Below are 288,358 nucleotides of genomic sequence, written 5' to 3' on the forward strand. Positions count from 1 at the left end.
TCAGTCACCATACAAAGAAAGGTACTACATAATTACTGACTATATTCCCCACACTGTATATTTCATACCCATGACTCATCTATTTTGTAACTGGAAATTTGTACCTCTTTTTAAAAAATTTATTTATTTATTTATTTTTGGCTGTGTTGGGTCTTCGTTTCTGTGTGAGGGCCTTCTCTAGTTGCGGCAAGCGGGGGCCACTCTTCATCGTGGTGCGTGGGCCTTTCACTGTCGCGGCCTCTCTTGTTGCGGAGCACAGGCTCCAGACGCGCAGGCTCAGTAGTTGTGGCTCACGGGCTTAGTTGCTCTGCGGCATGTGGGATCTTCCCAGACCAGGGCTCGAACTCGTGTCCCCTGCATTGGCAGGCAGATTCTCAACCACTGTGCCACCAGAGAAGCCCCTGGAAATTTATACCTCTTAATCCCCCTCACTTATGTTGCTCCTGCTCCCACCCTCCTCTCCTCTGGCAACTAAATATTTGTTCTCGTTATCTATAAGAATGTTTCTGTTTTGTTATGTTTGTTCATTTGTTTTGTTTTTTAAGATTCTGTGCATAAATGAAATTATACAGTATTTGTCTTTCTCTGTCTGATTTATCTCACTTAGCATAATACCCTCTAGGTCCATCCATGTTGTTGCAAATGACAATATTTCTTTCTTTTTTATGGCTGAGTAATATTCTATTGTGTATATATGTATATACCAGATCTTTATTCATTCATTTCTTGATGGGCACTTAGGTTGCTTCCATATCTTGGCTACTGTAAATAATGCTGTAATGAACATAGAGGTGCATATATCTTTTCTAATTAGTACTTTCCTTTTCCTTGGAAAAATACCCAGAAATGGAATTCCTGGATCATATGGTATTTTAATTTTTACTTTTCTGAGGAATCTTCATACTGGTTTCCATAGTGAATGCACAGATTTACATGCCCATCAACAATGTATGAGGGTTTGCTTTTTTCCACATTCTCATCAACACTTGTTATTTGTTGTCTTTTTGGTAATAACCATTCTGAGTGGGGTGAGGTGATATTTCATTGTGGTTTTAATTTGCATTTCCCTGATGATTAGTGATGTTGAACATCTTTTGGTGTGCCTGTTGGCCATCTGTATGTCTTTGTGGAGAAATGTCTATTCAGAACTGCCCATTTTTTAATAGGATTAGTTGGTTTTTTTTGATGTTGAGTTGTGTATATTCTTCTTATATTTTAGATATTAACCCATTTGCAAACATCTTCTACAATTCAGTAAGTGGCCTTTTTGATGTGTTGATAGTTTCCTTTCCTGTGTGAAAACTTTTTTAGTTTGATGAAGTTCCATATATTTATTTTTGCTTTCCTTTCCCTTGTCTGTGGAGACATATCCAAAAACATATTGCTAAGAATGATGTCAAAGAGCATGGTGCCTATGTTTTCTATGAGGAATTTTATGGTTTCTGGTTTTACATTTAAGTCTTTAGTCCATCTTGATTTTCTTTTTGTTTATGATGTGAAAAGATTCTTTGCATGTAGATGTCCAGCTTTTCCTAACACCCTTTATTGAAAAAACTGTCTTTTCCCCATTGTGTATTCTTGTATCCTTTGTCACAGATTAATTGCCCATATGAGTGTGGGTTCATTTCTGGGCTTTCTATTCTGCTTCATTGATCTATGTGTCTGTTTTTGTGCCAGTACAGTACAGTTTTGATTATTGAAGCTTTTTAGTATGGTTTGAAATCATGGAGTATGAATACCTCTAGCTTTCTTTTTCTTTCTCAAGACTGTTTTGTCTATCTGGGGATTTTTGTCTTTCTATGCACATTTTAGAATTATTTATTCTATTTCTGTGCAAAACGCCATTGGTGTTTTGATAGAGATTGCATTGAATCTGTACATTACCTTGGGTAGTATGGTCATTTTAACAGTATTGATTCTTCCACTGCAAGATCACGGTATATCTTTCCATCTGTTTGTGTCATCTTTAATTTCTTTCATAAATGTCTTATAGTTCTCTGAGTACAGGATTTTTACCTCCTTATTTAGATTTATTCCTAGGTAATTTGTACTTTTTGATGCAATTGAAAATGTTACTGTTTTCTTCATTTTTCTTTCTGATAGTTTGTTTTTAGTGTATAAAAAAGCAACAGATTTTTGTATAGTAAATTTGAATCCTGCAACTTTACAGAATTAATTTATTCTAATAGTTTGGGTGGCATCTTTAGGATTTTCTATGCATTCTCTCATGTCATCTGCAAACAGTGACAGTTTTACTTCTTCCTTTTCAATTTGGATGCCTTTTATTTCTTGTTCTTGTCTGATTGCTGTGGCTAGGACTTCCAATACTATGTTGAATAAAAGGGATGTGAGTGGGCATCCTCATCTTGTTCCCAATTTTAGAGGAAATTCATTTAACTTTTCACCATGTGTTAGCTCTGGGCTTATGATGTTGAGGTACGTTGCCTCTATACCCACTTTGTTGAGTGTTTTCCTCATGAATAGATACTGAATTTTGACAAAAGCTTTTTCTGAATCTATTGACATGAAAGTGTGATTTTTATTCTTCATTTTGTTAATGTGGTGCATCACATTGATTGAATTATGGATATTGAATCATACTTGCATGCCAGGGATAAATCCTACTTGATCATGGTGTATGATCCTTTTAATATGTTATTGAATTCAGTTTGCTAATTTTTTTTTTTATAAATTTATTTTATTTATTTGTTTTTGGCTGTGTTGGGTCTTCGTTGCTGTTCGTGGGCTTTTTCTAGTTGCGGCAAGCGGGGGCTACTCTTCATTGTGGTGCATATGCTTCTCATTGCAGTGGCTTCTCTTGTTGCAGAGCACGGGCTCTAGGTATGCGGGCTTCAGTAGTTGTGGCACGAGGACTCAGTAGTTGTGGCTTGCAGGCTCTAGAATGCAGGCTCAGTAGTTGTGGCACATGGGCTTAGTAGCTCCACAGCAAGTGAGATCTTCCCGGACCAGGGATCGAACCCACATCCCCTGCATTGGCAGGCAGATTCTAAACCACTGTGCCACCAGGAAGTCCCCTCAGTTTGCTAATATTTTGTTGAAGATTTTTATATCTGTGTTTATCAGTGATATTGGCCTGGAATTTCCTTTTTTTGTGGTGTCTTTGTCTGGTTTTGGTATCAGGGTGATGCTAGCCTTGTAGGATGGGTTGAAAAGCTTTCCTTCCCCTGAAATATTCTGGAGTAGTTTCAGAAGGATAGGTGGTAACTCTTTTCTACATGTATGATAAAATTTACTTATGAATCCATCTAGTCTTGGGCTTTTATTTGTTGGGAGTTTCTTTTTTTTTTTTTTATTACGGATTCAATTTCATTTCTGGTAATTGGTCTGTTTGTATTTTCCATTTCTTCCTGATTCAGTCTTGGGAAATTGTACATTGCTAGGAATTTGTCCATTTCTTCTAAGCTGTCAATTTTATTAGCATATTGTTGTTTGCAGTAATCTCTTATGATCCTTTATGTTTCTGTGGTGTTGGTTGTGATTTCTTCTGTTTCACTTATGTTTTTATTGATTTTGGCCATCTCTTTTTTTCTTGATGAGTCTGGATAGAGGTTTATCAGTTTACTTTATCTTTTCAAAGAATCAGCTCTTAGTTTCATTGATATTTTTCTATTTTTTAAAATCTCTGTTTCATTCATATCTGCTCTGATCTTTATGATTTCTCTTCTCCTACTAACTTTGGGTTTTGTTTGTTCTTTTCTAGTCCATCTAGGTGTAAGGTAAGGTTTTTCATTTGATATTTCTTGTTTCTGAGGTAGGCTTCTGTTGCTATAAGCTTCCCTCTTAGAACTGCTTTTCCTGTATCCCATAAATTGTAGGTCATTGTGTTTTCATTTTCCTTTGTCTCCAGGTATTTTTTAAATTTCCTCTTTGATTTCTTCAGTGACTTATTGGTTTAGTATCTACTGTTTAGATTACACATGGTTGTGCTTTCTGCATTTTTTTCTTTGTAGTTGATTCCTAGTCTCTTAGCATTATGGTCTGAAAAGATGCTTGATATGATTTCAATCTTCTTAAATTTACCAAGACCTGTTTCGTAACCCAGCATGTGATCTATCCTGGAGAATGGTCCATGTGCACTTGAAAATAATGTGTATTCTGCTGCTTTTACATGGAATGTTCTATATGTATATCTGTTAAGTTCATCTGATCAAATGTGTTGTTGATGGCTAGTGTTACCTTAATGATCTTCTATCTGAATAATAACGTGAATTGATGTAAGTGGGTTGTTAAAATCTTCTATTTTTGTGTTACTGTTAATTTCTCCCTTTATGTCTGTTAATATTTGCTTTATGTATGTAGATGCTCCTATTTTGGGTACATATATATTTACAACTGTTATATCTTCTTCTTAGATTGATCTCTTGATCATTATGTAATGCCCTTCTTTGTCTCTTGTTACAGTCTTTTTTTTTTTTAAGTCTATTTTGTCTGTTATAAGTATCATTGCCCCGGCTTTCTTTTTGTTTTCTTTTACATGTAATACCTTTTTCCATTCCCTCACTTTCAGTCTGTGTGTGTCTTTAGATCTAAAGTAAGTATCTTGTAGGCAGCATATAGATGGATCTTGTTTTTCTATCCATTCAGCGACTCTGTGTCTTTTGATTCAGCATTTAGTCCATTTAAATTTAAAGTAATTATCAACCAGTATGGACTTATTGCCATTATGTTAATTGTTTTGGGGTTGTTTTAGTAGTTCTTTTTTGTTCCTTTCTTCTTTTGCTCTCTTCCTTTGTGATTTGATGACTATCTTTAGTGTTATGTTTGGATTCTTTTCCCTTTTTTGTGTGTCTATCATAGATTTTTGGTTTTAGGTTACCATGAGGTTTATATATAGCAATCTCTATATATAGGTGATTGTTTTAAGTTGCTACTCTCAAGTTTGAATGCATTTTAACAACCCTGCATTTTTATCCACCCCCCCCACATTTACTGTGTTTTGACATATTTTACATATTTACATATTTACATATTTTACATCTTTTTGTTTTGTGTATCCCTTAACTACTTTTTGCAGACATAGATGATTTTACTAATTTTGCTTTTAACCTTCCTACTAACTTTATACATGACTGACCTTTACTATATATTTGCCTTTACCAATGAGAGTCTTCATTTTGTAATTTTCCTATTTCTAGCTGTATTCTTTTCTTTTCTACTATTTCCCTTTAAAATATCTTGTAAGGCTGGTTTTGTGGTGCTAAACTCTTTTATCTTTTGCTTGCCTGTAAAACTTTTGATCTCTCCTTCAAATTTGAATGATAGTCTTGCCAGGTAGGTTATTCTTGGTTTTTACCCGTCATCGTTTTAAACATTATTGTACCATTACATTCTGGCCTGCAGAATTTCTGCTGAAAAGTCAGCTGATAGCCTTATGGGACTTCTCTTATATGTAAGTTGTTGATTTTCCCTTGTTGCTTTTCATATTTGCCATTATAATTACAATGTGTCTTGGTATGGTCCTCTTTGAGTTGATCCTGTTTGGGACTCTCTATACTTCCTGGACTTGGATGTCTGTTTCCATTCCCAGGTTAAAGAAGTTTTTAGCTATTATATCTTCAAACATGTTTAGGCCCCTTTCTCTCTTCCTCCTTCTGGAGACCCCTATAATGTGAATGTTTGTATGGTTAATATTGTCCCAGAGGTCTCTTAAGCTGTCCTCATTTTTTAAAATTCTTTTTTCTTTTTTCTATTCCACTTGAGTGATTTCTACTACTATGTCTCCCAGTTTGTTTGTCTATCATCTAATCTACTGTTGATTCCTTCTAGTATATTTATTTTAGTTATTGTATCCTTCAGCTCTGTTTGGTTCTTCTTTATATTTTCTCTTTGTTAAACTTCTCACTGTGGTCATCTATTCTTCTCCTGAGTTCCTTGAACATATTTATTATCATTACCTTTACTCTTTATCTGGTAGATTGCTTATCCCTATGGCCCTGGTGGTCCAGGAGTTGATTTCTGCCTGCCGGTGGGTAGGGCCTATTCCTGACATGGCTTGCTGTGTGTCCAGGGTGTCCCAAAGCTGGTGTCAATCTGCTGTTATGTGGGACCTGATCCCAGGGGTGCTAGCTGAGGGTGCCCAAGGTGTCCCAGAGCTGGTGTTGGTTTGCTAGTTGTCTGGGCTGGGGCGCAGGAAATCCCAGGGCTGGTGCTGGCATGCTGGTAACTAGCCTAGGTACTGATAAGGTAGGCTGTGGTGGTTCAGGGTTGGTGTTCTCCCACTGGTGGGTAAAGCCAGCTCCTGGGGTCTCTGGTTGCAGGGCCCTGGGGCCTTGGAGCTGATGTAGGCTCATTGGTGGGCAGCGCCAGGGGCTAGGGGTCCTGGGGCTAGTGCTAACTCACTGATAGGCAAATCCAGGTTCTAGAGTCTCTGGGTGCAGGGCCCTGGGGTTTCTAGAGCATATACTGGCCTGCTGGTGGGTGAGCTCAGATTCTGAGATGGCTGGTTGAGGGGCTCAGTATTTTCCAGAGCTGGTGTTGGCTCACTGGTGGCTGGGATTGGGGCCTAGGGAGTTCCAGGGATGGTGCCAGCCTGCTGGTGGATAGGCTGGCTTCTGACACAGCTGACTGTGGTGCCATGATGGTCTTGGGGCTGGTGTCCACTCACTGGTTTTTGGAACTAGGGACTGGAGTCTCTGGCTACAGGGCCTAGGGGATCCTGGAGTTGGCGGTGGCCTGCTGGTTTGTGGGGCCTGGTCTCAGTATTTGGCTGCAGGCCCAAGGGACTCTGGGGTTAGTGTTGGTACCCTGGTAGGAGGGCAGTTCCTGGGCTCTCTGGTGGGTCAGGCTGGATCCTGGGGTGGCTGGAGGTCCAGGTGGTCCTAAAATAGCTTGTTGGTAGGGCTGTGTCTCAGCATGCCTAGCTGCTTGGCCTGAGGTGTCCCAGGTTTGGTGCAGAGAGGCTGGTGGGTGGGGCCAGGTACTGGTGCTAACCAGCAAGAGGGAGGATTCCAAAATGGCACTTGCCAGTGTCCTCATGGTAAAGCAATCTCCCCAAATGGCTGCTGCCAGTGTCTGTGTCCCCAGGGTGAGTTCCAGTTGCCTCTTGTCTCTCTCTGGGAGTCTCTCTAAGATCAGTAGGTGGATCCAAGCTCCTTTCAGATTACTGATTCTGCCCTGGATCCCAGAGCATGTGAGATTCTGTGTGTGCCTTTTAAAAGTGGAATTTCTAATTCCCACGGTCCTCTGGGACTCCTGAAAGTAGGCTCACCTGGCCTTCAGAACAAAATGTTCCAGGGGCTTGTCTTCACAGTGCAGGATCCCTGGGCTTGGGAGGCTAATGTGGGGCTCAGATTCCTCACTCTTTGAGTAGAATCTCTGTAATTGTAATGATCCTCCCATTTGTGGGTTGCCCACCCAAAGGTATAGGTCTTAACTGTATAGTATCTCTGCCCCTCCTACCTGCTTCATTGTGGTTCCTTCTTAATATTTTTATTTTTAGAACATCTTTTCTGCTAGTCTTCAGGTCTTTCTCATCAGTGGTTGCCCTTTAAATAGCTAAAAGTTTGGTGTACCCATGTGAGGAGGTGAGCTCAGAGTCTTCTTACTCTGCCATCTTGGCTACTCCCCACTTCTTTCATTCTATTAATGTCTTGTATTACATTGATCGATATGTGTATATTGAACTGTCCTTGCATCCCAGGGCTAAATCTCACTTGATCATAGAGAATGATCCTTTTAATGTGATGCTAAATCACTTTGCTAGCATTTTATTGAGAATTTTTGCATCTATATTCATTAGGAATATTGGCCTATAGTTTTCTTTTCTAGTGGTATTCTTTTCTGTTTTTGGTATTGGCATAATGCTGGCCTCATAAAATGGTTTGTGTTTCCTCCTCTTCAATTTTCTAGAAGAGTTTGAGCAGGATTAACATTTATTCTTTTTTTAAATGTTTGGTAAAATTCACCAATGAAACCATCTGGTTCTGGGCTTTCTTCATTGGAAGATTTTTGATTTACTGATTCAATCTCCTTACTAACAATTTGTCTATTCATATTTTGTATTTCTTCCTGATCAGTCTTGGTAAGTTATATGTTTCTAAGAATCTTCTATTTCTTCTAGGTTGTCCAGTTTTTTGGAGTATAGTTGTTCATAGTAGCCTCTTATGATTCTTTGAATTTCTGTGGTATAAATTGTAATGCATCATTTTTGGTTTATAATTTTGTTGATTTGAGTCCTTTTTTTCTTGGTTAGTCTAGCTTAAGGTTTGTCAATTTATTTTATTTTATTTATTTTTTTGTCATTTCAAAGAACCAGCTCTTAGTTTGGTGTAGTTTTGTTTTTCTGTTCTCTATTTTATTTATTTCTACTCTAATTTTTTATTATTTCCTTTCTTTAGCTAACTTGGGGTTTGGTTTGTACTTTTCTAGTTTCTTATGTTATAGAAATAGCGTGTTTATTTGGAATCTTTCTTGCTTCTTAATGTAGACATTTATTGCTATGAATTTCTCTCTTAGAACTGCTTTTGCTGTGTCCCATAAGTTCTGGTATGTTGCATTTCCATTTTTGTTTGTCTCAAGAAACTTTTCTGTTTCACCTTTAAATTGTTCTTTGATCCATTGGTTGTTTAAGAGAGTGTTGTTTAATTTCCATGTATTCGTGAATTTTCAAGTTTTCTCTTACAGGTTTCTAGTTTCTTGACATTGTGGTCAGAGAAGATACTTGACATGATTTCAGTCTTCCTGAATTCGCTAAGACTTGTTTTTTGGCCTAACGTATGGTCTATCCTAGAAAATGTTCCATGTGTGCCTGAGAAGAATGTGTATTTTGCTATTGTTGGAAGGAATGTTTTGTGTAAGTCTTTGTGGTCTATTTAGTCTATAATGTTCAAATCTACTGTTTCCTTATTCTATGCCTGGATGATCTATCCATTGTTGAGGATGGGGTATTAAAGTCTTCAACTATTATTGTATTGTATTACTATTTATTTTCTCTTTTAACACTGTTAGTTTTTGCTTTATATATTTAGGTTGAATGTATAAATATTTACAATTGTTATATCTTCTTCATGGATTGACCCCTTTATCATTATATAATGACCTTCTTTGTTTCATTTTACAATTTTTAGTTTAAAGTTTATTTTGTCTGATATAAGTATAGCTACCTCTACTTTTTCTTTTGGCTACCATTTGCTTGAAATTTCTTTTTTCATCCCTTCTTTCTCAGTCTATGTGTGTCTGAGGCTAAAGCAAGTCTCCTGTAGGCATCATGTCATTGGATCTTGTTTTTTATCCATTCAGTCATTTTGTGTCTTTTAATTGGATAATTTAATTGGTTTATGTTTAAAATAATTATTGACAGATAAGGATTTACTGTTGCCATTTTGTTAATTGTTTTCTGGTTGTTTTGTAGATCCATTGTTCCTTGTTTCTTATCCTTCTAACTTTTGTTGTCTTTTGATATCTTTTGGAATCAGTGTGCTTTGTTTCTTTATCATGTTCTTTTGTGTAATTATTACAGGATTTTCCTCTGTGGTTACCATGAGGCTTACATAAAATATCTTAAACTTACAACACCCTATTTTAAACTGATAACAATTTAACTTAAGTATACTTCATAAACTCTACACTTTTACTTTTCCTTCCCCTCACATTTTGGTTTATTGCTGTTCCAATGTACATTTTTTTGGTATTGTATAACTAATAACAGATTATTATAGTTGTTTTTTAAACTTTTGAACTAGAGTTGTAAGTGAATTATGCACCACTTTTACCATATTGCAGAATCTAACTATAACTATATATTTACCATTACCAGAGAAATTTATGCTACCTTTTTATGTTTTCATGATGTTAATTAGCATTCTTTTACTTCCACTCAAAGAACTTCCTTTAGCATTTCTTGTAAGGCAGGTCTGGTGGTAATGAACTCCCTCAGCTTCTGTTTGTTCAAGGGAGTATTTATTCCTCCTTCTCTTCTGAAAGATGGCTTTACTGGGTATAGAATTCTTGGTTGACAGTTAGTTTCTTTTAATATTTTGTATATGTCATCCCCTTCTCTTCTGGCCTGAAAAGTTTATGCTGAGGAATCTACCAATAGTCTTATGGGGTTTCTTGTGTATGTAACATCTCTTTCTCTTGCTGATGTTAAAATTCTTTGTCTTTGACTTTTGACAATCTAATTATAGTTCTTCTTGGTGTAGCCTATTGGCTACACCAATAGGCCTACTCAAGTTTGCCTATTTGGTCGCCTTTGGGCCTCATGGATCTGGATGTTCCTTTGTTTCCTCAGGTTCAGGAAGTTTTTAGCCATTATTGTTTTAAATATACTTTCTGTCCCCTTCTCTTTATCTTCTCCTGGTATTCCCATAATGTGAATATTGTTTCTGTTCATTGTGTCCCATAACTCCTGTAGGCTTTCTTCGTTCTTTGTCATTCTTCTTTTCTTCTTGCTTCTCTGGCTGGGTAATTTCTAATGTCCTGTCCTCCAGATCACTGATTCTTTCTGCTGCTTATTGGAATCTACTTTTGAATCCCTAATGAATTCCTGAGTTCAATTACTGTGTATTTCAACTCTACGACTTCTGTTTGTTTGATAGTTGCTATTTCTTTGTCTAACTACCTGTTTTGTTCATGCATTGTTTTCCTAATTTTGTTTACTTATCTGTCTGTTTTCTTGTAGTTCACTAAACTTTCTTAAGAGGATTATTCTGAATTGTTTTTCTGACGGTTTATAGATCTCCATTTCTTTAGGGTCAATTATTAGAGCTTTATTAGTTTCCTTTGCTGGTGTCATATTTACCATTTATTTTTTGTGACTTTTGACTCCTTTCATTGTTATCTATGCATTTGAGTAATTGGGCTCCTCTTTCAGACTTTACAGGTTTGCTTTGGTAGAAATCATTATTCACCAAGTTAGCTCAGTTAGATGTCTGTGTGTCTGCTGGTAGTGGCCTTGGGCAGGTGGGATCTGTTATTATGGTATAATTTTGGGTGAGGCAATTGTTTAAGCTCTGAGGAAGGGAATGCGGGCATGTGCCTCTGGCTGAGAATAGAAAGTGGGGCTGTAGGATGGGCTCTGCCATTGCCTGGATTCTCTGGTCAGGCTTGCTAGATGATTGGGACAGGGTACTATATTCAATAGTATCTGGGGCTATAAATTTGCTTCCCTGCCCTGGCAGGACAGCAGGATGGGATGCAGGGCTTGTACAGCTCAGTGTTTGGGCACCCAATTCATGCTAGAGTATGCAATGAATTCCTTGGTCAGGTGAGGCCCTTGGTTTTTGCTCTGCAGATGAGGGAAGTTACAGGATATGCTCTCTGTTAAAGTGCCACAGTATGTAGGGCTGTTGGATGGACTACATAGCTGCCTTGTGCTCTGGTTAGGTTCCCTCGTTGGTCAGGTAAATACTGTATTCAGCAATGAATGAGGCTATGAATTAGATTCCCAGCCTGGGCATAGTCAGAGAAGCAGCTGTAAAGTCTCTGTTTGTTGTCTTAACTCAAGCTGACCCACACCTCAAGTTTCCTGGCTGAATACGGCCACTGGCTTGGCTTTGCAAACCATCAGCTCTGCCTGCCCTTCTCTAGGCTTGAGCACTGCTGGGCAGCAACAGCTTCCAGAAGTTGTTGACAACCCTTCTGTTCAATGGGACCAGAAGACACTTTTCATAGTAGGTTGGGCTATGTCTCAGTTCCCTTGCCTTGGCAGGAGGGGGAGGAGGCACTCCAAGCTACTCTCAGGTTCCCAAACAGGCTCTGTTTGGTAGGGGCTAGGAGCGACTCTCAGCCTTGGCTATGAGTTAATCCTCCCACCCATGCATAGCATGGGAACCTTCCATGCCCAGTATTGGCTTTGGTCTGGGATTAGCTCTGCCTTCCCACCTCTGGGCTAGAGCACCACTGGGCCACAAATCTTCCAGGAGTTATTGCCAGCCTTTCTGGTCATAAGGGTCCAGAAGACCCTCTCCACAGTAGGTAAGGCTATGATTACTCCTTGCCTAGGCATGAGTAAACCAGGCTTTAGGGCTGGCAAAAGCCTTGTTTGAGGATCCAAATTAGGCAGATCTGCACCCTGCTGAGATCCCTGGTTAGAGTGTGCCCCCGCCATGGTTCTACAGATGAGCAAAGCTATGGTTGTGAATACAATTTGGGCACTGCAGGTATGAAATCAATCTGCCAAGGTCCCTGTGTTGGTAGTTCCAAGCTCCTCTCTTCTCTGTCACAGTCAGATTCCCTGTAGTGCAAGATCAGAATAGGAGTTCCCACAAAGTGACCTCAATGCTGGGAGAGCTGGCTGTCTTCTGTGCATTGCCTTTTCCCACTGGAGGAACTGGAGGCTCAGGGGAGGCCTCTCTGTGTGGTGCCATGCTGGCCTGGAGGAGGGGTAATGTGGTCAATGTGCAGCCACTTCTCTTACCTTCTCATGCAATCTCTCTTGCTTGCTGAGGTGCAGGGAGGTACTTCAGCCTCACCCTCACATTCTAGGATTCGCTCAGTGGCGTCTTGTTCTTGAATAGTTGTTAGTTGTTCTTCTTTTGATGTGGGAGCAAAGTCAGGAGTGACCTATTTTATCATCTTGGTAAACTGATTTTTCACTTGTACAATTTTTGGCAGGATGTCTAGGCTCAATAAACATTTCTAAACATTGTCTAGGCTCAAAACATTTTTTTTTTGTTTGTTTTGTTTTTTAATTCTACATATATGGGAGATCATGTGGTATTTGTCTTTCTAGGTCTGACTTACGTTACTAGCATAATACCCTTTAGAACCACCCATGTTGTTGCAAGTGGCAAAATCTCATTCTTTTTTATGACTAATATTCCATTGTATGTATATTGTGTGTGTGTGTATATATATGTATATACATATATGTATTTACACATCTTTATCTATTCATCTGTTGGTAGGCACTTAGGTTACTTCCATATCTTGGCTACTATAAATAATACTGTAATGAACACTAGAATGCATATATCTTTTTAATTTTTTTTTGTTTTCTTTGGGTAAATTCCTGGAAGTAGAATTGCTGAATCATATTATAGTTCTATTTTTAATTTTTTAAAGAATCTCCATACTGTTTTCCATAGTGGCTGCACCAGTTTACCATCCCACCAATAGTCACTGTGGTTTCTTTTTCTCCATATTCTCACCAGTATCTGTTCTTGGTCATCTTTTTGATGATAGCCATTCTGATAGCCATTGTGGTTTTGATTTTCATGTCTCTGATGATTAGTGATGTCAGCTATCTTTTCATGTGTCTATTGGCCATTTGTATATTTTCTTTGGAAAAATGTCTATTAAGGTTCTGTGACAATTTTTAATTGGGTTGTTTGTTTTTATGATATTGAGTTTTATGAGTTCTTCATATGTTTTGGATATTAACCCGTTATCAGATATATGGTTTCAAAATATCTTCTTCCATTCAGTAGACTGTCTTTTAGTTTTGTTGATAGTTAACTTCACTGTGCAAAAGCTTTTTAGTTTGACATGGTACCATTTGCTAATTTTTGCAAGAAACCCTTGCCTAAGGAAACATATCCAAAAAATATTGTTAAGATCAGTGTCAAAGAGCTTACTACCTATGTTTTCTTCTAGGAACTTTACGGTTTCTGGTCTTACATTTAAGTCTTTAACCCATTTTGATTTTCTTTTAGTATATTGTGTGTGAAAGTAGTCCAGTTTGATTCTTTTGTATGTAGTTTCCATTTTCCCACACTATTGAAGAGACTGTCGTTTTCCCCATTGTATATTCTTGCCTCCTTTTTTGTAGATTAATGGACCGTACAAGAGTGCATTCATTTCTGGGCTTTCTATTTCTATTCTGTTCTGTTGATCTATGTGTCTGTTTTTGTGCTGATACTATACTGTTTACTTAATGATTTTTTTGTCTGAGTGATCTGTCCAATGATGTAAGTGGAGTGTTAAAATTCCTTACTATTATCTTGTTACTGTCAATTTCTCTGTGTCTGTTAATATTTGCTGTATGTATGTAGGTGCTCCTATCTTGGTGCATACATAGCTAGAATTCTTACATCTTCTTGATTGATTTCTTGATCATTATGTAATGTCCTTTGTCTCTTGTAACAGTTTTTGTTTTAAAGTCTGTTTTGTCTAATATAAGTATCAGTACCCCAACTTTCTTTTTGTTTTCATTTGTATGGAATATCTATTTCTATCCCTTCACTTTCAGTCTGTGTGTGTCTCTAGATGTGAAGTGAGTCTCTTGTGAATAGCATATATATGGGTCTTGTTTTCGTATCTATTCAGCCGCTCTATGTCTTTTAATTGGTACATTTAGTCTATTTACATTTAAAATAATTGACAGGTATGTATTTGTTTTCAATTTGTTAGTTATTTTAGGGTTGATTTTGTAGTTCATTTTTGTTCCTTTCTTCTTCTTTATTCTTTTCTCTTGTGATTTGATAACTATCTTTAGCATTATCTTTGGATTTATTTCTTTTTTGTGTGCTTGTATAGGTTTTTGGTTTGTGGTAACCTTGGGATTCATATTTAATAACCTATTTTTATTTACATGACTATTTTAAGTTGCTGATCTCTTAAGTTCAAATGCATTTTAACAACCCTGAATTTTTACTCCCCAGCCCCCAACATTTACTGCCTTTGACAGCATATTTTACATCTTTTCTTTTTGTATATCCCTTAACTACTTGTTGTGGCTATAGATAGTTTTACTCCTTGTGTTTTTTAACACTATTAGCTTTATACATGGTTGATCTATTACTGTAAATCAAGTGGTTGATATACTACTGTATATTTGCCTTTACCAATGAGATTCTTCATTTCATAATTTTCATATCTCTAGTGGTGGTCTTTTTTTTCTGCCTAGAGTAGTCCATTTAACATTTTCTTATAATGCTGGATTAGTGGTGCTGAACTCTTTTAGTTTTGTTTGTCTGTAAAAGTATTTGTCTGTCCTTCAAATCTGAATAATAGCCTTTCTGAGTAGATTATTCTCGATTGTGGGTTTTTCTGCTCATCCCCTTGACTGTATTGTGACAACCCTCTGACCTGCAAAGTTTCTGCTGAAAAGTCAGCTGATAGTATTATGGAAGTTCCCTTGTATATGATAAGTCTTTTTTTTTTTTTTTTGCTGCTGCTTTTAAGATTATCTCTTCATCTTTAATTTTTGCGATTTTAATTATAACTTTTCTTAGTGTTGACCTCTTTGGATTCGTTAGTTTGGGAATCTTTGTGCTTCCTGGACCTGGGCATCAGTTTCCTTTTTCAGGTTAGGGAATTTTCAGCTATTATTTCTTAAAATAAGTTCTCTTACACTTTCTCTCACCCTTCTCCTTCTCAGACACCTATAAAGCAAATGTTGGTATGCTTGATGTTGTCCCAGAGGTCTCTTCAACTGTCATCAATTTTTTAAATTCTTTTTTCTTTTCTTTCTCTGCAGCCTGGATGATTTCCACTACTCTGTCTTCTAGTTCACTGATGCACTCCTCTATATTATCTAATCTACTGTTGTATTTTTAATTTCAGTTATTGTATTTTTCAGCTCTGTTTTGTTCTTTATATTTTCTACCTGTTGAAATTCTCATTGTGTTCATTCATTCTTCTTTTGAGTTTTTTGAGGATCTTTATGATCATTACCTTGAACTCTTCATTGGGTAGATTGCTTATTTCTACTTCATTTAGTTCTTTTCCTGAGGTTTTTTCCTTGTTCCTTTGTTTGGAACACATTCTTTTCATTTTGCCTAATTTTGTGGTTATTTCTGTATATTAGGTAAGTCTGTTTTGTTCAATGATTTTGTAGACTTGTCCTTATGTAGGAGACATCCTATGGAGCCCAGCAGAGCACTCCCCTACAGTCACTAAAGCTATATGCTCTAGTGGTGCTCCATATTTAGGCTGCATGAACCCTTCTGTTGTGGTGGGACTGACTACTGTAAGCATGCTGGTAGGAAGGCCTTAGCCTGGTTGACTGCTAGGTTTTTCCTCATGTGGTGTCCGCTTACCCACTGGTAGATGGGGCTGGCTCCCAGGGCCGCTGGCCATAGACCCCAAGGGTGTCCCATGGATGGTGCTATCAAGTTGTTGGGTGGGCTTGGGTCCCTGCAAGTCTGTCTGCATGGCTCAAGGTTTCCTGGTGCTGGTGTGTCTCATTGGTAGGTGGTGCCTATCCTGGGGTGGTTGGCTGTGGGACCCATGGTTGGTGCTGGCCCACTGATGGGCCAGTAAGCCCTTAATGCTAACAAGCTAGAAGGAGGACTCCACTATGCCTCTTTCTTGCATTGGCATTCTTGGATAGAACAAGCTCACATAAATGGCCGCTGTCAGTGTCTATGACCTCAAAGGAAGTCCCAGTTGATTCCTGCTTCTCTGGGAGGTTCTTCCAGGATCAGCAAGTAGATCTGACCAGCTCTATTCAGATTACTTCCTCTGTACTAGGACTTGGAGTGATTTTGTACACACCATTTAAGAGATGAGTCTGTTTCCTACAGCCCTCCAGCTTTCCTATGTAAAAGCCCTGCTGACTTTCAAATCTTGATGTTTTAGGGGCTGGGCTTCCTGGTACAGGAGCCCCAGGCTGCAGAACCCAATGTGGGGCTCAGACCTCTTGCTTCTTGGGGGGAACCTCTGCAATTGTGATGATCATCCTCTTTGTGGGTTGCATACCCAGGGGCATGGGTCTTGAGTATACTGTGTCTCTTCCCTTTCTACCCAACTTGTCGTGTTTCTTTCTTTTTATCTTTAGTTGTGGAAAATATTTTCTGCTAGTCTTCAGGTCATTCTCATAGACGGTTGCTCTATAAATAGTTGTAATTTTTTTGTGCCCCTGGGAGAAGGTGAGCTCAGGATCTTCCTACTCTGCCATTTTGGCCACACATCTCAAGCAAATATTATTGATATCTGAAAAAATCACACATGACAACCCAATTATTCCACACACATCCAACGATATATTAAAATTCAGTAGATTTCAATTCAAAGCTTACTGAATGGTTGTTTTACTTAGGCAAAATTCCATCAATTATGGCAGTAAGAAATATTGGTACCTGGCTTTACATTATAAGTGATGCTGTCCTAAACATAATTTCATTTCTTTCTCCCAGTGGTCTTGGGAAAAGTGCATCATCTACATTTATATATGCAGAAAGTAAGGCTCAGACACTTGGTCAGCCTCACAGAGAGAGCAAATAGTAGGGCTAGGATTTGAACCCTAGTTTTTGGATTTAGTGTTTTCAATATCCTCATTATCATCATCATCAGTGCAACAACCATACCAAAACTTTTTGAGTAGTTATCAGGCCTTTTATAGGTCCTAAGTACTTTGCTAAACAGTTTCGATTAATCCTTACCTATCTTTAAAAACAAAAAGATGTCATTTATTACATGCTAATTGTGTCTGACACTTGACATATACACTTTTATTTAACCTTAACAATAACCCCACGAAACTGAAGGCAGACAAATAACTTGCCTAAAGCGTGTCTTAGATAAGGCAGATTATCTGTATTTTTATATCTGAGTCCTTGAACTAAGAGTGTTGTATGAAGAGATAGGGTATATATCCCCTAGGCATGGCTCTTAAGGAGAAGAAGTCATTAGTAGGTGTGGAGCAGTGTTAGGTTGCAGAGACTATCAGGTCCCTGAACAGGGTGGAGAATGGAGCAACACTAGCTCTATTTTCTCTCATTCATGCTGAGAATCACTATAAACTATGGAACTCAGTTCTGAAAGCAGCAATCAGTATTGAAACACCAGGGAATAGGAACTTCCTTGTTGAGGACTTTGATATTAACTCTAAGGAATGCAGTTGTAATGGAATTTTAAGCAACAGTACTAAAATAAACAAAAGAAAATTCATGATGGGATGATTCTGATACAATTTAATCATTCTTGGGAGTGAGAAGGAGGTAAGTGCCTTCTACACTATGGTTCATGAAGAATGCTGAGACACCTCATGGTAATTCATATGAATAATTGCAGACAGGTGATTCTTTAAAAGAACTTTTTGAACATAAAGTGTGAGATAAAAAATTAACCCCCACAGAAGGAACACATATAAACAGTGCCTATATAGATGCATAAATCTTTAACAAAATACTAGCAAACTGAATCCAGCACATAAAAACATTATAGAATATGACCAAGTGGGCTTTATTACAGGGATGCAAGGTTGAATTAACATCAAAAAAACTGTTTAATGTAGTACACCACATCAGTAAAGGACAAAAATCAATAAATACAAAAAAAAGCATTTGAAAGAATCTAACATTCTTTCACGATTAAAAAATTCAAGGAACTAAGAGTAGAAGGGAACTTCTCAAACTTTTTTTAATCTATGGAAAAAAAAATCCATTGTTAATATCACACCTAATGGTGAAAAAGACTCAGTACTTTTCCTTAAAATCAGGAACAAGACAAAGATATTCACTCTTGACACTTTCATCCAACATTGTACTGAAGGTCCTAGATAGAGCAATTAGGTTTAAAAAAAAAAAATGAAAGGAAGAAAAAGAAAAGCAACTAAATTAGGATGGAAGAAATAGAACTATCTATTTTTAGTTTCGAAGACGACACAATTTGCAGACAACATGATCTTGTATATGGAAAATCCTAAGCAGTTCACTAAAGAGATATTAGAACTAAGAAATGAATTCAGCAAAATTTCAAGGTACAATATCAATATACAAAAATCACTTGTATTTATATATATCATATAAAAATGAACAATCTGAAAATAAAGTAAAAGTGATTCCATTTTTCATAGCATCAAAAATAATAAAATAATTAGGAAAAAATTTAACAAAAGTAGTGCTATTCTTGTGCACTGAAAACTACAAAACTATTGAAAAAAATTAAAGAAGACCTAAATAAATGGAAAGACATTTGTGTTCATCGATTGCAAGACAATATTGTTATAATGGGAATACTCCCTGTAGCGGGCTAAATTGTGGCCCCCTCAAGAGATGTGTCCTCTTTCTAATTCCTGGAAGCTCTGAATGTTACCTTAGTCAGAAAAGTGGTCTTTGCACTTATAATTAAAGATCTTGATAGATGTCCTTAGAAGAGTGAGGCAGAGGAGGCTTTATACAGATTGAAGAAGAGACAATGTGACCACAGAAGCAGAGATTGTAGTGATGTGGCCACCAGTCAAAGAATGCCAGTAGCCACCAGTAGCTGGAAGAGACAGAGAACGGACTATTCCTAGAGCCTCCAGAGAGAATGTGACCCTGCTGACACCTTGTTTTAGAATTCTGGCTTTCAGAACTGAGAGAGAATTGATTTTATACTTTAAAACCACCAAATTTTTGGTGATTTGTTACAGCAGATACAGGAAATCAATACACACTACAAATTTATTTACAGATTCAGCACCATCCCTGTTAAAATCCCAGCTGACTTTTTGGCAGAAATTGAGAAGCCGATTCTAAAGCTCATATGAAAATACAAGAGACCCAGAATAGTCAAAACAGTCTTGAAAAAAAGAGCAAAGATTGAAGACTCATACTTCATGATTTCAGTATTTACTATAAATTTATAGTACTCAAGACATTATGGTTCTAGCATAAGGACAGGGATATAGATCAGTGGAATAGAATTGGGAGTCCAGAAATAAGCTCTTACATTTACAATCAATTGATTTTAGACAAAGTTTCCAAAATGTTTCAGTAGAGAAAGGATAGTCTTTTCAAAAAATGGTGCTGGGACAGCTGAATATCTACATGTACAGTAATGCAGTTGGACCGCTACCTCGTACCATATGTACAAAAATTAATTCAAAATGCATCATAGATTAAATGGAAGAGTTAAAACTTAACATCCTTTGAAGGAAACATAAGAGTAAATGTTTGTGACCCTGAGTTAGGTCATGGCTTCTTATATATGACACCAAGACTTCAGTGACAGAAAAAATGAATTGGGCTTCATCAAAATTAAAGACTTATGTGCTTCAAAGGACACCATCAGGAAAGTAAGAAAGACAACCTCCAGAATGGGAGAAAACATGTCTAATTCATACATCTAATAAGTTACTGGTATCCAGAATACATAAAGTACATTTATAACACAATAATACAAAGACAAATAACCTAATTAAAACATGGGCGAAGAATCTGACTTGAATTACTCCAAAGAATATATGCAAATGGGCAATAAGCACGTGAAAATGATGCTCAGCATCACTAGTCATTAGAGAAATGCAAATCGAAACCACAGGAAGATACCACTTTACACTGATTATCGTGTCTAGAATCAAAGGACAGACAGCAACAAGTGTTGGTGAGGATGTGGAGAAATTGGAATCCATATAAATTGCTGGTGGGAATGTAAAATGGTGTAGCCACTGTGGAAAACAATTTATCAGTTCTCAAAAGTTAAATGGAGTTACCATATGACCCAGAAATTCCACTCCTAAGTATATACTCAAGAGAACTGAAAACATTTGTTTATTTAAAAACTTGTAAATGAATGTTCATAACAACATTCTTCATAATAGCCCTCAAATAGAAACAACCCAGACAACCATCAGTTGATGAATAAACAAAATGTGGTATATCCTTACAGTGGAATATATTATAATTTGGACACAAAAATAGACGAACCTTTAAAACGTTATGCCAAAGGAAAGAAACCCGTTCCAAAAGACCACATACTACACGATTTTATTTATATGAATTGTTCAGCATAGGCGGATCTATAAAGACAAAGTAAATTAGTGTTTGCTTAGGGCTGGGGGGTGGGGTTGAAGTTTGGGAGAAATGGGAAGTGAATCTGTATGAGGTTCCTTCTTAGAATTATGAAAATGTTCTAAAGTAGTGGTTATGGTTGCACAATTCTGTGAATATACTGAAAATCTTTGAATTGTACCATTTAAATGGTGAATTGTATAGTACATGAACTATATTGCAATAAAGTTGTTAAAAAATCAAACAATTGCAATATAACCAAAACCTAATAATAGCTCCTTCTAAGAAAAGCATCCTTGGTAGATCCTCTAACCTTTTTTCTTTTTGTGTAGAGTCATCAAGGAAAAGCCTGCTGTAAAAAGAAAGAGAGGGAGGGAGAGAAGAAGGAAGAAAGAAAAGAGGGAAGGAAGGAAGGGGCTACTGTTTTATTTGAATTTAGGTATAGAACCTCAAAAATATATAGGTTATCATCATAAGTTAGTTAGTGAAGCATTCAGAATTTTAAGACACACCTATGAGTCAGATCTTCTTTCTCTATCAATCTTCATGTATATGTATATATTCCTTTGTGTGTGTGTATCTCTCTGTGTGTATTTTAAACAAAGCATTACATTAAGTAGTAATTAGGTACAACACACACACTTTGGTTACAGTTTCTTGGCTCTCTGATGAAGTTTTTCTCTAACCATGGAATTGTTTCAGAGTTTGAGAAGAAAACTTAAGAATGCTTCCTCTTTCCTCGTTTCCATTATATCTTGAGAGTTCATGATCAAGGATGTGTAAACATGGCTTGGTCCTTCCTCACCCTATAGCATCCAAATGATGGACAGCCATGATGTCTAATTATAACTTTATCATTAACATTAGGGCACTTTGTATGGGCTTATTCTATTCTCTTACAGAGAAATTACAAAGTAAAAGTAAGTAAAAATTCTCATCACATTATGCAAGATGAAGACTAGAGAACAGAAAATCTGTTTGATTTCCTTTTTTTATAACCTGTAGAAGTTGTCTTGTTACATCAGAACAGTCTGCCTTTTCCTGTACCATGCTCTTCTAGGGTCAGTAAAGTAATTCCTCAAGATTCATAGATGAAGGAAATATTGTTCATAGGATTGCCCACTGGTCCTTAAGGGAGCTACTTTTTCTGTTCCTAGGAATACTAACACCTAACAAGCTCAATTTCATGCTTTGTTATACTGCTGAGAGAGAGTGTATTTTCAACATCAAGAACCTGGTGATCAGTCCCATGAATAAATCCTTGGTTAATCAGTGCTCTAAATCACATGTGCCCAGAAAAACCTGACTTTACCTCAAGTTCTCTGTGCTAAAAACATAGTTTCAACTTACAGTAGATTTGCTTCTGCTTCTTACTCACTTTTTGACTGCCTCTATTCAGTACAAACATATCACATGCTCACATATTTGCATGTACACATATGTACGAAGGACAAATTCCTGATTTTCAGATGCTTTTGACTACCAGATGTTGCTGTACTTGCCACAGACACTAATATCTTAAACCTAGAGAGAATATTGGCCTCTGCACTAAAGCTACCAGACTATTAAGCTTGAGTGTCCACTGTACTCCAAGAACCAGTCAGAAGTAGCCATCTGGCCTCTTATCTATATTTTCCTTATCTAACTCCTTGAGTGTAAAGCAGCCCATGTTTCAGTGATTTAATAGCTCCTACAACTGCCAGCCAGAACACCTGCACAAGTCCTCCCACCCCTACTAAAATTTAACCTACCAGTTTTCCAGCACATTGATCCTGATATATTCTCTCTAACCATCTGCCCTTTCCTTCATGCACTCCTGCATCTACCTAGCTCATGTTTATAATGTTGATCAATTCACTCCTGAATTCCCAAGCTTTCTGTCCTTTTGTTCTACCCTCAGAAGAAATAAGTGCTTGAGGAACCCAGTGATGTGTGATTTCTGGATCTGCACTCTTGTTAAAATTAAAAGTCTGATTTAGGAGATCCAGGGTGGGACTGAGGTTCTGTATTTTAACAAGTCCCCAGGGGAGGTCACAGAACACACTTCGAATCGCAAGGATGTAGGTCAGCGCTTTGGGAAAGATTCAAAAAGGATAGGTAGGTACAGCTCTAACAACAGTCCCCTCCTCAGATGAGCCTACATCACTGCCTAACTTCTGTTATTTCTGTGTAGAAACTCACCTTTCTAGCATTCTGCCTATGTTCTCTAAAAGCTTCTTCACAATCCCTTTTCTGTCCCCATCTTTTTTTTTTTTTTTTTTTTTGAGTCAGTCACTCTTCCTGTACCTCTGAAAAGAGTGGTCCTCAACCTGTTGCACATTAAGATCACCTGGGAAAATTAAAAAAAAAAATTCCTCTATCACACGCCAGAATAAGAAAGTCGGCATATCCAAGATAGGTGTCGTTTTAGAAACTCGCCTGGTGATTCCAAAGTTGCAGCCAAGTTTGAGATTCTCTGATCTAAAATGTAATCAACTACCATCTACCAAGTATTAAAATTGTGTGCAACCACACTCATGCTTCAATTCCTTCCTATCTAGTAAGGCCAATTTCTCCATGTGTGCTCTTATTCATATTCTCTCCCACTTTCTCAGCAGTCATGCATTATTATTTCTTACACATTGCTAGGTATCTGCCATCTTGAAATACAGAAACAAAACTTTTAATGTGTGAGCTATTAATGATTAGGACTGAGATATTTTTTAAAATGTTGAAAATCACTTAAGAGATTAGGCAGTTTTGTTTCTAGCTGATTGTGATCTTATGATTTCATTAAAATTAAAAACAGAGTAACTTAATCTTAAATTGAAAGTTGCATTTTTCAACTTTCAATTTGGCACTGGGTAGATAAATTCTATGGGTTGGACATGTTTATTTTCAGTGGTGTTGGCTAGTACAGCCTAGTTCTCATTGTGTAGTGCCCATTGTAGCATTCGCTGTAGATAAGGACACATACTGTTTTTAGCACAATTTTACATCCCTCTCTTTGCGTTTACTGGAGGTGAGAGTAGGTTAGACACTTAGATTCAACTCACCATCTTTATAAAAGTCCTTTATGTTATGTAAAACAGTTTCTTGGTGCGTAGGTTGGAGAATGTTCAGAAAAGAGCAATATTTATCTATTTTTATATAGAGAGAGAATTTCAGAAAACAAGATGCTATTTAAATGCCACCAGATATTTAGAGCTTTGTGCTATAGGACAGATATACAGGACTTTTTTTGAAGTTATTCATTTTTGGGTAAGGTATATAAGTGCCCAAGGGTGAGTATGCCTACATAAACAGAAAATATGCAGGGACTGGAGTTCTCTTTTAAAGTAGCTTTACCTTTCAGCAGCAGCTGGAATCTTTTTAATGTCAGAAGGAAGAATATCAGAAAAGAAGTTGGGTATTGCCATCCTAGGTTCTTGAAATAGAAGCTGTGCTAAACTGGCTAATAATTTTGCTCCAGCAACTTAATGAAACTCAGGGGAAAGTAAAAACTTTCAGAGGAGACTCTCCAATACTAGGACTTCTCACTGTGGCAGCATATTCCCCACTCCCCACAGGACACTGCATTCATGGTCTTGCTATTACAAAAATTTAAATTGCCTCTGCGTCTGATTTGAAAACTTCTAATGAATTTAAGTGAACAATGAGGGGAGTCAGTGATAATCAACCCACATGAGTTTTGGGCAAATGCCAGCTCTGAAGAAATTCTTACTCAAGAATGAGTAACAATATCTTTCTTCCTACATGGAGCTTACTCAAAGTAATTGCAACGCAAATGGAGATAGACATAGTATTCAAGTGGGGAAGAAGGGCATACTTTGAAAATAAATGTTTTTTCCACAGGAAAATGGAGTAAATTTCAGAGTGAGTTTGTGCCCTTAAGAAAATGAACTGAAAATGTATTTTATGAAGTGATATAATAGATGGTATAACAAGAAAATAGTCTGAGATACAAAAGGGAGCAGACTTATAGAAAAGACTTGAAAATAGACAAGGAAGGAAATATCTAAGAGAAAACATAAAATAAATCACTGAATTAACAACTGCTTTAGAAACAGTGGTAAACTCAAAATACAGATGATGAATGTAAGCTTATGACATGTTCACCAAACCCTGAGGAAAAACATAGACATTAAATCTGAGAGATGGTTGATGAGTACTGTCACCAGAAGAATATGATGAGTTTGATTTTTGAATACTGAGTTTGTGATGTCTGTAGAATGCTTATGGTTGATCAGCCAGTAGGCAGAAGAATATGAGAGGACATTTATATACTCTGAGTAGCTAAAGCAATCTTGAAAAGAAGAAGAAAGCTGGAGGCATCAAATTTTCTGATTTCAAACTATATTACAAAACTTTAATAATCAAAACAGTACCACACTGGCATAAAAAAGAGAACACTGGCAAAAGAGAGTAGAATGGTAGTTGCCAGGGGTTGGTGTTTGAGAGGAAGTGAAGAGATGTTGACAAGGGCTATGAACTTTCAGATACAAGATGAATAAATTCTGAGAATCTAATGTACAACATGGTGACTATAGTTAATAATACTGTATTGTATACTTGAAATTTTTTAAGAGAGTAAATCTGACACAGAGATCAATGGAACAGAACAGAGAGGCCAGAAATAAACCCCCACATATATGGTCAATAAATCTTTGACAAGGACACCAAGAACACACAGTGAGGAAAGAATAGTTATTGATAGTTTCTGCAGTAAATTCGTTGGGAAAACTGGGTATCTATATGCTAAAGAATGAAGCTGGACCCCTATCTTATGCCACTCACAAAAATTAACCCAAAATGTATTAAAGACTTAAATGTAATATTCAAAACCATAAAACTTGTAGAAGAAAGCACAGGGAAAAGACTCCTTGATGTTGATCTTGACAATGATTTTTTGGAAATTACATCAAAACACAGGTGACAAAAGGAAAAATAGACAAATGAAATGATAACAAATTTAAAAATCTTTACTGCAAAGGAAACATTCAAGAAAATGAAAAGATAAACTATGGAATGGGAGAAAATATTTGCAAACCATGTATTCTATAAGGAATTAATACCTAAAATATACAATGAATACATATAACTCAGTATCAAAAAACCACAAATGATCTGATTTAAAAATGGGCAAAGACCTGAATAGACATTTTCCCAAAGAACACATACAAATGGCTAACAGGTACTTCAAAAGTTGCTCAACATCACCAATCATCAGGGAACTGCAAATCAAAATCACAATGAGTTATCACCTCACACCTGCCTCAGGATGGCAACTTTCAAAATAATAAGAGATAATAAATGTTGGCAAGGATGTGGAAAAAAGGATCCCTGTTACACTGTGGTTAAAAATATGAATTGGCGCAGCCACTGTGGAAAACAGTATGAAGGTTCCTCAAAAAATTAAAAATAGAACTACCGTATGATCCCGCAATTCCACTTTTGGATATATATCCAAAGGAAATGAAATCAGTTGATATTTGTACTCCCAACTTCACTGAGCATTATTCGTAGTAGCCAAGACATGGAAACAACCAAATTTCTGCCAATGGATGAATGGATAGAGAAAATGTAATACACACACGCACACACACACACACACACACAAACACACAAACACAAGAATATCATTCACACTTACAAAGAAAGAAGTCCTGATATTTGAGACAATATGGGTGAATCTGGAGGGCATGCTGCTAAGTAAAATAATCCAGACAAAGATAAACAAATACTGCAGAGTAGCACTTATGTGGAATCTTAAAAAAAAATGTGAATTGATGGCAAAAGAGAACAGAATGTTGGTTGCCAGGGATTGGGGTTTGAGAGGAAGTGTAGAGATGTAGGACAAGGGCTACAAACTTTCAGATAAAAGATGAATAAATTCTGAGAATCTAATGTACAACATGGTGACTATAGTTAATACTGTGTTGTATACTTGAAATTTGTTAAGAGAGTAAATCTTTATTCTGACCACAAAAATAAAAAGGGTGACTATGTGAGGTGATAGATGTGTTAATTAACTTGATTATGGGAATCACTGCATAATACATATGTGTATCAACTCATCACGTCATACACTTTAAATATATATATAATATTATTTGTCAAATATACCTTAATAAACCTGAGGAAAAAGACAAAAAATATCCTTTTAAAATCTCAAAAGAAATAAAACGATTTGTGTCAAATAGATGAATGAAGAGAAGAGAGCTGAGCAAACCACAGAGAACCCATGATTTGGGTGGTAGGCATAGGAAGAGGAGCTCTTAAAAGAGAATGAAAGAGGCAGCCAGAGTTATAGTAGGAAATGTAAGGAGGAGATGCTATTGTATAAGCCACAGGAATAAAACATTCCAAGAATAACAACAGGTTTAGCAGTGTCAGATCCTGTGGAGAGGTCAAAAAAGATGAGAATTTTAAAGAGGTCTTTGGATTGGCAAGAAAGAAGCCATTGGTGTATTCTATATGCTTGAAATTTGTGAGAAAGAGTTGGAAGATCTGCACAGTAGTGAGTTGCTGCTTTCTATAGAAGAAGTCCTTTTTTTTTCTTTTCTTGGTGAGACATCTAAATGTAAAATTTGAAGGGTGGGGGCAGAAAGAGAAGGATAGAAATTATTGCTTAAAAATGAACTCTAGTGTCTAGTAAACATGGAGAAATAAATTTAACATTTACTTGTAACAATTTTCTCATGTTTCTGTATATTTTATGTAGATTCTGTTCTTTTACCATCATGAAAATCTTTTGTGGTAAGCATTTGGGTTGAGAAAACAGGCTCAGTTTGTCATCATTTGTTTAGGGAGAGGCAGAACTGAGACTTCAGTCCTGTTTCCTTTAGGTGATATTTTGTCCTGCCAACTTCCCAGAAAATAACAGGAGAAGCCAACGTGCTGCTTTTACTGCAGCATATACAGAAAATGTAAGAAAAATGACACTGTTGACTTATTGTATGAAGAAGAAATGAAAACAGAAATAGTGATTTTTTTAAATAGATATTTATTGGAGTATAAGTGCTTCGCAATACTGTGTTAGTTTCTGTTGCACAACAAAGCGAATCAGCCATATGCATACACACGTCCCCATATCCCTTCCCTCTTAAGCCTCCCTCCCATCCTCCCTATCCCACCCCTCTAGGTCATCACGAAGCACCAAGCCCATCTCCCTGTGCTATGTGGCTGCTTCCCATCAGCCAACTATTTTACATTCAGTAGTGTATATATGTCGATACTACTCTCGCTTCGCCCTCCCACCCCATGTCCTCAAGTCCATTTTCTATGTCTACCTCTTTATTCCTGCCCTGCAACTAGGTTCATCAGTACCATTTTTTTTTTTTTTTTTAGATTCCATATATATGTGTTAGCATACGGTATTTGTTTTTCTCTTTCTGACTTACTTCACTCTGTATGACAGACTCTAGGTCCATCCACCTTGCTACAAATAACTCAATTTCATTTCTTTTTATGGCTGAGTAATATTACATTGTATATATGTACCACATCTTCTTTATCCATTCATCTGTTGATGGACGTTTAGGTTGGTTCCATGTCCTGGCTATTGTAAATAGTGCTGCAGTGAACATTGTGGCACATGTCTATTTTTGAATTATGGTTTTCTCAAGGTATATACCCAGTAGTGGGATTGCTGGGTCATATGGTAGTTCTATTTTTAATTTTTTAAGGAACCTCCGTACTCTTTTCCATTGTGGCTGTATCAATTTACATTCCCACCAACAGTGCAGGAGGGTTCCCTTTTCACCACACCCTTTCCAGCATTTATTGTTTCTAAAGTTTTTGATAATGGCCATTCTGACCGGCGTGAGGTGATACCTCATTGTAGTTTTGATTTGCACTTTTCTAATAATTAGTGATGTTGAGCATCTTTTCATGTGCCTCTTGGCCATCTCTATGTCTTCCTTGGTGAAATGTCTATTTAGGTCTTCCGCCCATTTTTTAACTGGATTGTTTGTTTTTTTGATATTGAGCTCCATGAGCTGTTTGTATATTTTGGAGATTAATCCTTTGTCTGTTGTTTCATTTGCAAATATTTTCTCCCATTCTGAGGGTTGTCTTTTTGTCTTATTTATGGTTTTCTTTGCTGTGCAAAAGCAAATAGTGTTAGTATCTGTTGAAAGAAATGGTTGCATTTTTTCCTTCTGGGGAAAGAAAAGGATGCTCACTCTCTTGCTGTCTTTTTCTATTTTTAGATCTCTCTCTTTGTGTCCCCTGCCCCCTTCCTTTCTGCCTCTCTCCTCCCTCCTACTACAGGCATATTCCATTCATAATATTAGATTTTCAATTTGTAAGTTAGAAAGCTAAAAACATGATGTAATTTTTAAAAATTGTTATAAAAGAAGCAAATATGTAAATTATTTCTCTAGGTTGCAGATCAGACAGGGTGCTAACAAACTGGAGATGATGCTTATCTGAGTGATCTAAAACTTTCATTATCAAAAGGTGGTCATGTTATATATCCCATTAACAAAATTTTGTTCTTAACAAAACCGATCAATAAACCAACAAATAACAGATAGACAAAACTGGAAGAACATTTAGATATTTTATGTTTAAAAAGGATAAATTATAAGCTATTTTAAGGTACCTCAATGTTATGAATACTGCTTCACCAAATAATTCCGTCCATATTATTTTTTTTTCTGACAAGCAGATCATGATGAAGGTGTTTTGAGATGTGGTTTTTGTTTGCATGGTTGACTCACTAGCTCCTTTTTGACAAATTTGTCAAATCTGTGATTAAATGTGGGCTTCAGGGAAATTATAAATTACTATAGCTCTTGGGTCTTAAAGGGAACCTGCAAGTAGTTGAACCTAAGAATGTAAACTCCAGGAATGTTGAACACATCTGGTTCACTATTTTTTCAACAATAAGGTTTGTGAAATAATTTAATATCACGTTATTTGTGACAATTTTCCCCTGGTGAATAACTAAAACAATAATGTAGTCATTAGTAAAGTGAATGTGTTGATTTATCAAATCTTTGTAGCCATAGAGTGTTATAGAACAACAGTACTATTAACTGTTGTTATAGAATAAAAGTGATCAGAACAAAAAAATTAAAATGCCAATTTGATAAAATCATTTCTGGGACCAACATATACCAATAACCAGCTTACTCAGCATGATAGAATATACTTTCTGATTTTAAACTATTCTTGTGTTACTCCTAAAGTAATAAATTCGTGTGCTTTTTTAAACAGACTTAGACACATAAAAAGGTTGAGCTCCCAACCTACCGTGAAGTTAGGAAGAAGTTAGAAATCACATCTATTTGACATCATTGTAAGTCCAGGGACTTTACAGTATGACGGGCATTGTATAATTCTCCAAAATTACCCGGCGCTGCAGTTAAGAGTTAACGCTTAAATCTAAAACTCTCCTAAATCTTAATTTTACATTCTCTTTACAGTAGGCAGGAAGGAGTAGACCAATCTCTGGATATAGAATCTCAGGATTCTATAGAAGACATTCCCACATCGGGTAGGATCATGAAGTATGTATGGTTCTAGTGCTGTTTTGGTTTTGCACATAATATCCAGTAAGACACTAGTGATATCAGATTACATGTTGGAATTCAACCTAAGAGAACCATTAGGATTTTTAACAAGGAACTGGCTAAAGCAATTGTGGGTGCTGGCTAAGCAAAAATGGAATCTATAGGGGAGGCAGTCAGGAAAGGAAGATGATGAGCAAGCAGGCTGGAACTCCAAAAGCATAAGCTGAAGCTTGGAGTCTCCATGAATCCTAAGGTCTGTGAACAAATGTGTATGAATTACAAGTTGGACAACTACTTTTCAAATACTTCATCTTTCCTACTTATAGATTTTATTATGTTTTCCTTAATAAATTCTGAGTGAAACTTGTTGCAATACATAGGCTTTAAAATACATTGTTGGCATATTATGGCTACATTGGAAATGCAGCAAATAAATTTGTGAAATTAGACATTTGGCATAAAGAAAATGTATGCTGGCTTCCACAAGAATATGACTCTGTGCATCTACTATATTGGGTGTTACTATTGTCTTCTCGGTCAATAGTGGATGGTCCTAAAGAAAGGTCATTGAAATCTTTGAGAAAGTGGGCAGCAAGGGGTGGTGGGCAAATTTGTACTGTGAGTAGGAAAATTATAATCTAGCATTAAAGTGAGTATGGGAAAAGAACTCAGGGTTTATGCTTCCTTGGCTTATTTCTATTCCCTATCCCAATGCTAAAGGAAGCACGTTAATTCTAACTAGTATAGTATGAGTTAAGATATTAGAATGCTTTCAAAACTACAAAGTATTAAAAAGGACTAATACTTAAAATTAGGGAAAGAGAGGCTGTGCTTTTCAAAGAAAAAAAAGACCTATTTTGAGATTGAAAGAAAAGTCACACTTAAATACTTAAGCTTTAACTTTCCATCAGTTTAAAGAGATAGACATTTTTATTAGCATTTGGAAAATGTGTTGAAAATAGTTAAAAGTGGATGATCCCAGGACAGTAACAGATGTGAATAGTCCAAAAGCATTTCTGCTAGAGTATTAGAAGCTAAATAGAGATTGCACATTCGTGTAGCCCAGTCAAATTTATAAAGGAAATGTTTTATATGAGTATTTCTGCTTTGAAGCTAAAAAATATGTACTTTGAAATAAAAAATTTAAGCCCACATTAAGAAATATATGTATTAAGAACTATATTTTAGTAATTTTATGTACAACATTAGGATTAAAGAGAAGTTTAGATGGATGTATCCATAAGCAGATTACCAAGATGTTAGGTGGGGTCTAAAAGATGGTTTATGGAGTCTATTCATATGCAAAGTCATGACTCATTTACTAATACAAATGATTCACATGCTATTTCAAATCCTACTTTTAGAGTTTCAGTAAAGCAGTAAGATTAGTTTTGATATGTTCTTGAATGAGATGGCCTGAAACCTTTTTGAACATAATATAGGGGTGCTTTAAAATCAGTGATTTTCACCTATGTTTATGTGCTTCTATAGGAGATTAATTATGTTTGTTACTTAACCCTTAAAGAGGAAGAATATCTGGTTGCAATAATGGCTAAGACATAATGTTTCCAAAGAAAGTAATCACTCATATATTAGTTAAAGGAGCTTTGAAAAATCCCTGTATGAATTCAATTAAACTTGATAAATTTTTATTTCATGCCTATTATTTACCAGGCAGCATTCTAAACTCTGGAAATAAAAGATGATTACTGTTTAGACATTTTAAAGAGTTCTTTGTCAAATAGGGAAGGCAAGCACGAAACTGAAAAAATTGCAATGTAGTGTGGTAAATCCTCTAACAAAGACATTCATAAGCTACAGCATTCAAGAGGAGTAAACTGAGCTGGGCAGGAAAGAAGATTTGAATACAGAGGCATGTTGATAATAGAAATGTTCCAGCCTTACATACTCATTGCTGATAGGGCCTGTGTGTGCTGCAAGGAATGAAATAGCAATGATTTTTTTTCTTGCATTTCAGTTTGGTTAACAGATGTGACCTTGTTTTCCTTGATAGAAATAAAAATGTTTGTTTTATCCATGAGCAACTTTTACCTTGGAGTTAAAGCTAAGGTTAGAGGCTTCCCTGGTGGCGCAGTGGTTAAGAGTCTGCCTGCCAATGCAGGGACCACGGGTTCGAGCCCTGGTCTGGGAAGATCCCACATGCAGCGGAGCAACTAAGCCCGTGCGCCACAACTACTGAGCCTGCGCGTCTGGAGCCTGTGCTGCGCAACAAGAGAGGCCGCGATAGTGAGAGGCCCGCGCACCGTGATGAAGAGTGGCCCCCGCTCGCCGCAACTGGAGAAAGCCCTTGCACAGAAACGAAGACCCAACACAGCCAAAAATAAATAAAAAAAAAAAAAAAAAAAAAAGCTAAGGTTAACTTTATCTTTGTTCCATTTATGAAAATCTGTATCTACTTAGTAATAGCATCAACTATCAAACAGTGACCTCTTATATGTGATAGATTTCTTGACCTTCTTGTCCCAGCTAAGTAGTGAAATGATGCTTATCATATGAAATAGAAATAATAGCCATAATATATAATATTTATCATGTGCTTATTTTGTGTGAGGCTCTTTGCAATTCATTTTTTATATGTTGCCTTATTTCCTCCCCATAAGAATTCTTCATAGTAGATAAAAATGTTATTTTCATTTTCCAGATGAGGAAACAGAAGTAGAGTGGTTATTAAATTTATCTAAAGCCTCACACTTAAGAAGTGATGTCATTGGGATTGAAGCTCAGGTTTACCTGTTAACAAGGCCTGTGTCCTTAGCCACTTTACTAGATTTAATATAAATGAACTCCGAAGCAGAAGGCAAAGTATGGACAAAAAGGAAAACTTTAACATAAAGTCTTGTGAAAATGACTGTACTACCCAAAGCAATCTACAGATTCAATGCAATCCCAATCAAACTACCAATGGCATTTTTCACAGAACTAGAACAAAAAAATTCACAATTTGTATGGAAACACAAAAGACCCCAAATAGCCAAAGCAATCTTGAGAAAGAAAAACAGAGCTGGAAGAATCAGGATCCCTGACTTCAGACTATACTACAAAGCTACAGTAATCAAGACAGTATGGTACTGGCACAAAAACAGAAATATAGATCAATGGAACAGGATAGAAAGCGCAGAGATTAACCCACACACAAATGGTCACCTTATCTTTGATAAAGGAGGCAAGAATATACAATGGAGAAAAGACAGCCTCTTCAATAAGTGGTGCTGGGAAAACTGGACAGCTACATGTAAAAGAATGAAATTACAACACTCCCTATCACCATACACAAAAATAAAACCAAAATGGATTAAAGTCCTAAATGTAAGGCCAGACACTATGAAACTCTTAGAGGAAAACATAGGCAGAACACTCTATGACATAAATCACAGAAAGATCCTTTTTGACCCACCTCCTAGAGAAATGGAAATAAAAACAAAATTAAACAAATGGGACCTAATGAAACTTAAAAACTTTTACACAGGGAAGGAAACCATAAACAAGACGAAAAGACAAGCCTCAGAATGGGAGAAACTATTTGCAAATGAAGCAACTGACAAAGGATTAATCTCCAAAATATACAAGCAGCTCATGCACCTCAATATCCAAAAAAAAAAAACCCAGTCAAAAAATGGGCCAAAGACCTAAATAGACATTTCTCCAAAGAAGATATACAGATTGCCAACAAACACATGAAAGGATGTTCAACATCACTAATCATTAGAGAAATGCAAATCAAACTACAATAAGGTATCACCTTACACGGGTCAGAATGGCCATCATCAAAAAATCTACAAACAATAAATGCTGGAGAGGGTGTGGAGAAAGGGAACCCTCTTGCACTGTTGGTGGGAATGTAAATTGATACAGCCACTATGGAGAACAGTATGGAGGTTCCTTAAAAAACTAAAAATAGAACTACCATATGACCCAGCAATCCCACTACTGGGCATATACCCTGAGAAAACCATAATTCAAAAAAGGTCATGTACCACAATGTTCATTGCAGCTCTATTTACAATAGCCAGGACATGGAAGCAACCTAAGTGTCCATTGACAGGTGAATGGATAAAGAAGATGTGGCACATATATACAATGGAATATTACTCCAGCCATAAAAAGAAACAAAACAGTTATTTGTAGTGAGGTGGATGGACCTAGAGACTGTCATACAGAGTGAAGTAAGTCAGAAAGAGAAAAACAAATACTGTACGCTAACCCATATATATGGAATCTAAAAAAAAAAAAAAAAAAAAAGGTGCTGAAGAACCTAGGGGCAGGACAGGAATGAAGACGCAGCCGTAGAGAATGGACTTGAGGACACGGGGAGGGGGAAGTGGAAGCTGGGACGAAGTGAGAGAGTGGCATGGACATATATACACTACCAAATGTAAAATAGATAGCTAGTGGGAAGCAACCGCATAGCACAGGGAGATCAGCTCTGTGCTTTGTGACCACCTAGAGGGGTGGGATAGGGAGGGTGGGAGGGGGATACAAGAGAGAAGAGATATGGGGAGATATGTATACATATAGCTGATTCGCTTTGTTATACAACAGCAACTAACACAATATTGTAAAGCAATCATACTCCAATAAAGATGTTAAAAATATATATATAAAGTCTCTAACAAGACTCATGGAATTAAAAAAATAAGAATAAAAAAAGCCAAATAGCTTGAATTTCAAAGAAAATGCTTCTCTCCCCCCAAAACATTCCCTTGTGTTTATATTGATTTTCTTTGCTTAGCTTTTTAGAACTTTATATAATTTCCATTGATTCTCCCATTATCTGTGTCATATGAGGACATAGGGAGTACTGTTTTTAGTGACCCGTAGATTGTAAAGCACTTTTCACATTTCTCTAAATGGAGAGAAAACCAAGACTTAGGTCTAATATTCTTGGCTTTGGTCCACATTTATTTCCATTATTCCATTTTCAGAAAAAAATTCTAGACAGTATTTGTCATCTCTCTAACGCATTGTGATGACAAATTGGTTTGGAGAAAAATATTCTTTATTCTAATACATTTGGATAAGAATGATAAGCTAAACATTTTTCTATAATGGTATTAATATTTAAATGGAATTTCATGTCATTTCATCAAAATTTTTACTGAAGTAAAAATAGATGTTTTTATGCCCTTAACATTATTTTGCCTTTTGTACCTTTTTTTTTTTTTTTACTTATATTGAAAGTGCTCAAAGCCTTCCCTGGTTTAGTCTTCTGCATTCAGTCAGTTAGATGGTGTTCCTGTTTTGCAAGTAAAACCACCGAGGACTTAGTGGTTGAGAAATTTTGCCAAGGTCCTACAACTTGCAAGTAGTCATGGGGCTTTATCATCAGTCTGCATTTTCCAAAGTTCCAGAAAGCCATTTCCCCACAGAAAATTAAGTTAAAATGTAGAAAACACTCTGGCTTTATGTAATATGATTTTTACAAAGAAAGTACACATTTCTTTCCAATACTATACAGAGAAATTGTTCTATAACAATTAATTTTAACTAGCACTAAATTTGAAAGTAATTGTTAGCTCCACTTCTAGGAGGAATATCACATTGATTTTTTGTAAAACTTGGCATTTAGCACTCTTCATACTCGACTGTATGACATATTATCAAGCAGCTCAACCTCAGCTGTGCATAAAGTGGGTTTCTTTTCCTGTGGGTTTTGGCAAGGTCAAATTCTGTCTGTAAGGTTTGTTTCTTCTATTCATGAGACACAACACTCCTGCTGAATAAATTGTTTACTATATAGCCCTCTGAATTGACTATAAAAGTAATTGTATACTTGGCAACCAAATATAATTTTTGAAAAAACAAATACAGAATGGACCCTGGAGGGATAAAACTTTAGTGGACTATACCCAGGATGTTTTGAATGACGGAGACTGGGGATGTAGCAGACATCTGTTGTTTTTGCCTGATCAGTATCCACTCTCTGGTCTTCTCATAACAACAGCTTGATTTTCTTTGGGGAACTATCTTACTCAGTTCTGACTCAAATCCAAGCCAGACCTTCCAAACCTTTTTAATGTGCATTTTCCCTGGGGATTTTTTGGGGAAACTGTTGGAAAACGAAAGCTGTCGTTCTGCTGGGGTGGCAGATCTAGATGGATGAAAGCCTGGCCATCATTCTATGACATGTGGAGACCATTCTGAGAAAGAAGTCAACACAGAGGCAAGCTGAACCAAGAGATGGAAAGAGAAAGGTTTCTGACATCAGTGGATGCACTGGTTCATCCATGCTTGAAGCCAGTTCATGTCTTGGCTAAAATTCCTTTGTGCTTAAGCCAGATAAAGTTGGGTTTCTCTACTTGATGATAGAATTCTATTTCATGTAAGATTTCATGGAGGTGACTATGGTGATTCCAGATAATTTAGCGATTTAGAGCAAGTAGCTTTGAGTTCTAGGTAACAATGGAAACCTCAGTGTTCATCAGCCTAATGCTGGAAAATATCCTGCCTCATTAACTGTGGAATTCTTTGTACTGGAGTGGGCTTAGAGACAGTGTCAGATATCCAGACACAGAAGGTAGGTGTCAGTTTCTGTGGCAAGGGTGAAGGCCCTCTTGTCCCCAAACTACCCCATCTATTCATTAGTCTTTGCACTTCAAAATTATTTGGACCTTCATAATTTAAGAAAATATTCAATGTGCAGAGATAGTGCATTGACTTAAATCATACATGACTAATATGATGTCAACTACCTTACTATTTGTAATACTTTTTCATGTGTATTATCTGCACAAGCCCACACCATAACCTGGTGAGGGGAATCTTACCTACGTTTCATGGGTTAGGAATCTAAGAAGTCAAATGACTTCTTCAAGTTTACATTGCTAATAAAATTCATTTTCTGACTATTTAAGACTCCTCCTCCCCACTCTCACCCCCCATTATAAGAAACGTGACACAAGCACGGCTACTGGGATTAGAGGAGAAGCTTTGGGCAATGAATTCTTGGTTTTGTAGGAAATCGATGCCTCGAAATGAGGAAAGCTCTTAGAAAGCAAGTCTGAGTATTGCAAAGACAGCATTATCAATTTCCTAAACTTACCAGGACCAGCCATGACCCAAGTGGATTTCTGAGGGTGGGGATTTAGGATATGTAGGGTTAGAACTTAAATATCTATATAAGTTCTCTTTTAGAAGGCTATCAAGCCATCCTTCAGCTTTCAAGATAATTATTGTACTTCTTACAGTCATGTGAAATCTTTCTGTTTACATTTTCTAGACTCTAGAGTTGAGAAATTTTGTCCTTTACAATGCCTTTTAATGTCTGTAGAAATAGGAAAAAATCAAATCATTTTTGTTTGTTGAAATTTTATGAGCTTTCCAGAGACAATTTTCTGATGTGTACTCCACTCCAAAATCAGGATCTGCTTGTGACAGGGAAGGAACATAATGGCAACAACGTCGTGCCTTTTATGTAGGATGATTATAATAATTAGTGCCAGTCAACAGAGACCGCTCTCCTGGGGGAGAAGCTCTTGGAGATTCTGTTGCCTGAGAATTTGTACTAGCAAATTTAGGTCTCTGTAAAATGAAATGCACCTGTGTTAGGTATATGCAGGTATTTTCACATCGATCATAGTATGGTAGCTACTGTTAATCCATCTGCAGCATATGCCCCGTGTGGTTTTCCTCAATTAGACAAAGTTGGAACACAAGGGAGAGATAATAGTGAATGAAAATGTGTCTTCCACATTCCCTTTCAGGTAACATTTAGGTATTTTGCAGTATTACTTTGATGATCGTGTACAGTATAACTTCTGAGAGACTTGAAAATGATCCATTTGTGGCTCATAATAAATTTGGGTGAAAATTTACTGTCATTCTTCCCAATAGAATGAAATTAAGAATATGCTTGAAAATGTGCAGGTAGTTTGAAAAGCAGGAAACAAGTTTTCTGTTTAGATAGAAACTTATGATGAGGTTGGGAATTTGAATAGGTCAGTGGGAAAGGTGTGGTATCATTTTATATCTATTTAGTCTCATTTTAAGCTCCATTTTAAATCTTTGTAGATGGCTCATTGATCTTCAATGGGGTTGAATGGGAGTTATATTTTTATATATATATAAGAAAAAAAGACCTAAAATACAATTCAGAGCTTTAGAAGCAGCAAATCAGAATTTGAGACCCATTATGGTAATCATTAGCTGGGTAAACAGGGCCAAAATAGTTTATTCTTTGAGGACAAACCTTTAAGTCTACAAACCGAGGGGGTACAAATAGAAGATCTTTCAAATTCCTTCCAACATGAATATATTTCCATGAGTAAAAGAAGGAAAAGGCGATTTGTCAATCATAGTTTATAAAGGACCTATAGGAATAAAGTGCAAGACCAGAGGAATGAGTGATTTTTTTTCTTTCATTGTTACTGAGGAAGCATTTGGGAGATTTTAAACTCCCACACTGTGTTTTTAATAGATGAGCTAGATGTATGTTATCTATTTATAAAAAGTCGTGATGATGTTTTAAACCACCAATAAACAAACTAGGTTTAAAGATTAATAATAATGACCTAATTGTACTGAGTGCTTAGTGTATTCCAGACCTGTCTAGGTGCTTTGCTGCATTATCACATTTACTATCACAACAAATCTATGAGATACAGCAACTATTAATGCCCTCATGGACTTGGGCAAAAATATGAAAGAAAAAGTACTCATGACTCTCTCCTACCCCTTGCCTTGTTAGGAGGAAGATCTTTTTGTTTCTTTGTTTTTTGTTTCATTTAGGCATCATCTAGCTTAAAATGCAAACAAAACCAAAAACAAGAAAGGTGGTAGACTGAGTCATATTAAAGGACTTTTCTCCTAGACAAGATGACTTAGTTTATACTCAGGTGCAATAGAAACTTCAAACCCATAGCCATGGTAGATAAAATATAAAAATAAAAAGATAAAACATAACTGATGAGTCAAGCAAATATATCCATGGATTAGAAACAGCACAGAATCACAGAGAGTTGAATAGGCAGAAGATACAGGCTTGTTGGGATCTGAGTCCAAAAAATCAGGTGAGAAACCAGCTCATTCAGGGAAAATAACATAAAAAGAGCTCTTGGTGAGACTACAGACAAAACCAGTTTCACTGATGAAAGTCAGGGGTTGAATGACTCCCAACACCTTTCCCACTGCCCTGATTTGAGTTTCCAACCTCATCATAACTGAGGAATAAGAAATGGTGACTCAAAAAGTTGTCAATCTGTTGTCTGGGGCTGCAGCTTGATAGGCAGTCATGGACCTGGCTACCACTCTGCAACTGGGCACTAATTACTACCCTTCCCCCCCTCCACCCCCAGCAGCCAGATCTAAGATATTCCATACACTTTTGTGGAAAAGGAAATCTATAATGCTATTATAAGATAAAATTGCAAAACTGACTTAGAGGACCATGTGAGTAGAGAAAAAGAGACAGAGGTAAAACTAAGCCAAAAATATAAAAGACAAATGACAACAGCTTACATTTAAAATGAATCTTCACTCCAGATTTCAAAATGCATAAATACATCCAATAAGAATTACTAATAAAATGAACTAGTAATGGAATTTATTCCAGATGAAAGTAATTTTATAGAAAATATGGCCAAATATTTCAAATAAGTATGTTTAGAAAACTCACAAAGGTAAATATTAATTTTACTTAGATAAAAAAGACAAAACAGGTATATATACACATATATACACATATGGGAAAGGATAATAACTTTGACTTCATTGAATTATTCTGAATGGAGAAATAGGAGCTATAAACAAAGAAAAGAAGAACAACAAAAAACCACAGATGGGAGAAGATATTTGTAATACATTGAGAGAAAAAAATAGTATTCCCAACATATAAACAACTTCTAAAAATTTTTTTAAAATGACGAACACCTTGATAGAAAATAAACATTTATATAAACAGACATCTTATAAAAGAGGGGAAGTAAATGCCAATAAACATTACCAAGGTTCAGCCTTATGGGGATCAGGGAAATTTGAAATAAAACAACAATAAAATATCCTTTTGACTAAATTCTGTCAGAAACTTGAAAACATGATTATTAATTATCGTTGAAGATGTGGAGAACTGAGGACTCTCAAACATTGCTGTTGCCTGTGTAAATAAGTCCACTCCTTTTGTAGAGCAGCATTTAGAAGTGTTGAAAATCTGCATATGCTAAATCCCCACAACTTCACTTTGTAGAGAAATTCTTGCACGATTATAAGGACACATAACAACCTTGGCAGCTGTAGCATCAATAGTAATAGTAGCACCTACAGTTAGAAGTAAAATAAATCTGTGCTTTTCAAATTTTAATTCACATACAAACTATAGGGTCTCCTTTTAAAGTGTATATTCCGTTACAGTGGTCTAGGGTAAGCCTTGATAGTCTACGTTCCTCACAAGCTCCTAGCTGATGCTGTTTATCCCTGGACCGTACTTTGTTGATAGGTCACATTTGAGGGCTTAGACATGTGGGGCACGGTTCTAAAACTCATTAGATCAATGAGAATGCTCATTGCAGCAAGTTTTATAATACAGAAAAGATGGAAATAACTTCTATGCACATCACCAGAGGAAAGAATAATTTTTAGTTTATGAATACAGTGAAATGTGATCCAGTACTTAAGATGAATAAATTGTTGAAGGAAATGAGCAAGTTGCAGAATGAACATCATACCATTTAAGGTTGAAAATTATGCAAAACAATGCTATGTGTTATTTATTAATACATACATAGACAACAGTAGCTTATAAAATTCCATAGGGATAATAATCCCTGTATTTAGATAGTGGTTAGTGCTGAGGGGAGGTGGGGAGTATGAGGAAAAGATGGGAACAGGGAGAGTTAGACAGGGGGCTTTGTACCTTTAAAGCCTTATTTTTCGAAAAAAAAATATGAAGCAATTATTATAGATTATTACATGAGCTTAAGGTATTCATTAAGTTAATCTTTAAATGTTTCTGTATGTTTATTTCTAAAGAAAGTAGAAGAAAGGATCAAAGGTAAGAAGGGAGGGGTTTCTGATGAAAGAAGGCCAGTCAGGGCTTGAGATTCCAACTAAGAAAGGAGAGTTTTGGTGGAAGGTATTTCTGGGGTGAGCAGGATTTGAGGGAAAACATGAGGAAAGATAAATTTTTAAAGTTTCCCTTCTGTGTTACACAACGTCACATCTTACCTCAGTAAATACTTAGAGCAGAGACACCCACAGATGAAAAATGTGATATAATTTATGTCTATATATAATTTATGTCTATCAAGTTTATCAGACCTAAAATATCTAAAGATTCAGACTGTAAAATTATTTTCTATAGAATAAACAAAAAGATTTTCTGTGGCATGAACAAAAACTTTTCACAATTTTCAAGTATAGTAGCTCTAGTAGATTGAAGCTGAAACTTTTTAAAAAGTGCTACTTTTACATATTTAATGGAGAAGTTGAGAATAATTATCTCCAGTGGTTAAATAAGCTGAAGATCTGTAAAGATTAAATATAGTCATGTTTAATATATTTTGTTCATAGTTGACACAAAAGACAATAACCATGGCTTCTCACAAACTTCTCTTAGGCCTCCAATCAAAGATTAGACCCAGTGTGGCACTTCTTATTGTCTGATGGGTGTTCAGAAGGTTCTAGGCAACCCATTTAATATTAATGTGTACAATCTATAAGTATATATGAGAGGTTTTTTCCTTTTGTATACTCTTCTTGCTATATTGATCTTAGCTTATTTAAACTCTAATCTTTATCTAGAACAGACACGTGTGTGTACCTTACGTTTACAAGCCCTTTGTATGTACCTTGCTCTCATTTAGTTGATCCCTAAAAACTGTTATAAGGTAGTATATTACTTGATAATTGCACCAGAGTTTCAGTGAGACCAAGTCTGAATACTAGTCATAGAATGATCGTTGAGTGTAATTGTGAAGCTAGAGCAGGTCTGAACATGGAAGTGTCTGAGGTATGAGTATATTAGGGTTCTCCAGAGAAAAAGAACCAATAGGAGCTACGTATATATATGTATAATGTATATATAATACATATGTATGTATATGCATATATATGTGTGTATATAGATCTTTATTATGATTTTAGAGGCTCACGTGATTTTAGAGGATGAGAAGTCCCACAAGGAAAGTGGGTGGTGTAATTTAGTTTGAGTCCAATGGAGGAGAAAATGAGATGAGATATTCCAGCTCAAGCCCTGAGGCAGAACAAAGGGGTGAATTCCTCCTTTCTCTGCCTTTTGTTCTAATCAGGCCCTCAAGGTACCCACCTATACTGGGGAGGGCAATCTATTTTACTGAGTCTACTGATTCAAATGCTAATCTTATCCACAAACACCCTCACAGACACACCCAGATATAATGTTTAATCAGGGCACCCCACCGCCAGTCAAATTGACACATAAAATAATGATTACAGTGAGTATTCTAGGTCCTACCACGTGACAGTGAAGTGGAGAGGGAATCAGCAGAGTTGAGAAATGAGGAATATAAATAGGAGGGTAGTGAGAAGCAATGCACTTGGAAAAGAGAGAGCCACAAATAAGAACATTACATTGCTAATTTTTTTAAACTAAATATGTAATTAGGATTAGCCTAGATAAAATTTTGAAGAATGCAAAGATTGTCTTCACTATCCTTCTAGCTTAGTTAACTGTTTTTTTCTTAATTCCTTCCAACACCTATTCCAGACAACCAAAGCTCTGAATATTTCTGACCACCTAGTGGCTCCTTCCCACTCTCCGCATCCCCACCCAGGGGATATTTCATTCAGGTTTACCCTCTTAATCTATGAACCATATTCTTGAATTTTCCTGTGCCCCATAACGAATAAGATATCTTTTTTAAAAAAATTGTTCCAGAGCCCTCCCCAAAACCTGAATGTTTCTGACACCCAAATCCAATGTGGGGGAGGAGTTCTCCCCACCACCAAGCAATGCTCTGACAACAGCTGGATGTCCTACAATTCAACTCAATTCTAAAGACATCTACCCAGAGATAGCATCAGATCCCTCAGGTTAAGGGCTCAGTCCTACAAGACTGCCCCCACTTCAGATGCCAGTCACAAGTCCAGGTTGTTACCTGTGCTTCTGACCAACTGGCTATAAATCAAAGGTTCACACGACCCCTTCCTTGGGTTCAATTAATTTGCTTGAGTGGCTCACAGACTCAGGAAACCTGTTTACTCACTGGATTACTCGTTTATTACAAAGCATATTAAAGGATATGAATCAACAACCAGATAAAGAGATATGTAGGGTGAGGTCCTGAACACAGGGGCTTCTGTCCAGTGGAGTTTAGGGTGCAGCATGGTGGCACGTTGGGAGCATTCTGGTTCCCAAAACTGAAAGCTCCCCCAACCCCTTCCTTTGGGCCTTTTATGGAGGCTTCATTACATAGGAATGATTGACTTGACCTCCACCCCTCTTGCCTCCCAGGAAATCAGGGAGTGGAATTGAAAGTTACAGCTTGTATTTTATGGTTGATTTCTATTTATGGTTGGTTTCCCCTCCCCCTCATCTTTCAGGGATCTCCAAAAGTCACCTCATTAACGTAAAATCAGTTTTGGTGGAAAAGGGCTTCCTATGTATAACATGGCACCTATTTCACCTTTATGGCTCTTAAGTGATTTCAGGAACTGAGGACAAGAGGCCAGATATTATGAGAAAAATGATCTCATTGCTCTTATTGCTCAGGACATTCCAAGGTTTCTGGGAACTGAGAGCCAAGAACTTTGGATGAAGTCAAATATATATGACAAATATGTATTTGATTACCTGAATAACCAAATATATATCTTTCATAATTCACAATATTGCATTGGTTATGAGCACAAGCAAACCAATGGACCAGCAAGGCCAAGTGAAATGTCATGCTGGCTAGCGCTCACTAGCAACTTGGGCCAAGTGCTTCACCTCTTGAAACTCAGAGTAGTTGCCTCATTTTTAAAACAATCCTATGATGCTATTGAATGCTAATCTGTATATGGAGTTTACAAGCATTTTATATTTAATCATTATGACAACCTATGAGATAGGTAGTTATTATCTACACTGTAAGGTAAGGAAACTGATGCTTGGAAAAATCAAAGTAACTTATCCAAGGTCACAGAACTTGTAAATGGCAGAGCTGTCTGAATCCAAACCCTATCCTCGTAACTTTCCCATTCTTTACTGTCTGCATTTCTCTATTCCACAAGGAAAAATATTTTTTTAACATGTTTTCATGAATCAATATGACTAAGGGAAGTTAAAAGAGATTATCTTCAAATAATTTTGGGAAATATGGATTCAAAGAAAATTAAGCTAAGAGACTTCTCAAATCCTTTACTATGGTAATATAGATTGTTTACCACCAGGAAGAAAATATTATGCATGGTATTCACAAACTCATTTTGACCATAGAATCTTTTTTTCTGAAAATCACATGGGGCTTGTGTTCTATGAAATGCACTTCATGAATCACTACACTGGAAAATTCCTACAGTTTGGTCTAGCCTTCTATTCTACACTCTGATTTTTAGTGTTAGTGGGCCAAAGAAGCTGACTCTGTCCCACTTCTCAGATGGCAACTGAATTTTAGTAAGCAAGCAGAAACTAAATATGTATATCAGTAGAAAGAACAAGGCCCCCAAATTCTAGGATGGGTAGGATTTACGATGTTCTTAAAATCATTGTAATTCATTTCATGAAGTTACTTCATCTGTTTTTTTTTTCCCCAAAGAGAAGTTGCTAGCATTGTATCTAGCTTTTACAATCATCTTCTACAATCATTGTATATTTTGAGTGGCTGTTTTTGTCCTGTTTGGCTATTTTTCTTTCAAATAGAGTAGAGATGATGGCATGCCGGTACTCTTTGCAAAACGTTCTGTACTTGTGGGGGTTTTTTGTCAGTTCATTCATATAGGTGATAATCATAGAATTCACACATATTGAGTTTACCTAAGCAAGTAAAATGGGTTGTAAGTAATAAATTTATCTTATTTAAGCTCTTTTTTTTTTTTTTTTTTTTTATCCTCCTAAGCTTAAGTTTCATTCACTATACAGTTGATTGGAATCTTTTTGGAAATTTTCATTTTCTACCAAAAAAAAGTCCTTATTAATTACATCATTAGGTTTTTAGGTCTTTTTCCTCAATGGAGTAAATTTCCAAAGTCTTTATCAAGGACTCATGATTTTCCCTGACTTTTCAACTCCAATCTCCCTCTGTCATCCTCAAATTACTTTCCTCAATTCACTTTCTCATACTGTATGTTTGAGTTAAACTTAGTTACTTGTTCTTTGTCACACAAAGACAATGACATCTAATCACTCTTAAAAAATAAATTTCCACTTTAAATTATAGCTATTTTGTATAGTGGTCATATATTCTAATAAACTAGGTTCATTGATGGTAGAAACCATACTTATTTATCTTTGCAACTTCTATAACGCCTAGTAAGACTATAATGAATGTATTGGATGCTATATAAATATTTTTGCATGTATTATGCATAATATGAAAAGTCAGTAAGTTTTGCATGCCTTTGTTAGATGTGGCTATTTAATGGTACCATAAAGACTCAGAGGATTAGAAAATGTTTATTTTTTATTTGTTAGAATTGGTAAATGACTCTAGTAAAGCTAGAAATCTTTTAAAATTATTTTGACAACTCTTTACTATGTTGACTGTCTAATAAAAGAAATCACGTTATGCAAAAGTATTCATAATGGTGCTGGGAGGTATTCCTAACACACAATTAAGCATTTTAATGGGTCCCATCTGCTAACCTAGGTTATTAATGGTTCTTTGATATCTTGTTTTACATTGGTACTTTTTAGTTTGTCTATTAGCAATTTCACACCTACTTGAAGTTATATGTACTTGAGCTATCCAAAGCTAGACTTTAATTAAACAGAATGGCAAAAAAGAGATTTCATTGTTGCAATTTGTTAATGTTTTATGAAAAGGACTAGTTTTTTCTAATACATGAAATTCATTTCTTAAAGAATATTCCCCGGGTAGAGAAAAATAAAATGTAAACTTGTGTCTTTTGAATACTTGCCAGGTAACATTCAGCCTATAATATACGCCTTCCAGAACTAATTAAGGAGCTACATTATTATCTATACAAACAGAATAAAAGCTTTGTGTAAGCATACATTCAATGTGTGGAAATTCTGTCTGGACCAGCTGTCAATTTCTGGACTCCCTTTTTTCCCTTGAAGACTATTCATAAAATGGAGATAAACATATTCCTTGCCTGCAGTATAGGTGTACCTGCAAGTGTTTAATGCATCAGAGCATTCAGGAGATTATTTTAATGGATTTTTACCAAATCATGTCTTAACAGTCAGTTGAAATACATTTAAGTTACCACTTTCACCTATGTTGAAATCCAATGGGAGACAGGACGGTTCTCTTATGAAATGATGGAGGAAGCTGATGATGAAAGGCCCCAATCAAAATAGAAAACTCAGTAAAAGAAACATGAGTTAATAAAATTGCCATGGTTGCAAAAATACCCTTTCCCATACAAGTACCCTAGTCTAAGTCATGTAGATAGAAGGAAGCTGCTCCTATAAAACTCATATTTATTTCTATTGATAACTGGTGAATTTTTGAACCACTGTAATATAATTGTGCATACAAATAGTAAATAGAAAATATTTCTTCTTTTTAAGTAGCGAAATAAAGCTGCTGGTTTTTAAACAAAGTTATTCTTAGCTTCAGGAATAATATTCTTGATTTTCCTATTTATCCACCTAAAGTAAAAGTCATAGGACCTTTTCAGGATACTTCCATTCATTATATCATCATATCCTTCATGCTAAAGTTCAAGTATATGTCCATTTGTCTCTGTATTGTGAACAGTGCCTAATTGTTCGGAGGAAGGTGCTGACACTTTAAAGAACAAAAGCCGTTACTATAAAATGCTACTTCCTTGGCAGGCTGACTCTGGAAAAAAAAAAAATTGAGAATAAAGTGAAATGCTATGAAGAAATGTAAGAAATGAAGAAATGAAACCCAATCCTCTTTAGGATTGTAAGGCTTTCAAAAATATTTCAGAAAGTCTTGCAAATATTAACTAATGATTCTTTACTCTTTGCACAAAATAACATCATTAGCATTATAATTAGTTAGATGAAGAAGTTAGGGAGGTGCTGAAATAATTGCACATGGGAGAATATCCAGGCTGCTGGCCCAGTTATAAATCAGGGCATGAAATCATCCTGCTCTTTATGGCCAGCTTTGGAATTGTGTATGTATATGAGTGTGTGTGTGTGTGTGTGTGTGTACTTTTTAATTTTTCTTGACCAATATAGTTAGGCAGAGGTATAATCAGAATGTACAACACCAAAATGCTTCTCAGCTAAAATGACTTAGTAGTCCTCTATCATACTGATAAACATCTCTACATAGAACTTGTTCATATTGAGTAGCTTAAGAAGGAAAATATGAAGATAATAATGGAATTGTGTATACTCATTGAGTCCTTAATATGTACCAGCCTCTATGCTAAATGCTTTAGGTATATTACTTCATTTAATTTATTCAGTAGTCTAGGAGGTTTTCATAATTATTTTCATTTTACACAACAGAAAATAGAGACTCAGGTCTATAATTTGTCCAAGGCCCCAGTGTCAGTGTGTAACACACCTGAGATCCAGGCTCAGGATTGCTAGCTTTAGAGCCTCTGTACTTTACCATAATACCTACCTGTGCTTTGCTGAAATAGGCTCCTGGTTTGTTTCTTTCTTTCTTTTTAGAAATTATGCTACTTGTTAGTAAAAATTTCATTATTTCTCTATTATCTTTATGGTACTAATCTGTAATATTTCCTTAATCGTAAAACAGAAAGACATAGACATTGATCTTATTCTTGCTGTCCTTATTGAGTATATTTTTTAGTTCATTTCTCCCATGCTTATTCACTTCAGGGTAGAGTTTAGAGCTATTAAGCTTAAACAGCACTGCACATATATTTCCTCATTTCATTCCAAATGTGGCTAAAAATGGATCTGCAGTAACTAAATTTGTTCTCTGGGTCTAGGACCTTCTTCCATGTCAGGGTGCTTTCAGAACCTTCCAGTGGCTGACCTCACTAGCAGTTATTCACAATTCACACCAGTCATCTTTCCTGCTAGCAGGACCCAGATTCTGTTCAGGTTATTTTGTTCAGAATATTTCCTTGAATGTTCATGATCAAATTCTTACGGCTACCACATGGCCTTTGGTGGTTTCCCCTTTTCCTGTTGTGGGCTCCATTTACAGTTTCCGCTTCTGAGGCCTGTGCTGCCCGTGGAGCCACAGGGACTAGACCCCGTCCCCATAGTTTTTATGTAGGTCTCCTCCTCCTGCAGCTCTGTGCTTCCCCCACAAGGATACAAGTGTGGGCTGATTATCACCATGTTGTTATTTTGCAGCCTGCAATGTGCCAAAACTGTGCTGTCAGCTATGTTGAAATAAAAAGAATGTTTTTCTCCTAAACAGAGATACACTCTATTCTGTGAATTGTCTTATTTCTCAAAATCTTGGAATACATTTCAAAGAAAGGAGCCATGTAACCTATTCATCCTTAGCAGTCTCTTTCTCTAAGAGTTTGGATGTGACTCCATGGGGAACTGGAGTAAATGTGAGTAAAAACCACTATTTGGTCATCAGAGTCTGATGTCTTGTGGAAGGAGAGAGGCATCGGTACTGGGAACATTTGAGTGCTTAGCTCTATTCCAGTGCTTCATTCCAGAAAGTTGTTTGTTTTCCTACAGAGAAGCACCTGGTGGGCAGACTTCCCATGTCCACTACTCATTTTCAGATGTGTTTGAATTTCAGTGGTGAATACCCAGTAAAGATCCAGCTGAGACCCCTGTGACATCTACTGTGATCATGCATTTTGTGTCAGTTTGACTCAATCATGGGATGCCCAGATAGCTGGTTAAACAATTTTTCCGGGTGTGTCTTTGAGGGTGATTTTAGAAGAGATTCGTGAATTGATAGACTGAGTAAAGCAGATTGCCCTCCCCAATGTGGGTGGGCATCATACAGTCCACTGAGGGACTGAATAGAACACAGAAGTTGGAGGAAGAGAGGATTTGCTGTCTTTGCCTGACTGTTCCAGCTGCCCTTGGAGCTCCTGATTCTCAGGTCTTCACGCTCAAACTGAAATCTATACTGTCTGCTCTCCAGCTGTCAGGACTTCGAACTACACCACCAACTTGCCAGGGCCTCCAGTTTGTAGACAGCACACTGAGGGACTTCTAGGCTTCTGTAATCAAGTGTTTATATATATGTGTGTGTGTGTGTGTGTTTATGTGTATGTATATGTTTATGTATATATATGTGTATATATGTAATGTTATATGTGTACACAAAAAACATAAATACACATATATGTATTTCATATACAGGCGTTTCATTTGGCAAAAATATTACACATGTATAAATAGTAATAAAATCTCTAATTTTCTCACTTTCTTAGATCTAGAATTCCCCACTGTATGCAATTTATTTTTTGTAGAGCAAATGGGATTTAGAAAAATATTTCGGTAACAGATTGCCTTTATCATTTTGCCTTCCATGGATAATTATATCTCTTACTTCCAAGTTCTTAAGAGGAAACTTTATTGTGAACCCCTTCGCTGCAAACAGAGAGAACTGCAAAAGGAGAAATAAAGTATTGTTATGTCTCATGGAATGTTTGGGGAAGGAGGAATAATTTGGGGTCAATGAATTGGGGGTGATAGCTTGATTTCATTCATCGGTCAGCATGTAGGGTGTGTGTACTATATTCCCTGTTACTATTTGTTTACATAATTACTTTTGTCTAGAGTCATAAATCTTCTATAAATATCCTACATTTGAAGATATGTTTTTCTATTAGTTGTTTCTTTGATTCAACCCTACAGTTTCTATTTTGTAATCACATGACACGATGAAACAACATATGTGAAAATATATAATATGTGAAAGTACAGGATAAACAGAGTGCTAGGGAGGATATTAGCAGTTAAGTGTTTGCTACTTGCTAGGTTCTGTGTTAGGTGTTCTTCATGTGAGATAATCATTTCACAGCAAGCATGAGAATTAGATGGGGGTATTTTTTTTTTTAATTTTTTTTTTTTTTAATTTTATTTGTTTATTTATTTATGGCTGTGTTGGGTCTTCGTTTCTGTGCAAGGGCTTTCTCTAGTTGCGGCAAGTGGGGGCCACTCTTCATCGCGGTGCGCGGGCCTCTCACTATCGCGGCCTCTCTTGTTGCGGAGCACAGGCTCCAGACGCACAGGCTCAGCAATTGTGGCTCACGGGCTTAGTTGCTCCGTGGCATGTGGGATCTTCCCAGACCAGGGCTTGAACCCGTGTCCCCTGCATTGGCAGGCAGATTCTCAACCACTGCGCCACCAGGGAAGCCCAAGATGGGGGTATTTTAAGAGAATGATAAGAACAAATGAACAATGAGCAGTCCTAGAGTCTCCGTCTCCTCTTTCCCCTCAAGGAATACTCTCTACTTCTCCTCCCAAGTGTCATTTTAAGAGGGTTTCTGCTTAACCTACTTCTTTCTTGGTAGTCTACAGGTTAGAACAGTGAAAGTGAGGAGAAACTGGAAAACTCTGAGGCCAGTTAGATTTCCATTAGAAAAGGCAGAGAAATATAGTAGGCAGGAAGAAAAATTAGATATTCATAATGGAGAGTGCATGTAAGACAGGCAGAGAGGGGTGCAATTTTATAAAGTAGTGTGGGTTATGAATGTAATGTCAAAATGCCATTTTGCCAGTTGCCACAGAAAAGATTAATTACTAACACAGAGATAGAAAAGACACACGTGCCCTCAAGTACCCATTACTCAGCTAAAACAATCATCAGTGTACCTACTACCTTCCCTCTCCTTAGTTATTGTAGACAAAAATCTCAGATTTTTATCTCTATGTATTTCAGTATGTACATCTAAAGACTCTTTAAAACTATATTCACAATTCTCATTATTTTTCTCTCTATATATGTGCATATATATATTCTCTCTATATCATTACTCAGATTTTTAAATGAGATTTATTATATATAATTTCCCATATATGTCAATTAATACTTCCTCACTTCCTAAGCACACACAAAACCTTTCCCATAGTCTCTTCCATTTGCACCATTCTGTCCCTTCTTTGTCTTATATATAATATTTTAGTTTTATGTGTGTTAAATCAATGTCATTTTTATTGTTCTTTTAGCCAATCAGTATCCCTTTTCATTTACTCACTTGTTTACCCTGTCTAGCACTCTTCATCCCTTCTTGTTTCCTTTGGAATAATTGTACCTCACATCAAAGAACTCTAACATTTTTTGCAGGTCTTATGACAATAAATTCTTTCAGGTTTTCTTTAACTAAAATATTTTAATTTTTGACTCTATTTTTTGGTAGAATAATTGTGCTAGGTATACAATCCCATACTTTTTTCCCCATTCATTGTTTTCACTGTCTTCTAGCTTCCATACTTGCTCTGAAAAATCAACCATTGTTCTCATTTTTGCTCCTTTGGAATTAATATATCTCTTTTCCTTTGTCTGTGATGTGCTGGTGTATAATTCTCTGCATATTTATTTTTCTTGGTTTTGCTAACTGTATTAAATCTGAGGTTTTTAACCTGTCACAAGATTTACAAATTCTCAGTCTTTATTTCCTCAGAGTTTCTTTTTTACTTTCTCTCTCTCCTCACTTTCTTGAATTCCAGGTGGACACACATTAGACCTTTGAGCATGTCCTGCATGTTTCTTATGCACTTCTTTACTGTTTTCCTTTGAATTTCAAGTTGGATATTTTTTACTGAAATATAGTACTACCATCTTCTGCCGTATCCAGTCTGATGTTAACTCACTGAATGAGCTCTTATTTTTAGATTCTTTATATCTTACTGTTTTAGAATGACCATTCATTTCCTGTACAGTAAAAAGAAAATATATTTTCTTTAACATAGTAATTCTCTTAGTCTGTTTGATCTGTTATAATACAATGCCATGGATTGGGTAGCATATAAACAACAGAAATTTCTCATATTTCTGAAAATTGGAAGCCCAAGATTAGGGTGCCAGCATGGTCAGGTTCCGGTGAAAGCCCTTTTCTGAGTGGCAGACTGCTGACTTAGTGTGTTCTCACATGTGAAAGGGGCTAGGGAGCTCTGTGAGGTCTCTTTTATAAGAGTACTAAAACCATCATGAGCATTCCACCCTCAAGACCTACTCACCTCCCAAAGTTCCCACCTCTAACACTGTCATATTGGGTGTTAGGATTCCAACATGTGACTTCTGGGGGCACACAAACATTCAGACCATAGCAATAATCATATATATTATTTTGACATTGCTGTCTCCTGTTAACATCAATAACTGGATCACTCATGTTCTATTTCTATTATCTATTTTAATTCTTGATTATCAATCACTTTTTCCTTCATCTATCTAGTAATTTGATTGCATATAGGACATTGTGATTAATATATAGTAAGGAATCTTGATTATGTTATTATCCTTTAAACAGTGTTAAGCTATTTTTGGTAAACAGATAAATTACTAATAGATCTCCTTGATACTAATGAGGCACACTTTTAGGTTTTATTAAGGTAAGCTAGTCTATTTTTGCCCTTATTTTTAGGGACTAGCCCTCACACCTAGTATGTAGTTTTTATTCCTATGGTGTGTTACTCTTATGGTTTCTGAGGGTATCAACGGAAAGGCCAATTTGTCAATTATGCCCTTTTGTCTCAGACCTAAATTCTAATGTCTCTCCAGTACAGGATTGCCTTTCAAATCTCTGCTAAGCTCTCAAACTTCACAGTGGCTCTTGTTCATTAGGACTCTCCAAGTCTCACTTAGTGCTTAGGAGTTTGCCAAGCATCAAAGGAAAATTTTTTCACATATTTTTTGGGGTATTTATTCTGTGACTCTTTTCCCCCGAATCTTAGTCAGCTGGACAGCCGTGAGCTCTGATTTCTGTCCCCTGAGACTACTTGCTTTATGCTTGAGCTCTATTTTCCTTGCCATGATTTAGAAATGCCATCAGGGATAAAGCCAGCCTGAATATAGAGCTCATTTTATAGACTTCCCTTTTCACAAAGATTGTAGCCTTGCCTTGATTGTTGTGTAATGCGTGTAAAAGTTATTTTATGTATTTTTTTCTAGCTTTTCAGTTATTCTTACTGGGGTGGTAAATCTGATACCTCTTATCTTTCATGGTCAGAATCAAAAAACTCCAACTCCTTGATTTAACATCGATTATGTGTTTAAATCCATTACAGTTATTCTTTTTGTTGCTTCTATTATTTCATCTTTGACTGGGGGACTTTAAGATGCTTTAAAATTATTTTTCTAGGTGGATTAATATTGCTTTGACTATGAGAGTATTTTAAGGTTTGTTTTTAAGTCAGGCTTTACAACAGGTATAATCTCATACTAAGATGAGGAAACTAAGGTTCATAGCAGATAATTGTCTACCACAACAGAGTATATAATGGTAAAGGTAAGAATCAAATATCTGTACTCATTTTATTACAGCATCCTGTTATTGTTTTACGTCTAATATGCAGTTAGATGGTTGCCAATATATTTTGAGTGTCTGCAAGTTAATTTGGAAGTGAGTAAGGAAAGTGGAGTTTCATGATTTAACATTTAAAATGAATTAATTTTTAACTAAATTGGCCATTCTATAATTCTGTAGTCATGCTAAGGTGACCAAACTGATAGCTGTTTTCATTATTTTTTTTTATGAGTTAATGCATTTGACCTGCTGTCTGATGAGCTTGTAGGTGGAACTTATTTTTTTGTTTGTTTTTGTTTATTTATTTATTTATTTGTTTATTTATTTATTTATGGCTGTGTTGGGTCTTCGTTTCTGTGCGAGGGCTTTCTCTAGTTGTGGCAACCGGGGGCCACTCTTCATCATGGTGCGCGGGCCTCTCACTATCGCGGCCTCTCTTGCTGCGGAGCACAGGCTCCAGATGCGCAGGCTCAGTAATTGTGGCTCACGGTCCCAGTTGCTCCGCCGCATGTGGGATCTTCCCAGACCAGGGCTCAAACCCGTGTCCCCTGCATTGGCAGGCAGACTCTCAACCACTGCGCCACCAGGGAAGCCCGGAACTTATTAATGGATGTGTTAGTGGGAAGGTCATGATAATCATATGAGTCATCTTTTGGTAAACAGAGTGTAAGTTAGTGTATTTTTTCCAAGAAAGGAAGAAAAATAATAATTATTTGTTGCCAGCTTTGTATTAGAGTGGGGTCTTCATGTAAACTGCTTTATATTCTAATGATTATTTGAGTGATAAATAATAACCCAACTGCTGTAGTTGAAGAAATTGGCACTCAGTTTGGTAAGATTGGTCAAGATACCCTAGAGTTGAGATACAGCAGAGTTTGCATTTTCCAGTGTACAAGAAGGTCTAAATGCCTGTACCTCTCTAGCCCTGGGACATTAAGACAATAAGTCAAACACTTTATATACAGAAAAATATAGCTATAAACATTAATATACCTAAAAGTGTTTGATTACCTAACTAGCAATAAAATATTTTAATTAATATTATACCTTCTCTTTTACTTGTCAAATTAGCAAGATTTGTTTACCTGGAATGAAAATGTTCACTGTTGACAGAGTTGCAAGAAAATAGAACTAGCCCTCCAGGATTCTGGTGGTGGGTACGTGAAATTCTTTGGGGTATCCTTTTGTAAATTTTTTATACTCTTGGACTTAGGTCCAAAATTATGGGAGTCTATTACAAAGAAATAATAAAATTCTAGAAATATAATGATGAACTTGATAGGATTATTCACAGAGCAAAAATGTGGAGATAACCTGAATTCCCCAAAATAGATGATTGGCTAATTAAAATACTGATCTACCATAGAATAAATATTATATACTCTTATTGATGTATTTTCTTTGAACAAGGATAAAAATGGAGTTTACAAGATAAGATATCAGTATATGCAGTGGAAAATATACAAGAAAACATAAAGTATAAAGTATGCTAATGGTAATTTTCCCCAAATTATGGTATTCTTGGTGATTTTTGAATGTTATTCTTCATACTCTTCTGTATCTACTAAATTTTCAAAACACATATTGCTTTAGTAATCAAATAGAAAGAGCCATTATCTACACTTACTATACATGCATTGATTCCTGACATTGAGATTGGCTACTGGAACCAAAACCACTATCTCTTCTTTGTATGAACACAAAAGACCACATTGCCCAGGCTCCTTTGCAGGATGGAAGTGTGGTGAAGTTCCAGTCAGTGTATTGTGAGCACAAATGCTGTTCCTCTTCTAAGCAGAGCCAGTAAAAACCTCTTCCTTTGATCTTCTATTCTCTTTTCCGTTCTGTGTACTTCGTGTAGATGAGTCATCAAATTTTTATTATGCAGAACCCATGTTCTCTGAATCTCGACTTGGGGAGAGACATAGTGGAAGTAGATTTTTGTGAGTGATAAACTATCATAGTTGAGCCATTATGCATTTTATTGTTTTTTACAGAAGCTAGTATTATATTAAAAACTGTCTTTGCCTCAGTTTTCTCACCATAATATGGAGATGATGTTGATGATGATAACAACCTCATAGGATTATTGTGAAGTAAATGTACATAATCAGTCCTCCATAAATCTTAACTACAGTTATAAACGTTATGTATTAATTTATATTGGCACTTGCCATCAGTATGTGTTGGGATAGTGTCTGATCTATTACTTGAAAAAAGTAGCTCCGTAGAGATGAAACTTTGATGTTAACTATAACTTGTTTATTGAGGAGCTTGCAAACCTAAAACAAAGTAGTTGATTTCCTAAAATAAGTAACATTATAATGTTCACACAACTTGGTTCTTCTGTACTTTTATTAAGATCTCTCTATTTTGATAAGGAATTTATTCAATAAAAATATCTAAAGTTATTGATTTAAACTCTAATTTATAATATTAAAGACATATTTCTTTTTGTACATTTCCAAAATTATATTTTAATATTTCTCTTGTAGGAATTTTTCAGTGGTTTAATTTTAGGCAGAGTAGTTTATATAAGAGAGCAAATAAAATTAATGAGCATTGTATTTGTTATTTTCCTTACCAGATTCAAATGCACAAGAGGAAATCTTGTGATTTACCAGGTGCAAATCATGAAAAGAAAGGTGTCAAAACAAAAGTGAGTTCAAGGAAGCAAATCTATTAATTTCTTAAAAGGTGTACTTCTAGGTTACACAGTTGTGTCTCTACCGTCTCTCTGTCAAATCTTCTGGAGCCATTTGCATATACTAATCATTGAGACTGGTCATATGGAGCCAAAGTTGGAGCATTTTTCTCAAAGAAGTAATAAACATTGAGCCAGTGTTTTAAAATACTTCTTCACTGGAATGAGTTTTGGAAACTTTTCTAAGAAAATGTATTTCAATATACATAGGAAAGACTATCATGTCTTTATTATCCCTTTTGACTAGGTGAAAATGTATAGAAAATAAGATGCAAGATGGTAATGCCCTATATGGTATAACTGAAAAAATATTGGGAGAAACCTGCTTTTAAATGCAGTTAAATAGGAAATTTGCAGAAATTTTACAATGGACTCAACTATAGAGATGTAAGAATGGATTAAATGAAATAGGTCTATGCTATGTTAACCATGAAGCAAGAGACTCCTTGGTGTGTGATTTATTCTTCACTAAAATCTTTGACAGTCCCATGATTATAATTCGCCAGAGAAAATGGCAGTGAAGAGATGAGATTTAAGGATTGTTAGAAATGACTCCTCTCTCTCTCTTTCTCTCTCTGTCTCTCTCACACACACACAGAGTCTTGTTCATTCATGGGAGGGCTATGGGGTCTGCAATATTTTGGTGAAGAGAATAGTGTAGCTGAATGTCAAGACAGACTTGGGTTTGAATTCTAGGTTGGCCTCTTACTAGATACAACCTTAGATATATTACCTTACTCTTTTGAGGCACAATTCTTTATCTGTAGAATTTGATTTACAACACCTAACTTGTAGTCTATTTTTATGGAGATTAAAGACTATAGTGAACAAAAAGCACTAAAGATCAATCCTGAAAAGTAATTGTCTCTTAACAAATTGAAGAAATTCCATAAGAGTTCATTATTCGAATGATTATTTTTCCAGCTAACTAGTGATGAGAACTGTGTCCCACTTGATCTTAATGGAAGACAGTCACCATGAAAGTTACTGTGGGTGATGTGTCTAGAGGAGAAAGAAGAAATACATAAATATATGTACTATATAACTTTTGATAATTTCATAATAATTTTTTAATTAATTTTGATGCAGTACTTCCCCCTCTGAAATTCTATCTTGAGGAATAATCGTAATCATAAAGAAGCTATATACAACATATGTCCCTTGCATAATTTTTTACAGTAACATTAATAACAATAACAGTAGCAAATATATATGTTTAAAAACAGGAAAATTTTTAACTATATCACAATACAGCCATTGGATAGAGTATTATGCAATCATTGAAAATGGCTAGATATTATAAGAGAGAAAGGATATTAATATTTACAAGTCTAGAAAATATGATTGGGAGAAAATAGAGCAAAATATAGAAAATATAATTAATGGAGACATCTTTTCCTTACTTTTCTCTCCTGTGAAAAGAGCTTTTATTACTTTTAAAGAAACAAAACAAAATAAAAGATAAAGGATGAATTTTTTACAGCACATGTCCAGAGCTGTCTGTAGTCATTTGTGATGTCAGAACAGCCATCAGGATGTTTGATCTGATAATAGCTTGTATTAGTTTTCACGCTTCAAGAACTAAAGTTCGTAAGTAGACACTGGTAAAAGTAGTAGGACAGTGGCACTTGCTTTTTATGTCTTTTATGCATTTAGGCATGATATCTTACTACAGCAGAATTCAAGATATTCATAGTTATGAATATTGATCACCTTCAAACAAATGGCCCAATAGATTTGAAAACAAAATGGAAAAGTGTTGAATTAAGGCTCAGGCTATTACTCTCTTTTCTGAACACTATTCCTTTACCATTTGTTGGCTCAGTTGAACTTAATCTTGAATTTCCCTTGAATTTTTTTTTCACATGGCACTTAGCTGATGCCACAGTTACATTCCTCTGGCACAAGCTTGAAGAAAGCTGATGAACTAAATATTCTAATGTTAATTTTCTGTAATAGTGGTAAAATATATGTCACAAAATTGTCTTGCACTTGAATCATGAACTCCTTTATCTTTTTAATATAATACAGCAAAATAGTAAGTTACTAGGGCAAGGTAATAATGGATGTTTCACACACACCACGGTAATATTGTGTCGAGTGCAACATATATGACTGAATTAATTTTGCCCTGATCTACAGATTCTCTAGCTTATGCTGCCTTTTAATTGCTACATTTCTGTTTTAAAATTCTTATTTATTTTTTATTTTTATGGAAGTATAGTTGACTTACAATGTTTCAGGTGTACAGCAAAGTGATTCAGTTACATATATATATATACTTTTTCAGATTCTTTTCCATTATAGGTATTACAAGATATTAAACATAGTTCCTTGTGCTATACAGTAGGTCCTTGTTGTTTACCTCTTTTATATATAGTAGTATGTATATGTTAATTCCAACCTTCTAATTTATCTCCCCCCACACTCTTCCTCTTTGGTAACCTTAAGTTTGTTTTCTCTGTCTGTGAATCTATTTCTGTTTTGTAAATAAGCTCATTTGTATCTTTTTTTTCAGATTCCTCATATAAATGATATCATATGATATTTTTCTTTCTCTGTCTGACTTATTTCACTTAGTATGATAATGTGTCCATCCATGTAGCTGCAAATGGCATTATTTCATTATTTTTTATGGCTGAGTAATATTTCATTGTAGATATATATACCACATCTCCTTTATCCATTCATCTATTGATGGACATTTAGATTGCTTCCATGCCTTGACTACTGTAAATAGTGCTGCTATGAACATTGGGGTGCATGTATCTTTTCAAATTAGAGTTTTCATCTTTTCTGGATATATGTCCAGGAGTGAGATTGCTGGATCACATGGTAAATCTATTTTTTGTTTTTTAAGGCATCTCCATACTGTTCTCCATAGTGGCTGCAGTATGGTATATTTATTTTTAATTTCATCAGCAGATAATAGAAGATAAACTCCAGTAGCCAACTTTATAGCTCAGAAGCTCTGGAAATATGTAAAAGTCTGTTGGAAAAGCTGAGCATATCTGCTTGATTTTTTTTTTTTATCAATTCACAATTCAGTTATGAATCTCACACTCTAATGTGTTTCTCTCATTATCATGTCAAAGAAGCAGCTGAAAGACAATTTTTCATTGGTCTCTCACATTTCTGCACGTCTTTGAGCAGAGGTGTTGGCCATCTTTGTTCTAGACTATGTTTTCTAAGATGTTTTTATACCTAACAGTCTTGGTAGAAAGATTGTCTCCTTTGAAGCAGAGGACTGGTTTGTTTGCTGTCCAATATAGAAAATATACCATCTCTCTCTGGGGCAAAAGTCAGGCAGGTCCGCTTCCTGCCTATTATAACACCATGGGAGTTTCTAAACTTGGTGTTCCTCGGCCATGAGCAAACCCACTGCATGTAACTTACCCCAAACATTCACTCTGTGTTGCCCTGTGGGATTTTGGGGGTGAGAGAAGGGGAGCTGATAATAACATGAAACTTATGCTACTTACTGTGCTGTGTCTTCTGCCAGTATCCATACAATGTGATAGTCTAACAGAGGAGGGTAAAATCCCAGGCCCATCATACTTCTTGAAAGAATAGACCTAACTTTGCTTACTATCTTTAGCAATAGCTCAGAACTTATTTTTATATATCTATGCCAATTCTTACATGATTTAAAAAGATCTCATTTTTTAATAATGTGTATGCATTATGTATGTGTAGATGTCTAAATATTTAAATGAAGGTTGAGATTTAGATCTCTTAGGATATACACATTGATTCTTTGGGATGTGGCTTTTTTATTGAAGAGGAATGGATCTGATACTGAAAAAAAAAAAGAGGAGCAATAGGAGACTATAAATACTGGGCCCTAGTTTCCTTACTTCTTCCCTATTCCCTCTCTGCCTCTGATATCTTTGTATTTTTAAGTGGCCTAGTTTCACTCTTCGTTCATTCTAAGGAGTCATTGTGATAAAGGCTGTGCAGACTCAAGGGAAAATAAAATAAAAGAATGACAGAGAGATAGAAAGGGAAAACTGAGAGACAGATTAGAGGTTGAATTTTCTCCCTTCTATCTACTCATGGCTCTTTATTCTGCTTTCTGTACCCTGCCACTAAATTTCAATTTAAAGGTCAACTTTTTAGTAAGTTGCCATTTAGAGGAAAAGATTAAGTGGATTCTTTCAACCCAATAACTTTCTGCATTTGATGGTGCTGATTGTCCTGCATACAGTTTATTTCTGGTTTTACTTGGGAACCTCAGTTTGCCTAGATCTGAAATTTTATTTACCAGTTTAGGAGAAGCAGTTTTGGGAATATAGGCTGGGATCTACATTTGGAGTGTTTTGCTGGACACAAGAAATGCAGAAGGCTTTTCTAAGCATAAAGAATATGGGACATAAAGCTTAGAATTGGTAAGAAAAAACTTGGTCAGTGGACCAGAGGAAAGTAGATAACATGACAAGGACAGAAATAAAAGATTGGGAAATGTACATGGAATGAATAAATGTAATACTTGGAAAATCGCAGTTTGATGATTGAATTGATTTGGACAAAGTGTGTAAACAATAGTGGTAGCATAGAAGAGAGAATGCTGTTTTATTCATGATATTAGAGAGAAACTATAGGAAGGGAGGCGACAAAGGAAAGCATTAAAATTATAATTGATGACAGCATAGACTAAGAACCTGGAAATAGTTTTCAAGAATAAAGTGATACATCTGAAGAGAAAGGATGTTTCTTTCTCTTCCGTTGTTCTTCACAGAGTGGAAATTGTTCCAGAGTTGGGTTTATTCATATACTGCCTGTATTCGTTTCCTGTGGCAGATGTAACAAATCGCCACAAACTTAGTGGCTAAAATAATAGAAATTGTGTCAGCAAGGCTGCACTCACCTGGAGGGCTCTAGGAGGGAATCTGTTCCTTGCCTCTTCTAGCTTCTGCTGGCTGCCAGTGTTCCCTGACTTGTGGCCACATCACTTCAGTCTCTGCCTCTGTCTTCACACTGTCTTCTGAGTGTGTCTAATCTCCCTCTGCCTGTCTCTTATAAGGATACAGATCATGGCATTAGGACCCACCCAGGTAATCCAGCATAACTTCTTCATCTTAACATCCTTAATCCAATTACATCTGCAAAAACTTTTCCATGTAAGGTAACATTCACAAGTTCCAGGGACTGGGACTTGATATTTTGAAGCCTATCACTGAGCCCACTATCTTACCCAAAGGTGACCAGCCAAGAGGACAGCTGTTGACTGAGAACCCAGTCATTTCTCTGCTTAACAAGCTGGACCACCCAGAGCGCAATGAACCCTTTTATAATTTGCACAATGGGTATTATCAGCACTGAGGGCATTTGGAAGAATATTGCCAAAGCTGATAGACACACCAGCATTTCATAGGGTAAGGTTTCACCTGGAAGGCAATCCCAAAGAAATATTTAGACTATGAAGGGACAATGATTTCCAAGCTCTCTCTCTATTCATAGAAGATTAAAATGAATAGTATTTAGTAAGGATAGACTTTTAGACAAGAGGGATTTCTTTATACAAACTATACTATTGATAAAATACTTCCTTTTGAAACGTTAACCTCTTTGTCTTCTCCAAATAAGCATACTTCCCTTATTGATTTTTTTAAGAAACAATGTTGAGGGAAAGGCCATTATGGTATCTGAAGCAATTCATCACCTCTATTAAAACAGAAGTCCCAGCTGCTAAAACGACAAGAAACAGGTTTCTGCTTTCATAGGAGCTGTTGGTGGCTTCATGCAAAGAGGATTAATTTGGAGTTAGAAAAAAGCTACTTACCTGGCTATTCCACTAGCTGTGAATTTGCGTATCATTGAACTTCTTTGAGCTTCAGTTTTCTGTATATAATAGAAATTATCATATTGATATCACAAGGAATCTGTCAGTGAAATATGATCATAAATGAAAACACTGAATGTGGTATCTAAAAACATACATTTACATCCTATTCCTTTTTTTTTTTATGGAAATAAGATTTATGCAACAAAAATCAGAAGTATATGCAGAAAGACCAGTCAAGCAGGAATTCTGCAAGTAACAATCTAATGTAGCTCTCTTTTGCCATGTATTCAAATGTTAAAAATGCCAATTACTTCAAAGTATATTAATGGGTGTTAATTTTTTTTTTTTTTTTTTATCTGTCTAGCAGAACTATGCCAGCTCTGTCCTAATGATTTCCTTTTTGCTTTGGTCACACAGTGTGTGATATTGCCCTGCTTTGCTTATAGTTAGGTAACCATCATACTGAATTATGACCAATAGAATATGGGCATAAATGATATATATGCCACTTCTAGGCCTGGCCCCTCGTGAAATATTTCATTTACTGTTTATATCCTTTTCTGGGAGACAGAAAATTCAGTAGAAGTCTTTGAAGTCCTGGAGCAGAGTTTGGCAAACTACAGACAATGGACCAAATCCAGCTGGCTACCTTCTTGTGTAAATAATGTTTTATTGGAATAGACCCACACTCATTCATTAATGCTGGTTTCTGGCTACAATGGCTGAGTTGAGTAGTTTGGCTGAGACCATATGACCCACAAAGCCGAGAATATTTACCATCTGGCCCTTTACAGGAAAAGCTTGCTGACCCCTTCCTTAGAGGTTAATGGACCTGCAAGATAGAAGGAGCCTTGGTCCCTAAATGATTGCATAGAGCAGAACTGCTTCTATCCATCCCTTCCAGCAGCCCTGTGCTGATATATGTTGGATTATATTGTGAGTGAGAAATATACCTTTGTCACGTTAAAATTAGGGGATTTCGTAGTTCTGCAGCTAACATTTACTTTAACACAGAAAGTGGTACTGAAAGTGAGATGATGCTTTTACAAAATTTAAAGTGTGTGGCATATTTAACTGTAGTCTGGTAAATGGCATAGAAACTGATATCAGAGGCTAGCAAAATGTCTGTCTGTAATATATGATGGCATGATATTTGGTAAAAGCAGTTCCTACAGTAACATGGAAAGTGGACCACATGCCTCCTTGAGTCAGTAGTTCTATGAGAAGTGGGCAAAAAAAAAAAAAAGTATAAATGTGTATTGGCTACTATTTCTTGCCATTGACAAGATATTACAAGAACCAAGTGAGCTCTGAACTTGCAAGATTTGCCAATTTGCAACCAGAGGTGAAAGGAAATGGAGTCTAGAGATTCAGGGTCTTTCACTGTTATAAAGATTTCTAGACCAAAGATAATGAGGGGTATGACTTCCAAAAATCTCTGAGCTATGAAGACCCATAGAGTTTATGCAGTTGAACATTGACTCAGCCCTGCAGCAAATATGAGATCAGTGGTGCTACATTCACACCCTAGATAATTTTTTCAGATACTTGCAAGATAGCCACCATTAAATCGAGGGAGATGGGCATGTGTGTGTGGCAATGAATCAAAGAAACAAAAGCAGATCTGAGAATGATATTAAGAGCTTTGAATATGGCTACCAGTTCAGAGAGTTGATTGGAGCCAAATAGATCAGGAGACTACAAGTTTTTGAGATAACTGTATTTTCTAGGAAATGCCTAAATATTGACTGAAAGACAAACAAAACCGACAAGAATCACACTGTAAGCTTTAAAACAATCCCCATGGGGGAAGAGAGCTAGAAAAGCCATATGTTAACAAAATATGTAGACCTGCAGGATGGTACCAGGACAGGCAGGAAAGAACTGGGGTTTCTGAAGGACTGCATAGAGCAAGGTCCCTCAAAATTGTGTTGAAATGTGATGTGATTACTTTATTAAGTCACTGAGATACCCAGATTCATGTTACTCCGGTTAGGGTTTACTCCTACAAATACACCCTCATGAGTTCTCACTCTTGATTTTATTTTTATTTCTTACTGTGTTGTGTAGCTATACAGTAGCTTTTCCCATTTGACTGAACAGTTTGGAAATTTTCACAGACCTCTTTCTTAAAACTTGTACCTTGGGGACTTCCCTGGTGACGCAGTGTTTAAGAATCCGCCTGCCAATGCAGGGGACACGGGTTCGATCCCTGGTACGGGAAGATCCCACATGCCGTGGAGCAACTAAGCCCGCGAGCCACAACTACTGAGCCCACATGCCACAACTACTGAAGTCCATGCGCCTAGAGCCTGTGCTCCGCAACAAGAGAAGCCACTGCAATGAGAAGCCCATGCACCGCAACAAAGAGAAGCCCCCGCTCGCCGCAACTAGAGAAAGCCCGTGGGCGGCAATGAAGACCCAACGCAGCCAAAAATAATAAACAAATAAAATAAATAAACTTTAAAAACCAAAAAAAATCTCGTCCCTTTGTTTCCTATATTTTACATTCCGTCCCATTTCTAAATACTGTATCCAAAGAACAAAATAGAACAAAACAACATATAGAAAGTTATGTTTCTTTGCATATAGTCTCTTTCAGGTCCCATTTAAAACTATTTGTTTTAGAAACACTTTTTAGACCAAGTTTATGGCCTAAGAGATATTGGAACAGGATTATCTCTTTTTAATATTGGTAAATATGAATTTGTTTTAGCTTCATTTCAATTGATTCTGCTTTTTCCACATTCTGTTTCCTTTTTCTTTATCCTTTTGCTTTGTAAACAGTTTTTCTGTTCCTCTGAGCTCCTGTCTTCTTGAGGAGAAAGAGGATAAAATTCCACTAGAGCCATCTCTTATGAACACTCCAAGAATAAATCTTTTTGATAACATAGTACTCAGCCTTTCTCCAACAAATTTGCATCTTTTCATTTTTTCCCATTGTTTCTATAACTTCATAAGAGCTAAATTTTGAAAATGCAATGTTTTGGTATGGAGTTTAATAATTACAAAGCATTGCTATTGAAAAACAGCTTTCTGTTAACTGGTTCAAGGTGAAATTAAACATTTTATTGGGATGTAATTTTCAATCATTTTTCTCTCTTCAGTCACAAAATGTAATCTTTTGGCTGAGAAGTCTTATGACTTTTTGATCATAAGTTTAACTAGATGTAAACTAAAATGCTTCTCTCTAATACAGTTATCTGACCTCTTTATAACACTTATTACAATAGACATATTGTGAGGCTAAGTAACATGAAGGGCAAAGAGAAAAATGCTTGAATTGTTTTTGAATTGTGCACAGTGGTAGAATAAACAAGGCTGAAGAGAGTGATTTCTAAGAATTAAGCTCTTTTTTAATCCCTTATGCTGAATGGATTGTATATTAGAAATGTTCATATAATTTAAGCAGTTATTTTGATTTGCTAAAAATAGGACCTGTATTATTATCAGATACCTAGCATATGAATGTAGTAATATTATAATACCTGTATCTAAATGACTTAATACATTTTTGAATGTGTGATTTTTAAAAACTATAATCCCATAAAAATCTGAAAAGATATTTGAGGTGTTCTCTCACTAGCCATTTGATGATAGAATTTATTTTGCTCTGGTTTTGTGCAGTTCATACATTGATTATACTGTTTGATATCCTCTGATCTAAAAAGATTTCATGATTTTATTGTGTGCAGCTTTAAATTCTATACTATAAAATTCTATATGGCATTTTATTTATGGTTTACTTTTAAATAATACATGTTTTTGGTGAGTTGTAAAATATGAATAGATCCTTCTTCTTTGGCATACAAGTTCGTTTGCATCGTGACAGTTTAGTTTTCTCACATAGTTGAATACACATCTGACCCAGCAATTCTGTACCTAGATACTTACTCAAGTGAATTTAACACAAATGTGCCCAGAAATATTGCCTAAGCATGTTTATAACATCTTTATTCATAATAGCAAACCACTGAAAAAAAAATCCAAACATCCCTTTAAGAGGAGACTGAGTGAACAAATTGTGGTTTACTCATAAAGTGGGGTACCACTCTGCTATAAAAAAAATGATTCACTATTGATGCACGTAAAAACTTGGATATATCTCAAAAATATTATGAAATGCCTTCTTGTGAGAGTCAATTATGTGCATTTCTTCCCAATTCTGCATATGGAACCTCTTGTTGGTAGCTTGAAATTAAATATTTACACCATAGAAATTAGCAAATTCTACAGATCAGGGCCTCCATTCTCCTGTCACCTCCCCAACCCTGCAGGTACTGGTTATTAAGTGTTTACCACCAGTACACCACTGCTAATCAGCAATTTTAAGACCGACAAATTAAGATCTAGGACTTAAACCAAAGTCTGGCAAACTTTTTTCTGTAAAGGACCCATAGTGAATATTTTAGTCTTTGTGGATCATACAGTCTCTGTTACAACTAGTCAACTCTGCCTTTGTAGAGAGAAAGAAGCCATAGACTTCTAGTAGTGAAACAAATGTGTATGGCTCTGTTCAATAAACTGTATCTACAAAACAAGAAGCTGGCTAGGTTTGGCCTGTGAGCCATGGTTTGCCAAGTCCTGATCTGAACTAAAGTGATCTAATTCTTGAACCTGCTTCCTGAACCACTACACTAGATGGTTGCATCCTACCTGCAATACTCTAATCACTTAAGGAAGCTTTATGACTATTAATGACCAGTTTCCACCCAGAGCAATGAAATAAGATCTCTTTGGGTGAGGCCAGGGCCTCAGGACATTTTTTAACTCCCTGGGTGAGACAAATGTACAGTCAGTGTTAAAAATCACTGTCCTACATTGTATTGTCTCCAAGAATGCAGGAAACTATCTTCATTATTGCTCTGATGGAAAAGTTAGGTGTAGAGCTGATTGGAGCAAAGGTGAGGGCACACTGAGAAGCGCTGCGTTAAGAATTATTTACTGAAAAAAATTATGGTGCTCATTTAAATCTCCTGATATAATGCAGCAGAAACATTTTATTTTCAAAATGACATAAAACTTACACATATGTTGAAATTAAAATACCAACTGTCTAGACACCTAATTATAAAATTATGGTTAAGTTCCTTAAAACTGCAATTTTCTAAGCTTGTGCTCTAACCTTAGGTTTTCTAATAGGGGAGGAAGAGCTCCTCCTAGGATATGATGTCTCACTTTTAGAGAACTCACAACCCTACCAACAGATAAATATTCTAATTCCCTGTGTCGATACAAAAAGAGCTGGATAGTTGAGTGGTATTCATCTTCCCTCTTAATGCCTCTAGGTACCCCACACCATGTCTAACCTACAGGGGTAATCTGTCTTCTCTGTTTCTGATTTTTACTTTTAGCCCGTTTGGGGGACAGACTAGTTTTAAATCGTAGTTGGGTTTCCAGATCATTACCCTTTGGGTAGTCTCATCTTTAGACTGACCATGGCCAGGACAATTACTGAGTTCCTTGTCAAGGTTCATAACCTGCAGGCTTTGGTTGTTTAGATAACAGATTGTGTTGCTTGTCCTAGCAAGATCTGAAAGATTTTTCAAATACAAAACTAGTAGTATAAGAACTTATTGTTGGTCATCTTGCTTTTCTTTTTATAAATCTAGGCAAGTCAGTGCCCATTATGGTCATATGAGTGGGACTACCTCAGATTTGTATTCAGAAGAATGAAAATGTCTATTCTTTTTCAAATTCTTTTCCCATTTAGGTTGTTACATAATATTTAGCAGAGTTCCCTGTACTATACAGTAGGTCCTTGTTGGTCCATTTTATTTTATTTTTATTTATTTATTTTTTAAAACATCTTTATTGGAGTATAATTGCTTTACAATGTAAAGATGGCTTTGAGACAGCCATTTAGAGTTAAGTACATTTCAGTCACTTCTGTTATTTCCTACAAGTGGCCTTGATAAACTACTTTGTAGGGTGAATTAGGATGCTAAGTTGCCAGAAGCTGACAAGTTAAAAATGATTTGTCTGAAAGAGTGTGTACAACCAGGGATTGCCACTGGAGACACAGATTATCCCCTATAACTAGCACATTGCCAAATACATATATGTGTGATGCCAAACTTCCTGATAAACACTGAAAATTTTAGTTAAATATTTGGTATTTCCATGATGAAAACTTCACTTGCACCGAGAATTGTATCAAAATAGCCATACCATAAAACAAGAAGGTGATTTAGTAAGCCTAGCAAATAGTTAATGTAATCTCTGCATCAAGCTCCTGACTATAAGTCTGTGAAAGAAACAGCTTATAGGTCTATTGATTCACATTCATTCAGTTTAAGCACGCTGTATTCTTAAAGCTACTGTATTAAGTTTATTTAAGTATAGCACACATACAGAAAAGTGCAAAAATGTTAAGTGTGCAACTTGGTTACACTCATGTGATCACCACTCAGATCAAGATAAAGAACATTACTAGTACATGCATCCTTCTCTGTCACTACATCCCAAAGATAACCATTTTTTTGACTTTATCACGATAAATTATTTTGATTTATTTTTGACCTTTAAATAACTGGAATCACATGTTATGTACTCTTTGTTGTTTGGCTTCTTATATGTCTATGATATTATCTACGTTATGTGTAGCGTAAGTTCATTCTTTTTATTTATTTTTTGTTGTAGTAAAAAAACACATGACATAAAACATATTCTCATAACAAGATTTTATGTGTACAATACAATATTGTTAACTACATGCACATCATTGTACAATATACCTCTAGGACTGTTCCATCTTGTATGACTGAAAATCTACACCCATTAAATAGCAACTCCTCATTTCTCCTTGCCCCCGAGTCTCTGACAACCACCAGTCTACTTTCTGCTTCTATGAGTTAGACTACTTTAGATATCTCATGTGAATGAAATCATGCAGTATCTTACTGTGACTGGCTTATTTCACTTAGCATAAGGTCCTCGAAGTCCACACATGTTGCAATATATGAGAATATTTCTTTCTTTTTTAAGGCTGAGTAATATTCCATTGTTTTTTGTCATTCAGCAAATATATATATATTTTAACTATTTTATATTGTAGTATAATTGATTAACAATGTTGTGTTAGTTTCAGGTGTACAGCAAAATGATTCAGTTATACATATACATGTATCTATTCTTTTTCAAATTCTTTTCCCATTTTGGTTGTTACATAATACTGAGCAGAGTTCCCTGTACTATACAGTAGGTCCTCGTTGGTCCATTTTATTTTATTTTTATTTATTTATTTTTTTAACATCTTTATTGGAGTATAATTGCTTTACAATGTTGTGTTAGTTTCTGCTGTATAACAAAGTGAAGCAGCTCTATGTATACATATATCCCCATATCCCTTCCCTCTTGCGTCTCCCTCCTACCCTCCCTATCCCACCCCTCTAGGTGGTCACAAAGCACCAAGCTGATCTCCCTGTGCTATGCAGCTGCTTCACACTAACTAGCTATTTCACATTTGGTAGTGTATATATGTCCATATGTTGGTCCATTTTAAATATAGCAGTGTATACATGTCAATGCCAAACTCCCAATCTGTCCCTTCTCCCCACCCTTCCCAAAGGTAACCACAAGTTCGTTCTCTAAGTCTGCAAGTCTGTTTCTGTGTGGGACTTCCCTGGCGGTCCAGTGATTAAGACTCCATTGTATTTATATAACAAATTTTCTTTATCCATTTATCCATCAAGAGGACATTTGTTTCCACCTCTTGACTATTGTGAATAATACTCTAATGAACATGGGAGAGCAAATATCTCTTTGAGATCCTGATTTTATTTCTTCTGGTTAAAGACCCAGAGTGGGATTTCTAGATTATATGGTAGTTCTATTTTTAATTTTTTGAGTAACCCACATACTGTTTTCCAAAGAGGCGTATCATTTTACATTTCCACCAACAGTGCACAGGGATTTCAATTTCTCTGCTTCCTCACTAGCACTTGTAATTTTCTCTTATTTTGATAATGGTCATCCTAACAGCTATGAGGTGATTTCTTATTGTGGTTTTGATTTGTATTTCCCTGATATTAGTGATGTTGAGCATCTTTTTATATACCTGTTGGCCATTTGTATATCTTCTTTGCAGAAATGTGTATTCAAGTCCTTTGCTCATTTTTAATTGGGTTATTTGATTTTTGCTATTGAGTTGTAGGTGTTTCTTACATATTTTGGGTATTACCACCTATCAGATCATATGATTTGCAAATACTTTCTCCCATTCTGTAGGCTGCCTTTTCACTTTGTTGATTGTTTCCTTTGCTGTACAGAAGATTTTAAGTTTGATATAGTCCCATTTATCTATTTTTGCTTTTGTTGTTTGTACTTTTGGTGTCATATCAAGACATCACTGTCAATGCCAATATTATGAAACATTTCTCCTTTGTTTTTCTCAATGAGTTTTATATTTTTGGATATTATGCTTAAGCCTTTAATCAATTTTCAGTGACTTTTGTGTATGATGTAAGATAAAGGTCCAATTTCACTCTTTTGCATGTGGATATCCAGTTTTCCCAGCATCATGTTGGGAAATGCCTATTGGATGTTGAAGAAACTATCCTTTCTCCATGGTATAGTCTTGCCACATTTGTTGCAGATCTTTGACCTTAAGTGTTTGGTTTATTTCTGTGCTCTCTATTCTGTTCCATTGATCTATATGTCTTTCTTTATGCCAGTAACATACTGTTTTGATTACTGTAGCTTTGAGTTATGTTTTGCTGTCAGGAAGTGTAAGGCTTTCAGCTTTGTTCTTGGAGTCTTATGTAGTTCCTCATGAATTTTAGGATTTTTGTTTTATTTCTGAAAAAATATGTTTGGGATTTTCATAGGGGTTGTTCTTCTATTTACAGTTGGCTCTTGAACAACATAGGGGCACTTGACATCCTGCACAGTTGAATATCTGTGTATAACTTTACAATCAGCCCTTCATATCCATGGTTCTGAATCTGCAGATTCAACCAACCATGCATCATGCAATACTGTAGTAAATATTTATTGAAAAAAATTACATATAAGTGGATCTGTGTAGATCAAACCCATATTGTTCAAGGGTAAACTATATTTGCCTCATCTTTAGTTTATTTAAGCAATATTTTATAGATGTCAATGTTCAAATCTTTCCCTTCATTGGATAAGTTTATTCCTAAGTATTTTATTCGTTCTGATGCCATTGTGAATAGGATTGTTTTCTTAATTTTCTTTTTGTAACTTTTCTGAATTTACTAGTTCTAACATTTTTTTGTGTGGAATCTTTAGGGTCGTCTACATATAATACCATGTCATCTGCAAATAGGGAAAGTCTTCTTCATTTCCAATTTTATTGTCTTTTATTTCTTTTTCTTGCCTAAATGCTCTGGATAGGACATATAGTACTCTGTTGAATAGAAAAGGCAGGAGTCAGCTTCCTTGTTTTGTTCTTGGTCTTAGGGGAAAAGCTTGCAGTTTTTCACCATTAGGTATAATGTTAGCTGTGCAGTTATCATATATGGCTTTTATTAGGTTGAGATAATTTCCTCTATTCCTAGTTTGTTTAGTGTTTTTATCATGAAAGGGTGTTGAATTTTGTCAAATGCTTTTATACGTCTTTTGAGGTAATAATGTCATTTTTATCCTTTATTCTGTTGATTTGGTGTATCACATTAATTGATATTCATATGTTGTACCATCCTTGCATTCTAGGGATAAATCCTACTAAGTCATAATGTATGATCTTTTTGATGTGCTATTAAATTAGGTTTGTTAGTATTTTGTTGAGGATTTTTCCATTTATATTCATCAGAGATATTTCTTTTTTCTTTCTTGTCTGGCTTTCTTATCCAGATAATGTTGGCTTCACAAAATGAGTTTGGCCATGCTCTCTTCAATTTTTTGGATGAGTTTGAGAAGAATAGGCATTTTTCTTTAAATGTTGGATAGAATTCACTACTGAATCCATGTGGTCCTGGGCTGTTCTTTGTTGGGTGGCTTTTGATACTGATTTAACCTCTTTACTAATAATTGGTCTCTTCAAATTCTCTATTTCTTCATGATTTGGTCTTGGTAGGTTGTATGTTTCTAGGAATTTATGAATTTCTTCCAGGTTATTCAATTTGTTGGTGTATATTTGTTTGTAGTAGTCTCTTATGAACTTTTAAATTTCTGTGGCATCAGGTGTAATATATCCTCTTCTGATTTTATTCACTTGAGTCTTCTATTTTCCTTCATTGAGCTGAGGATTTGTCAATTCTGTTTATCTTTTCAAAAATCAATCTCTGATTTTTATTAATTTTTCAATTGTTTCTCTATTCTCTATTTCAATTACTTTTGCTCTAATCTTTATTATTTCCTTTCTTCTGCTAACTTTGGGATTAGTTTATTCTTCTTTTTCTATTTGAGGTATACAGTTAGATTGTTTACTTGAGATAGTTTTTCTTTTTTTTAATTTATCGCTAAAATATAGGCATTAATTGCTAAAGACTTTCTTCTTAGTACTGCTTTTGCTGATTCCCATAAGTTTTGGTATATTGTGTTTTCATTTTCCTTTGTTTAAACAATTGAGTTATACTTTTATATGCTCTCTTGTTGGCATAATAGTACTCATTAAATGACAAATAACCACCATTTACATAAAATATGATTTATGAAATAAAATATATACTTTGAAAATCCAAAATTTTTTCCATGGAAAAAACTACCATAGAGTCAAAAGACAACAAACTAAAAAAGACTATAATAAATAATAGAATTTAGTACAGTGTCAGATCTAAGATTAATTTACAGCAATCAATAGACTTCTTACACAATTATCAGCAAGTTAGAGGACATAGTTAAAGAAAATACCAAAAGAGACTTGAAAAAATTAAAAATAAACTTGGTAGAAAATAAGCAAGATCTAAGAAAATTTTAAAAACATACTGAATAGAAGACTTGAAGAAATGGAAAGGCATATGACATTTAAAAAAGAAAAAGAAACGTTATTATAAAGATGACAACTTTTTTGTCCACTGGTGAATCTAACATTTTAATGGACTCACAATAAAAATGCCACTAGGATTTTAAATTTTACCTGGACAAACTGACTCCAAATTTTATGTGAAAAATAAACAATCAAGATTAGCCAGAAAAGCTCTGGAAGGGTAATGAAGGAGAAAAGGCTTACCAGATATTACAACATATCATAACCCGTGACAATACATGCACTAGAGTTGTGAAATATGGAGGCACACACATCAAACTGAACAGAACATGATGTTCAGAAATAAACCCAAATATATTTAAATAAGGCAAGGTTAGGACATCAAATTAGCTAGAGAAGATGTATTGTTTTATAACTGGTGTTTAGACAAAGGAATAGCTCTTTGGGAAAAAAATTGAAATCTACTTCATTTCTTACTAAAAGATTCATATTAGTTGGTATTAGTGTCTCCAGGTTTCATGGATGAAAACTGACTTTTAAATATCTGCTTAAAAGCATACATGTTTTTAAAATAAATAAACATAATTATTTTAAAAAGAAAAGTAGTGAACCAACTCATTGGTTATAAGACACACAACTGAAATTTTTATTAATTAATGATAAAAAGAATTATCATCTCTGTTCCTCTGTCTTCTGGCACCAGTAGAATGGATAAGCTGCATAAAGTTAAGCAATGAAATTCTGTACAGCAATAAAAAGAATGAACTAATGCAAGGTGCTGTCAGAAACAAGGTGGAAAAGAAAACCCCAAATCCCCCTCCCCACCTCAGACACACCAACTCAACAATACATGGACCAATTCACTTTGTAAGAGATCCAGAAAGCAGTTAAGAATCTCTTAACCCTGGGGGTGGTGGATGTGCACAAAACCAGGCACATCAAAGCTGTAGGAAAATTCGTGGCACTCACTTGCAATTCTCTGTGCAGCACCATTGAGAGAAAAAACCCCCACATCCTGGCTTCCCCCTAGGGAGGAAAATCAAAGGCTGAAACATACATTCAGTGTTCAGAGGTTTTAGAGGGCTGTCTGAGAGACTTGTTTATGTATTGGCTGAATCTAAGTACTGATAAGGGCACCAGGTTAGGGTTGCTGAGAATGAAGGGGATGATTTGAACTGGCGAACACACTCTTGTTACCATAGCCCTTCCCCCAGGGGAATGAGCAGGATAAAACCCTCAACTCCCAGCTTCACCCTGGGGGAGGGAAATAGTTGAAGCATGCATCCAGTGTTCCAGCTTTCCAGGTGGCTGCCTGATGACTGGTTTCTGTCTTGCCCAGTTTGAGCGATGATGGTACCCAGCATATTCTAGAGCCTGGAGCAGCTGAGAACAAAAAAGGGTTGGGGAGCTTGCATGAAGTCCGAAGAAACTGTAGTACCAGAAACAGACACCAGAGGGCAAGAGAAAAGCGTCTCATCACATAACAGAACCACATCAGACTATCAGCACTTTTCTAAGCAGAAACATTGCAGGCCAGAAGAGAGTTGGATAATATATACAAAGTGCTGAAAGAAAAAACCCTGTGAACCAAGAATATTATATCCAGCAAAAATGTCATTTATAAAGGAGAAAGAAGGAAACTTTCCCAGATGAATAAAAGCTGGTAGAGTTCATCACCACTAGATCTGCTTTGCAAGAAATGCTAAAGGGAGCATTTATGTAGCACTTATTGTGTGCTAGGTGTATCATATTTCGACACATGGTATCTCATTAAATCTTCACAAAACTATTTTAGGTAGGTATTTAACCCCCATTTTACAATTGAGGAAACTGAGCACCAGAGAGATTGAATAACTTGATCAAGTTTGTATAATTAGTAAGAGGCAGAATTTGAGTTCAAATCCAGGCAATCTAGCTCTGGAATCTATACACTGTATCACTATGATGTACTGTAACTCAAATTTATATATCTTGTTCCTCCTAAGTAGAGAAAAATGTATACTTTATATATTACTTTGATATAAAAATTATGAAGAATTTTTAAAAAATCAAACATTGTGAAGCCTGGATATTTGTAGGAATTAATTATATAATTGATTGTGTGGTGGGTTGCATTTGTTCATGACAACAGATAAAATTCCTCTTTGAAACCCTAGCATGCATTCAAAAGCCTTGAGGAAGGTAGGTGCTAGGGCCTGATTCTAACAGGGAATAAGTTGTACATCGTTCATGTTCTTTTCCACATTAATTAGTTGTAATCAAATATATGATTTATTGCTATTACAACAAAGAGTTCACCTTCAAAAGAAAAGGAACTCTTTTGAATTGCTGGATCACTATGTTTTTACATTAACAGTGCCATCTTAGCACCAGGGATCACTTAATAAGGAAAATACGAATCACTTCCCAAATACGCCTCACAAGAAGTGATGCTAATGTGAAGTTCCCAGTAAGGGAGTGAAGATGCAGAGTCCGCTGGTGAAAGCCTTTTCCCGTGGAGTTCTGTGGCTGATGGCTACTGCTATCACGCCTTTAAATACATATTTCGCGGTGACCTTTTAAAGACAAAAATAGTTCTTTGTCATTCTTTCCCCCTTTCTCCTTTATTCTTTTGTCACACGTTCATGTTCAACTGCTTCTGTGCGTCCTTTAAATCTCTAAAGAAATTGCCTCTGCACCATAGCCTACAGCAAATGCTGCTAGAAGGGGCAGAGGTAGATGTAAAAGAAAGACACATTTTCCCCAAAGACTGTGAATGTGTGCAGCTTAAGCAGCTACAAAATTGGCAACATTCTGCATCAGGAGAATTGAAAAGAATAGGAGAAGACTTTGGTCTAAAAATAAAAATTATTTTTAAAATCCTTGATTATTTAAATTATTTTTAAAATCCTATTTTCAGAACAAGATGAGCAAAACTGATACCATAAATTCCTACCTTAAGTGTATATGCTTTTCATTATTTTGTGTCATACTCATTTTAAGATTTTTATGCCTTGTGATAAAACTATTACATTTTATCATCCTCTCTTCTCACTGTCTTCTGTTTTTGTATTTCCTTTTTTTCCCTTATACCTTTACATTTCATTTTGTTGACTCCTGAGAACATAGAAATTGACCGAAAGTCTGTCACACAGGATTGGGGTAATACAAATTTTTTTTTACCTTTTGACAGGCAAGTTGTTTTCAAAGAGAAATTGTAATTTCATAATAAAATACCTTTCAATTAAAAAAACAATAAAGTCAAATTAACATGTAATCCTAATAGTTTTTTATTGCACATTACAGAGATTTAGGAAGAGAACATCTTAAAACATTTTTATTTTAGCAAATACATCTGAACAATGTGATCCAGATTTTAAAAAAAGATGGGAAAATTGTTTTGGGGAATTTGTGTACATATACAATTGTGACAAAAGTTTTGGGGGCCACTGTTGAGCATTAAAAATATTTTGAAATATTTTTTTGCATCTGAACTATACCTAATAGGGGCTTGAAAAACATTTTCCTCAACCTGTATATTTAAAGAATAAATCTGAGTCACTGAAAATGTAAAAAAAATGACTTAATTATAAAATATACTTAAAATTAGTGGTAGAATTTTCATAGGAAAACAAAAAGATTAGGAACATATTCACTAGTATTTTAGTAATGTTTATTTCCGAGTAATAGAATTAATAATTCATGGTGGTTGTAATTTCCATTCTTTCTCCTTTTACTCATTTTTTTTTTAACAGAGAAATTCTATTGCTTTCGCACTAGAAACATACACACACAAATACTCTCCCCTGACACATAGTCTATAATCACAAAAGTAGAGAAACCTGCAACATAGACTACCATTGCTGAATTTGAATCCCAAAAGAAGCAATTATTTAATAAATATTTACTGAGCACCTATAATGTGCTAGGCACTGTTCTAAGTACTGGATATACAGCAGTGAACAAAAACTGATGCAATCTCTAATCTCACTGATGCAGCATTCAAGTGTTGGCTGGCAGAAAATCAATAATAGTTTACATGACAGTAAATGAAAAAATAAAGCCAGATGAGAGAAGAAAAGTGAGAAAAAGGAGATGGAGTGGACAGTGGGCGGAGCAGGATATTGTCTAGGTATGGTGGTCAAGAAGGCCTCTGGCAAAGACCCGAACGAATTAAGAAAGAACTGGGTAGCACTTCATGGGTGAGTGTGTCTATGCATGTGTACGTAGGAAAAATGTGGCTAGATTTGACAGAGCAAAGGGGAATGGGAAAAAGGTGACTCTGAGAAGTAGCCAGGGTCCAGATTCGATGGTGATACGGTCAGACCTTTTTAGATTTTGAAAAGTAAGGGAAAAGAATGCTTTGTGGGAAATAGGCAGTCTGTCTTGGTGCAAGAGTAGTTGCAAGTAATAAAGTTTGGAGGCTGCTGCAAAAGCAAGGGGTATTGGTAGCTTGTACAGGTGGCAATGGTGGAGGTGATGAGAAGTGGTGAGATTTTGGATGGATGATTATAGTGAAGAATATTCCTAGTTTGAAGACCTACAGGTAATTCCTTAGCTTAAAACATTTAAAGTTTTAGATTGCTGTTCTGATTTTCCAAGGCTCGTTGGCCTCTCTGGGGTGTCATTTGAAAGTACAAAGTGTCTGACAGGTCAAGTGGAAGAATTTAGTTGATGTGCACATATAAATACAGCTGGAATCACTCTTATTTGGAGGTATGTTTTGCAGATATAGAAAGATAGATATATACACATTAATAGGGTTATAGTGACATTGCTCTATGGAAATATTAAAAATTATATATATGTATGTATGTGTAGTTCAAAAATCTCCATATTGCAGTATTGTCATGAAAACCATATTTACCTTTATTTCATTTTTTGTTGTGTTTTTTCAGAAGAATATGACAGAACAACTCAGAACATTTATGTAATTGTATGTGTATATATATGCATTTTTTTCTCTCTTTAGATAATTATTTTTTCTGTGTGATGACTGTGGGTCATTGTCAGTAAAATAAAAGTTATCACTAAGGATAGTCTAAGATAAACACCAAGGCAGTGCTGGATTACTTATTTCCTAGTTTAGAACTTAGCTTTAGTGGCATGATGCTATTATAAAGGTTTGCATTTCATTGAAAACAAATGATTGATTGGTGAAGTGTGACTGTCTCTTCTTATGGACAAATATCTGCTCGTATTATTATTGAATCATTAAATGTGATGGATTCTTAAAATAGGGTCAACGTGTTCAAAAGATAAGTTTTTGGTTGGAATTTTAAAGGATGACATCTAATTACTTCCTTAAGTGGATGACATTTTCAGTAAATAGAAGTTAATCATAGTGCAGACTAAATGAATTTTGAAGGTCAGAGGCAAAAATGTCTTTCCCAAATAAGGTATAAAGCATCATCATTTTCCTCCCCACCAATATTTTTAAGATTATTGCTACTTTGAGTGTACATTATTGTGATAAATGACGTTACTCTCCTTTACTTCCATTTCAGAAGAAAATACTTGAGTGACTATTTACAAGCAGAAATTAAGGTGACTCACATGCTTGTTTACATTTTTCTCAAGAGAAAAATTGCCAAGGCTTTGGGTAGCTATTTTTAGTGTCAACACTTTGCCTCCCATGATGATTATCATAGGAAATGGTGCATGTAATCTACATTCAAATTGTTTGTACGTATGGTTCAGAATTTGAGACTGATAATCTGGAATGCAAATCAAAATGAATGATCCGGCATCTGAAAGTTTCTTAGCATAAAAGTGAAAAGGAGTAACAATTCTGTAAGTCAGTTCTATTGTTTCATTATAAAAATGGCATGGCTACACATTTCAGAATTTATTATCTTGCATGTATGCTAATAAATTTGTACAAATTAGAGGGAGTTTAAAAATTATTAAATGACATCCATGGTTAGATAGTTTCAGTAGAACAGAATTTTGTTATAATGTAGCAGACCTTTAGCGAGAAAGAACAGAGGGAAAGGCAAGATATTTATCAGAAAATAATCATCATGGTGAATAAGAAGACATTCTTTCTCAAACATTCTTTCTCACTACTTTCTGCTCCCTTTTCCTTTGGCTTTTTCTCTATAGCTGTCTGTGATTAATGACTGCAGTTTGCTCTATTGTTTCAATCCTACTCGCTTCAGGTGGCACAGAAAGCTCCTTATGATTCAACCTGATTGGCTCATTTAGCATTTTTTTTCCAACCAGACTTCATTGAATACATATTCGGTCAAATATCAATTAATTACGAATTCTGTTAAAAACTGTGCTTAGCAATTTATTGACTAGTGGCACCAGTAATTCTCTGATTGGTTCCTCGCTTTGGGGACATTTTCTCCACCAATTTCCAACGTTGGATGGTTTTAATAGTCATTGGATGTTTTTTGATATCAAGGGGAAAATAAACTCACCTTGCCATCGTAATCATTGGAATTTTCCTGGATTGTCTAAGCTTGTGTGTGCGAATTACTGTTGCAATGGCAGCATCTATAATGATTTTGTACCTTTGTTTTTCTGTTCGTATCTAGTGCCTGCAATGTGCTAGGTGCCGGGCTGATGAGAACACGGGGAATGAGTTTGTGACTGCTCACTTTCAAATTCCCTGTTACCTGTGACAGACTGTGAATACTTTTCAATCCTAAATTTCTTTAAATATGTTTCTCCACTCTTACTAAAGAGTTATTTTTCCCTTGATTCTCTGGAGTAACTTGGAAGCTTCTAATAATGGGTAACCTTTGATCAATATTATTCACTTAGCTTAACAAAGGAAAATAAAGAATATATAATGGGGCTTTTTAGGTGCATGGGGATAAACCACGCAATGTGGGAGCGTTTTCATAGCCTAATGGCACAAAAGACCACACTCCAACCACTGTTTCTGGAGATAGCCAACTATTTTATATCATTAACAAAAGGATTTATTTAGTGTTTTAGATATCTTTTCATTAGCACTCTTGCATGGATGAACAGACGTTTTTCTTTCTCAGCATTCTTGAGACAGTAATGACAGATAAAATAGTTGTTCCAGAACGTCATAAAAGAGTACTAAGCAAATAATGATGTAAAGACAAATCATAGATAGCTATCGTCAAAGAAAATATAGTACAAACAGAAATACAAACAGAAAACACATTTTTTCAGAAAATGAGGATTGCCAGCTGAGTTTGTTATTTCATTCATTCATTCACAGTATTTCCTGCCAGTCAAGACAGGTCTCAATACTATAAGTCCGTTTACTGTAGTTATAACTAATACCCAGAATCTCAAAATGAGACAATTTTGCAGATAATAGAAAATGATAAAACATCAAAAACAAAAATCAGAAACTTACGGTAAAGCAATCTTTTAGCATTTCTAAGTAAGATCAATTGAAGTGCGGGTCCAATTTTGCCAAATTGTGTGCATGGATTAAATGCTCCATATGCATATTTCCCATTTCATGTTCCATGGTAGCAAAACTCTACCAGAGAATATTAGATAATTTCTGATCTTTTTTACTGGAGTATAGTTGATTTACAATGTTGTGTTAGTTTCTGGTGTACAGCAAAGTGATTTAGTTATATATCTATATATACATATATACATATATATGTGTATATATATGTGTATATATATATTCTTTTTCATGACAATTTCTGATCTTGATACTCCAGTACCTGGCACAGTGCCTGATATAAAGTAAGCTCTTGATACATAGCTGTTGAAGGAATGCCTGGATGAAAACATGACTACATTACATTAGGATTCTTTTAAAATGACCCAACTCATAGATTCCAGCTTCGTGTATAATTCACGAGTTATAACGCATCACATACCAACACTGCTCCTTTTCCAGGGAGGTTTCTTTTGTCAGTTCATTTCTACTTAACACAGTACTGGTGTTGATTGTCCAATGATGTGTTTCCTACTCCCCACAGGCATATGCTATATTGACAAATTAAACATGGATCAACATGAAAAACCTCAATCTAGTTTCTCAATAGATAACATTACTTGAGTCAATTCCAAGAACATTTGCTCTGGCTGTATATAAATGTAATTAAAATAATACAAACATCGAATTTAAATTACTTTGAATTATCTACCATTTTGGTTTATCTGTATCTCCATTTGTGTAGATAATTTAGAATGAGTATTTTACATCCATGATTATGGTTTGAGTGCATAAGTGAAATTATTTTTAAATGATATTGTTGCTACTGGAAACAGAATTGGATGCTAGATGTTTTTTGTCCACTGTGATGAACAAATTTTAATTCTCTCACTGATTCACAAGTCATTATGTAACTGCAGCATATCTATACTGTTAGAAAGCAAATGCAGAAATCATCTATGAAGAACAATGCACAAAATAAATTATGAGTTCCTGGGCTTTTAATCCAGGCTTTCCTTATTATGCTATGTGAATTTCTTCAGCTGGGATTGTATATATTTTAAACAGCTTCCCATTATCTTATTTTTGGAAATGAATATTGCTGATATGTCTATGAAACTATGAATTTACCTTGTAGATACAACAGCTAATTGATAAACTAAAAGTTTTGGTTAGATTCATCAGGTAATTGTTGGCTCAGACATAATGATAAGTCAGTTTTTCCTAACACAAAGTGCGCCTATCTGTTACAATTCAAATCCTTCTTGTAACTTTTTTGTCTTTTTCTATCCATTACAAATGCAGGATAATAAAATAATGGGTTGTACATTTATGTTTATGAAAATAAGTAGGTTGTACTTTCATTTTCTAGATGCTCTGTGCTTCCACTTCTTGCTCTCAAATAAAAAAGAGACAGACCATGGAGGGGTGAGGTACGCCTGGAGATGGGAGTTCTAATTCAGGTTCTCTCAGTAATTCCATGTGCAGCCATGAAGAAGCCATGAACATTCTCTGAGGTTCATTTCTAAAATGAGGATGTTCAACTAGATTTTTAAGGAGTTTTTTTTCAGTAATGAGATAAAGGTTTCCTTTCACAAAAGGGTTAAAACTCTCTAGTCTTTTGTCATGCTTGGACCCCATATTATTTCTTACTTCATCCTTCTCCTCCTCTACTTCCTCAGCCTCACCTCATGGTGTGTGATGCCTTTACCCTGAGAGGTAGTCAGGAGCCCATGCGCTCTACTTTCCCTGCTGTCTATCCTTAATCTGCCCAGGAAGGATACATACTCCAGGATCCTCTTAAATGTACTTACTTGTCTGTTTGCCCAGAGCATTGAAAGCTTACTGAGGAAAACAATCATCTTGTTCTCTAGCGCATCCCAAGAACCCAGCATTTTGCCTGGGAAATAGGTGCTTTAAAATATTTGTTGAATGATGACAATTTGTCCATGTTTCCTGCATCTTTAATCTTCCTTGTGGGATGCTTTATTTTGCCAAGAGTGAAAATCTCTGCTCAGCTGTAATGTTATCCTAGCTTATTAAAGGGAAAGAGCAAACTTATTGTAAATGCATTGCTTGGAACTGAAAGCAGCAGCAGCAACATCAATGTCTAGGATATTTGCATGATACTTGTAAACACAAGAGAAAATTCTAGGGAGAAAGGGGCATCTAAGGTAGCTCTTTAGAGACATTGTTTCCTCTTTCGATATACAAGGTAAAAACACTGACTGTTCCTCTGTAAGGACAGGTGTTTTTTTCTCCAATATATCTATAACATCTACAAGATATTCTGGAATTATAGGATAGAATTTTGCATATTCTCTGGTTCAGTTGACTTACTATTGTTATTGACATGTGATTGTTGAGTTATTTTTGAAATACATAATTGAGAAAAGGTTCTTCTCATGTAAATAAAAAATATTGGGGGATAAAAAAAATTACAGGAATCACTCACCTTTTACTTTACCTATTGAAAATAGAAGCTCAGATAATTTGAGTTTTACCCAGAGTCACATAGCTTATCATAGAGACTTGGCCTCTTGACTCCATTTCCATCCTGTTAATTCCCATCCTGTGACGTAATATACTTTTTGTGATTCTGTGATATTATGAAGATTTTCTCCTCTGTGGGAATATTTCTGTTGTTGTCACAATGAAAGTCATAGGGGAATGATTTTATTTATAAAATTAAATTTACACGCTACTGACACAGACTGACTGCCATCCTGTAGAGTAAAATACATTTGTGTGTGCATGTGTGTGTCTGTGTGTGTGTGTGTGTTTACTGAAGTATAGTTGATTTACAACATTGTGTTAGTTTCAGGTATACAGCAAAGTGATTCAGTTTGTTTTTTTTTTATCTGTCTGTCTATCTATGCATACATATTCTTTTTCAGATTCTTTTCCCTTATAGGTTATTACAAAATTTTGAGTATAGTTCCATGTGCTATACAGTAGGTCCTTGTTGGTAATCTATTTTATATATAATAGTATGCATATGTTAATCGCAACATTTGTGTGTTTTTTTATACCTTGAAATGGCTCATCCTATTTGGCTCCTTTTTTAGGAATTGTCACATATCTTTATGGAGAATATTCAGGAAGGGAGTATCTTCATTTGGTAAGTGGCCCTTGTAGCCACAGTGACACATGGTAAGCATCCTCTGCCTCTCTTAACCAAGTGTCTGAACTCAACCAAGTGCAACTCACCCCACAGTGTAACATTCTGCAGTGAGGTCTTTGGCTCTTATGTTGACACAGAAGCTCAGCTGGGCAGAAGAGAACTACAAATCAGAGTCATGTCCTTCCTTATACTTGTCACGCGATGAACCTATCCATGCCTCGGTATTTCTAATCCCTTGATAGTCCAGCCTGCCTCTCTTACTTTCATTTTACCCTTCTGAGAATTTTGCTTAATTCAGTAATTGACAACAATTATCAGACAAAGGGATAAATGTATCATCTTGTTACTAATGTATCACTTTAATTTTCCAAATGGAGTATGTGTGTGATTTCAAGGCAGGAATGCAAATTACAGACATACTTTTGGAGTAAATAAACATTAACATATTTTATTGTACGACATTTAAAAAAATACTTTAGAAATTATTTTAGCTTGAGGATTGAAATAAGAAAGCTCACACAGGTGTCTGCATGTATTTGAAGACTTTTATTGCAAGTCAATGAGGTAATCTACCACCATCATCCCTCCTTTGGAAAAACAGAAGCATAAAGTATACCACTCTTTAAAGTTCAGATAATAAGTAAAGTAACTAAAATGAACCAGAGATAACATTGCATTGCATGATCTAGAATATTCAGACTATTTTTCATTGTATACCTATATTATTCTTTTATGCGCCAAGCATGGTTCTAAATTCTTACAAATATTAATTTATTTTTCATAATGACCCATAAGTTAAATATTATTATTGTCACCCTCATACAAATGAGGGAGTTGAGGCTTAGAGAAGTGGAGTAACTTGCACAAAATTGCCCAGCTAATCATGGAGGAACTGCACTGAAACCCAAGTGCTGAGCTCAAGGCCATGCTCTGAGCCACTCACTGCGGCTCCCTTATTTGCTCAAGGAGACAAAGCAGTTGATCCAATAACAATCAGAATCTTCTTTGCTTAGAAGGAATTAAACCAATGAGCTTTAAGGTCTTTCTCTCATCTCTTCGCTCCCACATGTTTTACTTAAGGGAAATGTATTAGTGAAAAACACATCCTACTATGCTGGACAGAAAACACAGCAAACAAAGTGAGATCAGGATTTCTGTGTTTGACACTATAACCATTTAGTTAAGGTGTCTTCCTGAGATCCAACCTGATTTCTCTGGCTCTTTCTTAATAGAACAGGCACGTCGAAGTACACCTGAAACACCATCCAAGAAAATGCACTCTGCTTCTTCTCCTGTTATGAGTGCCTTGTATCAAGAGATTGTGTGCTAACTTCAGATGAAGTAGAATTGGAACAGGCTGCTTATAAATTACTAAATCCAATCCATTTGCCATTCTACATTTGTGTTTGTCCTATATGACACATTCCATTGATGCAAATTTACACTAAAGGCAGATGGACAGTCTATAATAATTGTTACCTGATTGGAATTGAGGAAGATAGTTTAGATCAAAGTTTATCAAATTTGGGGGAGCTTAGGAGTCACCTGGAGAGCTTGTTCATACAGATTACTGTGGCCCAGTAGTTCTTGATTTAGTAGGTATGGGCTGAAGCTCCAGAATTTGCATTGCTGGTAAGATCTCAGGTGATGCTCATGCTGCCTATGTGTGGACCATTTTTTGAGTAGTCCTGGCCTGTATCATTTCCACAAATTGCTAGGATAATGGCAGTTTTTGTTCATTGGCGTTAGAGAACATACATCCCTCATTATGGTCCATCAGCTCTGTCCTAGGGATCCCCTTGACATTTTTTCACAGGTATCTGTTCTCTATGATGTTTAGCGTTCTTCCTTGGAAAGGAATTTTTCTGAGATTTCATTTCTGTGTATTTTCAGTCAGCTCTCAAATAGGCTCTGGATTACCACGTAGAGGATTTGGGTCCTCACAAATACACAGGTGCTACAGAATAAATACTAAAGCACAGGCTGCTAATATTTACTTGCACTAAGAAATTCAGGGGTTTTGTGCTAACAGGACTTCCATTCCTTGTCTGATAGGTTAGCATAGCACCTGGCCTTATCCCTGGTACACAGTAGGTCTTTATATGTATGTATAGCTGAATCAATTTGCTGTACACCTGAAACTAACACAACATTGTAAATCAATTTCAATAAGAATTAAAAAAAAATAAATGAGAGGTGAAATGACTAAAACAGTTTTAAGCATCATGATTCAATTGCTTTGTTTTTAGTTCTCTCCTACACCGACGGGGCCGATAAGAAAATCCTTTGAAAAACAAAAAATGAAAGCCCTTTCATGTCTACTAATATTAACACAAATTTTGTGCGCTTGTGGGGCTAAGTGGTGCTATATTGTGGATTTGGTGAAGCTGAATACGGCTTGAGAAGTTCCCTCTGGTCAGGGAGTACACTTAAGACACATGCTCAGGAGCAAATTCTGTTTAGCAAAGTGTTAAAAATCCCTTTGTCTATTGCTTAGCCTTGTCAAAGAATTTGGATTAGAACATTTTTCACATTTAAGAATGCATTGTACTTTCATTCTACATTTCTTTTGAACTCTCTGAAAATGCATTAGGACCATTGTTTTGTTTCTCCTTACAACACCATTTAGAGGTGTGCGACCAAGTAGTGTTATCCTCATTGTACAGGCGCATAGAAGTTAATTGTCATTCTTCAGGTCGTGGAGAAGTAGGCAGAGCCAGCAATAAAAGAAACATTAGCCTGCTTGTATAGTGTGTGAGCACAGTGGCCACCACAGAACTTCTAACCCTGTCCTTCCACCACCTAACACAAAATATCCTCTGCCATGAGATGACCTGCAGGAAATGAGGCTTCTTCAAAGATGATTGCATGGATTACAGTAGTTCCAATTTAGGGTCAAATAAAAGCATCCTGCCACTTGTGATTTCATAAAATATTAAAAAACATCTTTTCCAGTGAGAAAGAGATGCGGGTAATTTTCAAACCACAAGAAATTGTTTTTAGGCACCTAGACTCACACACGAAACCCATTTCTTTTATAATGTGCCCTGAATGTTGCTGGGAGGCAGTCTTCTCTGGGCTTCTTAGGCTCCTGCAAGTCTTGTTAAGCATGCCAAAACCCCCAGACCGTTCTTTCACCCTGGCCACTTAGCTGGATTGTTTCTGCAGCTGGCAATTTTGAAGAGTGATATAATGCCTCCCAGGAATGCATACATAGTCCTACACAGCACTCAGTCTCTCTCTGGACAAAGATCTCTACTTGTTATAAAAGTGACAGACTTTTTTTTTTTTTTTTCCCATTATGGTTTATTACACAATATTGAATATAGTCCCTGTGCTATACAGTAGAACCTTGCTGTTTATCCATTCTATTTATAATAGTTTGCATCTGCTAACTCCAAACTCCCAATCCATCCCTCCCCTCCACTTGGCAACCACATGTCTGTTCTCTATGTCTGTGAGTGTGTTTCTATTTTGTAGATAAGTTCATTTGTGTCATATTTTAGATTCCACATAAAAGTGATATTATATGGTATTTGTCTTTCTCTTTCTGATTTACTTCACTTAGTATGATAATCTCTTGGTGCATCCACGTAGCTGCAAATAGCATTCATTCTTTTTTTATGGCTGAGTTGTATATCCATGATATATATGTACCACATCTTCTTTATCCATTCATCTGTCGATACACTTTTAGGGTGTTTCATGTCCCGGCTATTGTAAATATTGCTGCAATGAAGATAGGGGTGCATGTATCTTTTCAAATTATAGTTTTCTCAAGATATATGCCCAGGAGTGGGATTGCTGGATCACATGGCGACTCTATTTTTAGTTTTTTGAGGAACTTCCATACTGTTCTCCATAGTGGCTTCACCAATTTACATTCCCACCAACAGTGTAAGAGTGTTCCCTTTTCTCCACACCTTCTTCAGCCTTTGTTATTTGTAGACTTTTAGATGATAGCCATTCTGACTGGCGTGAGGTGGTACCTCATTATAGTTTTGATTTGCATTTCTGTAATAATTAGCAACATTGAACATCTTTTCATGTGTCTCTTGGCCATCTGTATGTCTTCTTTGGGGAAATGTCTATTTAGATCTTCAAAAGTCGCAGATTTTTTAAGCTCAGAGTTCCTTAGCAGCAGTGCAACTCTCTGCTTGCGTAGACATCCATCTGAGCCCTTCGTGTCGCCTCATGGACCACAGGACAAGGGGAACCAGCAGAAATATGCTGATATGTCTGCTACTGTTGTGTGTGTGTGTGTGTCTGTGATTGATCAAGACCTTTGTATCTGATCCAGGAGTCTCATGTCTTTTGTCAGCATCCCTGGATCTGTGACAGACTAACCTGTGAGCTTGTGTTTAATTGAGGGGAAATTCTACTACTACTAGCTTTCCTCCATACCGTAAAACATATTTAAGTAGGGCAAAATCCCCACAGCTATACTTAGTTTCTTCCCAGTAGATTGTTCCCAAACTTAGGTTATTTCATGGAACAGTTTTTGTTTCATCCACATCGTGGTGCTCCGTAAATTAAATGAGGCTTTAGCAGGATAAAATCAACATGAAATGAGAATATCAGAAGTGCAGGAGATCTGGCTTAGGTACCAGGAGACATATTTTCTTTGACATTATTATTTGGTGTCCTGTAGCAGAATATCCGTGTTTGTGTGTCTTAGGCAACTGTCACAAATGCAAATGTCTGCTACTGTCCATAGCGGTTGAATATGAACTCAGAACTGGGCTGAGGTGATGGGGAGCAGGCTAACAATAGCATTTGTGACAGTAAGACACAATTGTGATGTATTGATCTTCTGATGTCGTTGCGAAGAGTCTGAGAGTAAAAGCTATGTAGTATTTATCCCTGTTCCTCTGTGACACTAGTTATAATAACTTCAACTTAAAGGTGTTTATTGAATGATTGTCAGATAAATGAAATCAAAGGCCTTATTGGAAGAGGCTCTGTGTGTGTGTGGGTGTAGCCTGAAGTCAATCTGGCTGCGTTCGAATCTCAACTCTGCTGCTTCTTAACTACACTCGTAGTCAGTTTCTTTAATCTTTGCCTCACGGTCCTTATCTATAAAGATGAAATAATAATACCTACCTCACAGAGTTGTGCAACTTAATACTCAGTAACTAATAGCTGTCAGTTAGTACTGGCACAAAAAGAACCCCATGGAACGCCATCTCTATTTTATTCAAGAAAAAAAGAGAACTATCCTTGTTGATTTGTTGTAAATTGCTTATAGTAATCATTGGTCCAAGCTTAGATTTACACTGTAGTAGCTGTATTTTAAGTCCTAAATCTAAATTTATCATAGACTGCAAACCTCACCTTATGTTTAATTATTTTAAACATGGATGCATGCTCTCTTATAGGTGAATGAAATACAAATATTGAGCTAGATTTTCATCTCTCACAGTTATTACGCATTCTTTGGCAACTTGGAAATCTTCCCACTCCTTTCTGTAAACATGTCCCCCACATTCACCACCTTGCCCAACAGCATAACTAATTCTGAGTCAAAATCACCACAGGCTGTCAATTTGGTATGCACAACATCTGATTGCTTCCATATTTACCATTTGTGGAGGTGAAGGTGGTGCATTTCATTTGAAAAAATGTGTCATTGGGTCCTGCCAATCCTGAACACAGTTCTTCTGGAAGAAGGTGTTTCCAAACTCCTCTTATTCTACTTGAATTTTGAAAGTCTTCTAAAGAAAACTTTACTCCTAGATTGAGACTGTCCCCTTACCCACTGTCGTGGTCCAAACGCAGGTTGGAAAAGAATTTCCAGACACAAGGCAGAATGTAAAGAAGATAGAATTTATTAGAGGGAAGGGTCGCTGCCAGAACAGCAGGCCGACTTCCTAGTAGTCTGGGAGAGTCGTCCGGAGCACGTGCTATTGATCAGTTTTTACAGCCAGAAAACAAAGGAATGGTCTGAGGTGAAAATTTTGTTTACTGATTGGTTGAAGCACATATACCTTCCTTCTAAAGGGTGGGAGTGGGGCAGGCCAGATGCCTTTCCTTATTTGGGACAGGTCCCATTGCCCAGGTGGGTGTCGCCCAGGTGGGCTCAGGAATTTCGTAACCATCGTAATATGGTGGGGAGGGCGATTAAGAGTCTGGTAGGGGGTGTAATGCTGACACTTTTTCAGGCAGGGTCATCCTTTGTCCTTGAAGCACCATTGTCCTTGGGACACCACACCCATCACATAGTTGTTTCATTTTAAAGCACTCTTAAAAACATAATTATCTTGCTGTCATATCTACAATCAACACAGATAATGTTACATTACCCAGATTGCTGGATATCCATTATGCCCTGTATATGGAGTAAATGAGCAGACAATCTTCAGGGCTGATGCTAACTGCTTCTTTAGACTTCCCTGTAGTTAAGTAATGAATCGTTATCACTTCCTGAATAATTTACTCCTAAATGCATTAAATTGAATGTAAAAGGAAGTTTTTCAAAATGAAGACAAACCAATTCTGGGAGTTGGTGATACTCTTAAAACTTCCATAAATGGTCTTCTTTTTTAAATAAGCATGATTCAGTTTTTGTCCTCTGATCTGAGCTTTCAATGATATAATAGCATTAACTTTAAGAACATTTAACATAAAAAACAACAACAAATCTGTAGTTATTGGTATGAGTGTAAAATCAACTGAATATGAATAGGAAAGAAGTTTCTATTATTAGAATAGATATGAGTTGGACACACTGATTTTGCTTAATTAAATATTTATTTTAACCTGGTATTTTTAAAAGATCATCATTGTAAAAAAAAAAAAAAAAATACAATAAAGAGGAAAAAACCCAACGCAATTTGGTAGAAGTGTTAAAAATAAATGAAGTAATTTCCTTGAATAAGGGGCAGGCCCCCGGCCAAATTTGTATTATCCAAGCTCCTCTCTGCAGCTATTTCCAATGTCATGTCTCCATTCTCGATAGCTCTGTGTTCTCCTGTTTCCTAATCATAATGTTTATGTTATTCAAAACTCAGAGGTGCAAGGACCTTGAAAGTTCTCTGGTGATATTCCCTCATTTACTGATTAAGAAAATGAGGCCAAATCAACTCAAATAACATACACACCCTAGACCAGTTGGCTAGTTAACAGCAGAGCACAAGACTGAAGTAAGGTTTTTTCAATCTTAATCCAGTTTCTTAGGAAAAAAAAAAAATTGTTGCTTCATCTAACATAGAGGAGTATCAAATGAAATCCTTTCTAGATAATCCTGGCAGAGTTCTTTCCTTGGTACCCAGATCAAGTGTTCTCTGATGGATCTAATACCCATTCCCTTGAGCTCTGCTTTCCTCACATGTCATCATAAGTTTCCTGTCCTTTCATCCTCAAAGAGATGAATAACTAATAACATATAATGGACAATAAGTATGTTATCACTCACACTGTCTATATTTATATATTAATGAGGCCTTCTGGAGAGGCAGATATTTAATGAAAAAGGATGTTATCTCCATTGTCAATTCAGGTCATTTGATAAATCCACAAAGAATATTTTTGAGAAGGCTAGTGTGGTGCTCGAGGGATAATGGTGCTTCAAGGACAAAGGATGACCCTGCCTGAAAAAGTGTCAGCATTACACCCCCTACCAGACACTTAATCATCCTCCCCACCATGTTACTATGGTTATGAAATTCCTGAGCCCACCTGGGCGACACCCACCTGGGCAACGGGACCTGTCCCAAATAAGGAAAGGCATCTGGCCTGTCCCACTCCCACCCTTTAGAAGGAAGGTATATGTGCCTCAACCAATCAGTAAACGAAATATTCACCTCAGACCATTCCTTTGTGTTCTGGCTATAAAAACTAATCAATAGCACGTGTTTGGGCTCAACTCTCCCAGACTACTAGGAAGTTGGCCCACTGTTCTGACAGCAACCCTTCCCTCTAATAAATTCTATCTTCTTTACATTCTGCCTTGTGTCTGGAAATTCTTTTCCAACCTGCGTTTGGACCATGACAACTAGCTATTGAATAACTCCCAATTCATAACTATTAGGAAGATGACCAAGGCTGCTAAGGTAACCAGTGAAGCTATGCATTCATCCAGCTTTACAAAAAAGGGTTACAGCTGTTTCTCAATAAACAAGGAACAATTATTCACACAGTGCAACTAAAACTGTATGGTTCACCATCCTTAATCACTGCACTTTTTATTCTGTGGTGAAGATTGAGTTACTCTCTTGACAAAAGTTGAGGATTTCTGAGAGTCAAATATTGAGTTCTACAAGACCTGAGTTAAAAAACAACATGGCAGTATAATTAAATCCTACTTCTGGTTTTAACAGAGAATACAAATCATCACCCATTGTTGCCTAAACTCTTGTCCATTTCAATTTTATTTCTGTACCATCATTTCAACCATCGAAAAGTGATATTGCACAATGCCCCTATTATGTCATTTATCAAACTGTTTTGCAATTGTCTGGTTCCTTGACTGTATTTTCCAAACAACTGTGAGCTTTGTGAAGACTGGCACCAGGATGATTAACTATTTATCTCTCGCATCAAGCACACCACTCTGCACAGAGTAGAAGCTGGTGAAAACTTTTTTGTTTAATAAAGTAATCGATAATACTTATTTTAGTAAGAAAAAATACATCATATAAAATACGTTAAGAGTACAGCTTTCCTTCCTTTTTAGTGTTCTGATTTTATACTGACTTCGAATTCCTTTTTGACATATATTTTGAAAATAGTGTTTCTACTTAAACCAGAAAATATCCCCATTCCTCATTCAACAGAATAATTTAGTGATTCACTTGTTTGCTATTACCAAAAACAGACATGTCAATTTGTCACATAAAGTGAAAACAATTATTCTGATTTAGTAAATAAAACAGAATATAATTTTGTGTTCTTAAGAACAAGACAGACAAGATGAATAAACACTGGGCTTTGGATACTTTCCGTTCTTTGACTTTTCAAATCATAGCAATAAGATGCCCTTATCCTAACCAAAGTCCTTCTGATATCAATGCAAAGAGGACACATGCAAATAGAACTCAGTGGTATCTGTAGACAAGTATTGATACACCATAACTGTTCTGTTGTCCCATGATGAAATGTGTCTCAACCTGTCTTTTTAAAAAGGCATAGAGAAAGGAGATTATATTCACGGGGAAATTTATTTCCTTAAAATAATTTAATTGGCAAGATTCTAACACATATACACATACATTCCTGTCATACAGCAAACCATTGGCTCAGCTGGTAACCAAAGGCAAAATTTAATCTTGACATTAGCAGACTTCATTTATTTGTAAGAGGAGGTGGACAATGATTGAGTTTAATTACAATAAAACTTTTGTTAAAAGGAAATCAATAACAGTGTGCTTAGTCCAAATTTGCTTGCTCAAAATATAAGTGGGAGGTTTTGAGGGAAAGTCATCAACATTAACAGGCAATTTTCAATCCCTAATTTGAAATCTTTATTTGAATTCATCAAACAATAAGATATTGTAGACAGTATTAGAGGAACGGGCTGGAAGTCAGGAAACTTAATTCTAGATACATCTTTGCTACTAATTAAGTATGTGGCCTTGAGCAAGTTATTTAATTTTGTGGTCCTTACCAAGTCCTGCTGATTTTTTTTTTTTTTTTGGTAACTATTTCCCAGGCCTGTAAGAATTTTTATTATCCGCATTATTACAGAAGGATGACTGCTGTCACTGGCTTTAGTCCACTCTCTCTCCACAAACTCTGCTCCTCATTCCTAGTGCTGCTTTTTACACTTCTGCCAGGATGATTTTTTCTATAGAGCAAGTCTCACTCAGCACTTTAAATCCTTCAAAGGCCTGCCATTAGGTGTGGGGTCCATGGAAACCTGTTCACTGAGACGCACTAGTTCCTCCATGACCTGGCCCCCTGTCCCCCCTTAATGCTCCAGCCTATTCTCCCCCATATGCAGCAAGTTAGCAGTTCACATGGAATCACTGAAATTACTTACTGTTCCTTTTACACCTTGTCACTTGGGTTTCTCGTCCTGGTAATGCCCCTCTGTCATTTCCTTGGCTAAATTGTTTTTCATCCTTCAAGACTCAGTCTAAAAGCTACTTTGTCTGTGAAGTCTCTGCTGACCCCTTCAGGAAAACCATAATACAGGTAGACTTAAGCTGATCTTACAGCTCTGTTTCCATAGTTTTCTGAATAAGCTGTTCCTGCAGACAATCATTTTATTTTTATTCTCTATTATTATACCCTGAATATTGTTTAATCATATGTTTCCCTTAATAGATTGTGGGATTTTTGAGTGTGAGATATTTATTTGTTTATTTTTCTCTGTCCTCAATCTCTTGAAATAATACTGTATGGGAGAATATGTAGTCATAAAATATATGTTACTATAAGGAATGAATGGAATCTGTTGTCCATTTTGGTAACATGGGGGTGTTGTGAGAACATGATTTGTGGTCTGTGACTGTGTATCCTAAAGTCTTTAAATAACCTAAAATTTTATGAATGGATTTGGATATATACTTAGGTCCTCAGGAAAACACCCAGAGTTTCATCAAGTTTCCACACGGATCCATTTCCCAAAGACTGCATCCAGTTCTAATGCTGGGTGAGACTAAATTCACTAGACCACCAACAATATACTCTTTTTGAGCCTTTGAAGACTGGTATAATCAGATTTGTGCTACAAGAAGATTTCAGCTGAGAAATGGACTGAGAAATTTCATCATGAGAATCTGAGAAGTCAGAATTTATTTTATGTCGGTCAGTTTGCTTAAAAGTATCTAACTCGGGCTTCCCTGGTGGCGCAGTGGTTAAGAATCTGCCTGCCAATGCAGGGGACACGGTGTTCGAGCCCTGGTCTGGGAAGATCCCACATGCCGTGGAGCAACTAAGCCCATGAGCCACAAGAGCCTGTGCGTCTGGAGCCTGTGCTCCACAACGGAGAGGCCGCGACAGTGAGAGGCCCGTGCACCGCGATGAAGAGTGGCCCCCACTCGCCGCAACTGGAGAAAGCCCTCACACAGAAACGAAGACCCAACACAGCCAAAAATAAATAAATAAATTTATAAAAAAAAAAATCATCTAACTCTGTGTCCATAATTTCCTATTGTCCTCAGACAATTCAAAGAATTCAACTAATATCCTCAACTGACTTTTAGCATTTAAGAAACTAGTTTTCAGTTTAAGACTACATTGGTCCACATACAAGTACTATCCTACTCGGAAAAGTTACCGGTTTCTGTTTGCTAAAAGAAAGTTTTCCTTCTCTAATTCGAACTGAATATTTTCTTTGACTGTCTTGTCTTAAATATATTAACAAATATAGTAACAAATGCATCAATTTATGTATTCAATAAATATATGCTTAAAAAGTCTACTTCTGGATGCAATTAAAAATCTATTTTAGATCTCATTTTTTTCCTGAGTCAATAAATTATACATGCATAATGTGGTTGTGTCATGATCCTGTTTTATTTGAATTTCTTTAGTCTTATGACAGCTTAATCACACATGAATGTAGACTCAGTTATAGAATATAAATTAAAACATACTAATCAAAATCTTTGTGTAAAAACACAATTAATCATGCAATGGCAGCCATAGAATTTGTTTGTAAAGTGGCTTGAAATATGATAGTTTGTTGGAAACTGAAATAATAGAAAAAATACTGGTATCAACCCCAGGTTCCTGGCACAGAGATCCTGAAACACTTGTAGTTTCCATAGTACTAGGAGCATCTTTTGTTCTGGTATTTGGTCTTTGACCATGGTTCCTAACAGGGCTCCTCAAATCCTTGTAATTTCCTGAGTGACAGGGGTGTCTTTTGTGTTTTTTTGTTTGTTTGTTTGTTTATTTGTTTTTGTATTTTATTATTATAGCAGGTTCTTATTAATTATCTATTTTATACATATTAGTGTATATATGTCAATCCCAATCTCCCAATTCATCCCACCAACACCACCCTCCACCCCACTTTCCCCCTTAGTGTTCATACATTTGTTCTCTACATCTGTGTCCCTATTTCGGCCTTGCAAACCAGTTCATCTGTACCAATTTTCTAGATTCCACATATATGCATTAATATACAATATTTGTTTTTCTCCTTCTGCCTTACTTCACTCTGTATGACAGACTCTAGCTCCATCCACGTCTCTACAAATGACCCAGTTTCATTCCTTTTTATGGCTGAGTAATATTCCATTGTATATATGTACCACAGCTTCTTTATCCATTTGTCTGTCGATGGACATTTAGGTTGCTTCCATGACCTAGCTATTGTAAATAGTGCTGCAGTGAACATTGGGGTGCATGTGTCTTTTTGCATTATGGTTTCCTCTGGGTATATGCCCAGTAGTGAGAATGCTGGGTCATATAGTAATTCTACTTTTAGTTTTTTAAGGAACCTCCATACTGTTCTCCATAGTGGCTGTATCAATTTACATTCCCACCAACAGTGCAAGAGGGTTCCCTTTTCTCCACACCCTCTCCAGCATTTGTTGTTTGTAGATTTTCTGATGATGCCCATTCTAACTGGTGTGAGGTGCTACCTCATTGTAGTTTTGATTTGCATTTCTCTAATAATTAGTGATGTTGAGCAGCTTTTCATGTGCCTCTTGGCCATCTGTATGTCTTCTTTGGAGAAATGTCTATTTAGGTCTTCTGCCCATTTTTTGATTGGGTTGTTTGTTGTTTTAACATTGAGCTACATGAGCTGTTTATATATTTTGGAGATTAATCCTTTGTCCATTTATTCATTTGCAAATATTTTCTCCCATCTGAGGGTTGTCTTTTCATCTTCTTTATAGTTTCCTTTGTTGTGCAAAATCTTTTAAGTTTCATTAGGTCCTGTTTGTTTATTTTTGTTTTTATTTCCATTACTCTGGGAGGTGGGTCAAAAAAGATCTTACTGTGATTTATGTCAAAGAGTGTTCTTCCTATGTTTTCCTCTAAGAGTTTTATAGTGTCCAGTACATTTAGGTCTTTAATCCATTTTGAGTTTATTTTTCTGTATGGTGTTAAGGAGTGTTCTAATTTCATTCTTTTACATGTAGCTGTCCAGTTTTCCCAGCACCACTTATTGAAGAGACTGTCTCTTCTCCATTGTATATCCTTGCTTCCTTTGTCATAGATTAGTTGACCATAGGGGCGTGGGTTTATCTCTGGGCTTTCTATCCTATTCCATTGATCTGTATTTCTGTTTTTGTGCCAGTACCATATTGTCTTGATTACTGTAGCTTTGTAGTATAGTCTGAAGTCAGGGAGTCTGATTCCTTCAGCTCCATTTTTTTCCCTCAAGATTGCTTTGGCCATTTGGGGTCTTCTGTGTCTCCATACAAATTTTTTGTTCTAGTTCTGTAAAAAATGAAGGGATTGCATTGAATCTGTAGATTGCTTTGGGTAGTATAGTCATTTTTACAATATTGATTCTTCCAATCCAAGAACATGGTTTATCTCTCCACATGACTGTGTCATCTTTGATTTCTTTCATCACTGTCTTATATTTTTCTGAGTACAGGTCTTTTACCTCCTTAGGTAGGTTTATTCTTAGGTATTTTACTCTTTTTGTTGCAGTGGTGGATGGTATAGTTTCCTTAAGTTCTCTTTCTGATCTTTTGTTGTTAGTGTATAGGAATGCAAGAGATTTCTGTGCATTAATTTTGTATCATGCGACTTTAGCAAATACATTGATTAGCTGTAGTAGTTTTCTGGTGGCACCTTTAGGATACTCTATGTATAGTATCATTTCATCTGCAAACAGTGACAGTTTTACTTCTTCTTTTCTAATTTGGATTCCTTTTATTTCTTTTTCTCCTCTGATTGCTGTGGCTAAAACTTCCAAAACTATGTTGAATAATACTGGTGAGAGTGGGCATCCTTGTCTTGTTCCACATTTTAGAGGAAATGGTTTCAGTTTTTCACCATTGAGAACGATGTTGGTTGTGGGTTTGTCATATATGGCCTTTATTACATTGAGGTAAGTTCCTTCTGTGCCTACTTTCTGGAGAGTTTTTATCATAAATGGGTGTTTAATTTTGTCAAAAACTTTTTCTGCATCATTGAGATTATCATATGGTTTTTATCTTTCAGTTTGTTAATATGATGTATCACGTTGATTGATTTGCCTATATTGAAGAATCCTTGCATTCCTGAGATAAACCCCACTTGATCGTGGTGTATGATCCTTTTAATGTGCTTCTGGATTCTGTTTGCTAGTATTTTGTTGAGGATTTTTGCGTCTGTATTCATCAGTGATATTGGTCTGTAATTTTCTTTTTCTGTAGTATCTTTCTCTGGTTTTGGTATCAGGGTGATGGTGCCCTTGTAGTATGAGTTTGAGAGTGTTGGTCCTTCCTCTGAAATTTTTGGAAGAGTTTGAGAAGAATGGGTTTTAGCTTTTCTCTAAATGTTTGATAGAATTCACCTGTGAAGCCGTCTGGTCCTGGAGTTTTGTTTGTTGGAAGACTTTTAATCACAGTTTCAATTTCATTACTTGTGATTGGTCTGTTCATATTTTCTCTTTCTTCCTGGTTCAGTCTTGGAAGCTTATACCTTTCTAAGAATTTATCCATTTCTTCCAGGTTGTCCATTTTATTGATGTAGAGGTGCTTATAGTAGTCTCTCATGATGCTTTGTATTGCTGCAGTGTCTGCTGTAACTTCTCATTTTTCATTTCTAATTTTATTGATTTGAGTCCTCTCCCTCTTTTTCTTGATGAGTCTGGCTAAAGGTTTATCAATTTTGTTTATCTTCTCAAAGAACCAGCTATTAGTTTTGTTGATCTTTGCTATTATTTTCTTTGTTTCTATTTCATTTATTTCTGATCTGATCTTTATGATTTCTTTCCTTCTGCTAACTTTGGGTTTTGTTTGTTTGTCTTTCTCTAGTTGCTTTAGGTGTAAAGTTAGATTGTTTATTTGAGATGTTTCTTATTTCTTGAGGTAGGCTTGTATTGCTGTAAACATCCCTCTTAGAACTTCTTTTTGCTGAATCCCATAGGTTTGGATCATCGTGTTTTCATTGTCATTTGTCTCTAGGTATTTTTTGATTTCCTCTGATTTCTTCATTGATCCCTTGGTTATGTAGTAACGTATTGTTTATTCCATGTGTTTGTGCTTTTTACATTTTTTTTCCCTGTAATTCATTTCTAATCTCATAGTGTTGCGGTCTGAAAAGATCCTTGTTATGATTTCAACTTTCTTAAATTTATGGAGGCTTGATTTGTGACCCAAGATATTTATCCTGGAGAATGTTCCATGTGCACCTGAGAAGAAAGTGTAATCTGCTATTATCGGATGGAATGTCCTGTAAATATCAATTAAATCTGTCTGGTCTATTGTGTCATTTAAAGCTTGTGTTTCCTTATTAATTTTCTGTCTGGATGATCTGTGCATTGGTGTAAATGAGGTGTTAAAGTCCCCCACTATTATTGTGTTACTGTAAATTTCCCCTTTTATAGCTGTTAACATTTTCCTTATGTAATGAGATGATCCTATGTTTGGTGCATATATATTTATAATTGTTATATCTTCTCCTTAGGTTGATCCCTTGATCATTATGTAGTGTCCTTCCTTGTCTCTTGTAACATTCTTTATTTTAAAGTCTATTTTATCTGATATGAGTATTGTTACTCCAGCATTCTTTTGATTTTCATTTGCATGGAATATCTTTTTCCATTTCCTCACTTTCAGTCTGTATCTGTCCCTAGGTCTGAAGTGGGTCTCTTGTAGACAGCATATGTATGGGTCTTGTTTCTGTATCCATTAAGCAAGCCTGTGTCTTTTGGTTGGAGCATTTAATCCATTCACATTTAAGGTAATTATTGATTTGCATGTTCCTGTTACCATTTTCTTAATTGTTTTGTGTTTGTTTTTATAGGTCCTTTTCTTCTCTTGGGTTTCCCACTTAGAGAAGTTCCTTTAGCATTTGTTGTAGAGCTGGTTTGGTGGTCCTGAATTCTCTTAGCTTTTGCTTGTCTGTAAAGCTTTTGATTTTTCTGTCGTATCTGAATGAGATCATTTCCAGGTAGAGTAATCTTTTTTGTAGATTATTCCCTTTCAACACTTTAAGTATATCCTGACACTCCCTTCTGGCTTGTACAGTTTATGTTGAGAAATCAGCTCTTAACCTTATGGGAGTTCCCTTGTATGTTATTTGTCGTTTTTCCCTTGTTGCTTTTAATAATTTTTCTTTCTTATTTTTGTCAATTTAATTACTATGTGTCTTGGCATGTTTCTCCTTGGGTTTATCCTGCCTGGGACTCTCTGCGTTTCCTGGACTTGGATGGTTATTTCCTTTCCCATGTTAAGGATGTTTTCAATTATAATCTCTTCAAATATTCCCTGGCGTCCTTTCTCTCTCTCTTCTCCTTCTGGGACCACTGTAAGGTGAATGTTGGTGCATTTAATGTTGTCCCAGAGGTCTCTTAAATTGTCTTCATTTCTTTTCATTCTTTTATCTTTATTCCATTCCTTGGCAGTGAATTCCACCTTTCTGTCTTCCAGGTCACTTATCCGTTCCTCTGCATCAGTTGTTCTGCTATTGATTCCTTCTAGTGTATTTTTCATTTCAGTTATTGTATTGTTCATCTCTGTTTGTTTGTTCTTTAATTCTTCTGGGTGTTTGTTCTTTAATTCTTCTAGGTCTTTGTTAAACATTTCTTGCATCTTCTCAATCTTTGTCTCCATTCTTTTTCCAGGGTCCTGGATCATCTTCCCTATCATTATTCTGAATTCTTTTTCTGGAAGGTTGTCTATCTCCACTTCATTTAGTTGTTTTTCTGGGGTTTTATCTTGTTCCTTCATCTGGTACGAAGTCCTCTGCCTTTTCAATTTGTCTGTCTTTCTGTGAATATGGTTTTCGTTCCACAGGCTGCAGGATTGTAATTCTTCTTGCTTCTGCTCTCCGCCCTCTGGTGGATGAGTCTATCTAAGAGGCTTGTGCAAGCTTCCTGATGGGAGGGACTGCTGGTGGGTAGAGCTGGTTGTTGCTCTGGTCGGCAGAGCTCAGTAAAACTTTAATGTGCTTGTCTGATGATGGGTGGGGCTGTGTTCCCTCCCTGTTGGTTGTTTGGCCTGAGGCGACCTAGCACTGGAGACTGCAGTCTCTTTGGTGGGGTTAATGGTGCACTCCAGGAAGGCTTATGCCAAGGAGTACTTCCCAGAACTTCTGCTGCCAGTGTCCTTGTCCTCACAGTGAGCCACAGCCACACCCTGCCTCTGCAGGAGACCCTCCAACACTAGCAGGTAGGGCTGGTTCAGTCTCCTATGGGGTCTCTGCTCCTTCCACCTGCGTCCTGATCACACACTGCTTTGTGTGTGCCCTCCAAGAGTGGAGTTTCTGTTTCCCCCATTCCTGTCAAAGTCCTGCAATCAAATGCCGCTAACCTTCAAAGTCTGAATCTCTGGGAATTCCTCCTCCCGTTGCCAGACGCCCAGGTCAGGAAGCCTGACATGGGGCTTAGATCCTTCACTCCAGTGCGTGGCCTTCTGTAGTATAATTTTTCTCCAGTTTGTGAGTCACCCACCCAGTGGTTATGGGATTTTATTTTATTGTGATTGTGCCACTCCTACTGTCTCATTGTGGCTTCTCCTTTGTCTTTGGATGTGGAGTATTGTTTTGGTGAGTTCCAGTGTCTTTCTCTTGATGATTGTTCAGCAGTTAGTTGTGATTCCAGTGCTCTCGCAAGAGATAGTGAGCGCACGTCCTTCTACTCTGTCGTCTTGAACCAATCTCCCTCGTCTTTTGTTTTTATGAGGCAGCTCTGGGCGGGCTCCTGGATGGGGACTGGTCACCAGAAAGACTAAGCCATGATTAGAAGCTTGGGATTTTCAGGCCATCCCCACACCCCGCCCCCATTCTCCACATAGAGGAGAGGGGCTGGAAATGGAGTAACTTGATCTTCCTGTATGATATTTCATAAAATCTCAGTACTGTGGGGTTTAGGGAACTTTTAGGTCAGCGATCTCATCCACGTACAACGAAGGTGATATACCCCAGCTCCATGCTGACAGAAACTCCTATGTTCAGGACACTCCCAGACCTCGCCATTTGTATCTGTCTCTTCATCTGGCTGTCCATCTGTATCTTTTATTATTTCCTTTAATCAGTGGTAAATGTAAGTAAGTTCTGTTAGCTGCTCTACCAAATAATTAAATTCAAGGGGCAGGCAGTCATGGGAACCTCAAATTTATAGCCAATTTATACAGAGTTGTGAGTAAGCAGGGGACCTGCTACTTGCAATTGGCATCTGAAATGGGGGATAGTCTTGTGGGGCTGAGCCCTTAACCTGTGGGATTTGACACTATCTCCAGGTAGTGTCAGAATTGAGTTAAACTGTAAGACATCCAGCTGGTGTCATGGAGAATTGCTTCCTTTGGGGGGAAAAAATCCCCACACATCTGGTGTCAAAAATGTTGTGAGAGTAAAGGAGAAACACAGGAGGTAGGATGAACTAAGTTTTTCTAAAAAGAAACATAAACATGTGAGAAATTAAAATGCTTTCATTAATTGATATCCTTATATTAGCTGTCAATTCCAAATGCAGCCTGCATGATGCTGCTAGGATGTTGTAAAGAAAAACATCACATTTGCCCTTAATGATTTTGGAAATGCAAGGTCAAATTCATATATTAAAATCTTATACTCTGTACCAAAAATTGTCTCCTATTTTGAAAGTGACTTCTAAGACATGGCTTGCCCTTAATTAGTATATGGGCTAAGTGCATAGACTATCTTTGGTCTCAGAGTAGGAGAAAAAATATTATAGAAAACAACTTTGGAATACTGTTCCCCTAAATTCATAGTGCTTCTTAAACTAAAAATATTAGTCAATATTGTTCACATATTTTTTGAGTTTTTTTTTTTTCTTTTTGGAAAAATCTCACCCAGAAACCAGCTTGTAGAGCAGATGACAGTGGCTGCCCTTGTTGAAGCACCTGACTGAAACATATAGATTGATGCCCAGAGCCATTTTTCCCCCAAGGCGAGTCCTTTCAACAGGAGGTGAGGTTGTGTGCATTAAAGAACAATTTGAAAAACATTGGTATAGACTGTTGATAACTTCTGACTGGTACCAAGTTTTACAAGTAAAAATACATAACAGCCTTTAAGTAAATTCAAACTTTCAGATATGAGTTAAAATTACACCTTCATAAATTCAACCCTTTGTCACATTAACTGAATTTTCATCTTTCTACTTAAGAATAATATTTACTCTCTCCTGTGATGATTTCAAATGTTGAAAAAAATTGTTCCTAGCAATCTCTGAATGATATCCTAGAAAGCTGTTTGGTGAATTTGTGTTAAAAATTCTATATTATGTATTGTATTGGGGCATTATTATCTTTCTATATTATCTACTTCAGAGTTTTTCAGATAAGGGAAAGAAACAGAACAAAATTAAATCTATTTTTCCCAAGTCCCCACAGGGTCTTTGCTAACCCTATGATGTACTTTTGGATTGTTTTTCTTATTTATTTATTCAACAAATATCTGTGGACTGTCTAATATATGCCAAATTCTATTCTAGGTAACAGAATATGACAACAAAATATTCAAAAATTCTTGACTGTATAAAACTTACATTCTAGTAGGAAGAGGTTGTCAATAAACAGACACAAATTTAAAAACACTGTATATAATTATATATATAATTATATATATACTGTATAATTATATATATATATATACTATAGCTATTTATAGTATGTATATATACATAGTATGTAGATATATCATATATATATACACGTATGATATGGGCTATGGAGAAAAATATAAATAAAGCATGAAAATGAGAATATTATAGGAAAGAGAGATTGTGTAATCTTAAAGTAGGCTGGTAATGCCTCAGTGTAGTGATGTTTGAACAAAGACTCTAAGGAGGTGAGAGTGAGCTTTGCCAATAATTGTGGGAAGAGGATTCTAGGCAGCTAAAACAGTAAGTGTAAAGACCCCGAGATGGGAGCTACCTCAGCATTCATGTTTCAAATAGATCAGAGAAGTTGTTGTGCTTGAGCACGTGAACGAGAGCCAGAGCCTTCAAGTGGAGGCTGGTGAAGCACTGGGAGGGTGGTTACACGTGCACTGAGTTGAGCATCATAAGGACCTCAGCTTTTATTGTGAGTGATGTGAGAAGGTGTTAAAGGATTTTGAGCAGCGAAGCATGTTCTCACTCCTGTTTTAAAAGGTTCACTCTGACTTCTGTATTGGAAATTAAGAATAAAAGGGGATCAGGGCAGAAAAAGGGGGTCTAGTTAGTAGGCTATTGTAATACTCCAGACCAAAGTTGTGGATGACATGGGCCAGGGTGGCAACAGGAGAGGTAGGTTGTGAGGCAAAGTCAGATTCTGAATCCATTTTGAAAAAAGCCTTTCAGACTTTCTGATGACTTGGGTGTGGGATATGAGACAAAGACAAACTCTAACTTCCTCCTTTCTGTTAAACATTACAAAACATTTGTGTGCAAAATTGTTTGTAAATAAAGTTATAACCATAGAGAGCAATTTCCTTATAAACCTGAACCATGGAAAATCTTGGCATGGTAAATACTCATACAACTGTCTGAATGAGAAATGAGCCTGATAATATTAGCAAGAAAAAATATTTTTTAAAATGAAATGTTATTTATAGATAAATATCCTCACCCATATATATACATACATACACACCCAGAGTTCTGTGAGGGCACAAAAATATCAGCTGGCAAGGAGTGAGAATTTTTTTAATTTTAATTATAATGTTCTGATTATAGCACAGAGATATATAAATATTTAATATATTATGCTGTATCATAGTAAATTCAGAAATTTAATATTGTTTTTTATATCCTACTATTTCATATTCAAATACATTTTGAATTATTAAATCAGGAGAACTTTAAGCACTCTAACTTAGGGTTTAAAATCAAGTGTTGAATACCATTAAGATAAGTTAAAGACAGTTAATGGCTGCTGCGGTTGTAAACCATGTATAGTATCTGTTATAATGCAGATTGCTACACTCTTGCTACATTATTCCCATACAAATGCAATTTTAAAACTATTTGGAGGGGGTGGAGTCAAGATGGCATACTAGGAGGACATGGAATTCGTGTCTCCTCAGAACTAGGGCACCTACCAGACACTGGTAGGGGACCATGGACACCTAAGGGGATGGGAGGAACCCCCAGTGACCTGTTGTTTCAATTATAGTTTTATTTTTCCTAATATATTTTTTATCTTTCTAATTTTATTTTGTTTCTTATTCTTTGATATTGTACTGCTCCTTTTTTTCTTTCTTTTTTCCTTTTTTTCTTTACCGCTCCACAAAGCTTGAGGGATCTTGGTTCCCAGGCCGGAGGTTGGGTCTGAGCTCCTGTGGTGAGGTCCGAGTCCAAACCACTGGACTAACAGAGAACCTCAGACACCAGGGAATATCAATCGGAGTGAGGCCTCCCAGAGGTCCTCATCTCAGCACCAAGACCCAGCTCTATCCAACTGCCTGCAAACTCCAGGGCTGGACGTCTCAGGCCAAACAACCAGTAAGACAGGAATACAGCACCACCAATAAAAAAAAAAAAAAAAAAAAAAAGGAAATGACAAAAAAATTTGTTACAGACGAAAGAGCAAGGTAAAAATCTACAAGACCAAATAAATGAAGATGAAATAGGCAACCTACCTGAAAAAGAATTCTGAGTAATGATAGTAAAGATGATCCAAAATCTCAGAAACAGAATGGAGAAAATACAAGAAACATTTAAAAAGGATCTGGAAAAACTAAAGAGCAAACAGTGATTAACAACACAATTACTGAAACTAAAAATACTCTAGAAGGAATCAATAACAGAATAACTGAGGCAAAAGAACGGATAAGTGAGCTGGAAGATAAAAAGGTGGAAATAACTTCCAGGGAGCAGAATAAAGAAAAAAGAATGAAAAGAACTGAGGACAGTCTCAGAGACCTCTGGGACAACATTAAACGCACCAGCATTCGAATTACAGGGGTCCCAGAAGAAGAAGAGAAAAAGCAAGGGTCTGAGAAAGTATTTGAAGAGATTATAGTTGAAAACTTTCCTAATATGGGAAAGGAAATAGTTAATCAAGTCCAGGAAGCACAGAGAGTACCAGACAGGATAAACCCAAAGAGAAACACGCCAAGACATATTAATCAAACTATCAAAAATTAAATACAAAGAAAAAATATTGAAATCAGCCAGGGAAAAGCAACAAATAATATACAAGGGAATCCCCATAAGGTTAACAGCTGATTTTTCAGCAGAAACTCTGCAAGCCATAAAGATAGTGGCAGGACATATTTAAAGTGATGACAGGGAAAAACCTACAACCAAGATTACTCTACCCGGCAAGGATCTCATTCAGATTCAACGGAGAAATTTAAACCTTTACAGACAAGCAAAAGTTAAGAGAATTCAGCACCACCAAGACAGCTTTACAACAAATGCTAAAGGAACTTCTCTAGGCAGGAAACACAAGAGAAGGAAAACACCTACAATAACAAACCCAAAACAATTAAGAAAATGGTAATACAAACATACATATCGATGATTACCTTAAATGTAAATGGGTTAAATGCTCCAACCAAAAGACACAAACTGGCTGAATGGATACAAAAACAAGACCCATATATATGCTGTCTACAAGAGACCCACTTCAGACCTAGGAACACATACAGACTGAAAGTGAGGGGATGGAAAAAGATATTCCATGCAAATGGACATCAAAAGGAAACTGGAGTAGCAATTCTCATATCAGAAAAAATAGACTTTAAAATAAAGACTATTACAAGAGGCAAAGAAGGACACTACATAATGATCAAGGGATCAATCCAAGAAGATAATAACAATTGTAAATATTTATGCACCCAAAATAGGAGCACCTCAATACATAAGGCAAACGCTAACAGCCATAAAAGGGGAATCAACAGTAACACAGTAATACTAGGGGATTTTAATACTCCACTTTTACCAATGGACAGATCATCCAAAATGAAAATAAATAAAGAAACACAAGCTTTAAATGACACATTAAACAAGAAGGACTTAATTGGTATCTATAGGACACTCCATCCAAAAATAACAGAATACACTTTTTCTCAACTGCTCATGAAACAATCTCCAGGATAGACCATATCTTGCATCACAAATCAAGCCTTGGTAAATTTAAGAAAATTGAAATCGTACCAAGTATCTTTTCCGACCACAATGCTATGAGACTAGATATCAATTACAGAAAAAAAAAAAAAACTGTAAAAAATACAAGCTACAGTAATCAAGACAGTATGGTACTGGCACAAAAACAGAAATATAGATCAATGGAACAGGATAGAAAGCCCAGAGGTAAACCCATGCACCTATGGTCACCTTATCTTTGATGAAGGAGGCAAGAGTATACAATGGAGAAAAGAGAGCCTCTTCAATAAGTGGTGCTGGGAAAACTGGACAGCTACATGTAAAAGAATGAAATTAGAACACTTCCTAATACTATACACAAAAATAAACTCAAAATGGATTAAAGACCTAAATGTAAGGCCAGACACTATAAAACTCTTAGAGGAAAACATAGGCAGAACACTCTATGACATAAATCACAACAAGATCCTTTTTGACCCACCTCCTAGAGAAATGGAAATAAAAACAAAAATAAACAAATGGGACCTAATGAAACTAAAAAGATTTTGCACAGCAAAGGAAACCAAAAACAAGATGAAAAGACAGCCCTCAGAATGGGAGAAAATATTTCCAAGTGAATCAACTGACAAAGGTTTACTCTCCAAAATATACAAGCAGCTCATGCAACTCAATATCATAAAAATAAACAACCCAATCCAAAAGTGGGCAGAAGACCTTAATAGACATTTCTCCAAAGAAGATATACAGATTGCCAACAAACAAATGAAAAGATGCTCAACGTCACTAATCATTAGAGAAATGCAAATCAAAACTAAAATGAGGTATCACCTCACACTGGTCAGAATGGCCATCATCAAAAAATCTACAAGCAATAAATGCTGGAGAGGGTGTGGAGAAAAGCAAACCCTCCTGCACTGTTGGTGGGAATGTAAATTGGTACAGCCACTATGGAGAACAGTATGGAGGTTCCTTAAAAAACTAAAAATAAAACTATCATATGACCCAGCAATCCCACTACTGAGCATATACCCTGAGAAAACCATAATTCAAAAAGAGTCATGTACCACAATGTTCATTGCAGCACTATTTACAATAGCCAGGACATGGAAGCAACCTAAGTGTCCACTGACAGATGAATGGATAAAGAAGATGTGGCACATATATGCAATGGAATATTACTCAGCCATAAAAAGAAACAAAATTGAATTATTTGTAGTGAGGTGGATGGACCTACAGTGTGTCATACAGAGTGAAGTAAGTCAGAAAGAGAAAAACAGATACCGTATGCTAACACATATATATGGAATCTAAAAGAAAAATTGGCTCTGATGCACCTAGGGGCAGGACAGTAATAAAGACACAGACGTAGAGAATGGACTTGAAGACACTGGGAGGGGGAAGGGTAAGCTGGGACGAAGTAACAGAGTAGCATTGACATATATACACTACCAAATGTAAAATAAATAGCTAGTGGGAAGCAGCTGAATGGCACAGGGAGATCAGCTCTGTGCTCTGTGACCACCTAGAGGGGTGGGATAAGGAGGGTGGGAGGGAGATGCAAGAGGGAGGGGATATGGGGATATACATATGCATAGAGCTGATTCACTTTGTTATATAGCAGAAACTAACACACCACTGTAAAGCAATTAAACTCCAATAAAGATGTTTAAAAAAGAAAAATGAGGCAGTTATCCAGATAGCTCAGCTAAATGCTCTCCCCTTAGCATCAAAATCCTTTTCCTAATTTAGATTCTTAAAGCAAATAAAATATTGCTCCCTTCAGTTTATCACAAAAACAAAAACAAAAACTGTTTGGTGTTCTAGATAACTTTAATTGAAGTGCAAATATATTTTGCTTTTTTCAAAGATGAATCAGTTTGAGAGCTGTGTCTGTATGTATGTTTATGTATTTAACTTTATATATTACTTAGGTAATGATACTTCCTCATCAGTTTGGGGTCCCTTACTCTGAAAGATAAAAACACAATAAAATTAAGAAATGGGTGAGTTTTAGTGGAATTCAGCACAAAATTTAATTCCTGATTTTCTGGCAGCCAAAGTGAAAGGAGAAGCATTATAGGTTATGGCTGCTTCATTAGCTAACAAAAGAAGATAAAAATGAAGCTCTTTAGGGTCCATAAGCATTTTGGTTGGTCTGAAATTAAAGAGGAATATATTGTACTAGGTTTTAAGTAACCTCATTTGCTTGTGATGAACCATGCTTTTAATAGTAAGAGCTATGTGGAAAAATTAGATTCAGTTGAATTTAACAAACTTTTCTTGATGCTCATTTTCGCATGAGGTTAAGAGTTGAGATAAAGAAAAAATATGTAGAAGACCTTGCCCTCAAAACCAGTACTTTAGTATTGTTAGATGTTAAAGGGCGAGGGGGGAAGATGAGAGTCAATGAGAGGATTCAGTAGGCCACAGCTCAAACAAATGCCTTAGTCTTTACTCTTTTATGCGGGTGACGATTGCATGCGAAAAGTTTTATGTTGAATAAGAGGCATGTTGGGAATTGAATTTTTAAAATAATTTCACTCTGGCAATGTGTGAAGGATGGTTTATATAAAAGCAGAAATTGAAATCAGGAAAGCCAGTTAAAAATCTATTCAAAAGTCTAGGCCAATATTGCTCAAAATATGGACCACAGTTGCCTGCATTAAAATCATCTGCTGCTAAGAAGGCAGTGAGATGTCTGGCTCCTGGCCAGAAACCTAAGTGTGATTCTTCAGGTCTGACCATGGGCAGTTACAAAGGATTTACCTGGCAGGCCCCTTGGGAGAAGCTGCACTCCCCAACCACGACTTTGTGTACAGACAGTGCATTATATCAAGGACTAACACCCCCTCCCCAAGCCCCCCCGCCCCCCACTGACCATGCTCTTACGTGTAGTTGCATTCCCAGCCTGGATACCTCAAGTTGGAGGCTGCTTTATTAAGGATCTTCAGCAGAGGAATTCCTCAGATGCCTCTGCTTGGACCTCCTTATCAGGGAAAGAGGGGCTCCTTGAAGACCCTTTACTCCACTCTTATTCAGTACTCAGTACTTTTCCACTCCTAGTCTTTTCCTCCTGCCCCCAGGTATCTGGGTCCATAAAACTGCAGGAGCCCCGTGTCTATGCTGATCTACTTGTCCCTCAACTGGTGCCCTTGAATGAAGCAACATGGACCAGGAGGGGAGTCAGTGGGCACTTTCTCCTGTTTAGCTTTTGCTTATACTATCCCAGTGAGTGATTCAGGGCTTGACTGTTACTTTCATTTTGTCTTGTCTTAGTCAGCTACCTTGGCACCTGGCAGCTCAGCTTTCTCTGAAGCTCAGCTCAACCCTTGGTAGGGAGCTCTCCCCCAACAAAGTAGTTTAGGATTTGGAGTAGCAGACCTAGGAATCTGCATATTTAACAAGCTACCCAGATAACTCTTTTGTATATTTTAGTAAAACAGTGGTCAAATTAGTGGATGAAATGGGTCTAAACTCAGCCAGTGGTGGTGGATATGGAAAAAAGTTTCCAGACACTCAGGAGTCAGAGTGAGAATTAGGGACTTATTAAAATTATAGAAGAAAAATGAGTGAAAAATGAACTAACATCAACCAAAAGTGGAAATAGAGGAGAAGGAGCAGTATGGACACAATGAGTTTTTAGATATGTGTAGGATGTTCAGAAATAAATTTTCATTTTGCAGTTGGATGAGTGAATATATGAACTTAGATCTTAGGAAAAATCTAGATGTGAAATAATGATTTGGAAGTTAGCAATATGTGTAGAGGCGGGGAGAGGTTAAAACCATGACAGTAAATAAGAAAACCAGGGAGACAGTATGGACTGAAATGAAGTTAGATCATGGAACCCAAGAAGCCATTTGATAAGCAGGTGGAAGAAGTGTCCAGTGGAGGTTGAGAAGAAGGGCCGCTGTTTTTCACAAGTATTTCTTTTATGGACTCTTGATAAATCCAAAAGTATAATGTGAAATTCCAACTCTGTGAAGGCATTTACTTAGGTAAGTCAAGTGATATTTCTCAGCTACATAGGTTTTTGGAGATCTGTCTTCCTGTGGGCTCTCCCATGCCAATAATTTCAACTGATTTTTTCACAAGAGATAATTGCATAATAGATAACCCAAAATTAAGATTCTAGTCAAGAATGTGAATGTGGGTTTCCATTATTCTACCAACCAAAGTGGTAATGTGAGCATCTTCACCCCTAAATCCGTATTTATTATTATATTTTGCGGTTTCAACTGAGGTAAATGATTGATAAGAGAATACAGAAATTTGCTTAGGGACCATTTAAATTTAATGAATTTCTTAGTAACATTTCCTGAAGTCTGTTTAATATTTTCTCTTGGAGACTATTCTGAGTATTTCTTGCTTCTTTTCAGTCTCTCAATAAATTGCATCAGTGATTTTTATCTCTAAGTTGTAAGAATTGTTAGAATCTAAGCACCCTGAAGTACATTAAAATAAATACTAAAGAGTTATAAAATTTATATGGTGAACTGGGCCAGGAGTAGTTTGTAGTAGTATATATTGCTTTTTAAGAAATCATTAGTAATATTGATAAGATGTCCAAATGCCCCAGATTGCTTGGAACTGAGGGGGTTCCCAGGATGGGTGACTTCCCCAGGATGGGTTTTGTGAGGGAAAATTTTCTCACAAACTGGTACAAGTTGGTCACTCTATTAAAATACTCAAAATGCTAGAAGTTAGATTTCTTCTGTGTGTGTGTGTGTGTGTGTGTGTGTATGTGAGAGAGGGAGAAAGAGCACGAGCTCTATTTTGCTCTCCATCCCCCAAAATCCAAACTCACATTTTTCTAAAATAATAGACATTTAGTTGGGCATATGGTAACAAACTAAAGACATTTTCGGCCTCCCTTGCAGCTATGTGTGGCTATGTAACTACATTCTGGATAATGAGATGTCAGTGATAATGATTTGTGGAACTTCTGGGTTAGCTTCTCTAAGAAGGAAGCTGTTTGCCCTCCATTATCTCTTTCCTCTCATCCATGAGCTGAGAAGTGATGACTCATGGAACAGTCATCTTAGGTCCAGAAATGAAAGCCATGAAATCAGAACAGCAGGGCTACCCCAGTAGCCTTGGGTGATTCACATTTAAATCGTTATTATATGAATAAGAAATATATTCCTATTTTATTTTGAGGACTCTCAGTTATAGTAACTTATCCTATACCCTAAAACAGAGGGATTGTTGTCAAGATCCTTGGCTTCTGATTTCCGTGATCCATTTCTATTTCTTATCTTCTCATATAACTCCTTACTCTCATAAGTGTGAGCTTTCATCTCTTCCTCTTTTTTGTTGGAGAACACATAATATGAATTAAACTCTATGATATGTTATCACCAGATCAGTTTCTTGCATGTGTTAGTTGGGGGAGATGAAGAAATTTAGAAAATCCATTTCTTTTCTTTCTCTTAGCAAAGCCTGTCTTGCAAGGTTGCTTACTTTCTGGGTACTGGAATATCCTATCTTTGGTATGAGCTTATTCCTTGCATTTCTTCTTTATTACAGTGCCTTGAAATGTCTTAATTATTTAAGTGATTTTCTACAGTGGTAGTATCTTCTTTTTTTTTTTTTTTTTTATAACTTTTATTTATTCATTTATTTATTTTTGGCCATGTTGGGTTTTCGTTGCTGTGCACGGGTTTTCTCTAGTTGCAGTGAGTGGGGGCTACTCTTGGTTTCAGTGCGTGGGCTTCTCATTACGGTGGCCTCTCTTGTTGCAGAGCACGGGCTCTAGGCATGCAGTATTCAGTAGTTGTGGCTCATGGACTCTAGAGCACAGGCTCAGTAGTTGTGGCACACGGGCATATTTGCTCTGCTGTACATGGGATCCTCCCGGACCAGGACTCGAACCTGTGTCCCTTGCACTGGCAGGCGGATTCTCAATACAGTGGCAGTATCTTTGATTTAAGTCCATATCAGGAAAACTTCCCTCCTTTTCCTTGGTGCCATCTGGGTTCAGTAGAGTCATGCCTGATGTCACAGCACTGGGAGGACAATATCTGGTCCTCTGTCAGCATCTGTACTTACTGTTTCCTGCTGTGCTATAACTAACTGATCCTATCTGCCTAGTCCTAAGCTTCTCATATCTCGGCATTGCCATTGACTAAAATGGTCCCTTGCCAATCCAATCACAGGCTGGATGGAGGTATCTAAGCAGCATTGTCTGCTGCAAAGTCGTCTTGTTTCTGCCGTAACAGTGACTTTCTTTCTTTGACTGATCTCCAAAGATCAGCTCAGCAGTGTGTCTCCTCTTGCCATCACTCACCAAGATACCCAGCATTGTAAGACCAACACTTGAACACCTCACATAGAACTTCTGCTTGTCTTGGCTGACCCACAAATTACACATACCTAGGGAATAACGGAAGAAGTCCCCTGTGTTCTAGGTCTACCCAAAGTATCCCATAATCACATGTAACTCTTGCTTTATGTGTAAATATTATTCTATCCTGCTCCAAATAAGATAATTTTGTGGCTTTATTTTATGGGGAGGAAATCTGGTTAGCAAATTATTCTTTCTATTCTCTTTATTTCAGGACCTGGCTCTTGGATGTTGGAATTCCAGGATTACACTCTTCATTTCTCTTGGTATTTCTAAAGGGGCTTCTCTTTCCATTGGGCAGGGGGGATGAGGTCCAGTTTGAGAGAGAGAGGTGGTCAATTACACTAAAAATTTACAATTCCCAGAAAACTATTAATACATTATAATTTTATATACCAATCCACCACATGTATTTCCTATCTTGATCAATGTATCCTAATAAATAGACCTCTGTTCAAGAGCCCAGCTCTGCTCATCCTTATTCAGGACAGTCAGGTGAGTAGCCATAGTCCTCTCTTGACACAGATCTACCCAGGACACCTGTCATACCTAACTAGGGTAGGTTTTATTTTTATCTTGTTCTTACCTGTAATTCTCCTCTCCGACCTTCTAGTTATTCTCCTTCAACAAAGAATTAGGTTAAATTTACACTTATGCATGTCAAGCTACTCCATAAATGAGAAGGTGAAATTCATATTGCTTCTTTTCAGTCAATAATGAAATCTAAATATAGACATGCTTTCCATTCCAAGGGGAAGATGTATTTTCTCTTTTCTGTAGCCAAGGAATTTTATGCCGTTGGGAGTAGGGAGATGCATAGAACCCAGCAGGTGATAATCTTAGTCACCATCAGCTCAGGTGTGCTTATTTTATTCTTAGAGGCTCTTTAAGGGCAAACCAGGGCACTGGGAGGGGACGTTGCAGTGATTTATAGATGGACCTCCTCTGCCCCCCCACCACCACTTGAAAAAGAGCAGCCCTACCTTACTTAGCTCTTTTTATTGGGATTATACATAAGATGTTGGTTGGAAATTTTTTCCTCTGCCATGGTGCCTATAATTTCCACAACTATAGTAGTTTGACATTGAAAACAATTTTTTTCTGGCCAAAGTTACAACCTAGTTTGCTTGAGTTAATTCTAAGTTCTAAGATTTAAATGGAGTTTGTTAGGGAAAATGGAATAACCAGTAAACTATATTATATTAATGAATGACTTTAATTAGAAGTATTAATTAAATGGCTTTAATTAGAGGCAGAAGTAATATTAAAAATATGTGACTTCAAATCATTTCTCTTTTCAGTGCTTCTGGCCAGAAAGTAGTATTTATCCACAATGCCAGAAGTGGAAATACTAATTGGCCTTAGCTTTAATTTACTGAAGATCTAGTTTAAATATAATCAAATTGAAAATCAGTAGATAAAATAATCTAGAAAAAATTTTAATTTAGGAAAAAGACTGAGTTTATTCTCTAACGTTTTGTATGATTAATTTATGTAACTAATTGCATATAAGGTGTAGCCTACCATACTTTATTTTTATTCTAAACAAAATTTGCACAGACAGTAATAGAGATGCTATAATTGGTTTAGTTGTATGGACATGTGTATCTATGAAATGTTAACTACTTAATACTCTTGGAACAAAAAAATGTTAATATAGATGTGAAAGGCAAGGTAAATGAATAATTCCAGAGTAAGGATCAAAAATGTCTGGGTAAGGGTATTCCTGATCAGGATAGGGTCTTTAAAATAAAACTTCCTAATAATACTATACTACTGCCTGTACTAATTTTAGGTAAAAAAAATACATTGAAGTTGTAAATAAAACCATTCTGCAAACATTGATGGAAGTAGAGAGCAGAAAGTTTCAAAATTCCTTGGGCAATGAAAAGAATTTTAATAATAAAACTTCTTTAGAAATACAAGAAGCTAGATGCAATTCTAAAGAATAGTAGTTGCCAAGTTAAGCTGGGTCTAAGGTAAAGTGTTTTCCCCTTTCTTTCTTTGGAGTATATTAACTTTAAGCCACTTGCTCTACCTTAAAAATCTTTACCTTTTGTACATATATAATTGATGCTCTTCTCTGCATACGACTTACCCAAATGCAAGCTTCTCCTGAATTCTCTTAAATTAACCTGAGTGGTAGCCGCCATCACTCTGTGCATAGGTCTGTTGCAAACTCCAAAAACAGTGTTTTGGTTGCAATTCATATGCCACATATTTCTCTGTAAACAAGTCATCTTAGTTAAGAGGAAGAATAAATCAAAATTTTTCAGACAGGATTCCCCTCATGCCTGATCTTTAATTTTGTAAATACTGTGGGAAATCTTTTCACTGAGATTTCTCATGTCCTTTTATTTTTGCCTAACAGCTCCAGGTAGATCTTTAGTCTAAATATTTACATTTTAAATTATAGCCTTTCACAATTTAATATGCATACGAAGGGTCTTTTTAAATGAAACTTCTGATTCAGTAGGTTTGGCCTGGAGCTTGAGATGCTGCCTTTGTAACAAGTATTGATAATAAGTGATATTAATACTGCTTGGTCCATGGGCCATACTTTGAGTATCAAGGTTCTAGATATTGTAGGCTTCCTTTGACTTCTGCTTAAAAAATGTCCTCAAGCACAACATCCAAATATGTTTTTACAAGTGTTGCAATTAATTTTGATCCTGGTAGGATGGACAAATTTTGAGAAACACTATGCTGTATTATCTGCCAGTTGCTTAAAGATTCTAGTCTCTTGGGTTTTCTCCAAGGTTCTGCTTGACCTAGTTATTATAGTATTAATGTAACAGTTTTAGTGAAAGACGTATCTTCAACTTACATTTTCAGAAATATTTTGATTTGGTAAATTAATCTTGTTCTTAATATTTTAGGTTTTCTGGGCTATATGATTCGTTGCAACTACTCAATTCTGCCATTGTAGCATGAAAGCAGCCACAGACAATAGGCATAGACATGGGTGTGCCTATGTTTCAATAAAACTTTATTTCAGAAAGCAAGAGGCAGACTAGATTTGTCCCAATGGCTGTAGTTGTCCCACCCCTGTTCTAGTCGATTACCCACAGCATATACATAATTTCTTCAAAATATATTAATTTTAAAATAGAAACTAGTTTATGGCTCAATGCTATGTTATAATTAAAAGAATAACTATTATGATTCTAACTATTTTAATTATAGGCATAGATTTATATTTGCTTTAATTTTTTTTAACATATTTCATATGAAACTAACTTCAATCTATGAGATTACCAACATATTATAAATGAGAAAATTAAGATTAAGAGAGATTAAGTGACTTTTCAGTATTACATCTTTAGAAAGCATAGGAGCCAGGTCCTGAGAAAACCTTATGTCTCTAAGTCCAGTGCTCCTAAGTATTCAACTTTTTTGAGGAGATCACACAATTAATAAACTCAGAGTAGCCATATTGATTCCACGAACTAATAGAAGCCATATTAACTCTTGTATTATCTTAAAAATGAGAAGAGTATACTATTTTAATTTTTGCATTTCATGGGAATTGAGTTTTCTAGAGTCAGATAAAATTTTCTTGCCAAAGTTTTATACTTTTAGTTGTAGAGACAATTTTATTCAACTTATTATATTCTGGTACATTAAATATTCATTCATACAATGAAACTTAGATGGAGTCAAGAAGTAGAAAAATATGTCTTTGTGCATTCTTAAGGAAAAATTTCACTATTGGGAAAGTAGTATTGGTTTATTAACAATTGTGGCCATTTTGAAGATACCTCATTTAAATATTCAGCAACACATCCAAAAATGTTTAAATGGATGCTGAAAATGATCTTGAATAGCTCAATTCTGTTTCTATGCTATTGTCTGGAAGAACATACAAATTTATGTAAATAAATTACAGTACATACAAAATGCATTAAAGTAAAAGCCACCTACCATGTAGGTAATATCTACATAATGTTACATCATTAAAACAATTATTTTTAGTTGTAAGGATGAATAGAGCTTCCCAAATAGCTATTTACCATACAGGCTTTCACTGAATGAGTGGGTACCAGATCCTGAAATGTGACAAAATGCTTTGTTTTCTTTTAGATGTAATAAATTATTTGTGATATCCTTAGAAGTTATTAAAAGTAATTTTTCCTTACCTAAGATACTTAAATATGATATAAACTGATTATTTTTTATTATTTAGCAGACCATTTATAGTACTATGTACGAGTTTATATGATGAAAATTTTAGACAACCAAATGACTTTTTTTTTCAGGCAAATTGCAATGATTTTAGAATCTGTATTTTCTTATAAGAAAATAAGTTTTATGTGATCTTGACTGCATATGTCATGGATCATTATCCACAAAACCATCAGGCTTATGCCCCAAACGTTTATATCTAGGTGTGGAGGATAAGGGAAGCTCTAGGTTGGCATTTATCGAAGTGTAGTCCATGCAATTTGAGGAGTTCATTAGACCCTTTTAAGGGGTCTGCATGGTCAAACTATTTTCATAATAATAAATTAATAATAATAACAATAGTCCACTATGCTGACATTTCCAATGAGAATACAAAAGCAATGGCGAATAAACTGCTGGCACTCCTTAGAATCAACGTGGTGGCACCACCACCTAAGAGAGGAGTTCAGACACGTGAATGAAGCGAGGAATAGCTGCTGTTAGATGTTTGAAACAGTTTTGCAAAGGCTTGCTTCTTCCCATCTGCTATTCTTATATCTCCTTTTTCTTTCATTTTCTGATTATTGTATAACTTTGGGGAAAATGGCATCTTTATGCTTATTTTAAGAACAGTAGAGGGAAAGTGCTGAGAAAAACAAGAAAAGAGAAACTTTGGTGGGAAATAGGGTTGGAGGAAGCTTTGCACAGGGCAAGTGCAGATATATATGTCTATGGAAAAAGAGCACAGAGATCAGCCTACTACTTTACTTTATTCGCCAGCTACCATGTGAGACTCCTTTTCCAACATCTCTTAATTAAAGTGGCCTGGTGTCATGGCAAAGGAAAATGTTGCCAGTTCTTTGATCCCCTTTCCTGTCTCTGCCCCAGCTCCCTCTTACTGCCTCTTACCACCCGCCCTGTACCCACACGGTGTCATTTGGACAAAGGCAAGAAAAGTCTTAGCCCCTTCATCTAGTACCATTAAGTCATGCCTTTTAGCCCTGCAACCTTTCATCTGTATTAAGTGATGGAGATACATGGATATTTTATCCTCTAAAATTTTTCTTACGAAATGCATTGCATATGTTGATAAAGGAGGGGAAGGAGGACCCTAAAGGCTATGCTCTTGTAATAAACAAAGGCACTATGATTTTCTTAAGAAAGTATGTCCAGGCAAGTGTTTATACCCTTGTTTTAATGCACCTGGAACTGAATTTCGATCTGTAATTTGGAAGTAGAAACTAGAGGAAAGCTGAATTGTTTTACACATTAGAAGAGAGAGGAATTTAGCAGATGAGTCAGGAGACAGAGTCCAGAGTAAAAGAGAGCCAGAGGAAAACAAAACCATACAGTGACAAGAAGGGCTTTGGTGATCAGAAATGCTGCTTGAATAGTTTTTGTTTGCTGTGTGTGTGTAGTGTGAAATAAATGTTCTTTACCACCTTCTTTATAACAAGTGTTCAGCAAAATGCACACTTCTCTCTAATGCATTTTTGTGATTGAATTCTTTTAGAGGACACAAGAAAATAGGAGTTATATGTGTGAATTGATAAGCAAAAAGAGGCTGCTTCTATAAATACAAGGTTGAGGAATGATAGACAGCTGATATCACAGTCCTAATTCCAGTTTCCAGGAAAGGACTCTGATTGTCTCAGTTTGCTTTTTTCACCCTTCCTGCACCAATGAACTGTGGCCCCAGGGTACAACTGTGTCACTTTGTACGAACATGACTTCTCCTCCTGCTTCCATATGGATGAGGTATTGTTCTCAGAAAAGTAGGAGATGGGGAATGGAACATTTAAATCAAGTGGTGTTCCTATTTCTTTTTTCCTTACAATAATATTTCAGCTAATAAGATACTGAGCCAGGATTCAAATTTTAACATGTAGAACTTCAAACCAAAATCGCTTCCATTTTGTCTCCTACTAAGAACACTTGCATAGAAACATGAAAACCAATAAAACATGCAAAAATTGATATGCTGTAGATAGGTATGAACATGAGAAATGGTTACAGAGTTGAGTTTTCCAAATTTGGAAAATTATTTTAGGGTCATTAGTTTTGACTGCATGTATCCTTTATAAGAAAATTGGATGTTTTGTGGCCAATTATTATAAGGAAAAGTATTACTGGAAGCAGTTGAGAGGTAATTAGAAAAAGGGAAATTAACTTATTTGCTTAGAGAGTAATTACATGAGTAAAATTTCCTTTTAATTTTTAATTAAGTTATGACTTTAAAGATTTACCATAAAATTAATAATAGGAGACTCAGACCCACTGATCTGTGATTTGCTTGAAAATTTGATTTTTTAACTTATTTTACTGGTTGAGTGACTTTTATTTTCACTAAAATGCTAGTATTCTATTAACAAGGTCTTGCTTTATGTTGCTTAAAAAATAGTATAAAGTCAGTTCTAAAATGTTAAAAATTCAAATTTCCTAAATTCTAACCAGGCAGTCATTAAATATTTAAGATTATGTACAGAGAAACATAATGAAGAATGGACCATATGAAAGTATAGAATTTGTCTCAGAGAAGAGTATTTCCTGAATGCAGCTGGATAATTTGAATAAATCAAAATTGATGTAGCTCTAAGTTAAATAATTATGAGTAATAGTGACTTTTAATAATAGTAAAAGAACCGTTATTATTTTCAACTTTTTAGTGTTTGAATTAATTTTATTTTCATTTGTTTTCTCACTTTTAACTTTATCCTTTTCTACCACAAATGGGAAACTTTTCTCAGTCTTCCTTAACAGTGGAACTAAAAGTTCAACTGAGAGGCAATATGGTTTCTAATAATGCTTTGACTGTATCTTAGAGTACTGTACCTTGATTATTCGGAAGGATGCAGAAATGGTTCACTTTAAAGTATGATAAAAACTTACATTCTCATCAAAGCAAAAGGGAAGAATATTATATCTGGGTACATTGGCACCATTATCATCTATAATGCCTGATGGAGAATGGTTCCGTGATGTTACTGGAAAGAAAAGATGTTCCTACTGGGCAGAAATTGAGAAATCCTAGAACTGAGGCATAGAAGGGTCCTGGGGAATCTAATTCAACCTCCTTTCATCTCAAAAATGAGAAAGTTGTTGTTTAGAGAATTCAAACATGCTCAAGGTCACACTGTTAGTTCTCTCTCACTTTTAAGCAGGTCATGGAAAATGACTTCATTGTCTGAAAATGAAGTTTTTATTTAAAGATAATGCCAAAAAATTAAAATTAAAATTAAAGGCCACTTTAATTAAGAGATGTTGGAAAAGGAATCTCACATAGTAGCTGGTGAATAAAGTGAAATAGTAGGCTGATCTCTGTGCTCTCTTTCCAACTGTTGAAGAGGGATGTGGCTATGAAGTGACCCTTTCTGTCTACTGTTTAAGAGAAGGGAATAATTTCCACATGTTGTTTCTTACAAGAAATAGAGAAAAATTTCAACCTTATCACCAGTTTTCATTGGGCAGAAGCAGCTAGGAAGCAGTGGTAACAAGCCCACATACCAATGGAAATTGACCATGATGTGACTTTACTAGCCAAGCCAAAGTGTTTAAGATTGTTTTCCAGTTAGCTGCTTTTAAAAACAATTTAGGGCATAATGTCTTATGATACTTTAAACCAGATGTCTCTGTTTCTAGGCTTTAAAAATTTATACAAATTATGCACTATAATATAGCAAACCAAATTTTAGTGTGTTTAAACACTTGTATTTTTCAAGTACAGTTAAAATTTGTGTATATGTGTGTATGCATATATATATACATATAAAGTTTATCAAAGTGATACATTAAAATATCAAGTAATACTTTCTTACCATTAAGTTTCCCTCTCCAGACTTTCAATTATTTTAGCTGTTTCTTTTAGTATTACCTCCACATATTTGATATTTACCAAATTTAGTTAATAACTGTTTGTTTTCTGTTACAATAAGGGTTTAATTCACTTATATAGCCACCTGTTCCTCTTCCATCCTCCTGTTGTAATTATACATTATTTATTTATTTATTTATTTGGTTTAATATGTAAATTAATCAATGGAACACCCAAGACAATAATCATCTCTCTCCCCCTTCCTCCCTCCCTCCCTCCCTCCCTCCCTCCCTCCCTTCCTTCCTTCCTTCCTTCCTTCCTTCCTTCCTTCCTTCATTCATTCTTTCCTTCTTTTGAGGTTCTAATTGTTTTTCTTTTCTAACGTTTTCTAATACCAAATACTTACCTGGTCCTTTTTATCTACCTGGTACTGTTTTAAGTGTTTCACATATATTTGCTCAATTTATCCTCATAATAATCTTATAATGTTGGCACTATTATCACTATTTTATAAACAGGGAAACTGAAGACCAGAGAAGGTGAGTCAATCATAAAAAGCCACAAGCTCCTAGTGAGGGATAGAGCTAGGATCTGGACCCAGACAGTGTGATTTCAGAGACATACTACTAAATACAATATTAGTTTCTTGTTATATTTAGTTTTTCAAAAGCTCAAACATATGAGACATTTCTATCATTTATTTCCCATCAGGAAAAAATTGCCTCCCAGAGTTTGTTTTTTATTTTATTTTACTTCATTTTATTTTAGTTAGCATTAGAAAATGAAAGAAGAAAAAGACTATTATACCATGTTTCCAAGTGACTGTGGAAAATGAGAATTACTGTTTGGACTTTTTACTGCTCCAGAAATGTCATCTAATCAGGACTCTAATGACATGTGAGGAATAGAAGAAAGTTTGTTTCAGTTTAAGAGAGAAACTTAGAGAACTGCCTCAAAGGGTACTTTCCTCAATAGATCCAATCCCCTCAATTTTCTCGGTCATCCCTAGAACCTTCCCTTAGTTCCTGCATTTTGTTGATAGCTGAGGTCTCAATTTAACCTTAATGAATTTTTTAAAGTGATGATTTTGTATTATTTTATAGTTTCAGTTTCCTGTGCACTTCCTGGCTGTGACACAGCTGCCCATCTGGTTGTTTCAGACCTGGCTGCTTTCCTCTCTTCCCCTCCCTGCTTAGTCTCAGCATCCCTTCCCTACACAAAAGGGGAAGGAGGGCCACCTGCCATCAGTCAGCCATCCCTAACCTGCAGGCTCTCTGCTCTACCCTGTTTCCAGGTGGTCATCCTCAGGAATCTGTAAGGATGGACTTAGCATTAAGGCTCAGGTATTAACCATTCTGTTCTCAACTTCTGGCACTTTCACTGAGTAAACTTAAAAAAAATGCTTAGATTAAGCTTACTGTTAAGAATAAATAACAGATTTGGCTTCATGATGTAGAAAGCTGGGAGAGCTATTTTCCCTTATTTAATCAATTATTTTCCACAGTAGAAACTTTTGGATGAATTGAACCTCTGGGTAAAAATTGTAGTGGTTGCTATAATGCAAAAAGGAATCTCACCAAATCTCACAAACACAATGTTATTTCATATTAAAACTTGATATAAACTCTTGTCTCATTTTTGTCTTTGCCATACAGTAAATATTCCTTTCTTTGGTTCCCACCAATCAAATTCTAGATGCTCTTGATTTTAAGCTCCTGGGAGGCTGTTAAAATGCACTGCCCCCTCAGGCAGACCTGCATGGTCAGGCCATTCAAAATGGCTGCTTTCTTGCTCTCTGTACAGCCCCTGCTCACCTAGGCCCTGCTTCACTCACATGACTATCCAATCTTCTTAATTATAGGGCTTAATTAGTCCTTGGTAACTGATGAGCCCACCTGACATCAATTTCTCCTATAAATGGTATCCTCCTCCCCTGAGTAGCAAAGACTGCTACCATGTCCTGCCCGCCGTCTGCAGCACAACATGCTGTGTCCTCCAGCACCCTTTATGTAAGATCCCCTGTCCCATAGACCATTAATATCTCTGTCGCTGTCTCTGGGTTCTTTCTTCCATCTTGAGGCTGGGCAACGTCAAAGCTTGCAGGCCTGCGGGGTGCAGCCCAACACAGACTGTAAAGCAAATCAGAAGTGAAGGGAGCTAGAGTCATTGTGAGTTCATCAAGGACCATGACTTCATGAGATGTAATAAGTCACAGGTAGGGGGGAGGGACAAGATAGGGGCAGGGGATTAACAGGTACAAACTACTATGTATAGAATAAACAGGCTATAAAGATATATTGTACAGCACAGGGAATATAGACAGTATTTTATAATAACTATAAATGGAGTTTAATCTATAAAAATTTAAATCACTATGTTGTATACCTGAAACTAATGTAACATTGTAAATCAACTAAACCTCAATTTTTTAAAAGTCACGGGTATTAAATAGGTGCATGAAAAATCCAGTCAAGCTCCAGACAAGCGCTGAGATCCTAGGAATCTAATCCAGAGAGTAAAAATTTGTTACAACTTCAGGTATGCTGGAGGACAGCGTGCCAGTAATTTCTAGGGTCACCCATTCACCAAGGATAGAATTATTGAGAATCAAGCCTTTGGGAAACAGGGGTAAAAAGGGTAAGATGAGAGAACATCCCCACAGTGGGCTGAAGACAACAGGACTCTCTGTTACCCCAAATTCAAAGTGATCTGTTGCGAGTGGTGGAGCTAGGGAGTAGTGGTTTAAGACACAGATGTGAAGGAGACAGAAAAACAACAGGACCCACCCAAGGGACTATAGAAGTGGGGGCCAGTAAGTGACCTTATTTCTCCATGGACTGTTTAGAGAAGTTGTCACTTGATATTGTTCATAAAGCTTTTAGCCTGTTGACTCTATTTTTTATTGTGATAAAGTATACATACATCAAATTTACCATTTTAAACATTAAAGTGTACAATTCTGTGATATTAAGGACATTCACATTGTTTATACAACCAATCTCCAAAGCTCTTTTCATCTTGTGAAACTGAAATTCTATGCTCATTAAACAACAACTCCCCATTCCCCCTTTGCTCCAGCCCTGGAACCTACCACCTACTTTCTGTCTTTACCAATTTGACTACTCTAGGCATTTCATATAAATGGACTCATACAGTATTTGTCTTTTTGTAACTGGATTATTTCACTAAACCTAATGTCTTCAAGGTCATCCATGTTGCAGCATGAGTCAGAAATTACTTATTTTTTAAAGCTGAATAATATCCCATTGTATGTATATATCACATCTTGTTTATCCATTCATCTATCCATGGACACTTTGGTTGCTTCCACCTTTTGACTATTGTGAATAATGCTGCTGTGAGCATTGGTATACAGATATTTGGTCAAGTCCCTGCTTTAATTTCTTTGGAGTATATACCTAGAAGTAGAATTGCTGGATCATAAGGTAATTCTGTTTAAGTTTTTGTAGAATCGCCACAGTATCTTTCACAGTGACCACGGAATTTTATAATCCCACCAGTAATACAGAAAGGTTCCAATGTCTCCACATCCTTCCCAACATTTGTTTATTTATGTATTTCCTACTGACTTACTTATGTAATAACAGCCATCCTCATGGCTAGGTATCGCATTGTCTCATTGTGTTTTTGCTGACCTGATGACTCTTAGGGCTAAGCCCGTAAGAAATTTCCAAAGACTTCCCTGCTATGGCAACCATCTTAAGTACTGTCAGAAATTATGTGTATTATACAAAATAACAGTAAAATAAATGGGCAATAAAGATGTGTTAGAACCCCAGATATATTATCTCCAAGAGAGAGGAGGTACCACTAGCCCAGGGTTTGAGTTCTTGTTTTGAATGGCTGATTATTGTTGGAACTGATAATTTGAATGACACTGGTCACTTTAAAAAAAAAGTCCCTAGTCTTCTGGTTGTTCACAATAGGGTTCCATTATAACCTTATACCACACAACTCAGCTCTTAGATATTGTCTCATATTGTCTTCTAAACTTATAATGTCAATTTTTATTGCTTCTATTAGAATTTGAGCTCTTTGAGATCAGAGGCCTGTGTCATGATTCTTCTCTCTACTTCGTAGAACAGACATTGTTGAAGAGAAAAAGGTTAAATATAGTCTTTGTTTGCATTGTTAGCTATGTGATTGTAAAATAAGGTGGGTTTTTTTTAAATTAAAAATTGAAAATAATAAACGACATAACTGAAAGAGAACTCACACTCTTGGCAATCCTGTCAGTCTACTTTTGCAGGTGGCTTAAGGAAGAGGGTATATGGAACTAAAAGAAGTTCCGTATTCTTCAGTGAGTTATGGTATTGTAGCTCTTTGGGCTCAAGGCAATATATATCTGTGCTTGATGGGTTTTTACTTTACCCTGATTAAACCTTGGGGAAATTAGTGACTTGGTCAGTTGTTGCCCATTTTATTTTATTGTTTTAGTAACCTGGATCTTGATTCAGTTGATTCAGTTTAAAGGGTAAGATTGAAACAGCAATGTAAGATGTAAAATAATGGTTGAATGAAGAGTCTTCTCCTGTGTTCCCCTCTCATATTTATATTTTTTTTCAGGTTGATTTTGGGGGAACAGATCTAGAAACCCATGCTGTATATTTCACAAGGATGTCAGGAACCCAAGGCCATCCTTATACATTATATTTTTTTTGCTGGAAAGTCTAATTCCCATTACTAGTCTTCTTCTCTTTCTCCTTTTCCTCTTTCCCCTCCTTCTGAGTTTTCAAAGAATTTTTCTGTTTAATTTTCTATAAGAAATTACAGCTTTTCTAGCTTTAAAAATTCACTTGGTATTTTCTTAGGGTAGTATTTCACTTACAGGCCAATTTAGGAAGAAGTGAACCTATAAAAAAACATATGTTCAACTCTGGGTGTTCATAGTTTTTTTAAAATGTCTAATAAAGTTCTATATACTTCTTAGTGAGTTTATCCAAGGTATTTTATTATTATTATTTGTAGTTATTGCTGTTGAAAGTAGTATATATTCTCTCTTCTTTCTAAATATACAAGCTATTGATTTCTTCATATTAAAGTTGTATTCATTATTTCACTGAATTCCCTTGCTGTCAGTAATTTTTATACTTGATTTTCAAGGGTTTTCAGGTATTTAATCAATACATAGTGACATCTTTATCACCTTTTCAATTTTATACATCATATTTCATTCTCTATGTGCAATTCTCTATGTCCTCTAGGACAGTATTAAATAATGGTAGTGAGTGTGGCCTTTCTTGTTATTTTTCTATTTTTAGTGAGAATAGTTGTATTAACTTTTCCATGAAACATAACACTGAGTTAGGATGTTTATAGATTTTTTTTTCCTATTCCTACTTTATAGATTGCTTTAAAATAAATAATGGCCTTGAAGTTATCAAATGTCTTTTCAACATCTATGAAAATAATCATATGTATATATGTATGTGTATAACTATATATATGCACACACATATGTTTATATTCATACAAATTTATTTAATTTTTTTCTCAAAGGAGTTACTCTTGAATGTGCATGGATGCTTTATCCCTGTGTAGATACATTCCTATTTATATTTTATTACATATTTTCTCCTATGTTTCTGTTACCTCTTTATATCTACCTGTCCTACCTCTTTTGACCTCCGTGTGCTATATTTTCACCTTATGTTTAAATTTTTGTCTCATGGTATTTATGTATTTTACTAAGGGCAAAAAGCTGAGGTCCTTTATGGTTTATTTCCTAAAATAAATCATATTTGGTTGTTTATTTGTGTTAAATACAGTATATCCTTTCTTTATCTTTTTAGTGCTACCTTCTTTCCTTATGTTTTAGAATTTTAAAAAATATTTCATGTTACTGTCTATTGTTTTTGTTTGTTTGTTTGTTTTTTAAATTAAACCTTGCAGAAGAATCTCTTATTCAGGGCTTTTATTTGCATCCAAATCAGGTAGGACAATTACCCTTGTATCTTAGGATCTTCTCAGACCTTAAGCTGGTTTGTTTTTGTTTTTAATTGTTGATACAGTTGATCTGAGAAGAAGTGGATTTGATTTTGTGGGAAATACCATTAAGTGAATTAACTGCTTAATTTGGCAGAAGATTCTGTATCGAAGATGTAGTAGAGCTCAAAATTTCACCCTCTTGTCCTCAAAGATATTACAGAACAGAGTTTCTTGCTAGGTTTGTTTAGTTCCTTGCAATGATTCAGATTGCTGCCTTTTTTATAATCCTTTGGTCACTTTAATCAGATTAGCAATGGCTGAGAGAATTCCCGTGCCCCAATTACAAGTTTCAGAAAAATCTATGTAGAATCTTAGTGCTAGAATACACTAAGTGCTTAATAAATAGTAGTTGTTATTATTTGTATTAATTTATTTTACCAAAGTTCTTATTTTATACTTGATTATATTCCAATCCCAGACTGAGTTATTGTTTTAAATTTTATTTATGATTACAGAAGTCATAAGATCTTTTTGTTGTTATTCTAGCTCTAAGGTTTTGTTTGTTTGTTTACTTTTACTCAAAATTACGTTTCCTTAGCATCCTGGTTTTTGTCTTCGTTGGATTCTGGTTCTATTAACCATATTCATTCATTCATTGTTTATATTCTGTTTTTTTCCATTCATCATGGTGCTCTCCAGCTGCTAGGATAAAGTGACCTCACTTTCATCAGTGAATCCTCCATTCAATTTCTCTCCCCCTTCTCAATATTCTCAGACTTCAGAAGTCCTCTTCACCTTTGCATAATACCAACAACTTGCATCATATATTTAACCTGATACAAATCATTTCATCCTTTTTGATGATTTTCTCCAAGTCATATATAAACAGTACAGTGTGTATTGACGAGAATCCACTTTTGTTCCTGTGGGATCTTTGGTGCCTTCAGAGGGTTTAGAGCTAGAAAACATCATAGAGCCCAGCACCGCACCATCATTTTGCAAATATCAGGCCTGAAACAGTAAGTGAGTAACTCAGTTATACGAAATGACTTATGTAAAGATTACCAGGTTTGAATAATTTTTGGAAGTTTCTGATGTATTTTAAACACTCAAAGTCCAGTTTTCCTATTATCATCTAAATCTCCATCCACAAGCCTGGGAAAACTTCCCAGGTCACAAGAACTTTGAAGCTGGTGTTTCTCTACCAACTTAAATAGTTTTTTTTTTAAATTTTTTTTTATAGACTAGTTGATGTTTCACTTGGTGAGGAGTTGGGATTAATGTTGTAGCTTCAAAGACTCCACGTTTGAGTCACACAAAGACTCCATTTCTCCGCTGTGCTGAGTAGAGTGTGTCTAGTACCCACTCACACTCCACAAAAAGAACTGACAGAAATTTCCTTCATATAAAAGCAAGTGCTAATGATGCATAAAACAGCTTACACCACGGGAGTTTAAGATAATATTAAACATACAAAGTCTGTTTGTTAAAGTTACCCCAAGAATTGTGTGCTTGCAAGAATTATACATATAGATATATACATATATTTTCCATAGGAATTTCACAAACATGCACACACATATGTAGGACAAAAGAAATAAATCCAGTCAAGAATGAAAATGGCTCATTATTGCTTATACTTGCTTATACTCATTATTGCTTATACTCTTTGTACTTGTGTGTTTTTAAATAAATCACACTTCATTTTTCCTGTACTTTTTCACCCCTTTCCCAATGATAATTATATACTGATTTAATCTTTATTTCATTAATGTTACAATTTTAACTGGATGGATAATCTCATAATAAATACTTTCAAAGTAAATGTTTTGGCACAAAAATGATTGATATGCAGCAATCACTTGAAAATTTTCAGTTATCACATGACTCCTAACACTTCAGCTACAGTTAATTGGGCTCTTAAAATGATTCTCAAAAAGATATGATTTTAAAGAAGTATTTTTTTTAAAACATCCCACTCAGCACATTTGCACAGTGAGCACCTCTAAAGAAATTTATAAATGTTTCAATCTTTTCTAACATCATTATAGATGACTTGATGACAAGTGCAAATTTTCCTCCTTGTTCTTTGGGAAGTACCAATCAGACATGGATTTGGGTGACATCTCTTTTAAGGAAGAACAAAGGAAACCGGCAGCTCAAATAATCATAAAATCCTGACTCATTACTGTCACAATGATTGCCTAAGCTTTAAAAAAGAAAGGGGCCATTAATGGTACAATGTAAATAATTGTGTAGGCTCTGAGATGATTAGTTAGCAAGGTGGCAGAATTATCTTGTCAAAAATAAAGTGTTTTAAAATATCTGAAAAGGAACTCCAAAATATCCATCCTATTAATGAAAGCCATGACATCCAGCATGACTATGCCCAGAATAATAACTAAATATAGGATTCCGTATTTTTCAACAAAAATGCTCATAAAGAAAATATTGAAGTTGTTCTCTATGTCTCTTAATCTTCCATTCACTATAAAATGCTATTCTAGCACTTGAGCTGTATCAAACATGAAATACCACATCTTTAGATCCTACTAACTCCTGCAAAAACAAGTCGTATTTAATTTTTTACGAGTCACATCCATCATCATTATTGTCATTGGTATAATAGACTAGTTGTTGATCACTTATTCTCTGCTAGTCATTGTTCTAAAACTTCTGCATTTTTTTTTTTAAATGAATCTGGGGGAAAGTTTTTTTTTTTTTTTTTTTCAAATACAAACCTAAACACTAACTTTTTTTTTTTAATTTTTATTTATTTATTTATTTATTTATTTATTATTTTTGGCTGTGTTGGGTCTTCGTTTCTGTGAGAGGGCTTTCTCTAGTTGCGGCAAGCGGGGGCCACTCTTCATCGCAGTGCGCGGACCTCTCACTGTCGCGGCCTCTCTTGTTGCGGAGCACAGGTTCCAGACACGCAGGCTCAGTAGTTGTGGCTCACGGGTCTAGTTGCTCCGCGGCATGTGGGATCTTCCCAGACCAGGGCTCGAACCCATGTCACCTGCATCGGCAGGCAGATTCTCAACCACTGCGCCACCAGGGAAGCCCAACTTCTGCCTTTTTAAGTCTCAGTTATTTCTCACATCAACCATATGAAATTATTACTATTCTTATGCTCAATTTATGGATGTGAAAATTACGGTTTGAGAATATAAGTTACTTGTTCAAAGTCACTTAGCGAGTATGGGGCAGAAATAGGGTTTGAATACAAGTCAATCTTCATTACCTTCCAAAAAAGTCTCAATGATAACTTTTTTAATTTCTATTTTTTATGTAATATTTGAAAACACAAAATTCAATGATTACATAACATTTCATCATTTAGACATACACTTTCTTAATCATTTTGAAGTTTGTCTTAGGAAATGTTGCTAGAAACAGTATTACTGGTTAAAATGAATCAACTTTTAAAAAGTTTTTGATAAATATTGCCAAACTGTTTTCAGAAGTTCATACTCCTACCAGTAGTATGTGAAAGTATTATTTTTATTTCCATCTAGCCTATAAGTATTTTTTTTAAGTTTGGTTTACTTGAAAGGCAATACATTTTCTATTTTCTTGTTGGATGTTCTTTTTAAACAGAATATTATACATGAAAACAAAAATAAACATTAATTTTAGATTGCTGGCAATTAACAAAAACTCTCAGTGTATTATTTTCTTATAAATATTTATTAATTTCAATCTTTAATGAGGTCATTCCATTTACCAGAAACTCTGCAAGTTTATCAAGTTCAAGATAAATAAGGCCCACTCTGGTGCTTCAGGAGCCTTGATAGAAAGCTATATGATAGCAGTAATGATACTGCATGATGAGTTCTATGATAGGAGTGAAAAGGCGCTTTTGAGCCCTGAAGAGCTCTTTATTCTGTCCTGTGTTGTCTTAAAGAACTTCCTGGAGGAGATGACATTTGCATTTGTCTTGATGGATGAATAGGGGTTTGTAAAGTAGAGTGTTTTAGGAAAGAAATAGAGAATAACCAAAGTAAGGAGGCGTGAAAACAAAAGGAATGGTAAAAAAAAAAAAAAAAAAAAAGTCAGGTATTGGAGCATTTAGTGAGTGTAGTTCTTAGAACTACAAGGGATGAAACATGAAAGATTGTGCAGCAAGGCAGGAAGAGCTTTTTTGTGTGTTAGGATGAAATGTCAATAAATGAAATCACTATTTAATTGTGATAAACTCTTTCAGCCTTGACAAGTCATTTTAAAAAGTATGTTTATAATTTGGAATTCAAGATCCAGTTATTTCTTTTAATTACTCCAATTTTGTAGCAAATTACTTTTAAATATCCTGATGATGATAATTGGTACCTTGTAAAGAATGATTTAAAATCTTATAATAGCCACAGTTATCTCCTCCAATTTCATGTCTCACAACTCCTCAAAAATGCCCAACCATTGGTCCAGACTAAACGCCTCTGTAATGTCTCTAACAAACAGTATGCTGCCTTTGACTTTAACGATTTCACTTTTTGTTCTCACAGGAGATGAGCTCACTCTGCTCTTCTCTCAACTCTCTATATTTAAGGTAGCCATCAAGACTAAGCTTAAATACTTGCTCTTACATAAGTCTTCCAGCTTCTATTGGAAAAATTTTTATAGCGCTGATATTCTCCGTCCCCCATCTTTATATTTTGTACATTGTCTTTTTCTTCTCTGGTTTCATAGTTCATAAAATTGATCTTTTAGGGATTTATACATCATCTTCCATTTTTACAGAGAAAATTATACTAAGAAACTACCTAAAGATCTACTAATGACTACTTTGTGCATTTTTTCATTCAGTTTTCAAGTAATCATGTCCCTAGTATGTGCAAAAGCACTTGTCAGGTACTGGAGGTCAGAAGTGAACATGGTTCATGTTCTTCAGGAGGTCAGAGTCTAATGGGGAAGCCAGATATTGAAACAAATTTTGGGATTATTTATATGATATAGAGGTACCACAATGGGGGAAAATAACAACTCATCCATTGCGGCTGTACATGGGAGTTGAGGTGAAATTCAGCGAACACGTCATAGAAAGGAGGAATGTTTATAGGTTTGTGAGGGATGGAGTGTTTAATAGACTAATAAATTATTTATATTTCTAGAGAGAAGTAGCATACATTAAAGAGCAGAAAAGATATATTAGGGAGCTTCAGGTGCTGTGGTATGGTTGAATCATGAGGTTAGGAATGGGAAAGCACAAGATGAGACTAATAAGGTAGAAGAGGGCCTTGATGACTTGCAGTGGGGTTTGGGGTTTATCTTGAAATTGAAGGGACATTCTTGAAGGATTTAATCAGTAAGGTACCAGGATCACATTTGTATATTCAAACTATTACCCTTGTGGAATGGTGGAAAATGGATGGAGGATAGAAGAAATAAAGGGCAGGGGATAAAGTTAAGGATCTGTTTCAGTAGTCCAACTAAGGAGGGCCTTATGATTGGTAGTGGGAAGAGAGAGAAGGATAAAAGTAGTTTTTCAGGTAAAATAGACAAGATTTTGTCACTGATTGGATACAGCAAGTAAGGGAAGAGAGGAACCAAAAGATGATAGAGTGTTCCCCTTTATCTGCAAGGGATATGTTCTAAGACACCCCGTGGATGCCTGAAACCACAGAGAGTACCAAGCCCTGTATTGACTTTGTTTTTTTCCTATACCCTCAACCCACAGAAGTTAGGACTCGTACAGTAATGCCCACCCGTGAATGCAAATGCATTCTTTTATTTCTTACATTACACGAGCTCTTTGAAACATGTGAAGGTGTTTTGGCACATTGTCTCAATTTCCTCTTCATTATTTTACTCCTTTTAGTCTGAGTTAGGGTTCACCTCACCTCTTATGGGTAGAGAATCTTTTAAGCCTGAAACTTGTTGTCTAGCAAGAACTGTGAAGTTAGAGATTAAATAACAAAAGGTAGCCAAGCTCCATATGAGTTTCTTTTCATAAGAATGTGAAGTTCTTAAAAGGAAAAGGGGTTAGTAGGGGGCTTTACATCGGTCAATCCAAAATTAATTGCTCTTAATCTTGTTTTGAACTCCACCTGTTTCTCGGCCCCAATGAAGACTCTGGAGAGGGGCAAATTTGGACTCACCTGGAATATTCATGGGCTCCTGGAGTCTCTGCCCCATCTATCCCCTTCATACGTCTTAAGTTGTCTCTGATTTGTCAGATGTATGCGTATGGATAACAGTCTTACATTTCAAAGATCAAGACAGAGAGATTTATTGATGCACTTATGACAAGGAATGGGAGCCCTTAGACACCTGTGTCCCTCAAGAGTATGTGCCTGGCCTGCTATGCTTTTCATTCTTAATCATCTTTCTGATTGATTTTACTCATTTCCATTCTAATAACCAAATCTACATCCATCCTCAACCCAGATATTTCCTATTAGACCAAGTCAGATATATCCAATAGCCTATTTTACAAATGACCACTTCCTGGACTCCTAGCAGCTTCTAAATCAGCATTTATGAAACAGAATATACTGCATCCATCATCCAGTTTTTCATCCTGTCTTGTCTGAGCTAATGTACCACCTGGTTATCTAAGCAGAAAAATCTAAGTACAGTAGACACCCCTCTTATCTTCAGTTTCACTTTTCACAGTTTCAGTTTTACCCATGGGTCAATCGTGGCCCATAAATATTAAAGGGAAAATTCCAAAAATAAACAGTTTGTAAGTTTTCAATTGTGGTGCCGTTCTGACTAGCATGATGAAATCTCAGGCCATCCTGCTCCATACCCTTGGATGTGAATCATCCCTTTGTCCAACATATCCACACTGTATATGCCCCCCACCCATTGGCCACTCAGTAGCCACCTCTGTCATCAGATTGGCTGTTGGGTATCACAGCACTTGTGTTCAAGTAACCCTTATTTTATTTAACAGTGGCCGCAAAGCACAAGACTACTGATGCTGGCAATTTACTTTATAAATCAGGCACAGTGAGACAAGACTAGTGATGCTGGCAATTTACTTTATAAATCAGGCACGGTGAGAGAATATCCAAATTGCCAGCATCAGTAGTATCTGATAAATATCTCTGTCTTGATCTTTGAAATGCAAGACTGTTATCCATACACATACATCTGACAAATCAGAGACAACTTAAGACGTATAAAGGGGGCAGATGGGGCAGAGACTCCAGGAGCCCATGAATATTCCAGGTGAATCCAAATTTGCCCCTCTCCAGTTCCTTCATAGGGACCGAGAAACAGGTGGAGTTTAAAACAAGATTAAGAGCAATTAATTTTGGATTGACCGATGTAAAGCCCCCTACTAACCCCTTTTCCTTTTAAGAACTTCACATTCTTATGAAAAGAAACTCATATGGAGCTTGGTTACCTTTTGCTATTTAATCTCTAACTTCAGAGTTCTTGCTAGACAACAAGTTTCAGGCTTAAAAGATTCTCTACCCATAAGAGGTGAGGTGAACCCTAACTCAGACTAAAAGGAGTAAAGTAATGAAGAGGAAATTGAGACAATGTGCCAAAACACCTTCACATGTTTCAAAGAGCTCGTGTAATGTAAGAAATAAAAGAATGCATTTGCATTCACCGGTCGGTATTACTGTGCGAGTCCTAACTTCTGTGGGTTGAGGGTTGAATGTGTGGTATAAAATCAGAGGGAGCCTATGTGGACTTGAGAAGGAGAGTGGGAGAGGGAGTAAAAAAAACTGTTTGTAGATTGTGCACATAAGACTGTAGTTGTGGGAATCAGTATTCTCATATTGGTTCCTTATCACGTTTATCTTTCTACTCCTATTATAGTATCCTCAATGGAATAATATGGCACTTCCTCTTTTTCTCCCTCTCTTTACCTCCCTCCCTCTTTCTCTTCTCCTCCTTCCCTGCTTCCCTCCCTGCCTTCCTTCCTCTCTTCCTTCCTTTGCCTTAGAGTTTTTACCACTGAACATAACATTCTGGTTAATAAATACTTATAAATATGTTTTAATCTCGTAACATTCTGGTTAATAAATACTCATAAATTTGTTTGTATTCTATGGTATCTGAAAACACTGAATCATTTACAACTGAATATGTACATTTTTTGTCCTTAATTTTGTTTCTTCATATTTTACATTCAACTTTTATAACTTGCTATTCAAACTTTATAACTTGAAAACACTAATAATATATTCACTTGCCATTCGAAGAGACTGAATTTCAAAAACTCATAGACTGATACTCTGCTACAAAAAGTATGCTGAGCTGTAGAAAATTTGTTCAGCATAGTTGTTTGGATTTCTACTTATTTTAAATTTATGGGAATTGGCAGCCCTCTTTCTTTATCCAGAGGCAATGCTTCAAGCACTTTTCCTATTTTCATCGTATGTACAGGAAGATATAAATGTATTCATCTTAAAAGTATCTGAAATTCCTTGTGCCACATTTTGATTCTGGTTTTAGGATCTTCTTTGTTATTTGTACAGGTGCTAATTATCCAAATATCCCATCTTGTTAGGTGTTTTAAGAGTATTATTTGTGTTTCTTCTTAATAAATCACATAAAATTGAGACTAACTCTGGAAATAAAGTAACTGCCTGTATTTCGTTCTATCCATTATTTTAAAATTAAGAATAGAGATTTAAGTTTTGTACAACAAAAAGTAAATGTGAGAATATTAGGCTTTGGATTTGGAGAGAGGGGAAAAAGACTTGGTTTCTATGAGAGTTCCACCAAAACTAGATATATGATGTACATTTTAGTTTTCTATTACTATCTAACAAAGTGTTTCAAAATTTAATGTTTAAAGCATCCACCATTGTCTTTGTTAACATTCAGGTAAAACTTGGGTCACTGTTTTTCTGTTCCATGTGTCATCAATTCTCAAGTGGTTCTAGTGAGATGAAAGCTGAGCCTGAATATCCAATATGGCTTCACTCACCTGGTGCCTTGGCAAGGATGGTTTGGAGGCTGAGCCTGTCTCTTACTTTCCATATGGCTCTTTCCACGTAGCCTGCCTGGGCTTCTTTACCTAGGAAGGTACCAGGAGCAAGTCTTCTGAGTAGCAGAGGCAAAACTGCAGGTCTTTTTAGGCCCAGACTCAGAAGTTGAATAGCATCATTTTGGCTGCTTTCTATTGGTCAAAACAAGACACAAGGTCAGTCTAGGTCCAAAGGGGGAGGAACTAGACTCCATCCCTTGATGGAGAACTGGCAAGATCACATTGCAGATGAGCATATGGGGTAGGAAATATTGTTGTGACCATTGTTAGAAACCCAGTCTATCAATACTGCAACCTGGTTTAGTTCTCTCCATTTTATCAGGACTAGGCTTTCTTCATTTTGTAAAATGAGGTGGTTAATTCATTTGTGCAATATATAATTATTAGATAGTTATAATAAACTGTTGAACAAAACAGCTATAACTTTAGTCCTATGAAGCTTATCTTTGAATTGGATTAGGTAAAGTTTAAGATTCCCTCTCTTAGAATATTCAGTGGTATTGAAGCAAAGGTACAGCCGGAGTTTCTTACTGGGGAACGTGATTTGTCTCAAGGAACATTTTATTTTTTGTTGTAGTTTTCTTTAGATTTTTAAAAAACAACCTGATTACCACAGATACTGTTATACTTCATTATTTTAAAATTATTTGTCTCCATATACACCAAATAAACAGAAAAAACTCCATCTCTGAACAGTTAAATAAAACCTCAATGAAGAAAATATGATGCAATGGCTGGAGTTCTATAAACTAGCTACTGACAGAATCAAGGACAATTACTTTTCATCAGACTATCCTTTCATTTGCTAGGCAGATATGAGAGAATAACTGACACAGAGAATAAAATACTAAAACTATTCTTTTTTACACTAACTGGTAGTAACTAAAACACAAAAACGAAGTAGCTTAGCTTTTTATTAAAACCAAAGGCTTTGGGACAAAATTATGTTGTCCAACCTGTCGACATCACCATTTACAACAAAATAAAATAAGCCAATCTTGTATCACACCTTTCCCGAACCAGTGTATTTAGCCTTTTCAAAATCTTATGGTTGTAGTTTCAAAAGCAGAGTCAATTACACAGACAAATGAAACTGATGAATTAACTAATTTGTATTCTCCCTAACTGTTTGGATGAAACTCCATAAACATGTTGTTAGTTCCATTCCTCTGAGCTTTGAATAATTTACTGTTTGTGACAATAAAAGCACAACAGGGAATACTTTATCGTATGCCAGATTCAAACTGAGTGAAATACAACAGTTTATAATCTGTGAAACAGAAAGAAGATTGGTCTTTGAAAAACATTTGCATGTAGAGTAACTGCTTCAACACCACAATTCTAAAAGCTCCTATGAGCTGAAATCCAGTGCTATCACTTAACACGTTGTATAAATGATAAGCAGGGTGTATCTCTTCCTGTTTGCATATAAAAATAACTTTACCTTCTGGGACTATTTTTGTAGGCATTATTTTAATTCATAGTGTAAAGATGAGAATTGTGGAAATAGTAACCAAAATAAAATTGCAAATGCTCAGCTTGAGGGAATGAAGTGTTAATTATTTTCTGAAAAATAATACATACACAAAAATACATAAGTATAAAAATGCATTTAGCCTTCTTCCACTATACTCATTCAGACCTTTTCCACTTGAAGAATAGGGCAGAGCAGAGGCCTTTGAATTTTTGTTTAGGGAAGTTACAGGGACCATGTTTTCTTTATCATTTTGTTCAGATTTTAATTTAATTTTGATATTATTCAGTAAAATTGACTCCTTAAATATGCAGTTCTCTGAATTTAACATATGAATAGATTCACATAATTACCACCGTAATTAGGGACAGAACAGTTACATCATTCCAAGGAGATTTCTTGTGCTACCTCTTTGTCGTCACTCCCTCCTCCCACTCTTCATCTCTGACAATCACTAATCTGCATTTCTCATCATTATAGTTTTATCTTTTTAAGAGTGTTATAGGAACATAATCATACCAAATGTAACCTTTTGAGACTGGCATATTTTATTCAGTAAGCATAATGCATTTATTTGGTGTTAATCCAAATTGTTAGATTTATCAATAATTCATTTTTATTGCAGCATTTGTATTCCATTGTGTGGAGCTTTATCCATTCACTCACTGAAGGACATCTGGGTTGTTTACAGTGTTTAGTACTTACTAATAGAGCTGCTATAAGCATTCATGTATAGGTTTTGTATGGACATATGCTTTCATTTCTCTAAGGTAAATACCCAACAGTGGGATTGCTGGGTTCATGGTAGGTGTATGTTTAACTTTTTCAAGAACTGCCAAACAGTTTTTCAAAGTGGTCAAATCCTTTAGCATTCCCAACAGCAAGATTTTAGAGTCTAGCTGCTCCATGTTCTTGCCAACACTTGACATTGTCAGTATTTTTTATTTTAGTCATTCTAAAATGCATGTAGAAGGGTGGGAGGGAGGCTCAAGAGGGGGGGGATAGGGGGATATACGTATGCATATCACTGATTCACTTTGTTATACAGCAGAAACTAACACAATATTGTAAAGCAATTATACTCCAATTAAGATGTTAAAAAAATAAATAAATAGAATGCATGTAGAGGAATCTCCTTGATATTTCCCTAATATTTGCTGGTAGTGAACATCTCTTCATTTACATTTTATGGCCATCAGTATATCCTCATTGGTGAAATATCTGTTCCAGTCTTTTTGTTCATTTTTAAATGAGTTCTTTTCTTGCTGTTGAGTTTTGAGATTTCTTTATATACACTGGATGCAAATCTCTTGTTGGATATGTGATATGCAAATATTTTTTCCTAGTTAGTACCTTGTCTTTTCATTCTCTTAAAAGTGTCATTTGCACAGCAAAGTTTTTTTTAATTTTGATAAAGTCCAATTTATGATTTTATATTTTATACATTATGATTCTAGTGTCGTCTCAGAATTTTTGCCTAATGCCAAGACATAAAGATTTTCTTTTATGTTTTCTTCTAAAACTTCAGAATTTTACGTGTTACATTTGTGCTAGTTTTTGCATATGGTTTATGTATGATTTTTGTATTTGAAGTGTAAATTAAGGTTCATTTTTACATGTAAATGTCCAATTGTTCCTCCACCTTTCGTTGAATTGTTTCTCTATTGATGTTTTTTTTTTAATAAATAACTTTTTTTTTTTAATTAATTTATCTAGTTTTGACTGCATTGGGTCTTCGTTGCTGCCCACGGGCTTCTCATTGTGGTGGCTTCTCTTGTTGCGGAGCACGGGCTCTAGGTGTGCAGGCTTCAGTAGTTGTGGCTTGCAGGCTTCAGAGCACAGGCTCAGTAGTTGTGGCGCATGGGATTAGTTGCTCCATGACATGCGGGATATTCCCAGACCAGGGTTCGAACCCATGTCCCCTGCATTGACAGGCATCTTAACCATTGCGCCACCAGGGAAGCCCTATTGAATTGTTTTTATAACCTTTTCAAAAATTACATGTTCATCTATATGTGGGTTTATTTCTGGACCCTCTATATTCTTTCATTGATTTATTTGTCTACTCTCTTACCAATACCACACTGTCTTGATTACTGTGACTTCATAAGTTTTAAAATTGGGTGGTACAATTTCTCCAACTTTATATTATTTTTCAAAATTGTTTTTTGGTGTTAAGTTTAAAAAATATTTTTGATTAAAAATAGCATAAAATATGCATTAAAAACAATTCATTAGAAAAAATTCTACTTGGAATACACTGTGTGAAGCTTTTATAAATTGAAATGTGAAGAGGTTTGGACTTTTGGCTACTTAATTTTTGATTAATATTTCCATCCATTAATAAGAGATTGCTTAAGTAAACTATGCCACATCCAACTAATGGAGCACTATGAAGCTCTAAAAAAGAATGAGGAGGACGTCTAGTTCTCAGTGATCCTAGGGTGCATTGTACATGAAAAAATATAGGTACAACGATTATATAGAGTATACTAACATTTGTGTAAAAAGGAGGAAATAAAATGTATATCATTATCTGCTTATATTCACAAAAAGTAATAACGAAGCATGGAAAGAATCAACCAGAAACTAATGAATTAGTTACTTACAGGAGAAAGTGGGATAGGGAAAAAAAACAGGAAAAACAATGCCTCTGTGAGTATAAGTTCTTACATAGTTTTGACCTTATATAAATGATTTATAAAACAGAAAGATAACTACAAATAACAAAGATGGAGAAATTAAAACTGAGCTTGAATACAAGCAAAGACAAATGTATATCAAATTTTTAGCATAACTGCACAGAAGAAAAATTAATCAAAATAACTCTACTTGCTCAAAGGGATATTTTCAAGATAACAAACATACAAACAAAAACTGTAGGCAATCTTAAACTTCACCAAATCATTTTTGAGTTTTGATTATCATAAAATGGATATGAGTCACAATCTTTAAAATCTCATAAATGTTAATCATTATTTTAAGAATTTTATTATTTTTAAAGTTATTTTATATTATATTTGGATACATATACACACATCCATAAATGTTTAATATAGAAATCATCCAATACATAATATTTTACAATCATTTTATTTTCCATTTGGTAAATTTGTTTATGAAAGAGAGAGTCTTACACGGAAATGTCATATTAGGGCTTTCTTGAAAAACTGGTTTTTCTCTCATAATTTTTTCTTTAAAATTTTATCAGTCTTATCTAATGTAATGTGAAGGATTCCTTTAACACAAGATTTTACTTTATTGATGATCTTTTTTTTTTTAACAACCCCTGCCATCTTAAATTGAAATCATATAAGCAATTGCATAACTTAACAAATGATCAAGAAAGTTCAACAAAGAAACAAAAATTCCCCACTTTCCAAACATTATCTAAACCTGGACTGATATATTTGATAGCTGTGTACTCATTTTTTAATAAAACTATGTGTCCATTTTTCTTTCCAAAGATGTTAATGGGTGGACTTATCCAAAATTTATACCTTGTATGCAATACTACATATCTATGTATTTTTCTTGATATTAAATCTTGGTATTATTGAGATACATTTGCCATTGTTTCCAGGCTTGCAGAGCTTGGAGGTGTGCTGTGTGTAATTGTTCTCTGACATTGATCCAATGGCTCCTGCCAAACAGGCACTGGCATTCACATTATAGGTCATTTTTCTTCATTGGGATTTTTTTCCTGAATAATTTATTTTTCTCATAAGATCATGCTCTGTAAAAATATGCTCTGACTATAGTTCAAGCAATTGGTGCTCATTATCTATAAAGTCTCTAGAGTAATATTAAAACAAATTGTCTGTTTCCAATATTTAATGATGTACTATGATAGTTATGGTATCATCTGCAGTACTGAGGTTATAGCTTTGATCTTTTTAGAGCTTCTTGGGGTAAAACATTACACATAACAAATTTTAAGCAATGCATTTTGTTCATTTTATTTTGCAGATATGCTATGTGAAATCTATTCACATATATATCTGCAATTTACTCTAAATTTTGGCACAAAAAAGGCATTCAAATATATTAAAGTCAGTGAGTTAGAATTCTTTATAATAACATTTAGGGACTCAAAACTATTCTTTTTTTTTTTTAAATTTATTTAATTTATTTATTTTTGGCTGTGTTGGGTCTTCATTGTGGTGCACATGCTTCTCATTGCAGTGGCTTCTCTTGTGGAGCACGGGCTCTAGGTGAGTGGGCTTCAGTAGTTGTGGCACGCAGGCTCAGTAGTTGTGGCTTGCAGGCTCTAGAGCACAGGCTCATTAGTTGTGGCACAGGGGCTTAGTTGCTCCACGGCATGTGGGATCTTCCTGGACTAGGGCTGGAACCCGTGTCCCCTGCATTGGCAGGCGGATTCTTAGCCCCTGGGCCACCAGGGAAGTCCCAAAACTATTCTAATTGTTGATATGAGAGTCACACCTGCCTTTGAATCTTACTTTCTAAAAGTGTAGTTGAATAGTGAGAGGTGTTAGTGAAATAATGTGGACGGAGTGTGACTCAATAATTTTTATTGAAACTTTAGTAAGTAAAAATGTAACATAGATTAAAGATCTGGCTTTAAAAATGGGTCTGATCTAAAAATATTTCAAAGTGATTAATGAATAAGTTTTATCTTTTCTTACAATTGATTTTTGAAGACCAATTATAATAATTTTTGCATAAAATTGAAAATGCAATACATAACTATGTTTTCTAAACTTAATTCTTTTTCTATTTCCTTCTAACAATTTTTGGGCCTGTATCACAAATTTCAACATATTTGAAATTTCTTTTTGTCTTTTAGTTAGTATAATTTGTTCGGCATGAAAATATGGAATTTGTAGAGTTGTGCGTTGACTTTTTCTTTGTTCTCTGCGTCATTAATGGTATTGCTAGTTATCTATGTAAGAGCAATTGGAAACCTTCTAGATTTCCTCTTCTTCCCATATTAAATCACCCTTGTTCTTTTTAGATTCAATCTTCTAATTATCATTTGAAACTATTCTTTTCTCTTACTGCCCCTGTCTGAGATGAACATTCATTATCTCCCATTTGGAAACTAGTGAGAGCCTACCAACCAATATTACTACTTTTGGTCTATTTCTCCTTCAATCAGTCCTTCAAATTGCTAACAACATTATCATTGTAAAGTAGAAATCTAGAGTATTACAACACTCTCCTGCTTTAACCCCTTACTCCTGCAGGATAAAGTCTAAATTCCTTTTGTTTGTCATTTAAGAATATTGTTTGATCACAACCTACCTTTACAGCATCCAGGGACAGCTATTCCAGACACTGTGGAATCTTCACTATTTTAAGTAAATTCCATGATGGTTAAAGTTTTGATATCTTTGTAGCCCTCTTGAATAACAATCTGTTCTTCTCCACTATTTAAGTGATGCAGATTTATTTAAATTCCCTCCCCTTATAGTGAGGTCCTCCCTCTTCAGCTCTTTGAGATCCCTAAAGGGTATATATATATTTATCTTTGTAACTTAACACATTTTCTGACATATAGTATGCATTTCACTTCATATGTGCTGAATGATAGAATGAGTGATTAGATTTTATAGATTAGGAAACTGAAGCATCAGTGGTTAAGTAATAAAAGTTAATGAAAGAGCAGAGATGCATTTAAAACAGGAGTACAGTTATGAATATGGTGGCTTTTTCACCAAAGCCAAAGAATCTCACTAAAGTAGAGGTCTTGCTAAGTTAAATTAGTTCAGCTAAATGGTTGACTTAATGATGCTCATGCTTAGAAAAAGTTTTGATTGACAATCACCTTTTGAGAATAAGAAACGGAAAAGAAAAAAATACAAGGTTTAAATCAGTCTTTTAAGGGTATTTGCTTTCATCAGGTATGGTAAGATACTCAGACCTGGAAATGAGTATTATGAAGGAAGAAGCTTATTATACTTGGGTAGTTCCCTAGGAACAGGAGTCACAGGAGCCACATAAGGGAACCACACAGGCAGGCGTCAAGATGGGTCAGGAGGCGGAGGGAGCGAGGGAAATCATGGGCAGGAGGCTTATTGTAGTTTCCTTAGAAGGAAACAGTAGAGACCCTAATAAAGGAAGGAGTTTAGGGTACAGGGCTCTAGATTGACTCGTTTGAATAACAAAGGTATGCTCACAAGTGAGTTGTTTACTATCTAGGAATTGGCTAACCCTGGAGGGACAGTCTATCCTGGGTCAGCAAGGCCCCAAGATGTCAAAGCCTCAGAATACAGAAAATGAAAAACATGGTTAATATGATAAGAATAAGATAAAGCTGTGTGAAATGAATCTCAAACAATAATGAAGTAACTGATAAGGAATGCTCATCACCTCCTCCTTGCTTTTTGGTGGAAAAAAAAAAAAGAAAAATCTTTATTTGCAACTGTTTGGCTCTTGTGAACTAATGAAGTATGTCAGTTAGTACCTGCAGCTGAGAGCAACACCTCTGAAAGCAGAGGCTTTGTTTGCAAACAACTCAAATAGCAAGACCCTGCGATGGAAAACTGAAAGCTCTCTCTAATGCACAGCCAGAGCCAGCAGCTCCAGCAGCAAGTGGTAGAGTAAGGATACCTCATCCATGGCAAATGGCTCTCGTGCATTAATCAGCTGCTTTCACGGCACAGATCCTTGAGACCCAGGGAGAGGGCGGGGGGATGGCAGGGTCCGGATGATGTTTGTTTCCAAACCTTTTGTGATCTGGACAGTCCTTTGTATCAAATTACTGTCTATGTGGTGGTGAACTCCCTTTTATCTTGCTAGAGATAAAGAGCAATGAATTAAAACTTTGAAGCAAGGTAGGGCAAAAGACGGAAGAATATTTTTCAGCCACTCCAGTTCAAAGCCAGTTATAAGCACTGCCTGCCTAGCCTGTTAGCCCATCCATCATCCTCTTATGTGATTCATCAATCCACTTTTACTCATGGGTGAGTAGTTACCTTCAATTTACACTCCACTGAGGTGTTAGTGCCAGGGATACATGGGGTTTGCTGGTGGATTTCTTCATGTTAATGCCCAAATGAAGGACATGAATTAATGCAACCACAGGAAGGCAAGCTTCTCTGGCCTGAAGGATGCCATCTTAAAGTCTTGGAGGGTTAGGATGGTGGAAAAAACAAGTACACCCTTATTTAAAGGGTGATTCCCTAGCACAGGAGCTCTGTTTCAGTTAAAAATCACATCAATGCATACTTTTAGTCTCCACAGAAAATTAAATAGAAACTTGTGGCCAAATTACTGAGGAAAAAAGAGCTGCATAAACACCACTATCATTGACCTTAATGTAAAACAGGACACACTGAGTAACTGTGAAATGAAGGATTTTGGACTCTTGTTAGTTTTTCTTCTCCTTTCTAGCCTGTTCTGAAAGTGCACCCAGCGTAGGTGATAGTCCTACCCCTCTGCCCAAGAGAGAAAGAATTCAAGACTCCGGCTGGCTTCTCTTTCATTGACTTTTCTGCAGACTTGGTAAAGCAAGTGAGAAGGCCACAGCTACCGCTGCATGACTGAGAGAATTGCTTTAGCAAATAGCGCCCAGATGGGAAAAAAATGTTCTACTGGAGGAAAGGATTCTGTTTGTCAATCCAAACAGATCATTTAGGCTTCAATTAAGAAGAAATTCAGGAGTACTTGACTATAGCATAATCTCTGAGTAAAAAAGCCCTTTTGTGTGAACTCAAATTTTCTACCAGGGACACTGAAGGTGAAGAATAAGATGAGGAAAGAGAGAGAATAGGTAAGCTAAACCATGTTCTCTGCCACAAAATAGAAGGTTAAGGGTAAGAATGGATTTCAGGTGATAAAAACAAGTGCACACAAAAGACTTAGAGGTCCTCTCTGAAATTCTTCTAACAGGAACTCCATCCTACTCTGTACTTGTCCAGATATAATTACATGAAAGTTTCCAAAGTAATTTTGAGAAGTTATGAAATTCATCAAAGTGAGTTTCCTATGGTTATCAACAAGTCAGTCTTGTGTTTACAATTTATGACTTTTCTAATGTGACTTCTAGAATGTGGGAAAGGTGAGTTAAAGGAATAAAAACCAGAACACCTGCTTTCAATGGAAGAAAGAAATCCTAAAATAAAGCTCTCTTCCCCACCCTCTTTAAATTCTGTAGTTACTCTTCTATGTGAACACCTTCTGTGTGAAATGCATAGAGCAGGGACAAACACGAAGTTCTATGCTGGGTACAGTGTTTGGCTTTGAAGCTGTTCAGAGTTTTATAGGGCAGAGGCAAATAAACAGATAACTACCTTGCAAGAGAAGGGGGAAAATGCCGGATGAGTCCTATATGTCTCAGAACAAGATATTCTGCCAAAGAATATAAAATCTTCGTAGAAAAGTTCTAAATATTAGATCTGCTGAACTATGTGTTGTCCCGGTAACCCAACTGAGGCAACTCCTTTAGTGAAAACTCCACTAAACTAGGTGTGCTTAAGTGACTACCCCCACTTTTGTTGGTATCTCTGGGGCCACTCAAGACTGAAGGGTGCAGGAGGAGCTCAGTACATTATTTGCAGAGCAGAACTAAAACAGAAGGTGTTTGCTCTTAAGAGAGCCTTAGCAATTACTTCTATTTCCTATTCTGTTCTTAACATGAGATTGACTCATAGCTGATAACTAATGTTGAGATGTGCAGTTTGTAATTATTTCTCTTAATTCTCTTATAGCTTTATTTTTTTATTGGAGTATAGTTGCTTTAAAATATTCTGTTAGTTTATACTGTACAGCAAAGTGAATCAGCTATATGTATACATATATCCCCTCTTTTTTGGATTTCCTTCTCATTTAGATCATTACAGAGCACTGAGTAGCGTTCCCTGTGCTATACTGTAGGTTCTCGTTAGTTAGGTACTTTATACATGGTATCAGTAGTGTATCTATGTCAATCCCCATCTCCTAGTTCATCCCACTCCCCTCCCTCTTGGCATCCGTAAGTTTGTTTTCTACGTCTGTGTCTCTGCTTTGTAAATAAGATTGTCTATACCAATTTTTTCAGATTCCACATATACATGTTAATATACGATTTTTGTTTTTCTCTTTCTGACTTACTTAACTCTGTATGACAGTCTCTAGGTCCATCCATGTCTCTACAAATGACCCAATTTTGTTCCTTTCCATTCTTCTAATGATGGACATTTAGGTTGCTACCATGTCCTGGCTGTTGTAAATAGTGCTGCAATGAACATTGGGGTGCATGTGTCTTTTTGAATTATGGTTTTCTCTGGGTATATGCCCAGTAGTGGGATTGCTGTGTCATATGGTAGTTCTATTTTTAGTTTTTTAAGGAATCTCCATACTGTTCTCCATAGTGGCTGTATCAATTTACATTCCCACCAACAGTGCAAGAGGGTTCCCTTTTCTCCAAGCCCTCTCCAGCATTTGTTGTTTGTAGATTTTCTGATGATGCCCATTCTAACTGGTGTGAGGTGATACCTCATTGTAGTTTTGACTTGCATTTCTCTAATAATTAGTGATGTTGAGCATTTTTTCATGTACCTCTTGGCCATCTGTATATCTTCTTTAGAGAAATGTCTATTTAGGTCTTCAGCCTATTTTTGGATTGGGTTGTTTGTTTTCTGATATTGAGCTGCATGAGCTGCTTGTTAATTAATTTTGGAGATTAATCCTTTGTCACTTGGTTCATCTGCAGACATTTTCTCCCATTCTGAAGGTTGTCTTTTCTTTATGGTTTCCTTTTGCTGTGCAAAAACGTCTAAGTTTAATTCGGTTCCAATTGTTTATTTTTGTTTTTATTCTCATTACTCTAGCAGGTGGGTCAAAAAAGATCTTGCTGCGATTTATGTCAAAGAGTGTTCTGCCTATGTTTTTCCTAAGAGTTTTAGAGTGTCCGGCCGTACGTTTAGGTGTTTAATCCATTTTGACTTTATTTTTGTGTATGGTGTTAGGGAGTGTTCTAGTTTCATTCTTTTACATGTAGCTGTCCAGTTTTCCAAGCATCACTTATTGAACAGGCTGTCTTTGCTCCATTGTATATTCTGGCCTCCTTTGTCATAGATTAGGTGACCATAGGTGCATGGGTTTATCTCTGGGCTTTCTATCCTGTACCATTGATCTATATTTCTGTTTTTGTGCCAGTACCATACTGTCTTCATTAATGTAGCTTTTTAGTATAATCTGAAGTCAGGGTGACTGATTCCTCTAGCTCCATTTTTATTTCTCAAAATGGCTTTTGCTATTTGAGGTCTTTTTGTGTTTCCATACAAATTGTAAAATTTTTTTTCTAGTTCTATGAGAAATTCCACTGGTAATTTGATAGGGATTGCATTGAATCTGTAGATTGCTTTGGGTAGTATAGTCATTTTCACAATATTGAATCTTCCAATCCAAGAACATGGTATATCTCTCCATCTGTTTGTGTTGTCTTTGATTTCTTTCATAAGTATCTTATAGTTTTCTGCATAAAGGTCTTTTGTCTCCTTAGGTAGGTTTATTCCTAGGTATTTTATTATTTTTGTTGCAATGGTAAATGGGATTGTTTCCTTAATTTCTCTTTCTGATCTTTTGTTGTTAGTGTATAGGAATACAAGAGATTTCTGTGCATTAATTTTGTATCCTGCTACTTTACCAAATTAATTGATTAGCTCTAGTAGCTTTCTGGTAGCATCTTTAGGATTCTCTCTGTATAGTATCATGTCATCTGCAAACAGTGACAGCTTTACTTCTTCTTTTCTGACTTGGATTCCTTTTATTTCTTTTTCTTCTCTGATTGCCGTGGCTAGGACTTCCAAAACTATGTTGAATAATAGTGGTGAGAGTAGGCACCCTTGTCTTGTTCCTTATCTTAGTGGAAATGGTTTCAGTTTTTCACCATTGAGAATGATATTTGCTGTGGGTTTGTCATATATGGCCTTTATTATGTTGAAGTAAGTTCCCTCTGTGTCTACTTTCTGGAGGATTTTTATCATGAATGGGTGTTGAATTTTGTAGAAAGCTTTTTCTGCATCTATTGAGATGATCATATGGTTTTTATTCTTCAATTTGTTAATATGGTGTATCACGTTGATTGATTTGTGTATATTGAATAATCCTTGCATCCCTGGGATAAATCCCACTTGATCATGGCGCATGGTCCTTTTAATGTGTTGTTGGATTCTGTTTGCTAGTATTTTGCTGAGGATTTTTGCATCTATGTTCATCAGAGATATTGGCCTGTAGTTTTCTTTTTTTGTGATATCTTTGTCTGGTTTTGGTATCAGGGTGATAGTGGCCTCATAGAATGAGTCTGGGAGTGTTCTTCTGTCTGTAATTTTTAGAAGAGTTTGAGAAGGATGGCTGTTAGCTCTTCTCTAATTGTTTGATAGAATTTGCCTGTGAAGCCATCTGGTCTTGGACTTTTGTTTGCTGGAAGATTTTTAAACACAGTTTGAATTTCATTACTTTTGATTTGTCTGTTCATATTTTCTATTTCTTCCTGGTTCAGTCTTGGAAGGTTGTACTTTTCTAAGAATTTGTCTATTTCTTCCAGGTTGTCTATTTTAGTGGCATAGAGTTGCTTGTAGTAGTCTCTTATGATCCTCTGTATTTCTCCAGTGTCCATTGTAATTTCTCCTTTTTCATTTCAAATTTTACTGATTTGAGTCCTCTCCCTTTTTTTCTTGATGAATCTGGCTAATGGTTTATCAATTTTGTTTATCTTCTCAAAGAACCAGCTTTTAGTTTTATTGATCTTTGCTATTGTCTTTTCATTTCTTTTTTATTTATTTTTGCTCTTACCTTTAGGATTTCTTTCCTTCTAGTAACTTTAGGTTTTGTTTGTTCTTCTTTCTCTAGTTGCTCTAGGTGTAAGGTTAGGTTGTTTATTTGAGATATTTCTTGTTTCTTGAGGTATGAGTGTATTGCTATAAACTTCCCTCTTAGAACTGCTTTTGCTGTGTCCCATAGGTTTTGGGTTGTTGTTTTTTTTGTTGTCATTTGTTTTTAGGTATTTTTTGATTTTCTTTTTGATTTCTTCAGTGATCTCGTGGTTATTTAGCAACACACTGTTTGGCCTCCATGTGTTTGTGCTTTTTACAGTTTTTTTTTTCCTGTAATTGATTTCTAATCTCATAGTGTTGTGGTAGGAAAAGATGCTTGATACAACTTCAATATTGCTAAATTTACCGAGGCTTGATTTGTGACCCAAGATGTGGTCTATCCTGGAGAATGTTCCGTGTGCACTTGAGAAGAAAGTGTATTCTGCTACTTTCAGATGGAATGTCCTATAAATATCACTTAAGTCTATCTGGTCTAATGTGTTATTTAAGGCTTGTGTTTCCTTATTAATTTTTGTCTGGATGATATATACATTGGTGTAAGTGGAGTGTTAAAGTCCCCCATCATTATTGTGTTGCTGTGGATTTCTCCTTTTTTGGCTGTTAGCATTTGCCTTATGTATTGAGGTGCTCCTATGTTGGGTGCCTAAATATTTACAATTGTTATATCTTCTTCTTGGATTGATCCCTTGATCATTATGTAGTGTCCTTCCTTGTCTCTTGTAACATTCTTTATTTTAAAGTCTATTTTATCTGATATGAGTATTGTTGCTCCAGCTTTCTTTTTATTTCCATTTTCATGGAATATCTTTTTCCATCCCCTCACTTTCACTCTGTATGTGTCCCTGGGTCTGAAGTGGGTCTCCTGTAGACAGCATATATATGGGTCTTGTTTTTGTATCCATTCAGTCAGTCTGTGTCTTTTGGTTGGAGCATTTAATCCATTTACGTTTAAGGTAATTATCAATATGTATGTTCCTATTACCATTTTCTTAATTGTTTTGGGTTTGTTTTTAAAGGTCTTTTTCTTCTCTTGTGTTTCCTGCCTAAAGAAGTTCTTTTAGCATTTGTTGCAAAGTTGGTCTGGTGGTGCTGAATTGTTTTAGTTTTTGCTTGTCTGTACAGTTTTTGATTTCTCTGTCAAATCTGAATAAGACCCTTGCTGGGTAGAGTATTCTTGGTTGTAGGTTTTTCCCTTTCATCACTTTAAATATATCATGCCACTTCCTTCTGTACTCCAGAGTTTCTGCTGAGAGATCAGCTGATAACCTTATGGGGATTCCCTTTTATGTTATTTGTTGCTTTTCCCTTGCTGCTTTTAATATTTTTTATTTGTATTTAATTTTGGTTAGTTTGATTAATATCTGTCTCAGTGTGTTTCTCCTTGGGTTTATCCTGTGTGGGACTCTCTGCACTTCCTGGACTTGAATGACTATTTCCTTTCCCATGTTAAGGAAGTTTTTGACTATAATCTCTTCAAATATTTTCTTAGACCCTTCCTCTTTCTCTTCTTCTTCTGGGACCCCTATAATTCAAATATTGGTGCGTTTAAGGTTGTCCCAGATGTCTCTGAGACTGTCCTCAATTCTTTGCATTCTTTTTTCTTCATTCTGCTCTACGACAGTTATTTCCACCATTCTATCTTCCAGCTCACTTATCCATTCTTCTGTCTGATATTGATAGTCTGATAGTTATTCTGAGATTGATTCCTTCTAGTGTCTTTTTAATTTAAGTTATTGTGTTGTTCATCACTGTTTATTGGTTCTGTAGTTTTTCTAGGTCCTTGTTAAACATTTATTTTCTCCATTTTATTTCTGAGATTTTGGATATCTTTACTATCGTTATTCTGATTTCTTTTTTTGGGTAGCTTGCCTATTTCCTCCTCATTTATTTGGTCTTGTGGGTTTTTATCTTGCCCCTTCTTCTGCAACATATTTCTTTGTCTTCTCATTTTGTCTAACTTACTGCATTTGAAGTCTCCTTTCATCAAGCTGCAGGGTTGGAGTTCCTCTTGCTTCTGTGTCTGCCCCCCTCTCTTATAGCTTTTAAAAATTCTTATCTAAAAGTAAATCATTTTATTGACACTGCAGCCTATATGCTAAGGTCATTAACAGGTATTTTTGTTTGCTTATTTATCATTTTTAAAGGTATCATTTAGTAAATTTGACACTTTTTCTTTTGGTGTTCAGTTCTATGAATTTTAACATGTTTATATTTGGGTAACTACCACAACAATCAGGATGCAGAATGATTCTATCAATGCAAAGAATTCCCTTATACTATCCTTTATCGTTGCTCCCTCCTCCCCATTACCCTTGAGAATCACTGATCTCTTCTCCATAATAGTGATGTTTGAAGAGTGTCAGATAAATAGAATTATATAGTATGTAACCTTTTGAGATTGTTTTCTTTTACTCAGCATAATGCCTTTGACAGTTGTTGAAATTATGTGTGTGCCACTAATTCATTTTTTTTTATTTCTGAGTAATATTCCATTGACTGCATATACCAATGTATATACTACCATTTGTCCTTGAAGGACATGTGGGTTGTTTCAGTTTGTGGTGTTTATTAATAGAGCTGCTGTGAGCATATAAGTGAACATAAGTTTTGTGTGAACATATGTTTTCATTTATCTAGGGTAAACACTCAGGAATCAGGTTACTTAGTTGTTTGGTGAGCGTATAAGGAACAGTCTCATAGTTTTTTTGTATGTTTTATTTTTACATAATTTGTTTCCATGTTTCTTTTGGATGATAGTAATGAAATGGGGATTTAATGGGTAAGTTTAGCAACTCCACAATTCACAGTTTTCTCAGGATACAGTAGATATAAGAAACTCACAGATAATTTAGACTTGGGGAAATTCAGAGACCTAAAGTTCTTGGAGAAGCACTATTTCCAAAGTTAAGTGACTAAATTTCCTGCCTTGGATTATTTCTGTATCACATATGTTAGTTGCACTGTCCTCCCCTGCAGCGTCTCAGGGCCTTACAGAGTTTCTAGTGAGACAACTTTGTCAGTTTTTACTGCAGCTATAACCTCTATCCACAGGCTTGATTGTTCATTGGGGCTAGACCAGGAGATAAGTTTGAATGACAGATTTTTTGAGGTGAGGAGAATTGTTTCTCCCTTACACCCTTATGCCAAGGCATTGCTCCTAGCTCAGGCTGGTCACACCTGGGTCCCCACTTCTTCAGGTATAGGCCTTTCCCAAGATGATTCTCACTCCTCATGGAAATTAAATTAGTAGCCCAGGCTATCAGTTTACCAGACAAACTCAGACAGGAGAGTTCTATTAATTTACATGGCCTAGGTAATAACTGGGACCCTCTCACTCCACCCTGCCTCCTTCACTCTACTAACCAGTTTACTAGTTCTGAGATAAACAACCTACTCTCTGACTGTTTTCTCATTTATAAAATAAATATCATATTAACACCTAGCACAGGGTTGCTGTGAAGAGTCATTGAGTCAGTAAACATTTTGAACAGCATCTAGCAAATAGCTGGTGCTCGTTATGTCAAATTGCATTATTATTACCATCAAAGCAAGCTTGGAGTTAGAAATGGTGCTCTTTGCTCAGCAGCTCCCCATAAAAGCCCTAAAAGAGAAACTACCTTCACCTTTGTGAATTGTGGCTTGAGGTGCTTAAGGGAAAAATCTGTGACTACCCACATTCCCTTGGCCTCTGCCCTTCAGTCCTTGTGATGAGTTGTTCAGTAACCTGTTTCTAATTGTGTCTTATACTTGAAATTCCATTGAAAATAGTCCAATACATATAAATAGCCAAAACAAATATCAGTTGTAGAATAATATGAGTAATATTAGCAATCATTTAAATATTAAATTTTAATTTTTGGAGGAATTGCATTAAACTGGAAAGAGTTTAATAAATTTTGGGGTTTTTTCCTCACATTTTCATTTAAAGCCCCCAAACCAATTTTCCCCCAAATGAATTTTCAAAATTTTATATTAAGTGTTAAATGTACTTAGGAATGTCCCCAAGTATTTGCTATATTCATAATCTTTGGTCACACTCCAGTGATAGCTTTTTAAGATAAGATAAAGCTATCTGAGAAAGTTTAATTTAAAAAATGAAGTTCCCCAAATTTATAATAAACAGTTATGTGTTTACCGATTTGTTTTCATGATCAACACAGGAATTTAAATATGTATGGAAGGAGATGAATTAGGAAAAATAAAACTCTATATGACTCAGTATAATGCGTTAAAGTGCTTTTTAGTGTAGATTAACAGTTTATTTTAAGGTTCAGTTACTTTTACATAAACTTGTAGAGAAAAATATTAAGCATCCTAACATCCAAAATTAGCATCTTCCCTGTTCCATTTATGGGTCACCATATTCTTAGAAAACAAAATAGGTAAAAAGAGAAATTTTGTAAATGAGTTGATTTTTGTGGACATTTTCGTTTGGCATTTGATCAGTGTAGGAGCATGGATGACCAAATCCCTTTTTATTAGTTATTTTGAAGAATTTTAGAAGAAGGTTCACAATGCTGTTTTCATCAATTGCTTGTCAAAATGGAAAAATATCTGTAGTTATTTAGTCTTCTCTCTAACTGGAATTACAGTGTCTTTTCAAAGGCAATGGCTTTTCAAGCATGATTAGCAATACTTTTATTCAACAGAAGAGCAAGGAATGGATTTTCTTGCTCTGTGCTTTATGGCTCATGAATTTAACTGAACTAAGTCATGAAAAGATGTGTGAAACATACTTCTTTTTTTTTTTTTTTTTTTTTTTTTTTTTTTTTTTTGATCTTTCAGAAGTTTTATATTTACAAGAACAAAACAAAAAAGTGCTTCGGGTTAACGAGGTAAAATTTTTTTTCCAAAAGCATAGCATTCCAAGAGTAAAACAAACACTTGAGAAGGATGGTTGAGGGGGACATACAGGTAAAGTACTGGGGAGCACCATTCTGCCCTAAATGCCTTGTTGACTGAGAAAAAAATGCAGAGCCTAAAAGTAGAGAATTATGTTTTATTCGGCAGAGAGAACGGAGGACTTAAGCCTGGGACGCTGTCTCTCAGATAGCTCTGGGGACTGCTCCAAAGAAGCAAGGAGGAGCCAGGATACACAACAGTTTTTGCAACAAACACCAGGGAATTAGAACATCGGAAGATTACTGTTAATTAAAGAAAACCAGACATCTCAAGGGATGGAATTTAGCATTTTTCTATGCATGGAAGATGTAAGAGACTGGGCTCATTGAAATCATTCCTTTGATGTGCACCTGTCTGGGGCCAGCATCCTGTGCTTTCTCATCCCAGTCTCCTCAGGGCTGCAGAAGCTGACTACTAGATGGCTGGCATCCTGTTTCTATCCCGAGTTCCCTCAGAACTCTCACCGTCAGCGCGGCTGCAATGTGATGGCAGCAACATCCTTTGTTTAATGATATGGCAGGCAACATTTTTTCATTGACAGCCTTCATGGCCTGGCTTGCAGTTACTACATTCCAAAGTGAGAAACTTACAAAGAAGGTTGAAACTCAGTATTGAGTTAATCCTATGGAATAAAGGGCCGAGAAAAGAGCTGCAGGAAAATTGAGAAGGAAATTACAGCTCTCATTTTCAAAAGGAGAAAGAGATAGATATTGATAACTAAAGACCGGCGCATGACCTTTAGCATTCAAAAGATTCTAAGATAGGTTACCCTAGCTCTCCAATGAGACATCATGTTATAACTCCACCCTTAGAAATTCTACTGCATTAAATATAGACATCAATTTACAGATGCAACTTGACTTCAGAAATGTGACAACATGCGGAGGCAAGAAAGGTGTCTTAGGATAACCATATGAGTAGACCAGAACAAAGTTGGAAACTCTAAACAGAAATAAATGTTATGCTAAAGTCCACATAGGTTTACGCAGACCTCAAATTACATTTCTTAAATAAGATTTTTAAAAATTGGGGTGGGGGACATTCCTTCTTATAAATTTAATTGGTTTTGTTACCTTACTTAAGCTAAATTGATAAAAGGTGTGTGCCATACAAGAGTAACTTTCTTAATTGGTTTAGTACTTTGACCCAAGTCTTACTGTACATTTTACCAATGGATAGAACTGATAAGAATTATTTTCAAATTTCAGATAAGCAAAATCATAATCGTTAAGAGTGTGGACTTTTTTTTTTTTTTTTTTTTAACTGGGTTACCATCATCAGAAAGCATTTATTGAATGCCTAATTGCATGAAGTTCTACACAAAGATATTTACATAGTGACAGTCCTTGAGTTCCTGGGCTTTTTTTTTTTTTTTTCCCACACACACACACTGTATTTTATTTTTACAAGAGATAAATAGACTGACACCAAGCCTTGTACATGGATGACCACAACAAAAGCAACAATGATTGCAATTACCAAACATGAAACACACTCATACTATGTCATAATATTGTCATTCAGTCCAGTAATCCTCCACTGTAACAGCTCCTTTACTTTGCAGTGAAAATTGATTTGTATATTCCCTGCCTCTGAGTCCTTGTGGGATTTTTTTTTTTTTTAAATTCAGACAGAAAGTCACAAAAATTATACTCATCCTCATCAGTTCACTCAGTCCCATGTAATTAATTGTTGTTTTTTTTTCATCTTGATCTTTTGTTAGCACTTTTATGAGTTCATCAGTTTTTCATCAGAGTTCTGAAAATGCTTATTCATTCAGTTCAGCAGTACAGTCAGTTACCAGAAACCTGTACTTGTCAGAGTCTTTTCCATGAATTTCTTGAAGATGAAACCCTTTTGTAGGAACATATTTGCAAAATCATCAGAGTACACCCAGAACTGTCTGTAAATGACAAAAGACTTAAAAATGACCACGGTAAAAGATTTGATGAAAGTTCATAATAATGCAGTTGACAAGAAAATTAGTTATTTCTGAGATATACATTTTAAAGTAATAACTAGGATTATGACTTATAACATTATACCAGAACATATAAGATTTTTAGAAATTTCATGTAATGTCTGAAACATTTATATTAACATATTTCCATACATATTTCCATACAAATACAAATATAAGATTTTTAGAAATTTCATGTAACGTCTGAAACATTTATATTAACATATTTCCATACATATTTCCATACAAATACAAATATAAGATTTTTAGAAATTTCATGTAATGTCTGAAACATTTATATTAACATATTTCCATACAAATAACCCAATGAAAGTTTAGTATTAGTTGTTTTGTTTGTTTTTTTATACTGCAGGTTCTTATTAGGCATCAATTTTATACACATCAGTGTATACATGTCAATCCCAATCGCCCAATTCAGCACACCACCATCCCCACCTCACTGCAGTTTTCCCCCCTTGGTGTCCATATGTCCATTCTCTACATCTGTGTCTCAACTTCTGCCCTGCAAACTGGCTCATCTGTACCATTTTTCTAGGTTCCACATACATGCATTAATATACGATATTTGTTTTTCTCTTTCTGACTTACTTCACTCTGTATGACAGTCTCTAGATCGATCCACGTCTCAACAAATGACTCAATTTCGTTCCTTTTTATGGCTGAGTAATATTCCATTGTATATATGTACCACAACTTCTTTATCCATTCGTCTGTTGATGGGCATTTAGGTTGCTTCCATGACCTGGCTATTGTAAATAGTGCTGCAATGAACATTCGGGTGCATGTGTCTTTTTGAATTACGGTTTTCTCTGGGTATATGCCCAGTAGTGGGATTGCTGGGTCATATGGTAATTCTATTTTTAGTTTTTTAAGGAACCTCCATATTGTTCTCCATAGTGGCTGTATCAATTTACATTCCCACCAACAGTGCAAGAGGGTTCCCTTTTCTCCACACCCTCTCCAGCATTTGTTGTTTGTAGATTTTCTGATGATGCCCATTCTAACAGGAGTGAGGTGATACCTCATTGTAGTTTTGATTTGCATTTCTCTAATAATTAGTGATGTTGAGCAGCTTTTCATGTGCTTCGTGGCCGTCTGTATGTCTTCTTTGGAGAAATGTCTATTTAGGTCTTCTGCCCATTTTTGGATTGGGGTGTTTGTTTCTTTGATATTGAGCTGAATGAGCTGTTTATATATTTTGGAGATTAATCCTTTGTCCGTTGATTCGTTTGCAAATATTTTCTCCCATTCTGAGGGTTGTCTTTTCGTCTTGTTTATGGTTTCCTTTGCTGTGCAAAAGCTTTGAAGTTTCATTAGGTCCCACTTGTTTATTTTTGTTTTTATTTCCATTACTCTAGGAGGTGGATCAAAAAAGATCTTGCTGTGATTTATGTCAAAGAGTGTTCTTCCTATGTTTTCCTCTAAGAGTTTTATAGTGTCCAGTCTTATATTTAGGTCTCTAATCCATTTTGAGTTTATTTTTGTGTATGGTGTTAGGGAGTATTCTAATTTCATTCTTTTACATGTAGCTGTCCAGTTTTCCCAGCACCACTTATTGAAGAGACTGTCTTTTCTCCATTGTATATCTTTGCCTCCTTTGTCATAGATTAGTTGACCATAAGTGCGTGGGTTAATCTCTGGGCTTTCTATCTTGTTCCATTGATCTATGTTTCTGTTTTTGTGCCAGTACCATATTGTCTTGATTACTGTAGCTTTGTAGTATAGTCTGAAGTCAGGGAGTCTGATTCCTCCAGCTCCATTTTTTTGCCTCAAGACTGCTTTGGCTATTCGGGGTCTTTTGTGTCTCCATACAAATTTTAAGATGATTTGTTCTAGCTCTGTAAAAAATGCCATTGGTAATTTGATAGGGATTGCATTGAATCTGTAGATTGCTTTGGGTAGTATACTCATTTTCACAATGTTGATTCTTCCAATCCAAGAACATGGTATATCTCTCCATCTGTTGGTATCATCTTTAATTTCTTTCATCAGTGTCTTATAGTTTTCTGCATACAGGTCTTTTGTCTCCCTAGGTAGGTTTATTCCTAGGTATTTTATTCTTTTTGTTGCAATGGTAAATGGGAGTGTTTCCATAATTTCTCTTTCAGATTTTTCATCATTAGTGTATAGGAATGCAAGAGATTTCTGTGCATTAATTTTGTATCCTGCAACTTTACCATATTCATTAATTAGCTCTAACAGTTTTCTGGTGGCAGTTTTAGGATTCTCTATGTATAGTATCATGTCATCTGCAAACAGTGACAGTTTTACTTCCTCTTTTCCAATTTGTATTCCTTTTATTTCTTTTTCTTCTCTGATTGCCGTGGCTAGGACTTCCAGAACTATGTTGAATAGTAGTGGTGAGAGTGGACATCCTTGTCTCATTCCTGATCTTAGAGGAAATGCTTTCAGTTTTTCACCATTGAGAATGATGTTTGCTGTGGGTTTGTCATATATGGCCTTTATTATGTTGAGGTAGGTTCCCTCTATGCCCACTTTCTGGAGAGTTTTTATCAGGAATGGGTGTTGAATTTTGTCAAAAGCTTTTTCTGCATCTATTGAGATGATCATATGGTTTTTATTCTTCCATTTGTTAATATGGTGTATCACATTGATTGATTTGCGTATATTGAAGAATCCTTGCATCCCTGGGATAAATCCCACTTGGTCGTGGTGTATGATCCTTTTAATGTGTTGTTGGATTCTGTTTGCTAGTATTTTGTTGAGGATTTTTGCATCTATATTCATCAGTGATATTGGTCTGTAATTTTCTTTTTTTGTAGTGTCTTTGTCTGGTTTTGGTATCAGGGTGATGGTGGCTTCATAGAATGAGTTTGGGAGTGTTCCTTCCTCTGCAATTTTTTGGAAGAGTTTGAGAAGGATGGGTGTTAGCTCTTCTCTAAATGTTTGATAGAATTCACCTGTGAAGCCATCTGGTCCTGGACTTTTGTTTGTTGGAAGATTTTTAATCACAGTTTCAATTTCATTACTTGTGATTGGTCTGTTCATATTTTCTGTTTCCTCCTGATTCAGTCTTGGAAGGTTATACCTTTCTAAGAATTTGTCCATTTCTTCCAGGTTGTCCATTTTATTGGCATAAACTTGCTTATAGTAGTCTCTTAGGATGTTCTGTATTTCTGCAGTGTCTGTTGTAACTTCTCCTTTTTCATTTCTGATTTTATTGATTTGAGTCCTCTCCCTCTTTTTCTTGATGAGTCTGGCTAATGGCTTATCAATTTTGTTTATCTTCTCAAAGAACCAACTTTTAGTTTTATTGATCTTTGCTATTGTTTTCTTTGTTTCTATTTCATTTATTTCTGCTCTGATCTTTATGATTTCTTTCCTTCTGCTAACTTTGGGTTTTGTTTGTTCTTCTTTCTCTAGTTTCTTTAGGTGTAAGGTTAGATTGTTTACTTGAGATTTTTCTTGTTTCTTTAGGTAGGCTTGTATAGCTATAAACTTCCCTCTTAGAACCGCTTTTGCTGCATCCCATAGGTTTTGGGTCGTCGTGTTTTCATTGTCATTTGTCTCTAGGTATTTTTTGATTTCCTCTTTGATTTCTTCAGTGATCTCTAGGTTATTTAGTAACGTATTGTTTAGCCTCCATGTGTTTGTCTTTTTTACGTTTTTTTCCCTGTAATTCATTTCTAATCTCATAGCGTTGTGGTCAGAAAAGATGCTTGGTATGATTTCAATTTTCTTAAATTTACTGAGGCTTGATTTGTGACCCAAGATGTGATCTATCCTGGAGAATGTTCCGTGCACACTTGAGAAAAACGTGTAATCTGCTGTTTTTGGATGGAATGTCCTATATATATCAATTAAATCTATCTGGTCTATTGTGTCATTTAAAGCTTCTGTTTCCTTATTTATTTTCATTTTGGATGATCTGTCCATTGGTGTAAGTGAGGTGTTAAAGTCCCCCACTATTATTGTGTTACTGTCGATTTCCTCTTTTATAGCTGTTAGCAGTTGCCTTATGTATTGAGGTGCTCCTATGTTGGGTGCATATATATTTATAATTGTTATATCTTCTTCTTGGATTGATCCCTGGATCATTATGTAGTGTCCTTCCTTGTCTCTTGTAACATTCTTTATTTTAAAGTCTATTTTATCTGATATGAGTATAGCTACTCCAGCTTTCTTTTGATTTCCATTTGCATGGAATATCTTTTTCCATCCCCTCACTTTCAGTCTGTATGTGTCCCTAGGTCTAAAGTGGGTCTCTTTTAGACAGCATATATATGGGTCTTGTGTTTGTATCCATTCAGCCAGTCTATGTCTTTTGGTTGGGGCGTTTAATCCATTCACGTTTAAGGTAATTATAGATATGTATGTTCCTATGACCATTTTCTTAATTGTTTTGGGTTTGTTTTTGTAGGTCCTTTTCTTCTCTTGTGTTTCCCACTTAGAGAAGTTCCTTTAGCATTTGTTGTAGAGCTGGTTTGGTGGTGCTGAATTCTCTTAGCTTTTGCTTGTCTGTAAAGCTTTTGATTTCTCCATCAAATCTAAATGAGATCCTTGCCGGGTATAGTAATCTTGGTTCTTCCCTTTCATCACTTTAAGTATATCATGCCATTCCCTTCTGGCTTGCAGAGTTTCTGCTGAGAAATCAGCTGTTAACCTTATGGGAGTTCCCTTGTATGTTATTTGTCGTTTTTCCCTTGCTGCTTTCAATAATTTTTCTTTGTCTTTAATTTTTGCCACTTTGATTACTATGTGTCTCGGCGTGTTTCTCCTTGGGTTTATTCTGTATGGGACTCTCTGCGCTTCCTGGACTTGGGTGGCTATTTCCTTTCCCATGTTAGGGAAGTTTTCGACTATAATCTCTTCAAATATTTTCTCTGGTCCTTTCTCTCTCTCTTCTCCTTCTGGCACCCCTATAATGCGAATGTTGTTGCGTTTAATGTTGTCCCAGAGGTCTCTTAGGCTGTCTTCATTTCTTTTCATTCTTTTTTCTTTAGTCTGTTCCGCAGCAGTGAATTCCACCATTCTGTCTTCCAGGTCACTTATCCGTTCTTCCGCCTCAGTTATTCTGCTATTGATTCCTTCTAGTGTAGTTTTCATTTCAGTTATTGTATTGGTCATCTCTGTTTGTTTGTTCTTTAATTCTTCTAGGTCTTTGTTAATCATTTCTTGCATCTTCTCAATCTTTGCCTCCATTCTTATTCCGAGGTCCTGGATCATCTTCACTATCATTATTCTGAATTCTTTCTCTGGAAGGTTGCCTATCTCCACTTCATTTAGTTGTTTTTCTGGGGTTTTTTCTTGTTCCTTCATCTGGTACATAGCCCTCTGCCTTTTCATCTTCTCTATCTTTCTGTAACTGTGGTTTTTGGTCCACAGGCTGCAGGATTGTAGTTTTTCTTGCTTCTGTTGTCTGCCCTCTGGTGGTTGAGGCTATCTAAGAGGTTTGATGGGAGGCTCTGGTGGTGGGTAGATCTGACTGTTGCTGTGGCGGTCAGAGCTCAGTAAAACCTTAATTCACTTGATTGTTGATGGGTGGGGCTGGGTTCCCTCCCTGTTGGTTGTTTTGCCTGAGGCAACCCAACACTGGAGCCTACCCGTGCTCTTTGGTGGGGATAATGGCAGACTCTGGGAGGGCTCACGCCAAGGAGAACTTCCCAGAACCTCGGCTGCCAGTGTCCTTATCCCCACGGTGAAACAGAGCCACCACTCGCCTCTGCAGGAGACCCCCCAACACCAGCAGGTAGGTCTGGTTCAGTCTCCCCCAGGGTCACTGCTCCTTCCCCTGGGTCCCGATGCACACATTACTTTGTGTGTGCCCTCCAAGAGTGGGGTCTCTGTTTCCCCCAGTCCTGTCAAAGTCCTGCAATCAATTCCCACTAGGCTTCAAGGTCTGATTCTCTAGGAATTCCTCCTCCCGTAGCCGGACCCCCAGGTTGGGAAGCCTGACGTGGGGCTCAGAACCTTCACTCCAGTGGGTGGACTTCTGTGGTATAAGTGTTCGCCAGTCTGTGAGTCACCCACCCAGCAGTTATGGGATTTGATTTTACTCTGATTGCGCCCCTCCTACCGTCTCACTGTGGCTTCTCCTCTGTCCTTGGACGTGGGGTATCCTCCTTGGTGAAGTCCAGGGTCTTCCTGTCAATGATTGTCCAGCAGCCAGTTTTGATTCTGGTGCTCTCGCAAGAGGGAGTGAGAGCACGTCCTTCTACTCCGCCATCTTGGTTAATCTCGTGAAACATACTTCTGTAGTGGGCTGTTGACTACATTTGCTTCTGTATTTTACTAATGCTATTTTTCATTTTAGCCAGGTCAGCTTTTCATAGAATTAACATCTGTCCCTAAAGACCTATGTATCACCACAGAACAGTGAAACAGTCAACAACTTTATTTACTTCAGTTCATTGAACAACACTTTACTTACATTTATGTTTTTAATGTGTATGTACATATGAGATAAGGCTAATTCAGCAAAAACTGAGAAACAGACTACTGATTTATTTTAAAAACATAAACTATCCACCTTAAAATGTTGAGAACCATGAAAAGACAGTATTGCCAGTCGTATTAGTAGCTGGAGGGAGGGACACATCATTTTCTCTTTTCAATTACACTTCCTGACTACATTCCAGAATGTGCTTCTTAATGAGATGAATTGGGTGGTCTGGCTAGTTTAACCATAGTCCATTACTTTCACAGTATAAACATGTTTTTATTTCACAAAGGCCATGTGTTGACTGCTTATAACCTCGTTAATTCTAATACCCTTACATTCAATAGCTGTTTCAAAATGTGGAGCTACAAATCCAAGGTTGAAAAAGCTAAAGGAAATTTTTTTAGCTGTGGGTTGGGTCATACTAACACATCAAGAGGAGTTCATTCATGGGTCACCCACCTTCCCACCTATAACTTCTTATGCTTGAGGCCTACCCATATTGTATGCATATCTTAATCCTAGCAATATGTCCTCTTTTGCATATTTATGAAGTGGAAGATTTTACACTCATAGCATCCAGTGATAAATGGTTACTTCAAGTGTCTCACTGGGTCGAGGGCCATAGGTCAAATCATTGAGCCTGTAGAAGTTCATAGTAGATAGTATTCTGCCACTCAGTGAGTTCTTGATTTCTTTGTCTACTATGTATCTCATCTAATGTCTGTGGACTAAAATTTTGATTCTCAATGCTAATTTGTTAACTGAAAATGCTTTAAGCCATGAATCACAAGTAGGTGCAACAATGATCATTTAGTTGTGGTTCCTTGAGGGGCTGAGTTTACAAAGCTTTGGAGAGCACATTTGACTTTGAGGGACATAATATTGGAGTAATGGTCATTCCAGAGGGAGTTGACATTGTCATGGGGAGCTTTTGGAAAGAAGAAAAATGCTTTTAGAACTCATAGAGATGTAATTACAAAGTAAAGATTTTTCACTTTTTGCTTGTTTTTAATGGAGGCTTACATGGATGCCTGGAGCCTGTGCAGAAGGAAACCCTACCTTTCCTCTCAAAACTGCTCACTGATAAATTCTCCCTTTCCTCATTTTTATTATAGTTATGTGTATTTCTAGAAGATTTTTCACTGTTCAGGAATTTTCCCCTCTGATGGCTCTCACACAGGAGGCTTTGAATTCACTCATTATTTTCAGCTCTATCAATTCACAAATTAGAATGTTGTGGTCCTACAGTGTTGGGTCTGGGAAAGAAGAGCCTTAAGGTCTAAGAAGTAGATACAAATTTGGTAAATTAAGTGACTTTCACTTTACAGTTCTTTAAGGACTCCTCTACCTTAATACTTATATCTAGATATCTGGAAGACTGCTTCATGACATAATGACTTTCCCTTTGATATCTATGATTGTGCTTGGCAATTTTTATTAAAAAAATTACTTTAAAAAAGCCATGTGCTCTCTTTTGTTTTTCAAATAATGAACAGTTTACAGAAGCATAAAAATGTCTCATGATGAAATGCCTAAGGGTCCTTTCAAAATCTGATATCAAAATCATATTACTGTAATTTGACATAATTAGTTTTGCCAGATCTCTTTATTGTTGTTATTTTTTTAATCAAAGGCAATTCAAGTATAAAGTTAGTGCACTGAGGATTTAATTGGCATATATTTGAGAGTTTTTAAAAAACAAAGAAACTATATTATATCGGTTTGTTAGATTTATCTATAAATAAACATATGATCATTTCAGTGTTTCACAACCTACTCCTCAGGTATTTTTATTACACATTTTTTCTTTTTTCTTTTTGCTCCTAGTTTAAATGCATTTGTTAAAGTGTTTAAAACATTTCTTAAATGTCCTACAATTTGTAAGACCATAAGTGGTTTAGAATTTTAATCCTCATTTAAAAAGGCAATTGCTACATTCAGTACTGCCCATCATGGATTGATTGGCTGCTTTGAGAAAGAAGAAAAAAAAGAATCTCATTGGTTTCTGAGCTTTTGTCTAAGCCAGAACTTCCTCAAACCCATGACTGCAAGTCATCAGGGAGACAGCTCTAAGCAACACTTTAATTGTTCCAAAACTTGCAAGAATCGTAAAAATCCACCCCCCTTCCTTTTTTTCCCCTCTTAACAAAGCTGTTGATTTATACATGCAGAAGGGAAAATTTAGGCAGAGGAGAATGGAGACAAGCTCTTGTTTGTTTTTCTTGTGGGTTTTTTTTTTTTTTTTGGTCTTTTTTTTAAGTACTGGTGACTTATAAAATAAATTGCATAGTGTTTTAAATTTTCTGTATTCTAAATGCCTCCCCCCTGCAAATTTCTCTTTAGCATTTACCCAGTTTAGATAAAGCTTTATGAAGAGGTAAAGAGAGGAAAGAGGGAGCAAACTTTCCCTTGAAGTTCTGAGTGTTTCAATGCTATGAAAGAGTTATCAGCTAAAAAAGTGACTTATTTATTCTTCTACAGCACATTATTGACAAATTCAAACTTTTTCTGAATGCTCTCATCAGTGTCCATGGCTCAAATAACAATAAAATAAGGTCATTGAGGAGTATTCATTCTTCTAGTTATTCACTTATTTGTTTATAAGGCAAGTACTTAATGGGAATTTTCTATGAATCATGGTATAAATATTCCCACTATACCAGTTTCAGGTGTATGATAGACACTGTGTATCTGGCAGAGAACAAGATAGACACAGACCTACTTCCAAATGGCTTATGTTGAGGATATAGGAAGACAGACATTAAACCAAAAATTTTTCAAACTAATAAAAATTGTCATAAGTGGGACAAGAAAAGAAGTACACAGTGAACAAATAAAAGGGGGACAAGATATAGGTTGGAACTGGGAACTTGGGTAAGGTTTATAGAACTAATTTAATTATAATCAATTCCATTCACTTCAGCTAACTCTGTACAAAACCTCTGTACATGCATTTTTGGGCTTAACTTTATTCTTTCATGAATTTTGATAACTTAAGAATATAGACAGAATGTATGTATATATGTTTATATAAATATACATAATTATAAATTTTAGAGATATAAGGATATATAGCTCACAGTACATAATAAGCTTACAATATTCTTTGTTGTGAATTCTATATAACCAATTGATTCTTTCAGAATGCTTTCATTGATTTTTGCTGGACTCTTGTCTATATAGCTAAACTATGGTTGTAAATGACAAATGAGTATAATTTTAACATAAATATTGGTTGATATTTTTACTTATATTGACAATTAAGACAAAAGTGAAATAATGAAAATATATGTTGGACCTTCATTAGTTCTTCAATGACTTGAGCAACTTCTTTGCTGAATCAGATGATAGTTTTTAGAATATTGGAAGGATATTTCCTTGAATGTTTGTGCTAGTCACAATGTGAATATAAGCATGCCTAATTTAAGTTTAATCTGTATAAATAACATTTTCTTCATCACTTTCTTAAGTCTAGACCATAAGGAAAACAATAAATTAATCCCTGATTTGTAGTATTTGACAGTTTCCATGATGTTAAGACTTCCACAGTGGCTGATTTCCTAGCAATGTGGTCACTGAACATGGGGTTGGGAAAAGATATGAAGTAGCACAATGTTTCATAGTATTTCTACCCCATGCATACAATAGCAGAAATAAGCTCAAGAGCATAGATGGTAGCAAAATATAGTGAAATTATTAGAAAATTTTGTGTATTTATACCTCTGCTTATTTATTTAACTTAGCAAAAGCTCACAAAATTCCTGAAATTTTAACAGTCAAGTGGCTCCATCACACCACTGATAGATATTTAGCAAATGCAGTATTCTGGAAAATTCATCACTATACACATCAGTTTCTGATTCTAAGCTTTTATAACTGGGGGTGTTCTTACAGTTGCTTAGGAAATAGGAAATATTTTCATAGGTCCATGGAGAACAAAATGAAGCTCAAGAGTTTGGTGTATAGGTCCAGGATTTTGGTAGCAGGTTTTTGGCTTTGCCTTCAGATTCTTGCGATACTTCTTCTTGGAGGGCAAAACTCACTTTAATTTTGGTCATTTCTATTTGAAACTTAGTCACTCTGATGCAACAGATGCTCCATACATTCAATATATCCTGGAGTTTGTACTCAAAAAGTTGCCACAACTATTTAAATGCTACGTTTTCTAACACCTTTATTTGCACACAGGTAAAATTGATGATTCTTCCCGTTGTGTCCTCATTGCATCCCCTGTGCATGTGTAACCCCTTTAACTATTTCTTTGAATATGTTCATTTCCTGTTTCATGTTGTTGACTGTGAAATCCATTTTAGAAGAATTTTGGAAACTACAGTATATGTATTTGACACACTAGTTAGCACTCAGGAAAAAAGTTATCAAATAAATATGTGAATGGATGGCAAAATAATTGTTTTTCCTAATCTGGTAGATGTCCTAGCAAAGAATATATTCTGTGGGGCTGACATTTTCATATGCATTGAAGCTATAGGCTCAGGTTCAATGTTTCTGTCTTATTTTCATTACTTGAAAGTAAACTGATTACTTTGCATAACCGTTTTGTATAAACTAGTTCTAATACTAAATATTTTGTCTTGTCAGTCAAAGCATCTTGTCTTCTGGATATTTCTCAAGAAAGTTCTATAATTGTTTGTAATTACTGGTATCTTTATAATCAAATACTGGTGAAGTATGCCCTAATAATATGCCCTAATATCATATGCCCTAATAATCATCCTCTTCATTCATTTATTAAAAATATTTTGAACACATATTATGTAGGAAATCAAGGCCAAGCATGGGAGTCACAAACATGAATAAGATATAGTCAATATCTTTTAAGGACTGGACAACCTGATGATGAGGGAGACTGAAGGGCACATTGATAAATTATAAAATATGGTAAGTGCTGTTACAGAACTGAAAACAGAGTGTTCTGGAAATAGACTTTGAAGCAACAGATTTTATTTTATTATTAGGGTATCCCCAATTTATAAAGAAATTATAAAGGGAGAAAATGGGGCTTTTAGGGTTAGGAAAGTAAATACTTCCTTAAATATTTTATTACACCATCTTTCAGGTTCTGAAAGAGTTAATATTTTGTTTTTATTTTTGTTTTGTATAAAAAAAGTTACTCTAAGTCATTCAAGGCTACATTTTATATTTTTAGTATTTTGCTTCCTATGGCATATTTATCTTCAATTCTATTTTTTTTCTTTTTTTTAAATTTTTATTGGAGTATTGCTGATTTACAGTGTTGTGTTAGTTTCAGGTGTACAGCAAAGTGAATCAGTTATACATATACATATATCCACTCTTTTTTAGATTCTTTTCCCATATACCTCATCACAGAGTATTGAGTAGAGTTCCCTGTGTTCAGTTCTATTTTTAAAGTTAAAAATAATACTATTTGGGGCTTCCCTGGTGGCGCAGTGGTTGAGAATCTGCCTGCCAATGCAGGGGACACGGGTTCGAGCCCTGGTCTGGGAAGATCCCACATGCCGTGGAGCAACTGGGCCCGTGAGCCACAACTACTGAGCCTGCGCGTCTGGAGCCTGTGCTCTGCAAGAAGAGAGGCCACGACAGTGAGAGGCCCGCGCACTGCGATGAAGAGTGGCCCCCACTCGCCGCAACTGGAGAAAGCCCTCACACAGAAACGAAGACCCAACACAGCCAAAAATAAAAATAATAAAAAAATAATAAATAAATAAAAAAATTTAAAAAAAAATAAAAATAATACTATTTGTAATCTTCTCAAAAAGTCCAGAGTCTTATGAATAGTTAAAGTAGTGTTATGTTCTGAATAACTATGACTTCAAACTGTTTTTCAGATGCTGATAGGCTACATTAGATGGAAGTTGTACACAGAAGTAATAAATGAATAAACGAAGGAAGAGAGGAAGGGAGGGAGGGATGTGGAGAGAGATTTCCCACATTGAATTTCATTTTCTATAGTTGAAGGAATAGTTTATTGAATCATAGCTATTTAAATTTATGTGTACAGAGCCAATATAATCAGGCAACTAATATCATATTTTAACACTACAAATTAGAAACTGAAATAGGCTTGTAAACTGTATGTTCTGTTCTCCTGGCTATACAGGAAAAGTTTCCCCATTAAGCATTTAAGTTTTGGGACAAATTTTAAATATATAATTATTATTTTTATTAAATTAGCTTGTTCTTTATTCTCAGAGCCCTTTCCCTACAAAAGTTGTCACCTTTTAACTGGAATGTTAACATAAACTATATCATCAGTGTATCATCTCTCTCTGTCTCTCTCTTTCCATCCATCCTTCCATCCATCCATTTTATCTGCCTACCTACTTACCTACTAATAGGCCTATCTATCTAATGTTCTATCATCTATCACTGTTTCTATTCCAGTCTCTCTGTCGCTCTCTTATCTATTTCTGTTTCTTTCTTCTGTTTCTGGCTATAGCTGTTCTAAAGCATAATTTTCTTATTTGCCTCATTTATAGAAAGGGGAAAATAAGTGCCTGTCAGTTGGATGAATGAGATTATATAGTAACTAAGAAGAAGAAAAAAAAAAAAAACCAACAACTAATACTGTGCTGAGATACAGTCTGGGAAATTGGTTAAGTCTGTTAAGAACCTAATTAACCCACTCTCTCAAATTAGACCACCCCCAGCCAGGGAGTCAGCATCAGCAAAGTTAAAAGTTACTAAGCCCTTAGTGTGTGCCAAGTACTCTGCGAGGCATTATCTGATTTAATTCTCACAACAGAAACTTCTGAGGTCCTTACTGTTATAGTCTGTAAGGAATAGGCACAGAGAGGTTAAGTAACTTGCCTGAAGTCACAGAGGTAAGTGGAGGAACCAGAATTCAAACCCAGGCAGCCTGATTCCAGGGTCATTGCATTTTATTGAATTTGGAAGCTGCTTAGTCTCCTGAGTATGTGAAATCTCATGAATGGCCTCAGTGACTGTTTTTCTAGTTTAATGGGGTGTTTTATTTAATTATACAACAGATAAATGTTCTACTACTTAATTTATACATGTAGTTTATGTAAAACATGCAAGTAAATGTGAATTTGTTTCTTAGCCCTAACTTTTAAAGGATACACAATTTGTTATATTACATCTGTGGGATTTGTTGAATTAAGGATGGCTTGATACTGAAATATTAACAATGTAAAATATACAGTTTGCTTGTCACATATGCGGAATGGTTTACTTAAATCATGAATGAATCAAAAAAGGATAAATAAACATTGGTGTAGATGATACAGCTACATAGATCAGTTGGTTAAGTAAAGTAATATCACAAAAATCATTGCCAGATTGGTTCCTTAAGGTTAGAACACTTAAATAAGGTTAAACAAAAAGATAAAATTGGGTGATTCTGAAAAGTTTCAATTGGTCCTCTTTTATGATTTTAGCTCAGGACACTTCTAGTTCTAGTGCCATTTCTGCTCACAATTAACACACTCAAATGGATACTTCAGCAAAAATTTAAATCACTACAGGCTATGGACCACTGCATTCCTTGGGAACTGCTGAAATTACACATGTTTTTTAAATCTATGAATGTCAAGGTTCTTGAGTAATCTCCATTACAGCACAGAAACCTCATCAGGGAGTAATTTTGTGACATGAGAAAATATTAGTAAATTATCTTTTCCAGTAATTAATCAAAATGTGAATACAAGCCCATTATGGCTTATTTGTTTAAAGTATTGAGCTGTGATTCTTCATTACCCCCCGAAATGTAAGTTTTTATTATCCATCACTTACAGATGTGTTTTGTTCAGAATAATTTAGTTTTATTACTATTAATCAATACTTAGGACTTACTCCAGAACAAAATAAAGAGGATATTTTTAAAGACCCACAAAATAAATATGGTAGGGACTGAGGCCCTCCAAAGTAAATGCTTACATATGTCTATTGAAAAATAGATCATCTTTTTTTTTTTAACTGACACTTAAATTAAGATTACAGTTATTAAAATGTTTTATTTCTTATGGCCTATTTCAACATAAAATAAACTTTCTATCTTCATCTTAATCTCAGCTTTTAAAATGTATACTTTATGTTTTATTATGTCTACTTCTCTAGCATAAAAATATATTCTGTTTCTCTGCCCTCTATCATCTTCTATCATGTACATATTATTCTGATTTTCCATTTTTTTTATAGCTATGAAATATCATGGTATTTATAAAATGCTACTTTGGGAGCTGCTTAGCTCTTAGTATTGGAAATATTGGCATCTTCATTTCTGTAAACATTCTTTCTCACAGTGTCGACGTACAAAATGCAAGACTTCTCAAAGGTCAAAACAGTTCTCATCAGTATCAAAGAATGATAGAGTTATATGAGCTAAGTATGGAGATACTGAATTTAGGTATTGTGTGCTATACAAAATAGAAAGGAGGGTCTGTTGATCCCAACTCTTTTCTTGTCCTTCCCCTGGTCAGCTTCTTATTTCATTTTGGTCTTCTTATATATATATTCTCCAGTTAAGAAACTTCATTGCTGAAGCCTGTTTCTGTAGCTGTTTTTAGAAATGTGTGTCTGAATTACATGTTTTCTTTTTCTTGGAAATTTTATTGCAGAAAATCTCTGATTTTAATTAAATGTTGTTTCTAGTCTTATTTATAATTTTCTTTTTCAAAGAAAGGAATTATAATTATTTTGTCTATGCAAGGAACTTCTTCCTGAATTGCAAATTTTTTATGTTGAAAAAAATTCAGATGTATTATGTTTCTCTGTAAATAAATACTTCTTGTGTTATATTTCACTCATTCTTACATGAGGAAAATCTAATTAAACTTATATCACCATTGCCCCAAAATAAATGTAGGTGATAATGCAGCATTCCTTTACTTAGTTCCATAAGAAGCCAGGATACATTGGGCAATGTTCATTTTAAATTTCATGCACTTAGAATAAAAATGTATTTACAAACAAGGCAGTTTGGGGGAACCAAGAATAAGGGAGCTAATCTTAGTATCTTTCCTCTTTATTTCACCCCCAGGTGAATGAAGGTATCATTTGAAAGTATTCAAATTTTGGTATGTGATCAATCTGCTTGAATTGTTTTGACTAAATTGTCTGGACAATAAAACAAATCAGTTAACCTAAGTGATTGACAGAATATTTAGCATTTTTAGAAATAGCCTTATTATCTCTAGAGATATTTCTGGACTTATATTTTTATAGTATATAATACTACTAATACTATTATGATTAGAAAGGCTTTGGTGCCATTAAAATTCTACTTTAATTGTATTATTTGGATTGGGGGGCTCATTCTCATGTTTTCTGACTTCTCCAATATGTTATTTCTTGTGTTTTTCTTCCTTTTAGAGAAAACTCCTTTATTTTTTTTTTCTCTTCCACTTGATTTATTCTTTTCTCTTTCTTGGCTTTATGCCCTTGTTCTTCAAAGTCCTCTTTTATTTCATTGTCATGTCTTTGGTTACAGATTTTCTGCCTATGCTCTTAGAACCTGTGTGAGTGTCATTCAATTTCTTTGCCCAAATTTGCAATAAAGCGCAACAGGCAATGAAAGGCTTTGATACATCTATTATTAATAGATAAAAATGAAAAGATGCCAAGGAAACCCAAAAGCATAAGCTTCTGTGGCAGTCTGTATAAAATAGGGAGTCATGAAGGTTCAAAACCAGTAATAGGTGTTCTAGATCTAAATGCTTCCATGCAAAGATAGCATTACAGAGGAGTTTCTATCTCACTAACAAAGCAAAACATGATTTATCCACATATTAGAATGCAAAATTTTTCTTATTTCAATTAGCTGTATGGTTGTCCCCCCAAATCCAATATCCATTTCTTCTATGGTAATAGCACCTTCCAACTTTAGGTGGGCGCATGGTTGCCCCTTTTTAGAGAAGCAGGAACAAGTGTCCATGACATATAATGAGATTTAAGGGGAATTGGTTTAAGTAACTTTTGGAAGGTATACTTAAGGGAAAGAGACATGTCTTCCTATTGTCTGACTATGGAATAGCTAGTTTGGAGTGCTATTGAAAGCCGTCAAGGTTAATGATACAAGACAGAAGAAGTTGTGGTCCTGGACAATTGTGGATTTGTTAAACCAGGATAAGACTGCTCTGGTTATATAGGAAATAAATAAATTTCTATATTGTTTAAACCATTGCTCATTTTTAGTTTTCTGTAACTTTTAGATAAACTTAGTTCTAATAAATGTAAGCTGCTGCTTTTCACAGCAGAAACTAGAATTTTTCAACTATTTTGCTTTGGAATATTTGGCATAGATAAATCCCAGTTCTTCAATGTGTGTTTGTGTGTCTGTATTGGGAGCTGCTTCACTATAGCAATTACTCACTACACTATGTAATGGCTCAGAAAGGCATCCTTTAATTTCCAGCAACAGAACACTAGAGAAGTAGGCTTTGTCCCTTTGTTCACTTCTTAGGCCCTTCCCTCAATCTGCTGTAACCCTATTATTTTTTTCTATTATCCTTATTTTGCATGCCCCCCAGCTGCACATGACCTAAAACTGGAACCAATTCTAGAAGCCTTCATGTCCCTTAATTATACCGTCCAATCTGTCACCCAGTGCTGTCAATTCTACCTTCAAAACATTTGTCCTATTTGTCCCTGACTCTCCATCACTGTCTATTTTCATACTGTCCTGCCTCAAGCTTTTATCATGTTTGTGTGGTGATATCCACCATGACATCAACATTGAGGACCATGCAGGCACTTCTGTGGACCCCATGGCTCATGAGAACACAGTATGTAACCACTGCTGGAGATAATGAGAAATCACTGAGGAATTCTGATGTCACCACACACGCGATTGCACAAAGATAGCTCCCTTGGAATGTATTCTCCAATAGCATGTATGGTCATATATCTGTTGGGGCTTTTTCTTTTACTTTAAAAAAACATCATTTCCATGCATTATATTCTGTTAGAAGATATAAGCCATTTCCTTTAGTATTTCAAAATTATTTTCTCTGAGTTGTACATTGAATTTGCTCATAATACTATTTTATTTTATTTTTAACTTACAATTTGCATTCTCTTTTACCATTAATCAATCTGTTCAGAATTTATCCATTTTATTCATTTTTTAAAAACCCAACCTTAGATTTTAGCAACATTTACCCCTTTTTGTTATTTTTTTATTTTTCTCTTTTAAAAACTTCTCAAGTCATTTTTTAAAAAAATATCATTTCAGTCTTTTTGTAGGGTGTATATTTTTTTCTTATCTTATTTCTTTACATTAAATGAAGATAATTCACTTTCTTCCTTCCTCCCTCCCTCCCTCTCTCTCTCTTCCTTTCATCTTTTTACACTTTCAATAATTACAACATTTATACCTATAGATTTTCCTTGGAGCTTATGTTATAAAACATAGATTTTGGTATGAATCTGCTTTTGATTACTTTGTCTATGGTTGGATCTCATTTTATTTTAATTTTGATCCAGGGATTATTTAGGAAACATATGAATTTCTAAGTATTAAAGTTTTATTGGTTATAAACCCAAGAGTATAGTCAGTAAAAGCACTGTGTATTTTTAGAGTATCTCTTTATTTTGAATATTTTGTTCCTCTGGTGTCCTTGTAATTTTTAATGCTGTCTCTCTTTTTGACGCAATAAATGAATAATTGTGTTTTAATAGAGGGTTTTAACTCATTTAGGTTTTTTGATAACTGATTATTTATTTTTCAATTGTGTTATTTTATTATGTTTAAAGAAATGCATCAGTGTTGTTTACTTTTCCTATTCTGCTCTTCCTTGGTCTTAAAAAAGTACTGATGAACTGCCGCTATTTCTTAGCTGGTGGGTGTTTAGCACTGCGGGGATTGTTTCTTTGGATTTAGAAGCAGAAGCATGTAGTTTTTGTCCTCCTCCTCCTTCTCCTTTCTCCTTCTTTCTCTCCCTCTTTCTCCCTCTCTTTCTCTCTATCTGTATCTGTATCTCTCTTTCTGTCTCCAACTCTCTCTCTCTCTCACTCTCAACTCTGAGCCATAATGATTGTAACATCCCCAACACTTCATACCTATTTTATAGTCAACATTCTTGGTCACAAGTAATGGAATTGACTGGACGTATATAAGGTAGCATGAAGAATCTGTGGCAGTGCTGGGGAACCCAGTGTAGAGAATGAACATGAGCCATAGCAGCCTTTGCAGCAAGAAAAAACTGTTAAGATGCTATTGTTGTAGCCTCCATTAGAGGACACTTATTACCACTTACTTCCATTACAGGAACAAAGTGCTCTCACTGCTGAACTGTGGACTTTTCGTTGCCACCATGATTAGTATCAGGCTGTGCATTACTTCCTCAAGGTAAGATCCTAGTTCATGTCTCCATATCTTGGAAACCTGGAGGGGGTAGAGAAACCATTAGCTTTCTTGACTTCCTGCCTACCATCAATCGTACACAGTGATGGAGTTTCATAAATTAAGAAGGATGTTTGGATACTGAGTGAACACATAACAACAAATTTCTATTGCATTTAAACCTTTTGCCCCACATGTATACATAAATATGTTTTAAACACACACACACACACACACACACACACACACACACACATATATATATTTGCTCTATGTTTTTACTTTAAAAAAGAGAAAAGCTCCCATCTAACATAATGGAACTTTTCTTTGTACAGTCCAAAATATGCTGAAATCATTCCTAATGGGAACCAATTCAAATTATGAACATTTTCTGTGAACATATCCAAGTTCAGAATCTCTGAATAATGTCCATTTATCTTCTGGTTCAAGTTTATCCCTCTATCAATATTTTTCAGCCATATATTAAATTGCAAAGTTAACTACTAACAATACTAGGATATACATTACTAGATTAGAAGAAAAATGAAAGAAAAATAGTAATCAATTGTATGTCATATGCACATAGTTTTGCCCCTTCTTAGAGAATTTCCTCTCTTGTGTACTGTAACCACTAGGTATGCATAGGGAGAAAATTTTTTTAATGCATGAATTATTAGATTTAAGTAATTAGATGGAGTGAAGTCTTAATTCATGAATTCAGGGGTTCCATTTTTGTGAAAAAATAGTACCATATATAAGTTGTATGTTCAGAGAATATGTCACATGTTTTCAATAGTTGCCGTTGTTACTGATTTTCATCAGCCTATAAACTTTTCTGTTTCTTTGTAAATGGACTGTCAAAGAAAGAAGCAGTACTGTGCAGGATACCATAGCACTCAGTGAGTCAAGAGATGATGTTGTGTACAGATGACTGATGAGTAAGAATAGCAAATCCAAATCCTGAATAAGTCTATATTCCAATGAGGATAAAGAATTCATTTTTTTTGTCTTGGAAGGGGTCAAATATAATCCATATGCCACCAAAATATCCAGCTGGTGCCTAAAATATGGTGTCCCATAGTATGTTATGATGACTGGCAAAATAGGCTCACAGCAGTGGTTGCAAACAAGTCAGACTCGGTCAGGGGAATTCATGTTACTGAGCCCGTGCATAGCCTCCATTACTAAAGAATGCTGGCCTTCTGCTCTTGAATCCATTGAATAAGCACTACGTTAGCTAAGGGGAAGGCTGCCTAAAACCAGGGAGTGTGTCATGTTTCTACCTTATTAAGAGTCATCTTCATCAGGGGCTTTCAATAAACATTTACATGGGAAATAGTTCATAACTGGAAACCAACTTCGTAGTAATTGTTGAATTTAGAAAATATTATATAGCGTGTTGAAAATTATAGAATTAATCATTAGATGTACTAAGAAGGGTTATAAATATTCTGCCCTGCAAGAAAAAAAAGACCAAAAAAACAAAAATAGAAATGATTTAATAAAATATTTAATAAAAAACTGTAAAACCATTAAAATAAGAAAAATTAAGCAATAAATATAATTGAGTCCAAAATTACCTATTAGATTAAGATCTATTACTGGATATAAAATACAGCCAATCCATACATAGTTTACTTCAGTTAAACTCATTCCATAAGTGTATAGATGGAGTCATATTAGGAGTTTTACATAATTCAACATATGAATAGCTCAAGTAGAAAAAAATGTGTGTTTCTGCCATAGACGTTGAAAAGCCATTTTATACAATTTTATATTCATGTCTAACAGTAATAATAGGTCTCTTAATCAGATAAGAATGATGTATCCTTAACATAATAAAACTGTGTACTCAGCCAAAGCCACAATCAAGTTAGTGGTGAAACACAGGAGGCATTCCCACTGTAATCAATAATTAGCTAGGCAGATTCCTGCTACTTTCTTTATTTAACATTGTTCTTGAAGTACTAGTCAAGGAAGTTAGGAGAAAAAAAATGAGAGGTTTTAAACTTTATATGAAACAGCAGAAAATACTATTAATAGCAGATTACATAACTCTATACCTCGAAACTCTAAAATTTGCAATCAAAATGTTAAAAATCCATAAGGTAATGGCTATAGAACTAAAACAAAGCAAACAAACATAATAAAGTTTTCCTAGCTATAAACTATTATTAGCCAAACCATACAATACTATACAATACAGACTCTACAGTAGGAGAAATAAGCCTCTTTTCAGCAGAACCAAAAAAGTAAAATACCTAGAAATAAACTGAACAAGGCATCAACCACACCTATGTGATTATAATGGTAAAACTTTACTAAAGGACAATAAAATAACTTGAATATATGGGAATAAAAACCTTATGCTTTTATTGAAGATCATTGTATTTTTAATTTATCAATTAATCTTGAGACTCATTGTGATACCTGTGAAGGTAACAATAGGATTCTAAAGCTCATCTGCATAAATAAACATGCACAATTATATAAAAGGAGAAAGACAGTGAGACTAGTTTTACCAAATGTTAAAATATGTTACTGTTAAGTAATTGAACATGTTTATATTGGTCTCTGTCCTCAGTTCCTGGCGCAGAGCTCCTAAAACTCTTATAGTTTCCTAAGTGATAAGAGTACTAGGAGTATCTTTTGTTCTAATATTTGATCTTTGACCCCAGTTCCTGACAGGCTTACAAAATTCTTTGAGATTTTAGGGGTCACAGGAATGTCTTTTGTTCTAATGAGGCAACTCCTAAATAGCTCCTAAATGGGGACTGGTCACCAGAATGACCAAGCCATGATTAGAAGCTTGGAACTTTCAGGCCCATTCTCCATCCTCCAGGAAGTTGAGAGGGGCTAGAAATGGAGCCACTGATCAAATATGCCTGTGTGATGAATCCTCCATAAACATCCGCCAAGTATAGGATTTGGAGAGCTTCTGGGTTGCTGAACACAAGAAAGTACTGAGGGTGGGGTGTCTAGTGAGAGCATGGAAACTCTGTGTCCCTTCTCCCATGATTCATGCTCTGCATCTTTTCAATTTGGATGTTCATATGTATCCTTCATCATATACTTTTATAATAAAGTGGTTAACATAAGTATTTCCCTGAATTCCATGAGCCATTCTGGCAAATGATCAAACTCAAGGAGGGGATCTTGGGAGTCCTAATTTATAGTTCATTGGGCAGAAGTATAGGTGACAACCTGGGACTTGTAATTGGTATCTAAAGTGGGGGAGGGGCAGTCTTGTGGGACTGTGTCAGAATTGAGTTAATTGTACAACACCCAGCTGGTGTCACAGAGAACTGCTAGGTGTGGGAAAACCTCTACACATTTGGTGACCAGAAGTGTCAGAAGTGAAGTATTGTGAGTGAGTAAAGGGGAACCATTCAGGAGTGTGTTTTTCCTGTGCAGTACCATATTTAACACAGTTGTGTTATGCAGTGTCATTTGAATACGATCTGTAGTAGATGAGATTTTAAACCTTGTGGGTATCTGAGAGGAAGGACAGTCCAAGTGGAAAAAAAGGCAAATGCAAAGCCCCAAGCCCCAAGGCAAGATTGTGCTGGGCATATTTGAGAAGCAGTAAATGTAACTTTGGGCTTAGAGTAGAATGAGAAAGGGAAGAAGATAAGAAAATAAGGTGAGAATGGGAATAGAGGTGGAAGGGGGGATGTAGAGCATATAAGCCTAGTAAGTCATAAAAAAATGTTTGGCTTCTATTCTCACTGAGATGGGAAGTTATTTGCAGGTGCTTGAACAAAGAAGTGAAATGATTTGACTGACATTTTAGTGGCCTCATTCTGGCTGCTATGTTAAGAGTAGATGGAGGTGGACAAGGACAGAGCAATAGAGACCATGTTGAAGGTTTGTAAAAGTCCAGGCAAGAGATAATGTCTTGAATAAGGGTTGTAGCAACAGAGGGAAGGGTACATAGTCTAATTCTGGAAATATTTTAAAGGTAGAATCAGAAGGACATGTTGATAAATGTAATGTAGAATATGAGAAAAAGAAGGCAAGGATGACTCTAAGCTTTTGGTTTGAAAAACTAGATAGATGGAACTGCTACTTACTTAGATGATGGAGCTGAGTGAGGCTAGGAAATCAGGTATTGATTGATTGAAGAGAAAAGAGATATGAAGCTTAACATTAGAAATGAGAATATTTTGGCCTATGATGGTATCCTCTGAATTTAGAACAACAAAAACAACAACAACAAACCAAGATAGTTTAGCAGCACTGAATATTTACATTTAACAGAGGTGTTTTGTGAGACTACCAAATTTTGGGAGAGGGGATGCATTTGAAAAACTCCACAGGTGAAATTTTATATGATATTTTTCAGTGTTCTTGTGCTTTATTTAATGAGATATTTAACATCTCTTATAAAAATACATAAAATATTTATTCCAAGTAATAGTATTCCTCAATTATCTTATAGATTATTTAATATTTTACTTTCCTATTAATAAGGTATAAATATATTTAAAATTGTGATGAAAAGTTTTAGATGCAGTCTTAAAAATATTTGAGTAGGACACTGTATTTTAAAAAAATTCTTTAGAATTTAAAAAAGTAAAAAGAAGACCATTAGTCTAGGAGAGTTTGAGAGTGAGAGTGGCTGGAATAAGAAATACAATGGAGTTAGAGGTAACATTGAGGGTCCACTTGAGGCAAGTGATCAGATTCTAAAAGCAACATCGCTGCGGTGTTTTTCTCCAACTGTGCTCAGATGCATGGGTGCACATACAGGTAAAGAGTTGTATTTAACTCATGGTTCTTATTTAAGTGAGTACAGAGAAGCAAAAGAGGAGAAATTGAGTTGAAGATGTGGTTTAAGGAGTGATTATAATGCTTCTTCAAGGAACTTAAGGTTTTAGAAGGAAAGCACAGTTGACCATGGAACAGCACACGTTTGAACTGTACAGGTCCACTTATACTCAGACGTTTTTCAATAAATACATACTGCAGTATTACACTATCTGCAGTTGGTTGAATCTGCAGATGCAGAACCTTGGATACAGAAGACTTGAGACTTGAGCATCCACATATTTTGGTATCATCTACGGGTCCTGGAACTAATCCCCTGTGGATACTGAGGGCCAGCTGTAAATATAAGAGGAAGAAGAAGTACAGAAAAGGAGGATGGTGATATCAATAGATTACTGGCAAGATATATTCAAATGATTGTTATAGTCAAGGTATTAGAGACAATCAGCTAGTAAACTTGGAGGTCACATTTGAAGAATGGGATCATTAAACTGAAATTAAAGAAAAAAAATATGAATAATGGCAATGCATAGGGTATGACCGTGAGTCTGGGTGGCTAAGGTGAAGTGGAGATCAAGATAAATTGAAAGAAAGGAGGTCAAGGAACTCTTAAATCAGTATATTGGAAGGATCATTTATGTGCATATATTGAGTAAATTAGTTTTATACTAGTATACATGAACTGTATGTTAGTTTTATACTACTAAATAACAAATGACCACAAATTTGGTGCTGATATCAATACCCATTTATTTGCTTACAGTTTTATAAGTCACAATTTGGGATGGTGTAGCTGAATTATCTGTTTGGGGTCTCATGAAGCTTAAATGTTGGCTAGTCTGGGCTTTTGTCCAGTGGCTGTGAAAAAAATGAACCCACTGCTAAACTCATTTAGCTTATTATGAGGATTAAGTTGTTTGCAGTTGTAGGATTGAAGTCTGTAAGTCTGTTTCCTTGCTGACTTTGACCAGAGGCCTCTTCTTTTTTCTTGGCTCTTAGATCATCCTTACACATAGACCCTCTGTCTTCAAAGCCAGCAACAGTAGATTGAATGTTTCTCATGCCCTCATCTCTCCGACTTTCCCTTTTGCCTTCCTCTTCTGGGTTTGTTTTTTTTTTTTTTAAGACTTTATTCTTTAGAGCAGTTTTATGTTCTAAACAAAACTGAGAGGAAAGCACAGGTTTTTTCAATATACCTCCTGCCCCGACAGTTGCATAGCCTCTCACAATATCAACATTGTTCACCAGCTTGGTACATTTTTTTACCAAGAATAAATCTACATTGGCACATCATAATCACCCAAAATCCATAGTTTACATTGGGATTCACGATTGATGCTGTACATTTTAAGGGTTTGGACAAATGTATAATGACACATATCCATCATTGTAATATTATACAGAGTATTTTCATTGCCCTAAAAATCCTCTGTGCTTCTGCCTATGTATCCATACTGCCTCACCCCAACCCCAGCCCCTGGCAACGACTGATCTGTTTACTCTCTCCATAGTTTTGCCTTTTCCAGAATGTTGTATAGTTGGAATCATACAGTATGTAGCGTTTTCAGATTGGCTTATTTCAGTTATTTCAGTTATGCATTTAAGGTTCCTCTATGTTTTTGCATGGCTTGATAGCTCATTGCTTTTTAGCACTGAAATTATTCCATTGTCTGGATGTACTACAGTTTATCCATCACCTACTGAAAGACATCTTGGTTGCTTCCAAATTTTAACAATTATGAATAAAGCTGCTACAAACATCCATGTGCAGGTTTTTGTGTGGACATACGTTTTCAGTTTCTTTGGGTAAATAGCAAGGAGCATGATTGCTGGATCATGTGGTAAAATTATGTTTAGTTTTTATAGGAAATGACCAAACTATCTTCCAAATGTCTGTACCATTTTGCATCCTCACCAGCAATGAATGAGAGTTCTTATTGCTCCACACCTTTGTCAGCATTTTGTGTTATCAGTACTCTGGATTTTGGCCACTCTAATAGGTATGCAGTGGTATCTCATTGTTGTTCTAATTTACATTTCCCTGATGAGATATGGTGTGGAACATCTGTTCATATGCTTATTTGCCATCTGTATATCTTTTAGATGAGATGTCTGTTAAGCTCTATGGCCTATTATTTAATTGGGTTGTTTGATTTCTTATTGTTGAGTTTTAAGAGTTTTTTATATGTTTTGGATAACAGTCTTTTAGCAGATGTATCTTCTGCAAATATTTTCTTCCCATCTGTGGCTTTTTCTTCTAATTCTCTCAATATTGTCTTTTGCAGAAGTCTGTAGTTTTAATTAAGTTCAGCTTATCAGTTACTTCTTTCATAGGGCATGTATTTGATGTGGTATCTAAAAAGGCATCGCCATACTTAGAGTCATTTAAATTGTCTCCTATGTTGTCTTCTAGGAGTTTTATAGTTCTGTATTTTACATTTAGGCCTGTGATCCATTTTAAGTTAAACTTTGTGAAGACTGTGAGGTCTGTGTCTCCTTAAGACCATGTTAGGGGCAGGCAGTGTCTATATCTCCCTTCACTTCCTCTCCAATTTATTATAATGACACAGCTCTATCTCTAGTTTCCCTTTGCTTGTTCCTTTTTAATGCTGAAGAGTTCAGGTTTTTTGTGAGGGTGGGGGTGGTAGGTCAGAAACCCTAAGCGTTAATCTTTCTTTCTTTTCCTATTTCTACTTGAAAGATCCTATTTATCTGCATTGTGGATAAATAGGAATAAGGTCTTGGCAGTGAGAAAAGAGTTGAAAATATAAACATATCAAGATAGTATTTCACCACGTTATTTAACATAGAACACCTGGAAGTCAAGAGGTATAAGATGACAAATTTTATTACATAAAATATAAAGCCTTCTGCATAGCAAAAACATTAAATAAAAATATAAAAGGGAATAATTAAATGTAATTTGTATTAATTATGACAAAAGACTAATTTGCTAAAATAATTCTTATAAATCAATAATATAAACACCAAATCCCTGCAAAGGAAGGAAGGAAGGAAGGAAGGAAGGAAGGAAGAAAACAAAGAAAGAAAGGCAGATGTGGACTGGCAAAACTTGGAGTAAAAGATACCAATGGCTTAAAATAGACCAAAAGGTGTTCAAATTCCCCCATACTGAGCTATTTCATATTTTAAGTAGTGGAAATTAAGGCAGTAATGAAATGGCGTTTCCCACTTTTCAGCTTGTCATCAATAAAAAATTTTTGATCATATACAATGTTAGAAAGTTTGTGGGAAAATAGTTTTTTTTAATATATTATTGACAAAATGTACTGTGGTGTAACAAATGTGGTGGGAGTTTTCCAGTATTTATGAAAATTTCTCTGGCATCTGTTTTGTGATGCTCACAGATGCAGGCACATCTTCATTGTAGCTTTGCTGATATAGCAAAATCTGGACACACCCTAGATGATAATCAGTAGGGGCTGTAGCCATACAGTGGAAGACTGCACAGTGAGTTAGAGCTCCAGAATATGTGGCTAAGCAAATTAATAACTTGTAAGCACAAAAAAAATAGAAAAGCATTAAATCTGCTTCCATATGTGTAAGAAGTTATATGTGTATTTTGGTAATGTATTTGTGCATGTTTGAAAAAAAATGAAAGAAGGATTTATGAAAATCTGTTGATGACTATTGCCTCACTCAAGTAGGAACATATTCTGAAGTGGGAGAAAGACATTTTTCATTGTGTAGCCTCTCTTGTTTGAATTTCTTTATCACACTTTTGCATTTTTGTATATAGGAAAGTTATTAGAAAATGAAACTTCAAGACTCTTAATTTAAAACTTATTGCATGAGGTCTCTTTTCCATTCATTGTTTTAGAATGTTGTTTCATCTTTAGGTGCACATTGGTAATTGATGGTGCAAGTCTGAAGATGGTTTAGAGTTGGGAGAAGTTAAAGATACTCTGTATTATTTTCATTAGCGTAGTAATTTTACTAATTCAAAATCAGACTTTATTCTGAGCAGTGAGCAACAATTTCACGGATTCTTTGCTCCTATATATTTGGGGATTAGAAATAATAAAATACTATTGTGATTCACGTAATAAATTAGCTGCATGTTTATAATACAAACTCTAATGATTCTGTAGAAAACCTGCATTGAACTGCAAATGAGTTTGCGGTACTCTGACAGCAAGAGTATATGAATGTTTTCTTAAAATTATTTAATATTCATTGATGCCTGTTCTATACTAGATACTTGGATATTGTGAGGGCTATGTTTATTTATCATTATCATTATCATTTCTTCCATTATTTCTTAATTCATTCATCACTTATTTATTGCCTCCAATATTTTGGGAGCCTTTCTAAGTCTTTAGATTAAGTTTTCATAAGGATCTCAACTATGCCCTGATGTAGCTTATATTTAATTTGTGTGGAGGGGAGACAAACCAGTAAGCCAAAAAAAGAGAGAATGAGTGAGTAAGAGAGAGAGAAAACAACAGTAAGATAATTTTTAATAGGTAATAGTACTTAAAATAAAACAAAAGGGATTGATTTTGAATGACAGACACTGGTAGGAGTGGGGGTGAGGTCGGGATTGGAGGTGAGTTGTGGGGTCTTTTTTTAATATAAATTTATTTATTTTATTTGTTTATTATTTTTGGCTGTGTTGGGTCTTCATTTCTGCACGCGGGCTTTCTCTAGTTGCGGTGAGCGGGGGCTACTCTTCGTTGCAGTGCGCGGATTCTCATTGTGGTGGCTTCTCTTGTCGCAGAGCGTGGGCTCTAGGTGTGCAGGCTTCAGTAGTTATGGCTTGTGGACTCTAGAGCACAAGCTCAGTAGTTGTGGCGCATAGGCTTAGTTGCTCCGCGGCATGTGGGATCTTCCCGGACCAGGGTTTGAACCTGTGTCCCCTGCATTGGCAGGTGGATTCTTAACCACTTCACCACCAGGGAAGCCCGAGTTGTGGGTTCTTATAGTTCATGACAGTTAAAGGGAAAAATATCGTATGATGAGATAAAGGTTCAGAGCATTGGGGAGGTTTTATTTTCTTTATATTTACTTCTCTGTTCTTTTCAGCATCTTTTTTTGTTGGTGGGTGAGTGAGTGGGTGGATTTATTTTTATAAACACGAGATTGTCATTATCACAGATAATTTAATGATGTAAGGGACTCTGGACTTTATTTGAAGGCTATATCTATTCCAAGTTAAAGCAAATCATAGATTTAATCATGTCAGAAGACAGTGGTTCAATGAAGAACAAACTTTTATTTTGGACCATCTATTCTCTTATTCCTTCATATAAAAACACTCTTGAAATGTCTGTTTTCTGTCCAGCTCAGTGATACTAGATTCTCACTGATTTTATCTTTTATGATTAGGGGCTTATTTGTTTTTGTGTAATATCAAGTCGTTCACTGCATCTTTCATATATTCTAAAAATTATGTTAGTTTGTATCTACTTATAAGGAGCAGGAAGCACTACTTAAAGTGTCTGTCACAAATTTGGCATTTATTTGTTTCTTATAGTAAGAAAACTAGAGGGAGGTTGGTTGGTTGCTGGCATTGATAAGTAGCTTAAGGGTTCATCCTCCTGGCTTTCTATTCCATCATCATCTTGTCTTCAAGATGGCTGCTACATCTCCAGGCATGAGAGAAAAGTCAGTGCCAGAGCTGTTATCATTTAGCAGGAAAGCAAAAACATTCCTAGAAATCACTTGGCAGGCTTCTACTTCAGTCTCATTGCCTAAAACTGAGTCCCATAGGTACCCCAGCAGCAAGGAATTCCAAAGAAGCAGGAAATAGGATCGCGAATGTCTTAAAACATTCTTTTCATTTTCTGGAGCTTGATATGTTGTTCTCAACAAAATCAAGGAATATGGATAACAATGGATAGTAAACAGTCACCTGTAAGTAATTTGTCACAAATGCTATTTATAAACTATTGAAGAAAATAACTATTTTATCCAATGTAGTAAAACTTTTTTGAAAAATCTTTGGAGTATGAATACATGTTTGTACTGGTTGTAACACTCAGTACAACCCCATTAAAACAGGCAGGTTTTAATGATACCATCTGCTTTATTCTTGGAACTATGTCATGTTTGGGTTTGAAATCATTGCCCTATCTATTGTAATTGTAATATTACAATATCATTGTAATAGAGAGAAATTGTATCATTTATCTTTATTATCCTTTAAATTATTGTGATTACTATTGTAATAAAGATAAATTTCTCACCACAAAACTTCATCCATTTAAATATGTATAGCAAATGATTTAAGTTCAGGATTTGAAGTTTATGTAAATTTATTTGCAAAAGTAGAGTTTGCTGTAACTTTTAATCTGACATTGGTATCTAAAAGTTATTTAAAATTTGAGAAATTGACTTCAGTGTGTATGATTTCATTTTCTTTATATGTCTATTTTCAGTTATATGTGTTTAAGAAGTCCTAATACTTTTAGATACTGCATTTTCTGAATGTTGAAGAACTACTTTCATGTAAAGAGATAAAATAGCTGGTTACTGTTTATTAGAGTACTATTAAAATTAATTATCTCTGAATGAGGACTTTTTAAAGGAAAAAAATCTCAAATTTGCAATTTAAAGAGAAACTTCTAAAAATAATTTGGAAATGTTATTCACTATGCCAGATAATGGTAATTTTATTCATTTATATATTTGTGTGGTTTATGTAATAATATAATATGTAGTTTCTAGTATAGAGTAGACACTTAACAAATTAAATGAATATTGAATAAACTTTTTAAAAATTGATAAATGTACTCTCCTTGACAAGGAATTTAAAATAGTAACTTCAACAGGGTTATTGAAAGACTACTCAGAAAATAAGAACACTTATTATGTTTAGAATGCATTAAAATGAAGAGAAAACAGTGTAAAATATATCAAAAATGTTTTATAGTCCTGTATTACCATTAAAGACTCATGTACTCTCTGGCCCCTGGAATGGAGAAAAGTAAACACTTTCTCAAAAATGAGCCTCAGATAATGCAGACAAGTTAAGAAATCTACATTGAATCTCAGAATAGATCCACCAGGTTGAATCTTATTCTCTTTGATGGGGAAAGTCAGCACATCTGAAGGAACCAGTCCTGCTTGAACTTAATGGAGCAGAGAAAACAGGATTCAGGCAAAGGGGGGAACAATCTTGAGAAGGTTATAACAGGATTTCTTAAGTTGTGCCATGAAGACGTTAAAAAAAAAAAGAGGGTTAATAAAATGATGAAACCAATGGAATAAATTATATGAAACTCATTTGGCTATGAAAGATAAGTCTCTGGAGCCAGGAATAAATACTTGCTCTGGAGAAGGAGTCTTATATTACCTTTAAGTATAGTTATATAAAAGTCCCAGGAATTCAGGTCTGAGAGGCGCCAAGGAGGTAGAAAAGGATAGTCATGGATTCTATTTAAAGAAGAATTTCATAAGCTCCTAAGTGCTTCATTCTTATTTATACCTACCAGTAAAGCAAAGAATACCTCTTATAAAAAACAATTCATTTTTGCCTTTAAGTGTGTTGGTTCCTAAAGTACACAAATGTCATTATGGGAATTAAAGTGACTCCATATCACAAATCTCAATCATGCAGATTTCTGTGGACAACAAATTAGAGATGCTTTTGCAACTTTTCTTTTACCATATTTAGCCTTAACATTTTGTCTACATTGACATTTTCTTTTTAGTTGATCACTTTCTCAACAAGCAAGAGAAAACATATTTTTTTCCTAAAGATTTTATTACTACTAATTCAAAGTGATCCAGCATAAGACACATATTTTTGGTTTGCAAAAATATACTTGACCGTGAAGTTTGGAAAGGAATGCTCTGCATTAGTAAATAAACTGATTCATTCTGTCATTGAAGATATGAAAAAGTGATATATATAGAACATTAAGGTGTCATTTCTACTACATTTTTGGTTGTCCTTTTGTTTTAACTAGGAACATTTTGTAAAACATCTTTAAAAAAACAGCAGTCTTGAGACATTTTCCTTGTAACTGTCAAAGACAAGCCTGTATTCAAGTTCCAGAGAACAATAAAGGACAGCACAAAGCCAAATTAAAAAGCAAATCATTGTCATAAGAACACCACATTGTTAATATTATATAAAAATTGAATATTTTTTATAAAACTGGTCTAATTTTATCATTGTTTTTCTTTCAAATTAGTTAATTCAACCAATGTTAATAATATCATTTCATTACTGCTTATCTTTTTTGTTTGTTTTTAAAGAAAAAATGCCATCAAGACATTAAACTTTACATATATCAGATACCTTAAGATAAATTGAGGAATAGACTAGTTTAGAATGCTAACTTTTCTAAACTTATGTTAAGTTTCAGAAATGTAAATAGTTTTTTTAAAGTTAATATGACTAGCACTCTGGTTCATTTAAAAAAAACACAAGTATTTCTCTTGAAAAAAAACTATAAGGTTTTTGTCTTGAAAATTGTCCTCTATTTAAAATTAATTTGAGGGATAGGGAACTAAACATTGTTTTGAAGAAAATAATATTGTCCAACAGTTAAAGTATAAGTTGAATCTTAGTAAGTGGCAATGCAAGAATTTTGCAATCTCAAAGCTATAATCTAAATGTGAAATGAAATAGTAATAAAATAAAAAGAATATGTGCTCCCATTATAAGACAGAATTTAAGGAATAGTGAGAAGGCTATAAAGACATGTTAAAAAGACCAATTTTGTATCAACCAGCTGCTCTTTTACCATAAACAGTCTTGGCTATAGCAAAGTTTACGTCAACTTAGTTACAAATGAAATACTGAAGAATTCAATCAATCAATGATATCAAAAGTAACATGTAATTAGCAAGTGTAGAATTCAGTGAGTTGGAAGATTGATCTACTATTGTGAAACAAGTTAAGCTTTTACTTTGGATGTCGGTAGTCTCTTTAATTTTGGTATCAGTAGAACTTCTGGGAAGAAACTAAGAAGGTAGGAAGGGAGAGGTTATTTGAGTAATAAGAAAGATTCTTCTAACTTAGAACTATGCCCTAAATGATTATTTTGATGCTGGAACTCACATAGCCTCTAAATAGTGGTTTTAGTAGCCAGTATAAGGATATCACCTGAGGATAATCAAAGGGTTACTGCAAAAGGGACTTAGAATTGTAGATATATTCTGTTTTTTATCAAGTTGTGCAGTAGCAACAGGAAGAGAAATATAGTAGAGAGATTAACAGTGATCATTAAACGACAGTGAAGGAGGAAAATATTTTTATTTTATTGATTCAACTTTCAGTAGATGTAGAAAAAGGCACACAATTTTTTCGCTAGAATTTTCTTATATAAATAAGTAAATTAATATTGGAATACATCAAATTTATATATAACTTTGCACTCTTCTATTAAAATGGGTTAATTTCACAATAAAAGTATAAACATATATACACCTGTCCTTTCCAGGCCCCAATCCCAAGATTCTGTTATGTCTTTAAAAAGCAATGAGAGTGGGCTATACTTGTGCTTTTTGAGGAAGCTCTCAGGGAAAGAATCTATTTTATTTTATAATATAGTTCACTAACTATAATAAAACTCTCTTGGTAAATGAAATTTGGCTGTTTCAGTTCCTCAGGTTGGTAGTTAATTTCTTTTCCCAATTTATAATACCTTGCATTCCTTCTACAATTTGTGTTTCTGGTTACAGATATAATCAAATATGTATCCTTGACTGTTAGCTAATATCCTCCAATGTAAGCTACCATTGTGGATGAATGGGAAGCAAAGGTACCAATGTTGATAACCAGGCTTTATGTTTGCATGATATTTAGGTTGGCAATTAAAGTCTGCAGAGGAGTTATTACTGGGTGGTTTATTTTAAAAATAGTGCATTTTTGTTACAGAATGCACTTATTTGGCAGAGTATGTGTTAAGAATCTGAAAAGTCCAGAAGTATTGTAGAAAAGAAAATCATCATGGCTAGACATAAGATTCAGCAAGAACACAAAGTGTGTTACATTGAAGTATCAGCATGCAATTTTCCCACAAAAACTGTATTGGCTTTTTATTCAATCAATAATCTGTATTGAGGAGTTTTTCTTTGTTAGGTGCTAGGAATATAAATTTGCACACGATGGAGGTGCTTCCTGTTCTCAAGAAGCTTAGAGTCTGGAAGAAGCAGACAATAAAAGAAGACATGCAAATAGATGAATTATCCAAGGCATAAAATTATATCTTCAGGTAGAAATGATGTGATCAGGTAATGAAAACTTACTAAGGAAAAGTGACATCAAAATTAAGTGAAATATTTAAAGAATTAACAAACAAATTATCCAGGAGAAAGAGTGGGTAGGAATTTACTGGGCAGAGGAAATGGCATCTGCAGAAGCCTTAAAATAAGAGACAACATAGGACATGCAAGTAATTGAAAGAAGTCTAACATGATTGGAAAAGTCAGCTTAGTTAGGGGAGGAAGAGAGCAGTAGGTCTGTTGTCCCTCCCCTAGAATTTTATCTCTTGCTACCAGTCATGCCCTTCTTGTGGGCTAATCATCTCCTATGTGCCTGCATCAACAGTGTGGGCTCTCTGGTTTTTTTCCCCTACCCCTAATCTTTTTTCTGAGCACACAGTGGAAGTCCAAGGAAAAGATCTTACAAGTGTGCAAAACCCCCTTTGTGTCTTGGGCTCTAGGGTATTCTAGACTGACAAGCTAATGCACGTTTGATCTTAGCAAATTGTTCAGTTTCTCCTTAGTATCTTATATGTTGTCTCCTCATTGTCTCATTTCTCCTTCGAGGTTTCTTTCCCTTTGAAATTCAGATTACTTAGTTGTCTTATGATCTCAGTTCTCTGATGGACACAATGAAATTATAATCTTGTTGCTTATCCAACTTTTCTCACTGCTACTGTGGAAGTAATATTCTTTCCTGCTTTATACATCCTAAGTGGATAGAGAAGACTGATTATATATTTTTAAGAATATTAGTCTATCGTGGTGAGGGAAGTGAAATTTAAGGTTAAAAAGTTGGAATCAGGGAGAGAAGTTAGTTGTATGAACTGTAAAACAAGTAGGAGATTATGATAGAGTAATACTACTAGGAGTAAGAGAAATGTGAATGAATTCAAGAGAGATATAAAAGGAAGAATTGATAGGTTCAGTAATTAATTAGGGAGATGACAGAAAAGGAAAAGTCAAAGGTGATTTCCATATTTCCGGCTTATGAATAATAGAGAATTTTGAGCTGCTGGATGTTTTCTAGTATCACCTTCTTGATTTTTATATTTTGTAATCACAAGTGCTGTTATTATTATTTTAATTAATATATTGGGACCAAAGAAAATCTTAACTTAGCTCAATCAAAAACATATACGCTTATGCCTTCAATGCAAGTGGATAGCCGCAGTTTTGTTTTGTTTTTTTTTCTGATTATGTGAACATTTATCCCAGATTCTTCTAGTCACTTCGTTTGTTCAGAGAGAAATGTTCAACTAGTTTACGGATTTTTTCTTATTTTTCTTTCACTTCTGAAAGACAAAAAACTTTGATGCCATAATCCAACTTGGAAACTCAAACAGGGATCTTGGTAGAAAAACTTTTTCTTCATAAAAGATGTTCTGTCCTTAAGATTTTATAATATCTGATTCAAAAGCAACAAGTGTTAATCAGCAGGGCTAACATTAATTTCCTTTTAAATTGATTTAGAATAGGTCTGCAAATTTTTGAATTGGGAAGAATCCATTATTTACTCTGCTTCTCAAGATCAAAGAGGTACAATACTAAAAATTATCTTGACTTTTGGATTTTTTGACATGGCCATGCCTACTTTGGTCCCTCCCAAAGGATGGCACAGATTCTGAGGACCGTCTTGGCAGTGCTGGGGTATCTGCTGTTCATAGCCACACAGTTTGTCCAAAGAAAAACTTCAGCCAGTTCAGAACATGTATCCATCATCCAGAGCAGGTGTTACTGATGGAGAAGTGATGAAAGGAGAGATGAGAGGCTGATTTATTAAATTGGTCCAGGAAACTTGACACTTAAATATTATTCTCAAGTAGCTGCTTATTTATTTCTATGGTATTTTTAAACACATTCTCAGAAGACAAGACTTGGGAAAAGAATATTTATTGGTTTAGCTGGAAATTAATTCCAGTTATCCTTCCATCCATTTCTCTAGTTATCCTTCATCCTCCCATGTTATCCTGGCTTTGATATGAACTCTGGAAAATTATCCTTGCCATGTTTACTCTGGTTTATTCCTGGCTTTTTGAGGGGGTGGAGCTTCTGTAGAAGTGAGCAGGATCCTCTAGATTCTTCTTTAACATCAGACTAAATAAGAATATAACAACTCTAAAAGGCATGATTGTGAAATCCTCAGTTACCAATGGAAAAATAAAGGATGTTATAAAGGAAACAATAAGCTAAAAATCATGAAATTTACTTTTTTTTTTTGAAATTTACATATGGTAAGATTTTTTAAGGAAATGAAATACAAACTATTTGGTAAGTTAGTATTAGAATAAAACTCAATACTTTACCATTAAAACAAGGATAAGAAGACATAAATATTTCTTAGAAAGTTGGCTATTGTTCTCTCTGTATTTGTGGTTTACACATAAAATGAATATCCAACTAATTAAAGACTAAATGAGATTTGTTTTGCCAAAACAATTAAGAAAACGATAATAGGAGCATACATATAGATCATAACCTTGATTGTAAATGGATTAACTGCCTCAACCAAAAGACACAGACTGGCTGAATGGATGCAAAAAAAAAAAACCCATATATATGCTGTCTACAAGAGACCCACTTCAGACCTAGGGACATGTACAGACTGAAAATGAAGGGATGGAAAAAGATATTCCATGCAAATGGACATCAAAAGGAAGCTGGAGTAGCAATACTCATATCAGATAAAATAGACTTTAAAATAAAGAATGTTACAAGAGATAAGGAGGAACACTACATAATGATCAAAGGATCAATACAAGAAGAAGATATAACAATTATAAATGTTTATGCATCCAACATAAGAGCACCTCAATACATAAGGCAAATGTTAACAACCGAGAAAGGAGAAATTGACAGTAACACAATAAGAGTAGGGGACTTTAACACCCCACTTTTGCCATGGACAGATCATCCAAAATGAAAATAAATAAGGAAACACAAGCTTTAAATGACACAATAGGACAGATAGATTTAATTGATATTTATAGAACATTCCACCCAAAAGTGGCAGAATACACTTTCTTCTCAAGTGTACATGGAACATTTTCCAGGATAGATCACATCTTGGGTTACAAATCAAGCCTCGGAAAATTTAAGAAAATTGAAATCGTATCAAGCATCTTTTCTGACCACAACACTATGAGATTAGAAATCAATTACAGGGAAAAAAAAAACTATAAAAACACAAATACATGGAGGCTAAACAGTGCGCTACTAAATAACCAAGAGATCCCTGAAGAAACCACGGAATACCTAGAAACAAATGACAATGAAAACACGACGACCCGAAACCTATGGGATGCATCAAAAGCAGTTGTAAAAGGGAAGTTTATAGCAATTAAATCTCACTTCAAGAAACAAGAAAATTCACAAAATAACAATCTAACCCTACACTTAAAACAACTGGAGAAAGAAGAACAAAGAAAACCCAAAGTCAGTAGAAGGAAAAAAATCATAAAGATCAGAGCAGAAATAAATGAAATAGAAATGAAGAAAACAATAGCAAAGATCAATAAAACTAAAAGCTGGTTCTTTGGAAGATAAACAAAATTGATAAACCTGTAGCCAGACTCATCAAGAAAAAAAGGGAGAGAATACAAATCAATACAATTAGAAATGAAAAAAGGAGAAATCACAACTGATACTGCAGAAATACAAAGAATTATAAGGCACTACTACAAACAACTATATGCCAATAAAATGGACAACCTGGAAGAAATGGACAAATTCTTAGAAAAGTACAACCTTCCAAGACTGAACCAGGAAGAATTAGAAAATATAAACAGGCCTATCACAAGTAATGAAATTGAAACCTAATTAAAATCTTCCAACAAACAAAAGCCCAGGACCAGATGGCTTCACAGGTGAATTCTATCAAACATTTAGAGAAGAGCTAACACCCATCCTTCTCAAACTCTTCCAAAAATTTGCAGAAGGAGAAACACTTCCAAATTCATTCTATGAAGCCACCATCACGCTGACACCAAAACCAGAAAAATATATCACAAAAAAAGAAAATTATAAGCTAATATCACTGATGAATATAGATGCAAAAATCCTGAACAAAATACTAGCAAACAGAATTCAACAACACATTAAAAGGATCATACACCATGATCAAGTGGGATTTATCCCAGGGATGCAAGGATTCCTCAATATATGCAAATCAATGAATGTGATACACCACATTAACAAATTAAGGAATAAAAACCATGTGATGATCTCAATAGAGGCCAAAAAAGCTTTTGACAAAATTCAAAACTCATTTATGATAAAAAGTCTCCAGTATATGGACATAGAGGGAAACTACCTCAACATAATAAAGGCCGTATATGACAAACCCACAGCAAGCATCACACTCAATGGTGAAAAACTGAAAGCATTTCCACTAACATCAGGAACAAGACAAGGATGTCCACTCTTGCCACTCTTATTAAACATTGTTTTGGAAGTCCTAGCCATGACAATCAGAGAAGAAAAAGAAATAAAAGGAATACAAATAGGAAAAGAAGAAGTAAAACAGTCATTGTTTCCAGATGACATGATACTATACACAGAAAATCCTAAAGATGCCACCAGAAAACTACTAGAATTAATCAATGAATTTGGTAAGGTTGCAGGATCCAAAATTAATGCACAGAAATCTCTGGCATTCCAATACACCAATAACAAAAAATCAGAAGGAGAAATTAAGGAAACAATCCCATTTACCATGGCAACAAAAAGAATAAAATACCTAGGAATAGACCTGCCTAAGGAGGTGAAAGACTTGTACACAGAAAAGTATAAAACACTGATGAAAGAAATCAAAGATGACAAAAACAGGTGGAGAAATATACCAGGTTCTTGGTTTAGAAGAATCAGTACTGTAAAAATGAGTATACTACCCAAAGCAATCTACAGATTCAATGCAATCCCTATCAAACTACCAGTGACATTCTTCACAAAATTAGAACAAAAATTTAAAAATTCGTATGGAAACACAAAAGTCCCCAAATAGCCAAAGCAATCTTGTGAAAGAAAAGCAGAGCTGGAGGAATCAGTCTCCCTGACTTCAGACTATACTACAAAGCTACAGTAATGAAGACAGTATGGTACTGGCACAAAAACAGAAATATAGATCAATGGTACAGGATAGAAAGCCCAGAGATAAACCCACACAGCTGTGGTCACCTAATCTATGACAAAGGAGGCCAGAATATACAATGGAGCAAAGACAGCCTCTTCAATAAGTGGTGTTGGGAAAAGTGGACAGCTACATGTAAAAGAATGAAATTAGAACACTCCCTAACACCATACACAAAAATAAACTCCAAATGGATTAAAGACCTAAATGTAAGACCAGACACTATAAAACTCTTAGAAGAAGACATAGGCAGAACACTCCATGACATAAACCACAGCAAGATCTTTTTTGACCCTCCTCCTAGAGTAATGGAAATAAAACCAAAAATAAACAAATGGGACTCAATTAAACTTAAAAGCTTTTGCACAGCAAAGGAAACCATAAACAAGACAAAAAGACAACCGTCAGAATGGGGGAAAATATTTGTGAATGAAACAACAGACAAAGGTTTAATCTCCAAAATATGCAAACAGCTCATGTAGCTCAATATCAAAAAACAACAAACAATCCAGTTTAAAAATGGGCAGAGGACCTAAATAGACATTTCACCAAGGAAGACATACAGATGGCCAAGCGGCACGTGAAAAGATGCTCAACATCACTAATTTTTAGAGAAATGCAAGTCAAAACTACAATGAAGTATCACCTCATACCAGTCAGAATGGCCATTATCAAAATATCTAGAAACAGTAAATGCTCGAAAGGGTGTGATGAAAAGGCAACCCTCCTGCACTGTTGGTGGGAATGTAAATTGATACAACCATTATGGAAAACAGTATAGAGGTTCCTTAAAAAACCAAAAATAGAGCTATCATGTGACCCAGCAATCCCACTACTGGGCATATACCCTGAGAAAACCACAACTAAAAAAGAGTCATGTACCACAATGTTCATTGCAGCACTATTTGCCATAGCCAGGAAATGGAAGCAACCTAAATGTTCATTGACAGATGAATGGATAAAGAAGATGTGGCACATATATACAATGGAGTATTACTCAGCCATAAAAAGAAATGAAATTGAGTTTTTTGTAGTGAGGTGGATGGACCTAGAGTCTGTCATATAGAGTGAAATAAGTCAGAAAGAGAAAAACAAATACGATATGCTAACGCATATATATGGAATCTAAAAAAAAAAAAAAAAAATGGTGATGATGAACCTAGTTGCAGGGCAGGAATAAAGATGTAGACATAGAAAATGGACTTGAGGCCATGGGATGGGAGGGGGGAAGCTGGGGCAAAGTGAGACTAACATCGACCTATATACACTACTGAATGTAAAATAGTTAGCTAGTGGGAAGCAGGAGCATACCGCAGGGAGATCAGCTTGGTGCTTTGCAATGACCTAGAGGTGTAGGATAGGGAGGATGGGCATGAGGCTCAAGAGGGACGGGATATGGGGACATATGTATGCATATGGATGATTAACTTTGGTGTACGACAGAAACTAACACAGTATTGTGAAGCAATTATACTCCAATAAAGTTCTATTAAAAAAAAAGAAAAGTACTTACAGCAAACCACCCCCCCCACAAAAAAAAAAAACAGAAAAAGTAACCACAAACAATGTACAGTAATGCCATTTTCCCAGTCTCCCCAATCTGATGAATTATCAGCTATCATGGTCTAGCTTTCCATGTATTTAGGCCTTCTTCAATTTCTTGGTAGTTTTCAGTCATCATTCATTAAATTCACCCCCAAGGATTTTTCTTAATACTAGTATAAATAATACTTAAAAATTATTTCCAACTGTTTATAGCTAGTATATAGAAATATAATTGATTTTTTAATGTTGAAATTATATCCTGTGTCCTTGCTAAATTCTCTTATTTCTATTAAGTTTGGGTTTTTTGGGTAGATTTTTAGAATCATTTTCCAAGTACACTATCATGTTGTCTATGAATAAAGTACTTTTATATCTTCAAAAAAAAAAGAAAAAGACTAAATGAGAATTCAGTATATAACAGTTCAAAATGAAAAAAAAAATAGGAAAAAAAGCCTAAAGGTATAAAAAAATGTTTCTCATTTCTTCTGCTTTTATGGGATATTTAATCTCACTCAGCTGTCTATCAGTCTCATTATTATGGGCATATTCTTCAAACAATCTAAATTGTTCCCACAGTGGCAGCCAAACCAAATAAACAAGCACTGAAGAGTGTGTGATTTCACCAGAGGCCTTAAACAATGAGTGGCCTAGAAAATTTCCTTTAAGTAAAAAGGGGTAGGAATCTTCAATGACAGGTTTAAACATAGAAGGAAAGCATTCTCTGCAGTTTTTCCTCAATGTGCCCCTATCAAAACCAAAATATCTTAAAATGCCAAATAAATAACAATAACAATGAAAATCTTCTTGCTATGCACCAGATAAGAATGATATTTTAACATGCAAAAACTTGTACTTTGAAATGCAGTATGGTTCATTGAGGTTAATGCAAATATATTTGAAAGAGAATGCGATCCTCCAGATTGGAAGGATAAAAATGCGATCCTCTAGATTGGAAGGATAAATTTTTAGTATTTTTAAAAAATTACAAAATATGTATGCTTAACTAGGGTTTTCTATTTTCTCTTTCTGCTTTATGACATGTGAAGTATCACATATTTTACAATAAAAAAGATCTAAGTTAATGGGAACTTTTAAAATTTGAGTTCTTAATTTTGAGACTCATACACTCTCTTTCCATAACTCTAAACGTACACATTAGCCTCTTTACCTACTTGTACCAAAAGCCAAAGTATAATAAATTTAAACCTATTTTTGAGCTTCTCTATTTCTGATACATAAAAATAAAAATAAAATATCTTGTAGGTGAAATATTTAAATGCCTTGAAGTTTATGAATTCTTGGACAAAGGACAAAAATTTACTCTACCACAGCAATCTATTCACTTGAAGTGGAAGAAATTCTGTTTTATTGTTAGGTGACATGATTTAGCAATTAATATACATAAGATTAAGCGTTGGTTGTAAATAGATTAAAAACACTATTTAAATTTTTTTATTCTTGTGGTTTCTTTTCATTAGAAAGAAAGTAACCAGTATTTGTAAATTTGTTCACTTATGTATCCATTTGTTAATTTTTCTCTAAAGTTTTCCTCAAATTATCTCCCATAAGTACATGAAGATGACTAAATAACAAGTAAGCAAATCAATAACACTTCGGAACTCAACAGAAATTACTCTTGTTGAGAAAATTAGTGCATGAGGAAACTAAACTTATAAAAATGCTCAAATCCATGTCACATATTAAAAATTTTTAAATGTCAAACACAAAAACAGATTGGCTTTTGCTTCAAATTTAATGTGTTCGGTTTGTGAAGCTGTTGAGAAGCAAACTAACAGTAGGATAATTTTACATATCCTAGCAAATAATAAAATGTTTCGAAAGCAGTGAGGAAATCAATAATATTTTGAGTGTTTGTCATAATAATGAGAATTATTTTATACTTTCTGTGTATTTAGTGGTGATCATCTCTTCTGCCACCTCCAATTATGTTATAACTTTGGTAAATATTACATTTGTTCTAGGGTTCTTATTTAATTTCAAGAACAAGAGGGAAATAATTCAATCATTTAAATAACTGTGGTATTTATTTTTTTATTAATTACAGAACTCATTGTAGACAGGATCAGTAAGTTTAAGAAAAAAAGTTATATATAATTTACCACTTATATTCTTAACATGCTAATTTGTTTATTCTTATTCATTTATAAGTATTTATTTGTACTAAAAAATATTTCAGTGTCAAGGGACACCAACCACCCCCAGGTTTGATTTCTCACTAGGAGGACTCTACAGACTCAGCATATAGTCATAATGATTCATTTTGGTGAGAGGATGAAAAGCAAAATCAGCAAAGGGAAAAGACGTGTGGGTAAAGTCTGGGGAAACCAGTTGCAAATTTCAAAGGTCTTGTCCTAGTGCAGTCACACAGGACATGCTTAATTCTTTCAAAAATGAGTGTGACAGCACATGTGAAATGTCACCAACCAGGCAAGTTCATAAGAGATTCAGTGCCCAGGTTTTTACTGGGTGTTGATCATGTAGGCACCCTCTGCCTGGCATATAATCAAATTCCAGATTCCCAGAAGAAAAGCAGGTGTAGCTGAGGTATACAGAAACACTCATCTCAGTTAATGGTGTTGGGAAGGCTCCCAATATCTAAGTTTCCAGATGCTAGCCAAGAGCCAACTTTATAAATAATCCTTACAAAGAATAACAGTTAAGCCTGCTCTGTTAACTCTTTCTTCACAGTTTTACTGTGTTGTTGATTGTTTTCTATTTAAGTTTTAATATATGAACATCTTTCAATAGCAATAAATATTATTCTCTTATGTTTAATGCCTGTACTGTTTCCATGTTATGCATTGTTTATTTAATAAATCCACTGGTGGAGTTTTTAATGTGGCTTCATATTTTACTCTAATAAAGAAAAATGCAAAGAATATTAAAATTATTTTCTTGGACTAAATCCCCAGAAGTGAGACTGCTACATGGGTACTTTGTAAAGGGTTTTGATATATATTTCATGGTAGCCCATACTGTCTTACAGATCTTGAACAATGTATATACTCACCAACCAACAATGTTTGACTTCAAGAAATGGGTATTTACAATAATTTATTAATTTGGTAAGATAAAAGTGAATTAAGGTTATGTCCGTATTTAACATCTTTGAAAATATTGGTGTTGAGCATTTAAAAATATATTTCTTAGTCATTTATATTTTGTCTTTTGTGAATATTTATTCATTTAACGCATATTTTTTGCCAGCAACTATTACAAAATAAAGTCATAATTGAAAAGATATTGAAACACCAGTTGCAATTAATAATGGAATAAATGCTACACCATTTTTGTTCAAATTAGTTTGCATGTATCTAACTTCATTAATTAATTTACTCAGAATTTCTCACTACTGAAGAATGACTGGCATGGTACCATTTTATTCTATATTAGTGCAAATGATAGATATTTCTATAAAACTTTTAGAGAGAAGTTTTTAGGGGCTTATTTACATAAACAGAAAATCTTGTACACCAAGAGATATTCATAGGACCTTTTAAAACTTGGATTGTTTTCTAAGATTTGATTTGTTTTTAAGATTTAGTAATTGAGTTTTTTAAATGGCAATTTTGGTAATTTAAATATATTTGATAGAAAATTGAAACCTTTTTCCAGTTGTATTATATATCAGAAAATGTTAAAGATATAATTTATTTGATAATTATGAAATTAGGTTTTTCCCCATGAATGAAGCTAGCTTTCTCCATACTTACTTAATAATTGAAGTATCTTTTTGATGCTATTAAATATTTTGGAGGCTTTAATCTTTTGGGGAAGGAAATACGTACAGCGCAATCTCAAATATTCTTGTTTATATTATCAGTTTTTAAGCAAGTTTCTAACTGGCAATGATAAATTTCTTTCATTCCCTCTACCAGGATGAAAAATCAGTCAAAATTCTGTGTCAAAGTATGTTTTCATCTTGAATGCAACAGTCAAGTTTGTTTACATTAACTTTTAAAGGTTGATTTAAAAAGTTGAGAGGAGAATAAGCCCAATAAGAAGCACAAGGTTGCCCTTAATTCAGAACTTACTAAAAAAACAATTGGAAATATTGTCATTATTTATATGGGAGAGAAAAGAAAGCAAATGACAGATATAATAATGAAGGCTACACGATAGCTATGATTATAATGGAAACCAATGAGGTCTAATTTATTCTGTATCATATGAGAATAGGGAGCATTCTGAAGTGGAAGGCAATAAATTAGACGTAGATAGAAATAGATATTAACTTTTCTTTTAATAAGCAGAATGTGAGATAGCCAAAAGAGATTGAAGGGAAAAAAACAATTAAAACCTAAACACTGTTAAATAGTTAATACTAAAAATCCTTGAAACTCTGTGGAAGGAATTTGTTTTCAGTTAATTGTTTGCTATAATCAGATGCGCAGTATATTAAAGACTGTTTGCTTGGCATTTAGAAGGCTACTGTAAATTGATAGTCTGAACGAAGGCTTCTATATTTAGAGGAAATTATTCTAAATTAATTCAAGAAAGAGTTCACAGGGTATGGTTTTTGACAGTCATGAAAGAATTCTAGTGCACCTGCTTTGGAACATTTTCCCCTTGTATGAAGGTGTCTGCTATTTTGCTTAGTTTGTGGTAGTTTGCATAAATCCATAATGTAGCCGTCAGACTCTTTCTTTTTTCCTTGTAGCATTATAACGCTAATAGAGAAGTGAAAAACACAATTTAAAAAATCTTTTAGGCCCAACACCACTACACTTGACATCTGTATACTCTCTGTGATAAATATAACATCAGCTTTTCTATGGTAATGCTTTAATAATCCTAGCTTCTGGGCAGTAATGCTACACAGTATTTGCACAGGATAATAATATTTTACTAATGGAAGTTAGATGTTTTGTAGTGTGTGGCTTTCTCCCTTCATTCCAATGGGTGGGAACAGATTGTGGATAAATAGTTCCAGTAATATTTGAAAACTTATAGGTGTCATTTGCTAATCACTTCCTCTGCTTTTTTCATCTAAAAGTCTCCAATTAAAATGTTGTAGTTAAAGTGAAATTGTGATATGAAAATATTGACATAAAAATAGAATACCGTATCATCTCTTTAAGCTATAATTTCCAATCTAGGAAAAAGCCTCAAGTAATTCTTCCCAAAGATACGAATCTCTGAGGGTCTTATGGCTGGTTATCATTTTGAGAAAAGATTAGGGACGATAAACAGAAGCTTGTCTTTCACAAACATAAAATTTATTCACATTCAGAGCAATGGTAAGAAGTAATTCTTTCCAAATTCAGGGTAAATACAAAGCAAAAAACAAAAACAAGCATAAACCAATAAACTATAAGCTTTATTGTTGTTGTTGTTTTATCTTATGTCCTAACAAGTTCAGTAGGTTTAGAGAAAGTAGTCATCTTGGCTAAACAGTTTCTAGAGCATCTAATCAGAAATTATTTTCTTTGTTCATTTATTTTTCTTGTTTAAAATACAGTTTTATCTACAAAAGGACTACAAGCTGTGTCTATAAATATAAGTAGGATTGACGTAAGGAGGCAGCCAGGTTGTTAATGAATTCTATAAAATGCCAGGAAAAATGTGAGGCAGCACAATTCAGAAGCAATTTTTAACAGAGTATCTGAAAAGCCACCTTCCTTCCCATTGACAGGGAAGATTTTGACTGGATAAGAAGAAAATTTCAGAGGAGAAAAATAAGAGAAAGAAAGCTGTAAACAAAAACAAGTATGTGGCCGGGCGGGGGGGCGTCCCTGAATGATATGACTCATCAAATTAAGGCCCTCAACCATAAGACACTATACCAAAGTGTCAATTCACCCCAAACTGGAAAAGAACTGGATTTTAAGACTGTCACTCCTTTCTTTTGACTCTATACGTGTGTCTCTCTCAAACAGTAACAAACACAATTACCGAAAATAAATTTTTAAAAATCCAAAGTGCTCATAAAAAACAAAAACAACATTCAAGACATCTCTATGCATACACATAAAGGGATGGATAAGATAGCTAGATATATATCTTAGTAAACATATGATAGTGTATTTGCTACTATTCTAGTAGCTTTAAAGAATTATTTATTTTCTTTTGAGGTATAATTTACATATGGTGGTATCCATATATATTAGGTGTAAAATTCTATGAGTTGGAAAAATGTATACATCCTGTAATCAAGATATAGAACATTTTCCTCAAACCAGAAATTTACCTTGCATCTCCTTCAGGTCAGTATGCCCCTCCTATAAGCCACCATTCTTCTGATTTCTAACAGAAGATTTCATCAGGGATTCATGGAGAGAACTTGTCCTATGAAAAAGAGGATAATAACATAAAGTGACACTGGATCATGGACAGTTCGAGGATCTCTTGATATCGTTATCAGGTGCCAAAGGACAGCTGACTTTTTCTTGGTTGTAACTTGGTTGAGGCCTGGAAACATACCTGACTGTCTGCTATACACTTACCAGGACAGACTGCCATGAATAACAGTAATGATACTAATATACTAATAATGTTATCACCATGTAAGCCAACACAACTACTGGTCCTATACCCCTAAATTAAACAGAATGACGAATAATCAGTAGAATAAACACAACACTAACCTATGGGTCCTAGAAAATGTCGGGTGGGGGGAGAGAAGGAGAAAGAGAATGAGAATTTCACATACTATCAGAATAACCTAAACAGCTGCAATTCAATGAAATGATGTTGCTGAAGGCAACTAATAACAACATAAACAAAAATTAATAAATCCATATAAAGAGATTTGATTACAGTATACAAATTGCTTTCTGGAATGTAAAATTTGATCCTCAAATTGGAAAAACCCAGTAGGTAAAATGATGAGTATATTTACTCTTGAGATTTGAATATGTGGCCTGGAAGAAGTGGGATAATTGTTTCAAAGCACAGAGCAAAAATACAGTGATGGAAATTGTGAGGGAAAAGATGAGAGAATTGGAAGATCTAGAAGAATTAATCTGGAAATAACTTGCTACAGAAAGAGAAATCAGAAGAATTGAATTTGAGGCAATAGTTAAAATATTGTAAAAATTTAACAGACTGGAGAAAGAAGATGAAAATGTACACCAAATTTCAGGCAAGGTTGATTAGAAAAGCAATACAAAGGCATATCCTGAAGTAATATTAAACTATAGAAATAACAGAAATCATAGTAGTTTCCACACTAAAATAACACAGTTAAAAGTGAGAAGAAAGGATTCAAGCTAGTCTTGGAGTTTTCATCTATATCACATATGGACTACTGAAAAAATAACAATCAAATACCAGCCAAGGTAACATTTTAACTGTTAGGGCTATACATATGTTATTTGCAGATATACAAGGATTCAGAGAATATATCATATAAACATTCAATTCTCAAAAAATGGGGTCTAACCAAGGAAAAAATGAGTTAAAACGCAGGTCTCAATATAGGAATAAATAAGTGGAGGAAAAAATCATGTGTGCTTGTGAATTCATATATGTGAAATGTAGAATTCAAAATTAGGATCTTAAGCAAAATCATTATAAATTCTCATATTACTAGTTAGGATGAAGCAGTGAAGAAATAGATCATCTTGGTGTTTGACACTATTAGTATCATGTAATAGGTTTTATATAATAGTAGAGAAGTAAAATTTTATTTTGAGCCTCATCAAGAGGAACATAAGTCAGAAGCCTGTAGGTTGTGTACTGCACAAGGGCATTTCATCTAAGGGGCCAAACTTCATATTTTAGGTGGACACACATTTTATTACAACTTGTAATTAACAGATGTAATTAAAGTTATTATTCTAACAGGATCTTTGTATTATAGTAGTTATACTAATTGGAGGTATAGTGTCTTGCAGAAACAGAATCATTTTTCTATTAACAGAAAGGGGTCAAATGAGCTAGTAGTGGCATTCCTGCTTTGGCACGGCAACTGAGCTATCAGTGGTGCTTTATTGAAGTTCTTGAAACTTCCTTTTCTCCTGAAAACTTTCACTGATCTTTGATTCTCTTGTCCTTTCTACAGTTTTGTAAGTAACTAATTCCTCGCATTAAATGCATTCTTCTTGAGAATGTCTATTGTGTAACATATGTCTAACTGGTAATTGACTGATACAATAGTGTTGAGAATCTTTATATGTTTTGTTCATATGTTTATTTGTTACTGTTTTTGTTGCTGTACCTAGCATGATGCTATATGATTTCATTTAATATGCAATCCCCATTACAGACCTGAAAAATGGACATTCTATTCTCTAGTTTTAAGAATGAAAAAGTATGGATTAGAGAGGTTAAGTAAATTTCCAAAACCAACTGGTACCTTAAGAGCCAGGATTTGAACCTATATTTTTCTGACTTGAATCCTTTAGCCTTTAAATACGTCTTATTTCTTCTTATAATAGGTCATCCACAGAAGACAGATTTTTTTAAACCTCATTGAGATCATTCTCATTTAAGATCATTTTCCCAAGTAATATTGTTTATAGAAACTTGCATTACTAACACTGACTATTCTCAGTTCTTTTAGACAACCTTTATGTAACCTAATCAAATCACTCATTTTCTTGGCATGTCAGCTGTGGTGAATCTTCTAATGGCATTACACAATTAACACCTCTTTAATGTAACATATTGTGAATTGAGATATGGTGATAAAAAATGTGGTAGCAAACTAATTAGTGGAAGGAAATTCTTGCTCAATCAATATTTAAGAAAAAATAAAATTTAGCTCTGAAAAATTGAAGTGGCTTAATATTCAGCCAAATGAAATACTGAATGTGTATTAGTAGGTGTGGGAGGGACTTATTTGAATAGCTAAAAGTCAAATGTTTCCTCTTTTGAGAGTCACATGTTGAGATTTTTAAGTGTAGATTTGCTGAAGTTCCCTTAAAAATATATTAAAATCTTAATTTTTTTTTTTTTTTTGGTCAGGAATATTTTGGTGGCAAGTAACAGAAACCCATCTGAACAAAGCTTTAGCAGAGGAAAAAAAAGAGAAATTTACTGGCTTATGTATCTGAGGAATCTAAGTCTCATTAGCTACAGATGGACACAAGGATAATATTTGGGGCTTTGTCTGTCTCTGTAGCTTGGTTCTGCTACCAATTGTGTTGCTGACTTCATTGTTTAGTTTCTCTATGTGGTAAACAGGAAGGTTGCTGACTCCTTAAATTTACCTCTTGCTATGGTTGAATGTTTGTGTCTCTCACAAATTGGTACGTTGAATTCACCTAACCCCCAAGGTGATAATAGGAGTTTGGGGCCTTTGGGAGATCACTGGGTCATCAGAGCAGAGCCCTCATAAATGGAATTAGTGCCCTAATAAAAGTTGCCTGAGAAAGCTCTTCACCCCCCTCCTCCATGTGAGGACGTGATGAAAAGATATCATCTAAGAACTAGGAAGTGGGCTTCACCAGACATAGAGCCTCACCATGTGGTCACCCTGATGTCTGATTTCCAGACCACAGAAGTGTGAGAAATAAATTTCTGCTGTTTTTAAGCCACCTGCTTTGTGGTGTTTTGTTACCGTAGCCTGAGTGGAATAACACGCCTCTCTATTTTATTCATCGCGAGCCTCAACATACCCAAGCAGCCACAGTGAAAAAGATCACTTTGCTTTCCACATGTCCACACGTCAGTCCTGAGTAGAGCACTGAGTAATTGCACATGATTTTAAACAAATGCATTGATTTAACTAATATTTATATATCACATACTATATTCCAAGCACTCTTCTAAGTGTTACACACACTAACTCATTAATCCTTGTGAAAACGCTGAGAGGGATGTACTATTATTATCTCTCTCTTACTCATGAGGGAGTTGAGACACAGAGAGGTTAAAGTCACATATTTAATAAGTGACAGAGCCAGAATTAGAGCACAACAGTCTCATTCCAACAAAAATGCTATATTGATTCTCCACATGGAACAAAAATATGTTGCCAAGGCAAAAAATGTTCTAATTAGGTCACCATTGGATAGAGCTTATAGCTGAGATAGGGGGAAGAGTCACTTCCAGGATCAGAGACAAATGAGGAGGAAAAGGTTCCCAAAGGAATAGTAATGCTGGGCTGGAAAAAAACACAACACATATCCACTAAAACAAGAGTGATATTTTTTTCTACGGAAAAAATATATGGAGAGATAATTATTATCATTTGAGAATCATACAGAGTTTTATCATATGTAATATGGAGGCTAAGTACTAAATGTTAATATTTAAAATATAGTAAAAATGTGGATATTGGTATGGTTCCTAGATTATAATGGGAGATAATCAAACCGAGTGAGTCTATGCTTATATAATGATAATTTAAATATAATTCTGATGTCTGATACACAGAAAAATGATTCCCTAGAAGAAACTTTCTGTTTCTTAGTGATGTTCTTTCCTCCATTTAATCACAAATCTCATAATCTTTGACTTTCTTCCTGAGCCAATAGTAGAAGAGAAGTTTTACTGATAAGACATCAGACAACTTATTCCATTCTGATGAAGTCTTCCCATCTCATACTACATGAGATGGTTTAGTATTGTAATTTGATTATTCTTTTTGAATTCTAAAAAGTGGGTTGCCATAGTAAAAGCCATGTGCACTTAAAAAATTTCTGTAACTCACTGTCTCTTCCTGAACTCAGAATGTTTTCATTCTTTGCCCTATTTCATCAGCTCCTATACCCCTTTGCAATGATAAAAGTGAATGGCCCATCCTCCTGCCACTTCCTTGGGTGAAGGAAATGGCGATGTCTGTGCTCCGGGTGTCACTACACTGACTCTGAACAAATCCCTGTGCACAGCCCTTGTGGGCATGTCCCCAAGTAATATTCCTGGTCCTTTCCCTTAACCTACCTCTCCTATCCATACCACACTCAGGGGTCTCAATGTTGGGTGGAATAAATGAAGGCTCTGTTTCATCCCTTCGCAAACTGTTGCTGGAGAATATAAGCTAAAAGTCATAATGATCACTTTCCTATTCTCAGAGTCCTAAATATTTAGTCAAGTTTTTTGTTATATGGCTTCATTTTAAAGACTTCTTTTTGCTTGTTTCAAGGGTTCGTAAAAACTAAATCATAATTATTTCCTTCCTAGGCTATTTAAGAAGCTCTCTTGGGGTAAGTGGGTAGTGAAAGACAAGTTAAAATGAAAATAAAGTATGAATATTATTTGTAAGTGGAATAATTCAAATTACTCTTCAAAAATTATAGAAATGAGCTGTGTTTTAAACCTAGATTGGCCTGAGTTAATATCCCAGAGCTACCATTTACTAGTGAGGCCTTCAGTCTCCTCATCTGCAAAGCAGGGGTAATAATACCTGTATTCTCATATTTGAGAATTAAATGAAGCTTAAGATACCAATCACATAGCATATAATACTAACATAGTAGTTAACTAGTAAATGACAATTATTTTTACTTTCTTTGCAATTACAGTTTAAAAACCTTATTGACAGATACTTTATCTTCTTGTTCAGTGTATACTCCCATCATACACCCCTCTTGCCTTTTCATATATTCTTTCATTTTGACAAACTGGACTATTTAGTGTCCTCTAAACACATTAGACTTACATTCAGTTATTTTATCACCTATGTCTGAAAGGCCCATTCTCCACCTTTCCTCTCCCTTGAGGCCTTCTACATCCCCATTGGTGCCACACCAAATTGTCTTTTGCATAAAGTCTTCACAACTCCCTCTGGTTTTAATTTCTCCCTACTACCACTGAAGTTTGCTTATAATGATATTGCATTAGAGCTCTTCAGAGAAACTGAATCCAACAGGAGATTTTTGCGTGTGTGTGTGTGCGTGGGTTTTAAAATTACCTCACATAATTATGGAGGATGAGAAGTCTCGTGATCTGCCCTCTGCAAGCTGGAGACCCGGGAAACCAGTAGTGTAATTCAATCTGAGCCTAAAGGCCTAAGGACCAGGGTGGCTAATGGTGTAAATCGTAGTCTGAGGGCAGGAGACAACCAATGTCCCGGCTCAATCATTCAGGCAGAAAGGGCCTAGTACACCCTTCCTCCACCATTTTTTCTATTCAGGCCCTCAGTGGATTGAATGGTGTCTACTCCTTTGGGGAGGGCTATCTACTTTACTGAGTTCACCAATTCAAATGCTAATCTTATTCAGAAACACCATCACAGACACATCCAGAATTATGTTTAGCCAAATATCTAGGCACAGTATGATGCAATTAACTTGACATATAAAATTAACCATCACACATACTATAGCAGAATTTAATGTGTGAATATTATAATTCTACTTAAATGCATTTTACCAAGAACTTAGAACAGGAGAAAATTCTCTTTGTTAAGTTCTTTTTTAAAAGGCTAGCCAGAAGATAGAGAAGCCCATTTTTTAAATTAATAAAGTGCCCAATATAAGGGCCAGTCCTCTATCATCTGCAACAAAACTGGAAACCAAATCAAAAATGCCTTTCGGGGACCTACTGGTGTACCTAACTTGGATAATATTGCTAGAAAGAAGTAAACTGAGAAGGAATATTATCAAGTATTTACCCAGATGATATAGACTAAACATATAAATATATCTAAGAAGAAATTAGAATTATGAATAAGTACCAAGAATAGTTTGTCAGAGGAAATAAAGATAGCCATGTCCTTCTACAAAGTATCCCGAAGTACCGTTATTTAAAATAAAGACACTTTTGAGTGGATCAGGGTGAGACTAGGCTGAGTTTTTCAAATGCTTCTTTCTAGCTGTAGAATTTTTCATTCAAATGAAATATTTTATAAATGGGTGAACAAAGTGGATGAATCAGAGCTGTTCTGACATTTGGGTTCTCTCATCTTCTGGTCTTTGGTGGTGACTTTCAGGAACACTCTCTAGATAAATATCTTCTATATCACCCTTCTTTAAGTTTCTAAGCCCTTTTAAAAACCAGAAAGATTAAAGATTTATCACATCAGATTGATTTAAAGTGGAGAACTGATGTAAGAGGAGCCCATTTTTTGGACTGTCCTGAGCAAACCTATTTTCCAGCAGTTTTGTTTCACAATCACATTGTGTCCTCAGCCATGAGAACTAAAGACACAGAGACTAGAGTCAGCAGTAAGGATTTCATCTAAAAATCCACAGGGCAGTGATGTCCAACATTTGCAAAATGAAAAAGCTAAGTAAGCTAATTCAAGAGGGAGGAGAGAATGGAGTAAATGCACATAAACACATATTGAGGTGACAGACACCACGTGGACCTCTTCCTGATGGAGGGTGGGAGTGCCCTCATTTTCCAGTGAAGTTCCTGTTCTTTAAGTTCAATTTGCAGTAGTCCTGGCATTTCCATACTTGGAACTATTTTCAATACCTGCTTTCACACAAAAAGCTTGCTTTTCATTTCACCCAAGTTTAGTGGGGTTTTGTTTTTTGTATTCAAAAGATTCTGTAGTGAAAAGAAATTTTTTGAGGTATAAGTGTGGTTACAAGCAATGGGGTTTAGAAATTTTACAAGACTGGTTAAGGTGTCATGGCTGAGAGGAAGGCATTTAGAACCCTTCACCTAGGAAGAGAGCTATCAGTTCATGGATATGTGACGGAAAAACAGTTAACACAAACTTTTAGAATTTAGAACATACAACTCCTTAGGGAGAGAATTGAGGAGTTTAGAAAAAGGTCAGGTTGGTGATATGTATCGTTATTTATTGGTTACTACTTATAGCTCTAAGAATGTTGAGGACCCAGATACACTTTTGTTTGAGGGTGCCTGGCTGAAGCCAGATGATGAAAAATGAAAATAATGCTATTGTTAATATAAATATATTATTATATTTTGAAAATTGCTGTATGAAGCCATTTCTACTCATTGCTGGCACTCTGAGACCATTGGGATTCAGTTGCAAAACAGCTTGCCATTTGAAGCTGATATCCCAAGTGTGTTGTGTTTTAGATTAAATCAATGTTTTCATTTGAAAAAAGAAATAAAAGACAAAAACATTTCGGTAATTGCAACTGAGTATCTGGAATGAGCAGGGTTTCCTGTGTTGCTGGGGATCTCTTCTTAGGGAAGTCTTGGGAAGACCAGTGTGTGTGTGGGAAGCCAGGCTGCAAATCCGCAGACTCATCATCTCTAGTCAGCTGAGGCTGTTATTAAATTTTGTTTAGGTGGATGCTCTGATACAGGCCATGGCAGGAAGTACATATCTGGATTTGGCTTTTAATGCATATAATTCCCAAGAATGAAAATATAAGTAAATTCCATAAGACTCTTATCATCGGAAAAGATCTTCTTGCACAGGGACATGTGCCTGACACAAGATGCTATAGAAGTGAGTGCCTGACTCTCAGATAATGCGTGGCGCTGAGTTGAAAGGCCTGGGATGCTGTAGCTGTAAGCAAGGGGCATGCTTTCTCTTTTCTTTCTCAAAGCTGATTCTTAGGAACAATTGAAGGATTCCACTATGCTGCCTCAGCTGACTAAAGAGGGACTCATCTGGAGACTACACTAAACTCATCAGATTATCTTCCATGGAAGTAATTATACTCAAATACCGTGATCACTTAACAGTTAGTATGTTCCAGAAAGGACTTGTAGATTTGGGGTTGGAATGGCAATGTTGAGATGCGTGCCAGCTGACTAGGCAGAGAAGCTCTTGAATGGTAGGAGGATGGAGCAGATTTACTGAGAAAAGCACAGCAGGGGAATCAAAACCTTCTTCTTGATCAACATAATCCTTGGTTGATCTGTGCAACATTCCTTTTCCAGTTCCCAGGAAATCTGCCTCTACTTTGGATTCTGTGATATTTTCTAACCATGTCCTAGAACCTCCTTTTCAGTTAGGCTCAATTGAAAGGGATTTTATTCCTTACATTTCAAAGAGATCCAGATAGAAGAGTTGAAGAATTCATAATTACTTTTTTTCTTTTTTTAAATTGAGGTATAATTGACATACAACATTATATTCGTTTCAGGTATATAGCACAGTGATTTGATATTTGTACGTATTGCAAAATGATCACCACAGTAAGTCTAGTTAGTATTTATCACCATACATAGTTATGGAACTTTTTTTTCTTGTAATTAGAACTTTTAAGATTTATTTTCTTAGCGATTTTTCAAATATGCAACTCAGTATTATTAACTATAGTTGCTATGCAGTACATTACATCCCCATGACTTATTTATTTTATAACTGAACGTTTGTACCTTTGGACTCCCTTCACCTATTTTGCCTCTCCCTAATCCCCACCTCTGGCAGCAACCAGTCTGTTCTCTATATCTATGAGCTTGCTTTTTGTTTGTTTTGTTTTAGAGTTCACTTTGTTATACAACAGAAACTAACACAACATTGTAAAGCAATTATACTCCAATAAAGATGTTTAAAAAAAAAAACAAAACTGTTTAGAACTGAACCAAATGCAGTAGTTCATAGAATACAGACCTACAGATTACTGAAGGACTTCCACTGCCCTGTTGCAGGGCTTTTGTGTATGAACCCCTAAATTACTTCAGTGCCTTTGGTTCACTGTATCCTATTTCAAGTGCATTTTTACACTTCAGATATTTCTTTAGTTCTCCCTGACACTTCAAAAACAACTGCCCATTGGTTTTTTCATTAGTTATGTCCCCCAAGCCCTGGTGACACCCAGAGCCTGATCCAAAGCACCCTATCTTCAAATAGAACAGCTGACAAGCTGCAAGGGCAGGTCTTGACCAACCAACCTTCTTTCATTCCCTGCCACGAAGCAGTAAAAGTTATCCTTCCACAACGCTGAGAAGCTTCATGTACCTTGACACCTACTGAGAATGCACAGATTGCAACTGCCACAGTGGTGAAGAGTAGAAACGTACTTTGGTGACTAGGGACTATTCATTAATAATAGCTTAAGAGAGGGTAATGGCAGGTATTCATGCAGTGTAATAAGTATTTATTATGTGCTGCTTGTAACTAAAGGCACTTGTTATTATCATTTATGTGAAGATCATCTTTGGGAAAGCAATCAAAGCAATAAATAGCAGCTTACGCACAACAAGGCAGCCACTCAGATCTGATAAGCCTGTTATTAAGATGGTAATTTAATATTTATTTAATATATTAAAATGATCATTTTTATATATGCCTCTAGTGAACTAATAATACTTTGTGTCCTATGTAGAGTTCAGGGCTTCTGTGATTTTAAATGCATTTTAAAATTATAAATCATTTCTTATAAGGTCATATTTTAAGAGATTTTAAAATCTATTCCAAACAGAACAGTGGCTGGAAGGAACAGAGCAGGAAATGGTTCTTTTTAAACTTATCCTGGCAGTGTTTCAAGGGAAGGTTTCCAGTTGATCTATTTCCTGATCAAAACATTTGTTCTCATGAAATAGGAAAAATATTCTACTTGCAAATCATCTCTGCTTGTGGTGAGTTGGTTACCTATGTTAGCCAATTCTGTTTATGTCTACACCCTGGTAGATGCAGAAGGAGGGAACGGAGAACAAGCAGAGGGATTCTTAAGTGACTCAATCTGTCAGGAAAGAATTCAGGATAAGAAAACACCTGAAAGTTCATAAATTTCTTTTCTTACATGAATTTGGCAGGTCCTGAATATTTTAGACCATTTCGTGTGTATGCATAAAAGTCCAGAGAATATCTTTTGTTAAATGTCTCTTGTCCCCTCAGTTTATTTTCAATTCTTTTACATCACGAAAACATTTCCAATTTGATTTGAAAGTCACTGAGCAGAAGTTTTTTGTTTGTATGCTTGTGTGTTTTTCCAGAAATGGTTGATATATAGAAAACGTGTTATGAAGAGAAAACAAGAAATTGTGGCGGCAGTGGGATGAGGAGAGGGATAGCTGAATTGCATGGATTTATTAAAAGCTCATGTTCCATTTTATAGTTGCTAATCAAACTCCCAAAACTTAAAAAAATATATTTAACAAGCCAATATATTATGTAATTGCGATGATCTCATATTTGTCTTGTGTAGAAAATGTAAAATAATACTATCAAAAGGTATATATGAAGAAAGTATTTCTGGATCCTTCACAAATGTTTACATATAGAATAAAAGATTTCTTTTACCTTTGAGTATGGAACAAACTGTTAAAAGTGACTTGATTTATATCTGTGTTGCTAACTTATTATTTATGACATGAGGCCATAATGCATTTGAGTCATAATTTTTAAAATGAGGTCTTTATTTAGGAAATGGAGTATAATGTACAAAATTTCATAGAACTCACTCTTGCTATCCTAATATATTTCTGAATATATTAATGTATTTGAATACATTAAAATAAAAGTTGGCAATACAGTATCTTTCTTTAATTGAATATTTCTAGCTCTAGTTAACAAAGGAGTAATTGTTAACATGCAAGCATTTTGTGGGATATTTAAATCCAGTAATGCACATATTTTAATAGCTGTGCTAGGGAAATATCCTTGCAAAAGTGTCCATCATTAACTATTCATATACCAATAAGTATTATTGGCATATGAATAGCTGATGATGTAATTAACTGTATGAGATACATTTCAAGGAAATTTTAAAATGTATATAGAAATATACAGTTATTTGTGCAGTACTGTGTATGTGTGTGTGTTTCAGAATTTAAAGATTCAAAAAGGAAGCAATAGCACCATATAAACAACACTGGTTTTCTGAAGAAACTGGAGTCCATATATTGTCTATTCAGTGGAAAATTCTGTCTCAAGCAAGTTACTTAAACTACTGTATTTTTCTCAGGCTTAATTTTATCAGTTGTAAAATACAAAAAATAATACTTACCTCATAGGGTTGTTAGGATTAGATAACAACCTATCTAATACAGAAAAGTTTATAAGATGCTTGAAACTTAGTACCCCAGTATATATATACATATATGTATATATATGTATATGTATAAAATATACATATTGTATATTTAAAATAGTTTATTAAACATTTCATTATTTTCAAGGGTCCAAATATTTTCTGCAATAATATATTTCAATTTTGAGCAGCAAGAAAAATTCAGCAGAAATGAAGTAGCTATGTACACACACACATATTATAACATATATTTTAAACTTCCTGAAATGTTTTATCACCATTATCTGAGTTCATGTTTTACATAGTTGGTTGAATTTATAATTTTCTTTCTGAATTTTCATTTCCATATTTTATTCTTTGAAGATTCTGCATAAATCTAACGGAAAATTTATTTCAGTTTTTAGTATTATGCAGCCAGTTTTACTATAAAAGTCTTATGATATACATGATGTATTTAATATTAAAACAATCAAAAATGTTTAAAATCTGGTGTAGTTCAGACAGCATATTATAACTCAATGCCATACTCTAGATGTAATAATTTATTATTTACAATATTTATTGATATTGTTGGGGAGGAAGAAATTTTTCTTTACTAGGTTCTTCTGGCTGGTCTAAGAATTAAATTGACATGAACAGATTAACAGGAGAAAATCAAACCAAAGTTTAATAACATGTATACATGGGAGAGATTCAGGAAAACTGAGTAATTCACCAAAATGGGTGAAGCATTCACCTTAAATACCATCTTCAGCTAAAGCCAAAACAGGATGTTGGAGATGGTCTTTCGGGACTACAAAGGGGAGGAAGGCAAGTCACATGGAGATGGAAAAGCAAATGTTTGGTAAATAAATGTTTGCTGGGTCAGGCAGAGACAATGGGACACACAGTGGACTCGGATGTCTAGGCCCTGACTAGAGTTTCCACCCACACATCTAACCTGTATTCTATGCAGATATCTCTGGTGATAGCTCTATTCTGTGAACAGGTTCTTTATCTAAATCTTTAGGCAGCTAAGGGGGAGGTTGGGAAAAAAAAAAGACTCTGGAGTCTTTTCTTTCTTAAAGATAATCAGCCTAAAGTATTCCTCACACCTAAGAGACAGATTTTAGGGCAGCAAATTTTGCTCCCCTACAATATCATTGGAATAATTGGAATGTTGTATTTTATTTGATAGCTGGCATCTTGACTGATACTTATTATATTAGCGCTATGAAATGCAAAAACCATATGTCACAACTTCATACAATTGAATTCCTGGGCAATTGAAACCAATAGGGATGGCTTGAGCAACATTTTAAAATTGTTTTGTTTCCTCTGCGTGGTTTTCATTTAATCACAATAATTCTCTGGGTTCTATCTTAGGCCCTAGAGTCTTTTGTGGGAACACAGCTAACAAGGTATATGTCCTTTTATACTATTTTCATTTGTTAATGTCATCGGATTGTCTTCACAGTGACCACAATGAGTTTATTCAAGGAAATTAAATGCAGCCTGAAGAAAAACAGAGGAAAAAACAGGCTGGTAATGGAAATAAAATATTGCCCAAGAGGGGCTTTTGGCAAAATAGATTTATCACTTTTGTCAGACATTTTTAAGGTAGTTATTTGGAGCCTTGTCTATGGAGGGTATGTTGTATGTTGATGTTGAAGGCCAATAATGAAGTAGGCTTCCTGTGGGAACACTTCCCATGCTCTCCTTCCAGCTACACGCCTAGGTACACTTCCTGATCTTTATCCAGCAAAATGAGCGTACCTTTTCTCTCACAGGTCCCATTAATTTAGCCTGTGTTACTTTCTCCATGTGATTGACAATCTGTTCTATTCTGTGGAGTCTACGATTCCTCTCTAAACCAAAATGGATAAGTTCCACTGCCCTGTTTATTTCAACTTTGTTTTCAGGAACTAGGGAAATTACCCAAACCGGGGTTGGCCAATCCATTGAGAGATAGACTTAAGCAATAACTCCATTTATCACCTAATTCCCATAAGCCTCAACTTTAACCAAGTATCCCAATAGTATTTTGGGACCCCAGTTTAAGTCAACTCATTGTCAGTCTACCAGTCTCTGAATGGTATGTGTTTTTTCCTTTGTTCAATGTGTATCTAGCTTCCTTGATTAATGGCCAAAGGAGTCCCATCAGGGAAGCTTTAAGGTAGATTTATAGACTATTCTTGGCATTGTATCTCAGGGTCCTTCTTTAAGTGGACCTGGCCTCTCTGTCATTCAAAGGGTTCTGGGTCTGTGATCTAGCTCTGGAATGGAAACTTTGTTAGAGGATGGGACTCTCCATTGTGGTGATGAAGCCCTCATGTTTCTCAGACTTCCCTGGTGATCCAGTGGTTAATACTCCGTGCTTACAATGCAGGGGGCACGTGTTCAATCCCTGGTCAGGGAACTAAGGTCCCGCATGCCATACAATGCGGCCAAAAACAAACCCCCCTGCCCCACAAAACAAGCCCTCGTGTTTCTCTGTGATTATATATTGACAAACTGTTTAAAAGGATGACCTCTAATTTATTTCTAGTGATAAATTAACCACAACTACAAAGATGTCTGTAGTTCAAAATATTCTGACTACTGCTCTGGACCTGCTGCCCATTATAGTAACTCTGACCACCATGTCTCAGGGGCTGAGGTGCTGCCATGTGGCCTCTGCCAGCCCAGAAACTCATATTTCAATGGCAGCATCTCCCACTTTTATCTCTGACCTTTTATCTCAGGGAATAACTATGAAATTCTCTAAGAATGCAGGAGCTTCCTCCTCATTAATGCAGTTCTCAAATTTGGTAGATAATTGGGGGATTGTTGGGTGGGTTGCACATAATTCAAATATGTACTCCAATATTTGTATCTCCTTATGCCTTTGGATCTTTCCTCTGTATCATAATCAGAAAGTTCTGGCGTCTCAAGCTCATTTAATGTAAACCACTGTTGAGTCCAGATCCTGGTCAACTAACCAATAATTGTTAAATCCACTCTTAGCAGCTGAAGCAGACGCATTGAATCGAGGGACTTTGGGAAGTTAATCATATTGATAAGTACAGACATTTAATGAAGGGAATTGATTAGTAAAGCAGAGCGCAAGAGGGGGAGGGTAGTGATATCCAGAGCTCACAGTATACTTGCTACTGAGGCTCCCGGAGCTATCTTGCTGCCACTGCTGCTGTTGGGACTGCTGCCTCTTGACATAGGGCAGGGAGCCAGGAGCCCACAGTCCCACTGATAGGGCTGTATTTGCTGCCGATGCTGCCGGGACCTTCAGTCCTCTATGACCAACCCCAGTGACCTACTAATATGACTGTCTTAGACATTACTGCTATGTTAGGGGCTCACAGGCATCTCTCATAGCACACAGTTGCTCCCTGCTGCCATGAAAGGAATCAGAAGCAGGAAAAAAATGGCATCTCCTTTTCTTCTACTCTCTATTCTCCACCTCTTATCAGCAGAACGCTGTTGAAACCTTGGAAGCAGGTGCATATGAGAAATTCAGTTGGAAGTCTTCTAGGACCCGGCTGTCTAGAGGAGAGCATGGAGGATGGAGGATGAGTGTGGGGGTTGACCCTAGCACACTTACAACCCTCTTCCTTTTTATTTTATTTTATTTTTATTTTATTTTTTTCTTTATTGTTGTTGTTTTTATAAATTTATTTATTTATTTATTTTTTGGTGCATTGGGTCTTCGTTGTTGGGTCTTCATTGCTGCGCGTGGGCTTTCTCTAGTTGCAGCGAGCAGGGACTACTCTTTATTGCGATGCGCAGGCTTCTCATTGCAGTGGCATCTCTTGTTGCAGAGCTTGGGCTCTAGGCATGTGGGCTTCAGTAGTTGTGGCTCGCGGGCTCTAGAGCACAGGCTAGTAGTTGTGGCATATGGGCTTAGTTGCTCCGCGACATGTGGGATCTTCCCGGACCAGGGCTTGAACCTGTGTCCCCTGCATTGGCAGGCGGATTCTTAACCACTGCACCACCAGGGAAGTCCCAACCCTCTTCCTTTTTAGAATTTACAATAAAGTTTCTCGGGCAAGCTGCCAGAGGTAACAAACCTAACAATCAAGGAATTTTTTAAATTTCCAGAAATTTAGAAACTTCAGGTACCATTAATTTCTTTTCTTTTTTTTTTTTTTTTCAGAATTATAACTGGTTCTGGAAATTTCACTTTTTTCTTACTTCTTTACCAGAGAGTAGAATCCTTTCAATTTTCTTTCTCATTCTCCTAATAATTCCATTCTTTCTGCTTTACTTAGAAAAGGAAAAAAAAAGATTTCATTGTACTGTGGACATGTGAGATACTTATTATCAATCTATTTCAAAAATATATGATGATGAATCAAAATTTATTAAGGAAAATAAACACTGTAAAATAGATTTGAACAATTGCTCTAAATTTTATCCTGGTTTCAGTGTCTTGAGGCTCCTCAAGTTTCATATCACATGTTATTCTTTTAAATTTTTGTATTGAGTTATAATTGACTTATTACATTAACATTAGTTTCAAGCATACAACATAATGATTCGGTATTTGTATGTATTATGAAATGATCACCACAGTAAGTCTAGAACATTCGTCAGCATACATATTTACAAAATTTTTTTTTTTTTCTTGTGATGAGGACTTTTAAGGTATACTCTTTTAGCAACTTCCAAATATGTAATACAGTATTATTAGCTATAAGTTACCATGCTGTAAATCTCATCCTCATAACTTGTTTATTTTATAACTGGAAATTTGTACCTTTTGTTTGTACCTCAAATGTAATTCTTATCTAAAAAGGGGTAGATTCTGTTCACCATCATTTCCTTTAATTATATGGTAATATGTACAAACATAGGAAGTAGTGCCACATTCCACAGGGTAACAAATTTAAATTATCAAATAAAAAATGAAGAATGTGCTCTTTCATTCTGGGAAACAAAATTAAGTTAAAAGATTTCTAATTTTCTAGAATGAGAACCAAATTTTAACTAGTTTACGTCAATGATGGAATATAGTGGCATGCATTTCTCTTTCAGTACACATATTCAAGTAATTGGGAATTTTTGTGACAGCTAAGGCATGATTTTGCAATTGTTGCTATTGCAACTGCAACTTGACTGTTTACATTTCTCAGTTTTATAAAAATCTGTGTGTAATAGGCTTTTCTTCTAGTTCTTTTGTTTCTTAAGTTCTGTTTGGTCATTGTCTTAGTGCATTCAGACTGCTATAATAAAATACCATAGATTGTATGGCTTAAAACAATAAATGTTTATTTCTCACAATTCTGGAGGCTGTGAAGTCCAAGATCAAAGTGCTAGGCAGATTCATTGTCTGGGGAGAGCCCTCTCCCTGGTTTGTAGATGGCTGCCTTCTACCTGTATCTTCACATGCTGCCAAGAAAATTCTCATATCTCATTTTTTCTTTTTATAAGGACATTCTTTTTATAAGGACATTAATTCCATTATGAGGGCCCCACCCTCATTACCTAATCTAAATCTAATTATTCTCCAAAGGCATCACCTCCAAATACCACCATGTTGGGAATTAGGGCCTCAACATGAACTTTCGAAGTTCCATCCATAGCAGTCACCTTCCCAGTCATGAGTACAGAGGAGGAAGCTCCACTTAAAATTTTTCTGCTATGTGGCCTATTTGCTAGTCATTCTTAAGAGAATGGTCATTGCTTTCTGGTTCATTGTGATGATAATGAGTTTGTAGGCTTTTTCAGTCTCTACATATGCAAACCAATTTCTACCCCCTGGGTAAGACCCAAAATCCTAGGTTTATCCTCATAATTGATTTTGCCTTGGAATTTAGCATCTGACACTGTTGCTTTGTTGGGGAAGAAATAACACTCAAGTGGTTTACCATTGTTTGATTAACATTAGTCTGTTTCACATGTCTGTAAACTACATAAAGACGGGATTGGTTGGTATCAGCTCTGGCTTACCATCGAAACTTCTGGAACCTAACACAATGTGTACTATGCTTGGCATTTAATACATAATTTTTACATGAAAATATGAGAAGAATATAGTATTTTGAGTGTTATATTTAGGTTTGGAGAATGTGTAAGACGTTCATAGGCAAATGAAGAGATAAAGTTTGGAATGGAATAGGAGAGTACAATATGTTTTCATGTAGTGTCAAATAAAGTAATCCAGGAAAGCCAGATGTCAGTTGGCCTGACAGTGTCAGGAGGTAAGGAACAAATGAAGCTTCATGATTTTAAGTAGGGTCAGGACAGTAAAAAAGTGGCAAAATCAAGAGACTTGGGGGAGAATTCAAGGGATAGGACTTGGATGATTGGCTGTGGGAAGGTATGCATGCTTAGGGAGAGGATGATGCCTTTAGTCAACAAGAGAACTCCAAATGAAGAGCTAATTTGGAGAGGTGATTATTTGTTCACCTTTTCATGTATTCAGTTTGTCGTGTTGCTGGGATACCCAGTTGGTTGATCATTTAAATCTATTGAAGATAAGGTGGGTTGGGGTGTAATTGAATTCAGACTAAATTTTGCTACTGTCTGAATTTCAGAAGATCAACTTAGGCCTTTGGTTCTGTTACATAAGGAGCTGGTTAAATAAGAAGCTAGATGATACCTGAAGTCTCTTGTTTTCAAGTTTGCCTTTCCACCCTTCCAGAATTTGCTCAGCATAAAGTATACTTTTTTTCTCTTTTTAAAAAAATTTTGTTATTGTGGCAAAATACACATAATGTAAGACTTACCATTTTAACCATTTTAAGTGTACAATTCAGTGCCATTAAATACATTCACAAGGTTGTGTAACTATGACCCTATCCACTTCCAAAACTCTTCCATCATCCCAAGTAGAAACTCTGTATCTATTAAACAGAAACACTTTTTTCCTTCTCCTCGCATTCCTTGTAGTCTCTTATCATACTTTGTGTTTTGCTGAATGAGATACCTAGAGTAGGCAAATTCATAGAAAATGTACTTTTTTAAATTGAGTTTTTATTTACCATTTTGAAACTTACAATTTTGGTATCATTTTGCTTCCATGTGTAATACATAAGTACATATACATGTAGTATCAGGAAAATTAGAACATATGATTAATGGTCAAAAAGGTTGTTTAGGATACTTTTTGAGCAGTGCATTTAAATCTAAAGATTATAATTTAGTTCTAAAAACACTTGTTCATCTCAGATAATTGTATATACAAAGGATAAATATGGTTCTAATATATGTTTACCCAATGTTCTATATATTTCCAGAGGTGCATTATTTATGTCTAGGTATAATAATAATTTATCAAAACAATGTCTGAGAGAGTCCCTTTAGAACTGAATGGATTCTAATCAAAGTCCAGAAAAATAAGATATCGCAGTAGGACCAAATTGAAAGCTTGTTAGAAATTCTTCTATAAAAGTATAACTCTTCACTGGTCTGACTTTTGCCTCTGTAGACAGTGAATAAATACAACATACAGAAAGCATCAAAAATATCTAACATGAGCCCAAAGCTCATATTTTACACTCACAAAATGAAAATGCCTTGACATTATCTGACATTGATCATCCTGAGTAGGTTCATGAGTTCGTTTTAAGATTCATTACATAAGATTTTAAATCCACTAATTATTGATGTAATTATCTTCTGAATATGCTCTGAAAATTAATTTAATCTGGCAATTTTTCATGTAAATATTTTATGTGAGCTGATCTTAAAATATACCTATTTTTTCAGATTTCATTTTATGTGTTGGTCATATATGACTAACCTTCACCAGTTTAGTATCCTTTTGTCCCTGAATGTTTAGGAGCAGTTGCTACTTATTCCTATTTGTGGTATCTTGGGTGTGTGTGTGTGTGTATGTGTGTGTGTGTGTGTGTGTGTGTGTGTGTATGTATGGGGGTTTTGGGAAATAAACACAATTTGAATGTTTACTTTCCTACATTTTAAGTGAAGAAAGAAATAATTAAATGTCAAACTAGTAATATTCATAATATATTCAAGAGAGTCCAGGAAATGGTATATCAGTGCAAATAAGAATAATATGAATTGTCTTCCTTTGGTCTATAAGCTAAACTCAGAATAATTTAGATACCGTCACTTTTCTGAGTTCTTTTTTGGAAAAAAATATCTCTTGTCCTCCTTATTGTATTATCTCTCAATTCTCTCTGTCAAAAACAGATCAGTATTTGTTTATTCATTCCTTTATCCAACAGATATTTCACAGACATTTCCCTAGGTCCTGGGAATATAGTGGTGAATAAGAAGACAAATTTTGTGCCTGCAAAGAGGTTACATTCAAAAGAGAGAGACAATAAAAAAATAAAAATAGTTAATAGTAAGTGCTTCTTAGTGGATTAAAACACAGCAGTATGGTAGTGTATGACTAGTCAGGATGGGTGGTCAGGGCAGGCTTCTTCCTGGTGGTGAACTGCAAGCTGTGTTCTGAGTGACTAAAAGGAGACAGCAGTGTTGTGATCAAGGAGAAGGGAATTCCAGACAGACACTAGCAGGTGCATAAAGCCTTGAGGTAGGGCCGAGATTAGGCAGAGAGAAGAAAGGAGGTAAATGTAGCTGAGAACAAGGAGTCGGTGAGGAAAGGGGTACAAACTGAGGTGGCTGAGGTAAACAGGGGTCATGTCCTGTCTGATATAACCTAACATCTCTGGTTGGGCATTTAAGACCCTTCTTAAATGGCCGCAATCTACTTATCTGATTGAACTTCTATCATGCTCCACTATTTTGCTCACTATTTCCTAAACAAACCTGTGTCCTCTCCATCTCTGTCACTTGATAGAAGAATTCCATCCACTTAGAATGTATTTTCCATTTCTCTACATATACAAACCCCAATCACTCGTCGAAGTCCATGTCTTTGTATACAAGTAAAGTGATATTTTTAACATAGAGTCCTGTGGAAAATATTTCAGAAAAGTTAATTTGAAAATTTACCATGTTTGGTTTTCTGATATATTGTCTAGGCTGACTCAATTATAATTTTTTTCTTTTTTAAGAATTGCCTTTTCCTTATTGAAAAATAAAATATAGGCTCTTGGTAAAAAAAAAAAAAAAAAATTGAAACCATAATTTTTAAATTATATCAATTTTAAAATTGATATAAAAGAAAACAAAGAAGAGGAAAAATAAATTATATTTTTATCACTGGCCAGAGATGTTCACTGTCAATATTTTTAATTAATTAATTAATTAATTAATTAATTAATTAATTTATTTATTTTTGGCTGTGTTGGGTCTTCGTTTCTGTGTGTGGGCTTTCTCTAGTTGTGGCAAGTGGGGGCCACTCTTCATCGCGGTGCGTGGGCCTCTCACTGTCGCGGCCTCTCCCGTTGCGGAGCAGAGGCTCCAGACGTGCAGGCTCAGTAGTTGTGGCTCACGGGCTTAGTTGCTCCACGGCATGTGGGATCTTCCCAGATCAGGGCTCGAACCCGTGTCCCCTGCTTTGACAGGCAGTTTCTTAACCACTGTGCCACCAGGGAAGCCCTGTTAATATTTTAATCTGTCTATATATCTATCTTCACATCATCTATCATTCATCTGTCTCTCTATATATATACTTATTTATCTCTATCAATCCATCTGTATCTAAATGTAAACAACCTGCTATTTTCAACTTAATATTTTTGAACATTCCCATGTGATATAATTTTTTCATTTTATATAATTATTATTTTATTTTTTGGATATAATATACATATTTAATCTGTACTCTAGAGTTATATATTTAATTTTTTAAAATTATTCACTAAGAGAAACATTTCAGTGAAAATCTTTTTTTGCTAAACTTTTATTCAATTGTATGTTTAAGTTTTTAAGAGAAATTCTTAGAAGTGGAATGACTAAGTCAAATGTTATACAAACTTTAAGGCTTTTGATACTTATTGCTAAATTGTACTAAATTAAATCAACTATTTACCTCTTTTGCTGTTACCTAATATTGCTCACATTGGCAGCTCATGTCCTGTACCACACCTTTAATTTGAATCCTTCATATAACTTAGCAAAGTGCCCTTTTCAACAGTAAACAAGAGGCCCAAATTGCAATGTACTGAAAATGAAAATGATCTTAGAATACCAATGGGCTTCATACCATGCTGATTTCTCTTACATTCCCTCTGTAGAATGATGACCTTGGTGTTACACATTTGCTTAATATGGGCACAAGATTTGCAGGCAATGACGAAACGATGTTTTCAAGCTGGGGTTCAGAAACGTTATCTTAATAGGAAATTAATCAAGCCATGCTGTTTATATCTCAATAATGCTGAATTATTTTATGAATTATAAAGACAAGAATTCTTGGGACTTCCCTGGTGGCGCAGTGGTTATGAATCCGCCTGCCAATGCAGGGGACACGGGTTTGATCCCTGGTCCGGGAAGATCCCACATGCCACGGAACAACTAAGCCCGCATGACACAGCTACTGAAGCCCGCACACCTATAGCCCATGCTCCGCAACAAGAGAAGCCATCGCAAAGGGAAGCCCGTGCACCACAACAAAGAGTAGCCCCCGCTCGCCACAACTAGAGAAAGCCCGTGTGCAGCAACAAATACCCAATGCAGCCATAAATAAATAAATAAATAAATAAATAAAAATAATAAAGACTTCTTTTTTGCAATGATAAGTTACAATTGAAAATACGTCCATAGAATAAGACTTAATTTTAATTTTTACATAGTGTTTCTCTAGCTGTGGTTTGTGCATTCTCACGTTTGATATAGATCTGAGATATACTGAGGAATGAATTAAGAAGTGCTTATAAAAGCAATCTGCTTTACTCCCAGTTAGCACCAACCTATAAATGTAGCCAATACCTTCATATAGTTGCATCTTCACATTTTAAAAGTTTTATATCATTAGTCATTTAAATATTATTAAATAGTACTTGAGTCAGAGTCATTACTTACAGATACTAGGGATATTTTGCAATCCATTACAACACCGGTCACTTCATGAATAGTGAGTATTAGAATTCCAATGTTGTTGGTTTTTTTTTCAGATATTCACATAAATAAATAGCATCAGCAGAATTAAACTAGAATTTAATGATTAAGAAATGGAAAGGCTGTGATAACTTTCCCGTGTTGAGGAGGGTACTTTAGTTGATGATGATGTTATCTTTACTGCATTCAAGTAAATGTCCACCCAGGGGTCAAACAAACATAAAATAATATATTAAAACAATCATAAAAATATTCTAATTTAGAAGCAATTTAGAATGTCTGAGAGATCACCTGCTGCCTCTCTTTATGCTTCTTTTTGTCATGAGACAGTTCTCTCAAAACTGAAAACAGATTAGCCAAAGAAAATATTGCCTTCTTATTTCTCTCATATTAGTACTTTCAATTTCATTTTTTTACTCTAGAATTAGAAAGAAATGACAATAGTAGGAAAAATGAATAAGTTTAATTTGAAATGTTGTCAGTTTTCTGATATTCTGTATTTCAAATACAGTATAAAATGTTATAAAATAATCCTAGAAAGCTAGAGAACATTATTTATATGTGACCAGATAAAGCAATGCCCAAGCTCATTGGTATGTGAGATTTGACCACTATAATAATACCACAAGACGGTAGAGCTCTGTGTATGGACTATCAAATCACAAATTCAACAGCCAAGCCAAAGTGTATGCAGTGTACAGCCTAGGGCAGATTTGGATCGACTCAGTCCACCAGACTGTTATGCATTTGGATGCACTGAGGTAACTGAATGTTATGCTGCATACCAATATCTGCAGTCTCTTTCTCTATAGCTGTCAGATTCCTAAAAATATCTCAGAATACTGTTTTTCCTAGACAGCTTAAACATATTCACTGTCAAAAACACTAGGCATTAATGTTTATGTTAAGGTATCTGAAGATTCATTTGGCAATCTCATTTAGCATCTCAGTCATGCTAAAGAAATTACTTGGCTAAGTACATAGAGGATGAATTTAAACTAGCCAAGGTCATGTTGTCAAATACCTATGGTATAATATAACTGTTAAAACAAATGTCATATAAAATAACTATATATAAAAACACTCTAAATGCACATTTTAGAAAAAAGAAAACATCCGAATATTTAGGTGAATTTTTTTCATTTTCATTCAGATATTTGGTGTTGGGCCCAAAGCAAAACCCATCATTTTTTTTAAACAGCTTCTTTTTGTGACTTTCAAATTTCTGTTGGAAAGTCATGAGTATTTAAGTAGTTCATATTCATAAACAGGAAATCATGCTTTAATTATCTATTCCCTTCACTCTCCCATCAAATCTGTTACCAAGTTTTGTCTAACTTCTGTGCTATTTTATCATCGGATCCATTTTTCCATTCCTATTGCTAGAATGCTGTAAACTATTTCAGTAACCACCTGGGATTTATGCTTATAATTTATTTTTATTTTGGCAGTATATCTTTTATATTAACTCCCTGATTAATCTTCCAAAGTAAGATTTGATCATAGCACTCTGTTTTCCAAAAACAAACAGTATCTCCATTTCTTACCTAGCTAAATATATACTTTTCTTATCTTGGTCATTAACAATCAAATTTTAACCAAGATATTCAGATTTATCGCTTACTTCTTCCTGTAGCCTCTATTTGGAACAAAATGGATGACTGGCTATCCCCTAGGAGAACTATAAATGTTCTATCTTAATAACTGGAATCTGCACTGAACAGTAAGCTCCTTTAGGGTAAAGATTTAGCTTCTCACCTGGAACATAGTACAACACATTATAGATACAGACTGTGAGTTGAATAAAGTACTAAAATAAGAGAGTTTCTCAGGAACAGTTTTTCTTTCTCAAATAATTATTTTTTATTTTTAAAATATATTTATTTATTTATTTTGGCTGCATTGGTTTTTTTTTAACATTTTTATTGGAGTATAATTGCTTTATAATATATACACTATCAAATAATTATTTACTAGGTAGAAAATAACTCATAAAATGATTTCATATGCTGCAATGTCATTTTGCCAGTGTACTTACTTTATAGTGCCTAGGTCAGGGGTCTGGAATGGGTCTCATCAGACTAAAATCTAGGTGTCTGCAGAATTGCTTTCTTTTCTAGAGTCCCTAAGGAAGAATCAGTTTCCCACCCCTTCAGACTGTCAGCAGAATTCAGTTCCTGTATTTGTAGAACTGAGGTCCTCATCTTGCAGCCATCAACTGAGGGCTGTTCCCAGCTTTTAGAGGCAAATTTCCATTAATAATCTCATAAAATAAGGCAACATGATATCATTTTCTATAGATGTGGGACTAGTAATATTTCTCAGTGCTTTCTTTACTTTAGTTGGCTGCAGGGTGATTTATCCTATCTACCTATGCAATTCCCAGATAACCACACAAACTTCAGTCATTCTGTCAATGGAAACACATCTTCATTGATTCAAAACAATTTCCAGATAACCTCCTATTGCCGTGTATGTGTTTGTGTATTTCAGCAAGTTACTCCATTACATAAAAAGAAAATTTTAAAAATTTATGTGTTTATTGCTGAATGTATGCATATACACACACAAAATACTTTTTTGTAATTGAAGTATAGTTGATTTACAATATTCTATTAGTTTTAGGTGCACAGCATAGTGATTCATTATTTTTACAGATTATACTCCATTAAATGTTATTACAAAATAATGGCTGTAATTCCCTGTGCTATACAATACATCCTTGTTGCTTATCTATGGATACCTTATACATAGTAGTTTGTATCTCTTAACCCATACCCCTAACTTGCCCCTCTCCCTTCTGATAACCACTAATTAGTTTTCTATATCTGTGAGTCTGTTTCTGTTTTGCATATACATTTGTTTGTATTATTTTTTAGATTCTACATATAAGTGATATCATACAGTATTTGTCTTCACATGTCTGACTTATTTCACTCAGCATAATATTCTCTAGGTCCATCCACGTTGCTGCAAATGGCAGAATTTCACGTCTATGGCTGATAGTATTCCATTGTATATACATACCACGTCTTCTTTATCCATTTGTCTGTTGATGGGCACTTGGGTTGCTTCCATATCTTGGCAATTGTAAATAGTGCTGCTGTGAACATTGAGGTGAATGTATCTTTTTTTTTTTTTTTTTTTTCTTTTTGCATTCAAGTAGACGGTGATGGAATGTATCTTTTATAATTAGTGTTTTCATTTTTTTCCAGATATATACCCAAGAGTGGAATTCCTGGATCATATAGTGGTTCTATTTTTAGTTTTTTGAGGAACCTCTATGCTGTTTTCCATAGTGGTGGCACCAATTTACATTCCCACCAATAGTGTACAAGGATTCCCTTTTTTCCACATCCTTGCCAACATTTATTTGTAGACTTTTTGATGATAGCCATTCTAACAGGTGTAAGGTGATATATTGTTGTTTGGATTTGTATTTCTCCAAGAATTAGTGATGTTGAGAATCTCTTCATGTGTCTGTTAGTAATCTGTATGTCTTCTTTGGAAAAATGTCTATTCAGATCTTCTGTCCAATTTTTGATTGGGTTGTTTGGGTTTTTTTTGATATTGAGTTGTATGAGTTGTTGATATGCTTTGGATATTAATCCATTGTCAGTCATATCATTTGTAAATATTTTCTCCCATTCCATAGGTTGTCTTTTCATTTTGTTAATGGTTTCCTTTGCTGTGCAAAAGCTTTTAAGTTTACTTTGTTCCATTTGTTATTACAAAATATTTTTTAGATTTCAAAACACACCTTACTCATTATGAATTTACAACTTTAGATTTTAGTTTTCAAATTTTAATTTTTTAAATCAATTAAAGTTGATTCTTAATTGCCTAATCTCCAAAAATTATAGAATCTTTAATTTTTGTTTTTTCCTTAGAGCTAAAAATTTCATTAATACCTTAAATAAAAAGACCTCCTGTAAGCTTTGGCTCTAATATGAAGGTTGGGAGACGTGGCACTTAGTTGATCCCCATCAATTGCTGGAAGTTCGGGATAACAATGAAAAATTTTGTAAGATATGTTCGTCCTTGCCAAGGACTAATAATAGTTTTAGGAACCAAATGCAGTTTATTTGAAGAAAAGTTATAAGATCAGCTTGTAGACAGCTAGATTTGAGGACTTAGGAAATCATTCATGCCCAACAGGGAGAATTAGAACATAACGCAAGGTGAATATTAAAATGGTGTTTCAGAGTGGGATCAAATGAACATCAGAGTGTAGCTGTTCCAACCCTACTTATAATCAAGCATAATATGCTAAAATAGCAGTGTGAGCACACAGTTCTGCGAGGATAAGGAAGATGATTAGAGCCTTCCAGGCAAGGTGAGCTAATCAGAAAGTGTGACCAAGATGCGGCTGGGCAAAACGAGAACTAGATTCAGCTCTAGGATCTGGGGCTGCCAGCGGTAAGTGGAAAAGCACTCCTCAAATGCGCCCTCTCATAGAGGCCAGAGGGATTGTTATGAAACAAAAATCAATATCATGCTCCTGCTTTAAACCCTCCAAAGATTCTCCGTTGCTTTTAATATTGCAATAAAATGCAAGCATCTTAACATGCTCAGTATGCCACTTTGTCCTGTATATCTGTCTCCTTTTAAATACCACAAACCCATGGGCTTTTTGCATTTCGTTTCTTCTTCTCCCTGAACCTGTTTCTATTTAGGGGCTTTGCATCTGCTAGTCCCTCAGGATGGCATATCAACCTCAGGACTGTTCCTTTTGTTTTCAAAATGCTTTAAAGATTCATGAATTTAGTTCAGCCTATGGTGTATAATAGAAATGTATGAGGTTAAGCAGAGAAATACAAATAACTGAAAGGCTTCATGGGACCCATATGGCAGATGCAGGAGAAATTAGCATGGTTGTCAATGACGTGTGAATAGAATAGAGGCAAAATATAATGGAAGGGAAAATAATGTTTTCTAACGAGTAATTCCTGTTAAAAGAATTCAAAATATTACCTTGTTTTTTTGTTTTTTTGTTTTTTTTTTTTTTGTGGTTTCTGGCATGAAAGGATCATCTAGAGGACACTGTAAAAACTATTTTTCTATGCCTTAACCATGGTGAGTTAATACTTAGAGTTTACAAGCATTTTTAAAGGATTTTTCCATTTATCTATTGATAACTATTGATATCAGTTCCACTTATCTATCTACTTCCAAATTTTATTGCTTAAAACAGCCATTTTATTTTAGCATAATTTTTGGAGTGAGTATCCAGTAGGTATTAAGTGAGTGATTCTTCTCCTCTCCATGGAGTTTAATGAGGTCACTCGGTGTATTTAGCTGGTGAATGGCTGGTCTGTAGGGTCCCAGATGGCTTCACTGACAAGTCTAGTTTCTTGGCAGAGACAGTGGGAAGGCCTGGCCCAACTGGAACTGTCCAGCAGAGTGCCTACCTGTGTTCTCTCTGGCATAGCAGTCTCATCATAGTCCGATTTCTTATAAGGCTGCTCAGGGCTCCCAGAGACAGGAAGTGGGAGCTTCCAGTTTCTTAAGAATGAAGCTCTAAAACTAGAATAACAACACTTCCAACATAACCTATGGGACAATGCTGACACACAATCCAGATTAAAGAGGAAGGAGACATACCAATTCTCTATAACAAGAAGATCAATGAATTTGTGACCTTATTTAATTTGCCTAGGGACTTTAAGTATTCCTATAGTACTAGCAAGGCCATGTATAACATGAAGGTGGGTGCAGAGGGATTTTTAGATATATATTTTTTAATAACAGTTTGTACACATCCCTGGAGGTAGGCAAAATGAAGACAGTATTAGAATTTTTATTTCTGCATTAAAAAGTGTTTATAATTATATCTCCTCAATTCTGTTCTTCTCTCTCCAAATGAATTTAGTGTTTGTGTTTACTATGATGACCTTTCTATTTTAACTTTTATATGTATGTGTCACTAATAATATGGCTTTGCAATATTTAAAATTTGATAAGTATATTTATATGTATTTTCTGTTTATTTGCTTAAAATATCAATGAGATTTTTTATGTTGATATATACATAACTTTAGTTCATTTTAATTATTTTATGTATAGTATCCTGTCATTTGACTATAATATAGTTCTGTTGATGGAGCTTTAAATCATTTCCAATTGTTCAAAAATGTACTTGCTACTATGAACATCATTAAAAGGTCTTCCCTCATTTCTCTACAAGAGTTTTTTTCTATGCAATTCACCTAGAAGTGAAATTTGTAGGTCATAGACTATAAGTAACTTCTGTTTTACTGGATAATGTCTCCATCATTTCCAAAGTGATTTTAATAATGTATATAATACTATTAGTAGTGTATGAGGGTTGCAATTCTCCTTTTCCTCAAAAATTTTAGGAATTATACAATTTAAATTCTTGCCAATTGGATGGGTATTAAAAGTTATCTTATTGTGGCTTTTATTTATATTTTTCTCACTAGTAGTATGTAGCTTGTCTTGTCATGACATCTTTTACTTGTATGTATATTTACATACACAGAAATATTTAGTGGCAAGGCAGTCAAATGTATCAATCTTTCTTTATGACTTATGCTGTCTATGATTTGTTTAACAAATCCATTTCTACTGCAAGTTCATTAAGATGTTCTATGGTGTTCTATACATGACTCTGAAGAAATATTTTATTATGTATATACTTATTTCCTTTATTTTTTTATGTTTACTCATCTTCCTGAACTTAGCTTATGAGTCTGTGGTAATAGTAATCCTGTTTTATTTTTTTTCCCTGTAGATTACCAGTTACCTTAGTATCTTTTATTGAACCCCAGACTGATTTTAAATACTACCTCTATCATTTGTCAAGTTTCTAGTACAATGTTGAGAGAAAGAAGTGATAGGGAATATCTTTGAATATTTCTGATTTTAAAATAAATTCTTCTAAAATTTCACCAAAAAGTATGGCATGTATAGAGTTTTCGTAGATGTCCATGTTTTATTTAAAGAAATTCTCCTCAATTTTTTTTGCTAGAAACATTGAAAAAAGTCATAAATGGACACTGATTTTCAACACTTAAGTTTAATATCTTGAGCTGATTATGAGGTTATTCTCCCATAATCACTTAATACGACCAATCATATTAATTGATTTTCTAATGTTAAATCATCATTACAATTCCAAGGTAAAGCCAGCTTAGCTATGGCATAAATATTGTTAAAGGTACATTCTTAAATTCAGTTTATTATTATTATCTTCTGAATTTTGCATTTATTCTCATAAGTGAGATTGGCCTACAATTTTCCATTTTCATAAAATTATTACTAAATTTTGGCATAAAATGAAAATAAATGGTTTTTTTTTTCTATTTTCTGAAAGCATTTATTTTAGATTTAGTTTATTTCTTTAAAAATATAGCATAGTGATTGACCTTTGTATATTAACTTGTATTCTACAAATTTAGTATAATCACTTATTAGTTCTAAGAGAGTTTTTTGGTGATTTTTTCAGATTTTCTACCTAAACAATATGTCATCTGTGAACAAAGACTGTTTTATTTCTTCCTTCCCAATGTGTATACCTCTTATTTCCTTTTTTTGTGTTATTGTATTAGCTAGAACTTCCCATATAATGTTGAAAATCAGTAGTGAGAGGAGAAATCCTTGCCTCCTCCTGATTGAAGTGGGAAAGCTATGAGTTTCTCACCATTAAGTATGATGTTAGGTGTAGGATTTTTGTAGACATTTTTTGTCAAGTTGAGGAAGTTTCCTTCTAATCCTAGTTTACAGAGAATTTTTGACATAAATAAGTGAATTTTAGGTGCTTTTTCGTATCTATTGCTTTGAGCATGTGATTTTTCTTCTTTAGCCTGTTGATGGGATGGATTACATTAATTGATTTTGAAAGTTAAACCAGCCTTGCATACTTGGGATAAACATGGTCATTGTATTAATTCTTTTTATACATTATTGTATTCAAATTGCTAATATTTTGTTGAGGATTTTTGCATCTATGTTTATGAGAAATATTGGTCTGTAGTAAATGTAAAATTTGTCTGATCCTTGTATTAGGGTAATGCTGGCCTCAGAGAATAAGTTAGGAAGTATTCCCTCTACTTCTATCTTCTGGAAGAGATTATAGAGAATTGGTATAATTTCTTCTTTAAATATTTGCTGTAATTCACCAGTGAACCTTCTGGGCCTGGTGCTTCTGTTTTGGAAAAGTTAATTATTCAATTTCTTTCGTATGTGCAGATCTTTTTATATTGTCTTTGTTCTTGTGTGAGTTTTGGCAGATGGTGTCTTTCAAGGAATTGGTCCATTTTATCTAGGTTATCAAATTTGTGGGCAGAGAGTTGTTCATAGTATATCTATACTATCCTCTTGATGTCCATGGGATTTGTAATGATCCCCCTCTTTCGTTTCTTATATTAGTCATATTTGTGTCCTTTCTCTCTTTCTCTCTGTTTTTTTGTTTGTTTGTTTTGTTTTTTAGTTAGTCTGGATGGAAACTTCTCAGTTTTATTGATCTTTTCAAATAACTAGTTTTTTGTTTTATTGATTTTCTCCATTGATTACCTATTTTCAGTTTTGTTGATTTCTGCTCTGATTCTTATTTCTTTTCCTCTGATAGTTTGGATTTATTTGCTCTTTTTTTTCCCCTGTCTTTTTAAAGTGGAAGCTTAGATGATTTATTTTAGATCATTCTTTTTTTCTCAATGCTATAAATTTTCTTCTAAGCACTGCTTTCACTGCATTGCACAATTTTTGATAAGTTGTATTTTTCTTTTCATTTAGTTCAAAATATTCTTAAATTTCTCTTCATATTTCCTCTTTGACTCATGAGTTATTTAGATGTGTGTTGCTGAATATCCACATATTTTGGGATTTTTTCAAATATCTTTCTCTAACTAAATTTGAAATAATCAGTAGAACTCTACATCTTTATTGTTTCCTGATTATAGCTAGTCCTTTTGGCTTAAGTCCAGTTTCTTCATTTTAGGAGAGATGTAATCTTAAATAAAGTAGTTTTAAGTATCTTTCCTGTATATTACTACTTATCTGAGTTTTACCTTTGGATTTTGCAGGCTTTCTGAATATCAGCCTATGAGAGATTTGAGCACACAAACAAACAATACGCAATCATTTTATTCCCTTAAGAGACTGTGACTGTACTTGATTTAAGTAGATTACATGCTCAAGACACTTCTTGGTAAATTGAGAACTGACTTCTTAATTATTTTTATAAATCAAATAACATTTATCATTTTCTCAACTTGGGTTAGTGATATCTACCTCTAATGGTAGGGCCCAATAAGTATTTAAGAGGTATCACCTCACACCAGTCAGAATGGCTATCATCAAGAAAATCTACAAACAGTAAATGCTGGAGAGGGTGTGGAGAAAAGGGAACCCTCTTGCACTGTTGGTGGGAATGTAAATTGATACAGCCACTGTGGAGAACAGTATGGAGGTTCCTTAAAAAACTAAAAATAGAACTACCATATGACCCAGCAATCCCACTACTGGGCATATACCCTGAGAAAACCATAATTCAAAAAGACACATGCACCCCAATGTTCATTGCAGCACTATTTACAATAGCCAGGACATGGAAGCAACCTAAGTGTCCATCAACAGATGAATGGATAAAGAAGATGTGGCACATATATACAATGGAATATTACTCAGCCATAAAAATAAATGAAATTGAGTTATTTGTAGTGAGGTGGATGGACCTAGAGTCTGTCATATAGAGTGAAGTAAGTCAGAAAGAGAAAAACAAATATGCTAACACATATATATGGAATCTAAAAAAAAAAAATATATATATATATATATATATATATATATATATATATATATATATATATATATATATATATATATATACGGTTCTGAAGAACCTAGGGGCAGGAGAGGAAAAAAGACACAGACGTAGAGAATGGACTTGAGGACACGGGAAGGGGGAAGGGTAAGCTGGGATGAAGTGAGAGAGTGGCATGGACATATATACACTACCAAATGTAAAATAGATAGCTAGTGGGAAGCAGCCACATAGCACAGGGAGATCAGCTCGGTGCTTTGTGACCACCTAGAGGGGTGGGATAGGGAGGGTGGGAGGGAGACACAAGAGGGAGGAGATATGGGGATATCTCTATATGTATAGCTGATTCACTTTGTTATAAAGCAGAAACTAACACACCATTGTAAAGCAATTATACTCCAATAAAGATGTTAAAAAAAAGTATTTAAAATTTTTTTAAAATGAAGTATATCATTTCAAAGGTCTTCAAAAATTTTTTTTCATAAAAAGTGCCAGATTTTATGACGTCTTAAACTTAAACCTTGACTTTTTTTCCCCCCACAAATCATTTTTCTTTCTGTTTTCCACAAATCTTTGTTCCTTCTTAGGCACCTCTAACTGCCAATTCTTTTTCCGTATGTAACGGTAGATATCCTTTTCCAGCTGAGAAAAATTAAATACAAAATTCCATATTTCAGATCCAGTCCCTGAGAATGATGCCTCCCTTTTATTCCACTCTTAGGCCATTTGGGATGTACATTCATTCATACACAAATATTTATTATACACCTACTAAGTATCAGATATTGTATTAGAGCCTGGAAATACCGTGGCAGGCAAAATACTTGCCCTTACGGAGGCTATATTTTAGTGGGATAGATATTAAGCAAGTACTATAATTTCAATAATGTATATTGGTTTTGATGGAGTTAATCTGAAATTAATGAGTTCCCCAAACGCATCCCCTTGTTTGTGATTGTTCTCAACAGAAATGTCCTCTTTCTCTCCAAATGCCATTTGCTGCCTTTCTAAGTTCTACATGGCATTCAAATCCAAGCTCAAAACCAAACTTCCTCCATTAGTTATTTCTTGCATAGAGAATCAATCACCCATACTCTTGTTCCCTCATTATAAATAATAATATATATGGTAATCATTATACATATATGTATATGTTTGTCTTTCTTACTGGAACTTCCCCCATAGATCATTGGTTTTCAACACTAACCAAACATGTGAATCACAGAGGGGTTTTAAAAAATACCAATGTCCCCAGTGGTCTGCTGGCAAACTGTTTAAAAACTGGACGATGGGAGATGGAGGGAGGGGTAGGAGAGAATCCCTGATTTGCAGGGTTTGTGGATTTCTGTGGTGTAAATACTTCTAACACGGCCAATTTCAATCTACTAAAAGGATCTTATTGAACATGGAGTTGTGAATAGATCTGCAGTAGCAAACCATTACATATATATATACACACACACATATATATACATATATATATACACACACACATATATACATATATATATATATATATATATATACTCATATATATATATTTGGCAAATTATTGGGCCCATCTCACACCTACTGTTCAGAAACCCTAGGAGGAGGGTCCAGCAATCTGTATTAACAAGCCTTCTAGGTGATTCTGATACATGCTAAAGCTTGAGAGCCACTGATTCCATATAATACCAGGCATGCAGTTGAAGCCTAATATGTATCCTTTGAAGTTACTTACGTCAATGCTAATGCAACCAGTTTCATAAATGCCATTTTCTCTACAGTATCCACCTTATGCTACCTGATGCTGTGATTTAGATAATAATAAAGCAGAATATGATTTAAATAAAGAAAAGAAGATATTTGTGTGGGATGGAAAGTGAGATAGGTGTTGTATTCTGGAACATAAATTAGTCAAAGGAGATGGAAGATCTACACTGTGTAAGTTCAAATTGCAGCTATGAAAGATCAGCATTGTGTGGGGTTAAATATCGTGGCCAAAGGTAAATAAACACTGCAAAACAAAGTCTCCTTAGCACAAAATCAATGAAAAATGAGTTAAAAAGCAAAAGACAAAGAGTATGCCAGCATTTTAAATGGTTGTTTCACAGTTGTGACCTTAGGTTTGGGGTAAACTGGGAAGAATTTTAATTATTTTATTTTGTATAATCTCTTCAGTGATAGTTTACTAGCACAAGCATTCACAATCAGGCATTGAGAGAAAAATCCATTTCCACAGTTGTTGGAAAAATGAATGCCATTCAAATAATGGTCTCTGTAACTTGATCAGTCAGTAAATGGTTGTTAATTTGAGGAGCACAGTAACAGAGCAGAAGAGAAAGTAATAGTACCACTCTAATAAGATAGCTTTTCACATCCTTCCCTCACACCAATCTTTTGTTCCACTGGCCTTAAATTTTATACTCAGATTTAATAAATTGACCTCTCTGTATTTTCCCTGAAACTCACCACCAGACTTATTTAACTTCAAAACTTCTATTTTTTTTCATAGAAATGCATTTCTACCGCTGTTTATTCACTGAGGATAGACTAGGCATCTAATTTCCCCACAGCCAGTGTAGCTATGTGATTCTAAGCCACCTGTCTCCAAACACACGTACAAACAATTATGCAACAAATCTATCACTGGCACCACCATCAACTCTGCCACAGCCACCAGGCAGAGCTAGAATGTTCTCCTCTTTCTCTCCTCAGGTGGCTTAGAGTCGAGTTTGGTGAGATAATCCTCTTTTTTTTTTTTTTCTTCTCTTCATCTTTATTGGAGTATAACTGCTGTACAATGGTGTGTTCGTTTCTGCTGTATAACAAAGTGAATCAGCTGTACATATACATATATTCCCATATCTCCTCCCTCTTGCGTCTCCCTCCCTCCCACCCTCCCTATCCTACCCCTCCAGGTGGTCACAAAGCACCGAGATGATCTCCCTGTGCTATGCGGCTGCTCTTCACTAGCTATCTATTTTACATTTGGTAGTGTATATATGTCCATGCCACTCTCTCACATTATCCCAGCTTACCCTTCCCCCTCCCCATATCCTCAAGTCCATTCTCTAGTAGGTCTGCGTCTTTTTTTTTTTTTTAAACATCTTTATTGGAGTATAATTGCTTTACAATGGTGTGTTAGTTTCTACTTTATAACAAAGTGAATCAGTTATACATATACATATGTTCCCATATCTCCTCCCTCTTGCGTCTCCCTCCCTCCCACCTTCCCTATCCCACCCCTCTAGGTGGTCACAAAGCACCGAGCTGATCTCCCCGTGCTATGCAGCAGCTTCCCACTAGCTATCTGTTTTACATTTGGTAGTGTATATATGTCAATGCTACTCTCTCACTTCGTCCCAGCTTCCTCTTCCCCGGCTGTGTCCTCAAGTCCGCGTTCTCTCCATCTGCGTCTTTATTCCTGCCCTGCCTCTAGGTTCATCAGTACCGTTTTTTGTAGATTCCATATATAGATAATCCTGCTTTTATCCTGCTAACAGAGCTCATTGATTTTCACCCCTGGCTCGACATTAGACTCACCTTGAGAAGTGATTTCAAAAAACAAAACCAATGTCTGGGCCCCATATGAGTCACATAAATCATAATATCTGAAGGTGGGAACACGACATCTATACTTGTTATATCCCCTCAGGTGACGATTATGTGCAGTCGGGCTGGAGAACCACTGATTTTCCTCAGCTTATAAGGTGTGACATACCTGAACAGGAAAAGAAGTTCTGCTCAGCTGGATAGACCAATTTGGGCACTAGCGTTGTCATAACATGAGTAAATAGGACCCTCCTGCTTGGCGAATGGTTCCGCAAAACTGAAAGAGTTTTTTTAACTTAAGGTATTGCAATGCCAACTAAAACATTAGTTTATAATGTGTGAGTCCACATCATGAAAGCAATTCACTGCATTACGTCCAATTCACTAAAAAGTTGACTTAATCAGATGCTAGATCCTTAGGAAATATGGACAAGTCAAGCAAAAACACCCAAAGTGATTTTCTATTTTTCTTCTTAACTATAATCTGGTACCAATCCTGGTAACAAAACTGGCATTCTGATGGTGATGGTTGGAGTAGGGGGAGTTAGATAAAGGATTCTTCTTAGTCTTATCTGCTTTTCAATGGGTATAAGTCTCTTTGGAACATCCTGCAGTATCTGAAGTCTAGTCCTGTTCTTAGTCCATAGACAAGCTTAAAAATAGCTTATTTTCCCCAATCTCTAACACAACGTTTATGTAGAAAAAACTCTGCTTTAGACCTAAGACCTAGACTTTTCAAATAAAGTGTCAAAATTGCAATAAACAACAAAGTATGCAGCATATATATACCCGTCACTTTTCTCAGACTTGCTCCCAGGGCACTAGACCTCAGGGTGTATTTACTACTGATGGATGCACAGTAGAAACTCATCTTCTATGGTGACTCATTCAGGTTTAACATCTCTGAATCCTGGTGTCCTTGTGTTAATATAGCAATAATAGCATCCAACTCGTTGAGAGTGCCATAAGGATTGAATGAGATGATGATGAAAACTTCTCAATAAATGATTACTATTGGTTTGAGAGAATATGGTCATAGAGAAGAAGTATCAGGAGATGATTCAAGATGAATTAATGGAAAGTCACAGACAGATAGCAGGCTTCTCTAGTATTTTTGAGATGTGACCTCCCCATCTGATGTTCTAAATCATTCCCCCTTGTGCAAGTGCACCCTCACCACCCATACCACCAGAGTGAAGTCAAAACACAAAGGGCTCTTTTGAATAGATCGTCAGTTGGGACAGATGCCAGGTGAATAGTCAAAGAGGTGATGGAATGTCTTTGGAGACCTTCCCCAAATGGTCGTTCTCACACTCAGAAGCCATTCTAATATACTTTGAGAGCATCCTGTACTCCTTCACAGTGGGTGTCACAGTTGTAAATTAAACAATTAATTGCTTAATTTTATTTGTGTAATTTGATCTTCTTCCTTAGGTTTTAAGAAGACTGGTGGCAGAGAGTTTTAAAAAATCTCTTATTCACTGCTGTATCTGCTGCACCTGTCACTTAGTAGGAGGTTAATAAATGTGATGAATAAATAAACATCCTAAAGTATCTCACAACTCCTTTTTTTGTGGTGAGATCATCATAATAATACTTTTATTTAATTTTTTTTGTCTCCTTATAATGTCTCTGAACCAAGAACGGCTAGGAAAGGGTTATTTTTGTTGTGGTGATGGGCTGTCATGCTTGTTTCTTTTACTTGCTGTTTCAGAAGTCTGTACACATTCTGGAGCTATAACTCTCCTAACTGCCTCTTCTAATGTCATCTATAAAAATGCTATCACAAAATGCTCTTATAAAAGTCCATATTCCTGGAATAAATGCTTTGTATGAATATAGGGTGGGGAACTATGATCTTCTAGGTTCATTGCCGTGCGTAAGGCTGTCTCCAGATTATGTTAAGATGTTTACTCTGTGGTTGTTTACTCTGTTCCACAGTACAGTTTCCTTTCATGTTTCCTCCACATGCCCACTTCCTCCTGAGATAAACGTAAGAAGTTATTTTCTTCCTCACTGGATGATTGTTATTTTATTCTTCTTGTGTAGGTGGTTATTTGCCAAAAATAAAGGTTTGGATCAAAACAACTTAGTCTTATACGTAGACAGCCTACATTTTCTTTCTGACCCGCTGTCTCATATACATTTAACTATCTTTTATGACTTTTAGCATATAAACATTTGAACAAAAACTTAATTTCAAGACTTGTAGGGAGGCTTTATTTCCTCAGGAACACATTAATTCTTTTGGCAGACCAGGATAACTAGGATTAAAATATAACAAATTGACTTTATAAGTTTTCTTAGTGCCAAGTTTTTGGTCACGTGAGTATGAGAAATAAAACTTTTGCTGAGTGTGACATCTCTTTGGCAGAATCTTTCCCCATGTATAATGTACACAAAACTGTTATTTTAGTTAAACTACAAAAGAATGGATTAATATTCACAAAATAAGGTTAACCCGACAGATATCTGAAGAGGATATTTCTAAATTCCTTTCAACTACCATTCTATTACAGGTTAACAATGGGACTTCATATAGTCCAACAGAATATAGTGCTTATGCAAGGTGGGTTCTAAAAGATGTTACTGTATGGTTTTTCAAACCCCAAGTGTTTCAAAGTAAAACATCTTTAATATTGAATACTGAAGCAATATCTCTATTCCATTCTTCACAGGGTTTCATTATTACTGTACATGTGTTCCCTCATCATGAGACAGTAGCTGCCAGAAGTAGAATAATTGTCCCCCCTCATAGAGAGATGGTCCAAGAAAGCCTTCAGGGATTTAGCTAAGCAACTGCTATTTTCTCGTCCATAACTAGAAAAAAAAGTGCAGTCTGCTATTTTCATGTAATTTACACAAAACTTAAAAGTAGAAATAGAACAAGTTGAAAGCTACCATTTGTCTCTTGGGAAATTAGGGCATTTAAAGAGCTTAGTAAACTTCTGGCTTAATTTTTTTGCATTATATTTTAGTTTTCTGTAAAAGGAGTAAATTTCATGGATCCCTTGCCTTTCACACTACTACCATTTTTTTTATTTTCAAGTTTTATAAAATTTTTGATTTTCCATGTATGTCACTGCATTTCTGATAGGAAGTTCAGTTTCTGGGGAAACCAGGGACTAAGTCATGCAGGATCTTGAAGATAAAATCTATGGGCAGAAAACTTGATTCTTGAAAAATTTCTTATGGTATTCATACACATTAGATGACATATAGGATGATTATCATTAGAAGAATACAAATTATATCATCTAAATTCAAATTAATTTTCAGCTATTCATATTTTTGAAGCTACTGCCAGAAGTGGAAGGAAAATCTGCCCTCCGGGTGTAGGCGTGGGAAGCACTTTTGCACGTCAGCCTACCTCCATCTCTTTGTTGTGTATCTGACCCTCATCCTGCTTATGCACAGAGGAAAGGGAAGTTGCTACTATAACTCATCAGGGTGAAGGAGCCAAATTGGGTCACAATTATTGACTTGGTTTTTAGTTATTAACATAGTATCATCTTGCTTTTGAATGAGGCCTTGGTTCTATGTTTGTTTGTGAGGAGCAGATGTTGGCATTGATGCAGCTTCAGTCATCACATTTTCTTGTCTTCTGAGTGAATCTATCAGAAGAATGATCTTTAGGGTATGGTTTTGAGGAAGAAAGTGAAATATATTGGTTTTTAGGTAAAAATATATCTATCAACCTACCTTGAGCAAAGGATTCCATGGGGAGACAATGAGAGGACTTGGTTTCTCTCTTGCACATTGTGTGTATGGATTCCTTATGAGAGAGGGCCGAAGCAGGTTCAAATAACCTGAGGGTTGCTGGGACACTCTTCCATCTTAATACTGTAAGAGCCCTTGCTTTTACCTGTATTCTCTGTGTATTTGGATGCTCTTGAGAAGGAGAGAAATGACTAAGACTGTCTTCAAGGAGTTTCCTTAAGGAGTTTACAACTCTCCCTCTCTCCCTCCCTCCTTCCCTGCTTCTTTTATTCCTTCTCTCTCTCTCTTTCCTTCCTTCCTTCCTTCCTTTTCTCTCTCCCTCCCTCCCTCCCTCCCTCCCTCTCTCCTTGCTTCTTTTATTCCTTCTCTCTCTCTTTCTTTCTTTCTTTCTTTCTTTCTTTCTTTCTTTCTTTCTTTCTTTCTCTCTCTCTCTCTCTCTCTCTCTCTCTCTTTCTCTCTTTCTTTTCTCTCTCCTCTTTGATGGACAAGAGGGGAAAGCATGATGAAAACCATTAAAAACACCTATGTCAGAATGTGATGTGTAATACAGGAGAGGTACAGAAAATTTTCAATGACTACTTATATTAAGAAGAGACTCTTCCCATGTTTTGTGGTGAGGAGGGTACAAGGAAAGAGATCTTGAAAGAGTTTTTTTTTTTTTTTTCCCTAAGCTGATGCATAAAATTCTGCTGGTCTACATGGCGAAGTGTCTCAGTGAAATAGTGAGATGAGCAAAACTATGGTAGCAAGAAAGAGAAGAGCTTCAGTTTATGTAGAGGAAGTCCTATATGCATTAACAAATCATCAGAACAGAGAATGCTTTAAAGGTCACATTTTTCCCACCTAGAGGGGCCAGCTTGGGATCAGACAAGGAAATCAGATAGGAGCACATTTCAGGTATTATTCTAAATATTGGCTTTGGAATTTGGAACTGAGCAGGTTCCAAGAATTGAAGCTTTCTGAGATAGATACTGATCTTTGGGGAATAACTTTTCCTGGCATCCGTTTGCAGGATGGATTTAAAGAACAGATATTAGAGACAAAGAAGTTTTTTTTTTCTTTGCATATATTATATTACACTGGCTAGGTAATAAGAGTCAAACAGAGTGATGGAATTAAGTAAATGAAGGAGCAAATTAAATTGAGAGTCACTATAGATGTAAAAATGACTTAACCTGTTAACTGATTGGAAATGGTAATCGGGATGGTAGAGACCAGTCATAATAGACTGTAGTATTTTAAGTGTGGGGGGCCTAAGAGAATGATGATGGAAATATGAAAGACTGGAGTCCTAACTGAAGATGATGGGCTCAGTTTTGGACAGACTGAATGTAAAATGCTCACAGGATATGCAGATGGAGATATCTGTAAAAACTGCTCTGGATTTCATTAGATGGGTTAGAGCTTATCAACTGCAACTTCTGTGTGCCTTCCCACCTCATTCACTTTTCTTTAAGGAAAATTAACCACCTACAGTTCTTAACATGCCTGCCCCTCTTTTCAGGCAACTTCAACAGCCCTGCCAAAAAAAAAAGTAGGCATCTGGCATTGTAACTTGCCTCCCAGCCACAGCTGAACAGGCACCTGGCCCAGGTTGGGTCAGATCAGAATCGCTTCCATCTTTCACAGAAATTTGGATTTGGGTTTCATAGATACTTCTTAGTGACTAGTTTGTTGCTTGAATTTGGGTTGGGACAGCTGTATGTATACTGAGGTAGAGAAATATGACCAATACGTATACAACAGAATTAAGCCATGTAAAGAAAGATACAAAGATGAGAGAAGATGTGGAATCAGGGGGAAAGGATATGGATAAACACATGAATGAAGGCAACTTGTCCATGATAAATCACATTCAAGATAGAAAAAAATGAATGCTCATGGAAAAAAATGCCATTTATAAAATTGAATGATAAAAATCCTTGCTGCTCAGTTATAGCAGATATCTCTTGGGCTGATGCCCTGTATCATTCTGATTTTGTCTTGAATCTGCCACCAATAATAAGGTGGGTCCTCAGGAACTATATTTTCACTATGTGATGCTGACAGACGCAGACTTAGACTTTTTAGCCAACTTGGGTAGATCCCATTTTCTCTTGAAGTAATTTGGAACTGTTTGAACTGAGTGACACTCAGAAGAGATGTGATTGTGTTCATGCCACATACCCTCTAGTGGAAGTTCCTTGGATGTGTCAAGGTCCCTAGTGCTATCTTGGATCCTGTTCATTCTGATACTCAGCTAGGACTTGGGTCCTATAATTTAATCTAATTTATTTCCATGCTTATTTAAGCCAGAGTCAGTTTATGTTCCATGCAACTAAAAGAAACCTAACTAACTCAGTATATAACAGTAGTAGAAATAAAATTATAATACAAATGGGCATTGACCAGTGGACAGCTGGCATCCAAGCACTTATAATGTACCAATTACAGAGCTATGCATAAGCTGTTATAGGGGTTACAACAAAGTAATATATAACATTATATTCAGGGTTTATAGCACTTTACACACTTTGAGGCCCTTTGTTATACATGAACTATTTTTTGTCTTCACATTAACCACTTAAAGTATGTATTCTTATTTTTATTTGCATTTTAAAGATAACAAATGTGAGATTGAGAGAGGTTATAATCCTTGACAGAATTTTGTGACTGGTGAGTGGCAGTGGTCTTGGTCTCCAGGTTTTCTAATTTCAAATCTCATTTACTTTTCTCACTATGTTGGGTAACTATAGTTATCAATTCAAACAGTTATGGAGCATTTCCTAGATTTTCATACTTAAATTTAAAATGAAATAAAGTAGAATATGTATATCTTAATGAGCCTTTAAAAAAGCAGTAACAATTTGAAATCTATACAGCTTTAGGATTTTGTGTTAGAAATACTGAGTATTTCTTTCTCATTTTTACAACCCTTTTTAAAAGATCCTACCTTTTCCATAACCCTGGAGTTTGCAGCCCTGTGTTTCACATAAATTCAGTCCTTTGGCCATAGTTTATAGGATCAGAGATCAGCGTGTAACTTAAGCCAGACCTACCAGTCTCTTTCTACTAAAATTTTTGATTTAGAGCACGGTTACTAAGTTCCAAGTTCTGGGAACAGGACCTGTAAGGTCACATAGACTCAGGAGCTGAGATGGCAGTTTTGGGGTGATCATTAAGAACAACGTGCAAATGGCTGAATCAGCAGAGAACTCTAATCTGTAAAAGTAAAGAGGGGAAGCAGAAATGACAGACCGTTCTACCTCAGGGAAAAAGAGAGGGGAACTAAGAGAAAGAATATGCTGTGCTTACTGTTTCTCTGCTCTCCTTGTCTCTTCCTATGGAAGACCCAGTTTGACTTCTTTTTCTTGGGTTCTACGTGAAAACCCCAAAACCTTCCTCTAAATTCCCCTTTAGTTAGAACGGGATTCTGTAATAACATGTTGTCTGCTTAAGAAAATATTTAATGTTCTCTATAAGAAAGGAATTATGTGGCTAAATTTGCATTTAAATATTTTAGGCAAATAGTAATTAAAAAAATATAAAGCCACTTAGAGGTAATGAATGAAAGACATGTTTGTGTCTCTACAGATATTTTGGTTACTATCTTCAATCTAATGTATGTAAATAATATAGATTTCTTTCTAATCATCTTTATAAAATAATTCATGAATTAATTTTTTATTCTTGAGGAATTACCAAGCAAATGAAGCCTAAACAACTTTGTCAAACCATAAAAATTGATTACATGTGACAGCAAGCTGGTAGTTCTCCAAACAAAGTTATCACGCTGCCCTCTGTATTAATTTCCTAGGGCTGTCATTAGAATTACCAAAATGGATAACTTAAAACAATAGTAATTTATTCTCTCACAGTTATTGGGGCTAGAAGTCCAAAATCTCTCTGAAGGTACTAGGGGAGGATTTGTGCCAGCCTTCCTCTTAGCTTCTGCTGTTGCTGGCAATCCCTGGTGTTCCTTTACTTGTGCATACATCATTCCAGTCTCTGCGTCTGTCATGACACGGTGTTCTCTTTGTATGTCTCAGTCTGTGTCTCTTCTCATCTTACAAGGACACTGGTCATGTTGGATTAGACTTACCCTAATTCAGTATAATCTCATTTTACCTCGATGATATCAGTGAAGACCCTATTTTCAAATAAAGTCTCATTTACAGGTACAAGAGTGTTAGGACTTTAACGTATCTTTTGTTGGGAGTGCACCAATTAACCCAGAACACCCTCAGAAGAACGGGATGCTAGTTAGGCAGAAAAAATAGATATCACTAATAGGAACCTTACCCTTTCCTCTCAGATAATGCTTCTTGGCATTAAAAAGAAAATTAAATTTTGTATGAGTACATGGTCAAATGATAAACACTGTGGACACATACAAAAGAGTTGCTTTCTCCATCTTCCATGGTGAGCATGTTGGAGTTTCCCAAGTAACACTTGCATATCAAAGATCAGCAGGGAAGGAGAGATTCAAGAAGGAAATACACTTCCTTACCAACTTGACAAGGTGAAAGTAGAAAACTAGGTATCAGTCAGTTCCAGTGCTAATGAGTTTTTGTCATCTAACTAAAATACTAGATCATGATATGTAGGACCTGTGTTGTATAGGGTCTCACTTATAGCCAGGTCAGCTTATAGCTGGCCTGGTACAGGAATCCACCCATTGGGCTGAATGTGGGTTAGTATTTGTTCAAAGGAAAGAGACTGAAATCCAAATCCAATGGCTTGTTGACTCATCTCACTCCTTTGGACCTTCTCTCCAATATTGTCAATGAAGAAATTGCTTACAAAGAAAGAAGCTGCATTGAAAAATGACCAGCAACAGCAAAAACAACTAGCCAGGGACCTAAGAAAAGATAGTTAATTAAACAAAAATTTGAAAACTAAAAAATAAATATTTTAAAATTAAAAAATTTTTAGAAAAGGAAATGAACATGAAAACTATAATACAGATGAAAAGCATGCATCAGAATAATTTTACAATAAAGCAAATGAGAAGGATGGCAAAGAATTAACAACTAGAGGTTACAAAAACACTGACCAATCAAATGGACGCCAGCTAATCACCCTTATGTTTTGAGGGGCCTACCAAAAACATTGTATCTGGTGACAAGGACTAAAAGAAGAGGTGATAAGGCCTAGATAGAGATGAAAAGTGCTCTGGAATAAGTCAGAATAAATGGAAAAAAAGAGTAATAAAGTCACTTTCGAATCTGAATGAAGAAGAATGGGCAATACTGAGAACAGGGACATATATAGTATAGACCTGAGAAAATTAAATGAAATGAAATGGGGAAAATAATAGATATGGAAGAAAAAGGAGATATGAGTAAATATAACTCAAGTCCCTGAAGGAAAGATTTGAAAGTGTATTAAAAGTTATAAAAGAAAACTTGCTTCATAGTCTTAAAAAAAAGTTGATCGAGGTGCATTCAGCACTGATTCACACCTTGTTAATCTTTCTGGGTATTAAAGATTTCTGTGGGGACACCTGGGCCAAAAAATCACATGACGTACAAGAAGGGGAAATCTCCACATCAACATTCAGTGTGAGAAGGCAGTGGCACAAATTCTATAAAAGTTCTTGGCAGTGGACATATTTTGCAATACATATAAACACATGGAATATAGTGCTCATGAGATCTTCTTTAAAACAACAAAAAATATAAAGCATGATAAGGTAAATCCAGCCAGTTAGAGATGAATAAGGAAACTATCTAACCAAACTCAGCCACAGAGCTCTCCAGGGGAGCGCTTCACTGAGACCATGTTCAAATCATTAAATCTCAATATTATCAATAGCAATACTGGCAAATTGGTACAGATTGCTCCAAATGTCCTCAGACTCATGGCTACAAAGCAGCACTGTTAAGCCATATGTTTCATGCCTTGACCAGGGGTCAGTGCCATGCAGGAGCCTTAGTAAAATAACTCAGGCACACCTGCTGGATGGCCTGCTAGAATAAATTCTCACAGCACACTTTCCATCCCAATCCTAGTAAGAACTTTTTTGTTTGTATACCAAGAATACACACCTCTAAGTCTTAGGATGCATATACAGTATATTTAATTTGAATATAATCTTCCAGATTACCTTGCAGAATAGCTGTACCAATTTACACCCTCCCAATTACTCTACAGAAATTCGTGAGTACCCATACTGTTGCCAACACTAACTGATATTATTTTTCTATTTTATGGACATAAAATACTTTTTTCATTTAATTTTTATTGCTCTAATGACAGACGAGGTTGAGTATCTCTTTGCTTCCAGTTTAGTTCTTTGAAATTCTTGTCTCTCTTACTCCTATTTTCTACTGAATTTCCTGTAATTATCTTGTGTATTTGTGGTGTGTGTGTGTGTGTGTGTGTGTGTGTGTGTGTGTGTTGGTGTATTTTAGATATAAATATCATCAGTTTTAAAAGTTACAAATATTTTCTCTTATTTTTAATCTTTTTTTAGCTTTGTGGTTGAACAGAGATCCTTAATCTTGATGTACTTGAATCTTTATTTTTTTGCTCTAGATTAGCACTTTGGGGATATTTTAAAATCAACCTTCCTACTGCTGGATGAGGTTCTTCTACTATTTTTCCTTTTTTTTTTTTTTCTATAAAAATTTTACATGTTTTAATCCACGTGCAGCTTCCCTTTGTATAGTATGCACATTAAAGAATATTTTCTGCATAGAATAAGCTAGTTCTCCCAATATCAACCTGCTAAGCAATCTGTAATTTCCCATTCCTCTGTTTTATCAGTCATTACCAAAATTTCAAATATATTAACTACATATCAGAATTCCATATTCCGTTCCATTTGTTTCTTCATGTGGATTTCTGTATCATCCCCATTGCTTGGTCTTTGCATTATGCCTTACTATCTGGCATAAAGAATGTGTCTCTGTTATTCTTTTTTATTGTTTTAAGTTGAATTAGCTCTTTTCAGACACTGTTTATATGTATTTTTACAAGGAACAATATGTGTTCCAACTGAAATTTTGACTGTGACAGTATTGGATTTGTATATCAACTTGGGACAATTCCTTTTTTTCTCCATGTTAAATCATATCACTATTGAATATTATATCTATCTATTACTGAAATATTTCTTTAAGGTTTTTATTAGAGTTTTAACTTCTTTTAGCATTTTTCATTCTCAGAATTAAATTTAAACAGTATGTATTCTATAATCTTCCTGTCAAGTCATAGATTGGCAGATAATAATATATGGCATAGGTGATTAATTGATTTATCAACATTTATTTCTCAACCCAAATATATTTTTCCTACTAATACCACCAATATTACTGAAATAATGTAAATAACTGTAGAAAATCTAGAAAAATACTATCAAGTATGAAACTAAAATAAAAATTAAAGTTACCTATAACCCCTATAGTCAGACATAAAGTGTCTATTTTTACAGATCAAAAAAAATAAAGTTTTACATTCATAAAGCTATTCTTAAATTTGAAAAGATAAAACACCTTGAACATAATGGTTCTAATTCCAGATTATTTTTATATCATGGTCACTATTTTTCTTTCCTTCTAGAAAATAAAACTAAAGTTAGTATAACATTCCATAAGAGAAAAAGCATAGGAATGAAATTATGTCACAGATAGCCAAATCATTCTGTAATTATCTGGTGTCCACTGTTTTTGAAGCTCTTGTATTCAATATAGATGGTTCGCTTATAGGAAAAAAAAGGAATGGCATGCATTCCTGAAATGTTAGATTAAGAATCAAGTCAAAACAAATCAGAATGAAAATGTTAGCCTGTGCCACGTTGTCTGCCCAGCTGATAAATGTGTGGGAAAAAAGCTGAGTGTTGGTGCTAGATAAATTTAAAATTTTTTAGACAAATAATTGCTGTTAATTATCAATTTCTTTTGATGAAAAGATTAAATGGCATGAGTATCGAAAAACCCAGACATTTACAATCCATGTCACACTAGAACTCTTATACTTATTTTGATATTTAAATGTGGTTTCTAATAGTTTAGCTTCATTTTTTGTTTGTTTATTTTAAAGGATTGCCATAGAGATATGACAAGGATCATAAAACTCAACATTGTAACTAATTACTTTTATGTAACTTTCCAGTTACTTTTCTTATTGTATAATCATGCTTACTACTCCCCTAAGATATAAATTTTAACAGCTCACAAACATTAAAAATGTGTTTAGAAAGTCCATTTGAGGCTTAGAGGTTATCCTAGAGGTTCTCCTTCTTTTCTATTTTTGAGTCATGACTGATAGCTGCTCACAGAGGTAAATTGTCACTCATGATGTATAAAATTTAGAATAATTTTAAGTAAATATTTAGGCATTTTGATGTATATCATATCAGAATAGTCATTCCTAACCAAAGATCACTAAAGACTGGAGACCTACACCTGAAGAGCAAAAATTTAAAATATTTATCAGAAACAACTAAAATATAGGTTTATAGACTTGATGATAGAAAATATTTCCTTAAAATGATTTCTCTAAAAAGAGAAAGCACAAGTCATAAAGGAAAATACTGATTAATTTGCTTACAATAAAATGTTGTTTTACATTTATTTGTATTTATACAACACAAGACCCTGTAGACAAAAGGACAAGCTACAGATACGAAAAGATTTTTCCAAAGCACACAAACAATGAGGTTTTGCATTCCAGAATATACAAAAATTACTATAAATCAAGTAAGGAAAAAAAGAAAAATAAGTAGCAGTAGAGGGCAAATGATATAATCGTAGTAAAGGAAAATTAAATGGCCAAGAAACATATTATGCACAAATTCATCACTAATCCCAATAATCAGGTTATTGTTTTAGTTTTATCAGATTAGAGAAAAAGACATACCAATGTTGGGCAGTATTTGAAAGATGGAATTCTTATTTGCCGGTGGAGAGGTTGAATAACACAGCAGTAAAGAGGTTGGTTTCTGGCATCGGTCACTTCTGTTTGAAACCTGTTACAACACTTACAATTGTGTGCCTTGAGCAAACTACTTTATCTTGCTGTGAGACAACTCTCCATGGGTTTCTTGCATTTCTGCCCCTCTTGTGAGTGAAGCACTTCACTTAGAACCATCTTTTCAAGGCTATCTGTATAGTGAACAGCCTTTGATGATAGAGATAGCATCTCCCTCTGGAGCAAAGGGAAGGCATGTTTACAGAACATTATTACAGTTTCCCTCAGCTCATTGCCCCTCTTCTACAATGCAATCCACTGTCTGTGCAGATATCATCTGACCCTCCTTGTTAAGCCCTGTGGGAACTGGACTGGGGGAGCCAATGCAATAAATGCTAATACTCTGGACACTGCCTTTACTATGAGCAATACTTTGTCTTCCATCTAACCCAGGATTCTCCTGTTTTCTACAAGTATCCATGAATCTTTGGCAGGATAACTTGTTAGTTTGTAAGTAGGAGGGAATCTCAGACCTTCACAGTTCTTTGCAAATGTCTCTTTACCTCATTTATTTTTCTCATCTGTAATGGAGTAGGGTGTGTGTGTGTGATATTTTCTATTCATAGGACCATTGTTATTTTACCTAAATTAAAATGTGAAATGCTTTGAACAGTATCTGGTACAGCACAAGTGCTCAATCTGTCTCTGTGTATATGAAGTTCAAAACATAACAAATCCTATATATTTTTATATCTGTATACATGTATAATAATAGAATTAAAAATATGTAATAATAGACTTCAAATCAATTGTAGTTGTTAATTCTGGGGAGGTAAGAAGGCAAATAGGATTAAGAAGTTTCCATAGGGTGCCTCAACTCTGTTCTGTTTTAGTGTTTGAAAAAGTAACTCTAAAGCAAATATAAAAATATGTTAAGATTTTAAAGGGCTGGATGTTGTGTATGTGGTTTTTCATTTTTTTATTATGCATACTTGCCTGTATATTTAAAATACTTTAGAAAAATAAATTTTACAAATATGTGCAGCAGGCGGATATTTGGAATGATAATTTTAAGGCTAGAGTTGGCAGTCTTTTATGTGAAATGGCACATTTCGAAGGTATGTTTTTTTTATTTGAAATATCATCGAAACAACTATGACTGTTGTATCCAATTTTCTACCTCCCTACCTTTAGTCATGTTTTTTTTTTTTTTCCGGGTACTTAATTAGTTTATTACATTCTGTGGTGGTTTTGAAGAAGTGACGCTGTGTGAAGTTCCAAGGTTAGGTCCCAGGGACAGCCTGCTACCCTGCATTTGCATTTCCACACTCTTGGAACACTGAGCTACCCAGAAGAAAGTCACACCACACAGAAGTAACCTTGCTGTGATTAAGCCAAGTGTAGGTGCTTTGGGTCACCCCAGCCCAAAGCCAGACAGTGAGAGAAGAAGCCTTCCTCTGATTCTTGCCCTCAGCCATTTAGTCATCCTGCTCTCCCACTCCTGTATCACCTGAGACTCCAGAATTTGTGTAACAGCGGCAAGCCATCCATCCCCACTATGGGCTCTTCGAATTCCTGGGAGCATCATATAATGGTGATGGTTGCTCACTAAGCTTGCGGATGTCTGTATGTGGCAATGGATATCAATGGTCAGCTCCTCTTCAAAATACGTGGTTTGATGATTACGGTAGTGGTGGAGCTAAGCTGGGTGCGCGTGAGGTTTCAACATATTCAGCATTTGTTCAGATGACCAGAGGACAAGAGGAATTCTGCATATATAAGAGGCACAAAAGATGACTGAGAAGAAAAAGAAAATAAACCAAGAAACAGAAAACACATTCAAAGTGGTGTTGAAATGTTAATGTAGTCTGGTATGTAATAACCGGCAACATCTTTAAAACTAAGATGATTATAAGTTTTAATTGTTATAGACAGCAGCACAAGTAGGCCAATTTATTTCAAAGACAAGGAATGAATCAGGTATTCTTTCCCTTTTTTTTTTTTTTGAGATTTTATCAGAATACTGTAGTGCTTGAGATTTGTATATATTGCTTTTGGTAGGTGGTTAGTAACACCTTTTCTATGAGTTTTCCAGGCTAAACATTTTTACAAAGCAGCTGCTGAAATGTGGAGGCTTCTATCATATCCTTCATCTAATTTTTAATTAATAGATTTTTTTTTAGAGTCACCCATCTATTTTTGTTTGGGGATAGATTCAAATTATTTTCTGAGGAAAAATTTTGCCCTGCTCATAGAACCTCCTTCTTCTTAGGTATCTATTTTGATTAGGTAATTCATTGTATTAAAAAAATTTAAAAGAGAACAGTTTTATTCTTTTCCATTGATTTTATTATTAATCAGTAACACAGAACGTTGGTTCTCTGGATTCTTACAGAGATTATAATTTTACACTGTCTGCAGGCAAACTTTTATCTTAAACTGCGTGTGAGAAATAACTTTGTGGAAGTTATCCTAAAGAATAAGCAGCTTATTTATTACTTCAGATAAGTATTATTCATATTGGGATTCAAGGATAACCATTTTGACTGTTGGTGGAAAACAAAACAAATTTTTCATAATTTGCCTGGGTAATTATTATACATATATTGAAAGTAAAACTCATGCTCTAACCAGTTTGAAATTTATCCTGAATCAAACTTGACCAAAAGAGATTTATGTATCTTTATCATTTTATATTGAATTGCAGCTGAATTGCTTTTACAGTGGCTTTGTCGGTTTTCACCCAACAAGGTTCTAAGATAGAGCCATGTTCAACTTCATATCATAGTTACATTTCAGGATGTTGTTGAGGACATTGGACAATACATATGAGAACCCACAAGAGAAATGTCCCCAGGCTTTAGTACCAGCAAAAGATGCATTTCTTCTGAGTTAATTAATTACCTCATGGTGTCATTGAGATTATTATGCTTCATGTGCTTTCACCACTGAAAGTTCAGAACCAGATTTTGACCCTAATTTATAAATGTGTGGAGGAGCTTTTGTTTCATTACAATTCTTGTTTGCTCTTTGATTTCTATTTTCCATTTGCTACAAATGCTTTACTTCTTTTATCTTATGTCATTAAACAATATTATTAACTTCCTCAAATTCTCTTTTGCAATTATTTAGGAAAAGAAGAAAGAAAGAAGGAAAGGAAGGAAGTGAGGGAGGGTGGAAGGAAGGGAGGAAGAGAGGGAGGGAGGGAGGAAGGAAGGGAAGAAAGAAAAAACAAATCTTTGGAACATTAGGTCTAGTTTGGCTTACTGTTCTTTATAAAAATATGGATAAAGTGCATGGTGTTATGAGAAAAATCACATAAATAATTGAAGGAATTAAAAATTATTAGAAAGTATAAGAGAAAACATAAGAGAAAACTAATAAACAACTTACTTTCTTCCTTTCAACACATAGGAGTTTTGAGGAGTCCACTAGTCCTTTTTATGCTGTGTCTATGACCTTGGAAGTTCAAGGAGAGGAAATCATGAGTGATGGGTCACTGATGACAGCGAATAAAATTTGAATGTAGCTGAAGACTTTTGAGCCAAGAGCAAAAGGTCCCAAGAAACAAAGCAGAATTTTTTACCTGGCTCTTAACACTGGGTAGAGGCTGATATAGCTGGATAGTAGGGATACAAAATGAGGGAGTTTTTCACAAGACTGTAAAGGAAGAATGATATTGTGAGAAGAATTCTGATTTGTCTGCTTTTGTTTCCCCTCCCCTGCATTTGCTGAGACACTGGGAACTTGAGTTTGGAGTAGTGAGTTCCAAAAAAAATGCTACATGGGGTGCTAGGTCCTAGAGGAGACTCAAGGCTGCCTCTCAGGATGAAGGGAGTGAGAATACTCTATGAAAAAAAGAAAGATATGGGGGAATTTTCTGACCTTATAAACCCAAATAGAAATATTCTCAAGGAAGATTAGTGGTGGGGTAGGGAGAGCAAATACCAGAAAAGAGAGGAAAGTGTATGTGATATAAGAAGGAGAGAATTTATAGATCAAAGTGGTTGAAATTCTGACAAGTGACCAAAGAGGTGAGGTGTCCAAGACATGGACACAATTAAGTGGCCTATGCGGTTTGGAATAAAACTTTATAGTGAACATATTATTGGTGCTAGGACTGCTGTGGGTTTGCAAATGTCAGAGAGGAGCTGATTAGTATCTGTGGCTAATCTCTGTTTCTTTCCTCCTGGCTCACATAAAACTAACACTAGCTTTGGGAGCCCTGATTTTATTAGTTTCCCTCCAGCACATTGGTGATCAATGGCCTTGAGTGGGTCTAACTGCTGAAGAAAAGTTAGAAACTTGAGTAAGGAAGATGTACCATTCATTTCTTACAGCATATGAAGAATGAGATAAGTCATTGTAATTTAGCAAACACTGTTTGGTGTTTACTCTATACAAATACCTAGGTCGGTCTCGAAGATTGACACTAAGGCAACAGTTTAAAAAAATTGTTAAAAATCCAAGCGTTAGAATTGTTTAAAGAGTCAATAGTATCTGAAAGAAAATCTTAGATCCCTTCATAAAATAATAAACGATAGGACTAATAATGACATACTAGAACTACATCTGTCTTTGAGCAGCCTATTTCAGTGAGTCTCCATTATCTTTTTACTCCTTGGCTTTTGACTATCTTAGTTTGAGCTGCTATAACAGAATATCATAGACTGGGTGGCTTATAAACAACAGAAATTTATTTCTCACCATTCTGGAGGTTGGAAGTCTCTTGACTTCTGAACATACAGGGTGCCAGCATGGTCAGGTTCTGGTGAAAGCTTTCTTCCTTGTTTTCAGACGAAGGGCTTGCTGTACCCTCATATGAGGGAGAGAGAGAAATCATCTCTCTCCCGACTCTTCTTATAAGGGCACAAATCCCATATGAGGGATCCACCCTTAAGACCCAATTTCCTCCCAAAGGCCTCACCTCCAAATACCATCCCATTGGGGATTTGGGCTACAACATACAAATTTGGGGGGGAAACAAACATTCAGTCATAGTACTGACAGCCTAACTGTTTTGAGTGAAAAAATTTTAAAGGTCACTGTAATTGAGGTTCACTTTAATATAACCTTCATCAAATCATTGCAATTCATATTTATTATAATAATATGTAACATTTTATGACATTGTATATTTATAATTATATATTTTATATAATATAAAATAAAACATAAGACAAAAATAATACAATGTAAATATAATGAAATAATGAAATAGTATAATTAAATATTATGTATTTATATAAACATAGAGAGTATCTGCATCTAGAAATGTTCAACACTAAAATAGGGATAAGCTTAGAATACTTAACAAGTGACAGAACTGGCAAGTGCGACAATACTGACTTAACCATTGGCTAGTGAGAAGGACTCAGGCTAAGGGTTTTGAAGGGAGGTGTACATGGGTGATGGAGAGAGGGGCAAGTGGGATAGGTCCCCAATCCCCACACACACATCCATGTACATATACATTACCCTTTCTCTCCTCCTTGACAAATTTGCCAACATTTTGACACCAGGACATTAGCAACAGAAGAAGAGCAAATAACAAAATAGAATTTAAAGTGTTATGTAATAACTCTAAGCACATCTGTTCCAAATCAGTTTCTCAAAGATACATTTCATTAAAATCATAGGCTTTCCAGCCGTTGTCATTTAGTCACTGCCTCTCTGTCACTCTTCCACTCCTACCTCCTTGACAGGATTCTGACAAGATCCAAAAGGTCAGTTAACTTCTTTGCTACTTTTTTCCATTAATGGTTTATTAACTAGGCAAGGCTAAATATATTCTTTTCAGTTGTGTCTGTAACCAAAACTGGCTCTGCAGAATGGTAAATTTCCTTCTAAATCCTTTTTCAAACTATCAAGTATCTTCTCCCGGCCAGTCTCAGAAAGAATATGCATACTGATACTTTCAGACACTTTTAAACATGGTTTTGGTTTCATTAACTACACTCAACTGGATAAATTCTTCTTTTTCTGATAAAATCAGCATTCTTTCCAAAGTTCTCTTGACTTTATTTGTAAATGTTATATTTTTCATTTTTCCTTCCAGGTGGTTTTTGTTTGTCTGTTTTTTCTTTCTCTCAGAGCCTGATTTAGAATCTCTCTCTTATTGTTAATTATACTCTGTAGAAGTCACTAAAATATCTCTCTCAGTTAACACCCAATTAACTGAACGACTTGAGAGGTAAACTCCCTCCGAAGTATAATCAACATATTCAAGGCTCAGTTTCTTCATTCTGCCTGTCCTACAGTGTTTCTCTCACCTTAGAGCCAAAATAGATTTCCCTGCAGTCTAGTTCTAGGAGGACCTACTGTTCTTATTGCCTCAGTGAAGGCCTTCCCTATTATCGAGAGGGGGGCCACTTGTTATCAACATATTCTTTTAGAAAAAGAGATTTTTAAAATATGGGATCCATGGAACCTCATGTGTATACAATGTCCCTTATTGTAACTATGAATCCATTGTTAGTGTATGCTAGATGTGGGTTTAAGTGTCAATTTCCACAGAGAGTATCCATAGCTTTTTATCAAATTCTCAGTGAATCTATAGTCTTAAAAATATTAAATACTCTAAAAGGATACACAGTTATTATATTTACTATTTAATGGATGGCATATGGTAACGTGTAAGTACCAACTTTTCAGCAAAATAGTCAATGAAATTCATAGGTAGTTTAGATTTCTGTGTACCACAACCATGCCTTCATTCCTTATTTTAGCTAAAAATGGCTAATACTTTACTTGCCTTCCAGAATGTTGGTTGGGAGTTCATGCCAATATATACACACAGCGACATTCACATGCACACACGTTACATGAAGATTTGGACCAACACTACTGATAGTCTGCCACCTACAGGCATACACTTCGTCCATGTTTCTACACACATCATTTTATAATTTCAAAAAATTCTGTGGTAAAAAGATATCTTATTCAAGCTAAAATGAGTTTTTGTTTCTGTATTTCTGATTATACATTCTTTGTTCTTATATATGCTTTTTGTTTATTTTGGTTTTTCTTTGGTTTTCTTTTGTTTCAAAGGACTTCATTTTACTCAATGAATCCATATAGCTAACAAACAATATTTAGCAAACTTTTGTACTAAAAGGCATAAACAGACTTCGAGCTAGAAGAAAATGAAAAAAAAAAGGACAAATTAATACAGACAGTTTGATAATGTTATATTTTTGGACAAATTGCACATGTCCAAAATGAAGTTGCTGGGGAAGCAGGTTTGGTTTATTTGGGTGAAGCCATGGGTCTACACGTATGACCAATGGTGTTCTCATGATAACAAAGTTTCCTGCCAGATTAAAAAACCCAAACACTCTTGCTTATTGAAAACAGCTGATTGGTTACTGACTATAAGTGTCCCTAAATGTTCTAGATTTCATAATTAGCCACAAAAAAACTCTCATTTTATTTCCTGCCATTTTATGTACTAAATGTTAGTGTAACTAACTTTTGGGTATCCAATTGTATCTTTCCTGTTTGCTTGATAAGTAGGAGTCCAAAAAGAATATCAAGGAACATTCACCTTTGCTTTGTAGTTCAGTGGCTACCAGGGTCAGTGGAGAATTACTCTGATGGTGGACTCAACACATGTTTAGAGCAATAGAAACAGGGCAACAAATAGGGCAGAGAAAGGGAGAGAGGGGGAGAAGGAAAAACAAAGCGTCAGGGAACTTATTTCAGAATATATAGATATTTGTGTCATTTCAAAATGAAAACTGTTTATTACATATGGTTGTGGGTTTGGCGGAGGGTGTATCATGATATATTTACCGCTAGGGCTTCTAAGGCTCTCCCTTTGCCTTAGATAGAATCTATCCATATTCAGATATTTCTTCTTAGAATGAAACTAATTCTTTTTATCTAACCAGATGTTTTTACTTTTAAAGTTATATGAGATGATTTATACTAGAGATACATGGGAAAATGAATTTATTCAGCAGTTAAATTAGATATAGCGGAGTATGTACGTAAAACTACACTGCTTGAGTTTAATTTTTTGACAACCCACCCATTTTCACTAAGGCTTGGCTTTCATTATTCTAACAAGACTTTCTTAACTGAGTTTCACTGCTTTTCCTCTTAATCCATTGTCATCATCTCCTGCTCTCCTATGGTGTTACAAAGGGGTCTCTCACACTTCTCATCTCCCTGTTTCAAAGAACCTCATAGGATTTGCCAGAATCTGAGATAGGGTGGAATGGCAGCATGAAAATATCCTTTGATAATGATTCACCTTCCAAGCCACACCTATCATGGTTGGGGAAACCACTACTGCTCACTCAACATCCCATGTCCAATTATTGGTACCTAGTATGAAGACTTTATAGTCCTTGTTGCAAATCCATGGACACGGACATCTTTCCTCTCCTCTGAACACTTGCTCTCTTGCATCTTCTTTGTCTTGGAACCCACATTGAGAATGTTCCCTTTTATCCTAAGCTGTTGTGCTACCTCAACCTGCTTCCTCAGCTGCTACAGCCACTGTCTGGCTTTTGTGCTCTAGGTCTGCAAATACCTCTTTCTATTTCATGCTGCTGCTCTATTAAAGATCTCTTTCTACAACCAGTCATTGGTGCTGTTGGCCTCCGTTGGGGACACACTCTCTGTTAATTAATTAATTAATGACTGAGCACCTATGATATGCAAGGGGGTGCTATGATGGGTGCCAAGGATAATAGACATGGCAGACACACTCCCTGCCCTTGTGAAGTTTTCAGTCTGGCAGAGCTAATAGTATTCTGAGGACCTCTTTGTTTTCATCAGGACATATCTTTATTTAAGACTGAACTGCATTCTTCTTGGGAAACTCTCAACTCTTGGTCTTTCTCCTAGGCAAAAAATCAGACATACATTTTTGATGTTTTCTGTTGCTTTTTATCAACCAAATACTGTACATGCTTTGAAATAAAAAAATGCCTCCAGTGTAATTAGAGCCCTGGTACCGTATTACCATGATAGAATTTTAAATGTGAAAACAGCGACCTGCCTTGTGTCTTTACACAAATTATTAATTGGGAGCGACTTCTCCATTCAGTTCTCATGCTGCCAAATAGGTCTGTAGTGTGGGCATCCCTATGGGGCAATCAGCTAAGCAATAATAATGTGATTAACCAATAATCCGTACCCTTGATTGTTTATTCTCTTATTCTCATTACCAATTGCTATAGACACAGATTTTACCTAATAAACATTTCTCAAATTCATTATTTCCCTTCCATTCTTGATCCCCAAGTTCAGGCCTCTGCTGACAGTCGTCCCTTTGAGGGCTAAACACTCTTTTAGCCCTCAAAATCACTGTCCTCATACCCACTATCCACATTGTAAATGCAATTTAAATCACAGTATTTCACACATAGAATTCTTCAGTAAGTCCTCCCATTGCCTACATGACTAAGTTCAAGCTGCCTAACACAGCCCGTGATCCTGCACTATGTTCCTCACTCATATCTGTCTCTCCTGGTCCATGCCCACCAGACAAAAAACCCCGGGAACATACATGCCTGTCGTCAAGGTTAGGTTTATTAGTGCTACAGCAAGGAAAACCATACACCATGGGAAACAGTGGGACAGTAGGAGGGTGCGAGAAGAGACTGGATAAGTTATTTGGGGGAGGCTTTAAGAAAGGAGGAGGTTTGCTCTACTTTGGGTGCTGGCAGGAAGTAAGCTAAATATAGCATTGTATATTTTAGTGATGTTTTTTAGTCTACGAGTCAGAGGAAATGGAAAGGTGCTAAAGGAGTGATTAGTTAAGAAGCAGCGGTCATTCGTGTTAGTTAGGAAAGGATTCTGTTCGGTCATTTTTGTGATTTCCCCTGTTCTTGCTTTTGTGTCTACTCTGACATGATTACAGCGTTGTCCTGTTTTTGTCTCACGCCATCACGTCAGAGCGCGCCTGTCTGTGGCTGGTGTTCTGTGAACTGTTTGGAAAGAAGTAGGGGACACCGTGGACTGCTTGTTGTCGCCACGACAGTGTGCAGTTAACACTGGCAGAGGCTGCTTTTTCCTTCTTATTTCTCACTGCGCTCTGCTTCCCACGCTACGTGCCCTGAACTTCTTAAAATGTGCTGCCATTCTCAGATGTTTCTAACTTCTATGACTTTTCTCATATTGTCCCCTCTACCTGCAATCCTTACCCACCCCACCTTTGCTTGGCCAAACTCTACTCATTTTTTTAATGGACTTTCTAAAAGAACAGTTTTAGATTTACAGGAAAGTTGAAAAGACAGTACAGACAGGTCCCATATAGCCCTGTCTCCTAGTTTTTTTCTATTAACAGCTTGCATTAGTACGGTACTTTTGTTATAATTAAGAAACTAATACTGATAAGTAAAGTCCATGGTTTCTTTATGTCTTTTCATAGCTTAATAGGTTTCCTTTACTGCTGAATAGTATTCCATTGTCTGGATGAGCCACAGTTCATTTATCCATTCACTTATTAGAAGACATATTAGTTGTTATCAGTTTTTGTGAGACAATGAATAAAACTGATACCGTACTTATTTTCAAAACCCATTTTAGGAATACTCTTAGGTTGATTGAGAAACTTCTCTGTTTCCATAGTGTCATTATCATTACAAGTATCACATTCTATTATAACTATTTGCTTATGATTCTTTTTCCTTTACAATCAACTGTAAGCTCTCGGAGACTTAGACTGTAACTAATACGTCTTTACATCCCTAGCTCCTAAACTGGGTCTCAGTGAATATTTTTAATGGAATGAATTTCCCAGAGAGTGTATACAGCAACTTATATTTACATACATTATCTCATTTAACATTACATACACACTCATAAGTAGGTTGACTGTATCACCCCAAATAAATTAATTTTCTGAATGCTTTTAATGGTTACCATATTCAGAATTTTAAATATGAGCCTTATTTTGTAACTTTACTGTTTAAAAGAAAATGATATATGAAAGGTTTTAAAATTATTGGAAAAATCTACTTCAGCCTCTCTTCATCTGGATCATTTGAAATAATATAAAATAAACACATACATATCAATGGAATTGGAGGTTTCCTTCCATTTGAAAAATAGGTATTCATTTGGCTTTTTTATCCTAAAAAATAATTTTTTGATTGAGCTTTTCGTGTTACTTCCAGAGAATATTAACCCCTTATGTAACAGACAGTTGTGAAATATCATTGAAGATTCTTGTCAGAAAAACAAACATGCAATTCTTTCTTTTTAACTTAGTTCAGTTTAAATTATAAGTCATCTGTCAGATGTAATAAACCATGTGATGCTTTTAAAGTCCTAGATTTAGAGAGTGAAGGCAAGAACTTATTTATTATTGAACAAAGAGAAGAATTCAGCATTTCAAAAAAAAATTCTAAATTATCAAGATGCACACTTAAAGTAATTTACATAGTCATTTGTATATCAAGTCCTTCTGTTTTACTGAGAACATTTAAAATTCTTGTGATACATCTCATTAATAATGTAAAGATAAGACACTAACTACAGTCAATTCTCATTATTTGCAATAGTTATGTTTTGCTCGGTCACTGCAAATGCTGAATGTAATGAATACTGAACCATTGTTCCTGGGGAAAGACAGGGTTAGGGTCCAGCAATCCTCTGGTCACAACATTTTCAACAACTCATTAATACATTACCTTATTTGACGTGTGCCTCTGTTTTCAGATATTTAATACATGTTATTGACTCATTAACATTGAACTCAGGGCTACAACTTTTAACTCAGGTCTGAATGAACATCCTATCTAGCAGGCGTATTTCTCTATAGGGCACAGAACAGCTTTCTTGAGTTCAGAGACACTAGACAGGACTTTAACAGTACGCTCAGGGGCCAGTTTAAACAGGGAAATCACCAACAGAGAGTACAAAAATACAAAAAACATGGCACTAAATAGACTGGGAAAAGGACACTTGTTTTCAGTTTTGAGAGCTGAGCCAAGAAAAAAGCGTGTCTCCTTGTTTGACCTCAACTGTGTGTGTTGGGTGAAGCATATTATTTCCAGCTTTTCATATGTCCAAAAATGACTGGGAAAGTGCCACGAGTATTGATTTGGGGGTTACAAGTAAATTTTAGTGAGTAGGCTAATTTACAAATACAAAATCTGTGAATAATGGGAAACAACTGTGCTAAATGTAAGAGACCCAGACAATTGCATATATGCTATTAAAGCTGATGTATAATGTTTTTATGCCTATTGGCAATAAAATGCTCAAAACGAAATGTATGGTTTGCAAATCTAAAGAGCTGTTTCTTAAATATAGTATTTCCTATGTTTATTTAGAGAAGTGGAGGAGGCTCAGAATAATAACAAATTCTCTGTAAAGAATCTCAGTGAATAAATTATTAAGTATTGTCAATCAGTTAACTGTGAGAGGCAGAGTAGAAGTTATAAGAAAAAAAGTTTTTTTAAAAAACCCATTAAGGAATAGATCTACTTGAAGACAAATGTCTCATGGTAAAAAAAATCAACAGTGAAAAATCCTGGCAAATTAATTGCTAAATCATATCACATGGACTCTATGTATTGTAAGAATTCAGATCAATGAAGCAAGAGAAATCAGAGAGGGTTTGGAGGGAATGGCTTGAGCTGGATAATAGGGGATAGAAGGATCTAAATGGATGGAAATTGTGGAAAGAGAGGGCTTTCAAGGTCCAGGAATAATGGGAGAAATAAGGCAGAGGCTTGGAGGTCATGCACAAGTATATGTATAGTGAAGAGAATGAGACTAAAGAATTTGTTTGTGAGACCGAAACTAATAGGTTAGATGCAGAGGAGGCTGCAAAACCAGATTCTGGTGAACCTCAAAGTCAGCCAGAGGAATTTCAACTGCACTCAGTAATAATAACAGTAGGTAAAATCCCCTGGGTGCTCCATGCCAGGAAAAAACTAAAAACTTCACATGCATCATCTCAGTTTTTTCTTCACAATAATCCTATGTGGATGAATATTATTATTTTTCTTATTTTACAGGTGAGGGAACTGAAGTTTAGTGAGGAATAGGAAGGAAAAGTGCCTAGAAGAAGGTGAGGCTAATGTAAAATTTAGATTTAATCACTGAATATATATTAAATAGGAAAAGTTGAACCTCTCTTAAGCTGACTAAGGGAAGAATGGTTTAACCAGAGCAGCCTCTAGCCTAGAGCTAATTATTCCCAGATATTGAGAAACTACCTTTTGAGAACTCCACCTAATACCTCAGGAATTATGTAATTTTCCAGTCTAGCTAGTGCCCAGAGGTAAGGAAAGAACCATGTGAGGTAACTGGAGAGAACAGTACTTGAAGGACTGGGGTTAACTAGCTCTAGACTAGTTACTGCGTGAAGCCCACCCAACAAATCATAAAAGCAAGACCACGGGGGGTCAAACTGTCTCGAAGCAACTTAGCTACATCCCAGAGCAAAGCTTCAGAATATTTATAAGAACACAAAAAATATCTAGCACCTAAGAATGTGGAATTCACAATTCCTGGTTTCCAGTCAAAGATTACCAGGCATACAAAGCAACAGGAAAATATGAGCCATAGTGAGAAGAATAATCAATCAACTGGAACCCACTCAAAATGGTCACAGCTGTTAGAATTGGCAGACAACACATATATACACAGTACCAAATGTAAAGTAGATAGCTAGTGGGAAGCAGCCGCATAGCACAGGGAGATCAGCTCAGTGCTTTGCGACCACCTAGAGGGGTGGGATAGGGAGGGTGGGAGGGAGGCTCAAGAGGGAGAGGAAATGGGGATATATGTATACTTATAGCTGATTCACTTTGTTGTACAACAGAAACTAACACAGCATTGTGAAGCAATTATACTCCAATGAAGATGTACTAAAAAAACCCAAAAAACAAAAAAGTCAATTAAGGTCCATATTTTAGATAAACAAGGTCCTACTGTATAGCACAGGGGACTCTATTCAATATCCTGTAATAAGCCAGAATGGAAAAGAATATGAAAAAGAATGTGTGTGTGTATATATATATATATATATATATATATATATATATATATATATATATATTATATATATATATATGTATCTATCTGAGTCATTTTGCTGTACAGTACAGCAGAAACTAACACAACATTGTAAATCAACTATACTTCAATAAATATTTTTTAAAAAGAAAAAAAAACATTTTAACTGGCAGCTATATAAAACATAGAAGTGAAGTGGAATAAACTGACTCTAAAAGACAATTTTTGAAAAATAAGGTAATTAGTTCTTGGAATAGATCCTCCTTATTATTAGAAAATAATATGATCAGATGGATTAGAAATCAAAATTAAGTTGGGAAAATCCAAAGAAATTCTTATGGTATTGTGTAGGAAAGACAAAAATATTATTGTAGGAAAAGTATCAGATTTGGAGTCATTCCAAATCAGTTTCAGTCTCTGTCATTTACTACTTTTGTGATCTTGGACAAAATATTAATGGTTATGAGTTTCAGTTTCCTTACCTGTAACATAGGGATAATAATAACTATGTCACATGGATATACAAGTGTTTTAAATCAGTGACATACTACCTATTACATATATGCATATGTACACATATACCTTTAAATTACATATTTTACACATGCACACATGCACACAAATATATGTATATCCCATAACAGTCTGACATGTCATGGGCCAATAAACATAGCAAGTGAGTTTACCTGGCTAGGTCATGAAATATTAAAAGAGCTGAGCATAACTTTTTTCACTGGCCCTGAAAAGCCTGTTATTTAGATATATCTTATAAAGTTTATATTATTAAGCAACAAAACTCTTTCAGACTTTTGTTCAGGGTATGTGATGAATGTAAGGGCGTTAAAAATCAAAGGAGAGTGAGGAGAACTTTCAATCTACAGCTTACAAATAATAGTGGGTTCAGGGAAGCCAACACAGTTGTCCAAGTCAGAAAAAGAACTCCTGTGAAACTCTGCAGGCTGTCAGGATTATGACAATGGAAAACTTCAGAAAAGTATTAATGAATGGGGAAAGGGAGGAATAAGTCTTGTTCATTTTAGTGGTAAGGTTATAGTGGGTCACTTGGAGTCTGAAGAAATATGATTAAAAAGAGTGAAAGCAATTTATGGAAGCTTGGATTATAAATTTCTGCTATCCTTTCAGTTTTTGAGTTCTAAAGCAACCTAGGAAGAGCTTAGCTCTTGGAGATGGATGGGTAGGGCAGAACTTATTGGGTACACTCACTGCTGCATTTAAAATTCTGTATAAAAAGAGGCATTTTTACAGAGTGAGTTTATAGTTTTCCAGTCTCTAGTGGATTTGTAAAAACATACCACTGAACATTTTTGGTAGGATAGATTGGCTGTTTAAATACATCACTGGGATAAATCAGTATTCTCTTCTGACCAGTGATTTTATTCTCTCCATATTATGGATATAATTTTAATGATATACTCAAAACAAAGATTAACGAAGAGACATAATAAATGTTATAGACATCTCAAAATTTTCCAATGATTTAGATTTTTACTACATATAGATGTGATTAAATAACAAAATTCAAAGGTAAACCAACTGTCTTATAATCAGAAAAAATGAATAATTATACATGCTGCTACACTGGATAGAGTGCTGGCTACTTTTAAGAAGCTACTTCTTTATTGATATCAGCCTGCCTGCCTCTCTCTCTCTCTCTCTCTGTGTGTGTGTATATATATATATATATATATATATGTGTGTGTGTGTGTGTGTGTGTGTGTGTGTGTGTGTGTGTGTGAAAGAATTGGAGCAAGAAAGCCAAGACTGATTGGACATGTCTCTGCCATATTTTGGATCTTGGTATTATTAATATTACTGAAGGAGGGTCTGGATCCTGTAGCTTGACTTTTCATGCTGATCTTGATTTATTAAATTTAAGTAAAAATATAGGCTGATACGAAGCAAGAAAATGAAAGCTTAGCTGGATCTTGAAATCTCTCTTCATCTTTGGATCTGTTCTGAGGTTCCTCAGAATTTTCTATGAAGATTTATTTATTTATTTTTGGTTTTTACTTTTATAGTAATGTAAAAGAATATTGTAAGCATTCTGAATCCCCAGGATAAGCACTCTGCAACTGAGTACTGCCATGTGATTTTAGGGCTGTACTTGTGATTGTCTTTTTTGTTGCATATTGGGAATAAGGAACTACTGAAGACACAGTATCTAAGATTCAATATGTTGCTGCTTCAGCTGGAATCTTCACATGCTTGAGGGTCTATTACAGTATTTTGGCAAGCAGTGTTCTCAGTTTATTTACTACACACACATACATACACACACACACACACACACACACACACACACCTTCATGGTCAGGAGCTTTGTTAGCTACTTTATGAAAGTGGATATCAAAACACAATTGACTCTGGGACCAAGTTAAACATGGCTCCCATTCTTCCTTTCCTAACTTCTGCACATCCACTCAGGGGAGAAAAGCAAAATGTACCACATGATGGCTAGGAATGCTGACAAGAATCCCCCCTGCCCAAACATGCACACAGAAGTTTTCAAAATCAAAGCATCGTAACATCTATTTTTTTAAATTAAAATGGGCAGTTCTACATATATTTTTTCATATTCTTTTCCATTATGGTTCATCACAGGGTATTGAATATAGTTCCCTGTGCTACACAGTGAGACCTTTTTGTTTATCCATCCTATATATAATAGTTTATAGCAGCTAATCCCAAACTCCCAACCCTTCCCTCCCCCACCCCCATGTAAAACTGAGTCACTTTGCTGAAATTAACACAGCAGAAATTAACACATTGTAAATCAAGTGTACTTCAATACAATTTTTTTTAATTAAAAAAATTAAAAAATAAAATGGTCAGTGAGATAAGTAAGACAGTGATGGCATTTTGCATGGATAAAAAAGTAAAAGTCACTCCCAGAAATAAAGGGTAAAGCAATGACTTCAGTGACATCTATCTGAGTTCCTAGCACATGCTTATTTCCCTTGGTATGTGAAAGATATATAACATTTCTCACTGCATCGTTCATATCTTGAAATGTCTGATTTAATGTGCTTTTTAGTCAATGTATGACATTTAATGAATATGAGTTGGACTTCTTAACTCAGAAGAGTATATTATACCTTAAGATGTACAATCCAAATACCTAAAATAGAAGAAATGCCATGACTTGTGTGTCTCCAAATATATCTAGTTCCATGGTGAATCTAAGCATTAAATGAAGAAAAAATATATATATATTTGTATGCTAATTATGCTCAAAATATCCTAATTTTGTGCAAATCCTCAATACTGATTGCTTCCTACTCTCCCCACCCCCAATTCCCTCTGGTGCATACAACTCTCCTGGGTGATAATTATGATCAGGAGAGTAATTTTAATAAGCTTCTGATACTGATTACATACCAACTGGCACAGATCATAAGGACACTGTATTTCTGTGACTTACTAATCTACATTTCCTTCTAAGCATTGGTGTTGGTGGGTAAGATTTGCTACATACAGTGGACATACAGCTACATAATTAATTATCTACACTGACCTTGACCACTGTGAGTAAGAGAAACAACAAACTGTTCCATATCAAGGGACTCTAGCAGATAAGCTAAACCTAACCCCCTAATCTTTCATAAATGATGCAAATTAATACCCTCATATCCTCACTCTTTTCCTGTGGCGCAATCCATCTCAGACTTCTCTCCAGATCTTCCCCATAGTAGGGCTAGGCAGCATGTGATTCCATCTCTAAATACTATTTATTTCATTTGCATGTGGTTTTCCTTGTAACAATATTACAGTTGACCCTCGAACAACATGGGTTTGAACTGTGTGGGTCCACATATACATGGAATTTTTCAATAAATACATACTACAGTACTGCACAGGAGGACCCACTGTAAAGAGATACTTGGATTTTTGACTGTGTGGGAGTTGGCACCCCTAATCCCCGAGTTGTTCAAGGGTCATCTGTATTATATGGTGAGGATCCCATTGCCTATCTGAAATCTAAGTTATGCTTACCCAAACCGCCACTGCGTTCTGATCTCACCATGATGCAATAACGTACAATCTCTGCAGTTCTGCATTGTTATCTTGTTTGTTTCTTTATAAGGGCTTGGTGACTTCTATACATTTTCCTGATTTCATGTATTATTTAATATACGGTTTTTCTGCTAATTAACATTTTCTGCTAATTAACTTTTTCCCTACACTAATAATATAAATTCCCCTTGCGATCATTCCATCTTTAATGGTGCCAACTATATTAAGACAAGTTATTGTGAAACATTTTAAATGACTTTTATCTAATTCATGTTATACGCATATCTATAGAAACAGCTGATGTCATCTCAGAAATGAGAAATAAAGTTGTTTAGGTAACACATTAGAGTTCAGGCTGACTAATCTGCATTTATAGTATGTGTTATGTAAATAGTATATGCAGATAAACTGGGGCACCAGAGTGATATAGCACATTTCACCATTGTTACAAGGACTGCAGAAACGTTAGATATAAATCGTACTATGTGTTTATTTGAACCATAAGCATAGTATTGTTTCAGTGTCATTGTTAGAAAGTATAGAACTATTTCCGTTCACTTTTTTATTTGTTAAGTTTCTGCAGCATGAGGGCCAAAGAAAAATGATGAGAATTCAGTGATATATAAGACAAAGTCCTGTTCCTCAAGAAGATCGGTTTAATGGGCAACTGTAACTACTTACATTCTCAATTATTAAAATAAGGTTTTTTAATTCTGTTAATTTAAAAACCAGTGTTTATCTTAAAAAATCAGGTATACACTTATGGTTATAGTTATCTTTTTCCCTCTTTAAAAAAAGCTGTTAACTCAATCATATTTTTTTAGTTGATTATATTTTAGAATCAAGGAAATACTTTATTCCTACTTGCAATAAACAAAGCACTTTGACATACAGTATTTCTTTTATTTTATTTTTTTAAATTATTAGCACCTTTAATTATTATTTATTTATTTATTTATTTATGGCTGTGTTGGGTCTTCGTTTCTGTGCGAGGGCTTTCTCCAGTTGCGGCAAGCGGGGACCACTCTTCATTGCGGTGCGCGGGCCTCTCACTATCGTGGCCTCTTTTGTTGCGGAGCACAGGCTCCAGACGCGCAGGCTCAGTAGTTGTGGCTCACGGGCCTAGTTGCTCCGCGGCATGTAGGATCTTCCCAGACCAGGGCTTGAACCTGTGTCCCCTGCATTAGCAGGCAGATTCTCAACCACTGCGCCACCAGGGAAGCCACGACATACAGTATTTCTTTAGAAGCTATGGTGAAAAGAGTACAGGCTTTACAGCCAGTGGTTATCAGTTTGAGACCCAGCTCTCCTGCTCACTTCCAAAGTCTGAAGTATCCCATCTAAACTTTCTGATCCCTGATTTCCCCTTTTTGTAAAAATGAGCATAACTGTTTATTAGCGGTTATAAGAAATAAATCTCATGAGTGTTTGTCACATAGTGTTTACTTAATGCATAGTAGGTGGCCTCATCATTACTATTTCATCCTAACAAAATATCTTAAATTATATTATTGTATCATTTATGAATATAAAGAATAAGTAGAGGTCCCAAGTGGTTATAACTCTTAATTATGTTTTTAAAATCACTAATTTTTACTTTAAAATCATTTATCCTCAGGGTATATTTGATGGGACCTTGAGTTATTATATTGGGGGAAAACAAGGTGCTAGATAGCATTTTAAAAAAGGACAGGAATTCTTCAGCAAGATTACAATCTAGACAGCAGAATAAGTTGTAGGTACAAAAAAGGTTCGTGAGGATGTGAAATGATGAGGTCATAGGTTAAAGTGAAATAGTTGATATGCACAAAGTTAGCAGGATGGATAGTGTGAGCTTGATGAAGTCAGAAGTTAAAGAGTGAAGTGGAGACCAGATGTCTGTCAGCACTCTAGTGTTTGAAATGGGCCTTTCACATTTGCATAGAGCTCCAGTGTATCATGAGCCAGAACTGCAGAAGAGCACATGGGCTTAGAAGGCAGAGAGCCCTGTGTTGAAGTCTGGTTTAATCAAGTATTAACTGTATGATTCTAAGCAGATTGCTACACTTTTGGGGGCCTGTCTTCTCATTTATACAGTGCATACAGTAATACAATAATAGTTCAATACTATCTATTGAAGCTATTGTGAAAATTAAATGAGTTAATGCATGTGAAGTTCTGAACACTGTGTCTGGCACGCAATAAGCCTTCAAAAAATTGTGATTCTGACTCCAGTGAAGAATCACAGAAACAGTTAGTTTGAACAAAGTCACAGGTCAGAAAGTATAAAATGTGTACAAAAATGAAAGCAAAAGCATAGATAATTTTGGCTCAAGTTGAGTGTTATAAATATTAAGTAGTATATTATTTTGGGGTCAGATTGTAGTAAGCTTTGAATGCTGGAAATTTAGACTTTACACAGTAGTCAAGAATGATCTTTTAAAAGTTTTAGTAAGCATGTGATTAGATCAACCAAGCATTTATGTAATCATTGAAAAACAAACTTCAGGAACACAATTATGAACAGAATAGGAGGAAGGTTACATAAAAGCCCCTGCTATACCTTAAGTTCCAAGTGAAACTTAAACTCACATATGAAAGAAAATGATTAACTGATCAAATAGAGCTGAAGGAGGGACCTGATATCTCTGCTATTCTTTGCATAAACTCTACTAGCTAATTAATTAAAATCTAAATTTCTAAAGAAGGAAAGATCATATTTTTACTAAAATATGTCACCAAAACTGACCTGGTGAAAGGGACCGAGGTAGCAATGTTTAGAAGAAGAAGAAGCACAGGATGAGCCCAGGTCTGAGGATGCCTGCCTTGTTTCTACCAGTGACCATTTCAGTTACTGTGCAAAAACTTCTTACCTTTTCTGGACTCTACTGTCCACATTTATAAAACAAGGAGAAAATTTAACCAGGTGATGTGAAAAGAGCCAAATATAATTTTAATGTTAAACAACTCCAACTCGCTTAGGAAAATAATTTAAATATTCTTCAGATAATAAGTGTAAGTATAAGCTTGCTTTTATGAGAAATAAGAAAAATGTTCCACCAAAGTAATTAATTTATCATTATGTAATTAGAACTCTGTGTTAGTCATATATATTTTGCTGAAATGTTTTCTGATAAACGTTTATGAAGCTTTTTGGAGTGTGTGTGAGTTTGGATGTGTATGTGTGTTTGCACATGTATGTGTATGCGTGTGGGTATTTGAGTATATGTGTGGTTGTGTGTATGTGTGTCTTGGGAGGGGTACTGAGCTACATTTAAGTGTTTTAATGTTCCTTTAGGTTTTGTCATTGTTTTCTCAAACCCTTCAGTATAAGACACACGTAATTCAGAATCATAAACCCCTGAAGTATTTTTAGTGTCCCTTTTAACTCAATCAAATATTTAAAAAACTGCGATTCATTTTCATAAAAGCTGCATATCATCTCATATGCTACACAAAATTTTATTAAATTGTGAATATCGCATTTGAGACCTGTTTATAAGAAGTGTCTTTTCTTCATTTCTGTTTAAGTTCGGGAAGCACCCAGAAAAGGGGATGATTTTCTCATCTCTCTTTTCCCAGTGGCTACAGAGCCACATATTCTTTATTTAACATCTTTAGCACCTGTTTTTATCAAGAATACATTTTATCCTTCTTCCATGGCTTTGGTTGTTTGAATGAAAAGTCCTGCAATGGAAAACGAAAACAAATGAAAAGCAAAAGACTCTTAAAATGATGTAGAGTCTATAACTAGCTTTGGGAAACAGATTGCAATTGGTGGCATTATTATTCTTTATTTCTATTTCTTTTTATAATCCAGGGTGGAATGAAGTAGCAGTGTAATTTTCTTGCAGCAGTGTTGTTTGTCTCAGGGATTTGAAAAGTGAATACCAATATTTATCTCTTTGTTTTTTCCCCTACAATTATGGATGCCCAGCTAAAACATCTGATCTTGAGTTGGCAGGATTTCCTTAAACCAAAATGGTCAAATGTGTGGATTTTCGTAGCTTTATTATCAATGTGCTCCATCAGTGAAACTGTATTAAAGTTTAGAAGTTGTGTTAGAGATCAGCTACCCACCACTACTGATCCGGCTAACTGAAATTGTCAGAACTGAGGGGACGGTGAGATTAGGGAACAGGCCCAAATACGTCCAGCACTTCATTACTGAATACGAGTGTGCCATTTCTTTATCTGCAACCTTAAATATAAGCTGTCAGTGCAAGATCAACTTGGATCAACACTAAATATCAATAACTACTAAAAAAAGAAGAAATTGTAAATTGAGAAAAAAATAAGGAATACAAGTAAAAATGCAACCTCCAAAAACATAATGGTGCCAGTAATAACTGTCCTGTTTGGGGGACTGTATTCTTTACTTCCAGTGATAAGAATAAGGAGGGTATTAGATGACCTTGAAAGAAGGAGATAACAGAACCCAATCATGCTGGAATCTGGTGGGAATTTTCAAGGGGAGACAGAAAACTGTATCATTACAAAAAAAGGTCAGAGAAAGTACCTTACATATAGTACCATGCACACACATTGGCAGAGACCCATGTTGATGTTAAATATATTAGTAAAGTCTTTGAAATGTTTCTCATACAAAGAATCCAACTACTCCTTATGTAATAAGGCATGCTAGAGGAGGTTAAAACTTTAAAAAAATTAAATTAAACTGTGAGTCAGAGTCAGAATATTCTTCATTTATGAGATGTAGAAATTATAAATGAAAAAGGTCTATTAGCTCTTCTAATATATCTTGTTTCTGACAGGAAAATGATACTCTTGGTTTTCCTTACTTCAAATCGAATCACTTACAAAATATATTATTACTGAAAAAATAAATTATCCCTATGACCATTAAGATATTCTTAAAATAGGATCTGGTCTTTAACAGAAAATTGTATTACCTTTCATCCTTACTAAGCACTTTATTTCTGTGCTTGATATGTATTTAAATTTCCACTGTGGACGGAAGCCATATTTTAAGATGGTTGGAAAAAACCCTTACCATTCTGTCAAGTAGCTAATGCAAATCTTTGTGAAAGCTTAAACAGAAGTTTTGATAAAAGAACTATTTAAATACATTTGGGGTGAGTCTTTTTTGAGGGTAAAAAACCAAAAGGGATTGAAGGAATTTTTTTTAGCTTACTTAGCTTACTTGTTTGTTGTTTATTCTTTTACCTCTTTCTGCAGCTCCATAACATCCACAGACTCTCTATTCTTCTCTAGTGCCATTCAATGGCATCTTGAATTTTCAGTCATCATCTTAGGAAGTCTTGGTCTTTTGTGACTGTGCTATGAAGAGTTAGATGTATACATGACATTTTGATAGGGCTCTTTTGACCTATGCAACTTCTTTGACAAAAGCATTTTGATGCTAGGAGATTTTTGACATGCCACTTTGGTGTGCAATTTTGATGCAGGGTTGTTTTTGACGTGGCTTAAAAAGACATTTAAGCCTTCAGCTTCTATTATCATCAGCCTCACCCTATCACTGAACTGGCCTCACCCTACAATGAGGATGAGGGACAAGGTGTGTTCTGTGCCAAGAGCAGGTGTTAGGATCTGGACTGAAGCCAAGGCAGAGGGCTAGAGACCCTCGGGACAAGGACCAATCCAGAGCAAACTTCACATAGCTAAGAATCAGTACTTCACCCCCTTGCACATATCACAATATCCATCACCTGTTACAAGAAACACATGTACATTTTCTCAGGACTCACCTGTATCCATGATTGTTTTATCTCAAAGTCTCTCATTTTGTTCCATGAACTTTAAGACCCATGGAAAAGAGGTATTTCAATCACAGTAGGATCACTATTCTATCCAAATGGCTGGGATATGCAGTTTTTTGTTACATTTCTATCAACTAGTTCTCACTGTACTAATTATGCATGATATTGTGAAACTTTTTTTTTTTTTTTAATTTATTTGTGGCTGTGTTGGGTCTTCATTTCTGTGCGAGGGCTTTCTCTAGTTGTGGCAAGTGGGGGCCACTCTTCACCGCGGTGCGCAGGTCTTTCACTGTCGTGGCCTCTCTTGTTGCGGAGCACAGGCTCCAGATGCACAGGCTCAGTAGTTGTGGCTCACGGGCCTAGTTGCTCCGCGGCATGTGGGATCTTCCCAGACCAGGGCTCGAACCCGTGTCTCCTGCATTAGCAGGCAGATTCTCAACCACTGCGCCACCAGGGAAGCCCTGTGAAGCTTTTTTAAACTGACAATTTGGGAGACAAAAGTGATACCCACTTAGAGACTAACATATATCTATATATATATATATATATATATATACACACACACACACACACATATATATATGTGTGTATATATATATACATATATATACACACACATATATATATATGTATATGCCTCATGGCATGCAGGATCTTAGTTCCCTGACCAGGGATCCTCAAACCCATGCCCCCTGAAGTGGAAGCATGGAGTTCTAACCACTGGACCACCAGGGAAGTCCCATAACGTATACCTTTATTTTGTCTTGTTGTAAAGGTAGAATCCAATCATAAAAATTTGGAATAAGTTGTAAAGCAAAAGTTGTTGGTAATTGAGGAACAAGAAATGTGGTCTCAATCTGATGCTTTAACAAGGTCATTTCTTTCCCACTGTATTAAATTGACTATATCAAAATGGCTGTCAAAATGTATTCTGTTTCCAAACAAACAGAAAAATGATTGCTTTTAAAGAGTTGAGCATTAGAAGAGGTAAACACTGTTGAATGTCTTCATCTGTCCCATTTTTTCCCTACATTAGCTTTGTTAAATATGTGTCTAAGTTTTCATTGAGGTATGAAGACTGGCTGGCTCTTCTTTGCACTGAGATGCCATCAACAGCATCATGGTTCCAAAGGGAGTGCAACGTCTATGTGGCCAGTGCAGCAGATCTCTCCTTAGCAAAGGCCTGTCATATGACCTGATGAGATCCTTGAGGACCAATAGTTTCTGAACTGGAAGGAGACGGCCATCTTGCTTAATAATTTCCAGCCCCTATTTTTTATATCTGGCTGTGGAAGAGAGGTAAAATAGGAACTAGTTGAAAAGTTTGTGGAACAGGATATAGATTACATAAACTGTAATGAATTCTTATTTCCCTTAGATGGGCTCAAGGCTTTGCCTCCTCCCAGGATGCTGGGGTGCCCCATGCTGTCAGTAAAGTCTACCTAGGATACGGAAGCCCAGTGTGAGTGTTTGGAGAGGGCTGTGAGGGGAAGACTTTGACAATAAGGTTTATGTTTTATTTTTAAAAACAAGTTGCTAAATTATTCAGTAACTGTACATGATTCCTTGGGTACTCCTTGATTATGGGTAGTAGAACCTAAAGTCATCATTTCTTCCTTGCAAATAATTAACATCTTCATGACTTTCCTTTTCCTTATTATTTTATTTGTTTTTAATTTTCCCTCATTAGCCAGAGGTGAAAATTAGGGATAGAAATAGAAAACCATTTTTATCTTAACTTGGCAAGATTGTCACAGAACACATAAAACACATCCACACATGCAGTTCACAATCAGACCCACTCCACCCTCATTCTGTGAGCTTGGTTCCCTGAATGTTGAAACATAGACTATGAAGGTAAGATGGCTAATTTGCTGACTGGCTTACTTTGTTTGGAAGTAATTGCATATAGGTGGGTTATAGCTTATTATTTTATAAACAATTGAAGAAAAAGTCCTAAAAGCAAGGAGAATGAGAGTCTCTAATATATGATGAGATGCCCTTTTTATCATCTGAAACACTGATTTAGCCCTCAAAACTGTGTTCAACTCTGAGATAAAAATGGTATTGAAGAAAGATCAAGTTATCTACGCTAGTGAATGTCTCAGTAAAAACAGTCTAGATATAAGAAATATGGTTGTATTACTGAATCATTAATTTGTCTTTTTAGTCTGGAAATTTGATTCTCTGAAGGCCTTAGCCTATGTATTTATACAAGACTAGAACATCTATATACAAATGTCTATTCTTCCTTCCATTGGCATAAGGAAGTCAAGGTGGGGGATGAGTGGGAAACTCAGGGCAAGAGGAGGCCCTTAGCTGATGTCAGACACTGTGGTTTGTAAGTACTAACTGAGAGCAAGGGTAGAAGATGCACCTCTGGGTAAACTGTAGTCCTGTAGAACCAAGGGCATCTTCTTCTGGTCAGGTGAGAGATGGTACTTCCTTCACTTGAAGAAGTAGCAGCACACACAGAAAGTGATCATGCTAAAAACTACCCCAGAGACAAAGCATAGTACTTTATTTATGGATTTAACTGAGTCTACCTGTGATTCTTAAATATAAGGTATACCGAGGTATTTCCCATTCTTCTTCATTCTAACTAATCAAAGCCACATAGTCAAGATTTGGTCCAACACTTACATTGTTACTACCCAACTATTTACAATTTTAGGACCACTAATTCCACAAAAGTTTGGTGGCTGTCTAAGGAGAATTTTATTATGTGTATAGGTGAGCTAATACAACCTGAAAAGAGATACTTGAGAATTTTCACTGGCAACACACTTTTCTCATTATGGAGAGTTCCTTTTATTTGTAGACTATTTTATAGTTGCCAAGTGTTCTCTGATATGCTTTTTAATTTTCACAGCCATCCCTTGAGGGAGGCAAACTGTAGCAGCTCTGGAAACAACTTGGTCAGAGAGTGGCTTTCACATACAATGCTTGAAATAAAGATGATGCAGTGCCCGTCTCCACCCTTCTCACTGCTGGATACAAATCCATGCAGCTTACAAAAAATCATGCCTGATTTCTTACAGATGTAACTAATGCTTATCATGAGAAGAGTGGGGGAACTGGAAGTGGGGATGACCCTTCCTTACCACTGTCATCTTACTGATGTTCCAAGAGGCAGAGCTGGGAGAGATTTGGAGGTGTTTGGGAATCAGAGCAATATCTGGAAAAGAAGTCTTGGCCTCAAAAGCTCAGCAAAGTTTTGTTATTTTTCCTAATGTTTTTTTTTTCTTTTTTTCTCTCTTTCCTTTGTGTCCACACTGCTCCCAGCTTAAGCACCCAACAAAGAGGCTGTTCCTCTGTCTTTATGAGGATAACGAGAGAATTGAGCTGCCCTTGAATGGGTGCCTCAACATTTTTATGTGCTATAATATGAACACTCACTATAAAGCCACTCAAAATAGCTGCAGATGCCACAGGTTACTCATCTCTGCAACGCAATTTGAAAAGACTTACAGTTCAGTTTCTAAAATATTTATCTCACATAGATATGGTTTATAACACATGCCCCTTTTTTGTGCTTTAAGCCTTGTTTATTAGGAACTGTTTAAATTCTTTAAAAGAATTATTATTTAGAAAGAAATTGGAATAAGACATCTGAGAATATAGATTAAAAACTAGTGTTTTTCTGTAAATATATTTTGTATTCTATATGGCTTTACCTTATTTTTAAAATATAATATCAGTGTGTAGAACTCTATTTCACATTTCATAAAATGCTAGCTTGTGTCTTAATTCCTTTTAGAGCTCTGTGACCATGCTAATATATCTGACTGGGCCATAATAAAGTGTTTTTTTCTATATCAGATTGAAAGCTATGAAGTGCTTACAATCAGAAACTGAATTCAGAAAACCCATGGTTGTCATGGCATCTATGAAACCCCTTTGGTGTTTCACAATAAGTATTGATCAAAAAGACAAATACAAACTGTTCTCAAAATTTGGTGACCTTATTGTCCCAGGACATTTGAAAGTCCCTAATAGTAGAAATATCTACCTAAAAAAATTACACAAGCAAAATAATAGAAATGTGTTACTAAAAAAGAATAGATTTATTTCCTCTATATTAAATCTCTATAAAGATATCTGTTAATAATAAATATATTATTTTTTTCATGATTGGGGAAGGGAAGGACATTGTATCAGATTATGTACATGAACTAAATTGAGTATATTCCTGCAATTTCCAGATTTCCAACATCAGAACACCATGCCTAGAGCCAGTTCACTAATTTTCAGTTATCACTTTTATACATTTCCTCCTACCAAAAAAAATGTGTAAAATGACATAATAGCAATGCTCTTTGAAGAAGTATCATTATCATTCTTATTTTGTATACCCTGGAACCAAGGCTAAGAGGGGTTAAGATGGATCTCTAAGTTTCTTTTTAAAGCTATATTTCTACAGATATATATATCTCTTTATAGAATCACTGAAATTAGGGTAAATACTTTAGGTAGCAAGATACTTTCCTGTGTATAACCTTGTTTCTTTATTTTAAGCAAACATATCAGTGGAATATATTTTAAATGACTTCATTATGAGTTTATGGGAAATTAAAAATAAGACATCACTCACAATTAACATACACATTTGTGATATTGCCCCAATGCATTTTATTCCCATGTATACTTCAAATTATGGTACCATTTTTCTTGTGTGAATAAAACAATCTAAAAGAAATACTGATCAATCAATTTAAGATATTATGGAATGGGAAACCTTTTTTTTTTTTTCCAACCGTAAACCAAAAAATATACAGAGCCTTTGCTTGCTTCATACTTTAAGAAATTTAATGGCCATATTTAATAGCCTCCCAAAGGGTTTATAATGGAAATGCTAACATAAACCAAACTCTAGTCCACGTTAATAGCTTTTCCCTATAAATTCCTAGGCTGTGAAAAAAGTAACATGTTCAGATAAGGGAGGATCTTCAATGCTTCTCACCACTTCCCATCACCTCAGTATATTGCTTGGAGGTCAAATGGTTTCAGAATGAATGTCAAGGTCATCCTTAAAGGTAAAAAGACAATAAAGGAAATCATGGAACCTCAAGGCATAGCTATAGAGATTGGCCATTCTTTAAATAGATAGACTATTTGGGGGATGATTACCTACATATGGATCTAAGGCCTTTTCTACAACCAACTGGGGAAGCCCTCCCCATCCTTCCCTTTATACTCCCTTTTCATGTCACTGCTGAGTTTTGGCACTGTGAAGTGAGAGCTGAGGGAGTCAGCAAAGAAGGATGGGGACACAGATAAGATTTTTCATTCACCTAAGATGAAGCATTTGTTTCCAAATAAGCCAAACTAAGCTTAAAGTGTTATTCGGAGATATAAGGGGTTGTGATTTACCACTGGCTGTCCAGAAGCCGTGAGAACTGGTTGGAAACAGCAATCAAGAGCCTATATTCCTTCTCCCTGTTACGAGTATTACCAACTTGTGTGCAGCCCAGAAGCACAGGAAGTATGATATGGTGGTATTCAGAAACTCATCTGTTCCTGGAGGCCCAAGATGGTTTTAGCATCAAAACATGTGTGAGTAAAGTTTTGTTTTGAATACCCAGAACAAGATTTTCAACGTTAGTGTCCTCCATCGCAGCTACCTATTCTATAGTATTTCACATATTTGTATTACTGTTATTTTCCATATTGCTTCATGTTTCTCCTCTGTGAACATATATGACAGTTAATGATTCCTGTAGTCCATCCACCCAGTGCTGCCAGAGAACTCTGTCTGTCACATATCTGCTCATATCTCCATCCTGTTCAGAATCCATGGTTGAATGGTACATAGTAATACCTAATATTTGTTCAGCAAATGATGATCTCCCCAAGGCTTGCAGCAAAGAGTCTTAACTTTGAGAGATGGAGAGAAGTGTCTCATCCCCAAGGGAAGAGATCAAGGGAGGGAAGAGTTGGTAGTATATAACATAAAGAAGTGTGTTCAATGCATCTATTATTTTCTTTATGCAAACTACTGGAAAAAAATCCTTTTGGCTGGTGGGGATATGTAGAAAATGGGCTAAAAAAACGTATACGTATAGCTGATTCACTTTGTTATACAGCAGAAACGAACACAACAATGTAAAGCAATTATACTCCAGTAAAGATGTTTAAAAAAAAAAAAGGAAACATGTTTTAAAACTTTTTAAAATTTTAATTTAATCTAATTTATCTTGTGGTTAAAAACTCTTATCTTGAAATCTACCCTCTTAACCCTCTTAACAAATTTATAATTATGCAATACAGTATTTTTGACTATATGTACAATGTTGTACAGCAGATCCCTGGAATTTATTCACCTTGCTCAGTTGAAACTTCATGCCCATTGATTAGTAACTCTTCTTTTCTCCCTTCCCACAACCCTTGGCAACCACTATTCCACTTTTTAGTTCTACTTTAGTTCTAATTTGACTACTTTAGATACTGTGTATAAGTGGAATCATATAGTATTTGTCTTTATGTGATTGGCTTATTTCACTTAGTGTAGTGTATTCAAGATTCATCCATGTTGTTACATGTTGCAAAATTTCCTCAGGATAGCTATTTTCAAAAAAATGAAAGACAGAAAGAATTGGTGAAGATGAGAAGAAATTGGAACCCTATACACTACTGGTAGGATTGCAAAATGGTATAACTGCTATTGAAGAGTATGTAGGTTCCTCAAAATATTAAAAATAGAATTACTATATGATCCAGCAATCCCACTTCAGAGTATTTATCTGAAAGAATTGAAATCAGAATCCCAAAGAGATATTAGCACTCCCATGTTCATCACAGCACTATTCACAGTAGCTAAGATGTGGAAACCACCTAAATGTCCATAGACAGATGAATGAATGAAGAAAATGTGGTATATACATACAATGGACTATTATTCAGCCTTAAAAAGCAGGGAACGTGATTTTTAAAAGATTAAGAAACATTGGCAGTCGAGTTGAAAAATCAAAACATCTTTGCTTTGCATCCAAGGCCTTCACTGTGGCCCCTGTGAATAAAACAAATTTACCCCATCACCCCACTCACATACTCTGCTCTCTTCTTCGCCTCATAAGCTAAAGCGCTACGGAAAGAATCAACTTTCCTGGAGCACGTGATGCCTCTAACACTTTTGTCACAAAGGCTTTCCATTCTCTCAAGCAATTTTAAGACCACTCCCTCCTAGTCTCTCCACTTAGAATGTCCAAAAATAATTAATGAAGATACTTTCTGACTATGTTGGGTTCAATATTAATTAAATTAGGACCAAAGGTTATAATAGTTATGATATTAATTCAAACATTTTAACACCTCTTAACTCTACACACTAAATGAGATGTTGACGTTTTTAAAGAAGTAATGAAAGTGAATTTAAATAGTTGAATTAGCTAGACTTTTCATGCAAAATATATCAAGTTGTGCTCACTTTAAGTGCTATTTTTAGGAAATACGTAATGAAAATAGCTATGTGATTAATAGAAAATCCTGAAATATTCATTAGTTTTTCTCATCCAGGTATTTCAGATATTGACAGTTTTTTTCAGTAAAATTTAATTTCGTACTGCTAGGTACAGTATTTTGAAAATGACAAATGAAATTTTAATTAATATTCTAATTTAAAACTGAATATATTTTTGCTTATGAAAATATATTTGAGACAAAATTTTAAGAAGTCCCACATCTTAAACTTACTGTTGGGCAATTTAAAATATATTGCATATATTTGCTCATCCATCACCTCTGCTTTAAATATTAGTTGACCCTTCTCACTTCTTAATTTGCCAAATAATATCATCCTTGTTAGATTGTTCTAACAGAGCAGTAAAAAGAGCTTTGTAAGAATTCTTGAAGTTATATGAATAATCAGCTTTGCTCTGGTTAAAATTATGATTTGTTTCAGAGTATGTAATTTATTCTTATTAAGAGTGAAATCTTCATTCATTTTGCAAATATTAATTTAATCACAAAATGTATTATTGCAATATATTGTTTAAAAAGCATTTAAATATACAAGCAGAATAAATAGAATATAAAAAATGTAGAAAAATAACTCTATTGTGTGTGTGTATATAAATTTTTATATAACCAGATCTAGTCAAATTTATAAACAATGCAGTTTTGACCACTAAAAATAATAAGTATTTTTAGAAACAGAAATGTTCAATATTTATACAAGCATAAGTTTCATCATGTGATTTTTTGTTTTGAGTTTTTCTTAGATAAACCTTCTACTCTATGATTACAAGCACATTTACCAGTGTTTTTCTGGTACACTTGTAATTTCTTTTTTTTTTTTTTAATACATCTCAACTTAATTTTAGGAGATGTTATGAAGTTATGGAATGAATTTTTCCTAGTTGTTTGTTTATAAAATGCCTGTCAATTACTCTCAAACTATTTACAAAAAATTGATCTTTTTGTTTCCACTGAATTGTTATGAAAGGCATATTGATATAATATGCCTTTATTATATATTAAATTTTAGATTTTTTATTCTGTTTGAAAACAAGACCAAAATGGTTTTTAAAAAGCAGTTAAATCATCTATAAGAGAAAAGAGCTTAATTTGGAAAATAAAAATTGCTCTTATTAATCAAAAAATGTGCAACCCAATACAAAACTAGGCAAATGACATGAACAGGAGATTTTTACCAGAAGTATAAACATCCATTACCAATAAACATGAAACAAAATTTAGCTTCACTCTTAATTCAATGAAAATAAGTGAAAACAATAGCAAGTCATTTTTTTGTTTGTTTCCTTTAGGACAGAAAAGATCAACAAGTTTGGTAAATCCCAGTTTTGGCAAGGGTGTACAAAAACAAACTTTCTGTACATGCTGTTGAAGAAATGAATTGATATAGCAATTTGATAATGTCTGTCACTTAATTTGCAATTTGAGAATATATGTCATAGTAAATTGTAGTTTATAAATTTATCTTAAAATATAAACTGTACTCCAGAAAATGCAAACTAATCTTCAGTGCCAGAAAGCATATCACTGGATACCTAGGGAAGAGGCTGAGGGGCAGGAGGGTAGCATTACAAAGGGACAAATTTTGGGGCTGATATATATGTTCACCATCTTGATTGTGCTGATGGTTTGTAGGGTGTATGCGTATGTCAAAACTTATCAAATTGTACATTTTATGTGCAATTCATCACATGTCAATTATACCTCAATATGTGTTTTGGGAGAGAGAGAGAGATGCACAAATGTGAAAAATCATTTGCCAAAAAATTTTCCTTGCATCACCATTTAAAATGACAACAACCTGTAAGCAATCCCCTACAGCCATTATATCTGAAATAAAAATAATATCAACCAGAAAATACCCATAAATGACCTTTGATGTAAAAGCAATTTTAAAAACTATAAACAAAATAAGCAAAATTTTGTATGGAAAAAGAAGGACTGGAAACAAATGGGTAAGAAATCTTTAGACAGTTTTTTTTTTCTTTATTTGAAATATATACATTTTCTAGCATTGCTTTAATAAATGTGCATTTTTATTTAAAAAATAAGCAAGGAAAAGTGAACATTTTAACAGTTAAGAGGTGAACACTGTCAACTGCTGTTCATTCGACTACTGTGAATAAACAACTACTCTGTTTATTCACAGAGTAAAGCATATCAAATAATATCAGATTTGTTGTTATAGAGTAACTACACTGTTAGACTATGCTATTTATCAGTAACAAAACATCTTTGTTTCAGCAACGTATGCAGCAGTTTTGACTGCATATTTGTGGGGAAAAAAATTATAGCTCAGTTGGCTTCGGTTTGGCTGTGGTTTCAACGTCAGTTCAGTTATAGCTTATGCAGTATTATTCACTCAGTGGCCTATATGGGCCAGGAAGTTTTCTGTTAGTTCAGTTCTCAAAGTCTTAGTCTGCTGACTAGGATTAGATTCACTGATACACAGCTCTGGGGAAGGAGCGCAGGATTTTTTATAAATAACTTTATGGGCTTGCTTTCCTGAGCCCTCTGCAATTTCCTGGGTACTGTCTGGGAAGCCCTAGGGCTTCCCTTTTTGGTCCTTTTGCCAGAAAGCTGGGGCTTTAGTTACCCCAATCTGATACATACTTCCATGGCCGTGCCAACATCTGGGGCCAAGACAAAATTGTAAGGAAAAATTGCAAAGGTAGTTCAGCCCACACTTGGGACCACCACTGCACTGACTGAACAGGAAGATTCTACTCTCTAATAATTTTTGGTTCCTGTGGGGTCCCCTCGGGGGTGTTACTGCCACAGCTACAGGATTGCTTGGAACCAGGATTAGAAAAACTCTGCTGGAGTTCTCTGCCCTCACCCCAGTGCCCACTTCCAGGTTTGGGACTACCTGACTTTAGTCTGGGACACTGGAGAAAAAGGAAAGTGGTAAACTCACAAATGGCTCCTTGATACTACAAATTGCCATCTTCTTCCCCAATCTACCTGCTATTATTTTATATTCAGAGTCCTCAAATAGAAGCTGCATAAAGCCTGCCTGTGTTCTATAGTTGCATTCAGAGGAAAAGACATGATGGAATGTGCTTACTCCATCAACTGGAACTGAAACCCGAACCACTGCTTTTTAGTTTATTGAAAAATAATAATTAATAATAATAATAAACTTATAACAATTTAACACGATATAAACGTACCAACTATTAATACCAATTAATTTAACAGTATTACAAGTAATAAATGTATTGGAAATCCTTGCTCTTATCACTAGGACAAGTGTGTCCCTTAGCTGTTCCTTTGAGTAAAGTATACAACTGAAATCAATAAGAACTGTACATATTGTTAGATTTTTACTTTATGTAAGAATATATACTTATTAATATTATACTTTAAAATTAGCCCTATGCATATCAGTTTTTCTCTCAAGCTTTTCCTTGTTAACCTCAGAAGTGGTCCAGAACTAGTTGTCTCTTTAAGTATGCATGCTCTCATTAATCACAACATGCAGTTCATATTAATGACATCGGCAAGCTTTATTTGAAATTTAAAGTTTGGTTTTGCATTTTAAAAAGCTTTAGAACAGACACTATTCCTCTAGATGTCAGATAGTCTGTCATCTTCTTTACATAATTCAATTAAACGCACCTCTAATAAATGTGAAAAATTGGCAAAAGAGAGTTCTAAGGATACAGGATGTATTGTCTGGAAAATCTTTGAATATGCACATGAATGTTGGCATATCCCTGGATAAGAGCAATGTTTTACTGATTGGCATACACGTATCAGTCTGTACAGGTTAGCCAGTGTTAGAGGATGCTGTGGGAGCGGCTCAAAATGTTTGGAGACTGTGGACCATTGACCAGGGCCCAGGGGAGATGGAGTGTCTGAACAGTCTGACTTAAATCATTTTTAAAATTTAAATTCACTTTAAGGCCCAAATATTCATCTTTATACTTGAATAACTGAAAGAACTTTGTTCATGAATAACTGGAGCTAAGATGATTTTATCTTTTTCCTATTATTAGATGTAGATACAGAACTTGACCACTCTGAACGCCTCCACCACCACCTCCCTAGTCTAGGCCACTGCCTTCTATTTATTATTCTATCTTTGCAGTAGCCTCGCAATTGATCATCCTGCTCTGCACCCCACTCCACACAGTCCAATATCTGTAACAGACTGACTCGCCATTTTAGAGCTTAAGTCAGATCCTGTTACTCCTCTGCTTGAGATTCCAATGAGATTGGGATCTCCTCCAATGAGATTCCTTCTCCACCAGAGTAAAAGCTGAACCCCAGGTCTTTACAATGACCTACAATGTCCTCCAGAGTTTGTACCCAAGATGTCTCTAACCATGTCTCCAACTGATATTTTTCCTACCTTCCTTCCTTCAGCTGTATTGTCCCCTCTACACTTGCTTGAACATGCTAGACCCACTTCTGTCTCAGGGTCTTCGTACTGGCTGTTCCCTCTGTTGTAACTCTCTTGTCCCCTGTATCCACATGGTTCATCTCCTCCCCTCCTTCAAGACCTTACTCAAAGGTCATATTTCAGAGGCCTTCCCTGGCCACCTTGTTTAAATTGCAACTTTTCTTCAACCCTCACTATTCTCTTTCCCTGCTTTATTTTTTTCTATAGTTCTCATCATCATCTGATATTTTATTTATATATGAAGGTGATTTTGTCTTTTTTCTATTATAAATAATATATATTTATTTTATATATTACATTATATTACATATATTATACATTTATTATACATAATGTATTATGTATAATGTATATTTATAATATATATTATATAGTATATATATTTATATATGTATTTATATATCTGTTTCCCTCTTCTAGAAGGTAAACTACATGAGGGCGCAAATTGTGTTTTGTTCACTGCTGCTGTATCTTAGGAAAGTGTGTAGCACTTAATAAATATTTATATTAATAAATATTTGATAAATATTTATTGAGTTAGTAGTTATATTCTGTAATAGGTGCTTTTACGTATAAAGACATGGTTTTTACTAAACTTAAAAAATCAGAAAGCATAGCACTGATATGGACAGCTTTCCAGCAGTGAGTTTTCTCATTAATAATATTTAACCAAAGTCTTTGGATTATAAGGTGGACTCCTCACTCTGCTAGAACTTCTGCAATACAAGGGAGTTTGATTGTAATTGTATGGAGCTGTCACAAAACCACTGGGATCCATCTCTGGAATATTTCGCACACTTATCTTTTTCTTTGCAGTCTTCTGGTAATTGTCCTCATTTCTCTTAGCTGCTCTTAACTGCTTTATTACAGTAACTTCATAACTGGCCTTCCTACCTTCTTATACCCCCAGTCTATCATACATGTTGCTTTTCAAGTAATCTTCATAAAGGATGGCTCCAATTTTGTCAGTCCCCCACTTATGTGTTATTTCATAGCATTCAGGGTCTTTCATGATCTATCATTTTTGCCTTAGCTAGTAGAAATTATTTCTCCTACTGCAAGGAGACAGCCCTGAGAGAGCACTGTGATGTTGAGACCATCTGGACATAGTACACGTGACTCAGGCAGCCTTGTGGCTGATAGGGTCTTGGTGCTCTGGGCTGGTGTCAAGCCTGAGCCTCTGAGGTGGGCGAGCTGAGTTCAGGACACTGGTCCCCCAGAGACCTCCTGGCCCCACATAATATCAATCGGTGAGAGATCTCCCAGAGATCTCCATCTCAACACTAAGACCTAGCTCCACCCAACAGCCAGCAAGCTCCAGTGCTGGACACCCTATGCCAAACAACTAGCGGGACAGGAACACAGCCCTACCCATTAGCAGAGAGGCTGCCTAAAATCATAATAAGTTCACAGAAACCCCAAAACACAGCACTGGATGCAGCCCTGCCCACCAGAAAGGCAAGATCCAGCCTCACCCACCAGAACACAGACACTAGTCTCCTCCACCAGGAAGCTTACACAACCCACTGAACCAACCTTAGCCACTGGGGACAGATACCAAAAACAACAGGAACTACAAACCTGCAGCCTGCGAAAAGGAGACCCCAAACACAGTAAGATAAGCAAAATGAGAAGACAGAAAAACACACAGCAGATGAAGGAGCAGGGTCAAAACACACCAGACCTAACAAATGAAGAGGAAATAGGCAGTCTACCTGAAAAAGAATTCAGAATAATGATAGTAAAGATGATCCAAAATCTTGGAAATAGAATGGAGAAAATACAAGAAACGTTTAACAAGGACCTAGAAGAACTAAAGAGCA

The sequence above is a fragment of the Balaenoptera physalus genome (genome assembly GCF_965194825.1).
Source record: "Balaenoptera physalus genome assembly, chromosome: 4".
In the NCBI taxonomy this organism is placed as follows: Eukaryota; Metazoa; Chordata; class Mammalia; order Artiodactyla; family Balaenopteridae; genus Balaenoptera; species Balaenoptera physalus.